Below are 288358 nucleotides of genomic sequence, written 5' to 3'. Positions count from 1 at the left end.
AGCAGCGAGAGCCTTCCAGCAGCATTTCTGCCGTCCACACGGGTACCCGGACCAAGTGTTGACAGACCAGGGACCTGCCTTTGAAGCGGAGGTCTTCCAAGAATTCTGCACTCTGTATGGCTGCCGGAAGATAAGGACGACACCCTATCATCCGCAAACTAATGGACTTTGTGAGAAAATGAACCAGGTGGTAATGGATCTTCTGAAAACGTTGCCCCTGGAAGAACGCAGTCTGTGGCCTGAGAAGCTGCCCGATCTGGTGGACCTATACAACCACATCCCGGTAGGTTCCACCAACTGTACCCCGGCTTACCTAATGAGGGCAAGACCTGGTAAGTTACCTGTTGACCTGGAAATGGGAGTCCTGACACCCGAGGACACTTCACCAGAAACAGACTGGGACACAGAGAGGCAGCAGCAGTACCGTAGAGTACAGGAGAGCGTGGAGCGAAGTCTCTGTCAGGCTAGGGAAAGACAAGAGAAAACTTACAACCAGTATGCTCCCGCTGTTCCCCTGGTACCCGGAGAGCAGGTCTTGAAGAGGAAGAGACGGCTCCACAAGTTGGACGACCAGTGGGAGAAGGACCCGTACACCGTACTGCCCTCAAGCCACGAGAACCCGAAGGTTTGTACCATCAGTAAAGACGGAGGGGAAACTACAGCCATTGTATCCCGGGACCACCTGAAGAAGTGTCCCGAACAACTGAGGAACCCTGAAGAGGAACAAGAAGACCATCGACCCGTAGAGGAAAGGGAAGATATGGTTAGTACTGTGCTCGGGGACTTCCCTCGGTCTTGGACTCAAGTCAATGGTGCAGTTGTGGTACCCGTACTCACCTTCCTCCAACCAGCATCCCAAGCACCTACGGAGCAACAGGTAGAGCTGGAAGAACAGCCGGTCCAGGAGGCAGAAGACCCCACACCCGCAGACCAGGAGGATCAACCCTCTGCTTGCAGTGAGCCTGCCATATCCCTAGTGAGCCAAAGAGCCGGTAGACAGCTGCCCAGTTTACCCTTGACAGCTCCTACACCCTGTAGTTCAGGGCTAGGCAGTCAGCTCCGTAGGTCCACTAGGTCCACTAGAGGCCAGTTACCCGCACGGTGGAGGATTTGAAGTGTATAAATTGTTCTATTTATGTTTACCTGTGTATTGTTGCTTGTGTATAATTTTGTGTTTCTAGTTATTTGTAGGAGTCCTTGGTGGATTTACCGGGAATCCTTGTACATAGTTGGAGCGTAACCCAGGACGGACTAAAGACTGTTAAGGACTCGGGGCAGGACAAACCCCTACCTGGTTACGTCTCCCTGTTTTGGTGAAATGGACACCTTGCTTTTCTTCAAAGACTACACCCGGTTACGGACATGCCGTAACCATCTTTATATGTTTTTCTTATTGTATTATTATTGTTTTTACCTTGTTATGTTTTTCTAAAATATGTTTAGTCCCGGAGTACTAAATTTCACTAGGGGGGAATGTGACACCCCAGGGGTCTGGTTGCCACAGTGATAGAGATATTACGTCTGAGAGCAGGTGGGAGGTCCTTTGGTCAGGGATCCTGTGCATGACACACCTCCTGCCCAGTCTTGGGAGGGGAAGAACTTCCCCTGTATAAACCCTGGGCTGAGGCAGGGTTAGTCAGTCAAGGAGAGTAGAGACAGAGAAGCAGCATAGGAAGAAACAGCAAAAGCTCATTGGGAGCAATATTACTACGAGTCAGGGGCTAGCAGCTGCAGAGCTCGCCCTGACTGAGAAGCTTTCTTACCGGACCCGGCGTCCGAGGCTGTGGGGACTAACTCTTACCCAGCTGCAGAAGCCGACAGGCAGGGGATTTCAGGTCCTCAGGCCCAGAAACCCGAAGGCACGGTCACACGCGTGGGACCAGCACCGCCATCGTGGAGCGGAAGCCATTAGAAGGCCCCGAGTCACCGGCCATACGGGTGAGCACCACACGGTACACTCAGGGACGTGGGCTACTTATATCCGCTTCTAGCAAGGTAGCCAGAAGAGTACAGTCAGTTTGGGAGGCCTACAACTCCACCTGGCCAGGGGAGATCCCATCTGCTCAAGGACTGACCAGGCCCCGTTCACTAGCAAGTATTCCGGGAGGGTCTATCGTTGTTACCAGTAAAGACCCTGAATTACACCGCACCGTCTCTGAGTGGTTCCTGCTACCCCCATCATCCACATCTGCTGCCCTGAGGCCATACCCCTCCCGTTGGGGGTTATACCATCTACGCTGCACCATCCATCCACCGGCCTCAGCGGACTGTCCTGCAGCGGCAGCTCCATAGCTGCATTCAACGGGTGGCGTAGTCGTCCTGCATCTACCGCTGTTACATCGCCGCTCAGTTTGACTCCCTGGGCACGGACCGGGTCACCGCCACGAGACTACAACCCTCAAGAGATCCGGCTCCGGGTAAGCTCCCGCGTGCGCAACGCAGCGCGACACAGGCCCAGGGGCGCGTCACCAACACTACACTACTCCAGGCTGGCTGGAAGGGCATTATGCACTTCTTCTGCTGCCCCGTCCCTGGCTGGAGTGGGGGGAACCAAAGGTGAGGGGAACCATGTAGTGGGTGTGGGTGGAGGATGCAGAACAGGGGAGCACTTAAAGATCATACATATATATATGGAAGACATCTTTGTGGGAGTCGTACGGAGGGAGAGGGAGTGAGAGGACGTGAGGAGCAGAGGCTCTTCAGGAGCTCTGCTTGGGAGGCAGGCTTGGCCTGTCATTCCCAAGACTGAGAGAGGAGTGGGAGCAAGGGAGGAAGGCTCCATGAACTGAAGGGATCCCACTGGGTATGGTGAGTGCAGGACGGCCAGGCAGGCAGTAGAGGGATCAGGCCGCAAGAAGGGAACAGGTCCCTGGACTAGCCGAGTTACTTCAAGTCTCCGCTAGAAAACCGGAGGCTTCTGCACTTTCTAGATGCAGTTGCCACATCCGCACCTAAGCCGCCGAAAAGGGCACCAAGCAAGATCCGGGAACTCCAAGTTGCCCAGAGGGGTCTCAAGGTACCTGATCGTGACTTTGTGTGGCGGGGCGCAGGGCAGGAGGGAGAGACCCAGCGCGGGAAGTCGGCTAAGAAAGGAACATACAGAGAGGGGTCCCGTTAAGCGCTCTTGAGATACTTGAGGGAGTGCTGAACCCCTACCTGGTACACGCAGCGTGACGTGGGAGGCTGTCACCTGTACAGGCAACCTGAGGAATAACTGTGAGTAAACTCGGGCGACTGCACCCCACTGTCTCTGTTGGTCATTGCCGCTGTGTTACCCCTCCTGCACTACAACGCCCAGCATCACCATCTGCACCTACACTGCCCTGGAGCTGAGCTCTGCCTGTGGAGAGCTGCACCAACCCAGCTGCCCTAACATCTGCTCCAGAGGTCTGCAGCAGCGCTGGTACCCATTACCAGGAACCACAGGTGGCGTCACGAGACAAAACTGTTATTCATCTTCCCAAGCAACTAACCACCCCCTTTTAAGAGTGACCCCAGGGTACGGGCCCGGGAGCCGACCGCCGTGACATCCCATGAAGGTAAAGGCCCGGGTATCGAGTCCCCCATATCCCCCTGGGCGAGTCATACCCCTTCCCTATTATACCCCTGCATATTGTCCCTCCTCCCCCCACTGGTAAGCCCGATAGCCTCTCCTACTAAATTAACCCTATCCGTAACTCTCAACCCCAATTATACACTATACTTCCCGCCCCAACCCTGTCATGTCGGCCTCCCTTCTATGGCAGGGCCCAGTAAGGCCTCACTTTAAGAGACTGTCTTTGAAAACCGCACTGATCAGATCTCCGGATGAGGTTCTACCACTGCACCCAGAAACCTGAGGACAGTATCCGGGACTATGCCTGGCGCTTACAGGAAGCCTTGCGGGCCCTGAAACAGGTTAGTCCAGCCAGCATACAAGATGAGAATAAAATGCTGACAGAACAATTCATCCGGGGGTTGAGGTCCCAGGAGGAGAGCAGAACCATATGGTGATGGGCCTTAGATCATCCAAATGCCACCTTTGACACCCTGAAGGACATGGCTATTAAGGGACTTCAGCCCCTGGAAACATCAGGGACTGCTATCCAGCGTTATCAGGGTGGGGCCACCCCAGTGCCCACAGCACTCACTGCTCCTTCATTAACAGCTGAAACAAAGATGCAAACAGTGCTCCCTAGCGAGCTGGACAGTCTGCGCTCTGAAGTGCGTCAGCTAAGTAAAACCCTGGCCTATGTCCTGAGCACCCTGCAGCTACAGACGGAGCCTGAGCCAAAAGGAAAGATCCTACTCGTCGACAGTCCTGAGGATGTCCCCTGGATGAGGAGAAGAAGGAGGATGACGCCACTCCGTTGGAGGACAATGCCACCCCATAGGGGGACAACGCCACCCCGTGGGAGGACCAACGACCAACATCATACTCCAGGAGACTTCATCTGCTACTGTTGCCACAAGGCAGGCCACACCGCGCAGAACTGTCCTTTAAACGGGCAAACCCTGGGGCCGATGGCCGACACCCAGGAGTAAATCAACCAGGCCCATCAAGCTGGTACCACCGGTTCATAGGAGGAAGGCCTTTCCTGTCCATCGTGCTGGATGGCATAGCAACACCTGCGTTACTGGACACCAGCTCACAGGTAACCATCATACCTGATGTCCTCTACAAAAGGTACTGGTCCATAGATGAACTCCACCCGCCAGCCCCGAACCTCTCTGTGTATGCCTCTAACGACCTTCCTCTTAACCTAGTAGGGGTTAAGGACGTGACAGTGAAGGTGGGGAGAGTGGAACTAAAGGACCAAGGACTAATTGTCATAGAATCTAACCCTGGTGATACAGACTTGTATATGATACTTGGTACAAATAATGTTGGTAACTGTTTGGGAGAAGAGTTGTTTTTGCTCCAACAGATTGCTGACACTGCCAAACGAGGGCAGAGGAAGGTGCTCCAGAGAGAGATTCGAGCCCTCCTGTACCAGCAACAGGTAAAGCTAACAGGTGGTGAGATTGGTAATGTACGGGTGACAGACCCGATACCCATTGTGATTCCCCCAATGAGTGAGATGCTGATTTGGTGTAGGGCAGCAATAGGTCTCAAGGGACAGAACTACCAGGCGGTAGTGGAGCCCATTAGCTCAGAGCACAGACCTATACTCCTAACTGCTAGAAGGATAGTTGACGTACGCAATGGGAGGGTGCCCGTACGACTCCTAAATTGTGGGGAGGAGGAAGTCAAATTGCCAAGGTATGCCATTGTTGCTAGATTGTATACTGTGAATGATGATGCCATAGACACAGTGGAATCCTTGACCCCACCAGATGCAGTGGAGGACAACGACTCCAAAGCTCAGCTGGAGGATTGGTGTCAACAGCTCCATGTTGGGACTGACGCCACTCCTGTCCATCGGAAACACGGTGTTTACAGAGTGGTTCAGGAATATGAACAAGTGTTTAGTAAACGCCCACTTGACTTTGGAAGGGTTAAAGGGGTACAACACCACATACCCACCGGTAACCATCCACCCATTAAGGAGAGTTACCGACCCATACCACCAGCACATTATCAGAAAGCCAAGGAAATGTTGCGTGACATGAAAAAGGCAGGGATAGTAAGGGATAGCTGTAGCCCTTGGGCAGCTCCCCTGGTCCTGGTCAGGAAAAAGGACAGTAGCATGAGGATGTGTGTAGATTATAGACAGATTAATTGCATAACACATAAAGATGCATACCCTTTGCCCCGTATAGAGGAATCCCTGGCTGCACTAAAATCTGCCAATTACTTCTCTACACTGGATCTCATTAGCGGGTACTGGCAAGTCTCTGTTGGGGAGGAAGACCGAGAGAAGACGGCCTTCACCACCCCGATGGGACTGTGCGAGTTCAGCAGTATGATGTTTGGACTCTGCAATGCACCCGGAATGTTCCAGAGGCTGATGAAGTGTTGCTTGGGACATCAGAACTTCGAGACAGTGCTGCTGTACCTGGATGACGTTATCGCGTACTCGAGGACGTATAAGGACCATCTGAAGCACCTGGCGGAGGTATTTGAAGTATTGTCCCGGTATGGGATGAAACTAAAGCCTGCTAAATGCCACTTGCTCAAGCAGAAGGTTCAGTACCTGGGGAACGTAGTCAGCTCGAAGGGAGTAGCACCAGACCCGGAGAAGGTCACTGCCATCCAGAAGTGGCCTGAGCCGAGAAGCATCAAAGAAGTACGGCAATTCCTGGGACTGGTCGGGTACTACAGGAAGTTCATAAAGGACTATACCAAAAAGGCAGCACCTCTACAAGACCTCCTGGTAGGACAGTCCAGAAGAGGAAAGAGTCCCCCATTCCAGTGGGGCAAAAAACAGGCTGAATCCTTTGCGGTAATGAAGGAAATCCTGACTGGTGAAGAAATCGTGGCTTACCCTGACTACAGCCAGTCTTTCCTGCTGTACACCGACGCCAGCAACGAGGAACTGGGAGCTGTGTTGTCCCAGAAGCAAAATGGAAGAGAGAAGGTAATTGCGTATGCCAGCAGGAAGCTACGCCCTACCAAGAGGAACCCGGAGGACTACAGTTCCTTCAAGATGGAGTTCCTGGCCTTGATCTGGGCTATCACTGAAAGGTTCAAGCATTACCTAGCCTCAACGAAATTCACAGCCTTTACTGAAAATAATCCCTTGACACACCTGGAGACAGCCAGGTTGGGAGCCATGGAACAGCGTTGGGTGGTCAGACTGTCCAATTATCAGTTCACCATCAAGTACCAGACAGGTCACAAGAACACCAATGCTGATGCCCTGTCAAGGATGCCTCACCAGTCAGACATCGAGGATTAAGTGGATGATTTAGAGGAAGTTGAATTACCTGCTTTCCACCGAAGTGAAGTGGTCCATGAGCAACACATCACCAGAAGACGTCAGGGAAGGACGCTGAATCCTCTACCCCACCACAGTTGGAAGGAGACCCAGGACAGTGACCCGGTTGTCAGCCTTATCAAAAGACTGATCACCCAGGAAGGTTCTCACCTGGAGAAGGATGCTCCTCCACAAGCCAAGCAACTGTGGAATGAAAGAAGCCGGCTGTTCATCTACAGAGAGAAGCTGTGCAGAAGATATATCAACCCCAAGACCCATGAAATGGTGTGGCAGATTGTTGTACCCAGGACGGATATCCAGATGGTGTTGGAAGCCTACCACGATCAAGCAGGTCACTTTGGCTGGAATAAGCTGGAAGCCCTGCTGAAGGAGCTGTTCTACTGGGTTGGAATGCGGAGCTCCATAGAGAGGTGGTGCCGGAATTGTGGGCCCTGTAGCCTCAGAAGAAAAGACTACGGCAGCCAGAAAGCAACCTTGCCGTCCATCAAGACAACCCAGCCCCTGGAGATCGTCTCTCTGGATCAGGTCAAGCTGTCACCCAGCAGGTCAAGCTATTCCTATGCACTGACCATGGTGGATCATTATTCCCGGTTCCTGGTGGTAGCCCCTGTCAAGGACCTGACAGGAGAGACTGCAGCAAGAACATTCCAAGCATACTTCTGCTGGCCCCATGGATACCCGGACAAAGTGCTGACCGATCAAGGCCCTGCCTTTGAAGCCGAGCTGTTTAAAGAATTCTGACACCTGTACGGGTGCAAAAAGATCTGGACTACGCCATACCACCCTCAGACCAATGGTTTGTGTGAGAAAATGAACAACATCGTCATAGACCTGTTGAAAACCTTACCCTTGGAAGAAAGAAATCAGTGGCCAGACAAGCTACCTGACCTGGTAGATCTGTACAATCACATACCTATGAGTTCTACAAATTGTACCCCAGCGTACCTCATGAAAGCAAGACCTGGGAAATTGCCCATGGACCTGGAACTCGGAGTGGTAGAACCTGAAGCAGATATGTCCACTGAAGACTGGGATACAAATCGACAAGAGCAGTACAGGAGAGTACAGGCCTGTGTCGAAGACAGTCTGAACAGAGTAAGGGAAAGACAGGAAGAATAGTACAATAAATATGCACCAGCAGAACCCTTGGCACCTGGAGAGATAATGCTAAAGCGGAAGAGATGAAATCACAAGCTCGATGACCAGTGGGAAAGAGAGCCCTACACAGTACTGAACTCCAAGTTTGACAACAGTAAAACCTGCCTGATTAGCAAAGATGAAGGTAAAACAACTGCAACAGTCTCAAGAGACCACCTGAAAGTGTGCTCAAGTCTACTGAAGACAACGGAAGAAGAAGTACCTCTTATAGCACCGGAAGAACCCAAGGAAGAAGTGCTTCACACAGTTCTAGGAGATTTCCCTGCGGACTGGCCTCAACTTGATGGAGCAGTGATTATACCCGTAATACACTTCTATCAGTCACAAGAAGAACCTGTGAGCGCTCTAGAAGAACCTGCTCAGGAACAGGAAGAGTCCCCAGTAAGAGGAGGATCACCCGTTGAGACAGAGCCTGAAGGCCCAGTGGACAGTGTACTTGCCAGTCCCATAGAGAGATTAAGGCAGTTCTATAATCTACCAGCATGTACACCTGCTAGATTAACAGAGAAGGCAAGCATAGACACTAGTGAAACCCCAGTGCTACGAAGGTCCACACGCAGCACAGGAGCAGTACAGGAGAGTACAGGCCTGTGTCGAAGACAGTCTGAACAGAGTAAGGGAAAGACAGGAAGAATAGTACAATAAATATGCACCAGCAGAACCCTTGGCACCTGGAGAGATAATGCTAAAGCGGAAGAGATGAAATCACAAGCTCGATGACCAGTGGGAAAGAGAGCCCTACACAGTACTGAACTCCAAGTTTGACAACAGTAAAACCTGCTTGATTAGCAAAGATGAAGGTAAAACAACTGCAACAGTCTCAAGAGACCACCTGAAAGTGTGCTCAAGTCTACTGAAGACAACGGAAGAAGAAGTACCTCCTATAGCACCGGAAGAACCCAAGGAAGAAGTGCTTCACACAGTTCTAGGAGATTTCCCTGCGGACTGGCCTCAACTTGATGGAGCAGTGATTATACCCGTAATACACTTCTATCAGTCACAAGAAGAACCTGTGAGCGCTCTAGAAGAACCTGCTCAGGAACAGGAAGAGTCCCCAGTAAGAGGAGGATCACCCGTTGAGACAGAGCCTGAAGGCCCAGTGGACAGTGTACTTGCCAGTCCCATAGAGAGATTAAGGCAGTTCTATAATCTACCAGCACGTACACCTGCTAGATTAACAGAGAGGGCATGCATAGACACTAGTGAAACCCCAGTGCTACGAAGGTCCACACGCAGCACACAAGGACAAATCCCTGCCAGGTTTAGGGAATAAGCACGAAGTGTCTACCATGTAAATAGTTACCCAGTTGGGTATTGCCTATTGTTTGCTATGTAAACTGTCAATAATATGCGTGCATTTAGTTACCCGTCAGGGTACAAAGACTTGTAGGCTGAGGACTGTGAGCAGCCAAAAACTGTCCTTGTATATAGTTTGCACTTATCAAAGTGCCCCCTTAAATGACCACAGAACAAAAACCCGTTTGGCGTGGCCGGAGACGTGGTCCAGCACCTGGATCACTTATGCCCTGTAGCCACACCCAGGGCCTACATTGAGGGTTTTCAGGCGGGTCCTTCATGCTTCTCCCTGTTACACTTTCATCGGTGAAATGGACACCTGGTTACAGGACATACTGCAACTTAATTGTTGTTATAATTATTATTGTTGTTATTGTTTTTAACCTGTTTTGCAAAATGCTTCTGTTAGAACCCTCCTGTTTGTTTTTTCTATCTTGTGGTTTGCGGTCATGTGACCATCTGCCTTTATATTCCATCTCTGCCCTTCTGGCTGTGTTGGACTTCAGTGTTTGACTGTCTCTCTAGCCAGGTGCTTCTGTGCCTTTCTCTGTCAAGTTCGCTTGGTCCTCTGGGACCTCTAGTACTTTTTGTCAGTTTGTCTTTTGTGTTCTGCAACAACTTCTGTTTAGGAGGTGTCTCATTTTTGTCCCAGTCCTTAGTCCTTTTAGGGACCCCTCCCTTAATTCTATAGGTCTTCGTTCAGACTAGCCGAGGACTAAGGCGGGTCTGTGTAGAACGGGCAAGAAAGCTTGTAAAAGAACTTCAACATGACGTTTCAAGGATGGAGCGAGACTGCCATCTACTGGCCAGAGACAGTCATGCGGAACCAAAATATACAAGGGAAGTTGCAGGGAGGGCAGGTTCAGACGCTGGACCCAATCAGGTGACTTCCAGGAAGGAGTTCAGAGAGATAAGAGGCCAGCGCGCCAAACCTGAGGGGTCTTTGGCGCCAAGCAGGAGAGAGGAGCAGACGTGCTCCCTGCGTCCTGAGAAATCCCGCGTGACAGGCCAAATCCAGAGGCCTGAGAGGTGCTCCAGCCGGGCACCGGTAAAAGAGCTCCGGATCCCTCACAGTTGTGACCCGAGTGCTGTGCCTGCTGAGGATACTAGGAACCTGATCGCGGTGCTGAGTGAGTTCGTGGAACCCGACGTCGGCCGCCGACAGACGAGGAACCCGACGTCGGCCGCCGACAGACGAGGCCCGGACCCCCCTATCCAAGGCTCGAGAGACTGCCTCCAACGGCCAAGCAGAGAGGAGCTGCATACGTGAGCAGGGCCGTCACTTCCACTGCTCACCCACGGTACCGGGGACAATTGGGTTTAAGTACTCAGGTTGGGAGGGGAACGGTTGGGGCTAAAGTAGCACAACGTGATTTAATTGAATTTATCCGGAAAGAGACTCAAGGCCTAGCGGGAATAACCGGTGACCCCCGCTAGGGCCAAATTCACAGTTAAAGAACTTGTGTGGTGTCTCTCAGATGTTTGAGGGCATCACCTTACTTTAAGAGACTGCGCCTTATTTTAAGAGACTGCGCATTATTTTAAGAGACTGCGCCTTACTTTGAGAAATTTCGTATTTTTCTGATATTTCAAACCACTGTTCATTACCCTTGTTGCTAATCCCTTGTTTCAGTATACCTGTTGCATAAAACTGTTTACAAACATCTCTGACTGTTCTCGCCTTGTGTCTCTGTGCATTGCATTCCGGCACCTGCATTACATTTGCAGGTACATTGCAGGATGCAACATTCAGACGCAGAGATGGCGGATCAGTCTGTGGCTGGGTCCGGCCGGAGCCATATACCCCTGGGGGCTATGCTCAGCCATCTTCCCAAGTTTACAGGGGATGACATGTCACTTTGGGACTGGGCAGAAAGACTGAGAAGTATGCTACTTATGTATCCCCTTGACCCTCTAGCCCAGGCGGAGCTGGCCCTCCTAACCCTTGATGGAGAGGCTCGACAGACTGTGATGTACCGCCCACTTGGGGACCGTGACACCGTGGATAAAGTGATAAAAATTCTAGAGAACATGCACGGTGACACTACAGATGAGGGACACTTGCGCTTACGGTTGTTTCAGCGGGTCCAAGGGGAAAATGAGACAGTAAATCAGTATGTTAATGCATTACAGGAAGTGACGGCCCATATCACTAAGAAAACTCGAGATGGAAACCGAGGACTGGGACCATTGGATGAGGTGTTGCGTGACCAACTGATTGCTGGCTTGAAAGACCCTTCCCTGAGGCAGATCCTGAAGGAGCATCTGAGATTGAGCCCTGATATGGGCTTCCTGGAGGTAGGGGCTGAAGCTAGAGTCCTGGAGAGAGAAGTTCCTGTTCTCAAAGCCACAGTTAGAAGTCATGAGGCAATTGCTCCTGGATTCACCAACCAAGAGCCTGATTGGGTACGGAAAATACGTCAGGAAATTCGAGACATTCGGGGTGAGCTGAATTCTATTAGGAAGACTCCTACTGCCCCCTTGCCGACGGACCGTACTGCTCAACGCGGACGGAGACCAGAACGAGAAAGACGTTCCTATCCGGCCCCAGCACGACATGTACCCGACCTATCGGCAGAACGAGGACCGGAGTGCTGGACCTGCGGAGGTAGGGGGCATATCTCCAAAGACTGTCCCAACCGAGAAAGGAGGAGGAGGGGACAGCCGTTAAACTAAAATGCCCCACGGTTGTGGAGCATACCGTGGGGTCTCGAGCTTCAGAGAGTAGAAGAGGGAGCTCTGAAGACATTGTCTCCGAGAGGCCCATTAACTGGGCTGAATTCAATGGGCAGCGGATCCGCTGTTTGATGTACACCCCGGGTCTCAAGTGACCACTATGCCTGAGATGTACTTCCAAAGTCACTTTCCTGAAGTCGCTCGTTCCTGCCGGGAACCCACTGTCAAACTGGTGTCGGCTAATCAACTACCTATCCCAGTAGCGGGAGTAGTATGGATGTCCATGCGGGCATGTGGAAAGGACCTCGGTCGAAAAGGGATCGTACTGACCACCGGGCCCGGAGGCGATGGGCCCATTGTAACCCTGGGCATGAATATGCTGAAAGAAGTCGGACAGTTCCTGGCTGAGGGCTGTAGCAAAAACAACTGGACCCGCGCCACTCGAGACCCAGCTAGCAAGAGAGTGTTCCAGCACCTCGTGCGGGTCAGTCAGATTCAAAAGTTGCCCACTATCTCTCAGTACCTTGGTAAGGTATCGATACCGCCCGAAGCCACAATGACACTGCCGGTGGGACAGACTGTACTCACTTTGCCGGTCGAAGAGTCTCTATCTGCACTAGGGAGCGCCAAATTCTTCTCCTCCCTCGACCTGGCCAGTGGCTATTGGCAGGTCCCAGTAGCTGAGAAGGATCATCCGAAGACAGCTTTTGTTCTCCCTATGGGCCTGTTTGAGTTCAATCGGATGCCGTTCGGACTAACAAATGCGCCAGGAACCTTCCAACGGCTGATGGAGAGATGCTTGGGGGACCTCAACTTTGAAGCCACTTTAATATATCTGGACGATATAATTATCTATTCCGCAACGTTTGAGGATCATCTCCGCCGATTGGAACAAGTGTTAGAACGGCTACAAAGGCACGGCCTGAAAATTAAGCCTCGTAAGTGTCGTCTCTTCAAATGAGAAATTGAATATCTGGGCACACTGTGTCCAGTGCAGGGGTGCACCCCACTGCGGAGAAAGTAGCTGCCGTACAGAAGTGGCCCACGCCCGCCAATCTAAAGGAACTAAGGGCATTCCTGGGGCTTGCTGGATACTACCGCAGATTCATTAAAGACTTCGCTAAGATTGCGATCCCGCTCAATGAATTGCTGAGAGGAACAGCCGGGGGAGCCAAGCGGCAGCCCATTCAGTGGGGCCCACGACAAGAAGAGGCATTCCGAGCATTGAAAATGGCGCTAACAGATGCCCCAATTCTGGCCTATGCTGACTTTTCGCAGCCTTTCATGTTGTACACTGATGGAAGCTTGCATGGGCTGGGAGCAGTGCTGGCTCAAGTACAAGGAGGGAAAGAGCGAGTGATCGCGTATGCCAGCAGGTCACTCCGAGATACGGAGAAGAATCCGGACAACTACAGTTCGTTTAAGCTGGAGCTACTGGCACTGGTGTGGGCCATGACCAAGAAATTTGCTGAGTACTTGTCAGGGTCAGAAGTGCAAGTGCGGACAGATAACAACCCTTTGGCCCACTTGGAGAACGCCAAACTGGGTGCGTTAGAACAGCGGAGGGTCGCAAGGATGTCCAAATTCCAGTATAAAATCGCCTATCGGTCCAAGGCCCTGAACACACATGCAGATGCCCTGTCCCGGGTCACTCAGGTGGGGCCGAAGAAGGACAGAGATGAGGAGCTCGAAGGCGACGAGATCCCGGATTACAGCCAGTTCGCCGCTGCTGTGGTCGACGCCCAAGAGACCAGAGAGGAGCCGAGGCCCACTCAGATTCTGGGCCATTCAAGAGACGAATGGATACATCTGCAGCAATCCGACCCAGAGCTAGCAAAGTTGAGAGAATGGGTCGCCCTTAATCAGAGACCCGACCAGGAAACCAGAGCCGCTTCACTTCCAACTACCCTACAAATCCTAGGCCAGTGGGAGAGGCTCCTCCTGAAGGACGGCTTGCTATGCCGAAGAATCCAGCTGCCTCGAGAGTTTGATGTTACCTGGCAAGTGGTAGTTCCAGGAGCGCTAGTAACACAGCTAGCCCAAGAAGCTCATAGAAGAGGTGCTCACTTCGGAGTAGAAAAGACCTTCCAGTGGTTGCAACGGCTGGTGTATTGGCCTCAACTGTGACAAGAAATCGAGGGGGTCTGCCGAACATGTCGCCAGTGTGAGTTGAACAAGCCCCCGGAGCAAAGAGCTCCCATTCAGACCATCCGAACTTCTGTCCCCTTGGAAGTCTTGATGATTGACTACTTGATGGTAGGAACTTCATACAACGGTTATGGACACTGTTTAGTCATGACTGATCACCTCACCAAGTTTGCAGTAGTGACGCCCACTAAAGATCAGATGGCAGAAGCCGCAGCCAAGGCCATCTGTCGGATTTATGGGTGCCCGAAGAGAATACATTCTGACCAGAGAGCCTGCTTCCAAGGACGAGTGATGGATGAGCTATACCGCATCTATGGGATCGACCGTTCCCGGACAACGCCCTACCACCCGCAAGGGAACGGTGCATGCGAGCGCTTTAACCGAACCTTGTTGCAAATGTTGCGAACACTGGAAGTGGACAAAAAGATGAAGTGGCCTGAATTCGTGTCGGAGCTGGTGTGGGTATATAATAATCGAGTTCATGCAACCACCAGCTACAACCCCTACATGTTGCTGTTTGGAAGAAGTGGCCGAGAAATCACTGAACTGGAGCTAGACTCAGAAGACCCCGGTCCAGGCAGTAGCCCAAGTACCTGGATTCGAGAACACCAGCGTCGACTCCATACCGTGAGAAGACTGGTTGCTCAGAAGTTTCAGGAAGTAGAGCATGCAGTTCGGCCCCCGACCACAGGTGGATCGCTTCAGCCAGGAGACCGAGTGCTGGTGAGGGCTTAACGATTTGGGAGTAAGCTGGACCATCGTTGGGAGGCAATACCATATCGGGTGGTGAAGAAGGTTCACCCAGACAACCCCTTCTACGAGGTTAGGCCCGAAGGGGATGACACCGCGACATCCAGGGTGTTGCACCATAATATGTTGCGACCTTGCTCCTCTGAAGCAGAAGTCTGTAACGGGACTGGGCCCTCAGAGGTGTTGGCTGAAGTGCCACATACAGGAACCTTGGGGGATAAAGAAGGGTGGGCCACAATGCAGTTGGGCCCGTCAGAACTGTTGGTGCCACTCCCGAGTGGAAGTCAGAATGAGTCAAGAAATGATTTGCAATCCCCAGTAGTTGATTCCTCGGATCTCCCGGAGTCTCCTCCGCAAGAAGAGCCCCGCAGAACTGAGCGGGCTAATGCCGGAATTCCTCCTAACCGGTATGCTCAGGAAGAGTTTATCTGGTCTCGAATCCAACAGAAAACGCAGGAGTGTGCCCAACTCCTGTCTGAGCTTGCACTGCCTGGAAGGAGGCATCAATTCTGCGAGGAGTCCACTCGCACGAGGACTGGCGAGCAAAAAGGAGGGAGGAATGTAGAACGGGCGAGAAAGCTTGTAAAAGAACTTCAACATGACGTTTCAAGGATGGAGCGGGACTGCCATCTACTGGCCAGAGACAGTCAAGCGGAACCAAAATATACAAGGGAAGTTGCAGGGAGGGCAGGTTCAGACGCTGGACCCGATCAGGTGACTTCCAGGAAGGAGTTCAGAGAGATAAGAGGCCAGCGCGCCAAACCTGAGGGGTCTTTGGCGCCAAGCAGCAGAGAGGAGCAGACGTGCTCCCTGCGTCCTGAGAAACCCCGCGTGACAGGCCAAATCCAGAGGCCTGAGAGGTGCTCCAGCCGGGCACCGGTAAAAGAGCTCCGGATCCCTCACAGTTGTGACCCGAGTGCTGTGCCTGCTGAGGATACTAGGAACCTGATCGCGGTGCTGAGTGAGTTCGCTGAACCCGACGTCGGCCGCCGACAGACGAGGCCCAGACCTCCCTATCCAAGGCTCGAGAGACTGCCTCCAATGGCCAAGCAGAGAGGAGCTGCATACGTGAGCAGGGCCGTCACTTCCACTGCTCACCCACGGTACCGGGGACAATTGGGTTTAAGTACTCAGGTTGGGAGGGGAACGGTTGGGGCTAAAGTAGCACAACGTGATTTAATTGAATTTATCCGGAAAGAGACTCACGGCCTAGCGGGAATAACCGGTGACCCCCGCTAGGGCCAAATTCACGGTTAAAGAACTTGTGTGGTGTCTCTCAGATGCTTGAGGGCATCACCTTACTTTAAGAGACTGCACCTTATTTTAAGAGACTGCGCCTTATTTTAAGAGACTGCGCCTTACTTTGAGAATTTTCGTATTTTTCTGATATTTCAAACCACTGTTCATTACCCTTGTTGCTAATCCCTTGTTTCAGTATACCTGTTGTATAAAACTGCTTACAAACATCTCTGACTGTTCTCGCCTTGAGTCTCTGTGCGTTGCATTCCGGCACCTGCATTACATCTGTTCACTAGGAACAGGCAGCCCACTACATCGTAGGGATTCAGCTTAGTCTTAATGTAGGGACAACTTTCCCCTATCTTTCCTTAGTACATGTTGCAGATCATAACAGGAAGTCCAGCCCAAAAAACTAAAAGGAAAAAAATTCGGGGATCAGTATGGTTTCCATCCAGGATTTGGCTCAACGCTTGCAGGGATTGTCTCTGGAGGTGGCCGAACTCCAGCAACACGTGAGTAGCTGTTCTGGAGCGCATTTTGTCGAACCCAAGGTAGGACTGCCTGATGTTTTTTATGGTAAACAGTAAGATTTTTTTTCCTTTAAAAATGCTTGTTTGTTATATTTTCGTTTGAGACCAAGATCCTTTCGGAATGAATCACAGCGCATTGGTTTTATTATGTCACTTTTACACAAAGAACCACAGGGGTGGGCCTTTTCCAACCTAATGATCCGTATTTAAGGTTTGTTGAAGAATTTTTTTCTGCTATGGGGCTATTATATGATAATCCTGATTGAATCTCATCTGCTGAATAAGAACTTAGACGCTTGAATCAGTGTTAGAACTCTCCTGTTAGTTTTTTTTTATCTTGCTGGTCACATGACCTTTTTTGCCTATGTAATCCTACTCCGCCCTCCTGGCCTTGCTGGACTTCATTGTAATTTCTACTCTTTAGCTAGCCTGGTGCTTAGTTACCTTTCTCAGTCTGTTTTGCTAGGTCTTCGGACCTTTATGTTCTATGTAGTGTGTTTGTCTTTTACTGCTACAATTTCTGCTAGGAGGTGTCCAACTTTATCCCAGTCCCTAGTTCTTGTAGGGAACCCTCCCTTGCATCTATAGGTCTTCGTACAGACTAGCCGAGGACTTTAGCGGGTCTTATCGCAGGATCAGGTTCCCCGTTACATCGTAGGGATCTAGCTTAGTTCTATTGTAGGGACAGATCTCCTTTCTTTCCTTAGTGCTTGTAGCAGATCATAACAGTAAGTCCAGCCCAAAAATATCTCTAAGGAAAGACCTCCAGTTTCCATCATGGTGTCGGTTCAGGATTTGGCTCAACGCCTGCAGGGACTCTCTCTGGAGGTGGCCGAGCTCCAACAACACGTGAGTAGCACATTTTGTGGAGCCAAAGGTACGTTTGCCTGATTTATTTTTTGGTGATCAACAAGAATTTTTTTCCTTTAAAAATGCTTGTTTGTTGTATTTTCGTTTGCGACCCAGATCCTCTGGTGATGAATCACAGCGCATAGGGTTCATAATGTCACTTTTGCGCAAAGAACCTCAGGGATGGGCCTTTTCTCTCCAACCTAGTGATCCATGCTTTAGATTAGTGGATAGTTTATTTTCTGCTTTGGGTTTGTTGTATGATGATCCTGATCGTGTCTCATCAGCTGAGACTGAATTGAGACGTTTGAGGCAGGGATCAGGTAATGTGGAAAAATATTGTTCTCACTTCCGTCGGTGGTCTGCCCAGGTGGGGTGGAGCGATTCAGCTTTGAAAAGTTTGTTTCTTGCGGGGCTAGGTGAAAGGGTTAAGGATTTGCTGATTGCTTATCCCACACCTGGAAACTTGCAGGAGGCAATACAATTAGCTATACGGGTGGACAGGAGACTGCGTGCAAGGGTTAATGAGAGTAAATCCTCTGCCATGTCAGCTCCGAGTCTTGAGAGGGTCTGTACTGACATTGGAGAGCCGATGGAGATTGGGGCGATGGCACCCCGCTCTCAGGAAAAAGACCGCAGGTCTTCTGAAAGTTTGTGCTTTCATTGCGGGAAATCTGACCATTTTATTAAGAACTGTGTGCTTCGTATGAACAAGGAAAAAAAAAAGGTCAGTTACGCCCGTATAGCCTGTTTAAATACTAAGGGCTATTTCTTTCTGCTACTACTGCTGCTCAGGAACAATTAATCGAACTTCGGGTATTTGTGGATTGTGGTTCTACTCTGAATGTGATTGATGGGGGATTCTTGGAAAAACTTAAATTAAAACCCAAACCTTTGTCATCCCTTATTGCTGTGGTTTCTGTCGATGGCTCCCCCTTGAAGAGTGTTACTCACAAGGTCTGTGAATTTCCCCTCACTATTAATGGTATTCACCAAGAAAATTTGGATTTGGTAGTATTAAATAATTTGCCTTCTCCAGTAGTTTTGGGGTTACCCTGGTTAAAATTGCACAATCCTGTACTGGATTGGTCTACCAAGGAAATTAAGTCCTGGAGCCCTAAGTGTTATGACAAGTGTTGTAACAGACGTATTGCTGCGGTGGAAAAAGGGGAATTACCTGTACCTATTCAGGATTTTTGGAGAGTTTTTTCTGAGGAGGAGTCACAAATTTTGCCTCCCCATAGAGACTATGATTGTACCATTGAATTTGTCCCTGGAGCGACTCTTCCTAAAAGTCGTTTATTTAATCTTACTATTCCTGAGAGAAAGGCTTTGGAGGAATACATATAGACAAGCTTGGCCGCCGGTCACATTAGGCCTTCCAAGTCTCCTGTGGCTGTTGGATTTTTTTTTGTTAAAAAAAAGGACGGCGGTTTACGTCCTTGTCTGGATTTTCGTGAGATTAATAAAATTACTGTACGCAATCCTTACCCACTGCCATTGATTCCTGATTTGTTTAACCAGTTAGTGGGGGCCAAGTGGTTCTCTAAAATTGATCTCCAGGGGGCTTACAATTTGTTGCGCATGAAGGAGGGTGATGAATGGAAGACTGCTTTTAACACTCCTGTGGGTCATTTTGAGAATCTGGTTATGCCTTTTGGTCTTATCAATGCTCCAGCATTTTTTCAGAATCTTATTAATGACATCCTTAGACCTTTGATGGGCAAAAATGTGGTTGTGTATTTGGATGACATTTTGATTTATTCACCGGATCTGGAGTCTCATTGGCGGAGCGTACGTGAGGTATTACAGTTATTAATTGACAATTCGCTTTTTGCTAAGCTGGAGAAATGTGAGTTCGCTGTACAGAGAATTAGTTTTTTGGGCTACATTATCTCCAGCGAGGGTTTTGAGATGGACCCGGTGAAAGTTCAAGCTGTGCAGGAATGGCCTAGGCCTATTGGTTTGAAATCGATACAGAGGTTTTTGGGTTTCGCCAATTATTACAGAAAATGCATTAAAAAAATTTCTATTATTGTCAAACCCGTGACCGATCTCACCAGGAAAGGTGCTAATGCGGTTCAGTGGACTACTGAGGCCATTGAAGCTTTTGTGTTTCTAAAGGAGAGGTTCAGCTCTGCTCCCATCCTTATGCAGCCTGATGTGACTAAGCCGTTTTTGGTTGAGGTTGATGCTTCTTCGGTGGAGGTCGGTGCGGTATTGTCTCAGAAAAACAAGGATGGAGTACATCCCTGTGCTTTTTTTTAAAAAAAAATTTCTGAGACTGAACTTAATTACGATATTGGTAATCGGGAATTGCTGGCTATTAAACTCGCATTTGAACACTGGCGTCAACTCTTGGAAGGTGCTGAATTTCCCATTCAGGTTTTCACTGATCATAAAAATCTGATCTATCTTGATGCTGCCAAGCGCTTGAATGCCCGTCAGGCTAGGTGGGCACTTTTTTTCTCGCGGTTTAATTTTTCCGTTACTTACATCCCGGGTACCAAGAATGTTAAAGCTGATGCTTTGTCTCGCAGCTTTTCTCCCATGGTCGGTGCTGAGGAGGAGGGGAGCATTTTACAAGAAGGTGTTGTGATTGCTGCATTGGACTCCGTTTTGGAAGATGAGATTCTTAAAGCACAGGAGAATGCCCCATCTAACACTCCCCATGGGAGGTTGTTTGTGCCTAGGACCTTTAGGAGAGATTTGTTTGTTGAGTGTCATGAGTCTCGGTTGGCAGGTCTTCCAGGAATTTCTGAGACCAAGAGACTTGTGGGTCGCAGTTTTTGGTGGCCTGGATGGCAGAAGGAAGTCATTAAGTGGGTGCGTCAATGTATGGTGTGTGCTAGATCTAAGTCTTCACATACTCCTGCTGCGGGGTTGCTTTGCCCTCTGGAGGTTCCTAGTGCACCTTGGACACATCTGGCTATGGACTTTATTACTGACCTTCCCCCCTCTGAGGGTTTCACAGTCATCTGGGTGGTCGTGGACCGTTTTAGCAAGATGTGTCACTTGGTTCCTTTCATCAAACTGCCCTGCGCTAAGACACTCACTATGGCCTTTGTCAAGGAAATTGTCAGACTACATGGGGTTCCTACTGACATTGTTTCGGATAGGGGACCTCAGTTCGTGGTTCGTTTTTGGCATGCTTTTTGTGACAGGTTGGGAGTTCATTTGTCGTTTTCATCCGGATATCATCCTGAGTCTAATGGCCAGACAGAAAGGAAGAATCAGGATGTTGAGCAGTTCTTGCATTGTTTTGTGGCAGACAATCAGGAGGGGTGGTCTGAGTTTCTGCCACTTGCTGAGTTTGGTCTTAACAACCATACATCCTCTTCTGCTGGTTGTTCGACTTTTTTTTGCTGTTCTGGGAGACATCCGTCCTTTGGGTCATTCTCCAAATTGGTATCGGCTGTGCCTGAGGAGGAGAGTTTTTCCAGTGATTTGGAGAGAGTTTGGACGGATGTGCGTGGTAATCTTCAGGAGGCTAACAAAAAATCTAAGAGGTACTTTGATAGGAAACGGCAAGAGGTTTTGTTTGCTATTGGTGACATGGTTTGGTTGTCCTCTAAGAATCTGCGGTTGAGGATTCCTTCTAAAAAATTGGGTCCCAAGTTTGTAGGGCCCTTTAAGGTGCTTCAGGTAGTTAACCAATCTGCAGTTAGGTTGGAGGTTCCTCCCTCCTGAAAGATTAATCCGGTGTTTCATGTTTCTCTGTTGAAAAGAGCTTATGTGTCGGATGGAGATGCCTCTGCCACTGTTCCTCCGGTGGTGGAGGACGGGGAATAAGAAATTTCCCGCATCCTAAATTCTAGACGGTATAGAGGGAGTTTGCAGTATCTCGTCGCTTGGAAGGGTTTCGGACCCGAGGATAACTCATGGGTGAGGGCGGATGATGTTTCTGCCTCCAGACTTGTCAGAGCATTTCACAAGAGGTTTCCTGATAAGACTGGGCCTAGGGGATCCGGAAGATCCTCATAGAAGAGGGGGTACTGTTAGAACTCTCCTGTTAGGTTTTTTCTATCTTGCTGGTCACATGACCTTTTTTGCCTATTTAATCCTGCTCCGCCCTCCTGGCCTTGCTGGACTTCATTGTAATTTCTACTCTTTAGCTAGCCTGGTGCTTAGTTACCTTTCTCAGTCTGTTTTGCTAGGTCTTCAGACCTTTATGTTCTATGTTGTGTGTTTGTCTTTTACTGCTACAATTTCTGCTAGGAGGTGTCCAACTTTATCCCAGTCCCTAGTTCTTGTAGGGATCCCTCCCTTGCATCTATAGGTCTTCGTACAGACTAGCCGAGGACTTTAGCGGGTCTGATCGCAGGATCAGGTTCCCCGTTACATCGTAGGGATCTAGCTTAGTTCTATTGTAGGGACAGATCTCCTTTCTTTCCTTAGTGCTTGTAGCAGATCATAACAATCAGGGGTCAGATGATGTTGAAAATTATTGCACACACTTCAGGAGATGGGCCTCAGAAGTTAAATGGAATGATTCTGCACTGAGATGTTTATTTCTTGCTGGTCTGATTGAAAGGGTTAAGGATTTGCTAATTGCATTCCCTGCACCTGAGACTCTGCAGGAAGCTATGCAGTTAGCTGTTCGTGTGGACAGGAGACTGAGGTCCAGGGTGAATGATGTAAAAACTCCTGTAACGTCAGGTCCTAGTTCCCAGAAAATCTGCTCTGACAGCGGAGAACCAATGGAGGTTTGGGCGATGTCACTCCGCTCTCAGGAAAGAGACCGGAGATTAACCGAGGGTTTGTGTCTTTATTGTGGTAAAGCTTACCATTTGATTAAGTACTGTGAGCGTCGTTTAAGTAAAGAAAAAAAAACGGTCAGTTACGCCTGTATAGCTTGTTTACGCTCTGCAGTAGTGTTTCTTTCTGGGAGTACTACTCTGCAGGGAGATTTGATTGAATTTCAGGTATTTGTGGATTGTAGTTCAACACTTAATGTGATTGATAAAGGGTTTTTGGAAAACCTTAAATTGAAATCCAAACCTTTGTCATCACCTATTTCTGTGGTTGCAATTGATAACACTCCTTTGAAATGTATTACTCACAAGACTGCTGCATTTCCCCTCAGTACCAATGGAGGTCACCAAGAAATTTTGGACTTGATTGTTTTGAATAATTTGCCCTCTCCAGTTGTTCTAGGATTGCCTTGGTTAAGACTGCACAATCCTTTATTGGACTGGTCTACTAATGTGATTAATGATTGCGCCATTGAGTTTGTTCCAGGTGCTACTCTTCCCAAAAGTAGCTTGTTTAATCTGACAATCCCTGAAAGAAAGGCCTTGGAGGAGTACATACAGACTAGCCTGGCTGCTGGTCACATTAGACCTTCTAAGTCACCTGTGGCAGTTGGATTCTTCTTTGTTAAAAAAAAGGACGGCGGTTTATGTCCATGTCTGGATTTTCGTGAAAATAATAAGATTACCGTACGCAATTCCTACCCATTTCCGTTAATTCCTGACTTGTTTAACGAGTTGGTGGGAGCCAAGTGGTTCTCCAAAATTGATCTCCGGGGGGCATACAATTTGTTACGTGTGATGGAGGGTGATGAATGGAAAACTGCTGTTAACACTCCGGTCATTTTGAGAATCTGGTGATGCCTTTTGGTCTTACCAATGCACCTGCATTTTTTCAGAACCTTATTAATGACATCCTGAGACCTTTGATTGGTAAGAATGTGGTTGTGTATTTGGATGACATTTTGATTTATTCACCAGATCTCGATTCCCATTGGCAGAGTGTACGTGAAGTTTAGCAGTTATTGAGTGATAATTCACTCTTTGCTAAGCTGGAGAAATGTGAGTTCGCTGTGCAGAAAATTAGTTTTTTGGGCTACATTGTCTCCAGCGAGGGCTTTGAGATGGACCCTGTGAAGGTTCAAGCTGTGCAGGAATGGCCTAGGCCTATTGGTTTGAAATCTATACAGAGATTTTTGGGTTTTGCCAATTATTACAGGAAATTCATTAAGAATTTTTCTGTAATTGTTAAACCTCTAACCGATCTCACCAGGAAAGGTGCGAATGCGGTCCAGTGGACTACTGAGGCCATTGAAGCGTTTGAGTATCTCAAAGAGAGGTTCAGTTCTGCCCCTATCCTTATGCAGCCTGATGAGACCAAGCCTTTTTTGGTCAAGGTCGATGCTTCATCAGTGGGGGTCGGAGCAGTTTTGTCTCAGGAGAACATCCTTGTGCCTTCTTTTCGAAAAAAAATTTCGGAAACCGAACTGAATTATGATGTTGGAAATCGGGAGTTGCTGGCTATTAAACTTGCGTTTGAACACTGGCGTCATTTTTTGGAAGGCGCTAGATTTCCTATTCAGGTTTTCACAGATCATAAGAATTTGATCTATCTGGATGCTGCCAAGCGCTTGAATGCCCGTCAAGCTAGGTGGGCACTCTTTTTTTCTCGGTTTCATTTTTCTGTTACCTATATCCCTGGTACTAAGAATGTTAAACGGATGCTTTATTTCGCAGCTTCTCTCCTATGGTCGGCGCCGAGGAGGAGGAGAGCATTTTACAGAAAGGAGTTGTGGTGGCTGCTTTGGACTCCGTTTTGGAGAATGGGATTCTGAATGCTCAAGATGATGCTCCATCTAACACTCCCCATGGGAGGTTGTTCATTCCTAGAGCCTTTAGGACAGATTTGTTTGTGGAGTGTCATGAGTCTCGGTTGGCAGGTCATCCAGGAGTTTCGGAGGCTAAGAGACTTATCAGTCGCAGTTTTTGGTGGCCTGGATGGCAGAAGAAAGTCATCAAGTGGGTGCGTCAGTGTACTGTGTGTGCTAGGTCAAAGGCTTCACATACTCCTGCTGCGGGGTTGCTTTGCCCTCTGGAGGTTCCTGGTGCGCCTTGGACGCATCTCACTATGGATTTTATTACTGATCTTCCTGTGTCCGAGGGTTTTACTGTCATCTGGGTGGTCGTGGACCATTTTAGCAAGATGTGTCATTTGGTTCCATTCATTAAGTTGCCCTGCGCCAAGACACTCGCTAAGGCGTTTGTTAAGGAGATTGTCAAGCTCCATGGTGTTCCCATGGATATTGTTTCTGATAGAGGACCTCAGTTTGTGGCTCGCTTTTGGCGTGCTTTTTGTGACAGGTTGGGAGTCCATTTGTCATTTTTGTCTGGTTATCATCCGGAGTCAAATGGACAGACTGAAAGAAAGAACCAGGATGTTGAACAGTTTTTGCGTTGTTTTGTGGCGGACAATCAAGAGGTGTGGTCTGAGTTTCTGTCTCTCGCAGAATTTGCTCTTAACAATCATACAACTTCCTCTACTGGGTGTTCTCCTTTTTTTTGTTGTACTGGGAGACATCCGTCTTTTGGTTCGTTCTCCAAATTGGGGTTGGCGGTGCCGGAGGAGGAGAATTTTTCCGGTGATTTGGAGAGAGTTTGGACTAATGTACGTTGTAACCTTCAAGAGGCTAACAAGAAGTCCAAGAAGTATTTTGACAGGAAATGTAAAGAGGTTTTGTTTACTGTGGGTGACATGGTTTGGTTGTCCTCGAAGAACCTACGATTGAGGATTCCCTCTAAAAAACTGGGTCCTAAGTTTGTGGGTCCATTTAAAGTGCTTCAGGTTGTTAACTCGTCTGCTGTTAGGTTGGATGTCCTTACTTCCTGGAAGATTAACCCTGTGTTTCATGTTTCCTTGTTGAAAAAGGCTGACATATCTGATAGGGACGCCACTGTCACAGTTCCTCCTGTGGTGGAAGACGGCGAATATGACATTTCTTTTATCTTGAATTCTAGATGGCATAGAGGGGAATTACAGTATCTTGTCTCCTGGAAGGGTTTGGTCCCGAAGACAACTCCTGGGTAAGGAAGGATGATGTCTCTGCTCCTAGTCTTGTTAAAGTTTTCCACGGGAGGTTTCCTGATAGGTCTGGGCCTTGAGGATCCGGAGGATCCTCATAGAAGAGGGGGTACTATTAGAACCCTCCTGTTTGTTTTTTCTATCTTGTGGTTTGCGGTCATGTGACCATCTGCCTTTATATTCCAGCTCCATCCTTCTGGCTGTGCATGACTTCAGTGTTTGACTGTCTCTCTAGCCAGGTGCTTCTGTGCCTTTCTCTGTCAAGTTCGCTTGGTCCTCTGGGACCTCTAGTACTTTTTGTCAGTTTGTCTTTTGTGTTCTGCAACAACTTCTGTTTAGGAGGTGTCCCATTTTTGTCCCAGTCCTTAGTCCTTTTAGGGACCCCTCCCTTAATTCTATAGGTCTTCGTTCAGACCAGCCGAGGACTAAGGCGGGTCTGTTCACTAGGAACAGGCAGCCCGCTACATCGTAGGGATTCAGCTTAGTCTTACGGTAGGGACAGCTTTCCCCTATCTTTCCTTAGTACATGTTGCAGATCATATCAGCTTCAGTCCAGGAGTACTGAATTGTACTAGGGGGGAATGTGGCACCCTGCTGTTCACAGGTACCACAGGACCCAGGGTGCATGGACGGACTTCTCCACAAGAGGCCCTCACTACATACAAACACCTCCACCCTTCCACCTCATACCACCAGAGGGAGCCCGTTAGGGATATATGTATGGAGGGTGGAGCCAGGCAGTCAGTCTGAAGAGAGAGTCAGTCAGACAGAGTCAGAGAGTCTGAGAGCGTGCTGATGCTGAGAGCAGCGAAGACGCAGCATGTCTGCTGCTGAGTTCTGAGGGCCCCAAGTGTGGCCGACGGCAAGGAGGAGAGGAGAGAGGAGTTGAGGGGGCAGAGGAGCATCATAGGCTCACCCCGAATATACAAACCGGACACCGTGTCCGCGCCTACAGGGTCCTTTATACCCAGTAGGGACCACCAGCATTCCTGGAGGACTACAAGTCCCTGGCAGACCTGAAGCTAGGCCCATTACAGGACCAGGAACCACGAAGGCCCCGGCGACCAGGGATAGTGGCTGCCAGCAGAAGGTCCCACTACCAAGCGACAGGTGAAGGAATAGCACGACACATAAGCTAGGCCCAGTTGCTGGCTGGCCAGGAGCATACAGAGAGGCAGACAAGGACCCGGAGGCCTTACACCCGCTCACTTGGGAGAAGTCCTGAAGTGCACCCATCCTACTGAGTACCCTGGACCGTACCTGACATCTGCACCAGTAAAGGTATTGAAGCGAATCCCCTGTCTCTGTCAGTTACTCCTGCTGCGCCATCCCGCCTGCACTACAAGCCCCAGCATCACCACCCACCATCAAACTCCACACTGGCCCGGGGGCCCGCTCCGCCTGTGGGGAGCAGAAACATCCCAGCTGCCATCCCATCACACCCCGGAGGTCTGCAGCAGCGCTGTTAATCCTTACCAGGTACCACAGGTGGCATCACAACTATTTACTTTATTTTTATTTCTACCCAAGTTCCAATCCCCTTTTTCAAGGGTGACCCCAGGGTACAGGCCCAGGAGCTGACCACCGTGACATCCCCAAACCAGGCAAAGGCCCAGGTACTGAGTCGTCCCCATCCCCTGGGCTCGTCAATACCACACTTGGACACTCCGAAGAACTGTTCACTTTTCCATTTATAGATTCGGGCCTCTCTCCCGATCCACTTAAAGTGAGGCAAGAGGAGATTACATGTAGCGATGCCCAAATATTTGAGCAGCCACGGTCACACGAAGGCGACGGTGGGATACTGTCACAAAAGGTGGATGATGATAAGACACAGTTGCCAGAAAGTCAGGAGGAGGACCAGGGTGCAGAAGTGGAAGATGAGGTGGTGGACGATGAAGTCACTGACCAAAACTGGCAAGGTGACATGCAGAGCGAGACAGCAGCACACAGAGGGAGGGAGGGAGGCGTAGCACCACAACAGGTAAGAACAAGCAGTGTGGTGGCTGCAGACAGAAGGCGGGCAACCGTTCCCCGTAACATCAACACGACGGAAGTTGCCAGTACAACTGTTAGGTCTTCCAGAGTCTGGTTGTTTTTTAAAGACTCTGCTGATAACCCCAAAAAGGCCATTTGCACCACCTGCCAGGCCAGCATCAGCAGGGATAGCAAAACTAGCAGCCTGACCACCATCAGCATGATCAGGCAACAGTGTCTGTGGGTGACACCACTGCTTTTGCCACTGTTGTGATTGCACGCCAATCCCCTGTCCATGGCACATGCCCAGATGCCTCCCGCCCTGCACCTGTCGTTTAACACTCTCAACTAGCACCATCAGCAAGCATGTCCACATCATTGTCCCAGTGCAGTGTTCAATTGTCCATACCCCAGTCCTTAGAACACAAGCGCAAATACGCAGCTAACGCCCCACAGGCCACACTACTAAATTCACACATTTCGCGAATGCTTGCGCTTGAAATGTTGCCTTTTAGGTTCGTGGAGACGGAAGCTTTCCACAACCTGATGGCGGTGGCCATCCCTCGGTACTCGGTCCCCAGCCGCCACTATTTCTCCCAGTGTGCCGTCCCCGCATTACACAAGCACGTGTCCCACAACATTAGCCGTGCCCTCAACAATGCTGTTACTGGGAAAGTCCACCTAACCACGGACACGTGGACAAGTGCTTGTGGGCAGGGATGGTACATATCACTGAGGGCACACTGGGCTAACATAGTGGAAGCCAGGACCCAGTCAGACCTTGGGACGGAACATGTCCTCCCAACGCCGAGGATTGCGGGCTCTAGGTCAATCAAGGTTGCCCCCACATTCTACAGCTCCTGCACCTCATCCTCCTCCTCTTCTTCAGCCCCCATCTCCGAAATGACCACATCAGTCACCAGCTGGAAGCACTGCAGCAATGCCTCAGCCAAGCGGCAAAAGGCTGTGCTGAAGCTAATATGCTTAGGTGACAAAACGCACAATGCTGAAGAGTTGTGGACAGCTCTGAAAGAGCAGCCAGGTCTGTAGCTGTGTGTGACAATGGCCTGGTGGTGGCTCTGAGGCGAGCTCACACACGTACCATGCCTGGCCCATGTGCTTAACCTCGTGGTTCAGCGGTTTCTCAAAACCTACCCGGATCTGCCGGACTGCTTGTCAAAGTACGCCGCCTGTGTGCCCATTTTAGAAAGTCAGCTACAGCTCCGCTGCCCTTGCCGTGCTTCAGCAGCATTTGCAGCTTCCGGCTCACCGACTGGTGTGCGATGCCCCCACAACTCATCAACAAGGCCGTCAGTATTCAGGTCAGACTCCACACATAAGACCTCACGAGTGGACATGGATGTCAGACATCTGTACCATCCTCCAAAACTTTGATGACTGCACCAAGATGGTGAACAGCGATGATGCTTAAATTAGCGTCACCATCCCGCTTCTCTGTCTTCTGAAACGCTCTCTGCTCTCAATTAAAGGGGATGCATTTCAGGTGGAGCACGATGAGATGGAGCAAGGAACCATACAGGGTGATTACACACAGCCCAGACTCCACTCATCCCAATGTGGATTGGGTGACAATGAGGAAGAAAAGGAGGAGGAGGAAGAACAGGAGCTAGTTTCCTGCGCTATAGACGGTACTACCTGCACAACTGTCATACTGTCTGTTCAGTGTGGATGGCCTGAGGACAGGGAGGAGGAGGAAGAGGAGGAGGATGAGGAGGAGATCATGGTCAGTCATCTCTTGGTGGCACACATGGCTGAGTTTATGTTACGCTGCCTTTCCCGTGACCCTCGCGTTGTCCAAATTTTGGGTGACAGTCATTACTGGTTGGTGACGTTTCTAGACCCATGCTACAGTGAGAACGTTACGTCTCTTATTCCCTTGCAGGACAGGCCTAATAAAAAGGTGCAATATGAGAAGGCCCTTGTTGCAGAATTATTAAAAAAAATCCCATCTGAAAATGCTAGCGGCAGAGGTCACAGTTCGCTGGACAACTAAGGAGTACAGGCGAGAGAGCCACAAATTCAATCCAGTAGTGGCAGGGGAACACTGTCAAAGTTCTGGGAGAGTTTTCTCAGACCCTCCCATCGCACAGTCTTTGAGGTACTCTCACAAGGAGTGCAAAGTTTTGAAAGATGGTGAGGGACTACCTTGCCGGCCGTACCAACGTCCTCCGTGATTCCTCTGTGCCTTATAATTATTGGGTATCCAAGCTAGACACGTGGTATGAACTGGCTCTCTACGCCTTGGAGGTCATGGCCTGCCCTGCCGCTGGCGTTTTGTCAGAGCAGGTTTTTAGTGCCGCCGGTCGAATTATAACAGATAGGCGCATCCGCCTGTCAACTGAAAATGCTGACAGGCTGATTCTTATAAAAATGAACAAGGGCTGGACTTCTCAACTCCACCGAATGATAGCAGCATAACATAATCTCAAATACAGAGTCTTTTTTTGGGGTGGTCTAACTCTATTCCCATGCACCCCTGTCTTCACACACAGACATGGGTATACGCTTCCTGATTTTGTCTATTTGCTCTTGTCCTCCTCCTTCTCTGCATCCTCATCCTCCACCACCATATCACCACCATATGTACCATATCACCATATCTACGTCTCTTGCAAGGGGCATTGGAGTTCCTCCAAATTTTTGGCAGCCGTTGCTTCACTGCATAGGCAAACAGTATGGGAGACACACTTCCTAATAATGGGAGCATTTTTTGCAGGAGGCACTCCGACCTCTATGTCTCTTGCAAGGGGAATTGGAGTTCCTCTAAAGTTTTGGCAGCCATTGCTTCACTGCATAGGCAATAACAGTATAGGAGACCCACTCGTTAATAATGGGAACAGCAAAGCATAGCCGGCTGATGGCTCTCTAACAATCTCGAAGGCCCACTGCTGGCCCTTTAAGAATAGTAAGGGCCGCCTGATGGCCCTATAAAAATAGTCTTTGTGACTTTCAGAGTCCCTCCATCATAAATGAAACAGGATGTGTCTGATAATGTGTCACACACCACATGGCCAGATAAAGTAGTAAAATGTTAAAATTACATTTTCTGGTGAATGCATTTGTCTTGGTTGAAAGCAATGCAAAAGTGCAAAAACGCATCAAAAACGCTATGTGTGAACATAGCCCAAGGTGTGGAGGAGCATTTTTGTTTTGGTTATTTATTTTGCCCTTTATACAAGTCATTACCCTGGAAAGGATGTTCCTTAACATATTGTCCAGGAAAATCCATTTTGGTTTCTTTTTTGCCTGTGCCGTATTAGTACGCACAGGCTGTAATCCCCCGGTTCAGTGAGGGCTCCGGCGGTAAGCCCGCACTGAACCGAACACATGTCAGCTGATTATTACAGCTGACATGTGCCCGCAACAGCCGCGGGTGGAATCTCGATCCACCCACGGCTGTTAATATGTTAAATGCAGCTGTCAATCTCCGACAGCGGCATTTAACGCGCGCTTCCGGGAAGCGCGTCCTAAGCCCCGCCCATCGGCGACCCCCGTGATCGCGGGTCACCGATGGGCGAGCATGACAACCCAAGGTCTGCAGCAGACGCCTGCGGTTGTCAAGAGCTGGTCGCTAAGATCGCCACCTAGTGGTCGGTGCACATAGCACAGGACCATTTCTGCTGCATACAGGGGATCTGCTGATCCCCTGTATGTAGCAGAGGCGATCGGACAGTTGCTGCTTCTAGTCTCCTATGGAGACTATAGAAGCAAGCAAAAAGTGAAAAAAAAAGGTTTTTAAAACTATAAAAAAAAAATTAAAAATATAAAAGTTTAAATCACCCCCCTTTTGCCCCATTCAAAATAAAATAATAAAAAAAAAAAAAAACCTACATAGACATATTTGGTATCACCGCGTTCAGAATCGCCCGATCTATCAATATAAAAAAAGAATTAATCCGATCGGTAAACGGCGTAACGAGAAAAAAATTCTAAACGCCAGAATTGCGTTTTTTGGTTGCCGCAAAATTTCAATAAATTGCAATAACGGGCGATCAAAACATCGGATCTACCACAAAATGTTATCAATAAAAACTTCAGCAGGCGCGCAAAAAATACGCCCTCACTCAGCCCCAGATCCCAAAAAATGGAGACGCTACGGGTCTCGGAAAATGGCGCTTTTTTTTTTTTTTTAACCAAATTTTGGAATTTTTTTTTCACTACTTAAATAAAAAAGAACCTATGCATGTTTAGTATCTACGAACTCATAATGACCTGGAGAATAAGAATGGCAGGTCAGTTTTAGCATTTAGTGAACGTGGTAAAAAAAAAAAAAACAACTGTGGTATTGCACTTTTTTTGCAATTTCACCGCACTTGGAATTTTTTTCCCGTTTTCCCGTATACGATATGGTAAAACTAGTAATAGAGTTGAAAAGTACAACTTGTCCTGCAAAAAATAAGCCCTCACATGGCCATATTGTCCAAAAAAAAAAAAAAACGCTATGGCTCTGGGAACAAGGGGAGCAAAAAACGAAAATGCAAAAACAACAAATCCCAAGGTTGCGAAAGGGTTAATTGTGAGTCTGTAAAAGTGGTGTAATACCTCTGACAACGTTGTTGACAACAGTGACCTGGGAATCAGAAATGCTTCCAGGGTTCTTCCCCATGCTGTTCCCATGTCATTTGAGCACTGTTCCCATCGATTTGGGCAATTTTTAAGCCTTCTGCAGACCGCAATAGGGATCCGCCAGAAAAATGCTCGAGCTTCCTATAGACTTACATTGGGCTTGTTACTTGGAGCGAGCACTTGAGCATTCCAATTTGCTCGACTCAACAACAATGAGTACCCAAGCATTTTAGTGCTTGCTCATCACTACATATTACCACCACATAGTGAAAGAATAATACCACATAGAAGGAATAAATACCGTCTAACCATGGCCAGACCATATATTATCAGCACATAGGGACCGAATAATACCACATACAAGGAGCAAATACCACGACACCCTTACCATATCACATATTACCACTACATAGTGACCGAATAATACTACATACAAGGAACAAATACCGCCACACCATGACCAGATCACATATTACCACCACCTAGTAACCAATAATAACACATACAGAGACAAATACTGCCACATCATGACCACGCCACATATTACCACCACATAGTAACCGAATACTACAATACTGATCATTAATAAAAAAAAACACAATGCTAATATTACTATGAGTGCCATTATACACAGGAGTCCTGTACATAGTATACAGTGTAAGTGTACTGATAATACAGGGACTCAACAGTGACATTATATACAGGAGTTCTGTATATAGTATATAGTGTACAGATAATACAGTGATCACCAGTAACATTATACACAGGAGCTCTGTATATAGTGTATAGGTAATACAGTGATCAACAGTGACTTTATACACAGGAACTCTGTATATAGTGTCAGCGTACAGGTAACACAGTGATCTTTGTTGACATTATACACAAAAGCTCTGTATATAGTATACAGTGTACAGGTAATACAGTGATCACTGGTGACATTATACACAGGAGCTCTGTATATAGTGTCAGGTCAGTGTAAAGGTAATATAGTGATCACAAGTGACTTTATACACAGGAACTCTGCATATGGTGTCAGTGTACAGGAAATACATTGATCATAGGTGATGTTATACATAGGAGCTTTGTAAATAGTGTCAGTGAGCAGGTAATGGTGGTGTGGTGTGCATGCACGTGTCCTCTTCAGCAAAGTGTCCTATTCGACAAGTGTCTGACAGTCATTTCAATGGCAACTGACTAACGTCCATCCATCTCTTCTATCTTCACACAGGTATCACATCTCTGCTTGCTGTATCTATGTCATCTGCTGAACTCTCATCTTGAAACAATTTCTATGGTATAATGTGTCTGCTTGCTGTATCTGTGCTCTGTTATTTGATGCATTGTATTCAGTATTCACTATCTGTCCTTCCATCATTGTAGACTTTATCTGATGGTGAAAGATGTTATACTGTGTCAAGCATAGTGTGTTAGGCCTGTGTCTTTGCACAGCTCTCCACTCCCCTGGTGAGCTGAGCAGCTGGCAATTTAGTTACAAACAGCTCCCACAATCCCTCTCACCTGATGCTATAGTCCTTCCTATAAATCTAGATGCATCATAAGGGGTGCACGTGGTGTGGGGTGCATGCACGTTTCCTCTTCAGCAAAGTGTCCTATTCGACAAGTGTCTGACAGTCATTTCAATGGCAGTCATTCAGGGCAGGAGTCCGGTAACCCACACTTTATACTCTCTTCTATGTACTTTATTCCTGAATCCATATTCCTGTGTGCTTTTTTCATGCGCATTCACCGCCCTATCCCCCCTCCATCACCACTCATCCATATCTGCCCCTCTGTCCTTCCCTCTCCCATGTACAGCTCTCATGCTCTTCTGAACTTCCTGAAAAATCTCACTCTGTCTCATCCAAAGGTATTGCACAATAAACCATGTCACAAATCCAAAAACTATCTGCTCTTTCTCTTTTTACTGCTACTACTTATTTCAGGGGATATCTCTCCGAACCCCGGACCACCCTCCACCAACCTCAACCTCTCCCTTACCTCACATCGAAACCCTGCTATCCTTATTAACATCACCTGTACTTCTTCATCTCCCTCCTTCAATTGCGCACTGTGGAATCTACGGTCTGTATGCAACAAGCTTCCTTTCCTGCACAATTACTTTCTGACCAACTCTCTCAATCTGCTGGCCCTCACTGAAACCTGGATCCAGGATTCTGACACTGTCTCCCCTGCTGCTATTTCTCATGGCAGCCTGCATTTTTCCCATTCCCCGAGACCTGCGAACAGACTTGGTGGTGGGGTTGGCATACTCCTATCCCCACATTGCACCTTCCAGGTCATCCCACCCAGTATCGTCACTCTCATTCCCTTCTTTTGAGGTCCACACTATCAGGCTCTTCCATCCCCTCTCCCTCAGAGTAGCGGTCGTATACCGTCCCCCAGGCTCACCCACCCAGTTCCTTGACCATTTTTCTGCCTGGCTGCCGCACTTCATGTCCTCAGATTTACCAACCCTTATCCTTGGAGACTTCAACATCCCCATAAACAGCCTTACCTCCTCATCTGCATCCCAACTTCTATCTTTAACCACTTCTCTTGGCCTCTCACAGCTTTCAACCTCTGAGAGACACACAAAGAAGGAAAGACCCTTGATCTGGTCTTTGTCCGGCTTAGTTCAATCCTCCACCTAAATAACTCCCCTCTTCCCCTCTCTGATCATAACATTCTCTCCTTCACGCTCACAAATCCACGCCCGCCCCAGCACTCTCCTACCTATCACACATTCAGAAATCTACAAGCCATTAACCCTCATACACTTACAGACTCCCTTCACTCATCACTGTCCCCAATCTCCTCTTTTTCCTGTCCTGATCTGGCTGTAAACCACTACAATGACACGCTCAGAAGCATGCTGGAACAAGTAGCGCCCCTCACCCTCAGAACCTCTAAACACAAAGTAAAACAGCCCTGGCTCACACCGCAAACCCGATTTCTCCAGCGTTGCTCTAGAAGTGCCGAACGCCTATGGAGGAAAACTCGCACATTAGAAAACTTTATCCACTACAAATTTATTTTAAAAACATATAACTCTGCCCTTCACCTTGCCAAAAAGACCTACTTCACCACCATGATCTCCTCACTATCCAACAACCCCAAAAAACTCTTTGATACCTTTCACTCCCTCCTCAGTCCTAAAGCGCTGGCCCCCACCACGGACATTTGTGCCGAGACTTGGCCTCCTACTTCACAGAGAAAATAGACACCATCCGTCAGGAAATCAGCTCCCAGCCACCAAGTGCCGTGACTCCCATCCCCCCCCACATCCCCTCTGGATCACTCTCCACATTTGACCCAGTCACAGAAGACTAAGTCTCCAGGCTCCTCTCTTCTTCTCATCCCACTACATGCACCACTGACCCCATCCCCTCACATCTACTCCAGTCTCTTTATTCAGTTGTCACTACTCACCTAACTAAAATCTTCAACCTCTCCCTCTCTTGTGGTATCTTCCCCTCCTCCTTCAAACACTCCATCATTACTCCATTATTAGAAAAGCCCTCTCTTGACCCTTCCTGCACAAACAACTACAGACCAGTCTCCAATTTTCCCTTCATCTCTAAACTCTTGGAGAGCCTGGTCTACTCCCGCCTTACCAGTTACCTCTCCACTCACTCTCCTCTGGACCCATCACAGTCCGGCTTCCGCCCCCTACATTCTACAGAAACTGCACTCATCAAAGTAACCAATGATCTTCTGACAGCAAAACGTAATGGTGACCACTCTCTGCTCATTCTTCTTACCTCTCTGCAGGATTGGACACCGTTGACCACCACCTCCTACTCTCTATGCTCCACTCAATCGGCATAAAGGACACTGCTCTCTCCTGGTTCTCCTCCTACCTATCTGACTGCTCTTTCAGTGTATCATTCGCTGGCTCCACTTCTTCCCCTATTCCTCTCACTATTGGGGTTACTCAGGGTTCAGTCCTTGGCCCTCTTCTCTTCTCTCTCTACACAGCCCCAATTGGACAGACCATCAGCAAATTTGGTTTGCAGTACCATCTTTATGCTGATGACACACAATTATACACCTCATACCCTGACCTTACCCCCGCTGTACTACAGAACACCAGTGACTGTCTGGCCGCAGTTCCTAACATCATGTTCGCTCTCTACCTGAAACTCAACCTTTCCAAAACTGAACTTCTTCTGCTCCCATCATCTACTCACCTCTCTAAATCTAACATCTCTCTCTCTCCGTGTGTGGCACCACAATAACACCGAGCCAGCAGGTGTTGGGCATTGTGTTTGACACCAATCTTTCCTTCACCTTCCATATACAATCTCTTGCCCGCTCTTGTTGCTTGCACCTGAAGAACATCTCTAGAGTCCGCCCCTTTCTCACCTTGGAAACAACAAAAACCCTCACTGTTGCCCTGATCCACTCCCGCCTTGACTACTGAAACTCCCCCTCACTCAACTTTCCCTCCTCCAGTCCATCCTTAATGCTGCAGCCAGGGTCGTCTACTTGGCTAACCGTTATTCAGACTCCTCCGCTCTGTGCCAGTCATTGCACTGGCTGCCCGTGAATTATAGGATCCAATTTAAATTGCTTGTTCTCACCCACAAAGCTCTCCACATTGTGGCACCCCACTACATCTCTTCCCTCAATTCTGTTTATCGGCCTACCCGTTCTCTACGCTCCGCAAGCGACTTTCGACTAACATCCGCACTAATCCATACCTCCCACTCCCGGCTTCAAGACTTCTCCTGAGCTGCATCTATTCTTTGGAATGCTCTACCTCAAGAAATTAGGATGAAGCACAACTTGCACAGTTTTAGGTGCTCCCTAAATACACACCTGTTTAGGGCGGCCTATCACCTTCCCTAATCAAAGTCCTTTTATCTTCTTATAGCCCATCCCTTATTTCTCTAAACATAAGTCTCCACCGAACCCAAAAGCACTACAGATACAGGCTGGTGATGAGCTTATGCAACCTTTATCTATCCCTCATCCCCTCAAGATGGCTGGACCATCCTTGTAAATAAGCCATTGTACTTTGTGTCACCCCCACCTCATTGTAGATTGTAAGCTCTTACGAGCAGGGTCGTCATTATTTTTGCTGTAATTATTGTATTATCTTTAGCTATGTTACTTATGACTGTTGTATATGAACCTGTGAATTGTTAAGCGCTGCGGCATATGTTGACGCTATATAAATAAAGATTATTATTATTATTATTATTATTATTAATAATGCAGGGATCACCAGTGACATTATACAGAGGAGCTCTGTATATAATGTACAGGTAATAAAGGTATCACCAGTGATATTATACACCGGAGCTTTGTATATAGTGTCAGTGAACAGGCAATACAGGGATCATCAGTGACATTATACACAGGAGCTCTGTATATAGTGTCAGTGAACAGTTAGTACAGGGATCACCAGTGACATTATACACAGGAGCTCTCTATATAATCTCAGTGAACAGTTAGTAAAGGGATCACCAGTGACATTATATACACGAGCTCTGTATATAGTGTCAGTGTGCAGGTGTTATGCACATATGGTAGTAAATACAAGGTAAAAGCATCTAACTATCAAAATACCGCACAAACCCCACCCGGTTCCTGTACAGAATAAAGTATTCGGTAACCCAGGCCCTAGTGGCTTCAGTGCAACCTGGATAACCCCTGACAGTAAAATTAGAGAAAACCATTCTGACCTGGCTCCCTTAAAGGCCGTCGAGTGTATGTTGTACCTTCTAAGGAACCGAGGGAGAGTGTAGCATATGAAAGAAACCCCAGCAGTACACTTATCTGACTGGCCTTGATACTCAGAAGCAGAACTAGAACTCCAAGCAGAATCCACTATAGACTATCACCAGTAGAGAAGACCAGCAGGTAGGGGGTTTAAATAGTAGCACCTGCAATGTGGTAGGACAGGCTAGATAACAAATAAAAAACATCTGCTGTCCGAAAAGAATGGACAAAAGCAAAAGGTAAGAGCACAGGATCCCGAGGCATGGCAGCTGGTAACACAGTGATCACCAGTGACATTATACACAGGAGCTCTGTATATAGTGTCAGTGTACAGGTAACACAGGGATCTTTGCTGACAATATACACAAGAGCTCTTTATATAGTCTCAGTATACAGGTAATACAGGGATCACCAGTGATATTATACACAGGAGCTCTGTATATAATGTCAATGAACAGGTAGTACAGGGATCACACCAGTGAAGTCTATAGTTGTTCTTCATCCGGCATAAACCGCTATCACTTATTCCAGCCAGGACTCATCTCTGCAGATAATAACTCATAGACATCTATAAGGGATCACTTCCAGAGCACATTCCCTACTTTTCCCCCAACTTCTGCACTGCGTCAGTTGAAGAAAAAAAAGCAACATAGTACTGCACTGCACAGTAACAAGGCCTCCCTTTTGTTCCCATGAAAAACAGTATCCTCAAAAGTAAGATATATTACAGCAATAATAATGTCCCCCACTTGCCACCATAAACTAATAATCTATCTCCTCATTCTGGCCCCCATACAGTAATAATGTTCCCCATTCTAAGCCCTTTTATTTAATAATGTCCTCCTTCCTGGACTCCTTTATTTCATAATGGGCCCTTTTGTTCCCGCATCTTGGGCCACTAAGTCCCTCAACCTGGGCCTCCATGTTCCCATCATCCTGGCCCCCTATGTTCCCCATCTTGGTCCCTTATGTCCCTCGTCCAGGGCCCCTATGTTCCAAATCTTGGGCAGCAATGTCCTTCATCCTGGGTCCCTATGTTCCCCCATCCTGGGTCCCTATGTTCCACACCCTGAGCCTCTATGTTCTTTGCCCTGAGCCCCTGTGTTCCCCTGTCCTGGGCCCCTATGTTGCCCCATCTTGGTCCCCTATGTTTCTTATCCAGCCACATTCACAAGGGAAAAAAAGACTCTTCTTACCTTCCTTGCACTCCTGTGCCGAGCGATATCCTCTTACTGCTTCATATCCAACTTGGTCGATAAAATGGCCGTCGGCCTATAAGAGGCCGGCAGCTGATGTTAGCGCACACATCGCGGGCAGTATATGACGTCCCTGCCATGCACCGACCGCGCTCATGACAGCTGACTGTCTATGATAGGTTGGTGGCCATTTTAACTATTGTTTTGCAGGAATCTTTCTGCACCACAATACATTTCAACTGAATGTGCGTCCATGGATAATCGTCTGATGTCCCACCGGGGCTGTCTGACCCTGATTAGCTCATAAGGCTTAGTTATTGCTTCCACATATTAGTTTTTAAAACGTGTAGAAATATAAAAATAACTAGCTAAAACAGAATCCATACAGCCCTTACAAGGTGGTATCAGTGTTTTGGATCTGATTTTCATGGCATTATACATTACTCCAACCTTTATCTAAACAGCGCAAAAAACAACATACTCGACACATTGATTAGATGGAAAACAATTGGCCACGGCCTTTATTTAAATATTTAAAATATTAAAAACTCATAACTTTAAGTATAAACCAATAAATATTTCAACTTTATTAAAAAACAAGTTCAAACCTTTATCAACCCGCAGCTTAGCCATAAGGCTCAAGCCCGTTAACCAAAATTACCTGTCCGTCCAGATCCCTGGACGACTAACCCCAACCAGCCATCTTGCCTAACCAGGCAAGCATGGCCACACCCCACCAAGGGCTATTTCCACCATTGCTTGCAAATTTAAATTAAAGATATCATTACCGATATCCGATAAATGAACCAAATCATTCCGAAACAGGCCGCGGCCACTACCTTCTAAATCAATGTGTCGAAATGCAAAACCTCCTAAGGATGGCAAAAAAGTACACATATATCTATTCAACCTTTTTCTAATCTTGTTACAAAAGCGCAGCTCCTTTGACTGCGACCACACCAATCTTGGGATAATTTATGAAAAGATGATCTTCACTCCTGAAAATAAACTGGTGATTCTCTGTAAATTTTTTTTCATCATAAACAAAAGGTCCACAGTTCCTAATTTTCCGATATCATTACCCCCAAGATGCACATTTATAATGTCCGGCGCTGGAAAGGTATCACCCATGACCGAAATTTGCTCCAGTAGTCCATCCCATTTTTGCCTTCTCACGCCCATCCAATACACTCTTACCCGCTCCGTGGGCAAAGATAGATTGGGTCCATAACACCTCTCCAGTGCTCTCTGCTCCGCCCAATGTACAAATGAATGGCCTAGGATCCAAACTGTGAAACTTGTAAAACCTACATAAATAGACATTAAATATTACTTCCTAATATACAATTTATAACAATTTGACTGCCACCTCCCCAGCTTCTTAATAACTGATGCGTCCAAACCCAGTCTCGCAGCCTCTGTAGCAGCTCCAATGCGAAAAGAATGTGTGGAGAAAAATTTATGACCAAAACCTATGTCAGCCATACACTTGTGAAAGATGCTTCTAAACTGAAACTGTGTCAGAGGCAGGCCAGACTGGTGTAACAGTAAAAGCTCACCCTTGTTAGGGCGCATATCCAAATATTTACGTGTTAAACATATTGGACATATATTGATTTCTGGGAAACATATCAACTTTAAACAAACCCCTTTGTCTAACTGATCAGTTTTGGATCTAGCAATATTAATTAACATATAGCCCGATCCAACTGATATGCACCCTAACTTCAAACCGTCTCCTCCTCTCTTCCCCCTAGGTAACAATTCCCCAATTCTAAGGGCCCCAAAAAATAACAAAGATGCTGCTGTGGAAAAAAGCACTGCTTCAAAAGCATTATAACAACAGGACTCGGCTGCTTTACATAAATCAACTAGTATACCTGGAGTGATAGGACACCTACCATCTCTTACACAATGATCCTTTCTATACCCTTTCAATACCCGTTTAACTACAAAATAACTATTCAAAGGACGCTTACCTGCTATTTTCAGGAAAAATGAAACACCTGCCAACTGTTTCACTAACGTACTATATGCCACACCTTTCTCACAGATAGACATGCAAAAAGACAAAGCGCTTGTTCTAGTACTCCTAAACCTAGCCCAACCTCTACTACTACAAAATGAAACCCACAATTCCCACGCCGCTAAATAACCTTTCCATGTGGACGCTGCAACCGAACGCTCCAACACTTCCATAACTAGAACAATATTAAGCCCCATAAGTAATCCGGACACCTTTCTCCTGTTGCTCTGGCCTCCGGCACCAGCTCGAAAAACTTGCCGAACTGCAAATGAGAAAGTGCATTGCCAATTAAATTCACCTTCCTTTCAACATGCACAGCCTTCAACCAAATATTATTCTTGAGGCAAATAAGGACTAAATGACGCAACAACTTCACCACCATAGAGCATTTAGAGGAAACACAATTAATAGCAAAAACTAACCCTTTGCTATCTGACTGTAACAAAATACTTCTATTAGCCAAACTCTGCCCCCATAAAACTAAAGTGACTACCACTGAAAAAAAGCTCCAACAACACCTTATTCTTTGTAACCTTATTAGCTACCCACATATGCTGCCAACCCTCTGCGCACCAATTACCATTATAATATACTCCAAAACCTACTGCACTTGAAGCGTCTATACACAAATCCAACTCATCACTTGTTATAAACGGCTCCTGCCAAAGTGCCATTCCATTAAAATCCTGTAAAAATTCCAACCATACTTCAAGGTCCTCCTTAATCTCCTTGGTAACACGGACATAAAATGATGAATTCCTAATAGCTGCTATATGCAATGATAATCTTCTGCAAAACACTCTACCCATAGGAATCACTCTAGCAGCAAAAGCTAATTAGCCGAGAACAGATTCAATTTACTTAACTTTAGTTTTCTTCTTGACATACAGCTCTAAAATTGCCGTCTTACATTTCTCAATCTTATTAGTTGGTAATCTGAGCTCCCCTCTCAATGCATCAATGACAATTCCTAAAAACTCCATACAACAAGTTGGATAAACTGTCTTTTCAAATGCTAGTGGTTAGAGATGAGCGTTGTTCTACTCGAACTGTTCGCCAATCTCAAATTCGAGCTGTTTTGGGCGGTGTTCGAGCCGTTCGGCGAAGACGAACAATTTGAGAAAAATTCGGCTGTTCGAGGTTATGTTCGATAACTGTTCGTGCACCAAAATCATAACTGGATTTTTTCTCAGTAATGATGAAAATTAATGTTAATACGCAGTTTGAGTGTACAGCGGGGTGGGGGGAGGGGCAGGGGATGGATCTCTGCAGGAACAATGAAGATCTCCATTTTTTTTTCTCTTTCCCGCATTTGCAGTGGGGAGGTGCAATCTGTCAGCCTATCAGCAGCGCACACACGGAGCGAAGTGCTTTTTTTCACACAAGCAAGGGCATGTGTCATTGGCAGTGTATGTCACATGTCCTTGCCCTATAAGACCAAGCCATTTTCCCCGTCGCCACCATTTTCTCACTGCTGCAGCTGCGTGTTAGACGGCACCGCTGTTGCTGTGTGCGCTATACCTTGTTAATTTCAAGCCAATTTTCGCACAAATATACAGATAGCTTGGGAGTAGGGAATAGTTGTGATTGCAGTCCTTTTAAGGACTAGGTTACAGCATTTCCTACGACTTTTATCAGGGAGGTCTGTGCTCTTAAATAGATAGGTTGTGGGAGTAAAGACTAATTGTAATTGGAGTCCTTTTCAGGACTAGGTTACATGAGTTCCTATCAGTTTTTGCCAGGCAGGTCTGTGCCAGTGCTGTGCAAGTTTTTTTCACAGCATTTGGCTGAATCTAGCAAAGCTAATCCTTTTTGGCCTATTGCAGAGTGTGTTAGTCAGTGGAGTAGCCTATCTGTGTTGCAAGATATAACACCTGTGTATAGAATACCAATTTTTTTACTGCACCTAGTGAAGTAAAATCTTTTGGGCATAGCATCATTCTATTAGTCCATCTATACTGACCTCCATCAGGTTGCAAACTGAATATAATTTTTTTCTGCATCTAGCTCTGAAAAAATATTTGGGCTTCTAGCAGTGTGTGGGACTTGGTCTATTAGTCCATCTATACTGACCTCCATCAGGTTGCAAATTAAAAATAATTTTTTTCTTCATTTAGCTCTGAAAAAATATTTGGGCTTCTAGCAGTGTGTGGGACTTGTTCTATTAGTCCTTCTATACTGACCTCCAGCAGGTTGCAAATTGAATATAATTTTTTTCTGCATCTAGCTCTGAAAAAATAGTTGGGCTTCTAGCGGTGTGTGGGACTTGGTCTATTAGTCCATCTATACTGACCTCCATCAGGTTGCAAATTAAAAATAATTTTTTTCTGCATCTAGCTCTGAAACAATATTTGGGCTTCTAGCAGTGTGTGGGACTTGGTCTATTAGTCCATCTATACTGACCTCCATCAGGTTGCAAATTAAAAATAATTTTTTTCTGCATCTAGCTCTGAAAAAATATTTGGGCTTCTAGCAGTGTGTGGGACTTGGTCTATTAGTCCATCTATACTGACCTCCATCAGGTTGCAAATTAAAAATAATTTTTTTCTTCATTTAGCTCTGAAAAAATATTTGGGCTTCTAGCAGTGTGTGGGACTTGTTCTATTAGTCCTTCTATACTGACCTCCAGCAGGTTGCAAATTGAATATAATTTTTTTCTGCATCTAGCTCTGAAAAAATAGTTGGGCTTCTAGCGGTGTGTGGGACTTGGTCTATTAGTCCATCTATACTGACCTCCATCAGGTTGCAAATTAAAAATAATTTTTTTCTGCATCTAGCTCTGAAAAAATATTTGGGCTTCTAGCAGTGTGTGGGACTTGTTCTATTAGTCCTTCTATACTGACCTCCAGCAGGTTGCAAATTGAATATAATTTTTTTCTGCATCTAGCTCTGAAAAAATAGTTGGGCTTCTAGCGGTGTGTGGGACTTGGTCTATTAGTCCATCTATACTGACCTCCATCAGGTTGCAAATTAAAAATAATTTTTTTCTGCATCTAGCTCTGAAAAAATATTTGGGCTTCTAGCGGTGTGTGGGACTTGGTCTATTAGTCCATCTATACTGACCTCCATCAGGTTGCAAATTAAAAATAATTTTTTTCTGCATCTAGCTCTGAAAAAATATTTGGGCTTCTAGCAGTGTGTGGGACTTGGTCTATTAGTCCATCTATACTGACCTCCATCAGGTTGCAAATTGAATATAATTTTTTTTCTGCATCTAGCTCTGAAAAAATATTTGGGCTTCTAGCGGTGTGTGGGACTTGGTCTATTAGTCCATCTATACTGACCTCCATCAGGTTGCAAATTAAAAATATTTTTTTTCTGCATCTAGCTCTGAAAAAATATTTGGGCTTCTAGCAGTGTGTGGGACTTGGTCTATTAGTCCATCTATACTGACCTCCATCAGGTTGCAAATTAAAAATAATTTTTTTCTTCATTTAGCTCTGAAAAAATATTTGGGCTTCTAGCAGTGTGTGGGACTTGTTCTATTAGTCCTTCTATACTGACCTCCAGCAGGTTGCAAATTGAATATAATTTTTTTCTGCATCTAGCTCTGAAAAAATAGTTGGGCTTCTAGCGGTGTGTGGGACTTGGTCTATTAGTCCATCTATACTGACCTCCATCAGGTTGCAAATTAAAAATAATTTTTTTCTGCATCTAGCTCTGAAAAAATATTTGGGCTTCTAGCAGTGTGTGGGACTTGTTCTATTAGTCCTTCTATACTGACCTCCAGCAGGTTGCAAATTGAATATAATTTTTTTCTGCATCTAACTCTGAAAAAATAGTTGGGCTTCTAGCGGTGTGTGGGACTTGGTCTATTAGTCCATCTATACTGACCTCCATCAGGTTGCAAATTCAAAATAATTTTTTTCTGCATCTAACCCAGCCAATAGTTTTGGCCTAATACCACAGTTTGGCCACTCAGCTCTGCTCGGTTACCATCCATTGTTTTTTTGTGCAAACAACTCCAGAGTTGTGAATTAGTTAACCACCAAAATGAGTGGAAAAAGGCCTGCTGCTGGTGGAAAGGGGAATAGGCGTGTTGGGAAGGGGAAAAAAGGTTGTGTCCGTGGGGTAGGTGTTAAAGCAACAGTAACATCTGCAGAAGAAAGACCATCTTCCAGCCAAACTAAAATGTCTACTTCTTTTAGCGGACAATGTGATAAGATCCCTTTCTTACGGCCACGCCAATCGCTACAAATTCCAGATGAGGCACAAAAACAGCAGGTGCTTCAACGGATATCAAGTGCTCCTTTAAGTGGGCTCTCCTCCACATCAACTTCAACATCACAAATACTCCAGTCCTCAAAGGTGTCACCCAAATCGCACTTGCTTCCTCACAGCTCCCAAATCTCCAGCTGCCCGTCTGAGTATGAGGTAGAACAGATGGTTGAGTCTGCAGAGCTGTTTACTCATACTATAGCCTGGGAATCAGAGGTCGACTCCAGCGCTTCTGTGAATCCAGACGAGGAAATGATCTGCACTGATGCCCAGAATCTTTATGAGTCTGATCCAGGACCAGACGCAGAAGGTTCTGACCATAATGTAGACCCTCATTCCCAAACTGTAACTCCTGTTGGTGGAGACAATGAGGAAGACGATGATAAGACTCAAATACCTGATTGGAGCGACAACTTTAGTTTTTTGTCAGGGCAGGAACAGGTTGGCTCTGAGGACGACGGGTGTGATAACGCACAGGGTGATGATGATGAGGTCGGAGATCCCACTTACTGTCAACCCACAGTCAGCCAAGAGATGAGGTCAGCAGAGGAGGTGGAGGAAGATGCTAGTGACGACGAGGTCAGGTTGCGCCTTCCTGGACAGAGACGTAGTACTGGAAGCACGTCAACAACTGCATCCTCAAACACAACTCTGCCTCTCACCACAAGTCGTGGTGGCTCTTCAGGTCGCATGGGTGCTAAGCCTTGCATAGCCTGGGCATTTTTTCAGATCGATAAAGATGACCCAACTCGTGTTATCTGTAACATTTGTCAGCAAAAGCTAAGTAGAGGCCAAAAAATACATAGTTTGAGTACTTCATGCATGAACCGGCACATGGACATGAAGCATAAGTTGCAGTGGGAAGCTCAGTGTGCTACAATGCGGCCTAGCCGGCCGGGCCAATCACCGTCTGCCATATCTTGTGCATCCGCGGCCTCTTCATCCTCTGTGACTGGGGGGACAGCAGTCACACCTGTTTTGGGGCGCAGACCTGCCACCTCTTTACCCGCAACAGCCAGCGTGATTGGCAGGTCATCATTTTCTTTGGAGGTGGTAACACCAGCTGGTGTTGAGCGCTGTCCGACATCGATAGCACCACCTTTGGATCAAGGCAACCTAACATGTCCGCCTGCATCTTCCTCACAGACCGGCAGTTTGCCGGGGACACCCTTATCAACCCCGTCTAAGCACAATAGCCAGCCCTCGGTCCCTCAGATGTGGACAAGTAAAAGACCATTTCCTCCTAGCCATGAGAAAGCTAAGAGGTTGAATTTCACCATCTGCAAGCTCTTGGCTACAGAAATGCTGCCTTTCCGCCTGGTGGACACAGAGGATTTTCGAGACCTTATGTCCATCGCAGTGCCCCAGTACCAGATGCCCAGTCGGCACTACTTCTCAAAGAAAGGTGTGCCTGCGCTCCACCAGCATGTCGCACACAACATCACCGCTTCTTTGAGAAACTCTGTGTGTGACAGGGTGCATTTCACCACAGACACTTGGACGAGTAGGCATGGACAGGGGCGTTACATGTCGCTGACTGGGCATTGGGTAACTATAGTGACAGCAGGACAAGGGGCTGCTGTCCAAGTCTTGCCGTCCCCACGAGTTGTGCGTCAATCCTCTTTATGTCAAAGTTCCTCCACTGCTTCTGCCTCCTCAACCTCCTCTCGGTCTTCCACCTGCACCCAAAGCCTGTCTGGTCATGCCACAAGCTTTCTAACTGCGCAGAAGGGATCCTGCACACCTCCTTACTATGCTGGCAGTAGGGCTCAACGTCATCAGGCGGTTTTTACATTGAAATGTCTGGGAAATGTGAGTCACACAGCTGAGGAGTTGTGGTCAGCTCTGGAGAACCAATTTCATGAATGGTTGTCTCCACTGGACCGGAAACCAGGGAAGGCCGTGTGCGACAATGCTGCAAACCTGGGTGCGGCCCTTCGCCGGGGCAATGTCACACACGTGCCTTGTATGGCTCACGTGTTGAACCTGGTTGTCCAGCAATTTTTAGCCCACTATCCCAGACTAGATGGCCTTCTGCAGAGGGCACGGTCGCTGTGTGCTCACTTCCGCCGTTCGCATCCCGCAGCTCAGCGACTTACATCTCTACAGAAGTCGTTGGGCCTGCCACTTCACCGGCTAAAATGCGATGTGCCTACCCGGTGGAATTCAACTCTGCACATGTTGCAGCGACTGTGGCAGCACCGACAAGCCCTGGTGCAATACGTTCTGACGTATAGCCTGGGCCAACGAGATTCAGAGGTGGGGCAAATCACGCTGGAGGAGTGGTCTCAGATCAGGGACCTATGCACCCTTCTGCACAGTTTTGAAATGGCGACGAAGATGTTTAGTGCTGACGATGCCATTATCAGCATGACTATTCCGGTGATTTACATGCTGGAGCACATGTTAAACAGAATTCGGAGTCAGGTGGTGGCACAAGAGGAGGTGGAGGAAGTAGAGGAGGAGGAGTTGTATGCGGAAGGGCTAACATCTGCAAGGTCCAGACGGTCGGCAGCACCAAGGCGGCAGGCATGTGAGGGTGGGGGAGATGGTTTTACCAGGGCGCATGGTAGCAGCCAAACTAGTGAGGAAGGTGCAGGAGCCCAGGAAGAAGTGGAGGACGAACTGATGGAAGACTCATCAGATGAGGGAGACCTTGATCACATTTCTGTTGTGCGAGGTTGGGGGGAGAGGACAGAGGAAGGAAGCATGATTGTTACCTCGCCACCAACACAACAGGGACTTGGTGCTCCTGGATGCGCAACACACATGAGTGCCTTCTTGCTGCACTACCTGCAACATGACCCTCGAATTGTGAGAATTAGAAATAATCCTGACTACTGGGTTGCCACACTGTTAGATCCCCGGTACAAAAGTAAATTTGCAGAAATTATTCCTGCCATAGAAAGGGATGCACGCATGCAGGAGTATCAGCAGAGACTGTTGCAGAATCTTACATGTGCTTTTCCACAAAATACCAGTGGTGCACGTAGTGAATCTCACAGTTCCAACTTGCCAACCGTGGGACCGTCAAGTGTTCAGCACTCAAACCGTAACAGAACCACAGTATCTGCTGGTAACATCAATTTTGCGGAATCATTTCACCACTTTTTTAGCCCATCCTTTGCAAGGCCACAGGAGACAAGAAGTCTGACACATAGTCAACGCCTAGAGACGATGGTACAGGAGTATCTCCAAGTAAACATTGAAGCCACGACTGTGTCACTGGACCCTTGCTCTTTTTGGGCTTCCAATCTGGATAAATGGCCGGAGCTAGCCACTTACGCCTTGGAGATCTTGTCATGCCCCGCAGCCAGCGTTCTGTCTGAACGTGTGTTCAGCGCTGCTGGTGGTGTGCTGACAGATAAGCGCACGCGGCTCTCCACTGATAATGTAGACAGACTCACGTTCATAAAGATGAACAAATCATGGATCCGAAACGACTTTTGTACCCCTGTGTCATCCTGGGGAGAGTAAAAGCTTGATGATTGGTTAAAATCACCCTACCAACCGTTTTAAGCTTTCAAATTACTAATCATGTTTATCTGTATCTTGACTGGAAAATAATTTGGGCTTTGTAGCAGTCTGCAGCACTGATCCTATTAGGCCATCTATACTAAAGCTTCACCAGATTTAAAATTAAAAATAATTTTTAGCTGCATCTAGCCCGGAAAATAATTTTGGGACTCCGAGATGCGCAAGGCACATAAGTGCCTTCTTGCTGCACTACCTGCAGCATGACCCTCATATTGTCAGAATTCGAAGTAATCATGACTACTGGGTTGCCACACTCTTAGATCCCCCAAACTTTTCGATCAACCTTTTCATTTTAATAAAGACCAAAAAAATGGTCATTTTTGAAATTATAAGCATTAGCAGGTTGTTAGAAACTGAAATCAAACAGTTTTCAACTCAAAACTTTATTCTAGGTGATGTTACATTTTCACATAGGACCCCTTGTTCGAAAGGAGCTTCTGAACTCTCTCGTCCATTGAATTTGTCAGGTTTTGGATGGTTTCTGCTTCAATTGTTTTGCATGAGGACAGAATACCCTCCCAGAGCTGTTGCTTATATGTGAACTGCCTCCCGCCATCATAGACACTCCTTTTAATGATGCTCCAAAGGTTCTGAATGGGGTACAGGTCAGGGGAGCATGGGGGTCACACCATAAGTTTGTCCCCTTTTATGCCCATATCAGCCAGAGATGCAGATGTTTTATGTGCAGCATGAGATGGTGCATTATCATGCAGAAAAATGATCTTGCTGTGAAATACACGGTTCTTCTTCTTGAACCATGGCAGGAAGTGCTGTTTGAGAAAATCCACATACATTATGGAGTTCATCTTTAGCGCCTTCAGGGATCCTAAAGGGGCCGACAATCTCTCTCCCCATGATTCCAGCCCAAAACATTACTCCACCTCCTCCTTGTTGGCGCTGTAGCCGTGTTTGCGTGGGGTGTCCATCAACCAGCCATCCTCCACTCCATCCATCTGGACCATCGAGCGCTGCACGGCACTCATCCGTGAACAAAACAGTTTTGAAATCAGTCTTCATGTAATGTTTGGCCCACTGGAGCCGTTTCTGCTTGTGTGAAGTGGATAGAGGAGGTCGACAGGATGGCGCATGCACAGCTGCAAACCTCTGAAGGACCCTGCATCTTGTTGTTCGGGGGACGTTGGAGGCACAAGCAGCTTCAAAAACTTGTCTGCTGCTATGACAAGGCTTTTTTGCCGCTGCTCTTTCAACCTGACGTAATTGCCTGTAGGAAAGAGTCCTCAATTTGCCCTTATCAGCACGCACACGTGTGTACTGTGAATCAGCTACATACTTCTTGATTGCCAAGACACTTCATCCTGATCATCGCACAATGTTGATTGTAGTCATGCCTTGACCTAAACACTCCACAATTTGTTGCTTCTCAGCAGCTGACACATCCTTTTTCTTTCCCATTTTGGCAGAAAATGTAGGCTGCTTAATAATGTGAGAGAGCCTTCTTAAGTAGTCTTGCCTTTCATTGGACACACCTGCCAAACTAATTAGCACAGGTGTCTGCAATTGCTTACAGTGATATAAAGAGCCCTGACACACATCACCATCAATGAGTTTAACTGACAAACAAACAAATTCTTCCCTTATCACTCCTAAACACTTTTTGTATAATAATTTGGAACGCAGTGTACATGTGCTTTTCCACAAAACACCAGTGGTTCACGTAGTGAATCTTACAGTTCTAACTTGCCAACCGTGGTCTGTATGGAGTTGTTCAATAAAGGGCCCAAAATTAAGATAACATAGATGGGAGAGGTCTCTATGAATAGGAATTCCTAAGTATTTGATACCCTGTGAGGGCCAGGCAAAGGGAAAGTTGGACTGGATGGAATCCTATATGGATTTGGGGAGGGAGACATCGAGGGCCTCAGACTTCGCTGCATTGATTTTAAAATTTTACCATGTAACAAAGTGATCTATTTCAGCCATAACAGCATGGATGGATATATGTGATTGAGTGATATATACTAGGACATCATCAGCAAATAGAGAGCACTTGTACTCGGTGCCTCCCACCTCAATCCACCTAATATTGGGGTTATGGCGAATTGATGAGAGCAGGTGCTCCGTCACTAGGATGTATAAGAGAGGGGACAGAGGACATCACTGCCTTGTCCCATTGGTGATTGTGAAAGGTGATGAAAATGTTCTGACGCACCCCCTGGGCCTTGGGACACCCGGAGCCGGACCCTTTTTGGTGGATGCTGGTGGTTGTAGTCTTCGTGGCGGCGACCCAGTTCCGTGGCTCAGGGCGGTCAAACCAGTGGCGGAACTATTTATGTGGTTTTCATGTTTAAATGTCCGACTACGCCACCCGTGGATTGCGGTCAGAGTGAACCGCCGCTACAGGGCAGACCACTGAGGCTGGTGTTGTGGGTGCAGCAGAGCATAGCATAACTCCCCACGGGAGGAGTATAGCCTCAGGGCAGTGTATGCGGAGGATGGGGGTGATGGTGCAGGGCAGCAGCAGTAACGACACGGAGTCAGTGATGCAGTTCAGGGCCTTTACTCACAGTTCTTATTATCCAGACCACGTCTGCAGGTAACGGCTGCCCACGTCGTACTGTGCTCACCAGGTGAGGGGCTCAGACAACTCCCAGATAACTTTGGAGCACTTCACAGGACCCCCTTTGTGTGTCCTTTGTCTGGCCTTTCTTACCAACACTTCTGTCCGGCTGCCTCGGGCCTCCTCTTGGTAAACTTGGCGCCAGTTTCCCTGACCCTATGTGGTGCCTTCCTAGCGGGTGTAGCGAGGGGCTGCGCCACATAAAATGTCAGAGCCTCCGGTTTCTAGCTGAGGGTCGTTTCCTGCCTCCACTAGTTCGGGGACCGGTCTCCCCCTTTGGCCTGACCCCTCCACGCAGGTGGATTCGGGCGTGAGGTGGCGACTCGCCCGTCCGCACCCCTGGGATCCCTTCATTCCTCGTTCCTGGAGCCTTCTCCGCTCCTCTTCCTTCCTTCTCCCTCTTCCAGGCCTGGGCCTCTGTTACTAGGCCCGCCTCCGGAGCAGAGCTCATGCAGAGCCCCTGCTCCCTGCCACTTCTGCTCAGACTTCTCTGCACTGAACTAAGATGGTGCCCACCTTTTATACTCCCTTCTCAATGCACCCAGGAACTGCTTCCTCCCTGCTCCTGCACTACAGGGTTCCCCTTCCTCAGTGTTCCCTCCCCCCACTCCAGCCAGGGACAGGGACTGTCGTGCTCATCTCAGGGGCATATTGGTCGCCCTGCCCCACGGCAATGTGGTGTAATGCATGCAGGTGTCGGGTCCTGATCCACACTCCATCCTTACCTGAGAGTGAGATATCACACCTCTGGGTGAGGTGCAATACGTCTGTAGCAACCGAGCCCTCAGGGTGCTACAGTTCCATTTATCTTCAGCCTAGGTGACGTATTGCGATACAGGGCCGTGATTTTGGCTATAAAAGGGTCCCCTAGACCCCTACCCCAAGCTTTTTAAGAGAATCATATATGGCGTGCCAGGAGACTCTATGGAATGCTTTCTCAGCATCCAACGAGAGTATCTAATTACAAATTTTTAACTGCATCTAGCCCAGGAAATACTTTGTGCCTAGTAGCAGTGTCTGCTAGTGAGCGGATTATCCCGGCTGTTAAGCAAGCTGCACCACCTGTAGTTTAGACACTTAATTTTTTCAAAGGAAATGCTTCGGGACCATGGGATACTTAGTGAAGAGCATCAGGAGGCACCCCAAGGCATAGGGGCTGGGACTGGCAGTAGGATGCCTTGCGGTGGACAGCCGAGCTCGATCCTTATAAAAGCTTTTTAACTGCAGCAGCTTTAGTGGACGCTGCTGGAGCTGGAATTACCGCGGCTGCTGGCATGAGACTTGCCCTCCAATAGATCCTTGTAAATGGATTTAAAGTGTATTCATTCAAATTAGAGAGACAATTTAAATTAAAAAGCTTAGAGCTGCCTCCACCACAGGGGGGCTCGCTCGACCCACCAGCGGACAGGCACCAGTATTGGGAGAGGGGGGCTGGCCGTCAGGGTTCACCGCGGCTCTGGCACAAACCCGGCGACACGGAGGTGGCACGGGCAGGAGCGGACTGGCCGTGTCGGCTTCTCACTTTTTGGATTTTAGAAGGGCATGACATGCCTATATCTGTGTCTCCCCCTCCTTTTACTCCTCCACCTCTTTTATTTTCGCATGACTATATGTACTTGTCACTTTTCCATGTGTTAGTTATGTCTTCTGAGCAGTTTGTCAGCTTTTGGACACCTTTGAAGGTGTTTTCTATGTGTTTCTATGTGTTTTTGTTTGCCTGCCATTGGTTTTAACGGTGTTCGAAGGTGTTCGACGAACAGTTCGACGAACAGTTCGGCGAACACACGGGTGTTCGACGAACCGAACCGAACTCGAACACTACGGGGGTGGCTCAACACTACTAGTGGTATACCAAAATCATGACAAATATTCTCAAATATCCTCAACAATCCCAAACAAACCTCACTCTCCTTAGGCCCTACAAACAAGAAATCATCTAAATAATGGACCACGCCACCTTTAGCACACTGCATGGCAACAACCCATTCTATAAACGTAGAAAATGCCTCAAAATAAGAACATGACAATGCACAACCCATCGGAAGACATTTAACAACATAAAATGAACCGTCAAACTGAAAATCTAAAGAGTTAAAACTATCTGGATGAATAGGCAATAATCTGAACGCAGCTTCCACATCAGCCTTAGCCATCAGCGCACCAGTCCCAAACCCCTTTACTATCTCTACTGCAGTATCAAATGAAGTATATGGGCTTCCATGTCCAGATGTCCTGCAGCTCCCAGGTATGACAGCGCTGGAGAACAGACACACACCTCCGGCGCTGCCCACTTATATCACTCTGCACTTCCCCGGTAACCAAAGTCCAGACCAATCAGGGGCAGTCATCAGGGCAAAAAAATACTGTCTGCCCTACTACTGACCCTTGAGTGGCCGGACCCACTCACCAATCACTTCACCCTATCACCTTGTTGACGTGACCTAAGAAAAATAGCGGGAAAACATCTTCCTTCCATTTAACCCCTTCAGTACCAGAGGAATACAAGGCACCAGATAATGCCATGTATTCCCCTCCTGAAGGTCCGGGGAAAATCATCAGTGTTTTGAAGAGCACGTCCCTAGTAGAGATGAGCGTTGTTCTACTCGAACTGTTCGCCAATCTCAAATTCGAGCTGTTTTGGGCGGTGTTCGAGCCGTTCGGCGAACACAAACGATTTGAGAAAAATTCGGCTGTTCGAGGTTATGTTCGATAACTGTTCGTGCACCAAAATCATAACTGGATTTTTTCTCAGTAATGATGAAAATTAATGTTAATACGCAGTTTGAGTGTACAGCGGGGTGGGGGGAGGGGCAGGGGATGGATCTCTGCAGGAACAATGAAGATCTCCATTTTTTTTTCTCTTTCCCGCATTTGCAGTGGGGAGGTGCAGTCTGTCAGCCTATGAGCAGCGCACACACGGAGCGAACTGCTGTTTTTCACACAAGCAAGGGCATGTGTCATTGACTGTGTATGTCACATGTCCTTGCCATATAAGACCCAGCCATTTTCCCCGTCGCCACCATTTTCTCACTGCTGCAGCTGCGTGTTAGACAGCACCGCTGTTGCTGTGTGCGCTATACCTTGTTAATTTCAAGCCAATTTTCGCACAAATCTACAGATAGCTTGGGAGTAGGGAATAGTTGTGATTGCAGTCCTTTTAAGGACTAGGTTACAGCATTTCCTACGACTTTTATCAGGCAGGTCTGTGCTCTTAAATAGATAGATTGTGGGAGTAAAGACTAATTGTAATTGCAGTCCTTTTCAGGACTAGGTTACATCAGTTCCTATCAGTTTTTGCCAGGCAGGTCTGTGCCAGTGCTGTGCAAGTTTTTTTCACAGCATTTGGCTGAATCTAGCAAAGCTAATCCTTTTTGGCCTATAGCAGAGTGTGTTAGTCAGTGGAGTAGCCTATCTGTGTTGCAAGACATACCACCTGTCTATAGAATACCAATTTTTTTACTGCACCTAGTGAAGTAAAATCTTTTGGGCATAGCATCATTCTATTAGTCCATCTATACTGACCTCCATCAGGTTGCAAATTGAATATAATTTTTTTCTGCATCTAGCTCTGAAAAAATATTTGGGCTTCTAGCAGTGTGTGGGACTTGTTCTATTAGTCCATCTATACTGACCTCCATCAGGTTGCAAACTGAATATAATTTTTTTCTGCATCTAGCTCTGAAAAAATATTTGGCCTTCTAGCAGTGTGTGGGACTTTCTCTATTAGTCCATCTATACTGACCTCCATCAGGTTGCAAATTAAAAATAATTTTTATCTGCATCTACCTCTGAAAAAATATTTGGGCTTCTAGCTGTGTGTGGGACTTGTTCTATTAGTCCATCTATACTGACCTCCATCAGGTTGCAAACTGAATATAATTTTTTTCTGCATCTAGCTCTGAAAAAATATTTGGCCTTCTAGCAGTGTGTGGGACTTTCTCTATTAGTCCATCTATACTGACCTCCATCAGGTTGCAAATTAAAAATAATTTTTATCTGCATCTACCTCTGAAAAAATATTTGGGCTTCTAGCTGTGTGTGGGACTTGTTCTATTAGTCCATCTATACTGACCTCCATCAGGTTGCAAACTGAATATAATTTTTTTCTGCATCTAGCTCTGAAAAAATATTTGGCCTTCTAGTAGTGTGTGGGACTTTCTCTATTAGTCCATCTATACTGACCTCCATCAGGTTGCAAATTAAAAATAATTTTTATCTGCATCTAGCTCTGAAAAAATATTTGGCCTTCTAGCAGTGTGTGGGACTTTCTCTATTAGTCCATCTATACTGACCTCCATCAGGTTGCAAATTAAAAATAATTTTTATCTGCATCTACCTCTGAAAAAATATTTGGGCTTCTAGCTGTGTGTGGGACTTGTTCTATTAGTCCATCTATACTGACCTCCATCAGGTTGCAAACTGAATATAATTTTTTTCTGCATCTAGCTCTGAAAAAATATTTGGCCTTCTAGCAGTGTGTGGGACTTTCTCTATTAGTCCATCTATACTGACCTCCATCAGGTTGCAAATTAAAAATAATGTTTATCTGCATCTAGCTCTGAAAAAATATTTGGCCTTCTAGCAGTGTGTGGGACTTTCTCTATTAGTCCATCTATACTGACCTCCATCAGGTTCAAGTTGCAAATTAAAAATAATTTTTATCTGCATCTAGCTCTGAAAAAATATTTGGCCTTCTAGCAGTGTGTGGGACTTTCTCTATTAGTCCATCTATACTGACCTCCATCAGGTTGCAAATTAAAAATAATTTTTATCTGCATCTACCTCTGAAAAAATATTTGGGCTTCTAGCTGTGTGTGGGACTTGTTCTATTAGTCCATCTATACTGACCTCCATCAGGTTGCAAACTGAATATAATTTTTTTCTGCATCTAGCTCTGAAAAAATATTTGGCCTTCTAGCAGTGTGTGGGACTTTCTCTATTAGTCCATCTATACTGACCTCCATCAGGTTGCAAATTAAAAATAATTTTTTTTCTGCATCTACCTCTGAAAAAATATTGGGCTTCTAGCTGTGTGTGGGACTTGTTCTATTAATCCATCTATACAGACCTCCATCAGGTTGCAAACTGAATATAATTTTTTTCTGCATCTACCTCTGAAAAAATATTTGGGCTTCTGTAACGGGTCTGGGAGGCGGAACCTCTGAGCAACTCTACAAGGGGGCGGTCCTTGTGAGGAAGCGGGTGGCTCCCAGGCAGGCAGTCACAGCAGGTGACCGGGGCAGTCTCTGGATGAACGGGCAGATGGTCACGGCAAGTGACCGGGGCAGTCTCTGGATGAACGGGCAGATGGTCACGGCAAGTGACCGGGGCAGTCTCTGGGTAAAGGGTTGGTACGACCTGTGGCGGCTGATGGTAGACGTGAGCTCCCAGGTGAGCAGGCGAGAGTCTCTGGATAAACGGGTGGTCACGGCATGTGACGGCGGAGCCTCCAGGAAGACCAACAGACAGGCGGAAGATGAGCGCTCCCAGGTGAGCGGGCAGGAGTCACTGGACAGGCAGGTGGTCACCGCACGTGACGGCGGAGCCTCCAGGTAGGCTAGCAGGCAGGTAGCAGATGTGCGCTCCCAGGTGAGCGGGCAAGCTGGTCCATAGACAGACTGACAGGAGTTGGAAGGCAGACCGTCGGACCTCAGGCAAGCAGGCAGGTAGCTGATGTGCGCTCCCAGGTGAGCGGGCAAGCTGGTCCATAGACAGACTGACAGGAGTTGGAAGGCAGACCGTCGGACCTCAGGCAAGCAGGCAGGTAGCTGATGTGCGCTCCCAGGTGAGCGGGCAAGCTGGTCCTTAGACAGACTGACAGGAGTTGTAAGGCAGACCGTCGGACCTCAGGCTAGCAGGCAGGTAGCAGAATATCAGGCAGGAATAAGACAGCAAGCTGGCAGGAATCTGGCAGGTATCTGGCAGGTAACTGTCAACGGGACCTGAGGGCTGAAGCAGAGTAGTGAACAGTGCAACAACATTGCTCGGGCACCTCCATCTTGGAGGAGGTGCCTTATATATGGCGAAGTCCTCCGGCCATTGGCCGGGGACTCCTTAGGACGGCGCGCGCGGCCCCTTTAAGAGGGAGGGAGAGCGCGCGCGCGCGCCCTAAGCACAGTGGCCGGGAAGGAGCGCGCGCTGCCAGCAGAGCGGGAGGAGGACGCCGGGCACGGAGCAGAGAGGTGAGGGGAACAGCGTCCCTGCCTAGCAGAGGGCAGGGACGCCGGCGCTACAGCTTCTAGCTGTGTGTGGGACTTGTTCTATTAGTCCATCTATACTGACCTCCATCAGGTTGCAAACTGAATATAATTTTTTTCTGCATCTAGCTCTGAAAAAATATTTGGCCTTCTAGCAGTGTGTGGGACTTGTTCTATTAGTCCACCTATACTGACCTCCATCAGGTTGCAAATTCAAAATAATTTTTTGTCTGCATCTAGCTCTGAAAAAATATTTGGCCTTCTAGCAGTGTGTGGGACTTTCTCTATTAGTCCATCTATACTGACCTCCATCAGGTTGCAAACTGAATATAATTTTTTTCTGCATCTACCTCTGAAAAAATATTTGGGCTTCTAGCTGTGTGTGGGACTTGTTCTATTAGTCCATCTATACTGACCTCCATCAGGTTGCATATCGAATATAATTTTTTTCTGCATCTAACCCAGCCAATAGTTTTGGCCTAATACCACAGTTTGGCCACTCAGCTCTGCTCGGTTCCCATCCATTGTTTTTTTGTGCAAACAACTCCAGAGTTGTGAATTAGTTAACCACCAAAATGAGTGGAAAAAGGCCTGCTGCTGGTGGAAAGGGGAATAGGCGTGTTGGGAAGGGGAAAAAAGGTTGTGTCCGTGGGGTAGGTGTTAAAGCAACAGTAACATCTGCAGAAGAAAGACTATCTTCCAGCCAAACTAAAATGTCTACTTCTTTTAGCGGACAATGTGATAAGATCCCTTTCTTACGGGCACGCCAATCGCTACAAATTCCAGATGAGGCACAAAAACAGCAGGTGCTTCAACGGATATCAAGTGCTCCTTTAAGTGGGCTCTCCTCCACATCAACTTCAACATCACAAATACTCCAGTCCTCAAAGGTGTCACCCCAATCGCACTTGCTTCCTCACAGCTCCCAAATCTCCAGCTGCCCGTCTGAGTATGAGGTAGAACAGATGGTTGAGTCTGCAGAGTTGTTTACTCATACTATAGCCTGGGAATCAGAGGTCGACTCCAGCGCTTCTGTGAATCCAGACGAGGAAATGATCTGCACTGATGCCCAGAATCTTTATGAGTCGGATCCAGGACCAGACGCAGAAGGTTCTGACCATAATGTAGACCCTCATTCCCAAACTGTAACTCCTGTTGGTGGAGACAATGAGGAAGACGATGATGAGACTCAAATACCTGATTGGAGCGACAACTTTAGTTTTTTGTCAGTGCAGGAACAGGTTGGCTCTGAGGACGACGGGTGTGATAACGCACAGGGTGATGATGATGAGGTTGGAGATCCCACTTACTGTCAACCCACACTCAGCCAAGAGATGAGGTCAGCAGAGGAGGTGGAGGAAGATGCTAGTGGCGATGAGGTCAGGTTGCGCCTTCCTGGACAGAGACGTAGTACTGGAAGCACGTCAACAACTGCATCCTCAAACACAACTCTGCCTCTCACCACAAGTCGTGGTGGCTCTTCAGGTCGCATGGGTGCTAAGCCTTGCATAGCCTGGGCATTTTTTCAGATCGATAAAGATGACCCAACTCGTGTTATCTGTAACATTTGTCAGCAAAAGCTAAGTAGAGGCCAAAAAATACATAGTTTGAGTACTTCATGCATGAACCGGCACATGGACATGAAGCATAAGTTGCAGTGGGAAGCTCAGTGTGCTACAATGCGGCCTAGCCGGCCGGGCCAACCACCGTCTGCCATATCTTGTGCATCCGCGGCCTCTTCATCCTCTGTGACTGGGGGGACAGCAGTCACACCTGTTTTGGGGCGCAGACCTGCCACCTCTTTACCCGCAACAGCCAGAATGATTGTCAAGTCATCATTTTCTTTGGAGGTGGTAACACCAGCTGGTGTTGAGCGCTGTCCGACATCGATAGCACCACCTTTGGATCAAGGCAACCTAACATGTCCGCCTGCATCTTCCTCACAGACCGGCAGTTTGCCGGGGACACCCTTATCAACCCCGTCTAAGCACAATAGCCAGCCCTCGGTCCCTCAGATGTGGACAAGTAAAAGACCATTTCCTCCTAGCCATGAGAAAGCTAAGAGGTTGAATTTCACCATCTGCAAGCTCTTGGCTACAGAAATGCTGCCTTTCCGCCTGGTGGACACAGAGGATTTTCGAGACCTTATGTCCATCGCAGTGCCCCAGTACCAGATGCCCAGTCGGCACTACTTCTCAAAGAAAGGTGTGCCTGCGCTCCACCAGCATGTTGCACACAACATCACCGCTTCTTTGAGAAACTCTGTGTGTGACAGGGTGCATTTCACAACAGACACTTGGACGAGTAGGCATGGACAGGGGCGTTACATGTCGCTGACTGGGCACTGGGTAACTATGGTGACAGCAGGACAAGGGGCTGCTGTCCAAGTCTTGCCGTCCCCACGAGTTGTGCGTCAATCCTCTTTATGTCAAAGTTCCTCCACTGCTTCTGCCTCCTCAACCTCCTCTCGGTCTTACACCTGCACCCAAAGCCTGTCTGGTCATGCCACAAGCTTTCTAACTGCGCAGAAGGGATCCTGCACACCTCCTTACTATGCTGGCAGTAGGGCTCAACGTCATCAGGCGGTTTTTACTTTGAAATGTCTGGGAAATGTGAGTCACACAGCTGAGGAGTTGTGGTCAGCTCTGGAGAACCAATTTTATGAATGGTTGTCTCCACTGGACCTGAAACCAGGGAAGGCCGTGTGCGACAATGCTGCAAACCTGGGTGCGGCCCTTCGCCGGGGCAATGTCACACACGTGCTTTGTATGGCTCACATGTTGAACCTGGTTGTCCAGCAATTTTTAGCCCACTATCCCAGACTAGATGGCCTTCTGCAGAGGGCACGGTCGCTGTGTGCTCACTTCCGCCGTTCGCATCCCGCAGCTCAGTGACTTACATCTCTACAGAAGTCGTTGGGCCTGCCACTTCACCGGCTAAAATGCGATGTGCCTACCCGGTGGAATTCAACTCTGCACATGTTGCAGCGACTGTGGCAGCACCGACAAGCCCTGGTGCAATACGTTCTCACGTATAGCCTGGGCCAACGAGATCCAGAGGTGGGGCAAATCACGCTGGAGGAGTGGTCTCAGATCAGGGACCTATGCACCCTTCTGCACAGTTTTGAAATGGCGACGAAGATGTTTAGTGCTGACGATGCCATTATCAGCATGACTATTCCGGTGATTTACATGCTGGAGCACATGTTAAACAGAATTCGGAGTCAGGTGGTGGCACAAGAGGAGGTGGAGGAAGTAGAGGAGGAGTGTAACGGGTCCGGGAGGCGGAACCTCTGAGCTATTATACAAGGGGACGGCCCTTGTAAGGGAGCGGGTGGCAGTCTCTGGGTGAACGGACAGGGAGTTACGGCAAGTGATCAGGGCAGTCTCTGGGTAAGGGGTAGGTACGACCTGTGATGGCAGAGCCTCCGGGTAGGCTAGCAGGCAGATGGTAGATGTGTGCTCCCAGGTGAGCAAGCGAGAGTCTCTGGAATAGCAGGTGGTCACGGCACGTGACGGCGGAACCTCCGGGCTGGCAGGCGGGAAGGTAACGGAGAAGCGCTCCCAGGTGAGCGGGCAAGAGTCTCTGGAATAGCTGGTGGTCACCGCACGTGACAACGGGACCTCCGGGCTGGCAAGTAGGCAGGTAACGGAGATGCGCTCCCAGGTGAGCGGGCAAGAGTCTCTGAGATAGCTGGTGGTCACAGCACGTGACAACGGAGCCTCCGGGCTGGCAAGCAGGCAGATAACGGAGAAGCGCTCCCAGGTGAGCGGGCAAGCTGGTCCATAGACAGACTGACCGGAGTAGTAAGGCAGACCGTCGGACCTCAGGCAAGCAGGCAGGTAGCTGATATGCGCTCCCAGGTGAGCGGGCAGGCTGGTCCTTTAGACAGACTGACAGGAGTAGTAAGGCAGACCGTCGGACCTCAGACTGGCAGACAGGTAACAAGTATTCAGGCAGGAATCAGGCAGGTAACTAGCAGGAAACTGGCAGGAAACTGGCAGGTAACTGGCAGGTAACTGGCAACGGGACCTGAGGGCTGAAGCACAGGTGAGACACAGGTGCAAACAACATTGCTCGGGCGCCTCCATTTTGGAGGAGGTGCCTTATATATGATGAAGTCCTCCGGCCATTGGCCGGGGACTCTTTAGGGCGGCGCGCGCGGCCCCTTTAAGAGGAGGGGAGCGCGCGCGCGCACGCCCTAAGCACAGGGGCCGGGAAGGAGCGCGCGCTGAGAGCAGAGCAGGAGGAGGACGCCGGGACGGAGCGCGCGCTGACAGCAGAGCAGGAGGAGGACGCCGGGACGGAGCGCGCGCTGACAGCAGAGCGGGGAGAGGACGCCGGGACGGAGCGCGCGCTGACAGCAGAGCGGTGAGGGGAGCAGCGTCCCTGCCTAGCAGAGGGCAGGGACGCCAGCGCTACAGTACCCCCCCCTTTAGGCCCCCCCTTTTTTAGGCCAGACAGAAATTTAGCTAGGATGAGAGGGGCATGGATGTTCTCCCGGGGCTCCCACGTTCTCTCCTCAGGACCAAACCCCTTCCAATCTACCAGAAAAAAGGTCTTTCCTCTTACCCTTTTGGTGGCAAGAATGTTCTCTACCTCAAACTCGTCCTCAGCAGAAACCGGAGCAGGAGGCGTACCTGTAGACTTGGAAAAAGAGTTAAGCACTACAGGTTTGAGGAGAGACACATGGAAGGAGTTAGGGATCCGTAAGTTGGCCGGGAGTTTCAATTTATAGGCCACCGGGTTGATCTGACTGATGACCTCCAGTGGGCCGATGAACCGAGGCCCTAACTTATAGGAAGGGATCTTGAGCCGGACATATTTGGACGAGAGCCAGACTTTATCCCCAGGGCGGAATTGAGGAGGGTCCAGACGTTTTTTGTCAGCGTGTCTTTTCATACGCTCGGATGACAGAAGGAGTGCGGACCGGGTACTCTCCCATATGGAGGAAAATTTGTTAACAAGAGATTCCGCAGCCGGATTGTCCGCCGAGGTGGAGACGGGAAACGGGATCCGAGGATGCTGACCGTAGACTACAAAAAACGGGGATTTGGAGGAAGACTCGCTCTCGTGATTGTTGTACGAGAATTCGGCCCATGGCAGGAGATCCACCCAGTCAGAATGGTGGGCATTAACGAAGTGCCGAAGGTAACTGGTCAGGTTCTGATTGATCCGCTCCACTTGACCATTAGACTGTGGGTGGTAAGCGGAGGAGAAGTCCAGGGTGACGTCCACCAATTTACAAGTGGCTCTCCAGAAACGGGAAGTGAACTGTACCCCACGATCCGACACGATGTGACGGGGCAGGCCATGAAGACGGAAGATGTGGTGGATAAAGTCTTTAGCCAGCTCGGGTGCAGACGGAAGACCTGGCAGTGGAATGAAGTGAGCCATCTTGGAGAAGCGGTCAGCGACCACCCAAATGACCGTACAACCGGCAGAGACGGGTAGATCAGTAATGAAGTCCATCGCTATATGCTGCCAGGGAGCAGCAGGTACTGGCAGAGGTAGGAGGCGGCCGGCCGGCAGGTGTCTCGGAACTTTGTTGCGGGCGCAGGACACACAGGCAGAAACAAAGTATATTACATCCTTGTGCAGGTTAGGCCACCAGTAGTGCCGGGTAATAAGCTGGAGGGTCTTTTTCTGACCGGCGTGGCCAGCTAGTTTAGACGAATGACCCCAGTGTAGGATCTTCTCCCGATCAGGTACTGGTACGAACGTCTTACCAGGAGGAAGACGATTTAGACTCACGGGAGCCACCTGCATTACTCTGGCGGGATCGATGATATGTTTCGGATCCTCCTCGAGATCAGACACCAGAAAGGACCGAGACAAGGCGTCCGCCTTGACGTTTTTGTCAGCCGGGCGAAAATGAAGGACAAAATCAAAACGAGCAAAAAACAAGGACCACCGGGCTTGGCGCGGGTTAAGTCTCTGGGCATGCTGGAGGTAAGCCAAGTTCTTGTGGTCAGTGTAAATTATTACCGGGTGAAGAGCAGAAATTGGGGCCGTCCGGGAAGAGAAGTGTGGTATGAAGAGGCGGTAGTAGTTGGCGAAGCCCAGGAATCGCTGAATGGCCTTCAACCCCTCCGGTCGGGGCCATTTCTCGATGGCAGACAGTTTCTCAGGATCCATTTGTAGGCCGGTCTGAGAGATAATGTAGCCCAGAAACGGAAGCGAGGTCTGCTCAAAGAGGCACTTCTCAAATTTAGCGTAGAGATGGTTCTGCCTTAGCCTGAGCAGGACCTGACGAACGTCCCTCCGGTGAGTCTGGAGATCCGGAGAGAAGACCAAGATGTCGTCCAGGTACACTACTACGCAGGAGTAGAGAAGGTCCCGGAAGATGTCATTGACCAACTCTTGAAAGACGGCAGGAGCGTTACAGAGACCAAAGGGCATTACCAGGTATTCATAGTGGCCGTCCCGGGTGTTGAATGCCGTCTTCCATTCATCCCCCTGACGAATACGAACCAGGTTGTACGCCCCACGAAGGTCCAGTTTGGTGAAGATCCTAGCCCCCCTCAGGCGATCAAATAATTCTGGAATGAGCGGAAGGGGGTACTTATTCTTCACCGTGATCAGGTTTAGGCCTCTATAGTCTATACAGGGACGGAGAGAGCCGTCCTTCTTTTTGACGAAAAAGAAGCCTGCTCCCGCCGGGGAGGTAGATTTCCGGATGAATCCTCTGGCCAGATTCTCCTCAATATATTCGGACATTGACCGGGTCTCAGCAGCGGATAAAGGATAGATACGCCCACGGGGAGGAGTAGTACCGGGTAGCAGATCGATGGGACAGTCGTATGGTCTATGTGGTGGTAATGTCTCTGCCTCCTTTTTATTAAAGACATCTGCATAAGACCAATAAGGAATCGGAAGTCCAGGTAGATTAGCTGGGGTAGGAGAGGGACGGACGGGATGGACGGGAACCAGGCAGGTTTTATGACAGTCTTGTCCCCAGCGAAGGACCTCTCCGGTTTGCCAGTCTAGCACGGGTGCATGTCTCTGGAGCCAGGGCAGACCTAGCAAGAGGGCGTGAGAGAGTCCAGGCAGAACATGAAAGGAGATACTTTCAGAATGCAGCATTCCCACCTGCAGGGTAATGGATTCGGTGATGAGTTGAATGGGGCGAGGTAAGAGGCCCCCATCCACGGCAGCGACAGACAAGGGTACAGCCAGAGGTTTGGTAGGGATGCGGTATTTCTCAACCAGGGACTGTGAAATAAGGTTCCCGGCTGCTCCAGAGTCAAGTTGGGCTAGTTCGAAATAACGGTTCTCCCCGTAGATGATCGAAACTGACAACAGCAGGGATGGAGAGGATTTATTCTTGTCTAGGTGGACCTCTCTGAGCGAACCTAGACACAGGCGTTTCCCGACCTCTCCGGGCAGGCACGGATCCGGTGCTCCTTACTGCCACAATAGAAGCAGCTCCCCTCGGCACGGCGTGAGTCCTGACGGGTTTTGACCATCTTGGTCTGGTCGACCTGCATAGGCTCAGGAGAGTGTACCTGGGGAGAGATGGAGGGAATGACGGGTTTCTGGAAAGTAGGAGCTAAACGTGGAATCCTTCTCTCACGGGTGACCTCTTTGGCACGCTCCTGGAACCGTAGGTCAATCCGGGTGGCAAGGGTTATTAGATCATCGAGAGAGGTAGGAATGTCCCGACCAGCAAGTTCATCTTTAATACGACCGGACAGACCCTCCCAGAAGACGGATACCAGAGCGTCGTTATCCCAGGCCAGCTCCGAGGCAAGGGTGCGGAACCGTATGGCATATTGGCCCACGGTGAGACCCTCCTGACGGAGGCGTAGCAGAGAGGATGCGGATGAGGTCTTCCGTCCGGGTTCGTCGAAGACTTTCCGGAAAGCCGAGAGAAAAGCAGGCAAGTTGGACACCAGGGGGTCTCCTCTCTCCCATAGAGGATTTAGCCAGGCCAGGGCCTCCCCGGTGAGATGGGACATGATAAAGGCAATTTTGGCCCGGTCGGAATTAAACTGATGGGACAAAAGTTCAAAGTGCAGGGTGCACTGATTTATGAAGCCCCGAGCCTGGACGGGGTCGCCTCCGAAGCGAGGAGGTGCAGAAAGCCGGGGTCCGGGGTAGGATACCATAGTATTAGTGGGCAGCGGAGCTGCCGGATTGCAAGATATGGCACTGGCGGAGGTTGTTGGTGGATCAGACAGGGTGTTCAGGCGAGTATTAACATTCCGCAGATGACCCAGGATGGCCTCCTGTTGGGACTTCTGACGGGACAGTTCAAGACAGAGGTCCGAGAGCGAGGGAGCTTGGGTGCCACCGGGTTCCATGGCCCGAGCAAACTGTAACGGGTCCGGGAGGCGGAACCTCTGAGCTATTATACAAGGGGACGGCCCTTGTAAGGGAGCGGGTGGCAGTCTCTGGGTGAACGGACAGGGAGTTACGGCAAGTGATCAGGGCAGTCTCTGGGTAAGGGGTAGGTACGACCTGTGATGGCAGAGCCTCCGGGTAGGCTAGCAGGCAGATGGTAGATGTGTGCTCCCAGGTGAGCAAGCGAGAGTCTCTGGAATAGCAGGTGGTCACGGCACGTGACGGCGGAACCTCCGGGCTGGCAGGCGGGAAGGTAACGGAGAAGCGCTCCCAGGTGAGCGGGCAAGAGTCTCTGGAATAGCTGGTGGTCACCGCACGTGACAACGGGACCTCCGGGCTGGCAAGTAGGCAGGTAACGGAGATGCGCTCCCAGGTGAGCGGGCAAGAGTCTCTGAGATAGCTGGTGGTCACAGCACGTGACAACGGAGCCTCCGGGCTGGCAAGCAGGCAGATAACGGAGAAGCGCTCCCAGGTGAGCGGGCAAGCTGGTCCATAGACAGACTGACCGGAGTAGTAAGGCAGACCGTCGGACCTCAGGCAAGCAGGCAGGTAGCTGATATGCGCTCCCAGGTGAGCGGGCAGGCTGGTCCTTTAGACAGACTGACAGGAGTAGTAAGGCAGACCGTCGGACCTCAGACTGGCAGACAGGTAACAAGTATTCAGGCAGGAATCAGGCAGGTAACTAGCAGGAAACTGGCAGGAAACTGGCAGGTAACTGGCAGGTAACTGGCAACGGGACCTGAGGGCTGAAGCACAGGTGAGACACAGGTGCAAACAACATTGCTCGGGCGCCTCCATTTTGGAGGAGGTGCCTTATATATGATGAAGTCCTCCGGCCATTGGCCGGGGACTCTTTAGGGCGGCGCGCGCGGCCCCTTTAAGAGGAGGGGAGCGCGCGCGCGCGCGCCCTAAGCACAGGGGCCGGGAAGGAGCGCGCGCTGAGAGCAGAGCAGGAGGAGGACGCCGGGACGGAGCGCGCGCTGACAGCAGAGCAGGAGGAGGACGCCGGGACGGAGCGCGCGCTGACAGCAGAGCGGGGAGAGGACGCCGGGACGGAGCGCGCGCTGACAGCAGAGCGGTGAGGGGAGCAGCGTCCCTGCCTAGCAGAGGGCAGGGACGCCAGCGCTACAAGGAGGAGTTGTATGCGGAAGGGCTAACATCTGCAAGGTCCAGACGGTCGGCAGCACCAAGGCGGCAGGCATGTGAGGGTGGAGGAGATGGTTTTACCAGGGCGCATGGTAGCAGCCAAACTAGTGAGGAAGGTGCAGGAGCCCAGGAAGAAGTGGAGGACGAACTGATGGAAGACTCATCAGATGAGGGAGACCTTGATCACATTTCTGTTGTGCGAGGTTGGGGGGAGAGGACAGAGGAAGGAAGCATGATTGTTACCTCGCCACCAACACAACAGGGACTTGGTGCTCCTGGATGCGCAACACATGAGTGCCTTCTTGCTGCACTACCTGCAACATGACCCTCGAATTGTGAGAATTAGAAATAATCCTGACTACTGGGTTGCCACACTGTTAGATCCCCGGTACAAAAGTAAATTTGCCGAAATTATTCCTGCCATAGAAAGGGATGCACGCATGCAGGAGTATCAGCAGAGACTGTTGCAGAATCTTACATGTGCTTTTCCACAAAACACCAGTGGTGCACGTAGTGAATCTCACAGTTCCAACTTGCCAACCGTGGGACCGTCAAGTGTTCAGCACTCAAACCGTAACAGAACCACAGTATCTGCGGGTAACATCAATTTTGCAGAATCATTTCACCACTTTTTTAGCCCATCCTTTGCAAGGCCACAGGAGACAAGAAGTCTGACACATAGTCAACGCCTAGAGACGATGGTACAGGAGTATCTCCAAGTAAACATTGAAGCTATGATTGTCTCACTGGACCCTTGCTCTTTTTGGGCTTCCAATCTGGATAAATGGCCGGAGCTAGCCACTTACGCCTTGGAGATCTTGTCATGCCCCGCAGCCAGCGTTCTGTCTGAACGTGTGTTCAGCGCTGCTGGTGGTGTGCTGACAGATAAGCGCACGCGGCTCTCCACTGATAATGTAGACAGACTCACGTTCATAAAGATGAACAAATCATGGATCCGAAACGACTTTTCTACCCCTGTGTCATCCTGGGGAGAGTAAAAGCTTGATGATTGGTTAAAATCACCCTACCAACCGTTTTAAGCTTTCAAATTACTAATCATGTTTATCTGTATCTTGGCTGGAAAATAATTTGGGCTTTGTAGCAGTGTGCAGCACTGATTCTATTAGGCCATCTATAATAAGCTCCACCAGATTTAAAATTACTAATCATGTTTATCTGTATCTTGGCTGGAAAATAATTTGGGCTTTGTAGCAGTGTGCAGCACTGATCCTATTAGGCCATCTATACTAAGCTCCACCAGATTTAAAATTAATAATAATTTTTAGCTACATCTAGCCCGGAAAATAATTTTGGGGCTCCGAGATGCGCAAGACACATAAGTGCCTTCTTGCTGCACTACCTGCAACATGACCCTCATATTGTCAGAATTCGAAGTAATCATGACTACTGGGTTGCCACACTCTTAGATCCCCCAAACTTTTCGATCAACCTTTTCATTTTAATAAAGACCAAAAAAATTGTCATTTTTGAAATTATAAGCATTAGCAGGTTATTAGAAACTGAAATCAAACAGTTTTCAACTCAAAACTTTATTCTAGGTGATGTTACATTTTCACATAGGACCCCTTGTTCGAAAGGAGCTTCTGAACTCTCTCGTCCATTGAATTTGTCAGGTTTTGGATGGTTTCTGCTTCAATTGTTTTGCATGAGGACAGAATACCCTCCCAGAGCTGTTGCTTAGATGTGAACTGCCTCCCGCCATCATAGACACTCCTTTTGATGATGCTCCAAAGGTTCTGAATGGGGTAGAGGTCAGGGGAGCATGGGGGTCACACCATAAGTTTGTCCCCTTTTATGCCCATATCAGCCAGAGATGCAGATGTTTTATGTGCAGCATGAGATGGTGCATTATCATGCAAAAAAATGATCTTGCTGTGAAATACACGGTTCTTCTTCTTGAACCATGGCAGGAAGTGCTGTTTGAGAAAATCCACATACATTATGGAGTTCATCTTTAGCGCCTTCAGGGATCCTAAAGGGGCCGACAATCTCTCTCCCCATGATTCCAGCCCAAAACATTACTCCACCTCCTCCTTGTTGGCGCTGTAGCCGTGTTTGCGTGGGGTGTCCATCAACCAGCCATCCTCCACTCCATCCATCTGGACCATCGAGCGCTGCACGGCACTCATCCGTGAACAAAACAGTTTTGAAATCAGTCTTCATGTAATGTTTAGCCCACTGGAGCCGTTTCTGCTTGTGTGAAGTGGATAGAGGAGGTCGACAGGATGGCGTATGCACAGCTGCAAACCTCTGAAGGACCCTGCATCTTGTTGTTCGGGGGACGTTGGAGGCACCAGCAGCTTCAAAAACTTGTCTGCTGCTATGACAAGGCTTTTTTGCCGCTGCTCTTTTAACCTGACGTAATTGCCTGTAGGAAAGAGTCCTCAATTTGCCCTTATCAGCACGCACACGTGTGTACTGTGGATCAGCTACATACTTCTTGATTGCCAAGACACTTCATCCTGATCATCGCACAATGTTGATTGTAGTCATGCCTTGACCTAAACACTCCACAATTTGTTGCTTCTCAGCAGCCGACACATCCTTTTTCTTTCCCATTTTGGCAGAAAATGTAGGCTGCTTAATAATGTGAGACAGCCTTCTTAAGTAGTCTTGCCTTTCATTGGACACACCTGCCAAACTAATTAGCACAGGTGTCTGCAATTGCTTACAGTGATATAAAGAGCCCTGACACACATCACCATCAATGAGTTTAACTGACAAACAAACAAATTCTTCCCTTATCACTCCTAAACACTTTTTGCATAATAATTTGGAACACAATGTACATGTGCTTTTCCACAAAACACCAGTGGTTCACGTAGTGAATCTTACAGTTCTAACTTGCCAACCGTGGTCTGTATGGAGTTGTTCAATAAAGGGCCCAAAATTAAGATAACATAGATGGGAGAGGTCTCTATGAATAGGAATTCCTAAGTATTTGATACCCTGTGAGGGCCAGGCAAAGGGAAAGTTGGACTGGATGGAATCCTATATGGATTTGGGGAGGGAGACATCGAGGGCCTCAGACTTCGCTGCAGTGATTTTAAAATTTGACCATGTAACAAAGTGATCTATTTCAGCCATAACAGCAGGGATGGATATATGTGATTGAGTGATATATACTAGGACATCATCAGCAAATAGAGAGCACTTGTACTCGGTGCCTCCCACCTCAATCCACCTAATATTGGGGTTATGGCGAATTGATGAGAGCAGGTGCTCCGTCACAAGGATGTATAAGAGAGGGGACAGAGGACATCCCTGCCTTGTCCCATTGGTGATTGTGAAAGGTGATGAAAATGTTCTGATGCACCCCCTGGGCCTTGGGACACCCGGAGCCAGACCCTTTTTGGTGGATGCTGGTGGTTGTAGTCTTCGTGGCGGCGACCCGGTTCCGTGGCTCAGGGTGGTCAAACCAGTGGCGGAACTATTTATGTGGTTTTGATGTTTAAATGTCCGACTACGCCACCCGTGGATTGCGGTCAGAGTGAACCGCCGCTGCAGGGCAGACCGCTGAGGCTGGTGTTGTGGGTGCAGCAGAGCGTAGCATAACTCCCCACGGGAGGAGTATAGCCTCAGGGCAGTGTATGCGGAGGATGGGGGTGATGGTGCAGGGCAGCAGCAGTAACGACACGGAGTCAGTGATGCAGTCCAGGGCCTTTACTCACAGTTCTTATTATCCAGACCACGTCTGCAGGTAACGGCTGCCCACGTCGTACTGTGCTCACCAGGTGAGGGGCTCAGACAACTCCCAGATAACTTTGGAGCGCTTCACAGGACCCCCTTTGTGTGTCCTTTGTCTAGCCTTTCTTACCAACCCTTCTGTCCGGCTGCCTCGGGCCTCCTCTTGGTAAACTTGGCGCCAGTTTCCCTGACCCTATGTGGTGCCTTCCTAGCGGGTGTAGCGAGGGGCTGCGCCACATAAAATGTCACAGCCTCCGGTTTCTAGCTGAGGGTCGTTTCCTGCCTCCACTAGTTTCGGGGACCGGTCTCCCCCTTTGGCCTGACCCCTCCACGCAGGTGGATTCGGGCGTGCGGTGGCGACTCACCCGTCCGCACCCCTGGGATCCCTTCATTCCTCGTTCCTGGAGCCTTCTCCGCTCCTCTTCCTTCCTTCTCCCTCTTCCAGTCCTGGGCCTCTGTTACTAGACCCGCCTCCGGAGCAGAGCTCATGCAGAGCCCCTGCTCCCTGCCACTTCTGCTCAGACTTCTCTGCACTGAACTAAGATGGTGCCCACCTTTTATACTCCCTTCTCAATGCACCCAGGAACTGCTTCCTCCCTGCTCCTGCACTACAGGGTTCCCCTTCCTCAGTGTTCCCTCCCCCCACTCCAGCCAGGGACAGGGACTGTCGTGCCCATCTCAGAGGTATATTGGTCGCCCTGCCCCACGGCAATGTGGTGTAATGCATGCAGGTGTCTTGTCCTGATCCACACTCCATCCTTACCTGAGAGTGAGATATCACACCTCTGGGTGAGGTGCAATACCTCTGTAGCAACCGAGCCCTCAGGGTGCTACAGTTCCATTTATCTTCAGCCTAGGTGACGTATTGTGATACAGGGCCATGATTTTGGCTATAAAAGGGTCCCCTAGACCCCTACCCCAAGCTTTTTAAGAGAATCATATATGGCGTGCCAGGAGACTCTATGGAATGCTTTCTCAGCATCCAACGAGAGTATCTAATTACAAATTTTTAACTGCATCTAGCCCAGGAAATACTTTGTGCCTAGTAGCAGTGTCTGCTAGTCAGCGGATTATCCCGGCTGTTAAGCAAGCTACACCACCTGTAGTTTGGACACTTAATTTTTTCAAAGGAAATGCTTCGGGACCACGGGATACTCAGTCAAGAGCATCAGGAGGCACCCCAAGGCATAGGGGCTGGGACTGGCAGTAGGATGCCTTGCGGTGGACAGCCGAGCTCGATCCTTATGAAAGCTTTTTAACTGCAGCAGCTTTAGTGGACGCTACTGGAGCTGGAATTACGCGGCTGCTGGCATGAGACTTGCCCTCCAATAGATCCTTGTAAATGGATTTAAAGTGTATTCATTCAAATTAGAGAGACAATTTAAATTAAAAAGCTTAGAGCTGCCTCCACCACAGGGGGGCTCGCTCGACCCACCAGCGGACAGGCACCAGTATTGGGAGAGGGGGGCTGGCCGTCAGGGTTCACCGTGGCTCTGGCACAAACCCGGCGACACGGAGGTGGCACGGGCAGGAGCGGACTGAACGTGTCGGCTTCTCACTTTTTGGATTTTAGAAGGGCATGACATGCCTATATCTGTGTCTCCCCCTCCTTTTACTCCTCCACCTCTTTTTTGGATTTTAGAAGGGCATGACATGCCTATATCTGTGTCTCCCCCTCCTTTTACTCCTCCACCTCTTTTCTTTTCGCATGACTATATGTACTTGTCACTTTTCCATGTGTTAGTTGTGTCTTCTGAGCAGTTTGTCAGCTTTTGGACACCTTTGAAGGTGTTTTCTATGTGTTTCTATGTGTTTTTGTTTGCCTGCCATTGGTTTTAACGGTGTTCGAAGGTGTTCGACGAACAGTTCGACGAACAGTTCGGCGAACACACGGGTGTTCGACGAACCGAACCGAACTCGAACACTACGGGGGTGGCTCAACACCTTTCCCTAGGTGGTGACTTTTCTGACTTGCTCTGCATGTAAGAGCAGATCTAAATGCTCATATCCTGGGATGGTGAGATAAATATAGTAAATTGGATATAGGATAATACTGCCATTAGAGAGGTGAGTATGCTTGCTGTAAGAATACTGAATGGAGGTAAAGTGAAGGTGCACAAGGCCACAATGTGCTTTTTGTGGGGAAACTTTGGCTTTTATACCGGGTTCTCAATGTCACTGCTGTGGGGAAGGAGAGGGTACTCAATGTGGCTCAAGTCCAACCCTCAATGTTGAGTGTAGTTTTCACAGTAGGGAAGGCTGTAGACCACTGCTATAGACTATAATGGGTACATGTTCTATCAATGAAAACCACAGATAAAACACATATGTGAAAAACGGGTGTCTGAAGAAGAAAATGGAAAGAAAGCTACTGGTGGGAGCACATTATCATCAATGGAATGCCCGGATAGGTAGAAGCAGACAGATGCCACTTAACCACTTTTTTTTATCCAGTTCACACATCATTTTTGCATATCAGTCTCCATATCAGTGACCCTTTCACTGTCAGAATCTGTAATCCAAATGAGTATGCTTTGATATCTATGCAGATAAAGGCAGGCAAATAGATGTGGAAAATCCACAGATAAAAAAGAATTTTCAGGTTTTGTGCTTTTCTGCTGCAGAAACACATTGAAAACGCATGTAATCCACAAGACTGTACCAATAAAATTTTTATCAAAGCCAACTACTAGGATAGGAAGTATAAAAAAAAAAACGAAAAAACTTTTTTTTTAAACCATGATATTTCTAAGAGACAAAACTCGAAGCGAAAAAAAATGTGGTGAAAGCGCATCTAAAATAACACAAGTGACCTAATTTACCGATTAGGAACAGAAATGCTGCAGAAAATCTGCAACATCAAAAATTCACCAAAAGTTCATCATGGGAACCTAGCCTAAGGTTAAGTGCACACATAGTGTTTTTGATGCATTTTCGCGGCGGTTGTTTGACTCGGAAAAGCGAAAAAGCTTGATAATGGGTCTGCCAGGTATTGCAATGGTAATCCTGATGTGCTGTGCACATGGCGGAAATTTCCGCTCAGGATTACCATTGCGGAAAAAAACGCTGCATGTCAATTGTGTGCAGCGTTTCCACAGCATTTCCCGCCCATTGACTTTAATTGAACTACAGCAAATCCACAGATATAATAAAAAAAGTCATCCTCCCGGCAGCTGGCGGTAAACTGCCGGGAGCACACTCGCTCCCAGCAGTGTACTGCGCTGCCAGGACCTGCGGTCACATGACTGTCACGTGAGCTCTCAGTTGAAGATCATCTGAGAGCTCACGTGACCTCACTTTACGGCACCAATGCTGTGTGGGAATATTCTGAATAATGCTCTCACCAGTACTGGTGCTGAGGTCACTGGGGCTGATCAGTTGATCTTCAGCTGATGAACCCCAGTGACCTCACTCCTGCAGCAGCATGTACACTGACAGGAGTGATTTTACACTCCTGTCAGTATACATTGCTGTCTTTTACAGCAGTGACATCAGTGATTGCTGATGTCACTGCTGTAAAAGTGACCCAGATCGCCGAGGGACAATCGTGACGGAATCGTGATGGCAGACAGGTGAGGGATATGGTTGTTTTTTATTTTACTTTTTTTTTACAGAAGATCGAGGGATTCGGGGACTGAGAGTATAATAAAAAAAAATAATTTTTTTTTAAAACAGTGTATTTTTTATTTCATTAAAATACTTTATTCTGGCTGTGCATTTATTGAAAAAGAGTCATAAACTTTACTACGCGGTTAGTAATGGGGACGTCTTATAGACTCACTCCATTACTAACCTGGGCTTCATGTCAGCCGCCAATACAAGGCTGACGTGAACCTCAACCCCATTACCCCATTCGCCACCGCTACAGGGCAGTGGAAAGAGCTGGGGCGAAGCGCCAGATTTGACGCATCTCATGGATGCGCCATTTCTGGGACTGCTGAGGGGTGATATTATTAGCCGCCGTGGGGGCTAGTATTCATGGCCCCTTCCCTGGCTATTAATATCTGCCCGCAGCTGTCTGTTTAGCCTTTTCTTTTTAGATTTTATAGGGTGGACCCTACATCAAATTTTTTCTGGGGTCCCCCTGTAATCTAGCCAGTAAAGGCTAAGCAAACAGCTGTGGACTGATATTAATAGCCAGGGAACATTTTTAGCTAATGGCCCCTTCCCCGGCTACTAATATCAGCCCCCAGGTTTCCGCTTTCCGTCTGCTGGTTATAAAAATGACGCAGGAGCCCACAACATTTTTGCAAAATTTTAGACTCTGTGTCCACAATCAGGACGTAGCAGCTCTTTGTATGCAGTATATATTTGCTGCGTCCAAAACTTTGCATTCTATTGAACACGGGTAAATCTGAATGTGTTCTTTGAACCATGCGGATTTATCGCATTCAATACATTCTAGTGGTCAAATTTATGCTGCGGAGACTAGCAAGAGAATTTGACATGCTGCGGTCCAGAAAGACGCTCCGCATGTCAGTGTCCATGGGTGATTCACAGCCTCTGATGCATGCATAGTGGACATGGGATTTCTAGAGATCCCATCCACTATGCTGTAACATCTGGATGCTGCGGGTTTGACGCTGTATAAACAAGCAACGTCAAACCTGCAGCAGCTCCTGACTGCAGCCACGTACCCAAACTCACCAGCAGCATGTCAATTTCTGTAGTGGACATGCTAGTCTCCGCTGCAAATTTTGACCCATTGAAGTGTTATTATATGTGGTGGATTTACATGTACAACAACAAAAGTGCAGCATTAGAACACTGCGTGCTGATCGGGGGGTCATAGCGGCTAACAAAACAGCTATGAGCTGTTAATAATAGCCAGGGACCATGTTAATGGCATCTTCCTAAAAATAGCAGCTCACAGCTGCCCCAGAAATTACATGAATAGAAATGCTAAAATTAGGTGAATGGGATTAACTGACACCTAACTCTTTTGTTTGGTGATGACCAGGTGTCAATGAGACTCTTTCATCACCAAACTTAATTAAAGTAAAGAGTTAAATAAACACATAGACACAGAGTAAAAACTTTATTTGAAATACAACAGACACATTTGTTATTCATTTAAATTAACCAATATACTCACCCCAGTTCTGACAGTAATCCAAGGGTTTAAGCAATGTCCCATCAAATAACTTTATTTAGCTTCAAAAAGCAGCCATTGATGTACAAAAACTCTTAAAAAAACGCATAAAAAATGCATAAAAAATGCGGCAAAACCATGACTTTTTTATACTGCATATTTTTGAAAAATTACAAGTAACCTATTTTACTTAATGGATGCAGAAATGGTGCAGAAAATCTGCAACATCAAAAACTCATCAATAGCTCATTGTGGGAACGTAGACTTATACTTCCAACTTCACGAATGGTTCACTTATTGCCTAATATATCCCATCCCTTCCACTGTCACTGGTCTTAACCTCTTAGTGACCTAGCCAATTACTGTATGTACTTGAGTATAAGACGAGTTTTTCAGCACATTTTTTGTGCTGAAAAAGCCCCCCTCGGCTTATACTCGGGTATATACCCGAGTATATAGAAATTCCATTGGTGGATAGTGGGGAGGGTGTTGCGGCGGCGGAGGAGCGGGTTGCGGTGGTGGAGGAGCGAGTTGCGGCGGTGGAGGAGCTGGGCACACGCAGTAGCCTTTGCTGCAGCTCAACGTGTGCCTGCTGCTAAAGGGAAATTAATATTCCCTCTTCTCCACGCCCATGCTGCTAAAGAGAAAGCATATTCACTCTTCTCCACGCACATAGTCCCGGCATGGAGAGGAGTGAATATGCTGGCAGCAGCTCACATCAGCTCTGAAAGCACATAGCAGTGATGCCATGCTCTCAGATGAGATGACAGGAGAACAGGATGCAGCGCTGGAGCAGAGTTGAGGAATGAAGGTGAGTATAAGTGTTTACTTTTTAAGTGTGCAGTGATGGGGCCATAAATACCAGGATTAGGGGGATGAGGGAGACATGCATACCAGCATTGGGGGATGAGGGGTCCTATACATACCAGGATAGGGGGATGAGGGGTCCTATGCATACCAGGATTGGGTGATGAGGGGTCCTATACGTACCAGGATTGGGGGTTGAGAGGTCCTATACATACCAGGATTGGGGGATGAGGGGTCCTATGCATAAAAGGATTGGGGGATGAGGGGTCCTATACATACCAGGATTGGGGGATGAGGGGTCCTATGCATACCAGGATTGGGGAATGATGGGTCCTATACATACCAGGATTGGGAGATGAGGAGGCCATGCATACCAGGATTGGGGGATGAGGGGTGCCATGCATACCAGGATTGGGGGATGAGGGGTACCATGCATACCAGGATTGGGGGATGAAGAGGCCATACATACCAGGATTGGGGTATGAGGGGTGCCATACATACCAGGATTGGGGGATGAGGGGTGCCATGCATACCAGGATTGGGGGATGAGGGGTACCATGCATACCAGGATTGGGGGATGAAGAGGCCATACATACCAGGATTGGGGATGAGGTGGCCATGCATACCAGGTTTGGAGATGAGGGTGCCATGCATATCAGGATTGGGGGATTAGGGGGCCATGTATACCAGGATTGGGAATGAGGGGGCCGTGCATACCAGGATTGGGGATGAGGAGGCCATGCATTCCAGGATTGGGGATGAGGGGGCCATGCATATCAGAATTGGGGATGAGGGAGCAATGCGTACCAGGATGGGGAAATTTACCAGTAGCTGCTGCATTTCCCACCCTAGACTTATACTCAAGTAAATACATTTTCCCAGTTTTTAGTGGGAAAATTAGGTACCTCGGCTTAAATTTTTTTTCGTCAACTTTCACAAAGGAAAAAGAACTAACAGGCGAAATGAGAAGTGACAAGCTTAATCCTCCACTAAGTATGACAAATCTAACCCAAGCTGGGGTACAGAAACGCCTCAGTAACATTAAAATAACCAAATCACCAGGACCTGATGGCATACACCCACGGGTACTAAGGGAACTAAGTAATGTGATAGACAGACCGTTATATCTTATATTTAAGGACTCTGTTGAGACTGGGTCTGTACCACTTGATTGGCGACAGGCGAATGTAGTGCCAATATTCAAAAAGGGAGCAAAAAGTGACGCCGGAAACTATCGGCCGGTGAGTCTGACATCCGTTGTGGGCAAAATTTTTGAAGGCTTTATTAATGAGGCAATCATGGAGCATCTTGACGCTAATAATCTATTAACCCCGAACCAACATGGATTCATGAGGAATCGCTCCTGCCAAACAAACCTGATTGACTTCTACGAGGAGGTTAGCTCTCGAGTAGATCAGGGGGAACCAGTGGATGTCGTGTATCTCGACTTCTCAAAAGCGTTCGATAGCGTGCCACATAATAGGTTGCTATACAAAATGAGAATGATGGGGCTGGGGGAAAATGTCTGCAAGTGGGTAGCTAACTGGCTAAAGGATAGAAGGCAGAGGGTGGTTATAAATGGAATATACTCAGATTGGGTAAGCGTCACTAGTGGGGTACCACAGGGGTCTGTACTAGGCCCAATGTTATTTAATATCTTTATTAACGACATAGTCAACGGGATAAATAGTAAAATATCAATATTTGCAGATGACACAAAGTTATGTAAAACAATTAATACAAAAGAGGATAGTGAAGACCTTCAGAGGGATTTGGATAAGCTGGGTAGGTGGAGCATTAAATGGCAAATGAGGTTTAACGAGGAGAAATGTAAGGGCATACATATGGGAAGGAAAAATGGAAGTCACCAGTACTCACTGAATGGGAAATCATTGGGGAATTCAGAGATGGAGAAGGACTTGGGCATCTTGATTGATAGCAAACTAAATTGGAGTGCCCAAAGTCAGGCCGCTGCTGTAAGGGCAAACAGGGTAATGGGATGTATCAGAAGAGGTATAGCTGCAAAGGATGAGAACATTGTTCTTCCACTGTACAAAGCACTGGTCAGACCACACTTGGAATACTGTGCTCAGTTATGGGCCCCAATATATAGAAAGGATATAAATGAGCTTGAAAAGGTACAAAGGAGGGCAACAAAATTAATAAAGGGAATGGAGGGACTGCAATACCCAGAGAGGTTGGCAAAACTAGGACTATTCAGCCTGGAAAAGAGAAGGTTGAGGGGGGACATAATAAATGTGTACAAATATGTTAGGGGACAGTATAGAGACCTTGCCCGGGATTTGTTCAAAAGGAGGGATATTACGGTAACAAAAGGGCACTCACTAAGACTGGAAGAGAAAAGGTTTCAGCACCAGCATAGGAAGGGGTTCTTTACGGTAAGAGCAGTGAGAATATGGAATTCACTGAGTGAGGAGACGGTAATGTCGGATTCACTACACCAGTTCAAGCGGGGACTGGATGCTTTTCTAGATACCAGGCAGATTTCAGCATATACTTAAAAATAGAATAAAATAGTAGGTTGATACAGGGATTTATTCTGACTGCTGGTTTCAGAGTCGGGAGGGAATTTTTCCTCAGGTGAAGATTGGCTAAATCATTTGGGGTTTTTGCCCTCCTCTGGATCAACTTTAGCAACTACAGAACTTACAGGTCGAACTTGATGGACGCAAGTCTTTATTCAGCTTTACTAACTATGTTATACTGAGGTCGGCTTATACGGTATGTCCTTAATGACCAAGCCAAATTCTACAATTCTGGCCAGTGTCACTTTATTTGGTAATAACTCTGTAACACTTCAACGGATCCCACTGATTCTGAGACTCATTTTTCATAACATATTGTACTTCATAATAGTGGTAAAATTTCTGCGATATGACTTGCGTTTGTTTATTTGTGAAAAAATGGAAGTTTGGCGAAAATTTGGAAAATTTAGCAATTTTCAAACTTTGAATTCTTATGCCCTTAAATCAGAGTTATGTCACACAAAATAGTTAATAAATAACATTTCCAAAATGTCTACTTAACATCAGCACAATTTTTAACTAACCTTTTTAGTTGTTAGGAAGCTATAAGAGTTAAAAGTTGACCAGCGATTTCTCATTTTTACAACAAAATTTACAAAACCATTTTTTAGGGACCACATCACATTTGAAGTTTCTTTGGGGGCCCTATATGACAGAAAATACAAAAAAGTGACACCATTCTAAAAACTGCACCCCTCAAAGTCCTCAAAACCACATTCAAGAAGTTTATTAACCCTTCACATGCTTCACAGGAATTAAAGCATTGTGGAAGGAAAAAATAAACATTTTACTTTTTTCACCAAAATTTTACTTTAGCCCCAATTTTTTATTTTCACAAGGGTAACAGGAGAAAGTAAACCCCAAAATTTATTGTGCAATTTCTCCTGAGTATGCTGATACCCCATATGTGGGGTAAAACTACTGTTTGGGGGCACGGCAGGGTTCGAAAGTGAAGGAGCACAGTTTGACTTTTTGAATGCAGAAATGGCTGGAATCGAGAGCAGATGCCATGTCACGTTTGGAGAGCCCCTGATGTGCCTGAACAGTGGAAAACCCCACAAGTGACCACATTTTGGAAACTAGACCCCTCAAGGAATGTATGTAGATGTCTGGTGAGCATCTTGAACCCCCAGGTGCTTCACAGAAGTTTATTATATAGAGCTGTGAAAATAAAAAAATCCCATTTTTCCTACAAAAATTTACTTTTAGCCCCAAATTTTTTATTTTCACAAGGGTAACAGGAGAAAATGGACCCCAAAATTTGTTGTGAAATTGCTCATGAGTACGCGGATACCCCATATGTACCGGAAAACTATTGTTTGGGCGCACAGCAGGGCTTGGGTAAGGAAGTAGTGATGTTTTGGAACGCAGACTTTGATGGAATGGTCTCCGAGCGTCATGTCGCATTTGGAGAGCCCCTTATGTGCCTAAACAGTGTAAACCCCCCACAAGCTACTACATTTTGGAAACTACACCCCTCAAGGATATTATCCAGAGGTATAGTGAACATTTTGAATCCACAGGTACTACACAGAATTTGATAACATTAGATCATCATATTGAAAAATTAAATTTTTGTCATGAATATGTAGTTTTAGCCCCAAATTTGTAATTTTCACAATGAAAAATAAGAGAAAACAGACCGAATAATTTATTATGCAATTTTTCCCAAATGCGATGATACCCCATATGTGATCAAAAACTCTGTTTAGGCACATGGCAGGGCTAGGAAAGGAAAGTGCGCTATTTGGAATAGATTGTGAATGCCATGTCGCATGTGGAGAGCCATGAAAACAGCAGAAACCCCCACAAGTAACCCCATTTTGAAAACTAGTCCCATCAAGGAATTCATTTAGGGATGTACTGAGCATCTTTAACCTACAGGTGATAACCAAAACTTTACAACTTCCATATGTGAGAACAAAAAATTAAACTGTTTTCCACTAAAATACTGTTTTAGCACCAAATTTATAATTTATACGAAGGGTAATAGAACAAAATGGACCCCACAATTTGTTATGCAATTTTTTCTGAACACAGTGGTACCCCATATTTGGTTGAACCCTATTGTTTGAGCACACACCAGGGTTCAAATGGGAATGAGTGCTACTTTGCTTTTAGAGTGCAGATTTCGGTTTGATAGATTGTGGGCTCCATTAGCTGAGCCCCTGAGGTGCCAGAACAGCAGAAACCCATCACCCCAGGTGACACCATATTGGAAACTTCACTAACTAAGGAATTACTCTAAGGGTGAAGTGAGTATTTTGAACCCATAGGTGCCTCACAGAATTTTATAACATTGGGACGTGGAAATATGACATTTTTGTGGTAAATTTGTCATTTTTGTATTTGCAGCAAATTTGTCAGGTACACAAGGGTTAATTGGTGAAACTATACCCCATAATTTATTGTGCAATTTCTCCCTAATGTGGTGATGCCCCATATGTCATCAGAAATTACTGTTAGGCCACAAGTCAGGGTTGAGAAGGAAGGAGCGCTTTTTGGCTTTTGGCGCACAGATTTTGGTAGAATAGTTTGTGGATGACATTTGTGGAGCCCAAAGGTGTCAGAACACCAGAAAAACCCCAAAAGTGACCCCATTGTAGAAATTGCACCTCTCAAATAATTCATCTATGGCTGCAGTGACTATTTTGTAACATCCACGCCAGGCTTTTTTTTTTTTTAAGTATTGCAAAATTGCAAATATGCCAGTTTAGTGCCCATACATTGTGCTCCCATACAGTGTAGTGCCCCCATATATTGTAGCGCCCCCTATACATTGTGCCCAGCTTGTGCTTTGGAAACACCCACCACATAAATTGTTAAGTGCGCACTCCCCACTACAATAATACCAAACATGTGGCCGCTTACTGCTTTTTAGGCACAGTGGGGCTCAGAAGGAGGGAGGTATTCGGATTTGGGAGCGCAGAATTCACTGGATTTTATTTGAGGGGGTGGGAGCCAGGTCGCTTTTCCAAGTCTTAGTTCTACCAGTAACATGGGAACCCCCTATATGTCCAGTGACTGATAACGGACCTGAGTGGGGGCTGGTTTTATGTGGGATAAATTAGGGTTTTTATTGGTAACATTTTGGGGTAGATAATATTTTTTGACGCTTCCAGAATAAAACTGGAATCACAATCTTGAGCCATACGCTGAGCACTTACCTCGGGGTTTCCATGTAAATCCCATAAAAATGAAATTCAGACGAAACCCCCAATGGAACCACCCACCATAATGAGGCAGATGGAAACACTTTGGACTCCGTTTGGCGCCTGCTCCAGTGGTCTCCATCTTTTTAGGTGTGCACAGATCTGTGGTCGCCCACACTTGTGTGCTAAAAAGATGCCTAAAATTAAGTGACATCAACGGGACAGAGACCAGTCCAAAGTGACTCCATCTCCCTCATAAATGAATGGCTCTTCCTGGGGTTTTGTCTGAATTGGGGTTTTGGGGAATTTACATGGAAACCCTGACATAAGCGCTCAGCGGAGAGCACAGGATAAATGTGAGCCGAGCCTTATTCTGATTTTTGGGATGTAGAATGAGCATATTGACAGCAGTACAAGAATAGTCCTTATTTTTAGTTTTGCGCGGTTCACCATGTGGTATAAGTGATAAGGCGAATTTATTCTTCGGGTTTGTGCAATTACAGAGGTACCAGATTTTTATAGGTTTTTCTAGGTTTTGATGCTATCACACAGTAAAAATGCTTTTTTATAAAAAGTAGTTTTTTTCGTCACCATATTCTGAGGGCTGTAACTTTTTTTTTTTTTTTTTGGCGAACATAGCTGTATGAGGGCTTATTGTTTGTGGGATGAGCTGCAGATTTTTTTTTAACCATTTTGGGGCACATAGTAATTTTTGATAGCTTTTTCTTCAGATCTTTCAGAGACAGAATGATCTAAAACCAGCAATTCAGTTATTGTTTTTATTTTGTATGCCATTTACCGTGCGTTAAAAGTGATAAGAGCGATTTGTTCGTCGGGTCGGTACAATTCCAACGATACCAGACTTATACAGTTTTTTTTAATGTTTTGCTATTTTTACAGACTCAAAACAATATTTTACAAAGATGAATTTGTTTTTGCATCGTCATATTCTGAGAGCTGTAACTTTTTTCTTTTTTTGCCGAAGGAGCCATATTATGGCTTGTTTTCTGGGGGTTGGTTTTGTGTTTTCATTTATGCAATTTTTTTTTACATATGACTTTTTGATCGCTTTTTATTCAAGCAACATTTTTGGCGTGTTTTTTATTTATTTTTTACGGCGTTTGCCATACGGAAGAAATAACGTACCAGTCTTTTAAAGCTGGTCGTCCCGGATATGGTGATACCAATTACGTGTACTTTTTTGTTTATTTTTGTTTTATCACAAACTGCGTTTTGAGTGGTGAAACTGATTTTAGTGATTTGCGTGCGCTTTTTAGTGTGTTTTATTTTCATATTTTATTTCACTTTTTTTTTTATATACTTTTTCACCTTGGAACATGTATATATATTTTTTTATCACGGTTTTCATTCACTGCAGTTATCGTGTACTCGTGTAATTCACTCCAGTGTTTGCTGGGTGAATTGGTAGGCCCAACTCAATGTAAGTCTATGAGAGCCAGAACGAGGCTCTCACAGACTTACACTGAGCATTGTTGATGCGCCCCCAGGGCCATGGGGTACTCGGCAGCCGCGCATTGGTGCCACAGAACCCAGAAGGGTGCATGGATGGACTTCTCCACAAGAGGCCCTCACACATTCACACACCTCCACCCTACCACCTCAGTCCAGCAGATGGAGCCCGTTAGGGATATATATAGGGAGGGTGGAGCCAGGCAGCTCAGTTCTAGTTAGCTAGTCTCTCAGACACAGAGAGGGACAGAGCTCAGAGTTGAGCAGAGACCGTGCTGACGCTCAGAGAGCAGCGAAGAGGCAGCATGCTGGCTGCTGTGCTTAGGCGATCCAAGGCCTACAGCACGTGTGAAGGCCTAGTGAGGGCCTTGAGTGGGCCGAAGGCGAGAGGAGAAGGAAGAAGTAGCGAGGGGTCAAAGGAGCATACCAGACTCACCCCGATATATATACCAGACACCGGGTCCACGCCTATAGGGACCCTTTACACCCAGTAGGGACAACCGGAACCCCTGGAGGACTACAGGTCCCAGGTTCACCAAACGCTGATTACAGTACCAGGGCTAGGAGTCACGGAGGTCTCAGCGTCCAGGGAGAGTGATCTCCAAAGAGAAGGCCCAACCACCAGGTCAGCAGGTGCAAAGAGAGACAGTAACCAAGCTAGGCCTAGCTTCAGGCAGTTCAGAAGCTTGGAGAATAAAGCAACGGATCAGGAGGCCCTATACCCGCTCACTGGGGAGAGTCCAAAAGTGCGCCCTTCGCCGGGAGTACCCTGGACCGTGCATGCAACATCACCAGTAAAGGTACTGAAGCTTACCCCCGTGTGAGTGTCCGTCTTTCCTCCGGGACCGTCCTGCCGTCTCTCCCCTGCACCACCATCCATTATACCCCACGCTGCCCTGGAGCTAGCTCTACCTGTGGAGAGCCACACCATCCCTGCTGCCGCAACACCAGCTCCAGAGGACTGCTCCGCAGCGGCGGCACCCCTTAGCCGCATACCACAGGAGGCGTTACGAACACTTTCCCAAATCCCCTATAAACTATTCCCCCTTTTACTGACCGTTCTGTGTCACGGACCGGGCCAGCTACCGTGATATCCCCCCCAGCAACCAGAGGTCCGGCTGCCGAGTACCCCACGGCCCAGGGGGCGCGTCACTCACACGGGGGTAAGCTTCAGTACCTTTACTGGTGATGCTACAGGCACGGTCCAGGGTACTCCGGACGAAGGGCGCACTTTTGGACTCTCCCCACTGAGCGGGTATTGGGCCTCCTGATCCATGGCTTTACTCCCTTAGCTTCTGACCTGCCTGGAGCTAGGCCTAGCTTGGTTACTGTCTCTCTTTGCACCTGCTGACCTCGTGGTAGGGCCTTCTTTAGGAGATCACTCTCCCTGGACGCTGGGGCCTCCGTGACTCCTAGCCCTAGTACTGTAATCAGCATTAGGTGAACCTGGGACCTGTAGTCCTCCAGGGGTGCCGGTGGTAACTACTGGGTGTAAAGGGTCCCTGTAGGCGCGGACCCGGTGTCCGGTATATATTTTGGGGTGAGCCTGGTACGCTCCTCTGCCCCCTCAACTCCTTCCTTCTCCTCTCGCCTTCGGCCCACTCAGCCTGCGTGCTGCTCTCTCACTGAGCACACTAAACTCTAAACTAGACTCAACAACTATCTGAGCTGCCTGGCTCCACCCTCCCTATATATATATCCCTAATGGGCTCCCTCTGCTGGTCTGAGGTGGTAGGGTGGAGATGTGTGAATGTAGTGAGGGCCTCTTGTGGAGAAGTCCATCCATGCACCCTTCTGGGTTCTGTGGCACCAATGCGCAGCAGGGCGCCACATCCCCCCCTAGTAAAACTCAGCACTGCTGGACTGAAGCATTTTTCTCAAACAGGTTAAACCATAACATTTCTTCCCTTTATAGGAGGCACTTTTCTTGAACGTTACTGGTAACATTATAATACAATAATAACAATTATAAATAACATTAATTAAGTCACAGTAAGTCCTGTGACCTGGTGTCCATTTCACCGATGAAGGAACATGAGGGACCCGCCTGAAAACCCTCAGCGTAGGCCCTGGGCGTGGCTACAGGGCATAGGTGATTCAGGTGCTGGACCACGTCTTCGGCCACGCCAAACGGGTTTTTGTTCCGTGGACACTTAAGGGGCACTCCAGGGAGTGCAACTATGTACATGACAGTTTTTGGGCTGCTCAGAGTCCTCAGCCACCGAGTCCTTTATATATACCCTTACGGGTAACTAAATGCAATTAGAAGTGTCCGTGTCACATAAATTGTCCATTAGCAAGGCAAGATAAATAAATAAATAAATACATGAAATTATTACTAGAATATACCCTACAGGGTAACTATTTATACTGTAGGTATTTCTACTTATTCCTTATACCTGACAGGGTTCTGGCCTTTTGTACTATGTGATGACCTACGTAGTACTGGGATGCGTGTAGTGTGGATGCTTGCGCTATTTTCCGCTCTATCAGCTCTATGTGTTGGTGGACTGCAAGACTGCCTTAACCTCTCTACGGGACTGGCAAGTACACTGGTTACTGGGCCTACTGGCTCTGCTTCTATCGATGATCCTTCTTCCGGGGATTCTTCCTGAGCAGGCTCTTCCGGGGCACTTACAGGTCTTACTTGTAGTGGAGAGTCTTCTGGCTGTTGGTAGAAGTGTAGCACAGTTATTATTACCACTCCATCCAGTTGAGGCCAATCTGTCGGGAAATCTCCTAAGACAGTATGGAGTACTTCTTCTTTAGGCTCCTCCGGTACAGTGAGAGGCACTTCCTCCCGGGGCTTCAGCGGATTTGGGCACAACTTCAGATGGTCTTTCGATACTGTTGCAGTTGTTCTTCCTCCGTCTTTGCTAATTAGACAGGTTTTTCTATTGTCGAATCTGGAATTCAACACAGTGTAAGGTTCCCTTTCCCACTGGTCATCAAGCTTGTGGTTTCTTCTATTTCATTTCAGCACAACTTCTCCAGGTGTCAAGGGTTCTGCGGGTGCACTTTTGTTGTACTGTGCTTCCTGCTTATCTCTCATCCTATTTAGACTGTCTACGACACAGGCCTGTACTCTCCTGTACTGCTCCTGTCGAGTCGCATCCCAGTCTTCAGTGGACATATCCGCTTCTGGCTCTACCACTCCAAGCTCCAGGTCCATGGGCAACTTTCTGGGTCTTGCTCTCATGAGGTATGCTGGAGTACAATTGGTGTAACTCACAGGTATGTGATTGTACAGATCTACCAGGTCAGGTAGTTTGTCTGGCCACTGGTTTCTTTCTTCTAAAGGTAAGGTCTTCAACAGGTCGATGACTATGTTATTCATCTTTTCACATAACCCATTGGTTTGGGGGTGGTACGGTGTAGTCTGGATCTTCTTACACCCATACAGATGGCAAAACTCTTTGAACAGCTCGGCTTCAAAGGCTGGGCCTTGATCCATCAGCACCTTATCCGGGTATCCATGAGGCTTGCAAAAGTATGCTTGAAACGTCCTTGCTGCAGTTTCCGCCGTCAGATCCTTGACAGGGGCTACCACCAGGAACCGTGAGTAGTGATCCACCATGGTCAGGGCATACGAGTAGCCTGACCTGCTGGGTGACAGCTTGACGTGATCCAGGGCGACGATCTCCAGGGGCTGGGTTGTCTGGATGGACTGCAAGGGTGCTTTCTGGCTGCTGTAGTCTTTTCTTCTGAGGCTACAGGGTCCACAATCCTGGCACCACTTCTCTATGGAGCTCCACATTCCAACCCAATAAAACCGACTCTTCAGGAGGGTTTCCAGCTTCTTCCAGTCAAAGTGCCCTGCTTGATCGTGGTAGGCCTCCAACACCATCTGGATGTCTGTCCTGGGCACTACGATCTGCCTTACCATCTCATAGGTCCTGGGGTTGACATACCTTCGGCACAGCTTCTCTCTATAGATGAACAGCTGGCTTCTCTCATTCCACAGTTGCTTGGCTTGGGGAGGAGCATCCTTCTCCAGGGAGGAACCTTCCTGGGTTATCAGTTCTTTGATACGACTGACAACCGGGTCGCTGTCCTGGGTCTCCTTCCAACTGTGGTGAGGTAAAGGGTTTAGTGTCTTACCACGATACCTCCTGGAGGTGCGCTGCTCGTGGACCATCCCATTTCTGTGGAAGGCAGGTAGCTCAATCTCCTCCAGGTCATCCACTTCTTCTTCAGTATCCGACTGGTGCGGCATTCTGGATAGGGCATCGGCGTTAGCGTTCTTGTGGCCTGCCCGGTATTTGATGGTGAATTGATAGTTTGACAGCCGGGCCATCCAACGCTGTTCCATGGCTCCCAACTTGGCTGTCTCTAGATGTATCAAGGGGTTGTTGTCAGCGTAAGCCGTGAACTTACTGGAGGTCAAGTAGTGCTTGAATCGTTCAGTGATGGCCCAGACCAAGGCCAGGAGCTCCAACTTGAAGGAGCTATAGTTTTCTGGATTCCTCTCGGTCGGACGGAGCTTCCTGCTGGCATAGGCAATCACCTTCTCTTTGCCATACTGCTTCTGGCTTAACACAGCTCCTAGTCCCTCGTTGCTGGCATCAGTGTACAGCAGGAATGGTTGGCTGTAGTCAGGATAGGCCAGGATTTCTTCACCAATCAGGATCTCTTTCATCACTGCAAAGGACTCAGCCTGCTCTTTACCCCACTGGAAGGGGGGGGTTTTGCCTCTGTTGGACTGTCCTACCAGGAGATCTTGCAAAGGTGCTGCCTTCTTGGTGTAGTCCTTTACAAACCTCCGGTAATACCCGACCAGTCCCAGGAACTGACGTACCTCCTTGAGATTCTTCGGTTCCGGCCATTTCTGGATGGCAGTGACCTTCTCCGGGTCTGGTGCTACTCCTTCTGGAGTGACGATGAGCCCCAGGTACTGAACCTTCCGTTTGAGCAGGTGACACTTGGAAGGATTCAATTTCATCCCATACCGGGACAACGACTCAAATACCTCCGCCAGGTGCTTCAAATGGTCCTCATAAGTCTTGGAGTACACGATCATGTTATCCAGGTATAGCAGCACGGTCTCGAAGTTATGGTGTCCCAAACAGCACTCCATCAATCTCTGGAACGTTCCAGGGGCATTGCAGAGTCCAAACGGCATACTGTTGAACTCGCAGAGTCCCATCGGGGTAGTGAATGCCGTCTTCTCCTGATCCTCCTCAGCAACTGCTACTTGCCAGTACCCACTAGTGAGGTCAAGGGAAGAGAAGTAATTTGCAGACTTTAATGCAGCTAGGGATTCCTCTATACGGGGTAAAGGGTATGCATCTGTTACGGATCCGGGTGGTGGAACCTCTGTGCTGCGGTGCAAGGAGGGACCCAGAGGGGCGTAACTAAGTATCAACCCGGACCGACCCTGGTCGTACCGCGGCTAACAACTCCGTGACCAGGGAGGGACCGAGCAGAGGGACTAGGTGCTACTCTGGGGACAAGAGAGCAGGTGACTCCCACGGGTCAGATGGCTGAGACTGATCGATACTGCAGATGGGCACAGCAGGCAGGCTGACGAGAGGTCCGGGTAGATGAACTGGCAGGAGCCTCTGGGTAGGCAGACAGGTGGTCACGGCAAGTGACAGGCAGGAGCCTCCGGGTAGGCAGACAGGTGGTCACGACAAGTGACAGGAGGGAGCCTTTAGGTAGGCTGTCAGGTGGTCATGGCAAGTGACAGGCGGGAGCCTCCAGGTAGGCTAACAGGTAACAGGCAGGTGCTCCCAGGTAAGCAGGCTGGCGAAGCCCATAGAAAGACTGGCGGACTGAACGGAAGACAGACTCTCGGGCTGGAGAGTAGTCAGGCTGGCGGACTGGACTGAAAGTCAGGCAGCAGAAGCAGGAAGAGGAGCGCTGGAGGACGCCGGGCAGGGAGCGCGGCGGTGAGAGGGACGGCGTCTTTGCCTGGCAGAGGGCAGAGACGCCGATGCTACAGTACCCCCCCCCACGCCCCCTCTTTTTTAGGCCAGAAAGAAATTTTTCAAGAAGAAGCGAGGCATGAATGTTCTCCCTGGGTTCCCAAGTTCTCTCCTCAGGGCCAAACCCCTTCCAATCCACCAGAAAAAAGGTTTTTCTTCTTACCCTCTTGGTGGCCAGAATGTTCTCTACCTCAAAAATGTCCTCAGCGGAAACCGGAGCAGGGGGAGTACCTGGATTGTTGGAAAAAGAATTAAACACAACAGATTTGAGGAGAGATACGTGGAAGGAGTTGGGAATCCGTGAGGTGGCCGGGAGTTTTAACTTGTAGGATACTGGGCTGATTTGTTTGAGGACTTCAAATGGACCGATGAACCTAGGGCCCAACTTGTAGGAGGGTATTTTGAGCCGAACATGTTTGGAGGAGAGCCAAACCTTGTCGCCCGGACGGAATTGAGGCGGATCCAGACGTCTCTTGTCAGCATATCTCTTCATCCGCTCGGAGGATTGAAGAAGTGCGGACCTAGTATTCTCCCAAATGGTGGAAAATTCGCTGACCAGAGACTCCGCGGCAGGGTTGTCCACAGAAGCGGAGATGGGAAACGGAATCCGGGGATGTTGACCATAGACTACAAAGAACGGGGACTTGGAAGTCGATTCGCTCTCATAGTTGTAGGAGAATTTGGCCCATGGTAGGAGGTCCACCCAATCGGTATGGTGGGCATTAACAAAGTGCCGGAGGTAGCTGGTAAGGATCTGGTTGATACGCTCCACTTGGCCATTGGACTGTGGATGGTAAGCAGGGGAAAAATCCAGGGTGACATCCAGCAGCTTACACGTAGCTCTCCAGAAGCGTGAGGTGAACTGAACCCCTCGATCCGACACAATGTGGAGGGGTAGGCCATGGAGACGGAAAATGTGAAGGAAGAAGTCCTTAGCCAGCTCTGAAGCAGACGGGAGACCAGGCAGAGGGATGAAGTGGGCCATTTTAGAAAAGAGGTCGGCGACCACCCAAATGACTGTACAGCCGGCAGAAACAGGGAGATCTGTAATAAAGTCCATAGCAATGTGTTGCCAAGGGGCAGCAGGTACGGGAAGAGGCAGGAGGTGACCGGCAGGAAGATGTCTGAGAACTTTGTTGCGGGCACAAGACGAAAAGGCCGAGACGAAGTCTACTACATCCTTGTGCAGGGTGGGCCACCAGTAATGCCGGGTAATGAGCAGGAAAGTCTTCTTCTGACCGGCATGGCCGGCCAGTTTAGATGAATGACCCCAGTGAAGAATCTTCTCCCGATCAGGAACTGCTACAAACGTTTTACCGAGTGGGAGACGAGTCAGATCTAAGGGGGCCATACTCATTACTTTGGAGGGGTCGATGATGTGCGAAGGCTCCTCCTATAGATCGGAGGACAGGAAGGATCGGGACAAGGCGTCAGCTTTAACATTCTTGTCCGCTGGGCGGAAATGTAGGATAAAGTCGAAGCGAGCGAAGAACAAAGTCCACCGGGCCAAACGCAGATTGAGTCTTTGGGCATTCTTGAGATATGCAAGATTTTTGTGATCAGTATAGATGATCACTGGGTATAGAGCTCCTTCAAGCAGGTAACGCCACTCCTCCAGCGCCAATTTGATGGCTAGCAGTTCTCGGTCTCCTATGGAGTAGTTGCGCTCAGACGAGGAGAAGAGTTTGGAGAAGAAGCCGCAGGTTACCATTCTCCCGGATGAAGATTTTTGGGTGAGCACCGCTCCGGCTCCGGAGGAGGAAGCATCAACCTCCAGGAAGAACTGTTTGTTGCAGTCCGTACAGTCCGTACAGTGCAGCACTGGGGCAGAGGAGAAGGCTTGCTTTAAGGAAAGGAAGGCCTCCTCAGCTTCGGGCGGCCATACCTTGGGATTTGCTCCCTTATGGGTGAGCGCAGAGATGGGAGCAGTCCGAGAAGAGAAGTGCGGGATGAAGAGACGGTAGTAGTTGGCGAAGCCCAGGAATCGCTGAATCGCCTTCAAACCCTCCGGACGGGGCCATTTTATAGTTTATAATAGTATAGTATATAGTATATAGTTTATAAGGCCGAAAAAAGACAAGCGTCCATCCAGTTCAGCCTATTTCTTGTGCACTGCAGCTATTCCGCAGCGTTGATCCAGGGGAAGGCAAAAAAAAACCATGCGGTATAGGTCAATTTACATCATTGAGGAAAAATTCACTTCCCGACTCCAATCTGGCAGTCAGATTAAATCCCTGGATTAATTAACTAAGCATAAGATGTAATTTTATTGTTCTCAAGAAAGGCATCCGTACCCAGGAACGGAAGGGAGGTCTGCTCAAAGAGGCACTTCTCAAATTTAGCATAGAGGTGATTCTGCCTGAGCCTAAGCAGGACCTGACGAACATCCCTCCGGTGTGTGGGAAGGTCCAGAGAGAAGACCAAGATGTCGTCCAGGTACACCACCACGCAGGAATATAGAAGATCACGGAAGATGTCATTGACTAATTCTTGGAAGACGACAGGGGCATTGCAGAGACCGAAGGGCATTACACGGTATTCATAGTGACCGTCCTGGGTATTGAATGCCGCCTTCCACTCATCTCCTTGACGGATCCGGACCAGGTTATACGCCCCACGTAGATCCAGCTTGGAAAAGATCTTAGCGCCCTTAAGGCGGTCAAACAACTCGGAGATGAGTGGCAGGGGGTATTTGTTTTTGACCGTGATTTGGTTAAGACCTCGATAGTCTATACAGGGGCGTAGTGAACCATCCTTCTTCTTGACGAAGAAGAATCCGTCTCCAGCCGGGGAGGTAGATTTCCAGATGAATCCCCTAGCCAGATTCTCCTTGATGTATTCCGACATGGCCCGGGTTTTGGCCGACGACAACGGGTAAATACGCCCACGGGGTGGAGTGGCACCGGGTACCAGGTCGATTGGGAAATCATATGGCCTTTTTGTCGAAGACATCTGCATAGGACCAGTAAGGTGCCGGTAAACCAGGTAGATTAGCCGGGGTGAGGGGCAGACGAACCGGGCGGACCGGGACCAGGCAGGTCTCATGGCAATCCTGCCCCCAAAGGAGAACTTCACCGGATTGCCAGTTCAGCATGGGTTCATGTCTCTGAAGCCAAGGTAGACCTAGCAATAGGGAGTGAGAGAGACCGGAAAGCACATGGAAGGAGATCCTTTCAGAGTGCAGCATTCCCACCTGCAGGGTTATAGGTTCTGTGATGAGCAGGATGGTCACCGGAAGGAGTCTTCCATCCACGGAGGCGACTGCCAATGGTTCAGCCAGAGGTTTGGTGATATTTCTCAACCAGGGACTGGGAAATGAGGTTCCCAGCAGCTCCGGAATCTAGGTGTGCAATTTCAAAGTAGCGGTTCTCTCCCCAGGAGATGGAGACAGACAAAGTCAGGGAAGGAGAGGGTTTACTTTTGCCTAGGACGACCTCTCCGAGCGGTCCTAGGTACTGGCGTTTCCCGGCTTCACCAGGCAGGAACGGATGAAGTGCTCCTTACTGCCACAATAGAAACAGCTCCCCTCAGCTCGGCGTGACTCTTGGCGAGATTTGACCATCTTGGTCTGATCGACTTGCATAGGTTCGGGCGAGCGTGCCCAGGGAGTAGCTAATTGAGAGACAGGTCTCTGGAAAGTCAGAGCAAGGCGAGGAAATCTTCGCTCCCGGGTAGTCTCTTTAGCACGTTCCAGGAAACGGATGTCGATATGGGTAGCTAGCGACACCAGGTCATCCAGGGTAGTAGGAATGTCCCGACCGGCCAAATCATCCTTAATCCGGCCGGAAAGGCCCTCCCAGAAGATGGACACCAGGGCCTCGTTGTCCCAGGCAAGTTCAGAAGCGAGGGTACGGAACTGTATGGCATACTGGCCCACGGTGAGACTCCCTTGGCGGAGACAGAGCAAAGAGGAGGCAGTAGAGGATTTTCGTCCTGGTTCATCAAAGACTTTCTGGAAAGCAGCGAGGAAAGATGATCGATCGGACACCAGGGGATGCCCTCTCTCCCACAGGGGATTAAGCCATGCCAGTGCTTCCCCAGTGAGGTGAGACATGATGAACACCACCTTGGCCCGGTCAGAGGGAAACTGATGTGCCAAAAGTTCAAAGTGCAGGGTGCACCGGTTTATGAAACCCCGAGCTAGAGCGGGGTCGCCTCCAAAACGAGGAGGTGCAGAAAGCCGGGGACCTGGGTTGGATGCTTTGGTATTGGTGGGCAGCGGCGCTGCCGGAGCGGGAGTCGCACGACTCGAGGCGGACACAGGTGGAACAGGCAGTGTGTCCAGGCGGGAGTTGACACTCCGCAGGTAGTTCAGGATGGTTTCCTGTTGGGATCTGTGACGAGAAACCACTTGGTACAGGTCAGAGAGCGAGGGGGCTTGGGGGCCACCGGGTTCCATGGCCCGAGCAAACTGTTACGGATTTGGGTGGTGGAACCTCTGTGCAAGGAGGGACCCAGAGGGGCGTAACTAAGTATCAACCCGGACCGACCCTGGTCATACGGCGGCTAACGACTCCGTGACCAGGGAGGGACCGAGCAGAGAGACCAGGTGCTACTCTGGGGACGACCTTGTAAGAGAGCAGGTGACTCCCACGGGTCAGATGGCTGAGACTGACCGATACTGCAGATAGGCATAGCAGGCAGGCTTACAAGAGGTCTGGGTAGATGAACTGGCAGAGACAGCAGGTGATAGGCGGAAGTCTCTAGGTAGGCTGTCAGGTGGTCACGGCAAGTGACAGGCAGGAGCCTCCGGGTAGGCAGACAGATCACGGCAAGTGACAGGCAGGAGCCTCCTGGTTGGCAGAAAGGTGGTCACGGCAAGTGACAGGCAGGAGCCTCCAGGTAGGCAGACAGGTGGTCACGGCAAGTGACAGGCGGGAGCTTCTAGGTAGGCTGTCAGGTAACAGGCAGGTGCTCCCAGGCAAGCAGGCGGGCGAAGCCCATAGACAGACTGGCGGACTGAACGGAAGACAAACTGTCGGGCTGGAGAGTAGTCAGGCTGGCGGACTGGACTGAAAGTCAGGCTGGCGGGCAGGACTAGTAGTCAGGCTAGCAGCGGGACCTGAGGGCTGAAGCAGAGGTAAGTACACTGTGCATCAACTATTGCTCGGGCACCTCCATTATGGAGGAGGTGCCTTATATATGGGAGAACCTCCGGCAATTGGCCGGGGACTCCTTAGGGCGGAGCGCGCGGCCCCTTTAAGAGGAAGGGAGCGCGCGCGTGCGCGCCCTAAACACGGTGCCTGGGAAGCTGCGCGCGCCGGCAGCAGAAGCAGGAAGAGGAGCGCTGGAGGACGCCGGGCAGGGAGCGCGGCGGTGAGAGAGACGGCGTCTCTGCCTGGCAGAGGGCAGAGACGCCGATGCTACAGCATCTTTATGTGTTATGCGATTTACCTGTCTGTAATCTACACACATCCTCATGCTTCCATCCTTTTTCCTGACCAGGACCAGGGGAGCTGCCCAGGGGCTACTGCTATCTCTTATTACCCCTGCTTTCTTCATGTCGTGCAACATTTCCTTCGCTTTCTGGTAGTGTGCTGGTGGTATGGGCCTGTAACGTTCTTTGATGGGTGGATGGTCACCTGTCGGTATATGGTGTTTTACCCCTTTAATCCTCCCAAAATCGAGTTGGTGTTTGCTGAATACCTGTTCGTATTCCTGGACCACCCTGTATACACCTTGTTTTTGATGGACAAGAGTGGCGTCAGTCCCAACATGGAGCTGTCGACACCAATCCTCCAACTGGGCTTCGGAGTCATTGTCCTCCACTGTATCTGGTGGGGTCAAGGATTCCACCGTGTGTATGGCATCATCATTCACGGTATACAACCTGGCAACAGTGGCGTATCTTGGTAATTTAACTTCATCCTCCCCACAATTTAGGAGACATACGGGTACCCTCCCATTGCGTACATCAACCACCCCTCTGGCAGTTAAGAGTGTAGGTCTGTGCTCTGAGCTAATGGGCTCCACTACCGCCTGGTAGTTCTGTCCTTTGAGACCTATTGCTGCCCTACACCAAATCAGCATCTCACTCATTGGGGGAATCACAATGGGTATCGGGTCTGTCACCCTTACATTACCAATTTCACCACCTGTTAGCTTTACCTGTTGCTGGTACAGGAGGGCTCATATCTCTCTCTGGAGCACCTTCCTCTGCCCTGGTTTGGCAGTGTCAGCAATCTGTTGGAGCAAAAGCAACACTTCTCCCAAACAGTTACCAACAATATTTGTACCAAGTATCATGTACAAGTCTGTATCACTAGGGTTAGCTTCCACTACAATCAGTCCCTGGTCCTTTAGCTCCGCTCTCCCCACCTTCACTGTCACATCCTTAACCCCTACTAGGTTAAGAGGAAGGCCGTTAGAGGCATACACGGAGAGGTTCGGGGCTGGCGGCCGGAGTTCATCTACGGACCAGTACCTTTGAAAGAGGACATCAGGTATGATAGTTACCTGAGATTCAGTGTCCAGCAGGGCAGGTGTCGCGATGCTATCCAGCACAATGGACAGGAAAGGTTTTCCTCCCACAAGCCGATGGTACCAGCTTGATGGGCCTGCTTGATTTACTCCTGGGTGTCGGCCCTCGGCCCCAGGGTTTGCTCGTTTAAAGGACAGTTCCGCGCTGTGTGGCCTGCCTTCTGGCAGCGGTAGCAGATGAATTCTCCTGGAGGGTGACGTTGGTCATTGGTCCTCCCACGGGGTGGCGTTGTCCTCCGCCGGGGTGGTGTTGTCCTCCTACGGGGTGGCGTTGTCCTCCTTCTTCTTCTCATCCAGGGGACATCCTCAGGGCTGTCGGCAAGTAGTATCCTTCCTTCCGGCAAGGGCTCCTCCTGTAGCTGCAGGGTGCTCAGGACAGTGGCCAGGGTTTTACTTAACTGGCGCACTTCAGAGCGTAGGCTTTCCAGCTCGCTAGGAGGTACTGTTTGCATCTTTGTTTCCGCCGTTAATGAAGGAGCAGTGGGTGCTGGGGGCACTGGGGTGGCCCCACCTTGGTAACGCTGGATAGCAGTATCTGATGTTTCCAGGGGCTGCAGCCCCTTTATAGCCATGTCCTTAAGGGTGTCAAAGGTGGCATCTGGTTGGTCTAAGGCCCACCACCGTACAGTCCTGCTCTCCTCCTGGGACCTCAACCCCCGGATGAACTGTTCCGTCAGCATTTTATTTTCACTTTGTATGCTGGCTAGACTAACCTGTTTCAGGGCCCGCAGGGCTTCCTGTAAGCGCCAGGCGTAGTCCCGGACCCTGTCCTCAGGTTTCTGGACACAGTGGTAGAACCTCATCCGGAGATCTGTCTCAGTGCGGTTTTCAAACACAGTTTGCAGTCTCTTAAAGATGATGGATACTGATTCCTGGTCTGCGGCTGGCCAGGTTTCAACTTCCCTCTCTGCGGCACCAGTCAATTGTCCCAGCACAACAGCGGCTCTCTGTTTACCAGTCAGAGAATACATGTCTAGCACACCGCATATTTTTCTCTTGAATCCGGACAGGGTGTCTGGTTTAACATTATACTGGGGAAGCCATTTCAGAAAGAAGAAGCGAAACGTGCGTCGGGGCGCGTCCCTCACTACCTGCACTTTCTGTGGCTCCCCTGGGATCTGGCCGACTGCTCTATACTCAGGTCTCTCCCCTTTTGCTTGCTTGGGTGAGTGCCATGTACTAGACTCTAGGTGCATCCTGGACACTGTAATCTACTATATATTGGTGCCTGAGATGCATTTTTCATTGCTTTAAGTCCTTGTCAGTCACTAATTATTGTACTAGACTTGATATACTGTTTTATTGACTGTATTGGACTTTCCGCCCCACAAGGGGGCTGTTTCCCTCTCAATGGAGGGTTTTTTGACTGATCTATCTATGCACCCATTTCTGGACTCCTTGTCCTCTTTTTAGATGTACCTGCCAGGGTCGGATATCACACTGTATGATCTCCAGGAGATGCCTTAGCTCTGGCACCTCTTTTTACCTCATTGCTGTGTTATCTTTACATGACTTTTAATACTTTGTTAATGTATTTTTGAATAAAATTGCTGTCCGTTTTGCCATATTGCTCTCTTTGTTCTCCTTTTTCGCATTTGATCTACGAGTAGGCAATACGAACCAGGTGTCTGATTCATTGCTCTCAGCTCCGTGGTTCGTCTTATACTATGCATTTGGCCAGTTTGTTTCTCATGGGTGTAAAGGGTCCCTGTAGGCGCACACCCGGTGTCCGGTATATATTTCGGGGTGAGCCTGGTACTCTCCTCCGCCCCCTCAACTCCTTCCTTCTCCTCTCGCCTTCGGCCCACTCAGGCGACTCTATAGGCTTCAGTGCGTGCTGTAGGCCTCAACTTGCCTCACACAGCAGCCAGCGTGCTGCACTCTCATTGAGCACACTAAACTCTAAACTAGACTCAACAACTATCTGAGCTGCCTGGCTCCACCCTCCCTATATATATCCCTAACGCTCTCCCTCTGCTGGTCTGAGGTGGTAGGGTGGAGGTGTGTGAATGTAGTGAGGGCCTCTTGTGGAGAAGTCCATCCATGCACCCTTCTGGGTTCTGTGGCACCAATGCGCAGCAGGGCGCCACATTGTGACCGTTACTTCTGACTTCCAGTCAGTCAGAAGTTGCGCTCACAAGATGGCACGGGACCAGAGAGACACCGGGAAGAGCTGAAGACGGCAGGTGTTGAGTATAATAATAGATGCAGGGACCTTACGTTAGTAGCACCACTCCAGTGCTTAAATTAAAAAAAATGCTGGAGTGGTGCTTTAATGTACTGTATGTAGCTTGAATTTCTTTGTAAGTTAGTCTCACATGCAGTCACGTTATCATATTTCTGGTATTTATCCCCTTCTTGTTTGGCTGCCTTATTCCAAACAAATGGTTATACCCCCTCCTCATATAGCATGGAGCATCACATGCTTTCTCTACAGTCCGTGGCTCTCCCTCTTCCCCTATGTTTCCAAAGCAGTGATTCCCAAACTATGGTCCTCATGGCACCCAACAGATCACGTTTTCAGGATTTCCTCAGTAATGCACAGGTGAGAGAACCTGTAGCATTTTATGATGCCTCGATCACCTGTGCAATACTAGGGAAATCCTGAAAACAAGATATGTTGGGGGCGTGATGACTAGACTTTGAGAAACACTCCTTTAGAGGGATCATTTTTATATGCTAGTCAGCAGATAATTCAAAATCAGAGAACAATAGATCAGCAGACAGATCTCTCAGTAGCAGATCTGTGTTGTGGGATTAGGGCTGACACTCATCTGCGTTTAAAAAATCGGTCCAATGTTGTTCCTGAAAAGTCGGACGAGTGACATGTGAGTTCAATGCGATTTTTCTCACGTAGCATCCATATGACATCCAAATGACATATGTATGCAATCCGTATGCAATGCATTTTTAACACCAGCTTTTTACATGCAGTAATTTTCCAGGTCATTTAAAGCTAGTTTATAAAGATATAGAAAGATAGATGATAGATAGAAATATGTCAGTGAGATATATCATCATTGCAGTGCATGTGTAGCTTATTGTCCATATATTTAGCTAATAATTCAAGAATTAAAAGAAAAAATGCGGTGGGATCCCCCTTAATTATCTTAACCAGCTGAGGGAAAGTGGACAGCTGCGGGCTGTTCATAGTCTGGGACGGGAGTTATAAACATGGAGCTTCCCAGGCTATTAATATCAGCTTACAGATGTCTATTTAGCTTTTACTGGTTATTAACAAGGGTGGACCCCCCAAAAAATGACGTGAGGCCCCCTATATTTAATAATCAGTAAAGGCTGCGGGCTGATATTAATAGCCTGGGAAGGGGCCTAGGATATTGGCCCCCTCCCAGACTAAGAACATCAGCTTTCAGCCGCCCCAGAATGGCGCATCCATAAGAAGCGCCAATTCTGGAGCTTAGCCTCCGCTTTTCCCACTTACCCTAGTGCAGTGGCAAGTGGGGTAATAGTTGTGGGGTTGACGTCAGCTGTTTTATGGCCACGACATCAAGCCCAGGGGTTAGTAATAGAGAGGCATCCCCATTACTAACCCCATAATCAAATGTAATAAAGACACAGACAGAATAAAGTCCTTTAATTAAAATAAACACACAGACTACTTTTTTTTAAATAAACACTCCCCACCCTATTTTTACCCATTTATTACTGTAAAATAAAAAATAATTAAACATCATATTCCTCACCTGTCCGCAGATAATCCCTACGTGATGCTGTCCCATGAAGAACTCCAGCTCTGCTACATCCAGATGGTTTGTTGAGCAGTGGAATGATGCGACCGCTCAGCAAGACAGCCAGGACTCACTGAAACAGGAGGGTCCTACAGTGTCTAGCTCTGACGTAAGGTGTCTGGAGTTCATAGCCGATGAATCCCAGGCACCTTACTGACTTCACCGCTCGCAACATGGGAAAAATTCTCACGATGGGAGCAGTCATGTCAGTAAGGTGACTAGGGTTCATCAGCTAAGAACTCCGGTGACGTCAGTGCTAGACACTGCAGGAGCATAATCACGCTCCTGTCTCAGTGTGTACTGGCTGGCATGCGGAGCGGTTGGATCATGCCACTGCTCAACATCTTTCTATCTATTGACATCTTTCAATCTATCTATTCTATGTATATATTTATTCTATTCTAATGGGTCACACTGAGAAATTACTGTATTTGGCTGATGAAATGTCGAGCTTGAGATGGGTGTGTAAAAATCGGACGGCACACGCATGGTCTGTGTGTCGTGCAATTTTTTTTCTTTCACCCATTGACTTGCATTGGCGGGTCTTGCCCGATATACGTGGCCACTCGCAGCATGCTGCGATTTTTTTCTCAGTCCGATTTTTTAATATAGGGTCATGTAGGCAGCTGTAAATAGGGGGAGTATTTGTGCAAAGGGAGAGGTTTTATGAGAGCTGTGGTCCTATATATTGGTAATTACAAACACAGCAAGCTCTGGCAGCATGAAAACAAAGGTGCAGCACAAAGTTGGGCAAGATAGTGAAGAATAACTTGTGACCTTTGTAGGCAAAAGAAAAAAATCCATACTGATGTAGACTGCAAAAAACTTTAGAGGCTATTGACTCGCCCCCTGGGCCGTGTGATACTCGGTAGCCGAGCTGGTCGTTGCTAGGGGATGTCACAGTGGTAGTGACCCGCTCCGTGACCCAGGGAGGTCAAATAAAATGGGATTATAGAAAAGGAAATAAAGTTTTTATATAAAATGTTCGTGACGCCACCTGTGGGGCCGCCGCTGCGGTGCAGATCCTCAGAGGTAGATGCTGTTGTGCTATGTAGTGTGGGGCTGATGATGGCGCAGCAATAATTCACAGAGACAGTGGGGTGCAGTCTTCAGGGTTACTCACGATTATCACGTTGCTCCTGGTTACAACTGCAGAGTATAACCACCCGCGTCGTCCTGCGTTCACCACGGGAGGGGTTCAGCAATCCCTCAAGTAATTCAAGAGCACTTAACGGAACCCTCTTTCTGTGTGCCTTTTTCAGTCGTCTTCCTGCGCTGGCTCTCACCCTCCTGCCCTGCGGTTCGCAAACAGTGTCCCAAGCCGGTAACCTCAGATCTTGGCGGGCAACCAGGAGTTCCCTGGATCCTGTGTGGCTACCTTTTTGGTGATTAATTGCGGTAGAGGCAACTACACCCTGGAAATGTAGAAGCCTCCGGTTTCTAGCTGAATATTGCAATTCCCACTAGTTAGGGGCCGGTCCCCTCTGCGGCTTGATCCCTCCACGTCTTGGTAGATTCGGGCATACGGGTGGCCTCCAGCACTTCCCGTACCCCTAGGATCCCCTCTTTCCTTCTTGTAGCCTTCCTTCCTGCTCCTCTCCTTGCTTCAGTCAGTCTCGCCTCCTGGGCCTATCTCACTCAGGCCCACTCCTCCTGAGCAGAGCTCCTGTGGAGCTCCTGCTCCCACTCTTTCTCCTCTCAGACTCCACCCTTCTACTGTAGATGGTTCCATCACTTTTTATACTACTCCTGAAGTTCTCCCCTGACCTTCTTCCTCCACCCGCACCCACTACATTGTTCTGTCCTCCAGTTAGGGACCAAGGACTGTGCTCTCCCTTAGGAGCAATCTCGCCCTGCCCTCTGAAGTGGAGTGTAATGAATGCAAGTGGTTGGGTCCCGAGCAGTACTCCATCCTTACCTGAGAGTGAGATACCACACTTCTGGGTGAGATGCAGTACTTCTGTGGCGTCTGAACCCGCAGGGGAGCCACACTATTTCTTGCAAATCTTAAAATACAAACAGTGAACTCAACTCACCCAGCTTAGTTGCTAGGGACATATATATAGCCCATAAAACGGACTACTGTAAGGTCTATGGGATTGATTCATCATTCATTTGCAATTTCTTGAAGTCACTTTTCTTTTTTTCTCTTGTTTTATTCACGGATGTTTGCAAAATCAAATCAATTTTGCCTTTAACAAATTTTTGCGACTTTTCAGCTTCAAATTTTCAAATCGTTGAAAAAGGTGTACATTTGTCTAAAAATGTGCTAAATCGAAAAATCTGCCTGAAACATCTGGGTAAGCAAAGTTGTTGAGGAAAAATAAAAAGACTTAAAAAAAGAAAGACAGCTTAAAAAGTAACACAAAACGTAGAGAATAAGACACAAATACTAAATCCATTAATGAGGCAATGATGAATTGGGGTCTGTGTCTGGAACACATAAGCAAGATTGGATACTGGTTTCCTTTTTATCCTATTATTGATATATTTTTATAAACTCAAGAAACCCCTTTAGGTTCTGTTCCCATGATGAACTTTGGGTGAGTTTTTGACGATGCATATTTTAGTTGCACAAAACAGGCAGTGTCTTACAGTTAAAGGGAATATGTCAGTAGGATCATCCTTCCTAAGTTGTCTATATGGACATGCAGGTCATAAAAAGCTGAATACAGTGGTTTGCGAAAGTATTCACCCCCTTGGCATTTTTCGTGTTTTGCTACCTCTCAACCTTAAATTTCACAGGTTTTTTTGAGGGTTTGCATCAGTTCATGTAAAGAACATGCCTACAACTGTGAACATTTGGTTTCCTTTTTACTGTGAAGCAAATAGGACAAAATAACTGAAAACTTTAGTGTGCATAACTATTCACCCGCCTAAAGTCAGTACTTTGTAGAGCCTCCTTTTGCGCCAATAACAGTTGCAAGTCTTCTTGGATAAATCTCTATGAGCTTCCCACATCTTGCTATTGGTATTTGCCCATTCCTCAAGGAAAACTTCTCCAGGTCCTTCAAGTTAGATGGCTTCCTCTGGTGAACAGCAATCCTAAAGTCTGACCATAGATTGTCAATTGGATTAGGGTCTGGGCTTTGACTAGGCCACTCCAAAACATTTACACAATTCCCCTTAAACCACTCGAGTGTTACTTTAGCAGTATGATTTGGGTCATTGTCTTGTTGAAAGGTGAACCTCTGTTTCAGTCTTAAATCACTGACAGAATGAAACAGGTTTTGCTAAAAAACATCCCTGTATTTCACACCATCCATCTTCTCCTCGACTTGGACCATTTTCCCTGTCCCTTCTTCCGAGAAAAATCCCCACAGCATGATGCTGCCACCACCATGTTTCACTGTGATGGTATTCTAAGGGTGATGAGTTGTGTTGGTTTGGCGTCAGACATAACGTTTACCTTGGTGGCAAAACAAAATCAATTTTGGTCTCATCTGACCACAGCACCTTCCTCTGTGCATTTGGGGAGTCTCACACATGTCTTTTGGCAAACTCAAAATGAGCTTTACAATTTTTGAGTCTAAGTAAAGGCTTTTTTCTGCCCACATTTCCATAAAGGCTTATTGTGGTCATATGGACAGATACTCCAGCCTCTGCTTGGGAACTCTGCAGCGCCTTCATTTCCTTTCTCTAAGCATGTGACTTATGAAGGTAATTACTTACATCAAAAACTTTTAGGGGCTTCACAGCAAAAGGGGTGAATAAATATGTAAATGTCAATTTTTAGTTATTTGATCCTATAAATTTAATTCATGCCTATATTTTTCTCACTTCACCATCTTAGACTATTTCGTGCTGATGCATCTCATACAAAAATATTTAACCCAGGTTGTAATGTAACAAAATAGGTAAAAATCCAAGGGGGTGAATACTTTCACAAACCACTGTATCTTGATAACTGCGATCTGATGTCTTATTCCCGAGTAATCCACAGTTTTCTTAATATGTAAATGAGCTGTTAAGATATATGGGTTGGACATAGATATCCCTGAGTATCTCAGTCCAGAGCATATATTAATTGAAAGGGGGCATTACCAGTGTGAGACATGTAATGACTGACAGTTTGCTCTCTGGATTTACACTTATGCAAATATATGTTCCAGCTCATTTCTTTGGTTCTGCTTAGTTTTTTGTACTTTGTAAAAACAGGGGCATTGTTCCCCCCTATTTGAGCTGGGCATTTTGTTCATATAGTTTTCCACGGACAGGTGTCTGAACAGTCGGGTCCTGGTCCTGCACTGCCCCCATCTATTTTGAGGTCTGCTGAAACAGTGAGGTGAAGAATTAGGGTTTGTCCAGAATGGGTATACCTTGTTGCAGTCGGATGGCTTTTACGCCTTTTTGATCAAAATACTGTCAGCTAAGTACCCTTTGTTATTTACATGTCCTATTACTATTTTTTTACCTGCTTACTGCAGGGTATATGCTCACTTTCTTCACATGTTAGGTAACACAAACTGAGGTGGAGTGACTTTTTGGAGTGTTCATCAATCAGAAAAAAAAGTATTCAAAAGGATTTAGATAGAATATGATGGACGGAATGCATGTGGAACATGTGCTTATTTCTATTTGAATGTTTTTTTTTTATAAATATATATATACTAGCTGTATTACCCAGCTTCGCCTGGGTTAATAACTGCTGTTAGCAAAATAGAATGTGTTAACAAAAAAATATTCTCCACACAAAAACCACAAAACAAATAGATAGAAAGTTCATTGGCTCTTGAGGAAGCAGTTCTTGTTCTCTTGTCTGCAAGCCTCGCTTCCCTCTCCTCAGAAAGTTCATTGGCCCTTGAGGAAGCAGCTCTTGTTTTCATGTCTGCAAGCCTCGCTTCCCTCTCCTCAGAAAGTTCATTGGCCCTTGAGGAAGCAGCTCTTGTTTTCATGTCTGCAAGCCTCACTTCCCTCTCCTCAGAAAGTTCATTGGCTCTTGAGGAAGCAGCTCTTGTTTTCATGTCTGCAAGCCTCGCTTCCCTGTCTCAGAAAGTTCATTGGCTCTTGAGGAAGCAGCTCTTGTTTTCATGTCTGCAAGCCTCGCTTCCCTCTCCTCAGAAAGTTCATTGGTCCTTGAGGAAGCAGCTCTTGTTCTCTTGTCTGCAAGCCTCGCTTCCCTCTGCTCAGAAAGTTCATTGGCTCTTGAGGAAGCAGCTGCTGTTCTCATGCTTGTCAGCCTTGTTTCTCGGTCTTCACATTTTTCATTGGCCCGTAATGCAGCTTTTCTTTTCGCATCAGCTGACATTCATGCCATGAAATTCCTTTTCTTATGAGGCATTATTGTGGTAAAAATAGTCTGTAACTGGCAGTTTCTATATCCTCTCACATAGAAGTAATGTGACTGACATCAGCCTTTCCACCAACACACCCTAACTGACATCTTATTACCTTACACAAGCTTTGTTATGCTGAGAATGTCCTTTGTTGTCTATATTAACAAATCACAGCTCAGATTAATTAACTGTAGCAAAATAGAAGCTGAGCTGTGATTGGTTGGTATTGGCAGCCTGATAAATCTTTGTGAGATGAGTTTTGTGTGTGCTGAGGGAGGTATATGTGTTCAAGCACGTGGTAGTGTGTGGCGCATTTTGTGTGTGTGTTCATATCCCCGTGTGTGGTGAGCATGAGTATCCCATGTCGGGGCCCCACCTTAACAACTGTACGGTATATACTCTTTGGCGCCATCGCTCTCATTCTTTAATTCTCCCTTGTTCATATGTGGCAGCTGTCAATTTGCCTCCAACACTTTTCCTTTCACTTTTTCCCCATTATGTAGATAGGGGCAAAATTGTTTGGTGAATTGGAATGCGCGGGGTTAAAATTTCGCTCACAACATAGCCTATGACGCTCTCGGGGTCCAGACGTGTGACTGTGCAAAATTTTGTGGCTGTAGCTGCGACGGTGCAGATGCCAATCCCGGACATACATACATACTGTACATACATACACACACACACATTCAGCTTTATACAGTACAGACCAAAAGTTTGGACACACCTTCTCATTTAAAGATTTTTCTGTATTTTCATGACTTTGAAAATTGTACATTCACACTGAAGGCATCAAAACGATGAATTAACACATGTGGAATTATATACTTAACAAAAAGTGTGAAACAACTGAAAATATGTCTTATATTCTAGGTTCTTCAAAGTAGCCACCTTTTGCTTTGATGACTGCTTTGCACACTCTTGGCATTCTCTTGATGAGCTTCAAGAGGTAGTCACCGGAAATGGTTTTCACTTCACAGGTGTGCCCTGTCAGGTTTAATAAGTGGGATTTCTTGCCTTATAAATGGGGTTGGGATCATCAGTTGTGTTGTGCAGAAGTCTGGTGGATACACAGCTGATAATCCTACTGAATAGACTGTTAGAATTTGTATAATGGCAAGAAAAAATCAGCTAAGTAAAGAAAAACGAGTGGCCATCATTATTTTAAGAAATGAAAGTCAGTCAGTGCGAAAAATTGGGCAAACTTTGAAAGTGTCCCCAAGTGCAGTTGCAAAAACCATCAAGCGCTACAAAGAAACTGGCTCACTTGAGGACCGCCCCAGGAAAGGAAGACCAAGAGTCACCTCTGCTTCTGAGGATAAGTTTATCCGAGTCACCAGCCTCAGAAAATCGCAGGTTAACAGCAGCTCAGATTAGAGATCATGTCAATGCCACACAGAGTTCTAGCAGCAGACACATCTCTACAACAACTGTTAAGAGGAGACTTTGTGCAGCAGGCCTTCATGGTAAAATAGCTGCTAGGAAACCACTGCTAAGGACAGGCAACAAGCAGAAGAGACTTGTTTGGGCTAAAGAACACAAGGAATGGACATTAGACCAGTGGCAATCTGTGCTTTGGTCTGATGAGTCCAAATTTGAGATCTTTGGTTCCAACCACCGTGTCTTTGTGCAACGCAGAAAAGGTGAACGGATGGACTCTACAAGCCTGGTTCCCACCGTGAAGCATGGAGGAGGAGGTGTGATGGTGTGGGGGTGCTTTGCTGGTGACACTGTTGGGGATTTATTTAAAATTGAAGGCATACTGAACCGGCTTGACTACCACAGCATCTTGCAGCGGCATGCTATTCCATCCGGTTTGCGTTTGGTTGGACCATCATTTATTTTTCAACAGGACAATGACCCCAAAAACACCTCCAGGCGGTGTAAGGGCTATTTGACCAAGAGGGAGAGTGATGGGGTGCTACGCCAGATGACCTGGCCTCCACAGTCACTAGACCTGAACCCAATCAAGATGGTTTGGGATGAGCTGGACCGCAGAGTGAAGGCAAAAGGGCCAACAACTGCTAAGCATCTCTGGGAACTCCTTCAAGATTGTTGGAAGACCATTTCCGGTGACTACCTCTTGAAGCTCATCAAGAGAATGCCAAGAGTGTGCAAAGCAGTCATCAAAGCAAAAGGTGGCTACTTTGAAGAACCTAGAATATAAGACATATTTTCAGTTGTTTCACACTTTTTTGTTAAGTATATAATTCCACATGTGTTAATTCATAGTTTTGATGCCTTCGGTGTGAATGTACAATTTTCATAGCCATGAAAATACAGAAAAATCTTTAAATGAGGTGTGTCCAAACTTTTGGTCTGTACTATATATATATATATATATATATATATATATATATATATATATATATATATATACGGATCATAATAGCATAGTATGCTGAGCTTTTTTATGTTTGAAAAAAAAGACTTCTTTTTTAACATTGTCTATGAAAAATATGTGCAAACATACTGAGCTGGCATATTTTATCCCCTTCACCCGAAGCCTGTTTTCACCATCCTGACCGGGCCAATTTTTTCAAATCTGAACAGTCACTTCATGAGGTAATAATTCTGGAACACTTTAACGGATCCCACTGAGACTGCTTGCTTGTGACATATTATGCTTCATGATAGTGGTAAAATTAGTTTGATACAATTTGAGTTTATTTGTGAAAATATCGGAAATTTGGCGAAAGTTTTGAAAATTTTGCAATTTTCAAAACTTTTAATTTTTTTGGGCCTTAAACCAGAGAGATATGTCGCACAAAATAGTTAATAAATAATATTTCCCACATGTCTACTTTACATCAGAACAATTTTTGAAACATCATTTTCTTTGTTAGGAAGTTAGAGGGGTTAAAAGTTGACCAGCGATTTCTCATTTTTGTAACAAAATTTACAAAACCATTTTTTTTTAGAGATCACATCACATTTGAAGTGACTTAGAGGGGCCTTTATGACAGAAAATACCCAAAAGTGTCACCATTCTAAAAACTGTACCCCTCAAAGTCCTCAAAAACACATTCAAGAAGTGTATTAAACCTTCATGTGCTTCATAGGAAGTCATTCTTTTACAAAAATTTTACTTTAGCCCCAATTTTTTTATTTTCACAAGGGAACATGGGAAAATGGACCATACAATTTGTTGTGCAATGTCTCCTGAGTACACCAATACCCCATATGTAGTGGAAAACTACTGTTTGGGCGCACGGCAGGGCTCAGAAGGGAATGAGTGCCAACTGACTTTTGGAACGCAACATTGGCTGAAGTAGATAGCGGACGCCATGTCACGTTTGGAGAGCCCCTGATGTGCCTAAACAGTGGAAACCCCCCACAAATGACACCATTTTGGAAACTAGACCCCTCAAGGAACTTATTTAGATGTGTGGTGAGCACCTTGAATCGACAGATGCTTCACAGAATTTTATATCGTTGAGCCACGAAAATGAAAAAATACATTACATACATATACGGCGCATGTCGGGAATGGGTTAAAGTGTCAGGTTTTTATATCTGTTTTATTTCCTCAAAAAGTAGTCACTTGACCTGCTAAGGCCTAGTTCCCATCAATATTGTGCTCTATGCTTGATCAATGGGATTGAGGTACAGAGAGAACAGAGAGAGGTACAGTCATTGTAGGTAGACACAAAAGCATGGTAGTCCAACTTAAAGGTGTACGCCTCGGTACACTCTTAATTGTATGGACCCTTCCTGAACTATTGTAAATCTCACATTTCAAATGGTGGCATAACGAAGTCTTCTTATTGGATTCCATCCACACTCAAATATGATTGTGGGCAGCATATAATTGGTATATATCTACTAACCACACCTAGCCTTTCTCTTAGCAGGAACTAAACAGCATCTGTTCAACAGATCACTAACTTCGAAATTAGTGCTTGCAGGAAGAACCCCCATAGTGGTGATCCCACCTGACCATATGTTATATGCACTACTGATAGACACAATATTAATCTACAAAGCAATAATGACTCGAAAGACACAATTCTTGTAAGAACAGAGTTTATTCCATGTACATGAGTACTGTATGATTTGTTACACACGTTGATGTCTACACTAAGAGAGCACTGGAGAACACTCGTAGACGTCATCTAGTACACACAATGAGCCAAGGTTGTATCTGACAACAGATACATGTAATATGCTTCATTAGGGAGTGATACAACATAATGTCAAATACACTCCTCAACGATCACAATATGTCTCAGCCACAAGATGCAGCTATTTCTCAGTGCAGGAGACTTGTTACTATATATATATACCACATTGGGTGTTAAGATTCTGCATAATATACATATACAGCATGAAGCAAATTTCCATCTTATTGAAACTGGGCCTGCCATTTCATTACATTGAAACCAGTGGCCTCTATTGCCAAGTTACAACTGAAAAAAACAGCCATTATTACAATAAATTCCACTTGTGGCTCGAAGGACTTGCCAATGACACCACATATATGGTTGGACATGTGCTAAGTCAGCATCCACAATATTCCTCACGTTATTAGAGGTAGGTAATATGTGACCAGCCGTAAATGATAAGAGTTGGAATACAGCATTTGGAGTGAAGACCGAGTCCATTGTTAAACATTATTATGATACAACACTCTCGTGTATATATATATATATATGTGCTTCTAATCTACAGAAATGACATATAAACAGTGTGCTTCCATTGTGCTAAGGATTAAATATTGTGCATTCGTTACAATTTTTCTCGGGTATATACTTGCCTATATTAATCTCGAAGACATAAACTATGAAATTATTGCTAATGCGCCACTTCAGTCCAGTTCTTCTAGGCACCATTTCATATCAATAGTTTTATTTATGGTGGATTTTTTAGGGTTCTGCAGATTGTGGCTGGTATGACTATGCTAGTCTTCCCTTTTCTGCTACTAAACATTTATTGTTGTAATGTCATGTATCCATATACAGCAAGAAATAGCCACAATTAGCTATTACATTCGTTTACAAGACTCTATTGTGCAGTAAGTTGGTCATTCCAATGCCTGGCAGGTGAACACCATGGCCCCGATTTATCTTGCAGCCTTCTGGAGTAAAACAGCTTGAAGTATTCCAAAACTTTTCCTCAACTCATAATTGAGCAAAAATGCTATGACTTTTGGTGTTTTTATGCCAGCTCCGACTCGGTCAGCCAACTTTTTGAAAAGTGGTCAGAGAGGGGGGCTTAGCCAAGAATGGCCTACAAATTCATCATAATTTATGCCAAAAAGCAGAGTAAATTATAACAGATATATACTCCAGTCCCAAACTGGACATAATTTCCGCGCACTCTTCATCAAGACTGGCAAACAAAACACCGGTCTTGATGAATCGGGTCCATTGTCTCAATTCTTATGGCATTCATATAGTATATCTGCCATTGTGAATGGCATCCAAAGACCATGGATGCGGAGATCCTCCACAGCTGATATGTTGCAATGTCTGGGGCACAACATAGTGCCACAAGCAATGCAATCGAAATAGGTGACGTGACTAGCACTAAGTAAAGCCTATCTGATGTGAGATGAATCATCCATGAGAAATGTTACTTGGGAAATATTCTGCATTTATTATGCGGGGAATTCTTAATACTTGTACTATATAGGATATTAACCTTCTGCAATTACAATTATCCATTATCAGATAAGACAATGGGAACAATGAATAAAATGATACGATTGGAGATTTACAAAGCTGGTATATGTGTTCCCCATCTTTCAATGTCAGGCAGCTGCTTTTAATTTCCAGACTGAGAATGACAGATGACAAAAGACAGATCTGACAGGTTGCTATCTTCTACACCCATGCCGCCCATGTTGCTGTAAATAGAAGGCCCCTAATGGAAAGACGCATCAGTTCTTTGAAAGTGGAAATCAGTTGGAAGTGGGTAGTCACATTGAAAAAGCATTGATGATCCATCTGCAATATTAATGCCTTCGCTACTATTTATGCAACTCTCTTAATAGCTGAACGAAAACATAAAATAATCTTATAAATAGGATAACCCCAGTCTACTTGCAATCAATATTTTACCTCCATGTTACACACATGCATCTCTACAATGATGAAAGGTTCTTAAAGGGAAACTATCACCAGGTTCTTACCACCCCATCTGAGAACAGCATAATGTAAGGGCAGAGACCCTGATTCCAGCAATGTATCACTTACTGGGCTCCTTGATATCATTTTGATAAAATCACTGTTTTATCAGCTGCAGATCTAGCAGTTCACTGGCTATAGAGTTCTGTATAACCCCGCCCACCCCTGCCCATGTACCCCATACACAGAATGCTGCCAATAACAGAAGGGGGCGAGGTTATACAGAGCTCATGAATATGCTTGACTACCAGGCAGCAGGTTTACTAGTCCTCTACTGATAATCTCCTGCTGATAAAACAGTGACTTTATCAAAACTATACTAAGCAGCCCAGTAAGCGACACATCGCTGGAATCAGGGTCTCTGCTACCACATCATGCTGCTCTCAGATTAGGTGTCAAACACCTGGTGACAAATTCCCTTTAATTGCATCTTATCAATCTACTCTATTGCTCATTGGATAATATGTCAGAAAGTGGGAAGGGCTGTGTGCCTCATGTATGCTTCTACTGAAGTATCATTTTATGGGGAAAGGAAATCAAGAACATTTCTAAAATAAAATGAAAAACAAAACTATACTCACCTGCACAATCCAGTGTTAGAGCTCCTTTGGTCATCACCAGTCTTGATTTACTTTCCTGCAGTGTTGTACATATAATTACTGTCCCTAGTGGTGATGCCACGTATGACAAGACAAGAGACTGCTAAGGCCAGTGATTGGCTGCAACGGTCACGTGAATGTACATGACATCATCACTGCATGGAAGTAAACAAAGAACATAACAAGGATCGAAACTGTGGTGCTGGATTGGTAAATATTGAGGGGTTTTTGTAAATTTTCCTGCTTTGAACTCATTTTAAAATCCTGGACAACCCTTTAAAGGTATAGGGAAGGCAGAACATGGTCCACAAATGTTACTCATTATTAGCACAATATCACCAATTGTTGAATGCTATATTTCTCCTATTATTGCTCGACAACAGTTCCACTGTCTACCGTACTATCATCTAGTGATTAATTGTAACAGTACTTAATTATAATAATTGTTACTGCAGTATATAACAGTAACCATATGCGCAGCAGCCTAAAGTGCTGGTGAATCTAGTTTCTAAATAATCCTCAACTATAGGATCACTTATTTTCACATCTCAATCAGTAAAGTTAAACATTTTTCCACCTATTTTTTTTATTGCTATATGTTTTTTTTGTATCCTTTTATTTACAAAGCCAACGTCTTCCATTATGCTGTAATTATTGTGCCCAGCACCCAGTGTTTTATTCCGGTCGCCTATCTTACAGCTGGGCACAGTGGTGTTCCATAGAACATCTGGTGATTACAATGTGCTTTTTGTCAGGAACGATAACATCTCATCCAGTTTCCTTTGTGCTTTTCTTTTTTTTCATGTGCTATTTTAAACCTATATATATATTTAGGGCAGATTAGATATCGTCTGAGCTGCCCTCTGAGACTGATGAGGCATTATACTGAGCTCTAGCAATGCTTCTAATTGGCCCATTACATAGGACTGGCTTTCTCCCAGGCTATTAATTGCAGGAGTTTGCAGGAGATCAGGTGGCAAGGATGTGGCTGGGTATTATCTGTAATAAGGTTTGGAGCAGGCTTCATCCAATTGATATGTGCATTCCGCCTCTCTTTTGCTTCCAAAGAGGGATACATTCTACATGGCTCTAAATTATACAGGCACATAGATTATTCTACCCATAACACACAGTGTTAACTAGCCCTATTGCTAGCATTGAACTGTATACACATAGTAAATGACACAAGGCAACGAGCAGGTCTGTAGAAGCTACGGTCACATCCAACTTACTGGAAAAGTAAAGCTAATGTACAGTATACAGCAATATGTACAACGTATACACATTAATTCACAAGTTACTAGAGAGACAAAATTTACACAGACATGTACAATATAATATACAATGTAACAATATATATTATTCATTATACATTTAATTCAGAGTATGCAGTTATGTGAAGTCCTAGCGGCTTCATTATTAGAATAGGAAAATATTCTGTTTACAGATATTAACATTTGGTAACAATCTCGAGCAGGTTGAAGGTCAGATGTAAAGTGATTTCATCTGCCTGACCATAAAATAAATATATGCTATGTACGTACTGCAGGCAGTGGGTGGGATTCACAATGCACAGCTGCCTGGTGCTGCAGGTAACATCACAAGATCAAGTTGTACTAAAGAACAACAATACATAGTGGATTTTACAAAATATAGCCATACACTGACTCATAAGTTAGCACCTTTCAGCTATACTGACATGTCTGTTTTAGGAAATATTTGTTTTCCACATTTAAGAACTAAAAAAACAATTCTGCAGCATTCTCACTTTGAATTGTGACATCCCACTGCTATTCTTCCTATATGAATCATCTGATCTGACAACTTGGTGTTGATATTCCCTTTTGTCAGTATAGGGTGTCCTTACACATTGTAATCAATTCAGTGCTAATGGTGCTAGGCGCTCGTTTCATACGTCCGATATTCAAGGTCCAAATACAGACTGCCCATTCTAACCCAGCAGCCTCATCTATGTCTATCCTAACCCAGCAGCCTCATCTATGTCTATCCTAACCCAACAGCCTCATCTATGTCTATCCTAACCCAACAGCCTCATCTATGTCAATCCTAACCCAGCAGCCTCATCTATGTCTATCCTAACCCAGCGGCCTCATCTATGTCAATCCTAACCAAGTTGCCTCATCTATGTCTATCCTAACCCAACAACCTCATCTATGTCTATCCTAACCCAACAGCCTCATCTATGTCAATCCTAACCCAGCAGCCTCATCTATGTCAATCCTAACCCAGCAGCCTCATCTATGTCAATCCTAACCCAGCAGCCTCATCTATGTCTATCCTAACCCAGCAGCCTCATCTATGTCAATCCTAACCAAGTTGGCTCATCTATGTCTATCCTAACCCAACAACCTCATCTATGTCTATCCTAACCCAACAGCCTCATCTATGTCTATCCTAACCCAGCAGCCTCATCTTTGTCAATCCTAACCCAACAGCCTCATCTATGTCAATCCTAACCCAGCAGCCTCATCTATGTCTATCCTAACCCAGCAGCCTCATCTATGTCAATCCTAACCAAGTTGCCTCATCTATGTCTATCCTAACCCAACAACCTCATCTATGTCTATCCTAACCCAACAACCTCATCTATGTCTATCCTAACCCAACAGCCTCATCTATGTTTATCCTAACCCAACAGCGTAATCTATATCTATCCTAACCCAACAGCCTCATCTATGTCTATTCTAACCCAACAGCCTCATCTATGTCTATCCTAACCCAACAGCCTAATCTATATCTATCCTAATCCAGCAGCCTCATCTATGTCAATCCTAACTCAGCTGCCTCATCTATGTCTATCCTAAATCAACAGCCTCATCTATGTCTATCCTAACCCAACAGCTTCATCTATGTCTATCCTAATCCAATAGCCTTATCCATGTCTATCCTCACCCAACAGCCTCATCTATCATAACCCAACAGCCTCATCTATGTCTATCCTAGCCCAACAGCCTCATATGTCTATATTAATCCAACAGCCTCATTTATGTCTATCATAACTTAACAGCCTCATCTATGTCTATCCTAACCCAACAGCCTCATATATGTATATCCTAACCCAACAGCCTCATATATGTATATCCTAATCCAACAGCCTCATCTACATCTATTGTACCCAAATAGTCTCATGTATGTCTATCCTAACTAGTGATGAGACAGCATGCTCGTTACTCGAGCTTTTTGAACATGGTCGGGTGTTTTCTGAGTATCTGCTCGAATGTTATGTTTGAATCACTGTGTGTGCATGATTTGCGACTGTTTGAGAGCTTTAATACATGTGAGGAATGCCTGTTTCTTAGGCATTCCTCACATGTATTAAAGCTGTCAAACAGTCGCAAATCATGCATACACAGTGACTCAAACATAATATTCGAGCACGCTATAAATACTCGGCGAGCGGGTTAACAGAACACGTCCGCTCATCACTAATCCTAACCCAACAGCCTCATCTATGTCTTTCCTAACCAAACCGCCTCATTGCATTGAATCATTTTATTTAGGATAGACATATATGTCTATGAAGCTGTTGAACTCGGGTCATAAGACCCACAACCAGTCCAGAAAGGTTGGCCATGCGAAAACCGGGCCTAGACTGTACAAACACATCCTATTAACAAGAGGAATAGTAACACCCAATTGTTAATTTATTTATACATTTCCAGGAGGAATGCTAGTAGGATGACTCATTGCAGGATTATTAGATGCTTTAGAATCGTTAATTCTTGGGTTTTAATTAAAATTCACTAAAACATACATATCAGGAGAGCTCTCGGGTTATCTTTATAAGAAGAAACAAAAAGCACTGTAAATACTGATTTATCATACTTTCCATTCCACAGTGTGTAATTTATATGGGCAACCAAAAATGTAGGGACCCTGAGTTATAATATTTTCATCTAGTTAAAGTGCATATGTACAAGAAAGAAAAAAAGAACAAAAAGCTAGGAGACATTAACATATTTATTATGCAGGATATTTTTGATTTGTGCCAGCTCTGTTTTTATGCAAATTTGGTCTTTTAATAATAATGGTTTAGATAGAACTAATACCCCTGTTATGGTTGGGGTGGTGGTGCAAGGCACAGATATCATCCCTTTGATCATCACGTCATGCAGGACCTCAAGGTCTTCCACTAGGCATAACACAGTGTTTCAGTTTTAGCTGGAGAATTCCTTTAAAGTAAATTTTCATATGGAAATCATTACACAAATCCAAAAAAATATATTTTTTTTATTAAATCTGTGCACAAGTGTATGTACCGCAGTATGTGTGTGTGTTATTATACTCACATACAACCGCAATTTCTGGAATCCAGTGCCGTTCTGCTCTTCTTTTCAGTGACGTCAACGTTCTTTAGAATATCCACATCACTCTATGTTCTGTGTGTTAGCTGGAAGTCTCCTTTGCAATTTAAACATATGGAGCCTCATCCTGACACTTTATAGGCTTATATTGTAAAAGTTAATTCTGGGTCATGCAGAAAGCAGTGAGATTTGTGGAGTCTGAAGAGCAGTGATGACACTGAGAAGAGGAGCAGAGTGGTGCTGGATCCAGGACAAGGCGGTGGTAGGTAAGTATATACACACTACACTACATGCACATACATACATGCATACACAGGTTTAGTAAAAAAAAAAAACTTCATAGGAGTGCTTCTTTAAAGAATTTATCAGTGGATGATAATTGCAGATATGCTCTTCCTACTACTATGTGTAGAAGTAGTACAGCATACAGTGGCACATGGAGTGGCTATGGCTATGTAGTAAGTGCCACAGTACGGTCTACTGCACATTCAGTACACATGAGTCTTAAAGGAAAGAACGAAATTTTACAGATCCAAACTAAAAACTTTAAAATCATAGAAAAAAAAAAGTTTTTCATCAGTGTGCCAGACCAGATTTTCCTAAATTTTTGTCCATTTTTACCAATGTGGCACCCGTTTTCTTATATACACTCCTCAGCATTGAAATTGCAACACCAAAAAGGAAAAGTCAAATTTTGAAAATTACAGGATCAATAGACATGGTAATGATGAAAAAATGGAAATAATATTTTCAAAACATTTCAATTTATTCAGTATCACACATGAGCATCGCATCCAGAAATACACGCACTTATGCACCTCGGTATGTTATCAATGAGGTTATTAATGGTTGTCTGAGGAAAGTTCTGCCACGCTGAATGCACTTGGGCAGCAAATCATCAAGATCTGTTTTTTCAACACAATAACATCAGACTACATATTGCTGGTATTACTGTGAGCAGCCTGTGTGGCCTAAACTTGCCACTATGGCCTGCAACGTCTCCAGACTTGCCTCCCATTGAGCACATTTTGTAAGTTGTTGGTCAGCAACTGCAAAAGGAGCTGCCAGCAGCAGATCTTGATGACTTGAGAGCCAAGTGCATTGAACATGGAAGAACATCCCTCAGACAACCATTAGTAGCCTTTTTAATAACAGCCAAGGAGTGTGAGTGTATTTCTGTATGTTTCCATTTTTTCATCATGTACATATCATTAACATGTCTATAGGTCCTGTTTCCATAATTCCATGACTTTTCCTTCTTGGTGTTGCAATTTTAATACTGAGGATTGTATATATACATTTTTCAAGCTTCTACTCATTAAACAGTAAAAAATGGACAGCACTTGGACATACAAATGCCATTCGAATGCTATTCATTCTTTAATGTGCTCTTAGGCGAGTTTGAACAATGAATGCCTTAATATGCAGCTATACACCTCTGTAGTCTCTGCTATGTGCATGAGGCATTATAGTAATTACCCACATGCATCACCTTTTAAAATATGAAAATATTAAACTAAATAGTGCTTTAATCTTCCTTTGTAACATACTTATTAGAATCTAGTTTGTGAGCCCCAATAGGGACAGTGATGACAATGTCTGTAAAGCACTATGGAATATGATGGCGCTATATAAGAAAAACATAATAATAAATAAAATATATACACTTTGTAATCTGTGCGTTTAGGGTTATAGACTTAATTTTAAAGAGGAAGCATCAGGAATCTGAACTATTAAATTTAACAATAAATACTAAAAATAAATAGGAATTTAATTGTTTCATTTCGCGACCTATGGCTGGAATTTTGAAAACTTCTTAAAAACGATTCGCTCCAAAGTATAAAAAAAATAATAGTTATCTTTTCATATTGTATTATTCAGACTTAAATAGATTCTATATTGGTTGTGCTAATAAATTATGCGGGTTATCTGCATCCGTGCGTGTGCTTGGTAGCCATGTGCAATCGCTTCCAAAAATATAACTGATGGGTTGATTATGTATCATACCTGTGTAATAACGTAAAGTATGCAGTGCTGTACACTCTCTAGCTTTTCAGATGTGTCTATATTTGTGGGTGGATGGATAAATTCACAAAACAGAAGCAAATTATGCCTGAAGTCCATGATTTGGAGAACACTGCAGTACGGATGACATTTTCTGATGTAGTGGAGATGCGTTGGGATGAAACATCCTCATCTGCTTTTGGACACAAGCAATCCATTGCTCTGTCTGGCTTTTGCAGGGAAGTGTTTTAGAAAGTGCTATAATTTACAAAACATAATGTTTAATTGCATTTGACAATATGGTAGGATAAGCCATAGAGTAGGATCACGATTCTGATTCCGGAGTGGTTGCCATTAGATATCCACTTCCATACCGCCCATTTGATCCTCCGCCCAAATCCAAAGGAGAAGCATTTTCCGGGCCCAAGTATGTGCGGTGGGACGGCATTGGCGATGGGGTCTCACTAGGCACTTTACTCAAGATAAAGCGAGTTTCATCATTATCTTCTAAATTCGAGATATCCTTCATCATACGGCCTTTCTTGTATGACACAGATAATCTGTTGGAGCCATCGGGTATTAATTGAAATTGCCAAAGAATGAATATAAGAGGCACTGGTAGGATTGCTAGTATTATAAGACAAATAAGTAATGACAGAGCCCATGTAGGATACAAAAGATATTGTTCCGCAGCCTGAAAAAGAAAAATGGCATTGTGATATTAAACCCCAGAGACAATTCACAGACATAAAAAAGAATTGGAAAAACCTGTCTTTACAACCAGACATCCACTGACTCAAGAGGCAGCAATTATTCCTACATGCGACTCCAGCCAAAAATCTAAATGTGACCTAATCCTGTGCAGTGACTATCTGCAATCTCTCCGGCTCTTGCCTTTTGTTCTGAGGCAGTAACATTATTGTATATTGTAGGACAAACGAATAGACTGGTGTAAAAAAAGGCATAAAAGTCACACTGAGGGAGAGGGAGAACTGTGATGAAATCTTAGAACAAAGCTAACCCTATAAACAATGAACAGCAAGTAGTAAATGATATGCAAAAATTACTGTTAAAATCTAGCTTTTTTTGCACAATACCAGAGTAAGGAAACAAGGTGCAGCTTTTGCTATTGAAAGCTCAGCCTGACTTTGCATCATGTAATACTAAATTTCTTTAGGTAAGCATATATGTAGCATAATATATATGGCACAGGTTTCAGAACCAAGAATGCAACAATAAACTGATTGCTGGGCCACCTTTACTAGAAAAAGGGCTATCGTAGTAAGAAATCCTCTTTAGAGAATGCTAAACCTAAAAAATATATAAATTAATTTACTTTTCTTATATTCCTGATACAAACGGTCTGGAAGGAACCCTCCAAAGAACATTGGACATAATGTATTTTGCAGTTGCTCTGTTCCATTATTAGCCGAAAAATGGCTTTACTACAAGGTCAGGTTTGTTTATATTTGTGTCCCAATGCAGAGAGGGCAAAAGCGGGGAGGATCCTGCTGCAGATAGTAGTCTCACTGCCAGACCTAGCCAGTATTGTGTGGAAGAGGGCAGAAAACATGGCTGATCTACAGGATTTACTTTATATATTTTTCAGTTTTAACTCTAATTATGAGAACACAAAGGATCAGCTAAATAATTAGATCAGTGGAGGAATTACTGGGATATTCATTATTGTAGATTTTCAATGTGTACTGCTCCTCTAAATTGTCTTTTTGCAGCTGCAGCTGCTGGAAGCCTACTACATACAGCCTACATATGACTACATTTAAGCCTCAGCCAGGTGGATGTAATGTTCACTATGATTTCATTACTTCAGGTCATAAAACCCGTGGTTGGGCCTGGACTTGCGGTGGTGATATGGATGTTAAAAAGCACCTGCATTATGCTGGTCTACATAAGGTCTTACAAAGCTCAAATTCATGTCAATAATAACTGCATAAATTTGTATGTAATGAGGTTCACCTTGTGATGGCTACAGTCAATGGTCGGGGGCACAAACCCTTCCCTACTACAAATGTCTACTTCCATCATATAGCTATCCAGGCCCCCTACCATTGATTGGCTGATTTCAGCCAATGCAGTGTAGTCAGAAAGCTGTCAATCAATGTACAGGGAGAGTTTTACAGAACTCATCACTGAGAAGACTAGCAGATCTGCAGCAGTAAAACAGTGATTTCTTGATACCCTCCAGACTACAGTATGTCCTTATCTCTATTGCCCCTTGTTTTTATCCTTCTTTATTTTATTTTGTAATAACAAAGCACTAATCCAAAAACTGAAACCCACAATATGTGCGGTGGGTACACTCTACTTACCAGTTCTTTGATCCAAGCACTGTATCCAGGTGGACTGAAAGCTAGTTGAATTACACTAGCCGACAGCAAAAGCGCCATAAAAATTGGGGAAACATACTTCCATGAATAAAAGTAGTAGCTGTATGGACGGAATCCAAGCATCTCCGTGAGCTCCTGCATAAATCTGAAAATGCAGAAAGAGAAATTGTATGATCCAGCAGAGTACGTCCGTCTCACTGCGGAGCAAAACATATAAAGGTAACACAAAATACAATACATAATGAACATAAGGTTTGCACAGGGTGATTTTAGGTTTAGGTGGTTTAATGGATTTTGAACAGGAAACAAGTAAATGTACTTTAGAAAAAACTACTGCAGAGGAAAACCTGTGGTCTGTGATGCTCTTCTGAACGATCCCTACCTATAGATGTACTAAAATACTGTAAGACAAGGCTATGATAACACAGAATAATCCTTCTTCTACAAAGGATGAATAGTCAATGTTTTTTGTTTTTTTTCTGAATTGATCATAGATATCAGTGCAGATACATACGAGTGCCTGCTGTTAGATTCTCAGTGTATTTTACATGCCAGAAAGAAGATTAATGAAGAGAAGTAGCACACAGCTGTCACTGGTGTGACACAGCAATGTGTGGCTGACACTGTTATGGGAGCCCGGAAGGGCTGCAAAAATGTTAAAGTGAATCTTTCACCAGGTTTTTGTTTTCACCTAAGAGCAGCACAAAGTTGGGCCAGAAACCCTGATCCTGAACACAGGCTAATTGCTATAGTTTGCTATTGGGCTTCTTGCTCCAGTTCAATTCATGTAGTTTTATCTGCTGCAGATCTGCTAGTCCTCTCAGTGGTAAGCATCTGCTATATAGTCCTTGATTGTCATGAGATCTAGCTATGCAGGCCCCCCACTACTGATTTGAAGACTTCTGTGCATGCACAGTGTAGACCGAAAGCTGTCAATCAGTGGTGCAGGGAGGGTTTGATAAAGCTCATCACTGAGAAGACTAGCAGATCTACAGCAGATAAAACTGTGCTTTTTTGAAAAAAGCATTAACTTGACAATAGATTTCCTTTAGCAACTTAAAGAAACATTGCAGGCAAAACCGTTTTACGCCTAATCAAGTTTTTCTACATACAAAATAAAAATATTCCCATGATACTGGCCTGGCCATAGACAAATGGTATTTCTTTTGACTTATGGCAAATAAATGGGACCCTCAGGTAACACTGAGTGAAAGTGTTCCCAGAGCACTAGACAAATATATTGAAAAAAAAATACAAGGGGCCTTACCCAGGAAGTCCTTTTTAACAGTATTTCCATCTGAGATATTTATGGTTGCTCTCTCCATTGTAGTAAATGGGAGTTGCAAAATGTTAAGGTATGTCTGTTTCCAAAAGTCAAGCTGACCCATCAGACATTTATGGCATATAGTTATATGATTTCCTGGGAAACCAATTTAAATTTTATTGCAGTTCTAAGAAACCTCACAAATTTTAATTGTACAACCCAACAATGCATCCCTTGAACCCTCTGCACCCCTTCTTCCGCTTTATGCCCTAGAAAGGTGATCAAGATTCTAGATTGCTATGGGTACTGCAATAATTTTCCTTTTCAATAGTTTTAAAAAACAATCCATATAGCTAACTACAGGTAGAGAACCAAAAATAAATATTTAATACAAGATTGACACAGTTAAATGGAGACAGAGGACACAACACATGGTTGGATTCGTCTTGAAGACAGTTCTGTAAATTCACTAATGGCTATTCATGTTATTTAGCACTGACACACAAGTCCTTTATATACGTATGTCAATATGGATTTATGTCAATCTCAATTTATGTCTTGAAGGGATTTTCTAGGACTAAGAAACTGATGACCGATCCTTAAGACATCAACTTCAGGTCGGTGGAGGTCTGACTCCCAGGACCTCCATCAAGCAGCTATTAGCAGGTCCTGCCATGGGTGGAGACAATTAATGCATGAAGCTGTTGAATTCTGCTCTCTAAACTATGTAGATGCTGTTCTCAGGTACTGCAGCTCAGCACCTATAGAAGTTAAAGGGAACCTGTCACAAATTTTTCCCCCCTCCAAACCATTCTTATTATTGTGTAGGTCTCTAAAAGATAAGACAGTTAATTCCTTTATGACCCCAAATTGCCTCTCGAGCAGCTAGAAAAAACTTCCTGAAGTTGTGTCTGGAAGTGCATTGTGGCGTGGCGATGCACTTTTAGCTTCTCAGCTTTCTACCTATCAGCACCCTCCCCTGGCTGATTGACAGGCAAGTGGCCACGTACCAGAACAAAACAACCTGTCAATCATCCAGGGGAGGTTGCTGCTAAGTAACAAATACAGCGTGATGGCAATAAATTCGAAGTGCATTGCCACGCCCCAATGCACTTCCAGACACAGCTTTAAATCTGGAGCAGTGCTTTGGGGCCATAAGGGGATCGCCTGACTTATCTTTGAAAGGGCTACACAATCATATTAATGATTGGTTGGGGGTGTTTAAAAGTTTTTGACAGGTTCCCTTCATTAATATCTCAGTTCTGGACAATCCCCGCAATTACAATGCCATAATAGGAAAGATGATTTGGGCATTGTTTTTTTAGCTTTCATGCTGAAACCCAATAATGTATCTAGCATAGACAGTGCTAAGTACAATCCATTATTCCTCTTGCACACACTTCTGCTTTGTTGCTTTTGTATGTGTGTGATCATAAAGAACCGACTTGAAGAGAGAAGGTTCAGGATGGAAGGGATGGGGGGGGGTCTGAAACATGGAGTGGGAGAATTCTTACTTCTTTGTGCCATACACCCAAGCTACAGCAATGTTTTCCAGGATGACCACAATGGTGAGTGGTAGCGTGGCAGAGTAATCATCAAACATGGTGACGAAATAATTCCCAGAGCGCTGAACAAAGATCAAGCCCAGCAGGAAGGCGATGATGCAACAGCTAACTACAAGTATTAGCAGAAAGAAAAATTATACAGTGAAATGATGTGCATGGGACATGAATGTAATAGTATCGACATGCAAGTCATACATGCAACCCACAGCGGATCGGGACAGTTCAGCTGTCAGCAGAACTTCCACATTCAGGATCCACATGGTTTTGCTGTAAAAGTTCAATCAATTGAGTCTAACATTCATAAACATGCTAAGCCAAAGGTCTGCGCTCCACAGACTGATGCATAGAAATAATCCTCTCGATAGTGGAGAAGCTATGCCATGGCTAAATACACCAGCAGATGAACTGAAACTCTGGATCGTATGACTGGAAATCTCCATTATCAATAATGTGCATCAGGAGTCATAAATGGTAATGATTTTGTCCCTCCTCGGTGACATATATACATTGTATGGTCTGGTTGGTGAACATGCTTATATGGTAGTCACACAGGCATTGTAACTTTACACATATCTGTATGACATAAGGTACAGTAGGTGTTCATCACCTCCCATTTGTACTGGTTCATCTCTACTGGTTGTCTAGTGTTGTCATTGTTAATACGAGTCTGCATAGCTGTAATTCTACCACACAGGGAAGGAATAAAAAATCTAGAAAAGAATACATCAACACAATATTTGATATTGTCAAAGTATATTTAAGTGCCTAAGGACAAAACATTACCATTTACAATAGGAGCAAATATGCAGATATCTCAGAGCTACGAAAATCCTATAAATGCAAGTGGGAATGGTTTATAAGTCTAAAGGACTGGAAACCTTTATGTTCAACAAAATATCGACTACTGCAATTAAAACCATATAATAACCCAAACAGAACCTCTTTTTGCTTTCCATGAGCATCTATTAAAATTTGTTATTCCTAGGGTGTAAATGTGAAGGCATTGTTTGATAGGATACTCTTAGTGCATGGACACAGTTTTTGGAGTGGAAGCTGAGCAGAAACGCCTAGTTTTTGAGGAGGGTTTGAAGAGTTTCCGCTCAGTTTCTACTCCAAAATCTCTTTAAAAAACTTCAGTGTGAGCATACACTTAGTCTTAGAAGGAATTAGATGCTCTAGACATGTGACAAGAAACCTATTTAAACATATCTATGTGGGTGTTCTTAGTAGGGGATGGCCAAGGAAAATAAATGTTCATCTTCCAAGCTCCGAGACGTAAAACAACGACTCCAGCATGCATCCAGGAGACCGCCGGAGCAATCTCTCAAAAACAGGGAGCAAGGGAGCATTTAGTGAGGAGAGCATGGGATACTTTACTGTTGGGAAATGGCCATCGGATCAGACCCTAGGCATTTAGGCATGTGGCAGATTAAACATCATGTACCAAAAAGATTATTCCAGAAATTAATGTAATTTGTTAACACTGTGTCCACTGGAGTAATAATGATTCTGTCCATTCGAGATAAATATTCAAGATTTCATTTATAACAGATCATGTTTGGAAGTTTAATGATTTCGTTTCATCAAAAATGGGCCAAATCATCTGCAGCTTGATTAAACCAGACCATCAAAAAATGTTCTACTGAGAATGACAGAGATTGTGACCTCCTTCTGTCTATAAAGGAATCTATCAGAGTAATTCACCCCCCAAACTATATGTCCATGTAGCGCTTTCAAAGACAAGTCCAGCAATACCTTTACATGGTCAGTCAGTTCCTCCATTACTGGGAAATCAGTGTATGAAGTGATATGAAAATGAGGCTGAAAGGCTATTTGTAGATCTGAAGCCTCTGTCACTCCAGCTCTATTCCCTGCTCAGCACCGCCTCCTCTTGACTGAATGACAGCCTGCATGATGTGTTATTTCATAGAAGGAGTCAGTCAAGCAGGAGGAGGCGGGGAATAGAGATGGAGAGACAAAAACTTCAGATCCACTATAGTCCTATAGCCTCATTTGTATATCAATCAAACGCTGATTTCTCAGTAATGGAGGAACAGACTGACCATGTAAATGTATTGCTGGACTTGTCTTTGAAAGAGCTACATGCATATAAATAGTGTGAAGGATGAAATCTTCCTGACAGATTCCCTTCAAAGCTAATCTATCAGCAGGAGTTTTTGCTATTTAATCTGAGAGCAGCATAATATAGAGTAAGAGAGCCTGATTCCAGGGATATACTAGGCAGTGTGTTATAGTTTCAATACAATCAGAGTTTTATCAGCAAGAGATTATCACTTCCTGACTAGGTAACATATGCATACTAGTCCAGCTAATCTGTGTAACCCCACCCTCACCACTGATTGGCAGTTTGCTGATAATGTACGTTATACACAGAAAACTGCCAATCATGGGTGTGGGCGGGTTATACACAGCTCATCATTCTACCACTGCTACATCTACAACAGAGAAAACAGGGATTCTATTAAAACTACACTAAGCAGTCCAGTCCATCGCTGGAATCAGGCTCTCTTACCCTATACTATGCTTATCTCTTATTACATAACAAAATCTGCTGACAGATTTCCTTTAAACCATAAGGACCACCATGCTACTCAGCCAGTACTTTGTAGTACTTACTGCACAGGCCATTTGTAGCACAGCAGAGCACAGACAATGGAACCTGACGGGAATTATGTTAGGAAGCTTTGCACACTTTGTTTTAGCAATCATAGTGGTCTCTAGATAGTCCCCAATGATGTCAGACAGCTGGAGAATAGCCTTAAAGTGTTGCCCAGCCAAATATAAAATTCAATTTCTGCGTTGGTCCCAATATAAGAGAGCTTCCTTCCCGTTCCTTATGTCAGCACACTACCAGTGATGTGTATGAAGGGGGCTGGCTGTCTTCCACATTTCAATAGCTAAGCCAGCCCCCTTCTCAGTCTATGCATCAGCTATGGTGGAGAAGAGGGCTAGCTTGGATATTGAAATGAGGCAGACAGAAGCCCCCTTCATACACATTACTGGTCACATGAGGACACAGCCAGTGGAGTGTAAGTTTTCATCTATGTTTGGGCCAAAGTTCAATTTATTTCAGTTCAGAACACATCTAAACTACTTTTATTTGGCTCCGACCCATTTCCATTCCATTTCCAATAAGACTCTTATGCAATTTTTTATAGCAACTTGTACATCTACAACAAACCTTTATATATTTTACACACGATTATTATAGGATCACTTTCCATGCACAGATACAGCAAAAAGAAGCCGACTTAATGTCACTTACCGGTCAGAACTTCTTTTCGTACTTTAAATGTGTCAATAATAGGAGTGGTAATACCAGACATTGTGCCAATCATACTTCCTAGACCAAGATTAATCAGCATAAAGAAAAACATGACGGACCAAAAAGGAGAAGCTGGAAAGTGGGTCATGGCTTCAGTAAATGCAATAAATGCCAATCCGGTTCCTTGTACTGCCTGCAAACAAGTAAAATCAACATTCACATTACTCAAAGTGCACATTCCCTATTGGCAAAACATTCATTTATGGAAGATCCTATTAGACCTTTTTATAATTGTCACCTTTTCTCAAAAAACTACAGACCAAAGATTCAAAGGAGTATGGTTTTGTGGTGTGTCTTAAAGGAAATCTGTCACCAGGTTTTCGCTGCCCCATCTGAGAACAGCATAATGTAGAGACAGGGACACTGATTCCAGTGATGAATGCAAATGTAAATCCAGCGGATGTCTTGAGGTTAAGAGTTAATTTTATTCAAGTAAAAGTATATCGACAGTACAGACCAGTAGCAGTGTAATTGTATTGAATAGATGCCTTTGCCTTGTTTTGTACATAAAGTGTTTTCTATGGACTCTGTCTTTGAATAATCTCATATTCCACACAAGTGTTGGTACTAATTACTTGCTCCACTGTGATTCGTCCCTTTTTAACATGTGATAACCACATTTCTTCTATATATACTTTTCATTTTAAATTGCAGTAGGTAACCATGAGTAAGACCTAATAGGTCAAAACGCGTAGGTTTGCACTACTGCTGGTCTGTACTGCCGATATGCTTTTTACATTACCTTGAATAACATGAACTTTTAACCGCAAGACATCCGCTGGATTTACATTTGCATTACTCCATGGATTTCAAGCCCGGTCACAGGCTTTCCGTGTGGATGACCAGCTGTGTCCTGTCTTCACTCCACCGGTGAGCTGACCTTCCCTCTCCCTCTCCCTGCTGCTTGTCTGATTCCAGTGATGTGTCACTTACTAGGATAAAATCACTGGTTTTTCTGTTGCACATCTACCGGTTCTCAGAATGCTGAGCACTGTATAACCCACCCACACCACTGATTGGAGGTTTTCTGTTTACACTGTGCATAGACAGAAAGCTGCCAATCAGTGGTGGGGGCGAAGTTATACAGAGCTCATGAATATGGAGGACTACATGGCAGCAGGTTTACTAGTCCTGTAGTGATAATCTCCTACTGATAAAATCGTGATTGTATAAAAATTACACTAAGCAGCCCAGTAAGTAACACATCACCGGAATCAGTGTTTCTGATTCTACATTATGCTGCTCTCAGATTAGGTGGCAAAAACCTTATGACGGATTCCCTTTACCATAAAGTGGAATTGCCACCTAGATCAGAGGACTATTTATTTCTTGATTACAAGTGACTGTTTGGTATAACAGTCACTTATAATCTTAGGGATAAAATAGATATTTAACGCTAAAATTGTGTTTTTAGCTAGGTGGTAAACTAATATCTCTCACAATACTGCCCCGCATAGTGGCAACACTGTGTCAGTCTAAGAGTATGCTCTTGCTATCGAAGCCTGACCAGTTGACCATCTTCACTATTCTACTGACAGCGTATTCTGTCACTGTCCCCGTAAGATGTCTTTATAAGGAAGCTGTCAGTAAATTTTTATACCCTTCATTAACAGCAAATTCATCATACTAACTTGGCTTAGGACACTAAACATGCTGCTATCAAAACTTTAATATGTCACTATGCATAAAAAGAAGTTTACATACAAAAGGAAAAAGTGTGGAAATTATCCGACAAAATCATGAGCATGTACAGACCACCACCTAAGTGTACAGCTCGCTTTATATATGAATGTTATGGATGTAAACTTCTCTTTTACATAGTGCCCTAATAGAGTTTTGAGAGTGGCATATGTAGTACCCTAAACCCAAGCGGTACAAGACATACTGTTAATTAAGGGCGCACAAATCTAATGGTAAGTTCCCTTCTGGACACTTCACTAGGAGGCTGCATCACAGTTTTCATCATTTTTTCCACAACAAATAGTGCAGTGTGCAGCCATATTTTTTCTGTGAAAATGCCAGCTACCATGCCCGAACCAATTGCCCCCTTATATAGCCAATAGGGTCTGTTGGGTGCGACTCGTTTCCGACATGCACACAGTCCGGCACTTTTGTAATTTTCATATTTCTGTCCATACGATAGACGAGAAATAGAAAAATAATGTGATCGTTATCTTTGTATATAATGTGACCTAACATTTATCTCAGCTAAGGCCATGCACTGCGGGTGAAATAAGTATTGAACATGTCACCAAGTAAATATATTTCTAAAGGTGCTCTTGACATGAAATTCTCACCAGATGTTGGTAACAACCCATCCAATCCACACAGGCAAAGAAATCCAACCATAGATGTCCATAAATTATGTGTAATAATGACAAATGACACAGGGAAAAAATATTGAACATGCTTACTGAAATTTATATAATCCTTTGTACAAAAGCCTTTGCTGGTGATGACAGCTTCAAGACGCCTCCTGTATAGAGAAACTAGTCGCATGCATTGCTCAGGTGTGATTTTGGCTCATTCTTCCACATAAACACTCTTTAAATCCTGAAGGTTCCGTGAGCTTCTTCTATGAACTCTGAGCTTCATTTCTTTACATATATTTTCTATTGGATTCAGGTCAGGAGATTGGCTGGGCCATTCTAGCAGCTTTGTTTTCTTTCTCTGAAACCAATTGAGAGTTTCCTTGGCTGTGTTTTTGGGATCATTGTCTAACTGAAATGTCCACTCTCGTTTCATCTTCATCATCCTGGCAAATGTCTCGGTACATTTGTCCATTCATCATTCCTTCAATTATATGTCATATGCTGATAAACTGCCCCACATCATGACATTCCCACCTACAAACTTCACTGTTAGCATGGTGTTTTTGAGGTGAAATGCAGGGCCTTTTAGCCTCCAAGCATGGTGTGTATTATGGCATCTAAAGAGTTCAATTTTGGTCTCATCTGACCAGACTATATTCTCCCAGTATTTCATAAACTTATCTAAATGTTGTTGAACAAATGTTAAACATGCATGAACTTGCTTTTTGCTCAGCAATGGAGTCTTGCGTGGTGAGCGTGCATACAGGCCATGGAGGTTAAGTGCATTACTTATTGTTTTCTTTGAAACAATTGTACCTGGTGATTCCAGGTCTTTCTGTAGCTCTCAACAGGTGGTCCTTGGCTCTTGAACAACTCTTCTGATAATTCTTTTCACTCCTCTGTCTGAAATCTTGTGGGGAGCACCTGGTCAAGGACGGTTTATGGTGAAATGATGTTCTTTCCATTTCCGGATTATGGCCTCAACAGTGCTCACTGAAACCTTCAGTAGTTTAGGAATTCTTCTGTCAATGCCATCAGTATGTTTTTCAGCAATAAGGTTACAAAGGTCTTGAGAGAGCTCACTGGTTTTACTCATCATGAGATGTTTCATCTGTGGCACCTTGGTAATCAGACACATTTTTATAGGCCATCAGTTGCATCAGCTGATATTATTTTTCACTAAGTGGCAGGTTTGCTTTGTAATTACTGATAGATTTCAGCCGGTGTCATTACTTTCCATGGCTTTTTGCTCCTGTCTTTCTTGATGTGTTCAATAGTTTTTCCCTGTGTCATTTCTCAATATTACACATAACTTAATGTATGGATATCTATGGTTTAATTTCTTTGGCTGTGTGGATTGGATGGGTTGTTGCCGACATCTGGTGAGAATTTCATGTTAATAGCACTTTAAGAAATATATTTACTTAGAAAATTGGTGACATGTTCAATACTTATTTCACCTGCTGTATGCAGAAGAAGCAATATTACATGAGTATTCCGCCTCTGAGCATCAGAGAGGTGAGTGAGAATGGTGACCAATATCTAGCAGGTATCGTGCACCTGTTCTATTCATTGGGACACATGTAACCAGGTAGATATCTGTAGGCAAGATACTGACAGCCCCTGTTGAGGAAGTGAGCGTAGCAGGAATTCCTCATTATATAAAGACTCAGGCTCCGTTCACACCTTTATTTTGAATTCCATTACTTTGTTTCAAAAAATGGAACAGAAACAACGGTGTGAAAAGAGCGTTTACAAGTGCCAGCCTCAGGTATCAGTATAAGCGCTGCATGGGTCATTGTACATTTGGGAAGATATCCAGCTGGTCATGGCAGCTTATAGATACTACCGTCTAAATGATTACTAGACAACAAGGGATCAGAGCAGTCTAGATTCAATGTCTCTGACTTCTGGCGCTATCATAACTTATATCAGCGACTTAGTGACTGTGCTTGGAGCTCCGTGCTCTCAGGTCGGTGCAGGATCAGATTTCTCATCAATACATAGCACTGATCAAAGAGGAGGGAGCTCCAAGCTCACAATCATTAAGTCAGTGACGTTAGTTCTGACAGTTCACCTCATCTAAATCTAGACTGCTCTGAGCAAAATGATGTATCTCCAAATTAGTAACTTCAGTCCCACCTACTGAGGATCCGTACTGACATTGTGCTGCACACCCACCTTTAGGCTGTGTGCCCACGTAGCGTTTTTCAAGCGTATATGCTGCGGAATTTCCGCAGCGTAAACGCTTGTAAAACGCATGTATATCCGCACCCCATGGTCCCCAATGGCATTCCGCAATGTCAATGCCCATGCTGCGGATTTTTCCGCAGCGTATATGCTGCAGTCAAAAATCCGCAGCATGTTCATTAATTTTGCGGAAGCGCAGCGGAATCAATGTGCGGATGGTACCCAAGTCTGGAGGAGAGGAGACTCTCATCCAGACCTGGGTACCAAAGAACCTGTAAAAAAAAGAATAATATAAAGTTTATACTTATCTTCTGATGTTTTCCCTCCGTCGCGCTGTTGTCTGAAGGACCTGCCACGTCATTGAGTCATGTGACCCACCACATGACTCAATGACGTCACCGCAGGTCCTGCACACAACAGCGTGAGCCGCTCAAGCCTCCGGACGGGGCAGAGAATGCATCAGAAGGTGAGTATAAAGTTTATTTTTTTATTTTTTACCATTCTGAACAAGTTGTCAAGCACTTTTCCAAGTGATGCTTGGAGAAGTGCTTGATAACCCGCATGCGGAAATGCATGCAAAGACGCCTCACAAACGCTTCTACCTGGCGGGAAAACCGCATGTAATATCCGCATGCGATTTTCCCGCCAGGGAGAAGCGTAAAAAATATGCTTCAGGTCCGCAACGTGGGCACATAGCCTTAAAGTAGGAGGTGCGCATGTGTAGTGCTGAGGCCACTGCTTAAGCCTCCTATAAATCAGATTAATAGGCAGCTCTTTTCCATTGTGAAAGACTCAGACTATCCATGGTCAGTTTCTGAAGGTTTGTAATTAGCAATCATATACCATACACAGTATCTTAGCTAAGAAAAACATTCTGCCTCAGTAAGCTGAGCAGCAGTACTCAATGTCAAGCAGCAGCAGCAAGAGCAAACAAGATTTTAGGGTGTATAAAAAGAGAAACAAAATCTCGAGATCCCAACGTGTTGTTACCCCTTTATAAATCAATCACTGGTGAGGCCACATCTAGACTATGGGATTCAGTTTTGGGCTCCACCTTTTAAAAGAGGATATTCAGAAGTTAGAGTCAGTTGAAAGGCGGGCAACTAGATTATTACAAGGGATGGAAGGCCTCTCATATGAGGAGAGGTTGAAAAAGTTGGACTTGTTCAGCTTAGAAGAAAGACGTCTCAGAGGGGATCACATTTACATGTATAAATATATGTGTGGTCAGTAATGATGAGCGAGTATGTTCTGTTAACCCTTTCGGCGAGTATGCTTGGGCGAGCACCGAGTAGTTACAGCTGCTCAGTGATAAGGTTAAATCGCTCCAGTGTGCATGATTTGTGACTGTTTGACAGTTTTATTACATGGGAGGAACGTCTATTTCTTACACATTCCTCACATGTATTAAAGTTGTCAAACAGTCGCAAATCATGCACACGGGAGGGATTCAACCATATCACCGAGCAGCTGTAAATACTCGGTGCTCGCCCAAGCATACTCGCCGAAAGGGTTAACAGAACATACTCGCTCATCACTAGTGGTCAGTACAAAGGACTACCACATGACTTATTTCTTCCAAAGACTATACTAAGAACCAGGGGGAACTCATTACGGGTGGAAGAAAGGCGATTCCGGTACCTAAATAGGTAAGGGTTCTTTACAGTTAGAGCAGACATACTGTGAAATGCCGACCATAAGGGGTAGTAATGGCCGACACTATAACAGCTTTCAGAAAAGGGGTGGATGATTTCATATATATACACATAACATTGTGGGTTAGGCTCGGGGTCCCACTAGCGTATGGCATCCGATGCAAGAGCATCCGATGTAATTTGCTAATGACATTCAGCTCCTGCTCTGCTGCGAGCGTGAGCCGAGTGTCAGTGCTCCGTGCTCCGATCTTCTCACACAGAGAGGATCGCAGCACAGCTGCGGAGGGGCCTGAGAAATCAATCTCCTCTGTTGCTGGCATCAGCAGGAATCGCACTGCACTCGGGTGATATCGGAGTGCAGTGCAATGTTTCACATGCACCCATAGGATTTATATGGGTGCGTGCGATCTGAATCCAGCATGCAATCACAGCATGCTGCAATTTTTTTCCAGCCCGATCACAATCCAATTGGAGCTGGAAAAGAAAATGCCACTGAGCACAGACTCATAGGATTACATTTTTCCGAAGGCAATCAGATTTTTTATCGGATTGCATTCATCCGATTTAATCGGAAGTGAGAGTGAGCCCTTACAGTTAATTTAGTGACAAAATGTACAACTGGTGGAGAAAGGTTGAACTTGATGGACCTAGGTCTTTTTTCAGTCTATGTAACTATTTATAAAAACTCTAAACTCTATTTATAAAAGCTCTAAAAAAGCCCCAAAACCTTTCTTTGCTGCCCATAGCAACCAATCAGCACTCAGCTTTAATTTCTAAAACTGCTGCAGTAAAATGAGTAGTAAAATCACTTTACTGCGATTCGTTGCTACGGCAACAAAGACATTTTTATTTTAGACAGTTTTCATAAATCTGTCACATTGTCTGAATGGTCCAAATGTGATGTGAACAGGGCCTAAATTATGCCTCATGTTGAAAGCTGATTTCCGGGACATGTAATGTACAAATACTATAAACACCTGATCCAGTTCATCTTCCAGTAAACAGGCATCCAGGTGGAGATCTTGGAAACCATCTTCTTTCACTTTTTTAATGACTTCATACATATCTGCGTAGTCTGCTGTTGTCAAGTGAGAGAAGTTGACATGTTGTGGTATAAGGAAATGGCTCAGGATTCCAGAATTCAAGTAACCGAGGATTTTCTCTGCATTTCTAAGAGGAAAGAAAGTATATTTTACATGAAAAGAAAAAAAACAACGAGACATGCAACGTAAGCTTATAGGAGCCGTCTCAAGAAAACAACCTAAAAGCTCAAGGGCATACAGACGACATCGAAGGGGTTTCCCACTATGCAAGCAGCTTTAACTGTGGCAGACTAAAGTCATCCTTCTATTAAAGGGAACCTGTCACCAGAAAAAGTGCTATTAACCTGCAGATATGGGGTTAATCTGCAGGTTAATAGCGTTATTAACCTACAGTCATGGCCAAAAGTATTGAGAATGAGACAAATAGTAATTTTTCCAAAGTTTACTGCTTCATTTTTTGTAATGGCAATTTTCATATACTCCTGAATGTCAAAGAGTGATCAGCTTAACAGCAATTACTGTACTTGCAAAGTCAATATTTGCCCAGAAAATTAACTTTAACCCCCAAAACACATTTCAACATCATTGCAGTCCTGCCTTAAAAGGAGCAGCTAACATCGTTTTAGTGATTGATCCATTAACACAGGTGTTGGTGTTGATGAGGACAGGGCTGGCGATCAATCAGTCATGATTAAGTAAGAATGACATCACTGGACACTTTAAAAGGAGGCTGGTTCTTGGTATCATTGTTTCTCTTCAGTTAACCATGGTTATCTCTAAAGAAACACATGCAGCCATCATTGCACTGCACAAAAATGGCCTAACAGGGAAGAGTATCGCAGCTACAAAGATTGCACCTCAGTCAACAATCTATCGCATCATCAAGAACTTCAAGGAGAGAGCTTCCATTGTTGTCAAAAAGGCTCCAGGACGCCCAAGAAAGACCAGCAAGCGCCAGGACCGTATCTTAAAACTGTTTCAGCTGCGGGATCGGACTACCAGCAGTGCCGAGCTTGCTCAGGAATGGCAGCAGGCTGGTGTGAGTGCTTCTGCACGCACTGTGAGGCGGAGACTCTTTGAGCAAGGGCTGGTTTCAAGGAGGGCAGCAAAGAAGCCACTTCTCTCCAGAAAAAACATCAGGGACCGACTGATATTCTGCAAAAGGTACAGGGAGTGGACTGCTGAGGACTGGGGCAAAGTCATTTTCTCTGTTGAATCCCCTTTTCGATTGTTTGGGACATCTGGAAAACAGCTTATTCGGAGAAGAAGAGGTGAGCGCTACCACCAGTCTTGTCTCATGCCAACTGTAAAGCATCCTGAAACCATTCATGTGTGGGGTTGCTTCTCAGCCAAGGGAATCGGCTCACTCACAGTCTTGCCTAAAAACACAGCCATGAATAAAGAATGGTACCAGAATGTCCTCCAAGAGCAACTTCTCCCAACCGTCCAAGAGCAGTTTGGCGCCCAACAATGCCTTTTCCAGCATGATGGAGCACCTTGCCATAAAGCAAAGGTGATAACTAAATGGCTCATGGAACAAAACATAGAGATTTTGGGTCCATGGCCTGGAAACTCCCCAGATCTTAATCCCATTGAGAACTTGTGGTCAATCATCAAGAGACAGGTGGACAAACAAAAACCAACAAATTCTGGCAAAATGCAAGCATTGATTATGCAAGAATGGCCTGCTATCAGTCAGGATTTGGTCCAAAATTTGATTGAGCGCATGCCAGGGAGAATTACAGTGGTCTTGAAGAAGAAGGAGCAACACTGCAAATATTGACTTGCTGCATTAACTCATTCTAACTGTCAATATAACCTATTGGTACTCATAATATGATTGCAATTATATTTCTGTATGTGATATAAACATCAGACAAACACTAATAAAAACCAGAGGCCAGCCGATCATGTGAAAATATAATTTTGGTGTCATTCTCAAAACTTTTGGCCATGACTGTACACGGCGCCGGCACTTAGACAAAATCTGCCCATAGGCTGAGAGCAAGAACGGGGGTTTGCATCTTTTGCAAATATTGAAAATAATATCAATAAAGACTGAAATGTACATTAGAGTTTATATAATGCACAATTTCATAGATAGATAATTAACAAAAAATTTTTGAGCTTTATTTGCTTAAAAATACTCTTTTTTTCTGTGTTCTGTGCGCTTTAGATTTTTCATCCCCTTCTTCCCAGGGCCATAACTTTTTTATTTTTGAATCAATATGGCCGTATGAGGGCTTGTTTTTTGCAGGATGAGTTGTACTTTTGAATGACACCATTGCTCTTACCATATAGCATACTGGAAAACGGGAAAAAAATACCAAGTGTGGTAAACTTGCTAAAAATAAGTGCAATTCCACAATGTTTTTTTGTTTTTTATATTTACCATGTTCACTAAATACTAAAACTGACCTGGCAATATGATGCCCCAGGTCAGTATGATTACGCAGATACCAAACATGTATAGGTTCCTTTTTATTTAAGCAGTGAAAAAAAAATCTGAAATTTGAAAGAAAAAAAAATAATCGAATATGGCACCATTTTGCTGCGACCAAAACACGTAATTCTGGAGTTTCGATTTTTCTTCTTGTTACCCCATTTACCGATCTGATTAATTTACTTTATATTTTGATAGATAAGACATTTATGAACGCAGCGATACCAAATATGTATTTTTTTAATTGCTTTATTTTCAAGGGGAGTGACTTGAACTTTTGTGTTTTTTTTTTATTTTTTTTAAGATTTTTGAAAACTTTTTTTTTACTTTTTACTTGCTTCAATAGTCCCCTTAGGAGACTCAAAGCTGCAATCTTCCGATCACCTGTGCTACACATAGCACAGGTGAAATCTATTATTCTATCTAAATCTATCTTGTATTGCGAAATCTAGAGACAAATCTGCTTTCAAATGTTCTTTTATCCTTGGCAGTGCTTAGTGTTACAGCTGTGTCTGAACCCTCTCCTACAACCTCTGCCGCTCGGCGATGCAGCTATGGCACTGTTGAGTGTGTTGGGGAACTTAGTCTTGCTTTACGTTGAGTCTGGCTGGGACTTGTGGACTCACCCAAACATACTATGTCTTGCTGCTATTCAGCCCCCCAGCAGCTAGTTCTAGCTGCCAGTTATAAGTAATACTTAACCTGGTTCACACTCCTGCAACTCAGCTCTGATTCTGCCTGTTTGATTCCCATCTTTGGCTTGTATTACCCGACTATTTCTTGATTTTGTTGCCAAGTTCAACCTCCTGGATTCGACTTGAATTGACGACACTTCTCTCTGCCACCTTGCACCACTGACCAGCAGTCACTACGTAGACGTAACCCGGAGCCCTGCTTAAGGCCAAATCCTTTTTTAGGGGCTCAGGAGGAAGGCCAGGATTCCCATGGGACCGGCTAAACAAAGTCCTATTGAGAGCTGCCAGCCTCCCTCACACAGTGCTCTGATACACTCGAGTGATCAAGCAGATTATAATTTTAAGATTATAAGCATTTATAGTTTGTAACATTAAGACGAATCTCTATTTCCCTGCCAAGTAGATATCTGGTTCTTGTCACACAAACTTTGTGTAATAGAAGTTAAAGTAGTCCAACTTCATCAACTTTTATAATCTCATAAATTCTAACATACAAAACATAAAAATGTATTTACTCGTAAATGAATTAAAGGTAATTTTGTAAATTGAAGTCAGATGAATGTGTGCTTTATAAACATATGTAGGTAGAGTAATTTCTGAGTAATTTAGTCTGAGTACTTACTGTACTACACACTTCTCATTCATCATATTGGCTTTGAACCCAAGGACAGCAAATACAACCAAAGTGGCCAGTACAGAAGTGAAGAAGTTGATGAAAGAGACAAGAGCTGCATCAAACTGGCAATTATTATCTTGCTTATTGTAGCTTGAAAAAGCAATGACCCCACCAAAGCCGAGACCTAATGCAAAGAAAACTTGAGTTGCTGCCTCTCTCCATACTTGTGGATCCAGCATCTTCTCAACCTAGGGCAGATAACCATATCAGACTCTTTTTTGGCAACCTGAATGTTGGTAACCGTGGTCCTTGAAAATAACGAAAAAAAATTACCTTTGGTGTTAACATATGAAGGATACCATCAACAGATCCTCTTAGTAATAATCCACGGACGAGGAAGCATATCAGAACCACATAAGGGAAGAGAGAACTGAAGTACATTACCTGGAATGAGAAAACAATGGGTCTAGTAACATAAAGTCACAAATAATGACTGCAGATATAGATGTTTAGGAGCTGTTAATTGGCTACTTATTTGCCTGTATGCTTGCTTCGTAGTTTAGTTCCATGAGAACACAGCTGTGATATGTGACTACGGTTTAGCCACAGTGTCTGCGGGAGTCTGTGGTAGTCTGAGACACGCCCCCTGCCTCATGACTAACTGCTGCCTACATGTGACACAACAAGTCACGTCACTCTCCAGGAATAGCGGGACCATCGCTGGAACCCCGCCACTGTGAGAGGCGAGTATCAATTGTTTTTATTTTAATTATAGCCCTTAATTGATTAAGCTGGGGTTGTCCAGTAGTGAACAACCCCTTTAATGTCAGCAGATTATTGCTATAAAATCTGCACACTGCAATCATGGTGCAAGGACCAGAGTTGGGTTTATGAAACTTTATTTATAAAAAGTTTTTGTTTCTATTCCTGAAGTTAACTTCACAGGAGAGTATAAAAAAAAATCCAATTTTCATACAGAAATTTTCATATGTATTGTCATCAATAGTGTTGATTTTTATACATCAGTAATGAACAACATTGACAAGGCTAAATACGGTTTCCTGTGATAAAAATTGCAATGTATCTGTAAAAATCCATAGGATGATCATTTTGGGCTCTGAGTTTTTTGTTGCACGCCCATAGACTCTCCTTTGAAATATGGAACAGACTAGTGCATGCTGTGTTTCTTTTCTTACACTGACCGAATGTCTGTGGAAAAACTCATCTAAACAGCCCTATTTAAAAACATAGGCCTGAGTGCTGTCCGTGTGAGGTCCGTTATTTCACAGACAGCAATTGGACCAAAAGTACAGTCGTGTGAACGTAGCCTGAATCTACTGTGGCAGCAAAGAGATTATGTAATTACTTAAAGGGTTATTCCTAGAATCACATTATTTTTCACAAAGCACAGTAACTGCATACTTATTGTAAATATACAGATTAAGCACAACATAATATTTTTTTCTTGTACCTTTGTGTCTTTTTTCATCTCGTTCTGTACTTTTGTGCATCCAACTTCACATAGCTGTATAGGGGGTCCTATTTGTATCTGCTAAAACTACATTTCCCAGCAGCACTTGCTTCTCCTCAGTGCTGCCGACTCCTTCCCCCCTCTCTTGTGTGCTCCTGACAAGCACCATCTCTCTGAGTTAACATCAAGCAAATCTAACTGCAGAATTCAACATGTGCCTCTGTGCACTCTCTGATCCTATGCATTACCCTGCCTGCCTGATTTTATATTCTGTCATCTACATCACTATATCTGCTGTGGGGTTTTACATCATCATCTGGTTCTAGCAGAGTTCAACTCTCCTGCACTTCTCCACACCTGCAGTGCAGAACTATGATTGTTGTCTGTGGCTGACAGATACATTTTGTGAAACTGCAAATGCATATAGCAGAAGATAATCCTCTGTGATATGCATCAATAGGGTGACATTTGCAGTTTCACATCACTGTAGTTTCAGCAGCAGGCAAGAAATACAGCTCCAAGTAATCTCCCCCCTATATACAAAGTCCCTTCTTGTAGTATATCGGTCCCATCCTGTACTACATTGCTCTTTCAGCCCCCTCTTGCAAAATATATCTTTTTTCAACCCCTCTATGCAGTGCTCCCTCATGCAGTATATCTCTACTCTCAGCCCTTTGTATACAGCCCTCTACATGGGCTCTGTACTATAATGAAGGAGGCCCTTTCCTTTACATCATTGCTCACAGAGGAAGCTGTTCTAGAGACAACACAGCTATGATGACAAGATAGCAGCTGAGACTGCACTGCGCAATATAGACCATGAGTTGGAACTACTAAAGGATGGTTCCAATGGCAAATGAAGGAAAAATAGAGCCTGGGTGGTCATCCTTAGGAAGGTACTATTTGCAAAATGGGACAGATTTAACAATAGGTTATACTGGCACAAATGAATAAATATACGGTATGTGTACATTATTATAAGACGACATTGTGATTTTGGGTATAACCCTCCTCCTACATTGCAAGGAGGAAAGTGGTAAGAGTTCATTCATTTAAGGCTACATTCGGATGTCCATTTTTCACATATGTTTTCTATCCCTGTTTTCCACAGATAGAAAATGTACTCATTATAGTCTATGGGGCTACTCACATGTTCTTTTTTGGACTGTCTACAAAAAAATTAATAAATCACAAAGATATGTTCAGTTTTGATCAGAAGCTAGCTGTAAAGCCCAAATAGGGTCCAGGTTATGAAAAGTGGGTAAACATTTGGTATGCTCATCTGGTGGGGTTGTGTGTTACACAACCACTAATAGTGTGAAAATAACAGCCACGGCAGCATCCACGAGAATTCAACAATATTATACCAGAAGTGGATTTGTTCTACGCTACTGGAATGTCAAAGACAGGATCCAGGGCCCAAGGATAGATAACAGTGGTTTATTGTCAACACGTTTCAAAGTGGTTGTCTTGAAGAAGGAGTTCTGTTGACTTTGAAACGCGTTGACAATAAACCACTGTTATCTATCCTTCGTCCTCGGATCCTGTCTTTGACATTGCAGCAGTGTAGAACTAATCCACTATACAGTTTTGATCAGCGTCAAAAATAAAAATTACCCATATACCGTAAGTCTATGGGTCCTTGAAAATCACTGATAAAGCGCAAATGCTATTCATGTGCAATCCACGTACTGCCTATGAACAGCATGTAACGGATAGGAAAAGCTTTGTAATTTTGTTTTTTTCATATGAGAAAATCAGTATTGGCAAAAACGAACACACTGACCATATACTGATGAAAATCTGTGTTTTCTCGTAGTCTTTGAATTAGACACAATGTTATCAGTGTGAGCTGAACAATAAAGACTCCATGCTTTTATCTATGTCCCGTATCTGTGGCACCCCAGGGGTCTGGTTTCCACAGTAACGGCAATGTTATGTCTGAGAGCAGGTGGGAGGTCTCTTGGTCAGGGATCCTGTGCATGCCACACCTCCTGCCCAGTCCTGGGAGGGGAAGAACTTCCCCTATATAAACCTGGGGCTGAGGCAGGGTTAGTGAGTAGAGAAGAAGTAGAGACAGAGAAGAGAAGCAGCATAGGAAGAAACAACAGGAGCTCTGTGGGAGCAGTACTACAAGGAGTCAGGGGCTGGCAGCTGCAGAGCTCGCCCTGACTGAGAAGCTATCACCGGACCCGGAGTCCGAGGCTGTGGGGACTAACTCCTATCCAGCAGCAGAAACCGACCGGCAGGGGATTTCAGGTCCTCTGGCCAAGAAACCCGAAGGCACGGTCACACGCGTGGGACCAGCACCGCCGTCGTGGAGCGGAAGCTACTAGAAGGCCCCGAGTCACCGGCCATACGTGTGAGCACCACACGGTACACTCAGGGACGTGGGCTACTTATACCCGCCTCTAGCAAGGTAGCCAGAAGAGTACAGTTAGTTTGGGAGGCCTACAACTCCGCCTGGCCAGGGGAGATCCGATCTGCTCAAGGACTGACCAGGCCCCAATCGCTAGCCAGTACTCCGGGAGGGTCTATCTTTGTCACCAGTAAAGACCCTGAACTACACCGTACCGTCTCCGAGTGGTTCCTGCTACCCCCATCATCCACGTCGGCTGCCCTGAGGCCATACCCCTCCCGTTGGGGGTGATACTATCACGCTGCACAATCCTACCACCGGCCTCAGCGGTCTGCCCTGCAGCGGCAGCTCCTTCGCTGCATTCAACGGGTGGCGTAGTCGTACAACATCTACCGCTAATACAGCGCCACTTAGTCTGACTCCCTGGGCACGGACCGGGTCACCGCCACGAGACTACAACCCTCAACAGATCCGGCTCCGGGTAAGCTCCCGCGTGCGCAACGCTGCGCGACACAGGCCCAGGGGTGCGTCATATCTAGATTACACTGAAGCCACCTATGGAGAAAGGATGGATTTGTTCTAATGGATATAGCTTACAGAAATTTAATTTACCTTTCTTATCAATATTTCAGTCCATAGATATACACAAGAATGTACTAAATCCACTGCCGTTATACAGTGATGGTAACAATGTTGAGGAACTGAAATATAAAGCAGAATGGAAAATTTCTGAACTCTATGTATCATATAATGCGTGGATGGCCAGTGTGTACCACGCATTCATATGCCCTAATACAGCAAATAGATAGTGATTGTACTGAACAGACAATGAAAATTAAAAAACACTTTACAATTTTGTGCTAAAAGTATAGTCATTGTTTTCATTTTTAATTCATGGATCAATAGCACACATGAAAATAAGCAATTTTGTAATAAATCTGCTTCTTTCTCCTCTTGGACTGATCAGTCATTCACAATTCATGGGTAAAATCTGTCTTTAGTGAATACTGAGATAGGAGATGACAGTCCATGCTAGTGTTCTATGAAGAACTGTAACTGTGGTTTCAGAAGAACTTGGAGCTAAATTTCTGTGTCTGCCTCTAGCTCCTCCCTTCCTTCTCCATAGGATTTTAAAAGCACCAACTGTCATCTCCTGTCTCAGTAATGGGAAAATCTATCTTCACTGAGTACAGATTCTTCCCATGAATTAAAATGAAAAGATCTAGACAAAAAAAGAAGCAGATTCCTCTGATAATAAATATTATAAAAGTTGCTAATTTTCATGTGTATTACTGATTTTTTAAATAAAAAATAAAATTATGGTTACTTTTTAATGCTTTAACTGCATTGTAGCTAAAACAATCTTTTCTGCCACAATCTACACACTGCTATTTATTGCATACATTTTAGTCAAAAAGGGTCTTTACTTTTCCAGTAGTTGCATTACCACACCTTGCCAGATGACTGTATGCCTTTAATCATAGCCAATCCCACAATAAACCAAGCAGAGAACAGACACATGGTCATCTTCCAGTTTAGACCTCCTCCCTCTGATATTGTGTTTGAAATATCCAGAGCTTCCCGATACCAGAAGTACGTCGTAGCTGAACTCTTGTCACATTCCGCTTCCACTACTGCAAAAACAAGGCAATAGTTGGTTTCAGCATTGTATTAACTGGCACTTAATTTGCTAATACGAGAACTACTGATTTGCTAGACACTTTCTTCGGACCCATGCACAGCAGTGTTATGGGTTTGACCGTGAGCCGAGCGATTGCGTCATCGATGGGATCCTAATCACTATTGGGTGCCTTTCATAGTGACATGGGATAAAGTCTAATCCCATTTATGGATGGAAAACAGTCACCTCCAAAAGCTCTATATACCTGCAGATGTAGTAATAATCTGCAGGTAAATAGCATTTATATTAAGTCTGGCAGGTTTACTGCAGCAGCGGCTACAGGGAGAAAAGGAAGTTATATTCTACCTGCAGCTGCTTGTTTCCAGTCATAAAGGCAGTGCAGGGAGCTGTAACAGTCACTGCTCACTACACAGTGAGCTGTAATCATTCTCCAGCACATTGTCTGTTAGCCTGATGTGTACACAAACGCTGTACACACACGCTGCAGAGCTTGCTGTTAGTCACAGTGCACGCTCACTGAGTAGTGACTGTTACAGCTCCCTGCACCGCCCCAATGACTGTAAGCGAGCAGCTGCAGGGAGAATACAACTTAATTTTCTCCCTGTAGCTATTGCTTCAGTAAGCCAACTGCACAGGCTTTAAATACAATGGAGATTACCACTGTATCTGCAGGTAAATAGCATTTTTGTAGGTGAAAAGTTCCCTTTAATGATTCAGTTTTTTTTAGTTTTGCACTTTTGTTGTTTTATCCTCTTCTTCCAAGAGCCGTAACCTCATTTTTCATCAACATAGCCATATGAGGACTTGTTTTTATAGGGTGAGTTATAGTTTTGAATGACATCATTCACTTTAGCATTTAGATGAAAAGCAATAAATAAATTCCAAGAGAGGTGAAATAATGAAAAGAAAATCTGGTATTATTTTTCTTCAGGTCAGTACCAAACTTGTATAATTATTTTTTAATTCATACTGCGTTAGCCAGCAGAGGACGAATGGAGAGGTCTCTGCCATTTCATCGTCTGGCTCTAACAGCCGTGAGTGGTGCGAAGCTGCGCCGACAGCTGTTAACCTGTTCAGTGCTGCTGTCAGTCTCTGACAGCGGAATTTACATAGCCCGTCCCGGGTGGTGCACTATTCTAACCACTCATTAGTGCCTCCATGATACGATTGCCCATGGGTTGCCAAGGTGGCCAGGGGTGTGCTGGGGTCACACTCCTAGAAGATCATGAATATAAATATTACAAAATATTACACACGTGGTATCGTTGCATCAATAAGAGTCTGATCTGTCAAAATATTAAAGTAATCAACCCGATCGGTAAATGATGTAAAAGAGAAAAAAAAAATCAAAAAGCCAGAATTACGGTTCCTTAGTCGCCGCAACTCAAAAAATGCAATGAGGAGCTGTCAAAACGTCATATCCACCCCAAAATAATAACAAAAATATCAGTTTGCCAGGCAAAAAAGGAAGCCTAACACAGCTCCATTTATTGCAAAATGAAAAAGTTAGAGGTATTGGAAAATGGCGATATTTTACAACTCAAATAAAAAAAAACGATGCAAGTTTGATATTGTTGTAATAGTACAGATTTGGAAAATCATATTTCCAGGTCATTTTTACACTACAATGAACGCCGTAAAAACAAAACTAAAAAAACAAATGCAGAAATGTGGGGTGGTTTTCTTGCAATTTCACCTCAATTGGAATTTGTTTCCCATTTCCCAGTACATTGTATGGTAATATGAATGTTGTCATTCAAAAGTACAACTCATCTCGCAAAAAACAAGCCCTCATACAGCAATGTGGGTGGAAATATAAAAAAAAAGTTATGGCTCTTGGAAGAAGAAGAGGAACAAAAACAAAAGCGCAAAACCCAAAAAAATCGCCGGGTCCTTAAGGGTTTAATGGCCTTAAAAGAAATTCTAAACTTTGTTGTTTCTATTTTCAGTGACTAATACATTTATTTTTCTGCTGATAGAGCTGTCTGACAGCATTTATTTGTGTGTGAAGATTTTTGGGGGTACTTAAGATGTTTTAACCCCTTCACAACCTTTGACGTACATTTATGCCAAACGTCGCATCCATGCCTTTGATGCGAGCCCACAACTTTCCCTGCATATGATGACTGATTTAATCAGCCATCATGTGCCTTTAACAGCCGCAGGTGGAGCGGGCTGTTAACCAGTTAAATCCCACTCTCAATCACTGACAGTGGGCTTTAACACGTGCTGACTGAAAGCATGTCATTCATCGCACCCATACCCAACCCAAACTTTATTCCAACCTCATTCGTTCTCTCTATCTCCTAAAATATTCTTAAAATCTAATAAGCTTCCTAATGTAAGCTTGTCTTAAGGGTCAAATGTAAAACTGAGAGAATAACAGAAAATAACTTTTTTTATTTTAAGATGTATATATCACTAGAAAGTGGCAGAAGGACTAATTAAAACATTTGTTGGTTTATTTCCACAGAAATCTGAAATTTTTCACTTCAATCAAGGGGGCAGTAACGCAGATTCTTCTCTGGGGGGAAGGAGGGTGTCACTGTATGCCATTGCTCAATCATAAGAAGGCAGTGTCATATAGGGACAAAACAACAATTACCCCAGAGAATGTCAGGGAGACTGTCTAAACCTGATCACAATTAGATCTCCTCACACCCTTAGGCCTCCTTCACACATCTGTATAAAACACGTACTTGAAAAAAACGGAGCGATATTATCAGTCAGTGTAAAAACATGGACATGTGCATAGCACCATAGGTTATAGTGGGTAAGTGTGGTATCTGTGAAAAAAATGGATACCACACGTACTAGAAACATGGATGTGCGAAGGAGACCTTAACTTACTGACAGTACAGTGCCGAGAGAGAAGAGCTGCAGAGGGAAGCAGTGATGACGATGATCATGCAAGCAGTGATTACCACATAAAACGCTCTGTATCTAGTCCAGTTATTAGGGCATTATTTCTAAATACTTGGGATACATCCAGAGCATTATATGAAATGACATTACAGTGCAGCTCTCCTTCTCTCCTGCCAATGTATTTTCAGTAAGCAAAGGGAGGTAGGAGCTGTCTCAATGTTCTCATAGTCCCTGGGAGGGCGTTTGTTTTATTTTCCTCTGTATAATACTGCCTTTTTATGATTGGACAATGTCATACAGGGGAAAAATTAAACGCCCCCAGACAAGAATATCTAATAAAAAAAACCTTGTTTGAAGGAGAAATTTGCATATAAACTTTTACAACCTATATCTCTGGAATGCTGTGGAGAAAAAATAAATGTTTTAATGAGCCCCTCTGTCCCTTTTTACTGATATATACACTTTAAAATAAAAAATCTTGTGAAAGGTGCTCAAACTTCTAATTATCATCAACTTACGGATTACAGAGCCGTTTTTCACACTTGGACATTCATACCACGGTAGAGGATACTGGAAGGACTTGAAGAAGTAGAATATGCTCCATCCAATGATCACATTGTAATAAAGCCCAACAAAGAAGCAGACCTAAGGAGCAAGTGAAAAATATCCTTATTATATACAGATTCGTGAAAGCTCTCTCTGCCATGGCAAATGTAATTACATTTTCTGCCATCTCACATTGAGTAATTACTCTAATGAATTCATGTAATTGTACATCAATTGTTCCTGTTCATCTTTTAAAATGACCATGAGGATTGGGAAGTTGTACAGTGTAAAAACTGATGGTGGTTACTCGTAACAATTTTATCAAGATTTAGCTAAATACTTAGGCAGCATTCACACATTGCCATGCATTGCAATCTTTTTTTTGCTGTGATACAGGGGTGGCAGGAGTAGGGCAATGCTACGGGCCCTGGGCTCTCATAAAATGTCAGCGCCAGTGAGAGGAGAGATTTTTCTGAGTTGGGCTTTGGGAAAATGGCCGCTGGAGGCCACGGGAGACCTCCTGTGACCCCCTTCCACCGCTGCCGCCCCCCTCCCCCCGGCAAGCTACCGTTAAGATAGACTATAAAAAGCACCACCATTTTATTTAAAAAAAAAATTTTTTTCCTATTTTACACCCGAAAATTTGGAGTGGTCTTATAATCCGCAAAGTACGGTACGTAGTTTTCCACTGTACCCAGTTATAGGGGAAAACAACCTCTTTAGGCTTAATTTTGCACTGGCAAAGCCGATTTGCATCTGCCAATGAGTACTTGGCATGATCATCGAGTCTAACATGGAACTGAAATGAAAATCAGTGACTGAAAAGCACTTATCGTCGTCTCATACTTACCTGCAAGAACAAGAGCTTTATTTTTAAAAACTTTTAAATACATTCATTAATTCATAAAATTAATACAGTATATTTTATATAAATCCCTAAGACATTAAGCATCAAGGTTATTATAAATTACAATAATAATTATAAAACTGTTTGACATGCTCAAATCAATTAAATGAAAAGATATAGTCGCATTGCCGTGAATTTACCCACCAATGGGACTGGAATAAATCTCGAGAACTGGTCCCCTGTGTGTAGTTGTCATTGAAGGAGTGGTGGTGGCAACTCCCATTCAAATGAATAGATTAATTGTGTATGTGAATGGCAACCACCTTTCCAATGAGAGCGACATTCTCACGATAGATGCAGATCCCATTGGTGGGACTCACATGTGTCATAAATGTACGAGATGCATATGCTATAGATGTACAAGATGGGAATAGCCCTTAAATCGAAAGTCCGATACATATGTGTAGCCACCTAACCATTTATTCTCCAACCATCAGGCAGCCACTATGAGCTAATTCACAAGCAGAACAGAGGGTGAGGGGACCAGAGGTGGTACCCCCACATAACAGTCATTATAGATCAGTATAAGCCATGAATGTCATATACGTATTATATTGTATATTATCTAATAAAGATCCAAGAATCCAAATTTTTAAATCCCGAATATTTGTATACACTGGAAATCTAAGTAATGATAACAAAATATATAATGAAAGTAGTAAATGTGAAGAAAATTAGCCTACTGTCAGAAACAGAAAAGAACATCTCTGTAAAAGCGTATGTGAGCTCCTTGTAGTTAGTTAATAAGGAGATGATCATCATCGAGCTCCTAATTCATGGCTCTCAAGCAAATCCTTCACTGGTGTCCCCTTCTGTGGTACGTACTGTATATCCTAATCCACCAGAATTAGTGAGCTAAGGGATTAATTAACTGAGTCCCGAAAAGCTAGTCATTATATGGCAGAAGGAAATTATGTCATCATATATGGTAAAGATATGGTAGGCATGTGGTAGAGCCAGTGCATGACCCTTACACTTTTTTGGTAGCTATGACTCTGACAGAATGATCTGGCGAAAAACAACCTGCTCCCTAGATTTAATTTTTTAGCAAAATTCATATTTTTTGCTGTGATTTTGCGTAAATTGAGCAAAATTGCAACTAGAAGAGGTGCATCATCTATAGGAACATCATGAAGGTCCTGCAAACAAAGAACAGAGGTGTAAGGGGCAGGCTGGAATTACTCCTGGTAGCTCACATGGCCTTTAGGTTACACTAATGCAGGAGGGAAAGTAAGTGGAGAAGAAAAGGATGCTGCTGTAAGCTACGGCTGTGGAGGGTGGTAATGAGGGAGAACAAGAGCATAGTAGTCTGTGAGGGAGATTGGGCCATGGGAAGAAGTCTGCGTGAGTGATCAAGGGGGGGAAAGGCATATGGAGGGCAGTCAGTCAGAGCGGATGGGGAATAGGATGTAGGCTTATAAACGGGAAAATGGGAGCAGTCTATGAAAAGGGAAAGCAAAGGAAGCAGACTGTGAGGGAAAGGGTTAAGGGGAGCAATCTGTGAGAAAAAGGAGGCCATGGGGAGTATTAAGAGAGAAGAGGAGGAGCATAGCTAACAGTCCATAAGAGAGGGGGCCGTGGGGAGCAGTTTGTGAAGGAGGAGGGGTCCATAGAGATCAATCATTGAAAGAAGATGGATTCATGGGGAGCAGGCTATGAGAGAAGGGGCATAGGGAGCATTCTATAGACAGCATCTGGGTGCCCGTCTCCAGTAGGTGTACACACCATAAAAAGATGCATGACAGAGTGCACATTCGCTCAGTCGGCACCATTATAGTCTATGGCGCATATGCCCAAATCCCGTGTTGCAGGGGTTTAAGACATAAGCTCCGATAGGGCCAATGAATGGGTGCCTGAATGTGGCGTGAAAGCACCCTTAGTAGACTGTGTGCTGCTGTTTACATACAATGAAGGTTTAATCACTAGGAGATAATCACAGCTTGGACCAGGATGCTAGCGGTGATCTTATTGAGGTCACCGCAGTTCAGCAGGCCACTTACACTGAGCTGCCCATGGGAACTGCAGCTTCAGAGACCTGCAGTAACTTCAATGATATCACCGCAGGTCATTGAAGCTGCGTCCAAAGTGCAGCTCAGTGTCTCCTGTATTCATGACTGAGTGGTCGCTTTATGCCACCGCTCAGCCATGAAATCCAGATCTTGTAGACATGGATTACGAAGTGGGACATATGGATTATCATATGGATTATCTTCTCATTGAACAGGTGAGGATTATGTTTTTTTAATTTTTTTTTATTTTAAACTAATTAATAGGTAAACGAGGGTGAGGTGTGTTTAGTTTAAGTAAAGGAGTCTAGGTCTTTTTTTCAAATAAAAGGACTTTATGCTGGGTGTTTGATATTTTTACAAAATGACTATGGGGTTAGTAATGGGGGCGTCTTATAGACTGAGCTTGATGTCAGTGGCCATAAAACAGCTGACATCAACCCCAACTGTATTACCCCACTTGCCTGAGCACCAGGGCAAGTGGGAAGAGCAAGGCTAAGTGACAGATTTGGTGCATCTTATTGATGCGCCATTTCTGGGGGAGCTGAGGGCTGATGTTATTAGCCTGGGGGGGGGGTTGTAATATCCATGATTCCTTCTCTGGCTATTAATAGCAGCCCACAGCAGTCTGTTTAACCTTTGTTGGTTAGAATATATAGGGGAACCCAAGTCACTTTTTTTCTGGGGTCCCCCTGTAAAATAACCAGTAATTGATAATCAAACAGTTGTGAGCTGTTATTAATAGCCTGGGAACATTTAGGGCTAATGGCCCCTTTCCCTGGCTATTAATATTAGCCCCCAGTGGTTGGCTTTTCCTCTGCAGGTTTTGAAAAATATGTGGTAGCCCACGCAGTTTATTTTGTTTAATTCTTTATTTTACACACAATATACACAGGGGGTGCTGATTAATACAACTCCCATCATTGTCACCTGCTCTCGCTGATCGCAGGGAGAGCAGGCAACAATGATGTGAGCAGACTTCAGCACCCGGCACCTGGGAACAGCGTGAAGTGTACCACTTTTTTCCAGGCGCCGGTACATATCACATTAATGACACACGGGTGTCATCAGTGTGCATGTGCGCGGGCTGTTTTGCGGCCCGTGCTGCTGATAGAAAACTGACATGTCAGCGTGTTTGGCCACGGTCCGTGCAAACACACTGACATGTGCGCATACCCATTAATTTGAATGGGTATATGTTTGTGAGTGTCTCCGGTACATGTGAAAACTGTCACCACACGTACCGGAGACACTGATGTGTGAACGGGGCCTAAGAAGCAGTTTTAGGAACATTTATCATCACTTTTTCAAGGGTTAATCTCAACATTAGAACACTTATAGATCGTAGGAAAAGGGTTATGATGACTGCTGGGACAACTAACAAACTTGAAAATGGTGCACTGAGTTGTCCATTAAAATTAGAGTGCAGATGCGCATGCTCACCATGGCTCCTTGATTCTCTATGGTAGGGTATGCGTGTGTCATATTTCCTTTGGATAGGTGATCACTATAAATGCTGGGAATAACCCTTTAACACCATGTCATTTCAGATTACAATTTTCTATTGTTGAATTTCATAATTTATCTTTATCAATGATAGTGGTGGTCGATGCTCTGCTTTACAGACACAGATTCCATTCTCCTGCTTAGATGGAACAGACATCACTAGTTCACTGCATCCATTGCTATTGTTTAGTTCCAGAGACGCCTGTATGCTATTCACTCCTTAGCTCCCCCTATTGGCAGCTGCAAGTAGTTTTATTTTAAATAAATATACAAGAGACTTAGTACTCCGTATTAGAAAAATGGATCTGTCAGAAAAATCTGTCAGCAGGATTTTATCTCCAAAACTATTTATATGTGCATGCAGCTCTTTCAAAGACAAGTCCAGCAATACCTTTACATGGCCAGTCAGTTCCTCCATTACTTGGAAATAAGCATTTGAATTAATATACAAATGAGGCTGTAAAGCTGAATCCTCTGTCACTCAAGGTCTATTCCTCGCCCAGTGTTACCTCCCCCCCTGCTTGACTGGCAGCCTGTATGCTGTGTAACTTCAGGCAAAGGAGTTGTCAGTCAAGTAGAAGGAGGCAGGTGGCGCTGGGTGTGAAATAGAGCTGGAGTGACAGAGGCTTCAGATCTACCATAGCTCTTTAGCCTCATTTGCATATCAATTCAAACACTTATTTCTCAGTGACTGAGGAATGGACTGGTCCTGTAAGGGTATTGTCGGACTTGGCTTTGAAGGATCTACATGCACATATTGATAGTTTAGGGTGTGAAATCCAGCTGACAGATTTCCTTCAAAGATATATTAAGAAATTAATTAGCATACAAATCTCAACTAATATAAATTAATAAACAAAATGGTTTTCTAGGGCAGACATTTACTTTAAAGTACCACTCCAGTGTCCTTTTATTTACAGTGGGTACGGAAAGTATTCAGACCCCTTTAGATTTTTCACTCTTTGTTTCACTGCAGCCATTTGGTAAATTCTAAAAAGTTCATTTTTATTTCTCATTAATGTACACTGTGCACCCCATCTTGACTGAAAAAAACAGAGATGTAGAATTTTTTGCAAATTTATTAAAAAAGAAAAACTGAACTATAACATGGTCATAAGTATACAGACCCTTTGCTCAGTATTGAGTAGAAGCCCCCTTTTGAGCTAGTACAGCCATGAGTCTTCTTGGGAATGATGCAACAAGTTTTTCACACCTGGATTTGGGGATCCTCTGCCATTCTTCCTTGAAAATCCTCTCCAGTTCCGTCAGGTTGGATGGTGAACGTTGGTGGACAGCCATTTTCAGGTCTCTCCAGAGATGCTCAATTGGGTTTAGGTCAGGGCTCTGGCTGGGCCAGTCAAGAATGGTCACAGATTTGTTCTGAAGCCACTCCTTTGTTATTCTAGCTGTGTGCTTAGGGTCATTGTCCTGTTGGAAGGTGAACCTTCGGCCAAGTCTGAGGTCCAGAGCACTCTGGAAGAGGTTTTCATCCAGGATCTCTGTGCTTGGCCGCATTCATGTTTCCTTCGATTTCAACCAGCTGTCCCTGCAGCTGAAAAACACCCCCATAGCATGATGCTGCCACCACCATGTTTCACTGTTGGGATTGTATTGGGCATGTGATGAGCAGTGCCTGGTTTTCTCCACACATACCGCTTAGAATTATCACCAAAAAGTTCTATCTTTGTCTCATCAGACCAGAGAATCTTATTTATCAGAGTCTGGGAGTCCTTTATGTGTTTTTGAGCGAACTCTATGCGAGCTTTCATATGTCTTGCACTGAGGAGAGGCTACCGTCGGGCCACTCTGCCATAAAGCCCTGACTGGTGGAGGGCTGCAGTGATAGTTGACTTTGGGGAACTTTCTCCCATCTCCCTACTGCATCTCTGGAGCTCAGTCACAGTGATCTTGGGGTTCTTCTTTACCTCTCTCACCAAGGCTCTTCTCCCACGATTGCTCAGTATGGCTGGACGGCCAGGTCTAGGAAGACTTCTGGTGGTCCCAAACTTCTTCCATTTAAGGATTATGGAGGCCACTGTGCTCTTAGGAACCTTGAGTACTGCAGAAATTCTTTTGTAAACTTGGCGAGATCTGTGCCCTGCCACAATTCTGTCTCTGAGCTCCTTGAGCAGTTCCTTTGAGCTCATGATTCTCATTTGGTCTGACATGCACTGTGAGCTGTGAGGTCTTATATAGACAGGTGTGTGCCTTTCCAAATCAAGTCCTATCAGTTTAATTAAACACAGCTGGACTCCAATGAAGGAGTACAACCATCTCAAGGAGGATCACAAGGAAATGGACAGCATGTGACTTAAATATGAGTGTCTGAGCAAAGGGTCTGAATACTTATGACCATGTGATATTTCAGTTTTTCTTTTTAATAAATTTTCAAAAAATTCTACATTTCTGTTTTTTTCAGTCAAGATGGGGTGCAGAGTATACTTTAATGAGAAAAAAATGACCACTTTAGAACCAAATGGCTGCAATAAAACAAAGAGTGAAAAATGTAAAGGGGTCTGAATACTTTCTGTACCCACTGTATTTTACTATCCGTTAGCTATAAGTAATGAATGATCAGTGTGTGCATTAAAAAACTTACCAGTTGATGTTTTGTGCCGTCTCCAGCACGGCTTCTTTCCCACATCATATGTGACTGACTAAGCCGACTCACCACATGTATTTTGCATGACTGGAAGTCACTTTTCTCATATCTTTGAGACTCAGAACAGGGTTTTCATATATTTACATTAAGGGAAGAGTCAGGTGGCAGTATAATATGGACGAGGGTCGCAATGCAATGCTCGGACTGGCCGTCGGCTCTTCCGACTCCAGTGTGACAACTGCATAGAAATACATGCTGTCACGCTCGGGTTGGGAGAGCCGGCAGCCAGTCTGAGCACTGCGTTGCGATCCATGTCCGTGTCATACAGCAGTCTGACTTTTCCCTAAGAGGGGAGCCGGCAAGTGTGATCTGGCAAGAAAGAGTAACAGTCACAAGATGCAGGAGAGGGGCCGAAACAGTACTGGAACAGCAGCAGACAGAGTCTGGTAACATTTTTAATGCACACACTGAACATAGATTACTGATATCTAGCAGATTCTAAAATAAAAAAAATAAAAAAAATTACTTGAAAATAGAAAAATACATGTCAAAATATTTTTTTTCCCCTATTACAAATAATGGTTGCTGTGTTTTTTGGTAATGCCTCTGTTCTTTTTGTCACATATGTGATCTGTGTTTGTTAATGGATAGCACACAGATATCAAATAGACCAGGGGTCTCAAAGTCAACCAGCTCAATGGACCGCACATACAAAAGATTTGAAGTTGACAGGCACATTCCTTGCGGGACAAGATGACGTTTTTCGTGATGTAATTTTTTTTCTATACGACTTTTTGATTACTTTTTATTCATTTTTTTTGTGTGTCAGTATAATGAAACTGCTACATTTTCTGCGTGTTTGTTTTTTTTTAATTTTAAGATGCTCATCTTATGGAATATGGTACAGTTTTATAGCATGGGCCGTCCCGGACGTGGCAATAACAAACTTGTGTATTTTTTTGTTTTCATTTTTTCTTACATAAAACAGTTTAGTGGCAAAATACTTTTCTGTTATTTTTTCCATAGGTGTTATATCTATTTATTTATTTGTGACTTTTTTTTCCTTTTATTTTTTTACTTAGTCTCAATGTGGGTCTTTAACTTTTACTTACCTGATCGCTGATCTAATATTCTGCAATAGCTCTGTAATGCCGGATATTAGATCTGTCAGTTTTACACAGATACCGTGAGCTCTCTGCTGTCCCAAGGATGTCCTGAGAGTCCCGATGCCCCGCAGGCCAAGTGTTTGAGACCCCAGCTCTAGACTCTATGGCTCGTTTCATGTTTGCTTTTTTTTGGAAGTACATTGGTTCGCAACAAAAAAAATGTAACAATGTCCCAGTTTGGACAGGCTCACTGACCAATGTCAAGCATATTTTAATAAATGGGTCCATGTGAACAGACAGCACATAGATGCCATTTTTCTTACCTTGTAAATTCATGGGGCAAAAGAGCTAGAAGAACAGCAGATATAAACCATGATCATGATTGTAGAAGACCCCATTTTAGGTACTACAATAATTCCCTTTGGGCACAGCTATTGGTAGCTAAATTGCATATTTGTAAGGCTTATGGCGGTGTAAGTTTGTGCCCCACTATTATCCAAATGTGTGAATCTGACCTAAGGAACATGGTAAAATATAACTATTGGAAGTCAATGCTTACAACACAGCTAGCATAGCCAATTCCTCCAAGCCGAGGACATATGTAATTCCAGACTCCGATGCTACCTCTGCGAATTCTCTGCCCCACAGCCAGCTCAAGGAAGAAGAGAGGAATGCCAATCAAAATGAGTAGGATCAGGTAGGGGACCATGTATGCTCCTGTGGTAATAAAGAATAAACCCATCAGTATGTCATTCAAGGTCAAACAAAGCAATAAAAAGAAAAATATAAATCAACAAAAAGGAAAATAAAGCCAAAATTTACATTCTAACAGAAAGCTTATTCTAGAAACTGCATGTTTTGTCTCACGTGTGTACAGTATAAATGGCAAGTTTAGGATATAAAAATGAGTGATACTAGTAGTGTGACCTTATTAAAACGCATGGTCTACTACACCGCAATACAAATGGTCTTGAGACACTCTAGTTGTGTTAATAATTGATGAGTTCTTCCATCCAATGGATTGTTCTTCTCAACAGCCTTTCCAGAAAGAGAAATTGTTCTTTTTTTAATGAAGAATAAGATAGCTGAGGTAGAGTAATAGGAAAGGGTTGTTCGACCTGAACCCCAAATGTCAGTGACTTTATAGAGTCCATGAAGGCCAAGTAGACATGCTGAGCCAAGTAGTTATGTAGTTCATAGGGACATGCAGAAAGCCCAAAAGCTATGAAAAGGTTAAAAACTTTTAGAATTATTCAAGATTTCTACAAAACTCACATTTCTAACCTTCTGTAGTCAGATACACTATTCTAGTGGACTTTTACGCAATAGCCCAATGATAAATCCAGACATGAGAATGGCATTATCACATTAAAGGGAATATTTCAGCAGGTTTTTGCTACGTAATCTGAGAGCCCCATGATGTATGAGAAGATACCCTGATTACAGGGATGTGTCACTTACTAGGCTGTGTTTTGATGTTTCAGTACAATCAGTGTTTAATCAGCAGGAGATTATCACTACAGGACAACTGACCTTGTCCCTCCTAGTCCAACCCGGCCCCCAGCATTGATTAGCAGCTCTCTCTCACTATACATTGTACGCAGAAAGATGTGTTGTGGGTGGGATACACACAGATCAACTATTGAGCTCTCCTAGATCTACAGTAGAGAAAACAGTGACTATCATAACTGCTGCACCCAGTAAACTAAGTGACACATCACTGGAATCAGGTGCTCTATCACTATATCATGCTGCTGTCAGATTACATGGCAAAAAGCTACTGACAGTTTCCCTTTAATAATTAAACCTATAAATAATCATGAAGACTCTCTGCACAGATACAAAAATACTTTACATGCTCACACCTTCAAGGGTTTCTAGAAACACCTTCACTGAAACTAAGCTGGCCATACACACTAGATAGCTGTCTCTCCTGACTCCCCCATACAAAGGAATGGCCAGTGCAGCCTAAAGTTCCTGTGTGTCTATGAGAAAAGAGGCTCCCCTCTGTGTAGAAGAAAACTGTTGCCGAAGAAATTCAACAGGCCGGATCCTTCTTTCCCTCAAAATCACCTGTCGGAGAATTGGGAGGCCTCCATAAACATTAGAGGAACACGAATAAAGAGGGTGTAAAAAAGACCTTGATCACTAGTGATTCTCAGTATAAAAATGAATAATTTATTAAAGAAGCACTCCTCCTCTTCCTCCTATCAAAGTGTTTATCCTCTTGATATATTGCAGTCATCATATTATATAGCACTTTGTACTTACAGTTGCTCATTTTGCCTTTCTATCCAGTTAATTCTTCTCTTTTCCATTAGGTCTATGACATCACGTGATTAAAAACTGACTAGCTGAATCCTTCTAAGCTCTATGTAGAAACAGGAGGTCCATTTTCCCTGCATGAATCATGAGTCACTGCACAAGTCCCTGGCAGGGAGAAGGGAGCAGCTGGGTCAGGAGTTGAAGAGGGGAATGATAAATGCAGGAAAAGAGACTTCCTGTTTCTACAGAGAGTAGAGAAAAGAGAAGAATTATCTGGGTAGAAAGGCAAAATGAGCAATTGTAAGTACACAGTGCCATATAATATGATGACTGAAATATATTAAGAGGATAAAAACTTTAAAGGTCTTAAAAATAATGCGTTTTAGGGTAAACCTCCTTCAGATTGTAAAGACAAAGAAGCTTTCTTTTTAGCAGCTTTAAATAAACATTAAATGGTCGCCTTTTTTCTATGGTACGGATGACTTTTATCTAATGTGTATGGGGGTCTTAGACTATTTTTCCTTATCCATAAACCCTTACAATTAGAAGGATTCAGACAGGAAGTGTCCATTTGGCATTTTTGCAAACCCAGATCCATCAGTCACACTGCCAGATGGCATCATGATTAATCACTTGAAAAAAAAAACACATTTCTATTGCACCATTGTAACATGTGATGTGTTATCGCTTCTCAAACTGAAAAGACTGATTAGTAAATAGATGGGCACATTAAGGTGTGGGTAGGTAATGCCAAAGTCATACTGGTAGACTCCCGAGACTGCATAGTGAATTTTAGTAGTAGGGGTGTTTTCTGGGTATCATGTAATGTTACCCAGAAACTCAGAAATGTGGTTAATTCTACAGAAAAAGCATTACATTTAATGTTTCCGTACATAAAGTATCTGAAATATGTATGGCACCATGTAAAGAATAAATATCTTAAAGGGAATCTATAGGTAGGATCAACTCTCTGAAGCCGTCTATAGGGGCACGCAGGTCATAGGAAGCTGAATAACATGATAATAATCTTTATTTTTATATAGCGCTAACATATTCCACCGCGCTTTACATACATTATCCTGATACCTTCTTATCTGCGATCCAATGTCTTATTCCAGAAATCCACATTTTTCTTGATATTTAAATGAGCTATTAAAGGGATCCTGTCCTCCATGAAATGCAAACTGAACTAATTAACGTTCTGAAGAGAGGACTTAACCCTTATAAAAATCATATTAATAGTATACATTTCATTGTTGGAATTAGTTTGAAAACTTTTTATATTCCATATGCAAACGAGAGGGCTTGGGTGCACCCTTGGCATGACCAAGAGCTTGGTGCACAGTCAAGCCTCCCTCAATTTGCATTCTGAGCAGTTGCCTGACTCTGATTGACAGCGCTCACTTGGCCAGAGCAAGTGCTACCTGGACCCTAACCGCGGTGTTGTGCGTGCACACTGACTTTGCAGGAGTCAGCGGCACGCACTCAGTACAGAGGCAGGTCACCCTTTCATCATTGCCTCCTGTCATGGCACCGCAACTTCTACACTCAGAAGTGTAGCGAGCGGATTCAGAGGGGAGGAGAGATCAGTTATATGCTCCTCCTTACTTCAGTACTCTGTGATGCACTGAAGACAGGAGACGTAACTCATCTCTTCTCACTGAAACCGCTCCCTACATAACTGTTTAACCAGTTCAGTTTACATTTCGGGGGGTGACAGACTTGCTTTAAGATCTATGGCCTGGACACTGATGTTCCTGAGAATCTGCCTCCAGGCCTTATTTTTAATGAAAGGGGGAGTTACTAGTATGAGATATGTAGATCAGGAGAGCAGACTGTCAGTCATTACATGTCTCACACTGGTAACACTACCTTCCATTTAAAATCAACTCTGGAAGTAGATTCTCACTGAGATCTGTGTCCAGCCCATAGATCTTAACAGCTCATTTACATGTTAAGGAAAACATGGATTTCTCTGGAATAAGACATCGGATCGCAAATATCAAGATATCATTTTATTCAACTTTCTATGACCTACATGCACATATAGACGGCTTAGGGGGGTTGATCAGATTCTCTTTAATTATTATAATAGTTCTACTCTCTACAAAAATCAGTTCCCAACAAAAAATTCAAAGTATTCCGAATTTTATTTTCATTCTGGGTGAATGATCCTACACTATCTAGCGTTAAGTTTCTCAGTATCACCTTCTGACTAAAGGCTTTGAATAATGTAGAAGAGCTGCTGTTTCCATAGTGTATCAAGCTACAAGCTATGTGTACAGTGATTCTGGAGACTTTTATGTGGATTGAGAGCACGCAATAAACATTTATCCTTCACTTGTTCACACATGCATCTCATTTGTTCTGCTTACAGTATAAAGCTAAATATTAGCTCCCTGAAGACCAACGCTGAGCAGGTATGCTGCTGAGGACTGATTGTATTATAAGGTTTTTTTAATTATAATTATAGTTTGATTAGAGTGACATTATCTACTGAAATATGAGATGGCAGTTGTGCCAAATTTCTTTGGAGAACTGTAACTGTCTTTTCAGGAGAACTTGGAGCAGAATATGGGACTGCCTCCAACTTCTCCCTCCCCATAGAATTTCAAAAGCACCAACTGCCATCTCCTATCTTAGTAATGTGAAAATCTGTCTTCACTGAAAAAGGATTTTAGAGATTATACCCATGAATTGATGGTGAAAGATCAATCCAGGAAGTAAAAAAAGCAGATTTATCTGAAAAGACATTACAAAGTTGCTTATTTTTCATGTGTACTTTTGATTTCTAAAATGAAAATTCAAATGGTTACTTTTTAAGTGATAATTAGAGATGAGTCAACCGGTTCGTACCGGACACTTTATTCCGGAGAGAGAGAGAAAGAGAGACCCTCCTTTGGCAGCCCCCTAGCCATTTTACAGCACCAAAGTTTGGGTCCCCATTGACTTCCATGGGTTTTGGGTTCTGGTTCAAGTTCTGTTAGGGTTCTGGTACCTGAATCGAACTTTGGACTATATCCTAATATTTGGATCTAAATTCAGTGGAACTACTTTAAAAGGTAACCGTACTTTCAAGTGACATCTCAGAATAAGCTGTCCTGTGTGTGTTCATGATTAATTACAGCATATCAGCCCATTAAATAACTTGTATCCTGCATTTAACAGTTTTCACCTCTGTAGTCTCTGTCTCTAATTTGCAATCTACTTGGAGCTGGTGGGGGGAGACCACCTGCTATGATCTCTGCCAGACACAGTGAGTGATTCCTGCTCTTCTTTCCCTTTTTATCAAATAGAAACAACCAGCAGCAACTTGGAGGAAATTATACACCAGTACTGAGTTGCTTATGAATCAAGCTCTGAAATTACGTAAAACGTTTTAGAAAGCTCAGTACTATCTTTCTGTGTCTCATTCCACTTGTTTTCTTACTCTGCTTTTCTCTCCTCCTTCCCCTCCCTTCTTCATAGAGTATAATGGTCTGTGACACAACAGTGACAATCAGTCTTGATGGATTTGAGCTATTCTTTTTCAGAGGTAATTGTGAGTTCAGGAGGGGGGATATTGTCTGATAAGTGGGAAGAAAGCAGAAATCTCGGATAAGATATATTACTAAGTTTTATACAATTGCCTATATTATTGATTTATGTAAAGAGTTTTGAAAGTACAGTTCCCATTTAAGACAACCACAGCTGCTTTCTAAAAAGTATTGGTGACCAGTATACATAATGTATGGAAGAACAGAAAATCTGGTCTGGGTAAAGGGTGATCATCTCAAAGTCGTGGAGTTTTTGAGAGGTTTCAGCCTACTGAATACCACTTACACACATGCCTTCTGGTCTCTTGAATTAATGAACAGGGCAGCAAGGATTTTAAGACCCCAAGTTAAGTTGGAAAGTTTTATAAATTGAAAAAAAATGTGAACTAGGCTTTAATGTGCCAGACAGAAGTCTACATTAGGACACTGTAGAGCACTAACAAAAAAAGTTCTAATAAATACTAAAGACCCAGCAATAAATGAACCATACTGTTTCACAATTATGTGTACTTACCTCCACCATTTTTCTGGCACAGATATGGGAATCGCCAAACATTGCCCAAACCCACAGAGTATCCAATTTGTGCAAGAATGTACTGCAGCTTGTTGTTCCATGCCGGTCTGTCCTCTAATTCTGAAATATCTTCCAGCGGTTTTCCTCTACTCTCTTCACCAGATACATTTAGTGCACTCGCTTTATGATCGATTGGTTCTTCATGGGCCAACAAGTCAGCGACAGATTCCGTGACATGTTGGTTGCTGTGCTCTCGCTGAGTCACTTTACTGTTTTTAGGCATTTGGAGAAGTGCGAATTCCAGAACACCAAGGTATATTCTGGTGCACAGAAATAATCCAGCACAAGGAGTTATTTAATACTGGCTTCCATGCAATATTGGCCTGGAAAAAAAGAAAAATTTAGATTCTACAAACCTTGAAGAAAAATTACCTTTTTGTTAAAATGCTCAATTATGTCATAATTCAATTAACATAACATAGAAACATGTTTCAATAGTACCTATCCACACTCTAAATAAATAGGACAGCCGCAGGCTGGTGATAGGAACTCTTTAAATATCAATTTACAAAATCCACATAATTTTACTCTTGGACTAGTTATCAAGACCTGCAGATATAAAATTAAGGTATTATAGCTCCACCAGGTACAGTCAAAATTCTCTATGCCTTCCGTCGTGATCTATCAGCAGGCTACAGACGGATTAATAAAATGTTTGGATCGGGATTAGAGCAGCATGTACCTTTTTGGCAGTCAGACAAGTTATGGCTTTACATATTACTCTGGAACTTTGGGTAAAACAGAAATTCGGTATAATATTATTATTATTACAACATTACATTAAGAAATTGTGATTAAAGGAAATATAAATCAAAACAATTATTTTATGTACAGGCAAGCCACTTTTTAACAGCACAAGAAGGTAATGGCATACACTTAGGCTCCCAAAATAGTATGGGTGTCAAAACATTAACTAAGACTTGGGAATACAGGTAAACAAACTAGGGAATTACACTCAATGCCAAGCAGCAGCTGCTAAGGAAAATAAAATGTTAGTTTTTTCTCCCCTATAAACCCAAATGTGTTTTTTTTTTTAAAGTGACATAGAAAATCTTGAGATTGTTCAAAAACAAGCAAGTAGAAATACAAGCCCTTGATTTTGCACCCAGTGCCCTAGTTGAGCACCAACTGATCCACCATTCACTTTGCCATCTGTGGCTTTGTGCAAGTAGGTGCATAAATTGTGACACAGAACACCAGCACAGGTGGCGTAATAAAGTGACATCATCATGCGTGTTTATCCAAAACAACCCCCCATGCAGGTTTGAAGAGGCTTGTAGACTGCTGCTCCATTGATTGTGTGACTGAGGACTAATTATGAAGTTGTGTGGTATACTTTTATTATTTTAAAAGGAGGCAACTATACTGTGGAGGGTACAAAAGGTGCATGTACACTGTAGGGAGCACCAATATTCTGTGGGAAACACTAAGGGAACATCATTAGTGATTAGTGAATACTAAAAAGATGTCATTATTATGTGGGACGCTAAGGGGGAACCAATACGGTGGGAGTCTTAAAGGGAACATCATAACTATGTGGGGTGCACTAAGCATGAAGTGTTAGAGGAAAAATACTAGGGAGCAAAGAGCGCAAATAGGGTTTCATCCGATGAAAAATAAAATAAAAGAAATGAATGCACGCTCCCCTGGTGCTGTTGCACATTGCAACAATTCAATGGCATAAGATCAGCTGAAGCTGGACACAGACCGGAGGAATATGTCGTACGGATGAAATGTGGTTTCCTGCGCTGCTGATATACTCGTAAGGAGAAGCTTGTAATCGACGAATTCATAAAATAATTGTTTATTGATAGGTTACAAAATCAACGCGTTTCGAAGTCATCCAAAACTTCTCCCTCAGGACATAACCTTATTGATAGACTAGGTAGGACTGATAGTTATATATGACATATATAACTGTCATATAAACTGTCAGTCCTACCTTCATACAGTCTGATCAGAATGTTAAACTAAGAACCTCATGTTCTATTATATACGGGTGCATCTCACTAAATTAGAATATCATCACAAAGTTAATTTATTTTAGTTCTTCAATACAAAAAGTGAAACTCATATATTGTATAGAGTCATTACAAACAGAGTGATCTATTTCAAGTGATTATTTATGTGAATGTTGATTATATTTTACAGCCAATGAAAAAACAAAAGTCATTAGCTCAGCTAATTAAAATAATTAACAAAAAACACATGCAAAGGCTTCCTAAGCGTTTAAAAAGGTCCCTTAGTCTGTTTCAGTAGGCTCCACAATCATGGGGAAGACTGCTGACTTGACAGATGTCCAGAAGGCAGTCATTGACACACTCCACAAGGTCCCAGGGTTTCAATTTTCATTTGGAAATCAAGGTCCCAGCGTCTGGAGGAAGAGTGGAGAGGCCACATTCCAAGCTGCTGGAGGTCTAGTGTGAAGTTTCCACAATCAGTGATGGTTTGGGGAGCCATGTCATCTGCTGGTGTAGGTCCACTGTGCTTTATCAAGACCAAAGTCAGCGCAGCCGTCTACCAGGAAATTTTAGAGCACTTCATGCTTCCCTCTGCCGACAAGCTTTTTGGAGATGGAAATTTCATTCTCCAGCAGGACTTGGCACCTGTCCACACTGACAAAAGTACCAATACCTGGTTTACAAACAACAGTATCACTGTGCTTGATTGGCCAGCTAACTCCCCTGACCTTAATCTCACAGAGAATCTATGGGGTATTGTGAAGAGGAAGATGAGAGACACCAGACCCAACAATGCAGACGAGCTGAAGGCTGCTATCAAAGCAACCTGGGCTTCCATAACACCTCAGCAGTGCCACAGGCTCATCGCCTCCATGCCACGCCGCATTGATGCAGCAATTGATGCAAAAGGAGCACCGACCAAGTATTGAGGGCATTTACTGAACATACATTTCAGAAGGCCAACATTTCGGATTTTAAAATCATTTTTCAAGCTGTTGTTATAAAGTATTCTAATTTACTGAGATAATGACTTTTGTGTTTTCATTCGCTGTAAGCCATAATCATCCACATTAACAGAAATAAACACTTGAAATAGATCACTCAGTAAATGATAAAAAGTTAACTGAAATAAATTAACTTTTTGATGATATTCTAATTTAGTGAGAAGCACTTGTATTTCCAAGTACCATTTCTCATGATAGAACATTAGTGGAAACAATGCAATCTCCTTTAAGTGATGTTATTCATCAGGATCTAATGAGGAAAAGAGGAGCTTCTGGCTCCAACACAAAAGAGCTATGTGGGATTTAACATGTTTCTGTCTTACTATTACTATAGTACAAACCACATGTTCTTGTTCCCTTTACTTCCCATATGATTGTCTTTCAGAATTATGATTATGTTTATAATTACATTTTGTCCTATATATTTCCATGGCTACCTTTACTCCTGTGACTTTGGAGCTTCAATATAGTTGAGCACTATTCTGCATGTGTGTTACCCAACTATTTTGTTTTTGGATACTCCAGACCTATGACAGTGGTTTCCTTTAGGATGATGTGCATGTCCTTGTGTTCCCTACTAGTGATGAGAGAGCACTAAAATGTCTGGGTGCTCGTTGCTCGAGTCGAGCAAATCGTAATGCTCAGGTGCTCAACCCGAGTAACGAGCCCAATGTAATTTGTCAAATCGATGGGAACAGTGCTCAAATGATATGGGAACAGCATGGGGAAGACCTCTGGAAGCATCTCTGACTCCCAGGTCACTGCTGTGAACAACGTTGTCAAGAGTATTACGCCACTTTTACGGACTGACAATAAAACATAAGGAACATTGTTTCCAGGGTAATGACTTGTATATAAGGCAAAATAAATAACCAAAAACAAAAATACTCCTCCACACCTTGGGCTATGTTCACACATAGCGTTTTTGATGCTTTTTTGCACTTTTGCATTGCTTTCAACTGTGAAAAATACATTCACTGGTAAATGTCATTTTAACATTTTACTACCTTATCTGCCCATGTGGTGTGTGAGACATGATCAGACATATCCTGTTTCATTTATGAAGGAGGGACTGTGAAAGTCACTATTTTTACAAGACCATTAGGCAGCCCTTAGAGGGCCATCAGTCGGCTATGCTTTGCTGTTCCCATTATTAAGGAGTGGGTCGCCTATAGTGATAATGCCCATGCAGTGACTGCAAGGGCTGGCAAAAATTTGGACGCACCCCAATACCCCTTTGAAGAGACGTAGAGGAGTTCCTCGTTAAAATTTTTTTTCCCATTATTAAGGAGTGGATCTCCTTTAATAATAATAACAACAATAGTGTTTTTATTTACATTACGCCAACATATTCTGCAGCGCTTTAAAATTCAGACAATTTACAGACATTATCGGCACTGTCCCCATTGGGGCTCACAATCTATATTCCCTATCAGTATGTCTTTGGAGTTTGGGAGGAAACCGGAGAACCCGGGGGACACCCACGCAAACACGAGGAGAGCATACAAACTCCTTGCAGATGTTGTCCTTGGTGGGATTTGAACCCAGGACCCCAGCGCTGCAAGGCTCCTTTAGTGGTAATGCACATGCAGTGACTGCAAGGGCTGCCAAGAAATTAGACACACTACAATACCCCTTTGAAGAGACGTAGAGGAGGTCCTCATTAAAAAAAAATGTTACCATTGTTAAGGAGTGGGTCTCCTATACTGGTAATGCCCATGCACTAAGTGCATGGGCTGAAAAACATTTACCCCTGGGGGGTATACATGAACAATCTGTATAACTGTAATGCAGTAGGTTGCTAGCATTGCTGTAAATGGTCCAGGATGTGCTTACCGGACCATGTACCTTCCCCTTTATCTGACTGGTCACATGACTGTGACATCACCCAGGTCCTGCATGCACAGTAAAGCTCTGTATACATGACTGGGACAGCACACAGGACCTATACACACAGCTGACTGATCACATGACTGTGACATCAGCAAGGTCCTGTCAGTATGTGGCTGTCTGTGCACAGCATATATAAACCTGCTTAATTTGAGACAGGTGTGTTCGGTGTGAGAGGCGTGAGGCCTGTTCCCCATGTGTGTGGGATACCGTGATACCGTGAAGCCTGGCAGCCTGAAGGCAAAGACTAGATCCTGTGCGGATGCTAGTGGCCTTGGAAGGCAGCGGCTTTGAAGTGAAGCCTGGTACCTGAAAGGTCGAGCCTGGATCCTGTGCGGATGTCAGTGGCCTTTGAGGGAGAGCCTGCTTGAGTAAGAGTCCTGGAAGGCAGAGCCTGGATCCTGTGTGGATGTCAGTGGCCTTTGAGGGAACGACGGCTGGAGACCCCTACCTGGGAAGCCGCAGAGCCACAGCGGTGACAGAGTAACGGACTGAGACAGCTATACCCGGCAAAGGTAATACCCGGTGCTATATGGACATTGTGATATGAACATTGCTACTTTATTACCTTGCCGTAAGCTGTACCCTGGAGCAAGTGGGCCGGTGTGCCACTTGGCTCATAAATTGTTTATGTGTGTAAACCTGCCGGTGGCGGACTAAAATGAACTGTGTGTGAACAGCGGTTTATGAAGTGCCATAATAAACTGCAACACTGTGTGAAAAACGTAAAGACATTGCACGTGTGCATTGATTGACGCAGCGAAGCGAGTTACCCCCAGTATGATGACGAGCGCTGCCTTACATATGGTGGAGAATGCGGGCAACGGCAGCCCGGTTGCTAGTGGCAACGACAACCCCGGTTGCTAGGGGCAACAGCAGCCCGGTTGCTAATGGCAACGACAACCCTGGTTGCTAGGGGCAACGGCACAGGACGACGAGTGTGGATAAAGCATCTTGCGGCAACTCGGCGGGGTTGCGAAGATTGGCGTCGCACTCAAACCTGGTTTGCTGTGGCTCGGCGGGGCTCACGAAGTATAAAGCATCTTGCGGCAACTCGGCGGGGTTGCGAAGATTCTCATCGCACTCAAATCCGGTTTTGCGGTGGCTTGGTGGGGCCACGAAAATTTTCCGGGAGAGCGATGAAGTGCTAGTGTGAACAGTGTACCGCGATGGCTGTGAGCAAAGCAGCAGATCTGTCTGGAGCTATTGAGCGGTTGAAGGGCCGGTTGGGACCGGAGCAGGTATTTGGGAAACTTTTACTGGACATGGTGCAGGAACCGCAGGAGCTGTGGGCACCATATGGAATGGCGGCAGTGGACCATTCTATGGACTCTCCGGGGGCGCCAGTGTTGTCCCAGAGTGCCCGGGGAGGTGGTAAGAGATGTTGTGAACTGAGTCCTAAGACTACTGCTGATTTTTTGTGTAAAAATTACCCTGCCGGTGTGGTTGTTAAAAAGGGGGCGGAGTCTAAAAAAGGGGCGGATTTTCACAAGAGTGTGGAGTGTAGAAAACTGAAAATTGTTACTGGTGGTGGGTTGGTGCCTCCTAAAAATGACAATGTGACCGTTGATAACGGGGTAACTCCAGTAGAAGGGGGTGATGTCAAAGTGGGAGGTGACCTGTTAGTCCACAACACCATGGGTAGTGACACAGACCCCGTAGCTGACTGTGACACTATTAAAGTAAAAAGTGAGTTCAGTCAGGAGGGGCTAGACGAGGTGAGAGAGTCCCCATCTCGTAGACGGCGCAAGGGCCACAAAAAGGTTGCTCCTGTAGACTTGGCTGAAAATAAAAATAAAGAGAGGGTAGTACTGTGTGCCTTTGCTTCAAGTGTGGATCCTCCATTAGAGGTAGAAGAGGAGGTGATGTTGCCAGTAGCAACCTCCGGTACGGTACCGAGTCAGAAGGATCTGACAGCCCTGGAAGGGGAGGCGGCCAGTCGTGACCAAGAGCTGGAACCTATCGGCCAGCAGGGTCAGAGTGACGGGCAGCAATTATGTGGAAACCTGGGGAACGTGTCCTCAATCCAGTTGATCCTGGAGTCTGAACAGCAGAAAATACACCAGCTTGTGAAGGACTTACAGCGAGATCTAAAGGGAAGCAACGAGGAAATTAACCAGTGGAAGGAAATGTTCTACGCAATTAAGGAGGACCGCCGCAAAATCCAGGAAGAGGTTTTGCAGTTGAAGCTTGAGAAGGAGGCGCGGCAGAATGGTGTTTCTGGACGCGAACAAATCCTAGAACGACTGCGCAAACAGCTCAACCAGGAGCTGTGTGACTCCAAGAAGGAGTGTGGTGAACGCAGTAGGGAACTGCAACAGAGTAAGAGAGATTATGAGGATCTCCTCAAGGTGAAGGAAAAACTAGAGGAGGATAAGGTGGGTGCAGAGCAAGTGCGCCAAGCGGTTGAGACCACTCTGCAAGACACCCGTGAGGAGAATGATGGTCTCCGGGGAAAGACCCTAGATCTGGAAGCTCAGGTGAAGGAGCTACAGATGTCCTGTGATGCTCTCCAGAAGGCGGAGACGTACCTTAAAGAAACAGTCAGCAAGATGGAAGCTGAGCGGAAAAAGATGGAGGAGTCTGGCGGAGAACCCACAGACCAGGGCCAGGAGTTGGCCGCTGGTGAGGGGAGGTGTGAAGCAGATACCTCCTCGAGTGATGCGAGCTTGGATGATTCGGTGGAAGTAAGAGCCGAGATCAGGGAGCTCAAGGAGTTGCTACAAACCCAGTGGACGCAAGAGAAGCGTGAGAGACTGGCTATTGAGAGCCGAGTCGGCATATTGGAGACGGAGAGGTCTGAGAGAGCTCTGCTGCTGGAAGAGCAGTTGAAGCAGGAAGAGCTTCAGAGACGGGCCGCTGAGAGGCGAGTAATTGAGCTGGAAGGAGAAGTTTTGGAGCTCAAAGGTCGCCTAGCAAAGTGTCACATGGTGAACGAGGTCTCCTTGGAGAAGGGAAAAGGCAAACAAGTTGCACTTACTCCCTTAGACCATGAGAAGGTAGACCTGAGGAGAGCTAAGAGTATGGTGTTGGAAGATAAAGGTGAAGTGGAGGTGGTCAAGACGAAAAGTTGTGAAGTGGTAGTTGTGAGTCAGCTCAGGGGAAGCATCCAGGGTGAAGAAGCTGGAAGTCAGTTGTCCCTGAAACCTGAGCTGGTTGATCGTCTGGAAACCACTGGTGAGACCGAAACGTCTCGGTACAAGTGCCTCGTAGATGTACCCGAGGACTTGAGGGAAGAATGCACCCGTGAGTTCGTGCATGAGGAGTTTAAGAAAGCCGTGGGAGCCTGTAAGGTGTACCTGACCTCAAAAGCTAAACAGCTGGTGGTCCTGTCCACGACCGAAGTCACAGTGAAGAGGGTGGCTATCCTAAGTGACATGCACTGGTGATGTGTTCGCACGAAGCGGTTTCTCCGGTTGAAGACGGAACAAGCCGTTAGGCAACTGGAGCTTAGGAGAAAAGCTCACAGTATGCGTGAAGAGGTCATCCGGGTGCCTCATGTTCTGGTGAGAAAGCTCATTGGGAGAAGCGGTCGAGCCATGCAGATGATGGTCAAGAAGTCTGGTGTGGTGAAAGTAAGCAGTCCACGTGATCATCAGGACTGGATACCAGACGAAGACGGCATGGTGTCCTTCTCCACTGTAGGAACAGAAGAAAGCCTAGAATATATACGCATGCTGATTGAGTACCGAGTGACCTACCTGCAGGAGGTAGAACAATTGAATCTCGCTAGACTGCGAGTAGATAGACAGCATCATCTGAGCAGCAGAAGATGGAAGCCGTCTAGAAATAGTGAGACCCGACAGAGAAAGGGCCCCCTAAATAACAGAACAGCTACAGCTGAAGTTAGGGACCTTTTAGGATGTCCTGAGAGTAGTTGGCGTGGGTTTAGAGGTAGTGAGACCTCCAGTAACTCCGGTTTGAGCAGCCCATACAAACGACCCAATAGAGGACGGGACAGTACGGAGTCGAACCGGACCTTAGATACCGGGGCATGCGAGTTGCGCTGCTGTATTGACCGCTGGGAGCGGGGGAGACCTGACAAAGTTACGACCCGGAAAGGTGACCTGACGAAGTCAGTGACAGTGACAAATGGTAGGTCCCTAAGGAATGGGCTAATGTCATTGACTAAGGTTCCAGGGGCTGAGTAGCACAATTGTAAAGTTCATGGTCTATATGTGAGCTGGGGGTTATAATGTTATTGTGTATATTATGTGTTCAACCCCACAAGTTTGAACAGAGGGGGGGGATATGTAATGCAGTAGGTTGCTAGCATTACTGTAAATGGTCCAGGATGTGCTTACCGGACCATGTACCTTCCCCTTTATCTGACTGGTCACATGACTGTGACATCACCCAGGTCCTGCATGCACAGTAAAGCTCTGTATACATGACTGGGACAGCACACAGGACCTATACACACAGCTGACTGATCACATGACTGTGACATCAGCAAGGTCCTGTCAGTATGTGGCTGTCTGTGCACAGCATATATAAACCTGCTTAATTTGAGACAGGTGTGTTCGGTGTGAGAGGCGTGAGGCCTGTTCCCCAAGTGTGTGGGATACCGTGATACCGTGAAGCCTGGCAGCCTGAAGGCAAAGACTAGATCCTGTGCGGATGCTAGTGGCCTTGGAAGGCAGCGGCTTTGAAGTGAAGCCTGGTACCTGAAAGGTCGAGCCTGGATCCTGTGCGGATGTCAGTGGCCTTTGAGGGAGAGCCTGCTTGAGTAAGAGTCCTGGAAGGCAGAGCCTGGATCCTGTGTGGATGTCAGTGGCCTTTGAGGGAACGACGGCTGGAGACCCCTACCTGGGAAGCCGCAGAGCCACAGCGGTGGCAGAGTAACGGACTGAGACAGCTATACCCGGCAAAGGTAATACCCGGTGCTATATGGACATTGTGATATGAACATTGCTACTTTATTACCTTGCCGTAAGCTGTACCCTGGAGCAAGTGGGCCGGTGTGCCACTTGGCTCATAAATTGTTTATGTGTGTAAACCTGCTGGTGGCGGACTAAGATGAACTGTGTGTGAACAGCGGTTTATGAAGTGCCATAATAAACTGCAACACTGTGTGAAAAACGTAAAGACATTGCACGTGTGCATTGATTGACGCAGCGAAGCGAGTTACCCCCAGTATGATGACGAGCGCTGCCTTACATAACATACAGAATGTTAGAGGTAGGCCTCTAAAACAATTTCCTACGGGCATCATAAACACCCCTAAAAAAAAGTATGTGGGTGTTGTATCATGGTCACCCTGGTGATATGGTGGTGGAGGACAAGGAGAAGGAGGAGGACAACAGAAAATAGACAAAATCAGGAAGCGTATACCCATTTCTAGGTGTGAAGAGGTGCATGAGAATAGACCACCCCAAAAAAACCACTGGATTTGACTTATGTTCCGCTGCTATCATCTGGTGGTGTTGAGAAGTCTGACCCAATGCAGCCCTTGTTCATTTTAATAAGAGTCAGCCTGTCAGCATTTTCAGTTGACAGGCGGGTGCGCCCATCAGTTATAATGCCCCTGGCGGCACTAAAAACCCGCTCTGACAAAACGCTAGCGGCAGGGCAGGCCTGGACCTCCAAGGCGTAGAGAGCCAGATTATGCCATGTGTCCAGCTTGAGATGAGATGAGGCTGGGCTGTGTGGCATCATCCTGTATGGTTCCTTGCTCCATCTCATCGTGCTCCGCCAGCAATGCCTCCTCTTTAACCCCTTTATGACGTGGCATGTAATAGCACCCACCACGTCGTAACCCCCGGTTCACACTGAACCGGGCACATGGCAGCTGATTTATACAGCTGACATGTGCCCGCAACAGCCACGGGTGAAATCGCGATCCACCCGCGGCTGTTAACTAGTTAAATGCCGCTGTCAATCTCTGACAGTGGCATTTAACAGAGCCACGCCGGAAGCGCGTCACTTACCCCGCCCATCGGTGACCCAGTCACATGATCGCGGGTCAACCATGGGTTCTGCAGCAGACCCCTGTGGTTGTCATGTCCAGATTGCTATGAGCGCCGCCCAGTGGTCGGTGCTCATAACAAGTGAGCAAATCAGCTACATACAGACAATCTGCTCATCGCCTGTATGTAGCACAGTCGATCGGATAAGTGCTGCTTCTAGTCTCCCATGATGACTATTGAAGCAAGCAGAAAGTAAAAAAAATAAAGTTTTTAAAAATATTTAAAAAATATAAAAGTTTAAATCACCCCCCTTTCGCCCCAAAATAAAACAATAAAAAAAACACATACACAAATTTGGTATCGCCGGGTTCAGAATCACCCGATCTATCAATATAAAAAAAGAATTAATCAGATCGGTAAACAGCATAACAAGAAAAAAAAATCAAAACGCCAGAATTACGTTTTTTGGTTGCCACAACATTGCAATAAAATGCAATAACAGGCGACCAAAACATCATATGTACCCCAAAATGGTATCAATAAAAATGTCAGCTCAACGCGCAAAAAATAAGCCCTCACCCGGCCCCAGATCACGAAAAATGGAGACGCTATGGATCTCGGAAAATGGCGTTTTTTTTTTCTTTAGCAAATTTTGGATTTTTTTTCACCACTTAAATATAAAAGAACTTCTACATGTTTGGTGTCTACGAACTCATAATAACCTGGAGAATAATAATGTCAGGTCAGTTTTAGCATTCAGTGAACGTGTTAAAAAAAAAAAAAACTATGGAATTGCACTTTTTTTGCAATTTCACAGCACTTGGAATTTTTTTCCCATTTTCCAGTACACAGTATGGTAAAACCAGTGATGTTGTTCAAAACTACAACTCGTCCCGCAAAAAATAAACCCTCACATGGCCATATTGACTGAAAAATAAAAAAGTTGTGGCTCTGGGAACAAGGGAAGCAAAAAACGAAAACGCAAAAACGGAAAATGCTCCGGTTATTAAGGGGTTAATTTTGAGCAGCGAGTATTTCAGTAGACAGAGAAGTGGGATGGTGATGCTAATTATGGCGTCATCGTTGCTCACCATCTTGGTGGAGTCCTCAAAGTTTTGAAGGACGGCACAGATGTCTGACATCCATGCCCACACATCAGCTCTCATGTGCGGAGGCTGACCTGAATACCAACGGTGTGTTGAAGCTGGTACTCAACAACTGCCCTCTACTGCTCACAAATCCTTCCTAATATATACAACATTAAGTTCCAATGAGTGGTGACATCGCACACCAGTCAGTGAGCTGGAAACTGCAAATGCTGCTGAAGCACAGCGAGGGCAGCAGAAGCTGTAGGTGACTTTCAGAAATGGGCACACACGTGGCGTACTTTCACAAGCAGATCCAGGTAGGTTTTGAGAAACCGCTGAACCACTAGGTTGAGCACATGGGTCAGGCAGGGTACGTATGCGAGCTATCCTAGCTCCAGGTTCCGGCCATTGTCACACATGACCATGCCTGGCTGTAGGTTCAGCGGTGACAGCCACAGATTTGCCTGCTCTGTTACAGCTGTCAACTCTGCAGCGGTGTGCGGTTTGTCCCCTAAGCATATTAGCTTCAGCACAGCCTGTTGCCACTTGGCCGAGGCAGTGATGCAGTGCTTCCAGCTTCCGACTGATGTGGTCATTTTAGAGATGGAGGCGCAGGAGCTGTAGAATGTGGGGGCAACCCTGATTGACCCAGGGCCCGCAATCCTCGGCATCGGGAGGACGTGTTCCGTCCCAGGGTCCAACTGGGTCCTGGTTTCCACTATATTAACCCAGTGTGCCGTCAGAGAGATGTACCATCCCTGGCCACAAGAACTTGTCCATGTGTCCGTGGTTAGGTGGACCTTCCCAGTAACTGCGTTGTTGAGGGTATGGGTAATATTCTGGGATACGTGCTTGTGTAAGGTGGGGAGGTGACGCGCCCCCTGGGCCTGTGCTGGGGAACCCGGAGCCGGGCCTTCTGTAAGATACTGGGGGTTGTAGTCTCCGTGTGGCGGTGACCCGGTCCGTGCCCAGGGTGGTCAAACCAGTGGCAGTCTATTGGTGTTATAATAAGTGTCCGACTACGCCACCCGTGGATTGCGGTCAGTGGGGACCGCCACTGCGCTGCAGACCGCTGAGGCTGATGTAGTTTGCGCAGCCGAGTATGGGATAACTCCCCACGGGAGAAGTATTGCCTCAGGGCAGCTAGTGTGGATGATGGGAGTGATGGTGTGAGCGTCCCAGTACTAATGGTGCGGCGATGAAACACAGAGACATGTGGTTGCAGTTTCCAATGCTTTACTCACAGTTCTTTACTGGTCCTAGTCACCTCGGTACCGGCGGTGACTGCCCAAGCCGTGCTGCGTCCACCAGGCAAGGGGCTCGACCAACTCCCAGGCAATTCCAGAGCGTGGCACAGGACTCCCATCCTTTCCTTTCTCTGGCCGTCCCCACCAGTGACCCACCTTTGTCCAGCTTCCTCGGACCTTCTGTCGGCGAAACCTCTCTCCGGTTTCCCTGACCCTATGTGGTATGCTTTCTTGGTGGATGTAGTGAGGGTTCGCACCAAGATGTGGTCACAACCTCCGGTTTTGGCTGAGGATTAGTCGCCTCCACCAATTTGGGTTCCGGTACCCTGCTCTGCCAACCCTTCACCCGTTATCTCGTGGGTTCTTAGGGTTCCTTCTTCACTCGTGTCTCTGGGTCTTTCTCTGTGTTCCTGTTCCTTGCTTCCTTTCTTATTGTCCTTTCTGTTCCTTCTCCTTTCTCTCTCTCTCTCTCAGGCTCCAGCCTCCTGACAAGGCCTGCCTGCAGAGCAGAGCCCATGCAGGGGCTCTGCTTCCTGTCTTCTCCTCTCACTCTTGACTTCTTCTCTGCACTGCACACTGTTCTAAGATGGTGCCCACCTTATATACCTCCCTCTATGTGTGAGCCCAGGTGACTAGCAACCAATGGGCTCCTACCTTTGCCCAGAGACCCACCCCTATCTGCTCCTACACCACTGGGTATTCGACCCCCCGCCCCACTCCAGCCAGGGACAGATGCTGTCGTGCCTGCACTTCTGTCTAGTGGGAGCACCGTTGACCTGTCCCTCGGAAATGGGGTGTGTGTGGTGCATGCAGCTAAACGAGTCCTGGTCCACACTCCATCCTTACCCGGGAGTGGAATATCACACCTCTGGTTTGAGGTGCAATACCCCTGTAGCAGCCGAGCCCTCGGGGTGCTACAGAGGCACACCGGAAGAAATAGTGGCAGCTGGGGACCGAGGGACGGCCGCCGCCATGAAGTTGCAGAAAGATTTTGTCTCCACGAGCCTAAAAGGCAACATTTCAAGCAAGCAAGAGAAATGTGTCAGTTTAGCGCTGTGGCCTGTGGGGAGTTGGCTACGTATTTGCGCTTGCGTTCAAGACTGGGGAAGGGACAACTGAACGCTGCTGATGTTGGTGGTTGCAAGTGTGTATTGACAGGTGCTGGGCGGGAGGCATCTTCTCCTGCACCATGGACAGGGGATTGGCATGCACGCAGAACAGCGAAAAAGGCAGTGGTGTCACCTGCAGACACTGTTTCTGGACCCTGGAGTTTGGCCCAACTAGTCAGGTGTTATGCTGTCATGTGCAGCGGGCCGGGCAAGAGGCCCGAATCTATAAATGGAAAAGTAAACAGCTCTTCGGAGTGTCCAAGTGTGGAATCACTTGTCTCAGGTACTCAGAATGGTGGGAGGAAGGAGGATCAGGGAGAGGAATATGTGGTCCTGACTCAAGGCTACTGAGACTGGACTATGTGGAAGACAGGGTGGTGGTGGTGGCAAATTGACTGGAAGAATTATCTGTTATCCAACCAACAACCTTTTCACACTGCTCTGGCTTCAAGAGTGGTTTTCCGCAGCCCCTTAGAAATTTAGTCAGGAAGGTAGTTCGACATGTGGGCTCCGTCAGCAGGCACAGTTTCATCTTGCCCATGGCCTCGGCTTCTGCATGTACCATCAGCATCACGTCCACTTCCCCGTCCCTTGCCACGCGCCTTGCCCATTTTAAATGGAGTGTAATACTTGCCACGTTCCAAAAATGTGACGATTAGTACCGCAGTAATATCGGATCACGTCTGATGACCACAGTTTTAGGCAGTGGCCTTATAGATATGGTATTGTTCAGCGACCAAGTGTGAATAGGTTTAACAATACACAACTGGCAGACTTTACCTGGAATTTAATATTTGGCACGCTCCAAAAAATGTCATGATTATTACAGCAATAATATCGGATCACATCTGATGATGGACAAGTTTCTCTGCTTCCACAATACAGCAATGCGAATAAAATCAAACAAATCTGGCTGTATTCTGCTAACAATCAAATGAAGCAGTAAAAATGCTGTACTATATTGATTTTTAAGCAAATAATCAGGATTAAGAACAAAAAAAAATTAGCCCTGATATCTAGGGCTATGAATATCTGTAACAGCAGCAGACAGAACGTGCAATAGACCCTATTCTGCTCTATACACTCTCCACAAACTCTGCCTGCCTAACTCCTGCTATAACCAGGAATAATATATTCAGCTGGATTAGTCCTTAGAAGGACTGTTAGTTCAGATGTGCATATATTGCTGTGGAATACATAATACCTCACTAATAAACTGCCAATTCTCTCCCTCCCTAGCTCAGTAGCACCTCTCCCTACTCTGCCTATGTGAAGGATAGACTGTGGCGAGCATAGGGTCACCGGATCTGATATAGACCCGATAACGCTATGCGGCCAGCCAATCACTGTAATGCCACAACCAACATGGCTGCGGCATTACAGTGAGTGGCAGGCAATCCCCGATGTTTCATCACTGTTAAAATAACGCCAAACATGTGGGGTGGGGACTCAAGCTCCCACCCAAGCATCATGGAAGTACTCGCCGAGCATCTCGAACAGTGAGATGCTCGGGCTAGTACCGAACAGTAGCGAGCACACTCACTCATCACTATTCCCTACCAGCAAGTGTTCTGCCTCAAAGTAAAAAGTAGCAGTTGGAATGATTGTCCAGTTTCCAGAGACACTTGAAAACTACACTGTAAATGCAAACAATCACACTTACTGGATATCATCACATGAATCATATCCCGGGGGAGGTTTAACATTACATCTGCAACCAACCAAACAATTCTATATTTTGTCTATAGCTTAACGGAATCCTGAAATATCCTTCATTTGACCTTAACTCACTATGCACAAAGAGAAACTGAAGTAATCAAAACTGACATCTCATCCTTGAACCTTGTGCAACTGCTACTATTCCAAAAAATAGAATATGGAGCCCAATCCAAAAAATAAACTAAATTTTAGTTTACAGAAAAATTTCCAAAAAAGAACTAGATTAATGTTTAAAGTTTCGCAACATAGCTCACAGAAATTGCACTAGAGGCCAATCACCTTTATGACTTTCTATTGAAGCAATGACTTTGACTTTACGGTCAATTCATATTCCATTCTATGCACTTGCTCCTGCTTCCTCAGCTGCACACAGAGGTCTCTCGAGCAATCAGTGAGGGTCTCAGGACCCAGTTCTCCCCCGATCCATGCAGAGTTAAGGGCCTTTGGCACATAAAAAAACAATTCTCCAAAAGTCTATTTACTCTTTAATAATGCATGAAGATTGTACTGTGAAATCTGCTGGTCATCAACCCCTACTGATGAAGTGAATGATCCTGGGTGAGCATAGGACCTCAGTAGATGAAACCAAATCCAAATTCACACCCTCACTGGCTAATTGCCTCATGTTCTGTTTCAGTTTTTCCAGCCAACAGTATTCCACATTGACCTACTTCTTTGAAAGTGAAATGGGTACATATTTTTTTTAATACTACCTCTTAAAACAGATTTGGCAATCTTGAAGCAGTTTCTCGGATAATAGATCTCATACAGACTATTAACCATCTAAAAATGTTATTTATGAATTTATTATGACAGAGCATGCACAATATTTATACCGAATAAAAACTAATTCCTTGTTATGGATCTGTTTTGTCTCCTGAAGATGCAGACCAAAATGGCTATCAATGTAGTACCTACTTATACAGACATTCTTTTAAGAATTGTTTTGAGGACTTGAGCTAATAGCTTACACTTTAGGAAGCATCTATCCAATCTGATCGATTCCCTCTGGTTGTCACAACTTGGGGAGCTATCTTTGTGAAATGTTTATTTTGACTGATGATCTGCTTAAAAAAAATAAGACATGTCCTATTCTGGTCTGTCTTGAGGACAGAATTTGCCCATTCCAAGGACTGTTCATCCACGTGTTTGGATTTTATAAACCAGTTGCTAAACAAGTCTTATGAAACCAACAAATTTTTTTTTTGTAAATGGAAAAAAAACACAAGATGGTAAAAAAGACCTTAGGTTAGCAACACCCTTTATGAAGGTGTGCATAATTATTAGGCAGCTTGTTTTCCTGAGGTAAATGGGCCAAAAAGAAATTTAACTGACTCTGAAAAGTCAAAAATGTTTACGGCTTACAGGCTAATTATTATTTTTTATTATTTATTTTTAGAGCACCATTGATCACATGGTGCTGTTCATGAGAAGGGGTTGCATACAAGATACAAATATAAATTACAGTGAACTAACAATGACAAGCTGGTATAGAAATGCAGGCTTACATTTTATAGGATAATGGAGAAGGAGACAGTAGTTTATGGAGTTGTGGCAGCTTCGGTGGTGGTGAGGTGGCAGTGGGGTCATTGCAGGCTGTAAGCTTTCTTGAAGAGATGGGTTTTCATATTCCATCTGAAAGTTCAGAGTATGGCGGATAATCGGACGTGGTACGGCACAGAATTCCAGAGGATGGGTGATTCTTGAGAGAAGTCCTGGAGGCGATTGGGTGAGGAACAAATGAGCGTGGAGGAGAGAAGGTTGTCTTAGGAAGACCAGAGGGTGTGTGTTGGAAGATACCGGGGAGATTAGTTCGGAGATATACGGAAGAGACAGATTTTGAACGGGTTGTAGATCAGTGTTAGTAGTTTGAACTAGATACGTAAGGGAATTGGGAGCCAGTGAAGGGATTTTCAGAAGGGAGAATCAGAGGAGAAGCATGGGGAGAGGTAGATTAGATGGGCAGCAGAGTTAAGGGTGGACTGGAGAGGTTCCAGAGTGTTAGCAGGGAGGCCACAGAGGACGATATTGCAGTAGTTGAGGCGGAAGATGATGAGGGCATGACTAACATTTTAGTAGATTCAGGGTTGAGGAAAAGATGGCACTCTTGAAATTGCTAAGATATTGTGGCATGATCACAGAACCATTAAAAGTTTTTTTGCAAATAGTCAACTGGGTCGCAAAAAACATGTTGAAAAAGAAAGATGCACATTAACTGCCATAGTTGTGAGAAGAATTAAACGTAAAGTGACCAGGAACCCATTATCCTCCATTGCTGACATGTTCCAGAACTGCAACCTCCCTGGAATGCCCGTAAGTAAAGGGTGTGTTCAAAGACATGGCCAAGGTAAGGAAGGCTAAAAACGACCACCACTGAACAAGACACATAAGTTGAAACATCAAGACTGGGTTAAGTAATATCTGAAGATATTTCAAAAGTTTTATTTACTGATGAGATGATAGTGACTCTTGACAGACGAGATGGATGGTCCGAGGCTGTATTAGTAACGTACAGAGTCCTCCACTTTGACTCAGACGCCAGTGAGGTGGAGGTGGTGTACTGCCATAGGCTGTTATTAGAGATGAGCTAATTGGACCTTTTTGAGTTGAAGATGGACTCAAAATCAACTCCCAAACCTACTGCAAGTTTTTAGAAGACACTTTCTTCAAGTAGTGGTACAGGGAAAAGTCTGCATCTTTCAAGAAAACCATGAATTTATGCAGGATAATGCTCCATCGAATGCATCAAAGTCTCCACCGCTTGGCTAGCCAGTAAAGGCCTTAAAGATGAAAGAATAATGACATGGATCCTTCCTCAACTGACTTAACCCTCCGTCACATACAATAGGCCTGACAGGCACATCTCTTTTACTTTCATTTCTCCTTTCTCACCAGAGAAGGAAATCCCCTCCCTCCAGGTAGTCTCCTGTCTCTAGCAGCTCTGTAAAACCTCATACCACAGTTGGATTGCAGAGCTTCAGGAGGACAGATATAACTGCGCTAATCTCTCAGGCTCATTGTATGTGAACACGTCACACTCAATAAGGTTGGTATTTTATGTTTTTATTCATCACAATTGTTTATTTAGCTTGTTTTATGAATGTATAGCACAAAGTGTGAGGATATTTCATAGAAATAAGGCAGATTAAAAAAGAAAGTGTGCTGTTCAGGCATATACAGTAGTTCCATAACACATATTCCTTCTCTTGCTTCAGATTATCTGCTGAAATGGAGAGGAAAATGTACAATTTATCAAAAAACCTTAATGTTGAGGAAGTAACAAACATGCTGTTAGATGATGCAGACCCCACACTGAATGAGGATTTAGGAGAGGAAAGTGAGATTGATTCTCATGATGAGGTGGAAGTATGTGAAGTGGATTCTGAAACAGAGCAAGATGGTGACAGTGATGAGGATGAAGATGTAGAATCTTATTATATAGGAAAAGATAAAAAAAAACAATGGAACAAGAAGCCACTCCAGAAAAAACGTAGGGAACCTCAAAACATTATTACTCACCTTCCTGCAGTTATAGGAACTGCAAGTAATGCAAAAACTGCAGTTGAATGCTGGAATAGTTTATTCACAGATGACATTCTGGACTCTATTGTCACATATACCAACCAATATATAGACATTATAAAGGACAAGTTCATCTGCAACAGAACCATCAAGGCCACAGATGAAATAGAACTGCGTGGTTTTTTTTGATTATTATACCTTGCAGGAGCTTATAGGGCAAATAGCCAAAGTTTGGAGGAACTTTGGAGTAAAGATGGGGACGGAGTTGAAAAATTTGGCCTTGTTATGTCCATAAACAGATTCAAGCTTCTAATTCGTTGCCTTCGGTTTGACGACAGAACTACCCGAACCGAACGTAAAACACATGACCGACTTGCTCCAATTCGTGATATATTCCATAAATTTGTTGAAAACTGTAAAAAAAGCTATTGCCCTGGGGAGAATCTCACGATAGACGAAATGCTCCCTGGTTTTCGTGGTAAATGTGCCTTTCGTCAATATATTCCATCAAAGCCTAACAAATATGGAATAAAAATGTATGCCCTTGTTGATGCCAGTAAGACCTACACTTACAACCTGGAAGTTTATGGAGGAAAACAACCAGAAGGTCCTTACAGTGTCAGCAACAAACCCAGTGATGTTGTAAAAAGACTGGCTGAGCCCTTATTTGGATCGGGTCGCAATATAACAGCTGACAATTGGTTTTCAAATTGTGATCTGATTGATTATCTGAAAATGCAGAAGCTTTCATATGTCGGAACTGTAATAAAAAATAAAAAATAATTGCCTACACAGTTTGTAAGTGTGAAAGGGAGACAACAGTATAGCAGTATGTTTGTGTAGCATCGGCGTCTCTGCCCCGTACTAGGCAGAGACGCCGTCCCTCTCACCTCCCCGCTCCTGGCGCGGCGTCCTCCAGCGCTTCTCTACCCGCTGCTTCCGGCACGCGCTCCTTCCCCGGTAGTGTGCTTAGGGCGCGCGCGCTCCCCCTCTCTTAAAGGGACCGCGCGCGCCGTCCTAAAGAGTCCCCGGCCAATTGCCGGAGGACCTCCCATATATAAGGCACCTCCTCCAAAATGGAGGTGCCCGAGCAATGTTGTTGCAAAGCCTTCACTCTGCTTCAGCCCTCAGGTCCCGTTGCCAGTTACCTGCCAGTCACCTGCCTGATTCCTGCCTGTTACCTGCCAGTCATCTGCCAGATTCCTGCCTGATATCCGCTTACCAGCTTGAAAGCCTGCGGTCCGACGGTCTGCTCTCCGACACCTGTCAGTCTGTCTATGGACCAGCCTGCCCGCTCACCTGGGAGCGCTCACCTGTTACTTGCCTGCTAGCCTACCTGGAGGCTCTGCTGTCACTTGCCGTGACCACCTGCCTGTCCAGAGACTCTTGCCCGCTCACCTGGGAGCGCTCACCTGCTACCTGCCTGCTAGCCTACCTGGAGGCTCTGCCGTCACTTGCTGTGACCACCTGCCTATCCAGAGACTCTTGCCCGCTCACCTGGGAGCGTCCACCCGCTACCTGTCTGCTAGTCTACCTGGAGGTTCTGCCGTCACTTGCCGTGACCACCTGCCTGTCCAGAGACTCTCGACCGCTCACCTGGGAGCGCTCACCAGCCACCAGCCCGCTGCCCTTCTACCCAGAGACTGTCCCTGTCACTTGCCGTGACTACCTGCCCCTCTACCCAGAGACTGTCCCTGTCACTTGCCGTGACTACCTGCCCGTCTTCCCTGGGAGCCACCCGCTTCCTTACAAGGACTGCCCCCTTGTATAGTTGAACAGAGGTTCCACCTCCCAGACCCGTCACAGTTTGCTCGGGCCATGGAACCCGGTGGCCCCCCGATCTCCGATCTGCACCAGGAAGTCTTACGTCAGAAAACTCAGCAGGAGGTGGTACTGTCCTATCTACGGTCCGTTAACTCTCGTCTAGGCGCATTGTGTGACTCGTCTATGTCTACCTCTGGTCCAGCCGTGCCCATTCCTGCGGTACCGCAATCCAGTCCCTTCATGGTACCCGACTATGGACCTCGGCTTCTGGCACCTCCACGCTTTGCCGGCGAACCTACTTTAGCTCGGGGTTTCATAAACCAGTGCACCCTGAACTTTGAGCTATTGGCATACCAGTTCACCTCCGACCGGGCCAAGGTGGCCTTCATCATGTCCCATCTCACTGGGGAGGCACTGGCATGGCTAAATCCCCTGTGGGAGAGAGGGGATCCCCTGGTGTCCGACCTGCCGTCTTTCCTCGCTGCTTTCCGGAAAGTCTTCGATGAACCTGGACGGAAAACCTCTTCTGCCTCCTCTCTGCTACGTCTCCGCCAAGGGAGTCTCACCGTGGGCCAATATGCCATACGGTTCCGCACCCTCGCTTCTGAGCTTGCCTGGGAAAATGAGGCTCTGGTGTCCGTCTTCTGGGAGGGTCTTTCCGGTCGGATTAAGGACGAATTAGCTGGTCGGGACATTCCTACCACTCTGGATGACCTGGTGTCACTAGCTACCCGGATTGGCATCCGGTTCCAAGAACGTGCCAAAGAGACTACCTGGGAGAAAGACTTTTCTTGCTCTGCTCCTACTTCCCTGAGACCTGCCTCTCAACCAGTCACTCCGCGGGCGCTCTCGCCTGAACCTATGCAGATCAACCAGACCAAGATGGTCAGATCTCGCCAAGAATCTCGCCGAGCCGAGGGAAGCTGTTTCTATTGTGGCAGTATGGAGCACTTCATCCGTTCCTGCCCGGAGAAGCCGGGAAACGCCAGTGTCTAGGACCGCTTGGAGAGGTCGTCCTAGACAAAAGTAAGCTCTCTCTGTCTCTGACTTTACGGTCTCTATTGCTTGGGGAGAAAACCGTCACTTTGAACTCGCCCACCTGGATTCTGGAGCTGCTGGTAACCTCATCTTCCAGTCTCTGGTAGAGAGAAACCGTATTCCCACCAAGTGACCTGGCTGAACCATTATCAGTCGCCTCCGTGGATGGAAGACTTCTCTCGGAGACCATCCTGCTCGTCACTGAACCCATAACCCTGCAGGTGGGAATGCTGCACTCTGAGGAAATCTCATTCCATGTGCTGTCTGGACTTTCTCACTCCCTGTTGCTAGGTCTACCTTGGCTCCAGACACATGAACCCGTATCGAACTGGCGATCCGGTGAAGTACTCCGATGGGGTCCAGACTGCCATAGGACCTGCCTGGTTCCGGTCCGCCCAGCTCGCCCTCCACCAACTCCAGCTAATTTACCAGGTCTCCCGGCTCCTTACTGGCCCTATGCGGACGTCTTCGGTAAGAAGGAAGCAGAGACGTTGCCACCCCATAGGCCATATGACTGCCCGATCGACCTGGTACCTGGCACCACTCCTCCCCGTGGGCGTATCTACCTGCTGTCTGCAGCCGAGACCCGGGCCATGTCTGAGTACATTGAAGAGAATCTGGCTAGGGGATTTATCCGAAAATCTATCTCCCCGGCTGGAGCCGGATTCTTCTTTGTCAAAAAGAAAGACGGCTCGCTACGTCCCTGTATTGACTACAGAGGACTCAATCTCATCACAGTAAAAAACAAATACCCCCTGCCGCTCATCTCCGAATTGTTTGACCGTCTCAAGGGCGCCAGGATCTTCTCCAAGCTGGATCTACGAGGAGCATATAACCTGGTCCGTATCCGTCAAGGAGACGAGTGGAAGACAGCATTCAATACCCGGGACGGTCACTATGAGTACCTTGTGATGCCCTTCGGTCTCTGTAATGCTCCCGCTGTCTTTCAAGAACTAGTCAACGACATCTTCCGCGACCTCCTGTACTCCTGCGTAGTGGTATACCTGGACGATATCTTGGTCTTCTCTCCGGATCTCCCCACACACCGAAGGGATGTTCGTCAGGTCCTGCTTAGGCTTCGGCAGAACCACCTCTATGCCAAATACGAGAAGTGCCTCTTCGACCAGACCTCCCTACCGTTCTTGGGCTATGTCATCTCCCAGACAGGTCTGCAAATGGATCCCGAGAAGCTCTCTTCCGTTCTAAAATGGCCTCGTCCTGAAGGTTTGAAGGCGATCCAGCGATTCCTGGGCTTCGCTAATTACTATCGTCTTTTCATCCCACTCTTCTCGTCTCGGACTGCGCCCATATCTGCACTTACCCGTAAGGGGGCTAATCCCAGGACATGGTCGCCTGAAGCCGAGGAGGCCTTCCTTTCCTTAAAGAAAGCCTTCGCCTCTGCTCCCGTCCTGCACGGTCCGGACTGTAATAAACAATTCTACCTGGAGGTTGATGCCTCCTCCTCCGGAGCCGGAGCAGTACTCACCCAAAAATCTTCTACCGGGAGAATGGTAACCTGCGGCTTCTTCTCCAAAATCTTCTCCTCGTCTGAGCGCAACTACTCCATAGGAGACCGTGAATTGTTAGCCATCAAATTGGCACTGGGGGAGTGGCGCTATCTGCTTGAAGGGGCTCTCTACCCGGTAATTATCTACACGGATCACAAAAACCTGGCATATCTCCAAAATGCCCAGAGACTCAATCCTCGCCAGGCCCGGTGGTCGTTGTTTTTTGCCCGCTTCGACTTCATTCTTCATTTCCGTCTGGCGGACAAGAACGTCAAAGCTGATGCCTTGTCCCGGTCCTTCCTGTCCTCCGATCAAGAGGAGGAGCCTACGCACATCATCGACTCCTCCAAGGTGATGAAAGTGGCCCCCTTGGATCTGACTCGTCTCCCACCCGGTAAGACGTTTGTAGCTGTACCAGATCGGGAGAGGGTTCTTCGCTGGGGACATTCTTCTAAGCTAGCTGGCCATGCTGGCCAAAAGAAGACCTTCCAACTCATTACCCGGCATTACTGGTGGCCTACCCTGCGTAAGGACGTGGTAGACTTCGTCGTGACCTGCTCATCCTGTGCCCGTAACAAAGTTCCCAGACATCTACCAGCCGGCCATCTCCTGCCCCTTCCCGTACCTGCTGCTCCTTGGCAGCACATTGCTATGGACTTTATCACCGATCTTCCTATTTCTGCCGGTTGTACAGTCATTTGGGTTGTCGCTGACCGCTTTTCTAAGATGGCCCACTTCATTCCCCTGCCTGGTCTCCCATCTGCACCCGAGCTGGCTAAAGACTTTATCCGCCACATCTTCCGTCTCCATGGCCTGCCCCTCCACATCGTGTCGGATCGTGGGGTTCAGTTCACCTCACGCTTCTGGAGAGCCACATGTAAGCTGCTAGACATCACCCTGGACTTCTCCTCCGCTTACCACCCACAGTCCAATGGTCAAGTGGAGCGGATCAATCAGATCCTGACCAGTTACCTCCGGCACTTCGTTAATGCACACAATTCGGACCGGGTGGATCTCCTACCATGGGCCGAGTTCTCTTACAATAACCATGAGAGCGAATCCTCTTCCAAATCCCCGTTCTTTATAGTCGGTGGCCAACATCCCCGGATTCCACTTCCTGTCTCCGTTTCTGTGAATAACCCTGCTGCGGAGTCTCTGGTCAGCGAATTTTCTACTATTTGGGAGAGTACCAGGTCCGCTCTTCTTCTGTCCTCTGAGCGGATGAAGAGATATGCTGATAAGAGACATCTGGATCCACCTCACTTCCGTCCGGGAGACAAGGTTTGGCTCTCGTCCAAACATGTGCGGCTCAAAGTACCCTCCTTCAAGTTGGGCCCTCGATTCATCGGTCCCTTCGAAGTCCTCAGGCAAATTAACCCTGTGGCCTACAAATTAAAACTCCCGGCCACCCTACGGATTCCCAACTCCTTCCACGTATCTCTCCTCAAACCCGTTGTCTTTAACTCTTTTTCCAATAATCCAGGTGCCCCTCCTGCTCCGGTTTCCGCTTATGACGTCTTTGAGGTAGAGAGTATTCTGGCCTCCAAGAGGGTAAGAGGAAAGACCTTTTTTTCTGGTAGATTGGAAGGGGTTTGGTCCTGAGGAGAGAACTTGGGAACCCAGGGAGAACATCAACGCCCCGCTTCTCCTTGAAAAATTTCTTTCTGGCCAAAAAAAGAGGGGGCCTAAAGGGGGGGGTACTGTAGCATCGGCGTCTCTGCCCTGTACTAGGCAGAGACGCTGTCCCTCTCACCTCCCCGCTCCTGGCGTGGCGTCCTCCAGCGCTTCTCTCCCCGCTGCTTCCGGCACGCGCTCCTTCCCCGATAGTGTGCTTAGGGCGCGCGCTCCCCCTCTCTTAAAGGGACCGCGCGCGCCGTCCTAAAGAGTCCCCGGCCAATTGCCGGAGGACCTCCTATATATAAGGCACCTCCTCCAAAATGGAGGTGCCCGAGCAATGTTGTTGCAAAGCCTTCACTCTGCTTCAGCCCTCAGGTCCCGTTGCCAGTTACCTGCCAGTCACCTGCCTGATTCCTGCCTGTTACCTGCCAGTCATCTGCCAGATTCCTGCTTGATACCTGCCTGATATCCGCTTACCAGCTTGCAAGCCTGTGGTCCGACGGTCTGCTCTCTGACACCTGTCAGTCTGTCTATGGACCAGCCTGCCCGCTCACCTGGGAGCGCTCACCTGTTACTTGCCTGCTAGCCTACATGGAGGCTCTGCCGTCACTTGCCGTGACCACCTGCCTGTCCAGAGACTCTTGCCCGCTCACCTGGGAGCGCTCACCTGCTACCTGCCTGCTAGCCTACCTGGAGGCTCTGCCGTCACTTGCTGTGACCACCTGCCTGTCCAGAGACTCTTGCCCGCTCACCTGGGAGCGTCCACCCGCTACCTGTCTGCTAGTCTACCTGGAGGTTCTGCCGTCACTTGCCGTGACCACCTGCCTGTCCAGAGACTCTCGCCCGCTCACCTGGGAGCGCTCACCAGCCACCAGCCCGCTGCCATTCTACCCAGAGACTGTCCCTGTCACTTGCCGTGACTATCTGCCCTTCTACCTAGAGACTGTCCCTGTCACTTGCCGTGACTACCTGCCCGTCTTCCCTGGGAGCTACCCGCTTCCTTACAAGGACTGCCCCCTTGTATAGTTGCACAGAGGTTCCACCTCCCAGACCCATCACAGTTTGCATTCCATAATGGAAAGGTTTTGGTTTCCTATGTACCACAAGCAAAAAAAATTGTACTTCTTCTATCAACACCTCATGATGATGATGCCATCGATCCTGGGACTGAGGCACAAAAAAAAACGGAGATAATTACATTTTATAATGCAACCAAAGGGGGTGTTGATACAGCTGATCAGATGTGCTCAACTTTCAACATCAGCAGAAACACCAAACGCTGGCCAATGGTCATATTTTTTGCTATGTTGAATTTGGGTGGTATAAATTCACAAGTCATTTACCTTGAAAACAAGCTTGAACCACTCCGTAGACGATTCTATCTGAAAAAATTGGCCCATGAACTAGTGCTTGGAGAGCTACGCAGGAGAAGTATGAAAACAATCGGTATCCCCTCTCGCCTTCAAGTTCAACTCAAAAGATTCCGCCCAGAAGATGATAGTGAAAATTCACCACCTGCACCACCTCCCAAAAGAAGGAGATGCACCACCTGCACCACGGAAAGCGGAATCAGAAGGCTTTCTAATTATGAATGTCACAAATGTCATAATGCAATCTGTCTGACACATGCAAAAATGATGTGTAATTCTTGCTCTTTGCTCTGCAAGTGTAATTTTTCTGGGGAAACTTCAGGATCTAATTCTGATTGAATATGTGTTTAATAGTACTTAAGGTACCTTAAAATTAAGTTTGTTTCCATAAATTTTCTTTGTAGAGTTTTTGGACAGAGTCGAACTGGGGACTATTTGGCGGGAGTTTTGAAATGTTTGTATTTCAGAGTTATTAGTTTTATGTTAAGTAAATGGGTTTTTTTGCACCTGATTATGTGTAGTCTCTTTTATTATATCCCTATGAAGGTCACTGATCACTTTTAGAGCACTGAAATTGCAAACATTAGATATTATAGGTATTTTTCTAGCCTGCGCCTGACAGTCACATTGTATGTGAACTCGTTAGAACCGAACTTGAATGTGACGGAGGGTTAAACCCTATTGAGAACTTGTGGGCCCTTCTTAAATTGGAAATCCTTGCATAACCACATTTTCAGCACACTTGTACATGAGTCCATCACGCATTTGTTATTTGGACAGAGTGATGTTTTATTTTGTCATATGGTTCAAACAACCTATACATTTTGCAAACAGTTTCCCCATTTCTACATCTACATGATATTCATATCCTCTTTATATTATTGCTTCATTAGTCATGTGTCCCCAAACAGCCAAACACTTTAAAGAGTTTTCCCATGAACAAAGTACATTTTAATTAATAGATCTTGGAATAATAATAAGTTCCACAAGTGGATGTGTTAAAAAAATGTCCCTGTGCTGAGATAATCTTATAAATGTTCCCCTGCTGTGTACTGTGTAATGGCTGTGTCTGACCGTGCAGGAACATGGTCTGATCATACCACAGCTCCTGGGCAGGGGAGAATGCCATTTTCCGATTGTTTGTTGTTTTTTTTTTCTTCCAAGAGCCATAATTTTTTTATTTTTCCGTCAATATAGCCATATGAGGGCTTGATTTTTGGGGGATAAGTTTTACTTTGAATGACACCATTGATTTTACCATTTAATGTACTGGGAAAACGGGGAAAAGTTCTAAGTCCCCAGGTCAGTACGAGTACGCAGATACCAAACATGTATGATTTATTTTTTTATTTAAGAGGTGAAAAAAAATCTGAATTTTGTATTAAAAAAAGGTTTTGGCTTGTCGTCATTTTCTGAGACCCGTAACATTTTTATTTTTCAGGATCTGGGGCTAAGTGAGGGCTTATTTTTTGCGTCTTGAGCTGACGTTTTTATTGATACAATTTTGGGGTAGATACGGTGTTTCTGAAGGTTCGATTTGTTTTTCTCGTTACACCGTTTACTGATCTAATTAATTTACTTTATATTTTGACAGATAGGACATTTCTGAACGCGGAAATATTTTTTTTTATTTGTTTTATTCAATGGAGAAAAAAGGGGGGTGATTTAAACTTTTGTTTGTTTTGTTTTTTTTCATATTTTAACAACGTCTGATCGCCTGTGCAACACATAGCAGAGCATCAACACTGCTTGTTAGAACCTTGCTCTTAGTTTTTTTTTCCTTTGCTGGTCACATGACCTTGTTGGCCTATTTAATCCTGCTCCGCCCTTCTGGCTTTGCTGGACTTCATTGTATATCTACTTTCTAGCTAGCCTGTGCTCTGTGTCTTGCTCTGTTAGTTTGCTTGGTCTACTGACCTCTATGTTCTATATATTTTGTTTGTTCGTCTGTCCGCTACTATTTCTGTTAGGAGGTGTCCCATATTCCTCCCAGTCCTTAGTACTTGTAGGGATTCCTCCCCCACATCTATAGGTCTCCGTACAGACTAGCTTAGGACTTTAGCAGGTCTGATCGCAGGATCAGGTTCCCTGTTACATCGTAGGGATTAAGCTGAGTTCTATCGTAGGGACAGATCTCCTCTCTTTCCTTAGCTCTGATAGCAGATCATAACAGTAAGTCCAGCCTGCAAATTCTCTAAGGAAAGATTTTTCTGTTCCATCATGGTGTCGGTTCAGGATTTGGCTCATCGCCTGCAGGGACTCTCTCTGGAGGTGGCCGAGCTCCGTCAGCACGTGAGTAACTGTCCTGGAGCACATTTCTTGGAGCCTAAGGTATGTTTGCCGGATTTATTTTTTGGTGAACACCGAGAATTTTTTTCATTCAAAAATGCTTGCTTATTGTATTTTCGTTTGAGACCTAAGTCCTCTGGGGATGAATCCCAGCGCGTAGGGTTCATAATGTCACTTTTGCGCAAAGAGCCTCAGGAGTGGGCCTTTTCTTTGCAACCTAGTGATACATGCTTCAGATCAGTGGATAGTTTTTTTTCTGCTTTGGGACTATTATATGATGATCCTGACCGTGTCGCATCAGCTGAGACTGAGTTGAGACGTTTAAAACAAGGATCAGGTAATGTGGAAAAATATTGTACTCACTTCCGTCGTTGGTCTACTCAAACAGGGTGGAACGATTCTGCTCTGAAAAGTCTATTTCTTGCTGGGCTCAGTGAAAGGGTTAAAGACCTGCTAATTGCTTATCCTACACCTGAAGATTTGCAACAGGCTATGCAATTAGCTATACGGGTGGATAGAAGACTGCGTGCAAGGGTTAATGAGAGCAAATCCTCTGCTATGTCAGTTTCTGGTTATAAGAATGTGTGTACTAACAGTGGTGAACCGATGGAGATTGGATCGGTGGCACCTCGCTCTCAAGAAAAAGACCGTCGATTTTTTGAAGGCTTGTGTTTCTATTGCGGAAAATCTGGTCATTTGATTAAAGGCTGTGAGCTTCGTATGAAGAAAGAAAAAAAAATGGTCAGTCATGCCCGTATTGCCTGTTTAAATTCCAAGGGTGTATTTTTAGCTGCTTCCACGATTGCTCAGGAAAAATTAATGGAATTTCAAGTGTTTGTCGATTGTGGGTCTACTCTGAATGTAGTTGATGGGGGATTCGTGGAAAGACTCAATTTAAAACCTGAACCTTTATCATCCCCCATTGCTGTGGTTTCTGTGGATGGTTCCCCTTTGAAGAATATTACTCTCAAGGTCTGTGAATTTCCTCTCACTATTAATGGTGTTCACCATGAGAAATTGGATTTGGTAGTGTTGAATAACTTGCCTTCTCCAGTAATATTGGGATTGCCCTGGTTAAAATTTCACAATCCTGTACTGGATTGGTCTACCAGTGAAATTAAATCCTGGAGCCATAAATGTTATAACAAGTGTTGTAATGGGCGTATTGCAGCTTTGGATAGGGGAGAATTGCCTGTTCCTATTCAGGATTTTTGGAGAGTTTTTTCTGAGAAGGAATCGCAGGTTTTGCCTCCCCATAGAGACTATGATTGTTCTATTGAATTTGTCCCTGGAGCGACTCTTCCTAAAAGTCGTTTATTTAACCTTACTATTCCTGAGAGGAAGGCTTTGGAGGAATACATACAGACAAGTTTGGCCGCCGGTCACATTAGGCCCTCTAAGTCTCCTGTGGCGGTTGGATTTTTTTTTGTAAAAAAAAAGGACGGCGGTTTACGTCCTTGTCTGGATTTTCGTGAGATTAACAAAATTACTGTACGCAATCCTTACCCACTGCCATTGATTCCTGATCTGTTTAACCAGTTAATGGGGGCCAAGTGGTTCTCTAAAATTGACCTTAAGGGGGCATACAATCTGTTGCGCATGAAGGAGGGTGACGAATGGAAGACTGCTTTTAACACTCCTGTGGGTCATTTTGAGAATCTGGTTATGCCTTTTGGTCTTACTAATGCTCCTGCATTTTTTCAGAATCTGATTAATGACATCCTTAGACCTTTGATCGGTAAAAATGTGGTTGTGTATTTGGATGACATTTTGGTTTATTCGCCGGATCTGGAGTCTCATTGGCGGAGCGTGCGTGAGGTATTACAGTTATTAATGGACAATTCGCTTTTTGCTAAGCTGGAGAAATGTGAGTTCGCTGTACAGAGAATTAGTTTTTTGGGCTACATTATCTCCAGCAAAGGTTTTGAGATGGATCCGGTTAAGGTTCAGGCTGTGCAGGAATGGCCTAGGCCTATTGGTTTGAAATCGATACAGAGGTTTTTGGGTTTCGCCAATTACTATAGAAAATTCATAAAAAAAATTTCTAGTATTGTCAAACCTCTGACTGATCTCACCAGGAAAGGTGCTGATGCGGTTCAGTGGTCTTCTGAGGCCATTGAAGCTTTTGTGTATCTCAAGGAGAGGTTCACCTCTGCTCCCATCCTTATGCAGCCTGATGTTACTAGGCCGTTTTTGGTTGAGGTTGATGCTTCCTCTGTGGGGGTTGGCACAGTATTGTCTCAGGATAACGGGGATGGATTACATCCCTGTGCCTTTTTTTCAAAAAAAATTTCGGAGACTGAACTGAATTACGATATTGGTAATCGGGAATTATTGGCTATTAAACTCGCATTTGAACACTGGCGCCACTTCTTGGAAGGTGCGGAATTTCCCGTTCAGGTTCTTACGGATCATAAAAATCTGATATATCTTGATGCTGCCAAGCGCCTGAATGCCCGTCAGGCTAGGTGGGCACTGTTTTTCTCGCGGTTTAATTTCTCCGTTACTTACATCCCTGGTACTAAGAATGTTAAGGCGGATGCCTTGTCTCGCAGTTTTTCTCCCATAGTCGGTGCTGAGAAAGAGGAGAACATTTTACAAGAAGGTGTTGTGATAGCTGCTTTGGACTCCGTTTTGGAAAATGAGATTCTTAAAGCACAGGAGAATGCCCCTTCTAACACTCCTCATGGGAGGTTGTTTGTGCCTGGGACCTTTAGGAGAGATTTGTTTGTTGAGTGTCACGAATCTCGGTTGGCAGGTCATCCCGGAATCTCTGAGACCAAGAGACTGGTGGGTCGCAGTTTTTGGTGGCCTGGATGGCAGAAGGAAGTCATTAAGTGGGTGCGTCAATGTACTATATGTGCTAGATCTAAGTCCTCACATACTCCTGCTGCGGGGTTGGTTTGTCCTTTGGAGGTTCCCAGTGCTCCTTGGACACATTTGGCTATGGACTTTATAACTGACCTTCCCCCCTCTGAGGGTTTTACTGTCATCTGGGTTGTCGTGGACCGTTTTAGCAAGATGTGTCACTTGGTTCCTTTCGTCAAACTGCCCTGCGCTAAAACTCTCGCTAAGGCCTTTGTCAAGGAAATTGTCAGACTTCATGGCGTTCCTACTGACATTGTTTCTGATAGGGGTCCTCAGTTCGTGGCTCGTTTTTGGCGTGCCTTTTGTGATAGGTTGGGAGTTCATTTGTCGTTCTCGTCCGGATATCATCCTGAATCTAATGGCCAGACAGAAAGGAAAAACCAGGATGTTGAGCAGTTCTTGCGTTGTTTTGTGGTAGACAATCAAGAGGGGTGGTCTGAGTTTCTGCCACTTGCTGAATTTGCTCTGAACAATCATACATCTTCTTCTGCTGGTTGTTCGCCTTTTTTTTGTTGTTCTGGGAGACATCCGTCGTTTGGGTCGTTCTCCAAGTTGGGATCTGCCGTGCCTGAGGAGGAGAATTTTTCCGGTGATTTGGAGAGAGTTTGGACGGATGTGCGTGGTAATCTTCAGGAGGCCAACAGAAAATCTAAAGACTACTTTGATAGGAAACGACAGGAGGTTTTGTTCGCTGTTGGTGACATGGTTTGGTTGTCCTCTAGGAATCTGCGGTTGAGGATTCCTTCAAAGAAATTGGGTCCCAAGTTTGTAGGGCCTTTTAAGGTGCTTCAGGTTGTCAACCAATCTGCTGTTAGGTTGGAGGTTCCTACCTCCTGGAGAATTAATCCGGTATTTCATGTCTCTCTGTTGAAAAAAGCTGTTGTATCGGATTGTGACGCCTCTGCCTCTGTTCCTCCGGTGGTGGAGGACGGGGAATGTGAAATTTCTCGCATCCTTAACTCTAGACGGTATAGAGGTAGTTTGCAGTATCTTGTGGCCTGGAAAGGTTTCGGTCCCGAGGATAACTCTTGGGTGAGGTCGGATGATGTTTCCGCGTCCAGACTTAACAGAGCGTTTCACAGGAGATTTCCTGATAAGCCTGGTCCTAGGGGATCCAGAGGATCCTCTTAGAAGGGGGGGTACTGTTAGAACCTTGCTCTTAGTTTTTTTTTCCTTTGCTGGTCACATGACCTTGTTGGCCTATTTAATCCTGCTCCGCCCTTCTGGCTTTGCTGGACTTCATTGTATATCTACTTTCTAGCTAGCCTGTGCTCTGTGTCTTGCTCTGTTAGTTTGCTTGGTCTACTGACCTCTATGTTCTATATATTTTGTTTGTTCGTCTGTCCGCTACTATTTCTGTTAGGAGGTGTCCCATATTCCTCCCAGTTCTTAGTACTTGTAGGGATTCCTCCCCCACATCTATAGGTCTCCGTACAGACTAGCTTAGGACTTTAGCAGGTCTGATCGCAGGATCAGGTTCCCTGTTACATCGTAGGGATTAAGCTGAGTTCTATCGTAGGGACAGATCTCCTCTCTTTCCTTAGCTCTGATAGCAGATCATAACACTGCTATGTATAGTAGAAATGATGATCTCCTATGAACGCCGGCTACAAGCTGGCATTCAGAGGAGTATCATAATGACAGGCACGGGGGTCTTCTGCAGATCCCCGACTGTCATGACAACCCATTGGTGCCCCCTGCTCATGTGATAGGGGCGCCGATGGGCGGTATTTGTGACGCGCTTTTGACTGGCGCACGTTAAATCCCGTTTTCAATTTCTGACAGCGGGATTTGCCACAGCTGACATGTGAGGGGAAAGATGTGGGCTCAGTGCCGGAGCCTGCATCAAAGTCAGGTACACAACATATATTTACATTGTAAGTCATATATCGTGAAGTGGTTAAACTCGTTTCACCTCGCAGATAGCAGCAGCTGTGATCCCGGGCTGTAATGTCTGTATACTCTTTTGCCTCCTCTCCTGCCCAGGAGATGTGGTATGATCTGACCATCTCGCTGTACGGTCAGACACAGCCATTACACAGTACACAGCAGGGGCACATTTATAAGATTATCTCAGCACAGGAACATTTTATTTAACACATTCAATTGTGAAACCTATTTTTAGTCCAAGATCTATTGATTAAAATGTACCTTGTTCATGGGGAAAAAAAAAACATTGAGTCCCATAGCTTACTTATTTTAATACTGTCCATTGATCTAGCATATGTAACATTTTTATATGTGTCCACACCTGCCATAGATCCCACATCCTTTCTCCTTTTTCCAATACTGCCCATCTGCACAATGTCTATGTTCCTCTACAAAGTTCCTAACATAATCTAAAGCATAAAGACAAAAAAGGAGCGCTCCATAATGTAAAGCTTTTCAGTAAATAAAGGCCACGTTCACACGTTCAGTATTTGGTCAGTATTTTACCTCAGTATTTGTAAACCAAAACCAGGAGTGGGTGATAAATACAGAAGTGGTGACGTGTTTCTATTATACTTTACTCTGATTGTTCCACTCCTGCTTTTGGCTTACAAATACTGATGGAAAATACTGACCATATACTGAACGTGTGAACGAGGCCTGAACAGAACTGATCATCTTAGCAAGATGTGGTTATAAGCTAATAATAGGCATAACTCTGACCTAAAACTTGTAAAGAGTGGACGAGCTGTTTCTCCTCCTTGTTCCGGTTATGCACAATGGCAACTGCAATAAGTGCTGTAGGGTGTAGATAAAAAAACAAAAAATCACTGGGCATTGCAGGAAAAGATTTACATAGATAGTGGTGCGGTCAATTTATTGAGGAAATAAATGCCTCAATAAAGTAACCGTAACTATTGATGAGCGAGCACTAAAATGCTCGGGTACTTGTTGCTCGGGTCGAGCAAATTGGAATACTCGGGTGCTCGACCCGAGCAACGAGCCCAATGTAAGTCTATGGGAAACTCGAGCATTTTTCAGGCGGCTCCCCTCGGCGGTCTGCAGAGGGCCTAAAAATTGCCCAAATCGATGGGAACAGTGCTCAAATGACATAGGAACAGCATGGGGAAGCATTTCTGACCCCCAGGTCACTGCTGTTAACAACGTTGTCAAAGTATTACGCCACTTTTACGGACTCACAATAAAACATACAAAAACAAAACCAAAATGGATTTTCCTGGGAAATATGTTAAGGAACATCCTTTCCAGGGTAATGACTTGTATAGAAGGCAAAATAAATAACCAAAACCAAAAATACTCCTCCACACCTTGGGCTATGTTCACACGTTGCGTTTTTGATGCGTTTTTGCACTTTTGCATTGCTTTCAACCAAGACAAATGCATTAACCAGGAAATTTAATTTTAACATTTTACAACCTTATCTGGCCATGTGGTGTGTGAGACATCATCAGACACATGCATACAGTGCAGAAAAGACATGGGAACAGCATGGGGAAGACCTCTGGAAGCATCTTCTTCCAGGTCACTGCCTAAAAGTGTGCCCATCATAAGTGATCCTTGGCGCATGCGAAGATGCCTCCCGCCATGCACCTGTCGTTGCAGACTTGCAACAACCACCGTCCACGTCCTTGTCCCACTGCAGCGTTCAGTTGTCCCTACCCCATTCCTTGGAATGCAAGCGCAAGTATGCAGGCAGCCAGCCACCCACCCACAGGCTGCAATACTATACTGAAAATTTTTTGACAGCTGCTTGCACTTGAAATGTGGCCTATTAAGGAGGCGGAAGCTTTCCACAACCTCAGCCGGGTATCCATACTCGGTCCCTAGCCGCCACTATATTTCCCGGTATCGCCTCCGCCTTCCACAAGCACGGGTCACACAACATTACCCGTGCCCTCCCCAGTGCACTTACTGGGAAGGACCTCCTAACCACAAACACGTGGACAGGTGAATGTGGCCAGGGATGGTACGGAGCCAGTCCACAACTTTTTTTGCTGACAGTTGTATTTAGCTCGGTGAAAGGACTGGCATAGAGGGAAACCCTATATAGCCCGCATGTCATTTCTCACAGGAAGTCCTGTAAAGCTGCTTGCACTTGAAATGTGGCCTTTTAGGCTCGTGGAGGCGGAAGCTTTTCACAACCACATGCCTCATGCATTGTGTCCATACTCGGTCCCCAGCCGTCACTATTTCTCCCGCTGTTGTCTCCGTCTTCTACAAGCGCGGGTCCCCGAACATTACTGCTGGTACTTTTCTGGGGGAATTTGCTTGCCTCCTACCAGCCTGGAATATTTCCAGCACACTATGGTACAACGCCATGGTATTAGCACTGCCCCAATACCAGTAGCGAAGACATCCCCAATTTCCTTCTCAGGAATTTTATTTGGTAGACTGAGTGGCTTCCCAAATACATTTTCTCACAAGAGCTGAAGACAGTGGCAGTAGGTGCAAGTTCCTCCAGCCTGTTAGATATTAGAGGGTGAACGGCAGCATAGTGGATCAGTGGTTAGCACTGAAGACTTGCAGCGCTGGGATCCTGGGTTCAAATCCCAGCAAGGACAACATCTGCAAGGACTTTGTATGTTCTCCCCGTGTTTGCTTGTGTTTCCTCCTCAGTAAAAAAGCAGCCATAGAGTGTCCAGGAACCTTCCCACACACTTTTCTTAGCCAGGACTGCTTCTCGGCAAGGTTGGACGGTTCCACCAGAGAATGCTCTGGCGTGCCATGGCTTCTACCTCAGGAAAGTTCACGATAGCGCTAACTTTGCAGCAGCTATGTGGCTCTTGAGCGGGGGAGAAAGGTTAGCCCTCAGAATCAAATCCTCTGGTGGGCACAATGTTTTTCAATCTGAAACAGCTTCTCAGCGGGAGTTGTATTTCACCACAGCCATATTCTTTAGCTCGGTGAAAGGACTGGCATAGAGGGAAATCGTATCTACCCCGGCTGTCATTTCTCCATCACCAGGTTCGGCCCATTGTCACACACGACCATGCCTGGCTGTATGTTCAGCGGTGAGGGCCCAGATCAGGCTGCTGTGTTACAGCTTTCAACAACTCTGCAGCGCTGGGCGGTTTGTCAATTAAGCATTAAGCATGTTATCTTCAGCACACCCTGTTGCCGCTTGGCCAAGGCAGTGCTGCAGTGCTGTCAGCTTGTGACTGATGTGGTCATTTTGGAGATGGAGGAGGAGGTCCATGAGCTGAACAATGTGATTACATTGTTGTTAAATTGGTGAAGCTGTTTTTTATACTAAAGAAAGATCCTATTGTTTTGTTTTTTTAAGGTTTTTTTTAAGACAAATGCATTCACCGGGAAATGTCATTTTAACATTTTACAACCTTAGCTGGCAGTGTGGCGTGTGACACATCATCAGACACTTCCTATTTTATTTATGATGGAAGGACTCTGAAAGTCATAAAGCCTATTTTTTTAGGGACATCAGACGGCCCTCACTATTCTTTAAAGGCCAGCAGTCGGCCCTAGCTATTGTTAGAGAGCCATCAGCCGGCTATGCTTTGTTGTTCCCATTATTAACAAGTGGGTCTTCTATACTGTTATTACGTATCCAGTGACTGCAAGGGCTGCCAAAAATTTTGATGCAACCCAATACCCCTTTGATGAGACATAGAGGAGGGTCTCAGTAAAAAAAATGTTCCCATTATAAAGGAGCGGGTCTCCTACAAGTGGTAATGCCCATGCTGTGACTGCAAGGGCTGCCAAAATTTGGGAAAAACCCCACTAAGAATTTAAAGACACATGGAGCAGGGCCACAGTAACAAGTACGACATGTTCCCATTAGAAAGTAGAGAGTCTGCTATACAGTTATAGGGTATGCAGTGAGTCCAACGGCTGACAATTTTAGGAAAAACCCCACTAAGAATTTAAAGACACACAGAGCAGGGCCACAGTAACAAGGTACGACATGTTCCCATTAGAAAGGAGAGGGTCTGCTATACAGTTATAGGGTATGCAGTGAGTCCAACGGCTGACAGTTTTAGGAAAAACCCCACTAAGAATTTAAAGACACAGGGAGCAGGGCCACAGTAACAAGTACAACATGTTCCCATTAGAAAGGAGAGAGTCTGCTATACAGTTATAGGGTATACAGTGAGTCCAACGCCTGACAATTTTAGGAAAAACCCCACTAAGAATTTAAAGACACAGAGCAGGGCCACAGTAATGACAAAATCCCATTAGAAAGGAGCAGGCCTCCTATACTTGTAATGTACATGCACTAAGTATATGGGCTGACAAACATTTACCCCTGGGGGGTATACATGAACATACTGTATGAAAATTTTTTTTTACGGGTATCATAAACACCCTTTAAAAAAATTAGGTGGGTGCTGCATCACGGACCACGGTCACCCTGGTGATATGGTGGTTGAGGATGAGGAGGAGGTGGACAAGAGCAAATAGCCAAAATCAGGAAGCGTATACCCATGTGTGGGTGTGAAAAGGTGCATGGGAATACACCTCTCAAGAAAAGACACTGGATTGGAGTTTATGTTACGCTGCTATCATTCGGTGGTGTTGAGAAGTTTGGCCCAATCCAGCCCTTGTTCATTTTTATAAGAGTCAGCCTGTCAGCATTTTCAGTTGACAGGCGGATGCGCTTATCAGTTATAATTCCACCAGCGGCACTAAAAACCCGCTCTGATAAAACACTGGCGGCAGGGCAGGCCAGGACCTCCAAGGCATAGAGAGCCAGTTCATTCCACGTATCCAGCTTGGATACCCAATAATTATAAGGCACAGCGGAATCACGGAGGACGTTGGTACGGTCGGCAAGGTACTCCCTCAGCATCTTCCCAAACTTTGCACTCCTTGTGAGGGTACCCCGCGCCTCAGGGCCTGTCCGATGGGAGGGTCTGAGAAAACTCTCCCAGAACTTTGACAGTGTTCCCCTGCTTCTGCTGGATTGAAGTTGTGTCTCTTGCCTGTACTCCTTGGTTGTCCAACGAAGTGTGCCCTCTGCCGCCAGCGTTTTCAGATGGGAATTTTTTTAATAGTTCCACAACAAGGGCCTTCTGGTACAGCCCCATTTTTGTAGACCTGTCTGCCTCAGGAATAAGAGATATAAAGTTCTCCTTGTAGCGTGGGTCTAGAAGTGTCACCAACCAGTAATGGCTGTCACCCAAAATTTTGAGAACGCGAGGGTCATGGGAAAGGCAGCGTAACATAAACTCAGCCATGCCTGCCAGACTACTAACAGGCAAGCCTTCCATGTCCTCACCAAGAGGATGACTGACCATGCTCTCCTCCTCCTCTCTGTCCTCTGGCCATCCACACTGAACAGACGGTACGACAGCTGTGCAGGTAGTACCATCTATAGTGTATGAAAGTAGCTCCTGTCCTTCCTCCTCCTCCTCCTCTTCCTCATTGTCACCCAATCCACATTGGGATGAGATGATGCTTGGCTGTGTGTAATCACCCTGTATGGTTCCTTGCTCCATCTCATCGTGCTCCGCCTGCAATGCATCCTCTTTGATTGTGAGCTGAGAGCGTTTCAGAAGACAGAAGCGGGCTGGTGACGCTAATTATGGCGTCATCGCCGCTCACCATCTTGGTGGAGTCCTCAAAGTTTTGGAGGATGGTACATATGTCTGACATCCATGTGCACTCCTGAGGTCTTATGTGTGGAGTCTGAACTGAATAGCGACGGCCTTGTTGATGCTGGTACTCAACAACTGCCCTCTTCTGCTCACAAATCCTTCCCAACATCGGCAGTGTAGAGTTCCAACGCGTGGGGACATCACACACCAGTCTGTGAGCCGGAAGCTGCAAACGCTGCTGAAACACTGCAAGGGCGGAGGAAGCTGTAGCTGACTTTCTAAAATGGGCGCACAGGTGGAGTACTTTAACAAGCAGATCTGGCAGCTCCGGGTAGGATTTGAGAAACTGCTGAACCACGAGGTTAAGCACATGGGCCATGCATGGTACGTGTGTGAGCTCGCCTCGCCTCAGAGCCGCCACCAGGTTCCGGCCATTGTCACACACGACCATGCCTGGCTGTAGGTTCAGCGGTGTGAGCCACAGATCTGCCAGCTCTTTCAGAGCTGTCCACAACTCACAAGCATTGTGCGGTTTTTCACCTAAGCATATTAGCTTCAGTACAGCCTGTTGCCGCTTGGCCGAGGCAGTGCTGCAGTGCTTCCAGCTTGTGACTGATATGGTCATTTCGGAGATGGAGGCTGAAGAGGAGGAGGAGGCTGAGGAGGATGAGGTGCAGGAGCTGTAGACCGTGGGGGCAACCCTGATTGACCTAGGGCCCGCAATCCTTGGCGTCGGGAGGACATGTTCTGTCCCAAGGTCCAACTGGGTCCCGGCTTCCAATATGTTAACCCAGTGTGCCGTCAGCGAGATGTACCGTCCCTGTCCACAAGCACTTGTCCACGTGTCCGTGGTTAGGTGGACTTGACCGGTAACTGCGTTGTTGAGGGCACGGCTAATGTTTTGGGACACGTGCTTGTGTAATGCGGGGACGGCACACCGGGAGAAATAGTGGCAGCTGGGGACCGAGTACCGAGGGACGGCCGCCACCATCAGGTTGCGGAATGCTTCCGTCTCCACGAGCCTAAAAGGCAACATTTCGAGCGCAAGCAGTCGTGAAATGTGAGAATTTAGTAGTGTGGCCTGTGGGGCGTTGGCTGCATATTTGCGCTTGCATTCCAAGGACTGGGGTATGGACAACTGAACGCTGCGCTGGGACAAGGAAATGGATGTGCTTCCTGATGCTGCTACTTGAGAGTGTGCAACGACAGGTGCAGGGCAGGAGGCATCTTCGCATGCACCATGGACAGGGGATTGGCTTGCATCCACAACAGCGGAAGAAGCAATGGTGCCACCCGCAGACACTGTTCCTGGACCCTGGGGTTCGGCCCACAAAGTCGGGTGCTTTGCTGCCATGTGCCTGATCATGCTGGTGGTGGTCAGGCTGGTCGTTTTGCCACCCCTGCTGATGATGGCCTGGCAGGTGGTGCAAATGGCCTTTTGGGGTTATCGGCAGAGTCTTTAAAAAACAACCAGACTCGAGAAGACCTAACAGTTGTACTGGCAACTTCCTTCATGTTGATGTTACGGGGAACAGTTGCCTGCCTTCTGTCTGTGGCCACCACACTGCTTCTCCCTGCCTGTTGGGGTGCTCTGCCTTCCTCCCCCTGTGTGCTGCTGTCCTCACTCTGCATGTCCTCCTGCCAGGTTGGGTCAGTTACTATATCGTCCACCACCTCGTCTTCCACTTCCGCACCCTGGTCGTCCTCCTGACTTTCTGGCAATTGTGTCTCATCATCGTCCACCTCTTGTGACACTTTCCCACCGTCGCATTCGTGTGACCGTGGCTGCTCAACTATTTGGGCACCGCAACACGCGATCTCCTCTTGCCCCGCTTCAAGTGGACCGGGCGATAGGCCCGAATCTATAAATGGAAAAGTGAACAGCTCTTCAGAGTGTTCAAGTGTGGGATCAGTTGTCTCTGGGTACTCGACATGGTGGGAGGAAGGAGGATCAGGGAGAGGAATATGCGATCCAGACTCACGGCTACTGAGACTTGACCGTGTGGAAGACAGGGTGGTGGTGGTGGTGGTGGCTAAGTGACTAAAAGCATTATCCGCTATCCAATCAAAAACCTTTTGACACTGCTCTGGGTTCAATAGTGGTGTGCTGCAGTCCCCTATAAATTGGGACAAGAAGGTCAGGCGGCTTTCCCACGGCCTTGTCCTCGGCCTCAGCATGCACCATTATCATCACGTCCAGTTCCCCGTCCCATGCCACGTGCCTTGCCCATTTTAAATGGAGGACAGTATCTTCCACGCTCACTACAAATGACTGAGTTTGGAGAGAACTTATATGTGATCCGTTTGACGGAGAAAACACAGTTTTAAATACCTGGCCTGTAGGTAAGTAGTTTGAACAGCAAACTGCTGTGAATTGCTTCACTGACACACTGAAAATTTTTTTTAATGGAGGCCAGAAATGGCAGTATTTTCTGAAAACGTATATGTAATCCGTGCGACGGAGAAAACACAGTTTTAAATACCTGGCCTGTAGGTGTAAGAAGGAAGACTTGCCTAGGGACAGGTGGGGAGCTCCGGCGCCAGAACTGCCAGTGTCCTGCCCAGTGTTGCCAGGGGACGGGACTAAGAGTGCACGGGGGACTCCCTGGACAATGCTGGGGGACAGATGAGAGGGACGGAAGAGAGGAAGTCAGGTGTCTGGGCTCACGCAAAAGAGACAGTTGGTTGTGGAGAGCAGATTGGCAGTTAGAGAGAAACAGTCTGACCTGCCGACAACGAGAGAGAGACGTGCTGCCCTGTCCTCGGTGAAATAGAGACGTGCTGACCTGTCTGCGATGACGGACGAACGGGTGAGGACGCACCCGGGATTAGTGATCCTAACGCAGTTTGTTGTACGCCGGAGGAGCTTGCTATGGCTCTTAAAGGAGTCGTGACCGCTGTTGGGTGGTCAAAAGGACTGGGGGCCCAGTGGGTGAGACCCGAGACCGCCCACTGCCGCCAGAAGATGGACACCCTCCGGAGTGAGTGTCTGAAGACAGACGTAGTTATCGCTAAAGGACAGATAAGTGCAAGCCTCCAGTAATCTACCTTCTCTTATTCAGCCTGAACTTTTGGGACTGCGCCGTATTTTTGATCCTTTCCGTGTTATAGTTAAACCACAATCGTTTATTGTCCGATTTTACTGTTTTATTGTTGTGTTACTTAAATTTACACTCCCTGCGTGGAGAAACCAAATGTTGAATTAAACCTCTGCGTGCTGTGTGCGGCATCCGAGCCTTTTAACATTTGGCGTAGTCGGCAGGATGTCGTCCCCAGACGCAGTTGCAGGCATGGCAGACCAGGTCAGCGCGAGAGCCCCTACAGCTAGCCTACCCCTGGGCGCCATGTTGCATAATCTCCCAAAGTTTACCGGAGACAACATGATGCTGTGGGATTGGGTAGAACGGGTTAAGAGCATGTTACGGATGCACCCAATGACCCCCGATATGCAAGCAGAGTTAGCTTTGCTGGCTTTAGAAGGAGAAGCTCGACAGTCAGTAATGTTTCGTTCCCCCAATGAGTTAAATTTACACTCCCTGCGTGGAGAAACCAAATGTTGAATTAAATCTCTGCCATACTCTCTGCGTGCTGTGTGCGGCATCTGAGCCTTTTAACATAGGTAAGTAGTTTGAACAGCAAACTGCTGTGAATTGCTTCATTGACACACTGAAATTTTTTTTTAATGGAGGCCAGAAATGGCAGTATTTTCTGAAAACATATATGTAATCCGTGTGACGGAGAAAACACAGTTTTAAATACCTGGCCTGTAGGTAACTGTTTTGAACAGCAAACCAGTGTCAAAAACTTTGCTGACACACTGAAAAAAAAATAAATGTGATCCGTGTGACGGAGAAAACACAGTTTTAAATAGCTGCATTTTTAGCGCTGTAATATGGAAAGGACCTGGCTGTATTCTGCACTACCAACAAGCAAATGGCGCAGAAAAACGGTGTTCTCTGGATTGCTTTTTAAGCAAATTATGAGGATTAAGATGCAAAAAAAAATATTCCTGGCCCCTGAGACCTGGGCCTATTTCTAGAAATATAACAGCAGCAGAAGGCAGAACTGGAATGGAGCCTCTTGTCCTATGTGCACTACAGTCTGTTATATACCCTGCCTGCCTGCCTATATACACTGCCTGCCTGATATTTCTGCATATGGATTAGTTAGTCCTCAAAAGGACTGTTTCTTAGAAGGATATGTGTAATGTACGGTTTTACTCCCTACACCACCTAATACACGATTAAATCTCTCCCTGACGCATCAGCAGCTCTCCCTACACTGTCTGATCCGGAGTGACTGTGACGAGCATGGTGGCGCCAGGTCTTATATAGACCTGATGACGCTATGCGGCCAGCCAATCCCTGTAATGCCCACAACCAACATGGCTACGGCACTACAGTGCATGGCAGGCAATCCCTGCATGTTCATTGGCTCTCTAAACAGTGCCAAACATGCAGGAAGGGTACCCGAGTTCCCACCCGAGCAACCCGGAAATACTCGCCGAGCGCCGAGCTTGTCGAGCACCATGATGCTCGGGCGAGTACCGAGTAGTGGCAAGCGCGTTCGCTCATCACTAACCGTAACTCTACCAAACAGCATTCCGCCCTCCCATCAAGTTCACCTCTGGTCATGTACCTTGACATATGTATCCATTCCACCATGCATGTGCTGTTGTCACAGACATATTTGATCTACGAGACCCCGACGGCAATTAGTCCGGACAGGCCACAATTACATAATTACGTTTATGAAAAGCCCTTCTCGACCCCTGCACTCATCCTCTATTATCCTCTGCACATACCAGGAAGCCCCTATATCTTTTAAGTTGCAGTAAGGCCAAGTTCACACAACCGTATTTTCGGTCTGAGTGCTGTCCGCAAAAAACTGACATCATTAGGACCAATGTTATTCAATTAGGCAGCTCAGGTGAGCTTTTTTTTTCACTGCCCAAATCGAAGTATAAAAGAAACCCATAAACGCAGCATGCACTAGATTCTTCCATATGACTGATGAGACTCACCTATTAAAGTCTATGGGGACGCAAAAAGAAGAAAAATTGGATCAATCGTGTAGCATATTTTGTCACGGCTCAATGCTGAAAAAAAAATAATGTGAAAAATGTATGCATTAGTGCATCATTTAATATCAGTGGTGGGTCCAAAAGGGCTTCATGTTCATGTAAAAACTACTGCCTTTTAGGTCTTCATCTGTTATCGGCACTGGTCCGGTTACTCTTCAGCAGTTGGTAACCTATCGGATCATTCCAGTGTTTGCTGGGCGATCTGGAAGTCACAGCTCAATGTAAGTCTGAGAGCCAGAACGAGTCTCCCATAGACTTATACTGAGAGCTTGTGACCGTTACCTCTGACTTCCGGTCAGTCAGGAGTTGTTGTCACAAGATGGCGGATCGGGACCGGAGAGGGATGTTGAGAAGAACAAAAGATGGCTGGTAAGAATATAACTAGGGTCAGGGAATATGCATTAGGGTGCTTTCACACATCGTTTCACACTGTGTCCGCCTCCAGTAGGCCTGAAAATGATGCACGACAGAGTACACGGTGACTCCGTCTGCAGCAATATAGTCAATGGAACCATTAGCACATACATCCTAATCCTATTTTGTGGGGGGGTTCTGTAGCACCCTGAGGATTCGGCTGCTACAGGGGTATTGCACCTCAACCCAGAGGTGTGATATTCCACTCCCGGGTAAGGATGGAGTGTGGAACTGAGCTCGGTAGGCTGCATGCACTACACACATCCCATTTCCGAGGAGCAGACCGACGGTACTCCCACTTAGAAATGTGCAGGTACGACCGAGTCTGTTCCTGGCTGGAGTGGGAGGGGGGTGGTACATCCCAAGTAGTGTAGGGGCAGATAGGGGGAGCAGCCTGGGTAAAGATAGGAGCTCATTGGGTGCTGGTCACCTGAGCTCACACATAGAGGGATATATAAGGTGGGCACCAACTAGAATCAGGGTCAGTCTGTCAGAATCAGGAAGAGGAGCAGAGCAGAGCCCTAGAGAGAGAGAGAGTGGAGCAGAGAAAGAGAGACCCAGAGGGGGAAGCAGAAGAGAGGACTCCAAGATCCCAAATTAAAACAACGGGTGAAGAGCCGGCATCAGGGTACCGGAACCCAAGCTGGTGGGGGCAGAAACACACCCCAGCCAGAGACCGGAGGCCGTGGGCAGCGTTTGCCACGGCCACCCACCACATCCACCCCGAAGGCATACCACGCGGAGGGTCAGGGAACCCAAGGCCAAGGGTCACCCAACAGAAGGCCCGAGGGAGCTGGACCTGGGTGGATCACTAGTGGGGACGGCCAGAGAAAGGACAGAAGGAGAGCTCAGGGTCACGCTCCGGACTCGCTTGGGGGTTGGCTGGATCCAGGACCTGGTGGACGCAGCACGGCTCGGGTGGTCACTAGCAGCTGGAGTGACCGGAACATCAGCAGTGAGTAAATACCCTAAACTGCACAACCCGACTCTGTCTTCCTTTAACATCTATGCTGCACCACCACAACCCCCATCCTCTGCACCTGACCCCCTGAGGCTATACCCCACCCGTTGGGGGTTATACCATCAAAAGCTGCACCTACACCATCAGCCTCAGCGGACCCTGCTGCAGCGGCGGCCATAGTGACCGCAATACAACGGGTGGCGTAGTCGACACAAAAGAACTTTAGTAACATCTGTAGAACTGCCACATCACACTGAGCTTGACGCCCTGGGCACGGGACCGGGTCACAGCCGCTCGGAGACTACAACCCCCCATCTGATCCGGTGCCGGGTATTCCCCTCAAAAAGGAATATGTCCCAGGGGGCGCGTCAACTTTGGCGTAGTCGGCAGGATTACGTGCCCACAACAACCGGGTACTGCGTGCCTGAAGAAAAGTGCAAGTTTACCTCAGAAAGAAGTCTCCCGCCGGTTCCGGAGGGTCCACGCCATCGGACTCCATCACCAGTCGTTTCCCGCCGATTGTCCGCCATTTCCAACTTGTTCCCGCCATCTGCAGAGTTTCCCGCCACTGGGCGACGCTTCCCGCCAAATCCGCAGATTTCCCGCCTTGGAAGAGCAGCGGACGCCATTATGGGCATGCCAAAGGAGGGCAAGAGGCCACCTCCCATCGTGGGCCGGGACAGAAAATGGCGCCAAAAGTGGAAACCGCCCCCACCAACAGAGACTGTGATGCTGGAGGTGTCTGTCAGCGTGAAAGAACTACCCCTGGAGCTGACAGTCACCGAGTTGCCCCGGGACCGCCCTCTAAGTGGGAGGAGACGAAAGAGAAGAGAAAAGATGGGTGCCGCTTGGAGCAGTCTGGAGCGAGCGGACCCGGAGGCAAGAGGTCTAACGAGGAGTAGCGGAGGAGCTCACCCGGAGATGGAGAGAAAGCAGAACAGCACCGGCCCGCTGGCCAGGAGTCTGCTAGAGACCGAGGAAGGAGGGCAGAGCAGCACCGGCCCGCTGGCCAGGAGCCTGCCGGAAGAAGAGCAGAGCAGCACCGACCCGATGGTCAGGAGCCTGCTAGAGTCCACAACCCCGCTAGGTCTAGCGGAGATCTTAGCGCAGCTCCCCCGAGACCGGGAGTGTGCACAAACTGCCCTGGAGGGCCTCGCACGGAGGATGGCCCGGGTACAGCGAGAGACATTGGCGGAGTGGAGCCGAGAGATGGCCCAGCAAACCAAGACCCGGAGCACGCCAGCCCAGATGAGGAGACAGACCGCCTCTGAGGATGGCGCGGGAGGACCCAAGGCCGGAGACGGCGCCGAGAAGGGAGCCGAACGCATGGAGGCAGGTAAAGGGGACGCCTATACCCCAAGCCGTGACACCGCTTACCTGCCCCAGCTCCCCGTCGCAGAGCCCGAAAGTCCCCCTGTTGTGCCCGTAGCCGCCATGTCACCGCTATGGACTAGGCCCCGACCGGAAGCCGCCGCAGCGACCCCTGTGACGTCACGCGCCTCGACCCGGAGCGTGACAAAGCAGGAAATACCACCAGCCTGGTCGCAAGGCCTAGTACCCCCGGGCGCCGCATCACCAACAGCGCCCCCTACCTCCGCGGAGCCTCCGGCCTGGCCGCAAGGCCAGGTAGCCCAGGGCGCCGCCGTCCTAACGGTGCCCTTCACCTTCCAGGTGCCCCAGGCCTGGCCGCAAGGCCTGGGCAACCCGGGCGCCACCACCACCGCGCCCGCACCCGTAAAACCAAGGGTGCCGCGTCTGGGAGAGGACTTGTTCAGCCAGCTCACATGGCCGGACGGGTCTGAAGTAACAACCAGCTGTAAGCAAAGAGCAGGAGGAAGACGCCGTTGAGTGCGGCAGAGCAAGTGATGTAAATAGTTACCCGACCGGGTACCAAAGAAACTGTTGATACATATATATATAGTCCCCGTTGGGACCAGTGAGTGTGAACTGTTTACCCGTTAACCCCTTCATCCTACAGGCTGAGGACTGTGAGCAGCCATTCCCTTCCCTCTAACTGGCCGAGGACTGAGAGCGGCCAACTTCCCCTGTAAATAGTTGCGCGTCCTAAAGCGCCCCCTACCGGTTTTATAGAAAACCAGTTTTTCTAAGAGACTGTCGTACTTTTCCCGGACACACGTTGCACAGTGTCCGGAGGAGGAACCAGAAACAAGAGACGACGAGAATGTTATATGAAAAGTTTTATATATATATAATGTTTTATATGTTTTCTATGTTTATAAAAAAAAATTTGTATGTTTTGGTGTTTATGTCTTACAGCCCGAGGACGTGCTGTGATTTACCAGGGGGGAATGTAGCACCCTGAGGATTCGGCTGCTACAGGGGTATTGCACCTCAACCCAGAGGTGTGATATTCCACTCCCGGGTAAGGATGGAGTGTGGAACTGAGCTCGGTAGGCTGCATGCACTACACACATCCCATTTCCGAGGAGCAGACCGACGGTACTCCCACTTAGAAATGTGCAGGTACGACCGAGTCTGTTCCTGGCTGGAGTGGGAGGGGGGTGGTACATCCCAAGTAGTGTAGGGGCAGATAGGGGGAGCAGCCTGGGTAAAGATAGGAGCTCATTGGGTGCTGGTCACCTGAGCTCACACATAGAGGGATATATAAGGTGGGCACCAACTAGAATCAGGGTCAGTCTGTCAGAATCAGGAAGAGGAGCAGAGCAGAGCCCTAGAGAGAGAGAGAGTGGAGCAGAGAAAGAGAGACCCAGAGGGGGAAGCAGAAGAGAGGACTCCAAGATCCCAAATTAAAACAACGGGTGAAGAGCCGGCATCAGGGTACCGGAACCCAAGCTGGTGGGGGCAGAAACACACCCCAGCCAGAGACCGGAGGCCGTGGGCAGCGTTTGCCACGGCCACCCACCACATCCACCCCGAAGGCATACCACGCGGAGGGTCAGGGAACCCAAGGCCAAGGGTCACCCAACAGAAGGCCCGAGGGAGCTGGACCTGGGTGGATCACTAGTGGGGACGGCCAGAGAAAGGACAGAAGGAGAGCTCAGGGTCACGCTCCGGACTCGCTTGGGGGTTGGCTGGATCCAGGACCTGGTGGACGCAGCACGGCTCGGGTGGTCACTAGCAGCTGGAGTGACCGGAACATCAGCAGTGAGTAAATACCCTAAACTGCACAACCCGACTCTGTCTTCCTTTAACATCTATGCTGCACCACCACAACCCCCATCCTCTGCACCTGACCCCCTGAGGCTATACCCCACCCGTTGGGGGTTATACCATCAAAAGCTGCACCTACACCATCAGCCTCAGCGGACCCTGCTGCAGCGGCGGCCATAGTGACCGCAATACAACGGGTGGCGTAGTCGACACAAAAGAACTTTAGTAACATCTGTAGAACTGCCACATCACACTGAGCTTGACGCCCTGGGCACGGGACCGGGTCACAGCCGCTCGGAGACTACAACCCCCCATCTGATCCGGTGCCAGGTATTCCCCTCAAAAAGGAATATGTCCCAGGGGGCGCGTCAGTTCAGTCGTAAGCCATGACGGGACCACTGAATGTGGCGAAGAGCGCATTGTGAAAGGTCCCTTAGTGATACTACTCCAACAGTAAAATAAAATAAAAAACGCTGGTGCTTTGATGATTATTTTTCCAAGTTTCAAAAAAGGCCTCTACTTCTTATTCATTGGACAATGATGCTTCTATCCTATCCATTTGTAGAAAGAATGACAAGCTAACCTTTTAAATTAGAGCGATTGGTGCAGCACCATGTTTGCATTATCACCTTCAGCCCTGTGGCTGCAATAAATCTCTTTCATGTTTACATTGCTCCATCTTGCATGCCATTGAATTAGTAGTGGCAGTGCAAGGTACTGTAGCCTTGTGCCATTGACTCATTCAATGGTCATGTGTGGCTTCAATGCCGAAAATCACTTTTTTCCACTTCTTGAGTCTGTGCTACAACTCACTAAGGTTGTCCTTACACACAATATGTATCTTTTGGTAAATAATCTACAAGGCACCTAACTAGAATGGCCAGTGACATGTAAACCTTCACCATCAAACCCCTGGCCTACTTTTGTTGCATTCATAATATCCTAATTAGAGTGGAGCAAAAAAGATTCAGTTCCAGTAGCCACGTTGGTAATTCGTGGCCACTAGTGATGAGCGAGTGTGTATTGTTAATTCTTTCGGCGAGCACGCTCGGGTTTTCGCCGATTATTTTCAGCATCTATGTTAGTGTCGCCGCGGCTGCATGTGTCACGGCTGTTAGACAGCTGTGACACATGCAGGGATTGCCTGTTTGTTAGGCAATCTCTGCATGTGTCACAGCAGTCTAACAGCCGTGACACATGCAGCCGCGGCGACACTAACATAGATGCCGAGCATGCTGAAAATAATCGGCGAACACCCAAGCGTGCTCGCCGAAAGAGTTAACAATACACACTCGCTCATCACTAGTGGCCACTTTACCAGAGCACTGCAAATATCCTCCTACCTCCCACCATCCTCAGAGCTTTTTTAATTAGTAGGACTGGTGGCGTGACGTCATGATAACACAATGATAACGTTGCGCTGGGCATAGAAATCAGAAGAGGAGCCGGGGAGCCAGCACATGGAAGGTGGTTTGCACGGCCCTGGACCAGATGCTATGGACTACCAGCCCACTGGACCAGCATTCTGCATATCTTTTTACTCAACTTTAATCCTAACCTGACTCTGAACAAAAACTAATAGAATTTTTCATGGAATTGTATTAATCTCATCCCATCATAAACTTATTTTCTGGACACAATTGCTTGTACTATATTCTTCCATAAAACAGTATATAGTGAAAATCGCAGTCTTCTTATTTGAAGCTCAGCAGGCCCCCAGCTGTCATGATAACTCATCAGCACCCGGCAATCTCATCATCGGGTAGTGATGTGAGCCGGCACCTACACTGCTTTCAGAACTGTAAAACCTTGTTCCAGAGTCCCGATCTTGAGAATCCAGAGGAATGAGTGAGTGGTCAGACCCCCAGCAATTAGCAAGTTCTCCAATGGATAACTTGATTTTTGGTAATAGCACTTTAAGCATTTACTCTTGTAGCTCATTAGAGGGGTTGTCCAGCCTGAGGCTTCAAGTCAGCAGTCACTCTATTTGACTGCAGTCTTCAGCAGTGAGAATCCTCATATCACCACTGGGAGTGGTGGACTAGATGGACTTGCATTGAGCAAGGCCGGATAAGTCTAGTCCGAATGTGGCCAGGAAAATGAAAATCACAGTGTGCAGTTTGTGCGTTGTGAGGATTCACAAGTCTGCAGTCACTTAGAATGACTGCAGACTTGTACCCTAAGGCCTGACAACCCCTGTAATACTGATAGTAATATATATATTTTTTAAACAGGCTAAACCAGTACCAAACCTATTTTTTCTTTTACATACGGAAGCAATAGCACCAGGGTGTACCATAGAAAAAATGCAAATCGGCTGGGGAACAGTGATGCTATATATCAAGGTTCTGCTTCAAAATCATGGGTCCTAACAGTCATGTTACTTAATAAGGACCTGTAACTAGGTCAAAAGTGGCCAGCTTTGGCTTATTTTATTCTCACTGCTCACCTGAATATTGAGATTTTTGTTTAATTTTAGTATGCCATACAGTTCCAGAGATAGTTGATGGGATTGAGAGTAAAGTGTCAGCCTTTGCTAATGACAACAAACTATGTAGGATAATAAAATATGACCATGACCTTATGATATTACCAAACGATCTGAATAAGATGACTGAATGGGCAAACACTTGGTAGATGAGGTTTTATGTAGATAAATGTAGAGTAATGCACGGACGGAGTCAGGGCCGGCTCCAGGTTTTTCTGGGCCCCGGGCGAAAGAGTCTCAGTGGCCCCTTTAACACATACCACGATTCATGATGCAGAGATACGGCGTAGAAATAATATATATATATAGTACAATGCAAAGATTTCACTTCTTACATTACATGAGTGATATCTATTGTAAATTCCACAATAGCTCAGAAACCGGTGAATCGCTCCACACAGAATACTGGCCCCCATATAAGGCTCCATATGGAATACTGGCCCCCATATAAGGCTCCATATGGAATACTGGCCCCCATATAAGGCCCCATACGGAATACTGGCCCCCATATAAGGAATACTGGCCCCCATATAAGGCTCCATACGGAATACTGGCCCCCATATAAGGCCCCATACGGAATACTGGCCCCCATATAAAGCTCCATACAGGATACTGGCCCCCATATAACGCTCCATACAGGATACTGGTCCCCTTATAACGCTCCATACAGGATACTGGTCCCCATATAATGCTGCATGCAGGCTGTTACCCCCCACATAATGCCCCATACAGGCTGTCCCCCCCCTTATAATGCTCCATGCAGGCTGTTACCCCCCACATAATGCCCCATACAGGCTGTCCCTCCCTTATAATGCTTCATGCAGGCTGTTACCCCCCCACATAATGCCCCATACAGCCCCCCCCTTATAATGCTCCATGCAGGCTGTTCCCCCACATAATGCCCCATGCAGGATGTCACCCCCCCTCTTTATAATGCCCCATGCAGGATGTCCCCCCCTCCTCTTTATAATGCCCCATGCAGGATGTCACCCCCCCTCTTTATAATGCCCCATGCAGGATGTCCCCCCCCCTCTCTTTATAATGCCCCATGCAGGATGTCCCCCCCTCCTCTTTGTAATGCCCCATGCAGGATGTCCCCCCCTCCTCTTTATAATGCCCCATGCAGGATGTCCCCCCCCCTCTCTTTATAATGCCCCATGCAGGATGTCCCCCCCTCCTCTTTGTAATGCCCCATGCAGGATGTCCCCCCCTCCTCTTTATAATGCCCCATGCAGGATGTCACCCCCCCTCTTTATAATGCCCCATGCAGGATGTCCCCCCCCCCCCTCTCTTTATAATGCCCCATGCAGGATGCCCCCCCCCTCTCCTTATACTGCCCCATGCCTCCATACATTAAAAAAAAAAATCAAATACTCACCTCCCTTCTCCTCACCTGCTGCCTGCTGCCCGCTGCCCGCTGCCTGCTGCCCGCTGCTCGGGTCCGAACTCCAGCGTTGTCGGTGTCTTCCCGCTCAGCGCTCCCTGTGACGGCTCAGGGGAGGGCGCTGTGTAAAGACGTCACCGCGCCCTCTGACCTCACACGTCACAGGGAGCGCAGAGCAGGAAGACAGCTGATCTACGGAGGCACGGGGAGAGGTAAGTATCCAGCTGCCGGGGCCCTGAGCAAGCGGAGGGGAGAGGGGAGGGGGCGCTGACACCGCTCTCCTCCGCCCATAGCCCAGCGGGGTGCGCGACCGCCAGTGGGCCCCTCTGCCTGCTCAGGGCCCCGGCATTTGCCCGGGTGCTGACGCCGGCCCTGGACGGAGTAATACTATTGCTGCATATACATTAAATGGAAGTATACTCAGGACTACAGAACAGGAGAAGGATTTGGGTATTCTGGTTACAAGTAAGCTGAGCAGCAGTACTCAATGTCAAGCAGCAGCCGCAAAAGCAAACAAGATTTTAGGGTGTATAAAAAGAGAAATAAAATCCCGTGATCCCAACGTAATGTTACCCCTTTATAAATCACTGGTGAGGCCATATCTGGAATATGGGATCCAGTTTTGGGCTCCACATTTTTAAAAGGATATTCAGAAGTTAGAGTCAGTTGAAAGGCGGGCAACTAGATTATTACAGGGTTCTTTACAGTTAGAGCAGACAGACTGTGGACTGCCTTATCACAAGAGGTAGTGATGGCAGACACTATAACCGCTTTTAAAAAAGGGCTGGATGATTTCCTCAATACACATAACATTGTGGGTTACAGTTAATTTAGTAAAAAAAAAAAATGTACAATCGGTGGAGGAAGGTTGAACTTGATGGACCTAGATCTTTATTCAATCTATGTAACTATGTAACTATGTATGTAACTCTAGAAATGAATGGCGGATTTAAAAAAAAACAGTATTACTTAGGGGTGCAGCAGGAATAAAAGCGCAAACCTGCCACTTTTGACCGGTGGCAGGATCTCTTTAAAGCTGATCAGGAAAAGGCCTTCAAATTCACCAGATCTCCATCTGATCGAGAATCTGTGTGATATGCTGGAAAAACAAATCCGATCTATCGAAGCCCTACCGCACAACTTACAGACCCAACATGTTACAAATCTAACTGACCTCGGCCTCTTCCCTGTCTTACTACTCTGCCTACTGAATGCCTATGTAAATGGCGCCAGGTAGTTTTGAGAGGTCTAGAATTATGTTGGACCATGATCCCAGAGATTCAGGGCAAACAGTACTAAAAATCACATTAGTCATTGAGATTGTAAGGAGGGCACAAAGTGGGATAAGAAAATCTATAACTTATCTTCATGGGGCTGCTGAAATACATTATCTCTAAGTGAATCTCTGCTGATTACCACTCTTATAATATCAGGGGTTAGAGCTACATTTTGGGAAACTGCTTCAAAATCTTACTTGTTGGCTGACTGCAGTCGCCTCTATGGGAGCATGGGAGCGTACTTTATACTGTGTTATCATTGCATTCAGTGTGTAAAGGTAAAATGCAGTCAGCTCCTAAGCGCTCTGTAGTCACCCAGCATGTAATCTATTATAGGGAATCTGTTAGTAAGTCTTTGATACCCCATCTTAGAGCATCATGATGGCAGAAACCCTGATTCCAGAGACGTGTCACTTACTGGGCTGCTTGCTGCAGTTTGTGATAAAATCACTGTTTTATATGCTGCAGATCTACCAATACTCTGTATAACCCCACTCACAATACTGATTGACAGCTGTGTGTACACTGTGCATAGGCAAAAAGCTGCCAATCAGTGGTGGGGGCCGGGTTATGGAGGACTTTATAGCAGCAGGTTTTCTAGTCATCTAGTGATAATCTCCTGCTGATAAAGCTATGATTTTTCTCAAAACTACAGCAAGCAGCCAATTAAGTTACACATCACTGGAATCAGGGTCACTAACTATTCATCATGACGCTCTCTGATGGGGCAGCAAAAACCTGGTGACAGATTCCCTTTAATTTATAGCTATACGGGAAATGTGGAGCACTGTATCAGAAAAATGGGGCTAGAGCTTCAAGGTATTCCACGATATTAATCAGAATTTTGGCAATCCACTTTAAATAAATTAACTCTTAATTGTGTAGGAACTGGTTAAAAATTGATTGATTACACTGAACACAGCAAATGCCATATTCTTCTACAAGCTCTCTGTATCTTTGCCCTAGCAGATGATCAATAGTGGCGGTTTGCCTGCTGCATCTTACAAGTTTCCTGGAAAGTCAAGGTTACAGATTCTGTTGTCTAGAACTCTGACTATTTTCTATTGTGTGGCTTCTGATATTGAAGCTTTTATGATTTTCTCACCACTGTCTGATTATGAAGTTACAGCTTAAGAATAAACCCAATTGATGTAATCTGCTCATGACTAGTCTGGCTTGTGCTCCACGGGTTCACTTATGTAAAGCTTTATGCAATGATGTGTCATAACACCTACTATTTATGGTACCGTCAAGTCCTGTCTTGTTTCACAAGTAAATGTTCTATGCTCCATCACAGTCAAATTTATCTGGGTTTATCGTAGAGGGACCCATTCAAACCAACTCCACCAATATTTCAATGTATGAGGGAAATAAGATGTTTTAGACTCCTCTGGCAACGGTTCAAGGGAACAAATGATGGGGCATGCTGAAATCCAATATGTCCATTCCCTTTTTACCCCAGCATCAGGAGGGCCATTGAGAGGCCACCATACACATTTTTAGGTGCTGATCCTGATCTATTCATCTGGCCAGAAAAAAATAGTAGTAATTTTACAGTTCTTTGTCACGTCACAGCAATTTTTGCAGTCAGGGTTACAGCCTAAAATTGTTGCAGAAAACACACAAGACTCAGCTACAACGCCTAGCTGGAAGTTTCCAGACACAGTCTCCTGATTGTAGAACATCTAAAAGATCATTTTAACTTACTGCATGTACATACAGGATTTCCTACCTCTATCTGCATTCAAGGAATCATATTTATTTTATAAGGTGGTACAATAAAAAGATGACAAAGAAATATTAGTTTTGCAAAATATTAGGCTTCATTCAGGCGCATGTTTTTCACGTAATGTTCTATCCATGGTACGGTGCTGTTCACATACCGTTTTTTTTAAGTGGACAGTATCGGTAAAAAAAGAGACATATCCATTTTTGATTGGAGTGATAGATCAAAATCACCCATAGAAGTCTATGGGTCTGTGAAAATCACGGACAGCACAAACAGGGGGGCATCATTGTGTAGTCCGGGTGCTGCCCGTGATTAACATTGTCATGTATAGGAGAAGCTTTGTCATTGATTTAATATTCCATGTCTGAAAATCACTGATGGTAAATAGACGAAACACTGATGGCACTTGGAGCGTTTCTTGGCATACATAAAAAATCATGAAATTGTGAATAAAGTAAATCCTAAGAACTAGACACTTATATACATATGAGATAGTAGAAAATGTACTTCTCTCACCAGTGTAGGCATACTGGGCTTTTCCTATAGCGCTTAATCACAACTTGACCCATATCTCTCTGTAAAAGTCATCTGTGCACCTGATGAAGGACTGAGTCAGTGAGCGAAACGTTGGCACTCTCTTCTGGATTGCAAATAAATTTCCTACTATTATATATATATATATATATATATATATATATATATATATATATATATATATATATATATATATATATATATATATATATGGCACCCCAGGGGTCTGGTTTTCCACAGTAATGTAATGTTATGTCTGAGAGCAGGTGGGAGGTCCTTTGGTCAGGGATCCTGTGCATGCCACACCTCCTGCCCAGTCTGGGGAGGGGAAGAACTTCCCCTGTATAAACCCGGGGCTGAGGCAGGGTGAGTCAGACAAGTGGAGTAGAGACAAGAAGCAGCATAGGAAACAGCAGAGTTACAAGGAGTCAGAGGCTGGCAGCTGCAGAGCTCGCCCTGACTAAGAAGACTTCTTTCCGGACCCGGAGTCCGAGGCTGTGGGGACTAACTCCTACCCAGCAGCAGAATCCGTCAGGCAGGGGATTTCAGGTCCTCTGGCCCAGAAGCCCGAAGGCACGGTCACACGCGTGGGACCAGCACCGCCATCGTGGAGCGGAAGCCATTAGAAGGCCCCGAGTCACCGGCCATACGGGTGAGCACCACACGGTACACTCAGGGACGTGGGCTACTTACATCAGCTTCTAGCAAGGTAGCCAGAAGAGTACAGTCAGTTTGGGAGGCCTACAACTACGCTTGGCCAGGGGAGATCCCATCTGCTCAAGGACTGACCAGGCCCCGTTCGCTAGCAAGTACTCCGGGAGGGTCTATCGTTGTTACCAGTAAAGACCCTGAACTACACCGTACCGTCTCTGAGTGGTTCCTGCTACCCCCATCATCCACGTCGGCTGCCCTGAGACCATACCCCTCCCGTTGGGGGTTATCCTATCACGCTGCATAATCCTACCATCGGCCTCAGCGGTCTGCCCCGCAGCAGCAGCTCCCTGGCTGCACTCAACGGGTGGCGTAGTCATCAACTATTTACTACTAGTAGACTGCCGTCCAGTTTGACTCCCTGGGCACGGACCGGGTCACCGCCACGAGACTACAACCCTCCACGGATCCGGCTCCGGGTAAGCTCCCGCGTGCGCACCGCAGCGCGACACAGGCCCAGGGGCGCGTCAACTTTGGCGTAGTCGGCAGGATTTCGTGCCCGCAACCACCGGGTACTGCGTGCCTGAAAAGCAAAGACTGTTCAAACTTACCAGTGGTGAAGATTCCCGCTATCCGTGGAGGTTTCCCGCCATCCGGCGCCATCTTCTACCTTCTTCCCGCCATCCGCGAAGTTTTCCCGCCATCCGGCGCCATCTTCGACCTTCTTCCCGCCATCCGTGGAGTTTTCCCGCCATTGGACGCCATCTTGAGGACGCCGCGCGGGAAGAAGAGGGACGTGGACTCCGAAAGCGCGCGAGAACTGAAGCCCCGCCTCACGTCCGGACGTTGCGTAAGGTCCTGGAAGGAGCCCAGCAGACGCCGACGTCACAGGAGCGCGACGGAAGGTCCTCAACCCTGACGATCCACTGCGGAGCCGCGGCCTACGGAAGAGGATCATCGCAAGGTAGGCCACGGTCCACTAGGGGGGAGGAAGATGTCGGATACGGAGGAGAGCTTCACTGCCTCAACCCCCGCCAGCGCTACCGCTGCTGCAGTTATGCCCTTCACCATGCCCTATATCCCGGGAGCAGCTTGGCTACCCCAGTACTCAGGGGAGTCACATACCCTGCATGACTTTAGAGAAAAGCTGGATAGCCTCTTCCAGGTGTACCCCCTCACAGAAGAGCAAAAAGTGAGCATCCTGGTGGCCCAACTAACAGGGGCAGCCAAAAGGGAAGTAAAATCCTGGCCACCTGGGAGGAAGACTGTCGCAGGGATACTAACCCGGCTGAAGGACACCTTTGATACCCGCACCTCAGCCGAGATTAAGCTTAGATTCTACGGGTGCAAGCAGCGAGCGCATGAGAGTATAAGGGACTATGCACTAAACCTACAAGAGGCCCTGAGGGCCATAAAGCAGACCGACCCTGATGGGGTGGGAAACGAGGACAGGCTGTTGACTGAACAATTTATAGAGGGTTTATATTGCAATGCCCACCGAACCCAGTTGCGGGCAATGGCCTTACAGGATCCCCATCTGGACTTTGCACAGTTCAAGGACAGAGCCATCCGGGTGCTCCGAGAACCGGCACCAGGTGGCGTTGTGACCCACAGACGCCCCACTACCACTTACTACCAGGAGGCGGCGCCCTTGTCAGCAGGGCCTGTGGGAGCTGATGCGCAGGCTTTGGACAATGACCCGGCTCCAGACCTACACCATCAGGTCCAAGAGCTAGCTAAGAGCGTTGCTGCGTTAACCCGAACTGTGCAGTCTTTACAGGTTTCCACCCCAGGGAAGATCCAGCTGGCATCCGGACCGGAGGACATCCCGTGGCGTCGACCAAGGAGGACCCCACCGGCCAGAGGAAGACCCAGTGACCGATACAGTGAGGACGGACGACCCATCTGCCGCCGCTGCAATCAACCCGGACATATGGCAAGGTACTGTTCTTTAAACGGGCACAACCTGGGGTAGAGGGCCAACCCCCAGGAAAAAGATCACCAGGCCCATCGAACTGGCGCGACAGATATGTGGGAGGACGTCCAGTCTTGCCTGTGGTACTGGATGGCATTCCCATGAGTGCCCTACTGGACACCGGGTCACAGGTCACCACCATCCCGTACGTGCTCTTCAAGCAGTACTGGAATGACTCGGATATTACCCGCTACCCCGACGACGACTTGAGTATCATCGCCAGCAATGGTCAGCCCGTGCCACAGATCGGATTTAAAGAGGTGACCATCAAAATTGGTAGAGTCGAACTGGCCGCACAGGGACTGATCATTGTAGATATTGATAAACATGAGAGTCACCCAAAAATAACTCTAGGAACTAATGTAATTGAAAATTGTCTTGCAGAGGTGATTTTCCTTTTACAGCAGGTTGCCAAGAATGCCAGCTCCGGCGAGCAGCGGGTGCTCCAGAAAGAGATCCGGGCACTGATGCAACGGCAACAAGTGGAACTCTCCGGCGGTGAGATTGGTAGCGTAAGAATGTGTGACCCTTTTCCTATTGCCATGCCCCCAAAAAGTGAAATGATGATTTGGTGCCGGGCAGCTATTGGTCTGAGAGGTAGAGATTACCAGGCAATGGTAGAACCAGTTTACTCAGACAGTAGGCCCACCATTTTGACAGCACGGGGGGTCGTCAATGTACGCCATGGGAGGGTGCCCGTTCGCATAATAAATATCGGGGAGAGGGAAGTGTACCTGCCCCGGTATGCCACGCTAGCCAAATTATATATCACTAATCAAAATTCTATACAATCTGTGGAACCCTTGCCTCCATCTCACCCGGAGGAAGGTAACGGCTCTAAGAAAGACATGGAGGACTGGTGTCAGCAACTACATCTGGGTACTGACTCCACTCCCTCACATCAGAAACAAGGAGTCTATCGGGTGGTTCAAGAGTATGAGAGAGTGTTTAGTAAACACCCGTTAGACTTCGGGCGAGTCAAGGGGGTAGAACATCGCATCCCCACGGGAGATCATCCTCCCATAAAAGAGAGGTATCGACCCGTACCCCCTGCACATTACCAACACGCCAAGGGGATGCTTAGAGACATGAAGGAGGCTGGGGTAATCCGGGATAGTTGTAGCCCCTGGGCAGCCCCATTAGTTTTAGTCAAAAAGAAAGACAACACCATGAGGATGTGTGTAGATTACCGGAAAATCAACCGTATCACACACAAGGATGCGTACCCCTTACCAAGGATAGAGGAGTCATTGGCTGCTTTAAGATCTGCTAACTTCTTCTCTACCTTGGATCTCACTAGCGGGTACTGGCAGGTTCCTGTAGCAGAGGCGGACCGGGAGAAGACCGCATTCACCACCCCGATGGGACTTAGCGAGTTCACCTGCATGCCGTTCGGACTCTGCAACGCACCAGGAACCTTCCAACGCCTAATGGAGTGTTGTCTGGGCCACAGAAACTTCGAGACGGTCCTGTTGTACCTGGACGATGTCATCGTATATTCCAAGACGTATGAGGACCACCTGAAACACCTGGCGGAAGTGTTCGAGGCTCTGGCGAGTTACGGCCTAAAGGTGAAACCCTCCAAGTGTCACCTCCTGAAACCAAAGGTGCAGTACCTGGGACACGTAGTGAGCGCTGACGGAGTGGCTCCCGACCCTGATAAAATCACCGCAATTAAGGAATGGCCAAGCCCCTCCAGCGTAAAAGAAGTGCGGCAGTTCCTCGGGTTGGTAGGCTACTACCGAAGGTTTATTCCCGGTTTCACCAAAAAGGCAGCACCTATGCAGGACCTCCTGATAGGCCAGTCCCGGAAGGCCAAGAACCAGAAGCCGCCCTTCAAATGGGAAGAGCTGGAAGAAGAGTCCTTCCGCCAGCTGAAGATGGCCCTCACGGGGGACGAAATCCTGGCGTACCCGGATTATAGCCAGCCCTTTATCCTCTACACCGACGCCAGTAACATCGGGCTAGGAGCCGTACTGTCCCAGATCCAGCAGGGGAAGGAACGAGTAATCGCCTACGCCAGCCGAAAACTGCGACCCACCGAAAGGAACCCCGAGAATTACAGCTCATTTAAGTTAGAGTTCCTGGCCGTAGTATGGGCAATCACTGAGCGCTTTAAGCATTACCTCGCTTCTTCCCGGTTCACCGTGTACACGGATAACAACCCGCTGACACACCTGGACACGGCAAGACTCGGTGCCCTGGAGCAGAGGTGGATGGCCCGTCTGTCCAACTACGAGTTCACAATTAAATACCGGGCAGGACGCTCCAATACCAACGCGGACGCCCTGTCCAGGATGCCCAACCTGCCGGACGGAGGAGAAGATCCGGAGGGACTGGAAGAAGTTGAACTCCCTGCGTTCCACCGTCATGGGACTATTCAGTATTCCCACCGGGTAAGGAGTAAGCAGGCTGCTACGTTGAACCCCTTACCCCACTACAACTGGGCGGAAACGCAAGACAGCGACCCTGCCGTCCGACTGGTGAAGGAGATGCTGACTCGGCCGGAGGCTCGCCTTGAACCAGACGCTCCGGAGGAAGCCAAACAACTATGGGCAGAGAAGAGTCGACTGTTCCTTTACAAAGGGAAGTTGTGCCGCAGAATGGTTAACTCCCGGACGCATGAATTACTCTGGCAAGTAGTGGTGCCACGAAGAGACGCAGCCATGGTGATGGAGGCATACCACGACGGAGCTGGACACTTTGGGTGGAAAAAGCTGGAGTTCCTGCTGCGCGAGCGGTTTCACTGGGTAGTCATGAGGGGAACCATCGAGAAGTGGTGCAGAGATTGTGGCCCGTGCAACCTGAGAAGGAAGGACCGAGCCAGCCAGAAGACTCCCCTGCAGTCCATCGTCACCCGGCAACCGTTGGAACTGGTAGCCTTGGATCATGTAAAACTGACCCCAAGCAGAAGTGGCTACGTCTACGCGTTAACCATCGTGGATCATTACTCCCGGTTCTTGGTTGTCGTCCCCGTCAAGGACTTAACGGCTCAAACAGCAGCTAGAGCCTTCCAGCAGCACTTCTGCCGTCCACACGGGTACCCGGACCAAGTGCTGACGGACCAGGGACCTGCCTTTGAAGCGGAGGTCTTTCAGGAATTCTGCAATCTGTATGGCTGCCGGAAGATAAGGACGACACCCTACCATCCGCAGACTAATGGACTTTGTGAAAAAATGAACCAGGTGGTAATGGATCTTCTAAAAACGTTGCCCCTGGAAGAACGCAGTCTGTGGCCTGAAAAGTTGCCCGATCTGGTGGACCTATACAACCACATCCCGGTAGGTTCCACCAACTGTACCCCGGCTTACCTAATGAGGGCAAGACCTGGTAAGTTACCTGTTGACCTGGAAATGGGAGTCCTGACCCCCGAGGACACTTCACCAGAAACAGACTGGGACACAGAGAGGCAGCAGCAGTACCGGAGAGTACAGGAGAGCGTGGAGCGAAGTCTCTGTCAGGCTAGGGAAAGACAAGAGAAAACTTACAACCAGTATGCTCCCGCTGTTCCCCTGGTACCCGGAGAGCAGGTCTTGAAGAGGAAGAGACGGCTCCACAAGTTGGACGACCAGTGGGAGAAGGACCCGTACACCGTACTGCCCTCAAGCCACGAGAACCCGAAGGTCTGTACCATCAGTAAAGACGGAGGGGAAACCACAGCCATTGTATCCCGGGACCACCTGAAGAAGTGTCCCGAACAACTGAGGAACCCTGAAGAGGAACAAGAAGACCATCGACCCGTGGAAGAAAGGGAAGATATGGTTAGTACCGTGCTCGGGGACTTCCCTCAGTCTTGGACTCAAGTCAATGGTGCAGTTGTGGTACCCGTACTCACCTTCCTCCAACCATCATCCCAAGAACCTACGGAGCAACGGGTAGAGCTGGAAGAACAGCCGGTCCAGGAGGCAGAAGACTCCACACAAGCAGAACAGGAGAATCAACCCTCTGCTTATAGTGAGCCTGCCGCACCCCTAGTGAGACAAAGAGCCGGTAGACAGCTGCCCAGTTTACCCTTGACAGCTCCTACACCCTGTAGTTCAGGGCCAGACAGTCAGCTCCGTAGGTCCACTCGGGCCACTAGAGGCCAGTTACCCGCACGCTGGAGAATTTAAAGTGTATAAATTGTTTTATTTATGTTTTTCTGTGTCTTGTTGCTTGTGTATAATTTTGTGTTTCTAGTTATTTTTAGGAATCCTTGGTGGATTTACCGGGAATCCTTGTACATAGTTGGAGCGTAACCCAGGATGGACTAGAGACTGTTAAGGACTCGGGGTAGGACAGACCCCTACCTGGTTACGTCTCCCTGTGTTGGTGAAATGGACACCTTGCTCTCTTCAGAGACTGCACCCGGTTGCGGACACGCCGTAACCATCTTTATATGTTTTCTTATTGTATTATTAATGTTTTTGCCTTGTTATGTTTTTCTAAATGTGTTTAGTCCCGGAGTACTAAATTTCACTAGGGGGGAATGTGGCACCCCAGGGGTCTGGTTTTCCACAGTAATGTAATGTTATGTCTGAGAGCAGGTGGGAGGTCCTTTGGTCAGGGATCCTGTGCATGCCACACCTCCTGCCCAGTCTGGGGAGGGGAAGAACTTCCCCTGTATAAACCCGGGGCTGAGGCAGGGTGAGTCAGACAAGTGGAGTAGAGACAAGAAGCAGCATAGGAAACAGCAGAGTTACAAGGAGTCAGAGGCTGGCAGCTGCAGAGCTCGCCCTGACTAAGAAGACTTCTTTCCGGACCCGGAGTCCGAGGCTGTGGGGACTAACTCCTACCCAGCAGCAGAATCCGTCAGGCAGGGGATTTCAGGTCCTCTGGCCCAGAAGCCCGAAGGCACGGTCACACGCGTGGGACCAGCACCGCCATCGTGGAGCGGAAGCCATTAGAAGGCCCCGAGTCACCGGCCATACGGGTGAGCACCACACGGTACACTCAGGGACGTGGGCTACTTACATCAGCTTCTAGCAAGGTAGCCAGAAGAGTACAGTCAGTTTGGGAGGCCTACAACTACGCCTGGCCAGGGGAGATCCCATCTGCTCAAGGACTGACCAGGCCCCGTTCGCTAGCAAGTACTCCGGGAGGGTCTATCGTTGTTACCAGTAAAGACCCTGAACTACACCGTACCGTCTCTGAGTGGTTCCTGCTACCCCCATCATCCACGTTGGCTGCCCTGAGACCATACCCCTCCCGTTGGGGGTTATCCTATCACGCTGCATAATCCTACCATCGGCCTCAGCGGTCTGCCCCGCAGCAGCAGCTCCCTGGCTGCACTCAACGGGTGGCGTAGTCATCAACTATTTACTACTAGTAGACTGCCGTCCAGTTTGACTCCCTGGGCACGGACCGGGTCACCGCCACGAGACTACAACCCTCCACGGATCCGGCTCCGGGTAAGCTCCCGCGTGCGCACCGCAGCGCGACACAGGCCCAGGGGCGCGTCATATATATATATATATATATATATATACACACGCAAGGGCTGGGCCCCTAACTAGCGCACCATCCTGTGGTGTAAACAGAAATTGAAGTGTGAATGAGGCCTCAGTATTTTTCCAGCGACGTTCATTTGTTAGATTGCCTTCCTACCTTCTAATCTGCCCGAATCAATTGTCCTATGGCATTTGTAGGGAAAGCGTTATATACATGGTCATCTGACTTAATTACTTGCAATGAAAAGGTAATATGACGCCAAGAGGCACAGGAGGAGGCATGCGTCATACCATATCACTAAAGTATTATGTTTCTCCAAAGTGAGATAAGGGAACAGCTTTGCCATACACATCAAAGCAATCTGTATGCCATGCGCCAGTCCCTGCCAGACCCCTCTAGGGAATTGTGGGACTATTTGAGAATATACCAATACATAAAAAGGAAACAGACCGATGTATTTGTAGTATTAATGGAATACTTCAGAAATGCAGACACGCTCAGAGGAACACTTCATTTGGGATATTAATTATGGAAGAGATCTCCAGAAACAGTTTGGCTGCACAAGTGCAACGATGAACGTCCGCTACTAACTGAATTATTCCTTATATCTTTCCATAGTGAAAGCACATGGTTTCTCCAGCTAAAAGACCACCAGACAGCACACCGAGGACCACGCATTGCCATAAGCTGGAATAGCACACACTATTAATCAATCGTGTACAAGCCCATTACAGTCACCAGGCAACAAAGCAATTACTGAATTCTAGCCCACATGAATTTACTATCAGATGGCCCCATAACTCCACCACGCTCCGTCAGTAAATCACACATGCCAGGCTGCAATGTCAGTAATGACACATCCCTGCAATGTATTATTATGGGATAGATCCCCAGATGGATAATGGATCACATGGGATCACTTCCTAATGCGCTGCATACAAATTCTGCCCTGAATTTTGATTTGCGGCCACAGCTGTGGTGGGGCGGTGTTCCCATAGATCCAGGGTCGGACATATCATTGGTGTAACCGCACAGGGGCCCAAAGGGTAAGGGGGCCACATCTACCTCCAAAGCAGAGCAAAGAGCGCTACGCTGTTCTCGCATAGGGGCCCTTATATGTGCCCACCACTGACTGAAAGCTATAGGACCCACTAACATGCTATTAAAGGGTTAATAGTACCCATCATAATCCACTCCATAGGAAAAGCCAGCCCGCGTGACGTGATCATAATAGGAAAGCACAAATCCCATGAGGCATGTGGTGTTAGTCATACAGAGGGACGACTGTACGGTCAGAATGGTATACGGTATAACGGCACCACATTAACTCTTCACACAGATTCAGCTGCAAGCCACAGGTGATATAGGACGGCCACAATGCTGATGGCATAGCCACACATGGCACTGGCAGAAGTTCTAGCAGAGCTAAACTAACCCCCAGCCCAGCACCAATCTAACAATGCAACCCACTGCCCAGCCCCAGACAGCTGCTGGAAATGTCACACAATGCCAATGTCATGGCAGCGGGTATTAAATATTCAGAAGATCTGAGAATAGCACTCAAGGTCACACAATGAGAGGCGAGGCCAGGGGCAAGGTGTGATGAGCTGGTGCCCAGGCCTCCAGGTGGCACATGCACCCAGGGGTGAAGGGTGCAGTCCTGCTCTGCCATCACTCCAGACTAGGTTACTGGGACCAGTGCAGGAGGAGCAGCCCTGTGCAGGTGAGGGCAGCCTTCAATGTCACCCTGGGGTACACGAGACATAACAGCAGACTGGAGGGGTCTGTGCCCCCTGCCCCTCACACCACAACCAGCAGGGCACAGCCTGGAGGATGCGCCACAGAGGAAAACGCGAGCCCTTACCCGACATGTGATGCTGCGAGGACGGATGCGCCTGGATTAATGCAGGTAGGAGGGACTGTGCGCAGCATCAAGGCTGGGAGGACCACAGGGACCACAGGGGAGGGGACCACAGATCCATTCACCGGGAGCACGCAGGCGTGACGTCAGCACCGGCGCTCCCAGCGCTGAGCATCGTCTTACCTGCTGAAGACGCCAGTGATGGAGGCTGCTGACGCCAGGCTTGAGTCATCCCGAGATGCTTGTCACTTGTGAATGGAGGGGATGGGAGGAGGGCAGTCATGGGGCTGCTGGATGTGACAGCCTGCATGTAGGAGCAGGGATGTGAATGAATTCTGCTGCCGCTGCAAACAGTACTCTGCTTTTATACTGATTACTTCACATATATATGGGGGCTTCCTGATTACTTCACATACTGTATATATGGGGGCTTCCATTTATAAATATCTGACTGCTGGGATCCCACTGATCACTAGTATGGGGGTCTTCTGCAGCATGGCTGACAGAGCAATGCTTCCCTATTCATTGTTTATGGCACTGATGAAACTGCACCCTTTATTACAGGCCAATGATCAAGCAAACAGTGGTGTGGACATTTAATTCCATCCATAGGTCCATTGAAACATGGCACCAAACAGATGAGGAACTACTCATTTTCCATGTGCACGTTACTACCTGAACAACCACTATGTAAACTAAGTACTCCTCTTTGTAAATTAAAAATAAGATACACTCACTCCTGCACTGGCGACTTTCCAGCGGTCAGCACCAGGTCTCCAAAGGCTCGCGTGAGATCAGATAGCCTTAAAGGGGTTCTCCACTACTCAAAAAACCCTTGTCAATTGCTGTATTCCCCCTCATAAAATAACAGATCTACTCAACTTTGGTGCCTGCGCAACTCCAGCAATGTTGGTGCCTGATCACCCAGGGCTCGTGTGACGTTAAGCCTCGTGAGCCCTGCAGCCAATCATTGGCCGCTATTGGGCTGCTGCCCTCACACTTTCTTTGGACAAATGTCAGACAAGTGAAAGAAGTGAGAGCACAGCTGCCCAGTAGTGGCCACTGATTGGCTGCAGGGCTCATGTGGCATAACAGTGTCAGGCAATTTGGCGCTGTCACAGCTGTAACATAACCAGTGCAGGAGGTATGTTATTTTTAGATTAAAAGATGGACTACTTCATTTACAAAGGGCTTGTCCAGGTAGTGGACAACCCCTTTAAAACCAATGTTTGATGGCAGCACATCTCCTTCTGTAAAAAGGGACGTGCAGCCTACAATAAGTTAACTGTACGCCGTCCTTCACATACATTGCCGATCTATTCATGTAAAGTGAGTGAAAAAACATGCTATATTCTGAAAGTACTCTGCACAGAGACTTGGGAGCCCCTCTCTCAGCTAATATTAATTATACAATGTTGGGGGTAGATACAGCACATCTCCTAACACAATGGACCCATAACTAACTGTTGTGTTAGAAGGTACAAACCATATGGCACTGTGTGTGCTGGTCGCTTTAATAACCTAATGGACTATTTTTTTTAGAATGTACTTGTCGTGTTGATCTCACTTCCACTGCATGGTTTTTGTGCGATCAGGTTCAGGATATCAGGTGTGATGCACAATCTCAGCCCTGCTCTAAAGATGCAGTCAGACAGCCATGTAAATCGGACCGAGATCGGAACACAGGGCATGGACTGCTGGCAGTAGTGTTGATTGAGCACTGAAATGCTCGAGTGCTCGGTACTCGAATTGAGTGCTTGACTCGAGCAGCGAGCATAATGGAAGTGAATATGAAACGCAAGGACATTTCCCTCTCCCCCTCTATCTCTCCTTCTCTCTCCTCTCTCCCTTTCCTTCTCTCGGCCTCTCCCTTCTCTCTCCTCTCCCTCTCCTTCTCTCTCCCCTCTCCTTCTCCCCCTCTCCTTCGCTCTACTGTCTCTGCCTCCCCTTCTCCCTCTCGTTTTGCCTCCTTCTCCATCTCTGCCTCCCCTTCTCCCTCTCTGCCTCCCCTTCTCCCTCTCCGCCTCCCCTTCTCCCTCTCCGCCTCCCCTTCTCCCTCTCCGCCTCCCCTTCTCCCTCTCCTTCTGCCTCCCTCTCTCCCTCCTTCTCCTTCTGCCTCCCCTTCTCCCTCTCTGCCTCTCCTTCTCCCGCTCCCTCTCTGCCTCCCCTTCTCCCGCTCCCTCTCTGCCTCCCCTTCTCCCGCTCCCTCTCTGCCTCTCCTTCTCTCGCTCCCTCTCTGCCTCTCCATCTCCCGCTCCCTCTCTGCCTCTCCTTTTCCCTCTCACTTTCCCTCTCTCCTGCTCCCTCTCGCTCTCCCTCTCTGCCTCCCCTTCTCCCTCTGCCTCTCCTTCTCCCGCTCCCTCTCTGCCTCTCCTTTTCCCTTTCACTCTCGCTCTCTCCTGCTCCCTCTCGCTCTCCCTCTCGGCCTTCCCTTCTCCCTCTCTGCCTCCCCTTCTCCCTCTCTCCCTCTCCTTCTCATTCTGCCTCCCCTTCTCCCTCTATGCCTCCTCTTCTCCCTCTCGGCCTCCCCTTCTCCCTCTCCCTCTCTGCCTCTCCTTCTCCTGCTCCCTCTCTGCATCTCCTTTTCCCTCTCGCTCTCCCTCTCTCCTGCTCCCTCTCTGCCTCCCCTTCTCCCTCTCTGCCTCCCCTTCTCCCGCTCCCTCTCTGCCTCTCCTTCTCCCGCTCCCTCTCTGCATCTCCTTTTCCCTCTCGCTCTCCCTCTCTCCTGCTCCCTCTTGCTCTCCCTCTCTGCCTCCCCTTCTCCCTCTCTGCCTCCCCTTCTCCCTCTCTCCCTCTCCTCCTTCTGCCTCCCCTTCTCCCTCTCGGCCTCCCCTTCTCCCTCTTGGCCTCCCCTTCTCCCTCTCGGCCTCCCCTTCTCCCTCTTGGCCTCCCCTTCTCCCGCTCCCTCTCTGCCTCTCCTTCTCCTGCTCCCTCTCGGCCTCTCCTTTTCCCTCTCACTCTCCCTCTCTCCTGCTCCCTCTCGCTCTCCCTCTCTGCCTCCCCTTCTCCCTCTCTCCCTCTCCTCCTTCTGCCTCCCCTTCTCCCTCTCGGCCTCCCCTTCTCCCTCTCAGCCTCCCCTTCTTCCTCTCCGCCTCCCCTTCTCCCCTCCCTCTCTGCATCTCCTTTTCACTCTCCCTCTCTCCTTCTCCCTCTCGCTCTCCCTCTCTGCCTCCCCTTCTCCCTCTCCACCTCCCCTTCTCCCTCTCCGCCTCCCCTGCTCCCTCTCCGCCTCCCCTGCTCCCTCTCCGCCTCCCCTGCTCCCTCTCCGCCTCTCCTGCTCCCTCTCCGCCTCTCCTTCTCCCTCTCTCTCCCACGCTCTTTCACTCTCCCCCTCCTTCTCTGCCTATCCTTCTCCCTCTCTCATTCTCTCTCCCTCTCGCTCTCCCCTTCTCCCTCTCCCTCTCTCCTTCTCTCTCTCTGCGCCTGGCTCAGAAAATTCACTTACGGGATCCAAGCACTCGAGCACCACGCAATACATGGCACTGCTTGCCACTTCATCAAGCACCCCTATGCTCGATCGAGTATTGTACTGTGCTGAGCATGCTCGCCCATCACTAGCGGCAGCTCTCCCGACCCAAGCATAGAAATACATGAAGTTGTCACACTCGGGTCGGAGGAGCCACCGTCCAGTCCATGCACTGCTTTCCGATTTATACGGCCGCCTGACTGCACATTAAAGGAGGTGATCCCTACCATTTAACTCTTTGAGTGTCACAACACTAATTGTGGAATTCGAATACTTAGGTATGCCCTAATAACTGCCTGTGAACTATTAGTACACAGACTAATGATCTGGCATACAGGTATATGCCACTACTTTATAGTTCAAAAACGGATAATACTCGAATTTGAAAAACTGACGTGTGAATGGGCCCTTTACAGTAAATAAAAAAAGTCCTAAACACTAAAGAATATACAGATATTTGCCCCACACACAAGTTCTTATATTTTAGCCAATGTGGCACATTGAAAGTTTAACATTTTTTAATATGGGAGGCTATGTTCCCACAATGAACTTTTGGTGAGTTTTTGATATTGCGGATTTTCTGCATCATTTCTGTATCTATTATATAAATTAAGTTACTTATATATTTTTCATTGCATTTTTGTGTGAGTTTTTCCCACGTCTTTATCGTGCATTTTTTTTGGGGGGGGGTGTCGTAACTAGTGTCCTAAATAAAGCTGCTTTGTTTTAGACACTTTGTGGTATTTGGCTTTGTCAAAATTTTATTGATACAGTCAAGTGCGGATTACATGAATTTTTACCTGCAGATTTTCTGCATCTAGTGCATTTCTATGGAGAACATCGGTACCTAAAACTCAGCGCACCCGCATGAGAAATTGACATGTTGTGGATTTCTAACATGCACCGCATGTCAGTTTACGCTGGGTAAAAGAAAGTACAATGGCCATGAGATTCCTATAAATCCCATCCGCTTTGCTGGAACTGTAAGACGCTGCATTTTTTAAGGAGCATCAAAATCTCACCAAAAACTCATCATAGTAACTTAACCTTAAAGCCCCTTAAAATGAGCTGTGGATCGGTGGGAGACCCAGTCATGAGAACCCACCCATCACTCAAAACACTGTGCAGTTTAGCTCAGCATAGGAGGCCAAAGCTCTCAGCTCCTGCAGGTGAGTGTGCACAGTGGCGTACAGGCTCAATAGAACAGATTTGGTTCCATACACTGCTGTGGGCTTATTTGGGATTTAATCTCATTTAATCTCAATGGGATTTAAGTCAAGACTTTGACTCATCCACTCCAAAATCTTAATTTTGTTTCTTCTGAGCCATTAACAGGTGGACTTCTTTTGCCTTTTGGATCACTGTCCCCCAGTATAACCCAACTCTGCCTTGGCTTTAGGTAACAAACTGACAGGTATACATTCAACTTCAGGATTTTCTGATATTATACTTCATGAACCATGAATTCTGTTAAGTCGTACAGGTCTTGCAGATGTAAAAGCAACCCCACACAACCACACTACCACCGTCATGTTTGTCTGTTTTATGATGTTTTTTTATGGAGGAATGCAGTGTTAGCTTCATGTCAGATTATACCTTTTTTTGTGGGATTGTGTGCATTTACCTTATGGGATAGATAAAAAATACTAAAGTAAATGTAATTATTCAATTCCTCAATACTTTTACTACGCAAATAACACTTGTTTTGTCTAGAGGTGTAATCACTATTGAAAACTAGTTTCAGTCTTGTTAGACCTGTCGTAGGATGTTAATAGGACCGGTGTCTATAACCATGCGAAAAATAAACTGCATGCTCTTCCCGTCTTTTGTAGGAAATGTGATTCCAGTGGAGATTCTGATCTAATACTGGAGATGCTGTTATGCACACGTGCTAGTAAACACGGGCTAACAGAAACTAACTAAGAGAAAACTGCACGGAAACCCAACCTGGTTCCGGTACAGACTAAAGTATTCAGCAAAGCAGGCCCTAGAAGCTTCAGCACAACCTGGACAACCCCTGAAGAAAAACTATAGGTGACCACTCGGACCTGGCTCACTAAATGGTCGCTGAATATATCTCTTGCCTCCTAAGAAACAGAGTGCACCATAAAAAAAAAAACCAGCAGACACTTATCTGAAAGGTCTTCATACACAAAGCAGAATCCATTAAAGACTATCACCAGCAGAGAACACAGGAAGGAGAGGGGTTTAAATAGAAGAACCTGCCGTGTGATAGGACAGGCTAGATAGCACATAGAAAACACCTGCTGTCCAAAAGGAATGGACCAAAAGACGAAAGGTAATCAGCACCCGGAAAGCTCCTGCTATGGCCCAGCGGACAGAGACGCTGACAGGAGAGCACAGGACCGCCAGATCGAATCCCAACGCATGACAGATCGCATTATACCAAGGGAATTGAGGTAAGAAGAGGCTGCTCACACTGATGTCCATTCTGCTTATCTGATCTAATACTCATGATATCAGGGGTGCTGAGGTAATAAGAGGCTGCTCACATTGCTGTCCGCCTTGTTTATCTGATTAAATACTGGAAATAACAGGGGTGCTGAGGTAAGAAGCCGCTCACACTGCTGTCCACAATCTTTTTGATCCAATATTGGAGATACCAGGGGTGCTGAGGTAAGAAGAGGCTGTTCACACTGTTGACAACCCTGTTTATCTAATATAATACTGTAGATACCACGGGTGCTGAGTTAAGAAGAGGCTGCTCACACTACTGTCCACCCTGTCTTTCCAATGTAATACTGGAGATACCAGAGGTGCTGAGGTAAGAAGAGACCACTCACACTGCTGTCCATCCTTTCTGATCTAACACTGGAGATACCAGAGTACTGAGGTAAGAAGAGGCTGCTCAAACTACTGTCCAACATGTCTTTTATAAATGCTGATCGACCGCAGTAACCAGGAGATAATCTATACCACATACCGTCAAGCTATCTCCAGGTCACAATAGAGGAGCTTTTTATTGCACATGTTCACAGGTAACTGTTCTCTTAACTTTCCAGGACAATCATCTTTCACTGTAACAATGACCGCTGAGGCCATGACGTGCGTCGCCCCCACACATGACTGCAGGAGGTCACTCTGAGGCCTGTGATTGGCCTCAGCACTAGAATAGAAAGACTCGAGGGTTGGAAGAACAAAAGACTGGGTAGCTGCGGCGGAGGTTGTGGAGGTGACGTAAGAGCAGGTGAGTAAAGGTGAGTATAAAGGGTTTTTTAAAAAAAATAAAAATAAAATTAACCCCTTCCCTCAGTAATTAGATTTGCTTATCTCTAGTTTGGAAGCAATAATATGTCGTTCTCGTATGCATCACAGTTGCTCATTGTCTACTACCTGCTGCTATTAGATCACTCTTCATCTGTTTTACCATTTCAACAATCATCCTTAAAACGAGCTGACGAAGCTAATGAAATTCACAGTCCATGGGCTTGGAAACGTAATGGCTGCTTTATAATAATGTGCACAGAAATGTTGCCCTGGATCATGAACATATAGAGTCACAGCATGAGTAAACTGAACTTCGGGGGTTTCATGCTCTCTCGTCGTGAAATCTACAATTACCACTTTAATGAGTGTCTTTGCGCTACCACAATATGCGTGTTATTAAAGAGATAATGGATTGTAAGGGGCACACCCACGTGACTGGCTGCAGTTATCGTGCCCTAGGACTGATGACAAGACCCCGTATACGTGTCCTCTGCAGACCTATTTCCATAAGTGCCCTGATGGCGAGCTATAAATAGTGCTGTGAATTCAACCCTTCTGACTCCGAGCATCCAGAGCCGAGGACCTGTCACCATGGCAACCCGATCAGCATCTGAAAGATGCTCCTGCCTGTGTCTGAGAAACACCAGCTGGCGAATAAGTGAGCTAACAGGGGGCTTTCCATAACACATCAAACCCGATAAAATAGCAGCCGCAAAAGCTAACACACAGATTATCCCAGGCAGAAAGCTAGAGATTTCTGCACATGGAAGATTAAACAGATTAGAATATGAAGATTAAGCGTCTTTCCTTTCACTGTTGTGAGGAAGAACAGAAACAAATCAGAATTCCAGAATTTGAATGCAGAAATAATATAACATATGTACAGTAAAAGCTAATTACAACTGACACTTCATAAACAAGGCACCGGACTTAGGGGATTTACATAATAAATACCCATTTTAGAGCCAATTTTCTCTAGAAATATCAGCAAAATATTCTAAGGGTATGTTCCCCGGGTATGATCCACAGTAAGAACATTATATAGATCCGTTATTTCATTCATTCATGCATTCTTCAATTTTTCTCTAAGCCATTTCTTTAAATAACTTCCAGTGGACGCAGATTAATATGAGAAGTGGCTGATGTATCAGTTTACATTCGTTGGCAATAAACCCTCATAACCTCTGTGCCTGTTAATGTAATAAGGCAAAGGCAGTAGAGGTCATTTGGTACCTGCAGTATAATCTGTTACATATATGTATACAATATAATATGCTTTAAAAATCAGTTTTACAGGTTGTTATTAAGATTTAAAAAGACAAAACACAGTAGTTTGACAATAAATGGCTTCACCCAACCAATAACCATGACTGGAGAAAAAGTATTCTCTGAAACAAGGCCAAGAAAGGAAAAATTCTGCCGGGGCATGTAAACTTTCGAGCACAACTGTATATACATACATAAATAAATACTTATATTTTGTGCCTGCAACAGCACTAACTGTAAATTCAGTCCTCTATGTATGTATGTGGGCATATACTCTATATATGTATATACATATGTATATATATACAGTGGGCGAAATAACTGTTGAATATGTTATCAATTTTCTAAATAAATATATTTCTAAAGGTGCAATTGGCATGAAACTCTCACCAGATATCGGTAACAACTCATCCCATCCACATAGGCAAAGAAACCAAGGCATAGATGTCCATAAGTTAAGTTATGTGTAATAATAATAAATAACACAGGAAAAAAGTTTTGAACACACTTATTGAAATTTATTTAATACTTCGTACAAAAGCCTTGTTGGTGATGAGAGCTTGAAGATTCTTTCTGTATGGAGAAACTAGTCCCATGCATTGTTCAGGTATGATAAAAAGGAGAAAAGCAGCGACTTGAAATGTGGCAATAGCCAAATCTTGCTATCCCTCGTTCATATTGACAAATCTAGGAAGCCCAATAACGTGAGAAGATATATAGAAAAATATCACAAAAGTTTGTTTCAAATTTATACAAATAATAATACACACACAATTAAAATTGATCGGTGAGTATGTGGCGCCCCTGCGGGTTCAGTCGCCACAGAGGTACTGCATCTCACCCAGAGGTGTGGTTCCCCACTCTCAGGTAAGGATGGAGTACTACCCGGGACCCACCCACTTGCATCCATTACACTAGACTTCAGAGGGAAGGGCGAGATTGCTCCTAAGGGAGAGCACAGTCCCTGGTCCCTAGCTGGAGGGTGGAACCATGTAGTGGGTGTGGGTGGAGGAAGAAGACAGGGGAGCACTTCAGTAGGAGTATAAAAAGGGGAACGATCTTGGCAGAGTGGGTCCAGTCAGAGAAGAGAGTTCAAAGGAGAAGGAGTGGGAGCAGGAGCTCTGTAGGAGCTCTGCTCAGAGGAGAGGAGCGGGCCTAGGTTGAGAGGCCCAGGAGGACTAGCAGGACGAGGAAGGGAGCAGAGGAAGGCTCCAGGAGTGAGGGGATCCCAAGGGCACGGCGAGTGCGGAAGCCACCCGTGCGCCCGAATCTGCAGGAACATGGAGGGATCAGGCCGCAAAGGGGACCGGCCCCTAACTAGTGGAGAACTACAAGACTCAGCTAGAAACCGGAGGCTTCTGTACTTTCAGAGTGCACTTGCTCACAGCCGCAACTATATCGCCGAAAAGGTAGCCACATAGGATTCAGGGGACTGCAAGTTGCCCGCCAAGATCCGAGGTTACCTGCTTGGGACACTGGTTGTGAGGCGCAGGGCAGGAGGGTGAGAGCCAGCGCAGGAAGACGACTGAGGAAGGAACACAGAATGGGATCCCGTTATGTACTCCTGAAACACCTGGGAGTTTGCTGAACCCCTCCCTTGGTAAACACAGGATGGCGTGGGAGGTTACCCTGGTCCTGGTAACCTGCAGTTCAATAACTGTGAGTAAACCTTGAAGACTGCACCCCACTGTGTCCTAGAATTATTATCTGCGCCATCCCCTGCACTACACTGCACAGCAACATCTACCTCATTAATCATCACTGCACCGCCCTGGAGCTTAGCTCTGCCTGTGGAGAGCTGAACCAACTCTGCTGCATCACCATCAGCTCCAGAGGATCTGCACCGCAGCCGCGACTCCATATAGCCGCATACCACAGGTGGCGTCACGAACATTATATATATAGAAACTGTATTCCCTTTTCTTTAAGACCCTTTTTATTGACTGCCCTGGGTCACGGACCGGGTCACCGCCACTGTGACATCCCCCAGCATCGACCGGTGAGTACCCCACGGCCCAGGGGGCGCGTCAAGTATGACAGATAAAGGATATCACAAGGAGAAAAAGTCCCTGTGGCTAGAGACCATACAGACCTCTAAGCCAGAGGCCCAGACAAGTGTGCTAGAATAAATAATAGCCATCAAATATCAACAGTGCCAAGTAGATATGTATGGGAGATAATAGACTCCTAACTGTCAGCAATATACACTGCTCAAAAAAATAAAGGGAACACTCAAATAACACATCCTAGATCTGAATGAATGAAATATTCTCACTGAATACTTTGTTCTGTACAAAGTTGAATGTGCTGATAACAAAATCACACAAAAATCATCAATGGAAATCAAATTTATTAACCAATGGAGGCCTGAGTTTGGAGTCACCCCCAAAATTAAAGTGGAAAAACACACTACAGACTGATCCAACTTTGATGTAATGTCCTTAAAACAAGTCAAAATGAGGCTAAGTATTGTGTGTGGCCTCCATTTGTCTGTATGACCTCCCTACAATACCTGGGCATGCTCTTAATGAGGTTGCAGATGGTCTCCTGTGGGATCTCCTCCCAGACCTAGTAAAGCATCCGCCAACTCATGGACAGTCTGTGGTGCAACGTGGTGTATGGAGCGAGACATGATGTCCCAGATGTGCTCAATCTGATTCAGGTCTGGGAAACGGGCGGGCCAGTCCATAGCTTCAATGCCTTCATCTTGCAGGAACTGCTGACACACTCCAGCCACATGAGGTCTGGCATTGTCCTGCATTAGGAGGAACCCAGGGCCAACCGCACCAGCATATGGTCTCACAAGGGGTCTGAGGATCTCATCTCGGTACCTAATGGCAGTCAGGCTACCTCTGGCGAGCACATGGAGGGCTGTGCGGGCCTCCAAAGAAATGCTACCTCACACCATTACTGACCCACTACCAAACCGGTCATACTGAAGGATGTTGCAGGCAACAGATCGCTCTCCACGGCGTCTCCAGACTCTGTTACGTCTATCACATGTGCTCAGTGTGAACCTGCTTTCATCTGTGAAGAGCACAGGGCGGCAGTGGCAACTTTGCTAATCCTGGTGTTCTGTGGCAAATGCCAAGCGTCCTGCACGGTATTGGGCTGTGAGCACAACCCCCATCTGTGGACGTTGGGCCCTCACACCACCCTCATGGAGTCGGTTTCTAACCATTTGTGCAGACACATGCACATTTGTTGCCTGCTAGAGGTCATTTTTCAGGGCTCTAGCAGTGCTCCTCCTGTTCCGCCTTGCACAAAGGCGGAGGTAGCGGTCCTGCTGCTGAGTTGTTGCCCACCTACGACCCCCTCCACGTCTCCTCGTGTACTGGCCTGTCTCCTGGTAGTGCCTCCAGCCTCTGGAAACTACACTGACAGACACAGCAAACCTTCTTGCGCAGCTCGCATTGATGTGCCATCCTGGATGAGCTGCACTACCTGAGCAACTTCTGTTGGTTGCAGAGTCCATATCATGCTACCACGAGTGTGAAACCACAACCAACATTCAAGAGTGACCAAAACATCAGCCAGAAAGCATTGGTACTGAGATGTGGTCTGTGGTCCCCACCTGCAGAACCACTCCTTTATTGAGGGTGTCTTGATAATTGCCAATAATTTCCATCTATTGTCTATTCCATTTGCACAACAGCATGTGAAATTGATTGTCAATCAGTGTTGCTTCCTAAGTGGACAGTTTGATTTCACAGAAGTTTGACTTACTTGGAGTTATATTCTGTTGTTTAAGTGTTCCCTTTATTTTTTTGAGCAGTGTATAAAGATGAGGCATCTATCTATAACAAACCAATGTAATATCAGTATAACAAGATCAGAAAATACCTAAATATATATAAAAATAGTTAGATAGTATATGGCTGTGTGCCCACGATGCGTTTTTTTAAGCATTTCTGCAGCAGCAAAAACGCTGCAGAAACGCTTAAAAAACTCATGGTAGAAGGCCTGCCATGTTCCCCAATGATAATCCGCATGTGCTGTGCACATGCTGCGGAAATTTCCGCTGCGGATTATCATTGCGGAAAAAAACGCAGCACTACCAATTATTTTGCGGAAGTGCTGCATTTTCGCCGCCATTGACTTGCATTAGAACGCATGCATTCCGCTTCACTAGATAAGGACATGCGGAATGCATGCGTTCAATGTGCGGATGGTACCCAGGTCTAGAGGAGGGGAGACTCTCATCCGGACCCGGGTACCATAGAAAACTGTAAAAAAAAAAAAAAAGAATAAAATAAAAAAAAAAATATTATACTTACCTTCTGGCGGCCCCCGGTGCGCTCCTCCTCTCATGCCGGCAGATCGCGATGGACTGAAGGACCTGCGCTGACGTCATAGTCATGTGAAGGGTCACGCGACGCTGACGTCGGCAGGTCCTTCAGTGTACCGCGATCTGCCGGCAGTCAGCACCGAGCGAAGCAAGACACCGGGGGCCATTGGAAAGTAAGTATAGATTTATTTTTTTATTTTTAAACATTCTTTCGGTCACACTATATAAATCCATGCCGGTTGCATGGATTTATATAGTGTGACCGAGTTGTCAAGCACTTTCCAAGTGATGCTAAAATCGCTTGGAAAGCGCTTGTCAACCCGCATGCGGAAATGCAAGTGTAGAACGCTTCAAATCTGCATGTCCCTGGCAGGAAAAACGCATGTACAATCCGCATGTACAATCCGCATGCGTTTTTTTCTGCCAGGGAGATGCAGAAACACTCAGGAAAAATCCAGAGCATTTCTGCATCGTGGGCACATAGCCTGTGAGCTAACATATAGAGGCAGAATGCCCCTAAATGGTGCACTAATGTCAAACATAGCTGCTCAGGAATGGATAAGCTTATACTAAGAGCATGGTCTCACAGAGTAGAAATGTGCCAACAGGAAGAGAGTAAATAGTCAGCCAACTGTGGCATGATATTACCTTGCGACATGGGACAGGCACGCGTGATGCTCAGGGTAGGGATCAGCCTGCCTCATCAGGTATGATTTTGGCCCACTCTTCCATTTGCACAAGGAAAGATTAGAAGCAATGGGATGAAACTGAATGGGAGGAGACACAGATTAGATATTAGAAAAAACATTTTGACAGTTAGGGTGATCAATGAGTGGAACAGGCTGCCACGAGAGGTGGTGAGTTCCCCTTCAATGGATGTCTTCAAACAGAGGCTGGACAGACATCTGTCTGAGATGGTTCAGTGAATCCTGCTTTGAGCAGGGGGTTGGACCAGATGACCCAGGAGGTCCCTTTCAACTCTACCATTCTATGATTCCACACAAACACTCTTCAAATTGTGAATGTTCCACGTTCCTTCTATGAACACTGAGCTTCCTTCCTTCCATAAATTTTATATTGAAATCAGATCAGGTGATTGGCCGGGCCATTCTAGCAGCTTTATTTTCTTTCTCTGAGGCCAATTGAGAGTTTCCTTGGCTGTGTGTTTGGAATTATTGTCTTGCTGAAATGTCCACCCTCGTTTCATCTTCTTCATCCTGGTAGATGGCAGCAGATTTTTTTTCAAGAAAGTCTTGGTACCTTTGTCCATTCACTCTTTCTTCAATTATGTGAAGTTTTCCAGTGCCGTATGCTGAAAAACAGCCCCATAACATGATGTTCCCACCACCTTCCAAAGGTGGACCTTTGCTCTTTTCACTCCTCTATCTGAAATCTTGCGGGGAACACCTGGTCAATAATTTGTTCTGACACTGATGCACCCTGAGCGTGTAGGACACACAGACATACAATTCAAAGATTGAGTCAACTTCTCCCCCTTTTTATCTGGTTACAGCCCCAGGTGAGTTTGAATTAGCAACACATGCTTGAAGCAAAGTTGTTTACCCACAATTTTGGAAAGGTGCCAACAATTTTGTCCAGACCATTTTTGGGGTTTTGTGTGAAATTATGTCCAATGTGCCTTTTTTTCTCTGTTTTTTTGTGTTCCAATACACACAACGGAAATAAAAGTGTATAACAAAATATGTGATGGCAACAGTTTTCTAGGAGAAATGCTTCATTTTCTGTAACAATTTCAAGGGTGTCAACATTTTTGGCCATGACTGTATACTCACACACAATTATTTGTATTTCTGATGATTAGTTTTAACTTTAGCAACCTCAGTGCTGTCCACAAGGTTAATAAACTTCAAACCTGAATATTTAAGAAAAAAGTGAAAGTGAAGTTTTGTCTTTCTTAGAAGAATATCTATGTGTACATAATTATTGGACAACTATAAGTGTGTAGAATTATTCTGCAACTAAATAAAAAACATAACAGGGGCACATTTATAAGATTTTCTTAGCACAGGAACATATTTTAACACATCCAATTGTGGATCTTCTTTTTATTCCAAGATCTATTAATGAAAATGTACTTTGTTTGCTGGAAAACTCTTTAAGTGTTTCAATGTGTGGGGACACATGACTAATGAAGCAATAATGAAAAGAGCATATGAATGTCATGTAGATGGAGAAATGGGGAAACAGTTTGCAAAATGTATAAATTGTTTGAACCATATGACAAAATAAAACACTCTGTCCCAGTTACATGAATGATGAGTAATGCCCTGATTCTTCCTGGAAGAAGAGGACGTTGCTTCATGGAAGATAGTAACATCTAGTTCAACCCATAGCCTAACATGTTGATCCAGAGGAAGGCAAAAAAAAAACATGTGGCAAACACTAAGCTCCACATTGGGGAAAAAAATTCCTTCCCGACTCCATACGACAATCAGACTAGCTCCCAGGATCAACGCCCTATCAAGGAATCTAGTATATATAGCCTGTAATATTATACTTTTCAAGAAAGGCATCCATGCCCTTCTTAAATTTTAGTAGTGAATCACTTATTACAACATCAATAAAGAATCCGCGTCTCTGATTCTGATTAAACCTTCTTTCCTCCAGACGTAGAAGATGTCCCCTTGTCCCCGTCTCAGGCCTCAGAGTAAAAAGATCAGTAGAAAGGTCTTTGTACTGTCCCCTCATATACTTGTACATAGTAATAAGATCACCCCTAAGCCTTCGTTTTTCCAAACTAAATAACCCCAAGTGTAATAACCTGTCTTGGTATTGCAGACCCCCCAGTCCTCTAATAACCTTGGTCCCCAGTCCTCTAATAACCTTGGTCGCTCTTCTCTGCACCCGCTCTAGTTCAGCTATGTCTTTCTTATACACCAGAGACCAGAACTGTACACAGTATTCTAAGTATGGTCGCACTAGTGACTTGTATAGAGGTAAAATGATGTTCTCCTCATGAGCATCTATGCCTCTTTTAATGCATCCCATTATTTTATTTGCCTTTGCAGCAGCTGCCTGACACTGGCCACCAAACGTGAGCTTGTTTTCCACCAATACACCCAGGTCTTTTTCAGTTACAGTTTTGCCCATTGTTTTACAATCAAGCATATAATTATACATTTTATTTCCTCTGCCCAAGTGCATTACCTTACATTTATCCCCATTGAAGCTCATTTACCATTTATTAGCCCAAGCTTCTAGTTTACATAGATCCTCCTGTAATATAAAATTGTCCTCCTCTGTATTGATTCCCCTGCCGAGTTTAGTGTCATCTGCAAATATTGAAATACTACTCTGTATGCCCCCTACAAGGTCATTAATAAATATGCTAAAAAGAAGGGGGCCCAATACTGACCCCTGTGGTACCCCACTGTTAACTGAGACCCAGTTTGAGTGTTTACCATTAATAACCACCCTTTGTTTCCTATCACTAAGCCAGTTCTTAACCCACATACATATATTTTCCTCTATCCCCATGATTATCATTTTATATATCAACCTTTTGTGTGGAACTGTATCAAAAGCTTTTGAAAAGTCCATATACACAACATCCACTGCATTTCTTTGGTCCAGTCCGGAACTTGCCTCCTCATAAAAGCTGATCAGATTAGTTTGACAAGAACTGGCCCTCATAAACCCATGTTGATATTGGGTCATGAGGTTATTCTTCTTCAGATACTCTAGTATAGCATCTCTTAGGAAACCCTCCAGGATTTTACCCACAGTAGAGGTTAAGCTTACTGGCCTATAATTTCCAAGTTCGTTTTTTGTCCCCTTTTTGAATATTGGCACCACATTTGCTATACGCCAGTCCTGTGGTACAGACCCTGTTATTATGGAATCCTTAAAAGATTAAAAATAATGGTCTATCTATGAAGTTACTTAATTCCTGCTGTACTCACGGGTGTATCCCATCCGGGCCCGGGGATTTGTCAACTTTATTGATTTTTAGACGCCGCCGTACTTCCTGCTGGGTAAAGCAAGTGACATTTAATGGAGAATTTTTGTTATCACTGATCATGTTTTCTGTCAAGCCATTTTCTTGTGTAAATACTGTTGGAAAACATCCTCATCCACCATTTCACCCAGACTATTTTTAAGGAGGCAAACACGTGCAGTTTTGGCTATTAATTACTGGACATCAATGAGGCGAGGGTAACATTATACTATCGTAGTTGGTTAACCATATGTTAGTGTGGGGTGAAAATGTTCAGGGGCAAGGTAGTGATTGTTAATTGTAATTTATGTTGCGATTCCCAGCCATTGATTCACTGGGTTGTGTTGTGGGTAACAGGGATATTTCAAAGAATATATGGTGAATAAGTGCCACTCATATCTTGCCTTCCCGATTTTCTTACCTTTGCATGGCTACATGTATGTTCTTTCTAATTAAGTTGAGCACATCCAGGCATGCATGATGGACAAGTGTACCGAAAATGTGATTTTGCAAGGAATGAGTGAGAATGTTATATATGAGAAGTTAGGAATACACTGTGTGCAGAATTATTAGGCAATTTGTATTTTGATGATTAATTATATTATTGAACAACTACAGTGCTGTTATTTAAAAGGTGAATAAACCTGAATATTTAAGAAAGTAAAAGTGAGGAATTGTCTTTCTTAGGAGAATATCTATGTGTGCAGAATTATTTTGCAACTAATGGCCATGTCTCTGCGCACTGAGCACCTTGTACTTCTGGACACCTCAGAGAGGTTGCAGTTCTGGAATATGACAGCACTGGAGGATAATGGGTTCCTGGTCACTTCACGTTTGATTCTTCTCAAATCTTTGTCAGTTAATGTGTGTACTTTTTTTTCAAAATGTCTTTGCAGCCCAGTTGACTATTTGCAACAAAGCTTTTGATGGTTGTGTGATCATGCCCCAATATCTTAGCAATTTCAAGAAGTGTTGCATCCCTCTGTAAGACTTTTAACAACTTTTTACTTTTCAGGGTCAGTTAAACCTCTTTGTTGGCCCATTTTGCCTAAGGAAAACATTATGAAAATCACAAGATTTGATAGGCCAATGATGAAAAAGGGAGGCAACATTTCCAAAACATCTCTCGTTCAGTTTCAGTATGAGCACTACACCTATTCTGAAGAGACTAGTTGAGCATCACTCTCAATCCAGCATCCAGGCTCTAAAAGAGGCAATATGTTGTCGTTAAAAATCATGGTGGTCATATAAAATACTAGATGTAGTAGTTTTTGATGTAGGGTTTATTCATTTTTGCATTAACTAATTGAGTATAACTGAAGATTTTGTCACGAAAGCTATATTATTAATCTTACTTTCATGTTATGGGTTAAAAAATGTTCTATGAAACTCAGTCTTGTCAAAATTTGGAAATTGTTCTTGTCTTAGCGATCAGCGCTGGTGCGCTCAGGGTGTAGGAAGTTCTGTCGTCCGCTGCCTGTCTCATATTACTTCCACTGCTGCCTGCATGAAGCACCCAGGTGGGATGTTGACTGCAAATTGAAGAACACTTACACCTCCTAAAAATAAATATACTTGATAATAGGATTGTAGCAGGCGTTAAATGGGGATTGTGAATAATCGTTCAGGCTGTCCCGGTCTAATGACTAGTTGTGCAGTCCTGGTGTAATGCCCCAAGGTTATATGTGTATGTCCCTTTAAGATGTAGAAGAGCCAGCAGCTACCTCATTATGTTTGCACAATGTTCATATTCCCTTTGCAGAGAATGCACAGAATGGTTTATATATGCATAGAGTGATGTACTTATTGTGTTCTGCTATCAGATTACTAAGAGTTAATGAGTTAGCCCTGCTTTCTATATATGGTAATAAGGTCACCTGGTTATACCAATTGACCAAGGTCCTGAGCTTAGCTCAGTGTGCTCAGGGAGAAGGAGAGAGGAGGAGACACTGTGTGGTGTCTGGTCTTGCCAGTGATAACCTGAGGAACAGGTATGGAAGCTCAGATCTCTGGTGTGTGAGAGACCATAGTGGCTGCAATCAACTGTGTGATAAGGACTGTACAGATAAGCAGAAGCTGAGACCCAGGAATCACTGCACTGTTTATGTATCTGCATTATCATACTGGAAAGTAACTGCTTGCAGCATTGAAATAGAATCTCTGCTGAATCATCTGTTTGAAGTTACCTGTATTTGTTTGCAAGAAGTAAAGCTTATCAATAGCCTATTGGCCTCTCTGTTTTCTGGACTATCGGGTGCACAACATAACATCACACCTGGAAAAAGAAGTTAATACAGTGCACCCTGGTGTCATGAACTACATTTTCTTTTACTTTTATTCCTGCCTTAGTGAAGTGGTAATACCCCCACATCACATCTGTGTGATCTATGGCAGAGTAGTGCATCACTGGCATTACACTGGTTCTTCATGACTACTTTGGAGATTGGGACTGCCATGATAACTATTCACTGGAAGTGCACAATACTTTATTACCTTCTTTTAATTCTTTATGTCAAAACTGACAGTTTAGGTGGGTGGCATGTTTACTAGTGTATTATTATCCTGTGTAACACAATAGTAGCAGGTTAGGGGGCTTTATAAGTGATTATAGGTTCCTTTTAAGTTTTTTCCAAACGTTTTAGTTTTTTTTCTTCTTTTTTTCGTCTCCTTATTTTTCATCAGCATAGCTTTATCGTGACTTTTTTGTGCTGCCCCCAACAAACCTTTCCCAATTACTCTAGACCAGAAAGCCACAGGGAGAGTAGGCAAAATGTGGTCTAATGAAGGCTTTATTTCTGGTAACCACACTGGGGCGTACATACAAATCATGGGACTCCATAACAGAAGTCCTAATTGTGACCCCTCCCACACAAAAAATAAAAAAAATTATATTTGGCCGGTTTACAGAAGAGCAGATTTTACAACTTTGCATCCCTTACAAAGTAAATTTCCTCCTGTTTAAGCCCCTTAGTGTTCTGATGCATTAAGTGTTCCTTTTCATGGCCCCTATAAAGTACAGTATGATGCCAATAAAAAGTGTCCCCCAAACACATTATGATATGTATAAATATGTTACCCCCACTGTGACCCTAACATAGATTGATGGTCCGACACAGTCCTGCATGTAGTATAACGGCCCTCCAAATCATATAACGACCCTTACACCCCTTCACACAGCATAATGGCCCCTACATAACCCTATACATAGTTTGATGGCCCCAACACAACCCTCCACATTGTATAATGGCCCGCACACAGTATAATGAATCCCACTAGCCTCCAAACTGTCTAATGGCCCCCCACTTAGCTCCCTCAAACAATATAATGGCCCCCATACAGCCTTCCAAACAGTATAATGGCCCCTACACAGCCTTCCAAACAGTATAATGGATCCCACATAGCCCTCCAAATAGTATAATGGATCCCACGTAGCCCTCCAAACAATATAATGACCCCCACATAGCCCCTCAAACAGTATAAGTGGCCCCACATAGCCCTCCAAACTGTATAATGGCCCTTACATAGTCATGCAAACTGTATAATGACCTCCACATAGCACTGCAAACAGTATAAAGGCCCCCCACATAGCTCTCCAAATAGTATAATGGCCCCCAGACAGCCCTCCAAACAGTTCAATGGCCCTCACATAGCCTTACAAACTGTATAATGGCATCCACATAGCACTGCAAACAGTATAGAGGTCCCCCGGATAGCTCTCCAAATAATATAATGGCCCCGACACAGCCCTCCAAACAGTCCAAAGGCCCACAAATAGCCCTTCAAACAGTATAATGGCCCTCATATAGCTCTTCAAACTGTGTAATGCCCCCCACATAGCGCTGCAAATACTATAATGGCCCCACATAGCCCTCCAAATGGTATAATGGACCCCACATAGTTTTGCAAACTGCATAATGGCTCCCACATAGCCCTCAAATTAGTATAGTGGCCCACACATAGCCCTGCAAACTGTATAATGGCCCACACATACCCCTGTAAACTGTATAATGGCTCCCACACAGATTTTCAAACAGTATAATGGCCCCCATTGATTAAAAAAAAATACCTCCCCTCATTTCCCCTGTTGCCACGCCCGTGCGCCCCCCTGACTCACGGGTCCAATAGCAGCCGTGTGGTGTGCCGCAGTTAGTGTTACGCCACTGTAGCCAAATAATTTACATTGGAATAGTTAGCCATAGGGATGCAATACTCTCTGGGAATAAACTATGCAAACAGTATTTTAAAAAAGAAGTGAACAGGGTCTCTAAAGTCACCTATCAAAGTTAGCAATCCTAGAAGTCAATATGGATCCTTTAACCCTTTCCCGACATTCTAATGGGTGTGGGTACATTGGGTAGGATCAGAAGCTAAGCCACTACCATAATTGGCTAATGCTGGCTGTATTACAGCACGTAACAGCAGTTATCACTGATGTTAACCTCTTAAATGTTGCTGTCAATCTCTGACAGCTGCATTTAATGTGTGAAGTCCCAGCCATCCATTATCCCCAATGTGATCACTGGGTGCCTATGGGTTGCTATGCCAGCTGGGTTCCTGCTGGGTCCTTGTCGCTGCCAGGTCGATTCTCCTATGAAATTCAACCAAAGGTTGGGCTTCTTAGGAGGTTGTGATTTTAGTTAGAGCAGTTGGAAGAAGGGGAGCGAAATACTAAAGCATAAAAATGAAAAAAATTGCTGTGTCAGGAAGGGATAAAGGGCCTTGCCACATGACTTAAGAAAAGTTAAATAGCCTATAAAGTCAAGGCATAATTTTGTACAATAGGAAAAGAAATGTAATTTGTAGTTAGGTCTCTCTGGGTTCTTACCCCTCATCAGTGAAAAGTAGGAGACTTTTTGCCTGGGTGAGAGGTGGTTTCATGGGTAAAGTTTCCCATTTTAGAGAATTCTAATGTTGTGTAGGTAGACTGATAGGCCAGGCAGTCTTCCTTTGGAAAATGGTATGCAACTAGCTTCTTCTAAGAATATATTGTGCACCTGTCTCAGCTCGGCTGGGCTTTGCCCCCTTCCCTTAAGGCTGCTGCCCTCCATCGTGACTCAATGACATAATCACTCTAGGCATTTTAAAGGTGGTGTCCAGTCTTAAACTACAAGTCTGCAGTCACTCTGTGTGACTGCAGACTGGTTAATCCTCACATCGCACACACTGTGTGGTTTGAGGATTCTCTGGCGACGGCACCAGGAACAGCAGACATTTGATTTCATGTATGCAATATGCATACTCCCGACCACATTCCGACTAGACTGTTTCCGGCTTCACTCAATACACTTCCATTGAGTGAGTCCGTGCCCATCTAATCGGAATGTGGTCGGGAGTATGCATATCGCATAGTTACGAATTAAACAGCATAAAAACACAAAATACAGTTATATGAAAAAGTTTGGGCACCCCTATTAATCTTAAGCTTAATGTTTTATAAAAATTGGTGTTTTTGCAACAGCTATTTCAGTTTGATATATGTAATAACTGTTGGACACAGTAATGTTTCTGCCTTGAAATGAGGTTTATTGTACTAACAGAAAATGTGCAATCTGCATTCAAACAAAATTTGACAGGTGCATAAGTATGGGCACCTCACCAGAAAAGTGACATTAATATTTAGTAGATCCTCCTTTTGCAAAAATAACAGCCTCTAGTCGCTTCCTGTAGCTTTTAATGATTTCCTGGATGAAGGTATCAAGAGAATGCCAAGAGTGTGCAAAGCAGTCATCAAAGCAAAAGGTGGCTACTTTGAAGAACCTAGAATATAAGGCTATGTGCCCACGATGCAGAAATGAAGCAGAAAATTTCTGCAGCATTTCTGCATCTCCCTGGCAGAAAAAACGCATGCAGATTGTGCATGCATTTTTCCTGCAGAATACATGCGGATCCACATGCGGATTCACATGCGTTTCCACATGCAGATTGACAAGCACTTTCCAGGCGATAGCATCACTTGGAAAGTGCTTGACAACTAGGTCACACTGTATAAATCCATGCAAACGGCATGGATTTATACAGTGTGAACCGTAAAAATTAAAACAAATAAAGCTATACTCACCCCCGAGGCCCCGGCGTGGCTGCAGCTCTGCTTCCTGGCTGGTTCCCGGCTGCCGGCATATCGCGAGACAGAGCGGTGAAGGGCCTGCGGTCACATGACTGTGACGTCACCGCAGGTCCTCAAGCGATGCCGGCATTCAGAGAGAAGCCGCCGGACAGATGAATATAAACTTTATTTGTTATTTTATTCTTTTTTTACAGGTAAAATGGTACCCAGGTCTGGATGAGAGTCTCCTCTCCTCCAGAACTGGGTACCATCCGCACATAGAGACGCATAGAAGCCGCTTGTAAAAATGTACAGTCGCGGTTTCTATGCGTCTCAATGCAAGTCAATGGCGGGAGTTCCGCTGCGCTTCCGCAAAATTAAATGACATGCTGCGGATTTTTGTACGCAGCATAAACGCTGTGGAAAAATCCGCAGCATGTGCATAGAACATGCGGAATCCCCTTGGGGACCATGGGGTGCGGATTACCTAGCGTTTCACAAGCGTTTATGCTGCGGAAATTCCGCAGCATAAACGCTTGAAAAACGCTACGTGGGCACTCAGCCTAAGACATATTTTCAGTTGTTTCACACTTTTTTGTTAAGTATATAATTCCACATGTGTTAATTCATAGTTTTGATGCCTTCAGTGTGAATGTACAATTTTCATAGTCATGAAAAGATAGAAAAATCTTTAAATGAGAAGGTGTGTCCAAACTTTTGGTCTGTACTGTATATATATAAAAATATGAAAAGTTCCTTAATTAAAGAACAATAAAAGGTATGTATATGTATCCCTACACAAATGTGTCATAGCAAACAGCCGGCCAGAATTATATTAGGGACATGTAAACATGTGAGGCTGAAGGATTACTCCATATCCCACAAAGACTGGTGGAGAGACGAAGGGGGAAGAAAAGAACCCCCTAGAGTATAGCTACCTGGTAAGTCGTAGTACCGTGTGTTGCACACTGCACCGCGACGCTCGTTTCGTTTCATATTTATATATACATATTACTTTTTAGTGTTTTTTGTGTATCCCTTTACTTTGTTATTGTGTAGGGTTCTTGTGTAATACTATTCAGTTTGGAGAGAATATAGACATCTTATTGTCACAATCTGGATGTAATCCTTATGTATTTTGTACCATTAGTGTTTTTATGCTGCTTTATTCATGTGTGTTCACTTTTTGTTCACAGTGCCACGGTTATGCATTGACCTCAAATAAAGGCTTTTTTATTTCACATGACCACCATTCCCGGCATCGGCACTGGAGGATCCTCACAGCAACAAGTCTGCAGTCTCATAGAGTGACCGCAGACTTGTAGTTTAAGACTGGACAACCCCTTTAAGGCCAGTTTGGGCACACCTCTGTGGCTGAATATTAATCCAGAACTGTGTTCAACAGACATGTGTTTGAACTCTGACTTTGTCCAGTCCTCTGTTCCTGTTATTTCTTCAGATTTCTGTGAACTCTACATCATAGCAGGTTAAATCATCCCTTGCCATATGCTTCATGAAAGACTATTTACAATACCTGAACCTGTGTGCCTGATTCAAACCTGCCGTCTTCAGTCATCTGTCCTACTGGTTCTGTGACTTCCAGCGTGTCCTGCATTGCCAAGCTATCCAACTCCTCGTACCACAGCCTTCTGTGCCGACACCCGGGGTCCGTCTGTCCGCCCTGACCTGTGGCTTTGTGGATCCACCTTGCCAGGTGAGCCTAACAGAGGAAGAGAGCATGGTTTGCAATTGGAGTTACAAATATTAAAAATCAATATTGACATGTTAAGGAACCTTGATTTAGGATATAAAGTCAAACTAGAATCTTCTCTAAAAAGATTAGAACTCTGTAAGCAAACAGTTGTTTTGGGGTTCTTGCCTCTCGTTAATGCAGAGTAGAACTAAGGGGACGCTCATTTGCATTTTTAAAATGACTTTTCTTTTTTGTTTTGTGGTATTTGTTGCTGTTTTTTGCACCAAATTCATCAAAAAGGTGCACACAGGTTGATACATTTTGCACAAAATCAAAGATGCTCTTTTTTAACTTTTTCATCTTTTTGGAGTAAAAAGTCCACGATCTTTTAAAACGTCACGTGTTAGTCTTCAAAGGTAAGAGAAAAATGGCTGCACTCTGAAATGCAAAAAACAATGAAGTTAGAAAATTGGAACTGCATTACTGCCATAGAAAATATGTGAATACTATTATATGTGAACATGAAATACAGAAAAAATGAAGGTATTTAGTGCAATAAATTGGTCAATTCATGAGAGCCTAATAGCCAATAACAAGGTGTACCTTATTGTTGGGAACCTAACTTGATATGATACCTCTCCTGGGCTTAAGGCTATGTGCCCACAATGCAGAAATGCTCCGGATTTTTTCCTGAGCGTTTCTGCATCTCCCTGGCAGAAAAAATGCATGCGGATTGTACATACGTTTTTCCTGCCAGGGACCAGCGGATGTGAAGCGTTCTTCACATGAATTTCCGCATGCGGGTTGACAAGCGCTTTCCAAGAGATTTTAGCATCACTTGGAAAGTTCTTGACAACTTGGTCACACTATATAAATCCATGCAACCGGCATGGATTTATATAGTGTGACCGAAAGAATGGTGAAAAATAAAAAATAAATCTATACTGACCTTCTGATGGCCCCCAGTGTCTTTATCCGATGCATCCTGGCTTGCCGGCAGCTTGCGGTACACTGAAGGACCTGCCGACGTCAGCAGTCGCATGACCTGTCACATGACTAAATGACGTCATGGCAGGTCCTTTTCAGACCATCGCGAGCTGCCGGCAAGCCGAGACGCATCACTAAGGACACCGGGGGCCATCAGAAGGTAAGTATAATGTATATTTTTTATTTTATTCTTTTTTTTACAGGTACTATGGTACCCGGGTCCGGAGGAGAGTCTCCTCTTCTCCAAACCCGGGTACCATCCGCACATTGAAATGCACGGAATCCGCATCTACAGATGCAGTGATGCGGCTTCCATGCGTTCCAATGCAAGTCAATGGCGGCGAAAACGCAGCGCTTCCGCAAAATAATTGGTAGTGCTGCAGATTTTTCCGCAATGATAATTCGCAGCGGAAATTTCCGCAGCATGTGCACAGCACATGCGGATTATCATTGGGGTACATGGCAGACCTTCTACCAAACTCACAGTGGGCACACAGCCTAAAAGCGTACAATTTATAGGCCACAAAGGATACAGCTAATTAAAACCACCTTAGGCTTAGTGCCCACGATGCAGAAATGAAGCAGAAATTTTCCTGAGCATTTCTGCATCTCCTTGGCAGAAAAACGCATGCGGTTTTTACATGCGTTTTTGATGCGTTTTTGCATGGTTATTTGCCATGCGTTTTTCCAATGCATTGTATAGGCAAATACGCATGCGGAAACGCACAAGATTTGGTCATGTCCGTATTTTTTCTGCAAGCAAAATCCGCGCAGAAAAAATCTTGACCATGTGCACAGAACTTGCAGAATGTCATAGGATGTCATGGGATAAGGTATTCAATGCATTTCAGGAGTATTTCCGCGCTGCAAATCCGCACCAAAAAACTCACCAAAAACGCATCGTGGGCACACAGCATTAGGCTGATGGGTGTAGGAGTACTCAAGTCAGGAGGAGTTTACTGCAAATAGAAAAAACTGACCATCATATCCAGACTAGTGTGAACAGGTGCAAGCTAGAACAACCAAGTCAATAAAGCTAAGAAAAAATATCTGCACTCAGAAATGCCAATGAATTTAGAAAATTGAAATTGCATTACTGCCATAGAAAAAGCGTGAATACTATAATATGCAAACATGAAGTACAGAAAAATGGAACTGTCAGTTTTTTTCTGTTTAAGCGTTAATCTTCAACTATGCCTCCAATAGGTGGCACTAGAGATCCTGTTTTTTGTATATTTGCACGCCAAACAGTTGGCGTCTGATTTTAGCATTTTGATGGGAAACATACAGGAAGGTATGATAATGTATTATATAAGGAAATTAACTGAGGAAAAGTCTCTAACACTCTGACACTACACCAAGGACTAGCTGTAAATGTATATCATAGTGATGATATACAGAAGCTATGTCTGAGCCATTACAAGAAGTAGGAGAGCTGTAAATTGTTAAAAGTTAAAATTCAAAGTAACACCGAAGGAAGACAAAAAGAAAAGATAAAAAGGAAATGTAATAAAGCTGTGTAAAATTGCAGAAGGAATAGACATTTTTTTCTATAAAACAGCATTCATTATATAAAAATGATCAAACATATAAAAACTATACAAATTAGATATCCGCACATAAATTACAACATGGAGTTTGGTAAAGATGGAAAAAAACTGTGGCAAAATTACATTTATTTGCATTACTGCCTCAAAAAAAAATGTAATAAAACAAACTAAGAAACAAGTAAAAAACAAACTCCTATGAATAAAGTATAAAAAAAAGTTTTATGTCACGTAGTGAGAAGGGACTGTCGGAACTAGCAGAGCCCTAGGCTATTCCTGTCTCCCAGATTACCCCGGATGGTGGCGATGCCGGGGTCTCGTACCTTGCTATACTCCTATCTTACACTTATCTGTTCCCTCCCCCACTCAGGGAGGTGTAAGGCCAAAGTGTATAGGCAAACACTATCCAGACAGACAGGGGTAAACAGACAGGGAAAAAGAAAACTACAATCAAACAAATACCCTCACAAAACAACACAGTGGGAAACGGAAGAAATAGGAAGAAGAAAACAAATGGGAGAGGATAAGGATAAACATGCAAACAACTCCACACAGCAATTTCCTGAAAAACTCCAGAACCGCCTACTCCAAACACTGAACTCTCTTTTTCAACTCCAAACCAGATAGTGGTAACTTTCACTGGCTAGGTCAGAAGCAAGGAGGAGGATTCTTATACCTGCTGGGAGTAACAAACTCAGAACAGCTGATACAACACAAGACAGAGAACTCTGGGAGTCCAACTAAGAACTTTAACCCTTTGTGGTACCAGAGCAAAGAAAGCCAGATCTGCTAATAGGATGGTGAAATCGTTCTAACTACCGCTGGTGTATGTGTCACCAGAGGCTGCAATCATCTGATCCCACTTTGTTGCGGTATCCCCGTGATAGTACCCCCCTTCCTAAGAGGGGACTCCGGACCCTCAGAACCCAGTTTATCAGGATAAGAGTTGTGAAAGGCCTGAACAAACCTGATCGCATGAAAATCGGATGCTGGTACACACATTCTTTCCTCTGGACTGTAACCCTTCTGATGCACTAAATATTGAAGAGACCAAGTGAGAATCAACAATTTTAGCTATCTGGAATTCCAGACTTCCATTAACAATGACAGGGGAAGGTGGTGGTAGGGATGGTACCAAGGAGGCCGCATATTTTTTGAGAAGAGAACGGTGAAATACATTCTGGATCTTAAAAGTAGATGGTAAAGTAAGGCGAAACGCCACTGGATTGACAACAGCAACAATCTTATAGGGACCAATGAACCTAGTTTCCAAGAAGAAACCTTTAATTTAAGATTCTTCGAAGATAACCACACCAAATCACCCACCCACAGATCTGGACCCAGCAAGCGTTTCTGATCAGCCATACTCTTGTATCTGAACCTCGCTCTCAAGTTATTAAGAACACCTCGCCATACCGATGTAATAGATAAGGAAAACCGTTCCACCTCAGGTACCACAGAAGAATGATTATTATTGAACGCACAATACTGAGGATGAAGCCCACATTCCCTGAAAAACAGGTACTTGCCAGTGGATTTATGACAATGATTATTTACAGCGAACTCAGCAAGGGGTGAATACAAAACCCAGTCCTCTTTATTTTGGGACACAAAGCACCCGAGATATGTCTCAAGATTTTGGTTCACTCGCTCAGTTTGCCTATTAGATTGTGGATGTAAGGTGGATGAAAATGAAAGATGAATTCCTAAACGAGCATAAAATGCTTTCCAAAATTTAGATATAAATTGAACTCCCTGGTCGGAAACAATATCAGAGGGAATCCCATGCAATTTCATGATCTCCTTAATTAAAATTTGTGCCAAAGTCTTGGCATTCAGTAATACAGGTAGCGCAATGAAATGAGCTAGCTCGCAGAATCTATCCACCACCAGCAATATTACTGTGTTACCTGCCGACACGGGTAGATGAAATCCACAGACAAATGAGTCCATGGTCTACAGGGAATTGCCAAAGGTTGAAGTGCCCCGGATAACGAGTATGTGGGGTCTTAGAAAGTGCACAATTACTGCAGGCAGCTGTTATGCACACGCCCGGACTGACTGGCGTGTGCGTGATTAGTGATCCCACTGTACCATGAACCGAGGAGTGCCTAAAGGGACATAACTAAGTATCTACCCTATTCGACCAAGGTCGCACGGCGGCTAACGACTCCGTGAACCAAGGAGGAACCGAGCAGAGGGACCAGGTGCTACTCCAGGTCAGACCCCGGACACGGCTGTTGACCCACACCGGGGAATACAGGAACAGGCAGGTTAGGCTGGCACACAGACAGGTGGGTATTGGCAGGCACGGCTGGAGTGCAGACAGGAGGATACTGGCAAGCACGGTTGGTATGTAGACAGGGGGGAACTGGCAAGCACGGCTGGAGTGCCGACAGGGAGGCACTAGCAGGTTGGAGCGCAGGCTGGATAGGGTCCAGTACAGACTGGGATTCAGGAACAGAACCGCAGATGCGGTAGACAAGCGGAGCAGAGAGGAACCACCGAAGCGCTGGGTAAAGCAGAGCAGAGAGATACCGCGGGAGCGGTGAGCAAGGCAGAGAAGGGCGAAACCGCCGGAGCGGTGAGCAAGGCAGAGCAGGAGGAACCGCCGGAGCAGTGAGCAAAGCAAAGCAGAGAGATACCGCCGGAGTGGTGAGCAAGGCAGAGAAGGGCGAAACCGCCGGAGCGGTGAGCAAGGCAGAGCAGGAGGAACCGCCGGAGCAGTGAGCAAAGCAGAGCAGAGAGATACCGCCGGAGTGGTGAGCAAGGCAGAGCAGGGCGAAACCGCCAGAGCGGTGAGCAAGGCAGAGCAGGAGGAACCGCCGGAGCGGTGAGCAAGGCAGAGCAGGAGGAATCACCGGAGTGGTGAGCAAAGCGGAGGAGAGAGATACCGCCGGAGCGGTGAGCAAGGCAGAGCAGGGCGAACCACTGGAGCAGTGAGCAAGGCAGAGCAGGAGGAACCGCCGGAGCGGTGATCAAGGCAGAGCAGAGAGAAACCGCCGGAGCGGTGAGCAAGGCTGAGCAGAGAGGAACCGCCAGAGCGGTGAGCAAGGCAGAGCAGAGCGAAACCGCCGGAGCGGTGAACAAGGCAGGGCAGAGAGGACAGGGCTCTGTTCACACTGAACAGACTGGAAGGGACAAGCAGAACCAGATACACACAAGGTACTTGCAATGAAGTAACGAGTGGACTCTAAACTCACAACAGAAGTACAGAGACAGAGTAGGAGTTAGGTGCAGGTTCAGAGACTGCAGGAAAAAGGGAAGGTACGGACACAGAGACAAACAGGCTAGGAGAGTGTTCAGACAGGAACTGACACTGCAACAAGATACAGGAGTGAGTCTGGGTATACGGCCCCCAGAGAGGCGGACAAACAGGCTAGGAGAGTGTTCAGACAGGAACTGACACTGCAACAAGATACAGGAGCGAGTCTGGGTATACGGCCCCCAAAGAGGTGGACAAACAGGCTAAGAGATAGTTCAGACAGGCCTGGGAATACAGTCCCCAGGTTGGCGGACAGGCAAGAAACAGAACGGGACGGGACCTGGCACATCAGAGGCAAGGAGCTCTCTGAAGGTAAGAGTTGCTCAGGTCCCTCCTACTGGGTGGAGGGGGTTTAAATATCCAGTGACTCACAGCAATAGGCTGGAGATGCATTAGGGTTGCGCCCACAGCAGCTATAAGAACCAGGAAGTAACCGGGCTGCCGCCCTAAGCAGTCAGTCAAGGGACATGCACACAGCATGAACTGGAGCAGGAATAGCAGACTGGACAGACAGGTAAGATTGCGGCCTTGCGTAGTGGGAGGTGGTGCACTATGCAAGCACGCTGCCAGGGATGTTACAGTACCCCCCCCTTACGCCCCCCTCTTCTTCAAGCCTGCAAGGGTCATCTGTAGAGAATTTGTTGGCCAATCCTTCTCTTCAAGAGGATTACCTCTTCTGTCCATTAGAGGAAACGAAACTGGTCTCATCATCTTGGTGACTAGGATGCTTCCTCCCATCGAGCCATCCTCAGCAACAGATGAAGTGGGTGAAGTACCAGGAACAGCACACAGAAAAGTCTCTCTCCATTTGTTATCAGGTAGCACCCTGGTGGATTCAGGAGACAACTGGAGGTCCTCCGCCTGGTTGGAGGGGTGCAGAGATTCAGGGATAAGCACCGCCTTGACGTTCACTTTGTCAAGCTTACTGAATGCAGTGGGCGGCGTACCAGGTACCGGGTGTAGGAAAGTCTCTCTCCGTTTAACAGGTAGCACCCCAGGGAATTCAGGAGACAACTGGAGGTCCTCCGCCTGGCTGGAGGGGTGCAGAGACTCAGGGGTAATTACCGCCTTGATGGACGTAGGACCAGATTTATTAGAGACGGAGGGTCCTTGCTTTAGGACCATCTTCAGACTGGTTTTAGAGATGACTTTTCTGTAAGGCGGGACGGTACCTGAAGCCAGATCATTGGTGCAATCGTCGAGACTATGTGGGGACAACGCCTCCGCTTCTCTTCCTTCGGAGACTTCAGCGCACAGCGAGTCAGCGACTAGCAGATCTGGTGAAGAAGAAGAAGAAACTGAGTGTCCTGAAGATATGGGGACTGGACACCCCTTGTACCTTAGCAGTCCCCCAGGATACACCATACAGGGTCTCCAGATCTGAGCGGGCACTAGATCTCTTGGCTCTGGACGACTTGTGGGTAAACCAGTCAGCACCTGGAATGTAAGCTTCTTCATGTGTAATGCTCCAATCTGGAGCTTAATTTGTACAGACATATTTTGACTGTTTCTGAGTAGGGCTCGTCCTTCCGCTGACTATGCCCAAACCAGCTTCTAGAGTTTTCGGATGGGAATCAAACACTGACTCTTCAAGGCTTTAAGCCCGAAACTTCCGGTTAATCCGAGGCTTTTACTTGCCACGGAGACAGTCATGGTCATCTGTGGAGAGGAAACACTAAGGCCAAGGGCAGCCTCTCCTACAGGCCTAATGTCTTGGGATTCTCCAACCTTCTCTGGACAAAGACCGTCAGGGGGTCCCAAACAACCGCAGCGGGACCGCAATCCGATTTTGTGACTGAGTTCCGGCCTCTGCTTCACCTGACGAACATGGTCAACCTTCATGGATTCAGTGCGGGTAGCTGCTTTTACAGGCTGGGGAACAGGAGGTCTTTGGGAGGACAGAACCTGGCGTGATGGTTTGCCTCTACGCCTTGCACGTCTGGACTGCCTCTTGAGGTTGGGAAGAGAAGTATTCTGCGGAGCGTAGTCATCCTGTGTAGATTCTGGGTGAGCAGCAGTCTCTTCAGGCTGGAGAACTGGTGAGCTACCCACACACATTACCCATCGGGGCTGCTCCGGGATATTGGGAAGGGAAGCTTTAGCAGAGGGTTCAGGATTAGGGTCATCGAAGACCATTAGAAAGGCCACCAGGAAGGCCTGCAGGTCAGAGACGATAGGATCCCTTGCTTCCCATAGGGGGGTGATCCATTCCAAGGTATCACCCTCTAGGTAGGACATCATAAATCCCACTTTAACCCGATCGGTAGGAAAATAGCATAGAACCGGAACTGCAGCAGGCATTGCCATACAAACGCACGGCTTTGTTTTGGATCCCCATAGTACCGTGGCGGATCCGCAGGAACGGGTGCTGATAGCTCCATTGGGGCTGGTGCGTAAATCGTCTGGACCTCAGCTTGCGAAAAAAAAATTTCTTGATGCACATAATTGCCGGACACGGATTCAAAAGTCTCTGAGGGCGAAGGGCCGTGGTGCTCAACGGGAACCATGGCCTGAGCAAACTGTTATGCACACACCCGGACAGACTGGCGTGTGCGTGATTAGTGGTCCCACTGTACCATGAACCGAGGAGTGCCTGGAGGGGCGTAACTAAGTATCTACCCGATCCGACCAAGGTCGCACGGCGGCTAACGGCTCCCTGAACCAAGAAGGAACCGAGCAGAGGAACCAGGTGCTACTCCAGGTCAGACCCCGGACACGGCTGTTGACCCACACCGGGGAATACAGGAACAGGCAGGTTAGGCTGGCACACAGACGGGTGGGTATTAGCAGGCACGGCTGGAGTGAAGACAGGAGGATACTGGCAAGCACGGCTGGTATGTAGACAGGGGGGTACTGGCAAGCACGGCTGGAGTGCCGACAGGGAGGCACTAGCAGGTTGGAGCGCAGGCTGGATAGGGTCCAGTACAGACTGGGATTCAGGAACAGAACCGCAGATGCGGTAGACAAGAAGAGCAGAGAGGAACCGCCGAAGCGGTGGGTAAAGCAGAGCAGAGAGATACCGCGGAAGCGGTGAGCAAGGCAGAGCAGGGCGAAACCACCGGAGCGGTGAGCAAGGCGGAGCAGGAGGAACCGCCGGAGCGGTGAGCAAAGCAGAGCAGAGAGATACCGCCGGAGCGGTGAGCAAGGCAGAGCAGGGCGAAACCGCGAGAGCGGTGAGCAAGGCAGAGAAGGAGGAACCGCCGGAGTGGTGAGCAAGGCAGAGCAGGAGGAACCGCCAGAGCGGTGAGCAAAGCGGAGCAGAGATACCGCCGGTGCGGTGAACAAGACAGAGCAGGGCGAACCGCCGGAGCGGTGAGCAAGGCAGAGCAGGAGGAACCGCTGGAGCGGTGAGCAAGGCAGAGCAGAGAGGAACCGCTGAAGCGGTGAGCAAGGCTGAGCAGAGAGGAACCGCCGGAGCGGTGAGCAAGGCTGAGCAGAGAGGAACCGCCGGAGCGGTGAGCAAGGCAGAGCAGAGCGAAACCGCCGGAGCGGTGAACAAGGCAGGGCAGAGAGGACAGGGCTCTGTTCACACTGAACAGACTGGAAGGGACAAGCAGAACCAGATACACACAAGGTACTTGCAATGAAGTAGCGAGTGGACTCTAAACTCACAACAGAAGTACAGAGACAGAGTAGGAGTTAGGTGCAGGTTCAGAGACTGCAGGAAAAAGGGAAGGTACGGACACAGAGACAAACAGGCTAGGAGAGTGTTCAGACAGTAACAGACACTGCAACAAGATACAGGAGCGAGTCTGGGTATACGGCCCCCAGAGAGGCGGACAAACAGGCTAGGAGAGTGTTCAGACAGGACTGACACTGCAACAAGATACAGGAGCGAGTCTGGGTATACGGTCCCCAGAGAGGCGGACAAACAGGCTAAGAGATAGTTCAGACAGGCCTGGGAATACAGCCCCCAGGTTGACGGACAGGCAAGAAACAGAACGGGACGGGACCTGGCACATCAGAGGCCAGGAGCCCTCTGAAGGTAAGAGTTGCTCAGGCCCCTCCTACTGGGTGGAGGGGGTTTAAATATCCAGTGACTCACAGCAATAGGCTGGAGATGCATTAGGGGTGCGCCCACAGCAGCTATAAGAACCAGGAAGTAACCGGGCTGCCGCCCTAAGCAGTCAGTCAAGGGACATGCACACAGCATGAACTGGAGCAGGAATAGCAGACTGGACAGACAGGTAAGATTGCGGCCTTGCATAGTGGGAGGTGGTGCACTATGCACGCACGCCGCCAGGGATGTTACAGCAGCTGCATCATCCCGAGAATCCTGGTGCATCCTAGACCACCAAAAATGACGAGCAAGAAGATCTGTGGTGGTTTTATTACCAGGATGTCCAGCCAGGACCGAATTGTGATGTTCACTCAAAATTCTAAGACGGAAGTTCACAGGGGCAAAAAGTTTACCGGAAGGACAGGAAGCAGGGGCATCACCCTGAGCCTCTACAACCTTCTCCAGATAAGAACATATTGTAGCACTAACTACTCCTTTCTTTAATATGGAAACTGGATTGCGATTACTACCTCACCCCGGAAAACAACGAGACAATGCATCTGCCTTAATGTTATCCCTCGGCCTATAAGTCACAAAAAAGTTGAATCTGGTAAAAAATAAATGACCACCACCATGCCTGTTTAGGTGTCAGACGTTTAGCTGATTCCAGATAAAATAGATTTTTGTGTTCAGTGATGGCCATGACCGGATGAACTGCCCCCTCCAAAAAATGATGCCATTCATCGAAGGCCAACTAATTGGCAAGAGCTCCCTATTACCATTGTCATAATTATTTTCAGCAAAAAACTGCTGTAAAGCTTTTAAATTTTCAGGACGATCGCAATCCTGTTCCGTTCGGACTTTGGCAGGATCCATACGAAAGCCAGTGGAAGATAATAGATATCACAGAAAAGGAATCTCCTGAACAGTAAACATACATTTTTATGACTTGACATAAAGTTTATTTTTCCTGACTTAAAGTCCAGCGAATAAATCAATATGTCATCCAGATAGACTACCACAAATCTACCTGCCAGATGATGGAAATTGTTGTTTACAAAGTGCTGAAACACGGCTGGAGCATTGGTCAACCCAAATGGCATGACGAGGTTTTTGTAGTGTCCATCTGGTGTATTACCAGCAGTCTTTCACTCATCCCCTCCTTAATACGGAGGAGAATATAGGCCCCCCTAGGTCAAGTTTGGAAAGCCACTTTGCCCCAACGATCTGATTAAAGAGATCTGGAATTAGAGGGAATGGATCCTGAATAGTGTTGCTTAAACGTGCTCAGATAAGGTGCTATCAGAGCACGCTCGGGTGCTAACAGAGTATCTTCGGCACGCTCTAAAAATATGTTCGCGTTGCTGCGGCTTCATGTCTCGTGGCTGTTAGACGGCCGCAAAACATTCAGGGATTGTCTGTTTGTTAGATACTCTGTTAGCACTCGAGCGTGCTCGGATAATACCTTATCTGTGCACGTTTGCGCATCACTAATCCCGAACAGTGATCCTATTTAGTTACCGGAAATCCAGGCAGGGGTGCAGTCCCCAATCTTTTTTCTTAACAAAGAAAAATCCAGCTGCCACTGGAGATGAGAAGGGGCTGATATGTCACTTAGCAAGGCTCTCTTTAATATAATCTTTCATGGCCTCCCTCTCAGGTTCTGAAATATTACATAACCTGCTCTTAGGCAACTTAGCCCCAGGAATCAAATTGACTGAGCAATCATAAGGGCGATGACACACTTGTTCCGAAACACATCCTTGTAATCAGACAAATACTCTGGTAGAGACCTGGTAGTTACCATGGATAAACGAGTGCTCATGCAGTTATTTTGATAGTAATGGCTCCACCTCACTACCTCCCATGCCTGCCAGTACACTACAGGATTGTGTAACATCAGCCAAGGTAGGCCAAGAACCACTAGGGCGGGCAAGCCTTCTAACACATAACATTTGATGGATTCAATGTGCATGGCCCCTACCTGAAGATGTATATCCTGAACAATGTGAGTAAAATGCCCCTGACTCAAGGGTGCAGAATCTATTGAGATTATTGGAATAGGTCTTGACAACTCATGGAGAAAAAAGTCTTGGGTCTGAAACGGGCAGCAACCATATTAAACTCTGCCCCACTGTCAAAAAAGGCAGAAATAGACACCTTTCTTCCTCCCCAAAGAATTTCGGCGGGTAGAAAGAATTGCGACCTACCAACAGAGAAAATATGTACACCCAGGTTGCTAACCTCCACGCATCAAGTTGCTTCCCCCAATTGCATGGGTTCCTCAGTGGACTCAGGCCTACACATGACTCCTCGAAAATTGAGGTGACACCTTTTGTTTCTCTATGAGACGGCGGTCTACATGGATAGCTAGAGACATGGCCGCCTCCAGGGAAACCGGGATCTCATACAGAGCAAAGGCATCCTTTACCCTCTCAGAAAGCCCCTGACAAAACTGGCTACGGAGCGCGGGGTCATTCCACCTAGTATCTGTAGTCCACCTATGGAACTCGGAGCAATACTCTTCCGCTGGCCGGTCTCCCTGCTGAAGCTGACATAGTTTAGACTCAGCCACAGAGACAGAAGGAAGGATATTCATTTGGTGATTCCATAGCTGTATATGTAAAGTGATTATATTTACTTATATAGTATCCACACTGTACACTATATATGGGGAGGGACTATCCACTATATCTATTTATAGTTAATAACCAAAGATAGCAAGCTCTCAGAGACTCACTATCTTATAGAACTCTGACCAGCACTTATTGTTCACATCTGTCTAAAGTGCTTATGCGCAACTGTTTATTTAAACGGCACACTTCCCACACACTCAGTCGTCAGTCGCTGATATGACTCACCCCCTGGGCCGTGAGGTACCCGGAACCGGGCTTCAGTGCGATGATGGGGGTAGTAGTGGCAACCCGATCCCGTGGCTCAGGGTGGTCAGACCAAATGCTGTGGCAGTCTATTTGTAGAGTTATGAATGTCCGACTACGCCACCCGTGGATTGCGGTCAGGGATGACCGCCGCTGCTAGGCAGACCGCTGAGGCTGATGTTGGTGTGCAGCACAGGGGTCGGATAACTCCCCACGGGAAGAGTGTAGCCTCAGGGCAGCGTATGTGAATGCTGGGGGTGATAGTGCAGGCTGCAGTAATAAGAGTTCAGAGTCCGCTTCAAACAGTCCAGGGTCTTTATTGTAGGTATTACTACTGACCCAACAGGAGTACCGGGTAGGAATGGGCCTGGGTGTCTGAGAGCACTCGGGCGAGCCCCACTGGTCAGGGTGAGTGTGAAGGCCTACTGTTCTCTCTCTGCCCTTGCTGACTATCCCCCTTTTCGTGGTGTAATAGCCCACGTCCCTGAGCTGGCCGTGTACTTCGCCTGTATGGCTTGCGACTCGGGCCTTAGGTACCTTTTCCTTCCACGTGCTGTACTGGTCCCTCTGTGTGGCGGAGCCTCCAGGCTTCTTAGGCCAAGGGACCTAAAATCCCTCACGGGTTGGTTCTCTGCTGCTGGGCTTGCAACCCTGACAGCCTTGGACCCCAATGTCCGGTAGTGTAGTTCTCTCAGCCAGGACCGGCTCTCGTCGCCTCTGTCCCTGGCTCGCAGCTTCTCCTCTGCCTCACGGACTCCTCGGCTACAGCTGAACTGTCCCTCCTTCTCTGGGACTAGTCTCAGTCCTGAGCTAGGTCGTCCAGTTCTCTCTAACCCTGCCCCCAGTTCCAGCTTTTATAGGGGCAGCCAGCTCCCCCTACTGGCCTGGGACAGGAGGTGCTGTATGCTAATTGTCCCTGACCAGGGAACCTCCCGCCTGCTCTCAGACACAGCCTTTAATATTTGTGGCATCCAGGCCTGGGGTGACACAGATATATTTACAGAGGACAAGAAAAATTCTCATATACAGTACAGACCAAAAGTTTGGACACACCTCATTTAAAGATTTTTCTGTATTTTCATGACTTTCATGACTGCTGTTAACCTGCGATTTCTGAGGCTGGTGACTCGGATAAACTTATCCTCAGAAGCAGAGGTGACTCTTGGTCTTCCTTTCCTGGGGCGGTCCTCATGTGAGCCAGTTTCTTTGTAGCGCTTGATGGTTTTTGCAACTGCACTTGGGGACACTTTCAAAGTTTTCCCAATTTTTCGGACTGACTGACCTTCATTTCTTAAAGTAATGATGGCCACTCGCTTTTCTTTACTTAGCTGCTTTTTTCTTGCCATAATACAAATTCTAACAGTCTATTCAGTAGGACTATCAGCTGTGTATCCACCTGACTTCTGCACAACACAACTGATGGTCCCAACCCCATTTATAAGGCAAGAAATCCCACTTATTAAACCTGACAGGGCACACCTGTGAAGTGAAAACCATTTCCGATGACTACCTCTTGAAGCTCATCAAGAGAATGCCAAGAGTGTGCAAAGCAGTCATCAAAGCAAAAAGTGGCTATTTTGAAGAACCTAGAATATAAAACATATTTTAAGTTGTTTCACACTTTTTTGTTAAGTATATAATTCCATTCCAATTTGTTAATTCATAGTTTTGATGCCTTCAGTGTGAATGTACAATTTTCAAAGTCATGAAAATACAGAAAAATCTTTAAATGAGAAGGTGTGTCCAAACTTTTGGTCTGTACTGTATGTCAGGAGTAGCTCCTAGCTATCTGATTCTCTTTTCTTTGGAATCAGCCTTCTCAAACTTTCTCTTTGACTGCTATGAGTTCTACTCCAAGTTATCTTGCTCATATAGCTGACTCTTAAATCATATACAGTCATGGCCAAAAGTTTTGAGAATGACACCAAAATTATATTTTCACATGATCTGCTGGCCTCTGGTTTTTATTAGTGTTTGTGTGATGTTTATATCACATACAGAAATATAATTGTAATCATATTATGAGTACCAATAGGTTATATTGACAGTTAGAATGAGTTAATGCAGCAAGTCAATATTTGCAGTGTTGCCCCTTCTTCTTCAAGACCTCTGTAATTCTCCCTGGCATGCTCTCAATCAACTTTTGGACCAAATCCTGACTGATAGCAGTCTATTCTTGCATAATCAATGCTTGCATTTTGCCAGAATTTGTTGGTTTTTGTTTGTCCACCCGTCTCTTGATGATTGACCACAAGTTCTCAATGGGATTAAGATCTGGGCAGTTTCCAGGCCATGGACCCCAAATCTCTATGTTTTGTTCCATGAGCCATTTAGTTATCACCTTTGCTTTATGGCAAGGTGCTCTATCATGCTGGAAAAGGCATTGTTGGGCGCCAAACTGCTCTTGGAGGACATTCTGGTACCATTCTTTATTCATGGCTGTGTTTTTAGGCAAGACTGTGAGTGAGCCGATTCCCTTGGCTGAGAAGCAACCCCACACAAACAATCGAAAAGGGGATTCATCAGAGAAAATGACTTTGCCCCAGTCCTCAGCAGTCCACTCCCTGTACCTTTTGCAGAATATCAGTCGGTCCCTGATGTTTTTTCTGGAGAGAAGTGGCTTCTTTGCTGCCCTCCTTGAAACCAGCCCTTGCTCAAAGAGTCTCCGCCTCACAGTGCGTGCAGAAGCACTCACACCAGCCTGCTGCCATTCCTGAGCAAGCTCGGCACTGCTGGTAATCCGATCCCGCAGCTGAAACAGTTTTAAGATACGGTCCTGGCGCTTGCTTGTCTTTCTTGGGCATCCTGGAGCCTTTTTGACAACAATGTAAGCTCTCTCCTTGAAGTTCTTGATGATGCGATAGATTGTTGACTGAGGTGCAATCTTTGTAGCTGCGATACTCTTCCCTGTTAGGCCATTTTTGTGCAGTGCAATGATGGCTGCACGTGTTTCTTTAGAGATAACCATGGTTAACTGAAGAGAAACAATGATACCAAGAACGAGCCTCCTTTTAAAGTGTCCAGTGATGTCATTCTTACTTAATCATGACTGATTGATCGCCAGCCCTGTCCTCATCAACACCCACACCTGTGTTAATGGATCAATCACTAAAACGATGTTAGCTGCTCCTTTTAAGGCAGGACTGCAATGATGTTGAAATGTGTTTTGGGGGTTAAAGTTCATTTTCTGGGCAAATATTGATTTTGCAAGTACAGTAATTGCTGTTAAGCTGATCACTCTTTGACATTCAGGAGTATATGCAAATTGCCATTACAAAAAATGAAGCAGTAAACTTTGGAAAAATTACTATTTGTCTCATTCTCAATACTTTTGGCCATGACTGTACAGTGCTTTCCTGACTATTAATCCACTATTACTCTGCCTAGCATATACTGTTAAAACTCAGCAGCCATTAGCCTTCCCAACATAGTTTGCCATCAGGCGTCATCAGGGAAGTGAGTCATCAGGTGTCACTCCCCTGATGATGCCTAACGGCGAAACATTTTGGGGAGGCTAATGGCTGCTGAGCCAAAGACCCTACCCACAGTCGCTCCCACAAGTCCCGCTCCAAAGCACGAAGCATTGAGGAAACCCAAATTTCTCATTCTGATTTAACGAAAACCAGGCTGCAGATTTTTAGACTAAAGGTATGTATTAAATCAGTATGACAGTGCCTAACTACCCATACATTTAGTTTAACATAGATATTCCTGCTGACAGGTTTCCTTTAATTAATTTGGTGCCTCTTTCAGCTGCTCGTGTGCCATAAATATACTTAGCTCCACTTGTCATAAATATACTCCACTTGTAAATCTATTGGGCCATTCCAGGCCTTGCCCCCTTCCCCTTCAGCTAATATTTGTCTGCTTTTCAAAAAGATAGTGGAGGCAGTGATTTTTTCTTAATCTTTGCTTTCTTATATCCATAACTTTTGTTTTTATTTCCATTTTTAGGTGAGATCATTTTTATTTTTTTTCATGCCATTATTTTGCAATGCATATAACATAGTAATAACTTTTATTATTTTTTTTGGAGGGGAAGGGCTGAAAAAAACAACAATTAAGCAATATTTTGGGTTTAATTTTTACTGAATCCACCATGTAATATAATCGTCATATTCACTTTATTCTGCTGGTTAGTATGATTATTAGTGTTGAGCAAGCACTAAAATGCTCGGGTGCTCAAAGCTCGGGCTGAGCTCACCATGATACTCGGGTGCTCGACCCCAGCAACGAGCCCAATGTTAGTCTATGGGAGACCCAAGCATTTTTGCGGCGGCGGCACCCCAGGTAGTCTGTAGGAAGCCTAAAAAGTGCCCAAAACAATAGTGACAGTGCTCAAAAGACATGGGGACAGCATGGGCATCGCCCCAGGAAGCATTTCTGACCCCCAGGTCACTGCTGTCAACAACGTGGTCAGAGGTATTAAGCCACTTTAACAGGCTCACAATAAAACGTTCAAAAACGAAGCTGAAACGGTTTTCCTGTGAAATATGTTAAGGAACTTCCTTTCCAGGGTAAAGACTTGTGTATAAGGTAAAATAAATAACCAAGAACAAAAATACTCCTCCACACCTTGGGCTATATTCACAAGTAGCATTTTTTTATGCGTTTTTGCACTTTTGTTTTGCTTTCAACCATGACAAATGCATTCACCGGGAAATGTCATTTAAACATTTTACAATCTTATCTGGCCATGTGCTGTGTGACACATGCATACAGTGCTGAAAAGACATGGGAACAGCAAGGGGAAGACCCCTGGAAGCATCTCTGACACCCAGGTTACTGCCTAAAAGTGTGCCCATCAGAAGTGATCCTTTCCGCATCAGAAGATGCAGAATTGCAACTATCCCCGTGCAAGTCCTTGTCCCAGGGCAGTGCTCAATTGTACCTCCTCCATTCCTTGCAATGCAAGCGCAAGTATGCAGCCTGCCACCCACCCACCCCCAGGCTGCAATACCATACTGCTAGCTTGCTTGCACTTGAAATGGGGCCTTTTAGTTTGGAGGAGGCCGAAGCTGGCCACTACCTCATGGCTGCTTCGGCAGCGAGGTATCTATACTCAGTCCCCAGCCGCCCAGCGGCCGGGTGTCCACGCTCGGTCCCCAGCCGCCAGGGGGCGGCCGGGTGTCCATAAACGGTCCCCAGCCGCCCCTATTTCTCCTTGAAACATCCCCCACACACTTTTCTTAGCCTGGCCTGCTTTAGGGCAGCATTGGACGAGTCCACCAGAGAACCAGACTCCTCCGGTGGGCCCTGGCTTCTCCATCAGGGGAGTTGAGAGTGCCAAGGTGAGGAGCATGATGATGATGATGATAGAAGTTAGCATCTGCTTTGTTTTTTTGGAATGCAAGCATAAGTGTGCAACCTGCCACCCACCCACCCCCAGGCTGCAATACCATACTGCTAGCTTGCTTGCACTTGAAATTGGGCCTTTTAGGCATCTGGAGGCAGACGCCGGCCACCATGTCATGGCTGCGTCGGCGGCCAGGTATCCATACTCAGTCCCCAGCCGCCCGGCGGCCGGGTGTCTACGCTCGGTCCCCAGCCCCTCGGTCACACACCCCCGTGTCCAAGCGATACCGGTGACGCACTTCCGTTACCGGCGCTTGCACTTCCGGGAAACATGTTGCTTACAGCACATATATATATGGGCCTTACCCTCCACACATACACTACCTCTGCCCTCGATAAAGCGGACAGTTGCACCGCGAAACGCGCATCGGGCGCATCTATCTTTCATTACCGCTCCTCCACTCCTGGGTAAGCAATGTGATTACTGCAGTGTTGTAGGATTTACCTCTTGCACCTGTCAATTTGACTATTTTGCCCCCCTATTATATTGTGCTCTTCTGATATAGCCTGGGCCTTTGAGCCCCAGTTTACCTATTTATATATGCTTTTTTATAAGCCAATCACATATCTGTGAAAGACTTTAGGCCATTTGGGCACTTTGCAATAATGGGAGACCGTGACTATATATGCTTGTGGCAAGGTGTTTTTATGTATATCGCTTAGTGTCAGCATACCTATATCTGCTCCTGCCATTGACTGTGTTACAGGGGCATATACAGTTATATATATCTCATCTTGCTTCCACCTTGTGTACTGTCTTTACAACCCCTTCTTTTAATACAATTCAATAAAATTAACTTGTACATATATACCAGGTTGTCTGTCTTTTTCTCCTATTGAATTTCTCCTCCGAGGATTGCTGGATGTTTTCCGGCTACTATCCCAGTTCTATGACTCCCGTTAAAACAAAGCTTCAGGTGATGAATGATGGATGAGGTGGTGGCAAAGGAGAAAGAGCAGGAGGAACAGGGACCATTCACATCAATATCGGGCCAGTCAACCACACATGTCTAGTAGGATATGTTACTGTACAAAAAGGAGGGGTTTGGCTACACAGTTATAGGGCATGCAGTGAGTGCAATGCCTACCAAAAATTTCGAGGCACTCCAATGCCCCTTGGAAGTGACATGGAGGTCAAAGGGCCTTAACTAAACCATTTTTTCCATTTATAGCAACTGGGTCTCCTGTGCACTGTTGGCCTAAGCAGTGAATGGAAGGCTTTCCAAAAATTATGAGGAACTGCAATGCCCCTTGAAATAGACGTGGATTAAAGCATACTAAAAACCTTCTACCCATTATTGGGGAGTGGGTCTCCCTTAGTGTTCGCCTATGCATTGAAAAGCAAAAGCTGACTAAAATTAGGAGGAAATGCAATGCCCATTGGAAGAATGGTGGAGTTCGCAGTGGAATAAAAAGACAATATCAATGCCCCTGGGAAAAGTGGTGGAGGTCGCAGTAGCTTAACAAGACGGTTTTAATGCCCCTTGGAAGAGTGGTGGAGGTCGCAGTGGAATAAAAAGACAATATCAATGCCCCTGGGAAAAGTGGTGGAGGTCGCAGTAGCTTAACAAGATGGTTTTAATGCCCCTTGGAAAAGTGGTGGAGGTCGCATTAGCTTAACAAGACGGTTTTAATGCCCCTTGGAAGAGACGTGGATGTTGCAATAGCTTAACAAGACGGTTTAAACGCCCCTTGGAAGAGACGTGGAGGTCACAGTAGCTTAACAAGACAGTTTTAATGCCCCTTGGAAGAGTGGTGGAGGTCACAGTAGCTTAACAAGACAGCTTTAATGCCCCTAGGAAAAGTAATGGAGGTCGCAGTAGCTTAACAAGACAGCTTTAATGCCCCTTGGAAAAGTGGTGGAGGTCGCAGTAGCTTAACAAGACGGTTTTAATGCCCCTTGGAAAAGTGGTGGAGGTCACATTAGCTTAACAAGACGGTTTTAATGGCCCCTGGAAGAGACGTAGGAGGTTGCAGTAGCTTAACAAGATGGTTTAAATGCCACTTGGAAGAGACGTGGAGGTTGCAGCAGCTTAACAAGACAGTTTTAATGCCCCTTGGAAGAGTGGTGGAGGTCACAGTAGCTTAACAAGACGGTTTTAATGCCCCTTGGGAGAGTGGTGGAGGTCACAGTAGCTTAACAAGACAGCTTTATTGCCCCTTGGAAAAGTAATGGAGGTCACAGTAGCTTAACAAGACAGCTTTAATGCCCCTTGGAAAAGTGGTGGAGGTCGCATTAGCTTAACAAGACGGTTTTAATGCCCCTTGGAAGAGACGTGGAGGTTGCAGTAGCTTAACAAGACGGTTAAAATGCCCCTTGGAAGAGACGTGGAGGTTGCAGTAGCTTAACAAGATGGTTTTAATGCCCCTTGGAAAAGTGGTGGAGGTTGCATTAGCTTAACAAGACAGCTTTAATGCCCCTTGGAAAAGTGGTGGAGGAAGCAGTAGCTTAACAAGACAGTTTTAATGCCCCTTGGAAAAGTGGTGGCGGTCGCATTAGCTTAACAAGACGGTTTTAATGCCCCTTGGAAGAGACGTGGAGGTTGCAGTAGCTTAACAAGACGGTTTAAATGCCCCTTGGAAGAGACGTGGAGGTCGCAGTAGCTTAACAAGACGGTTTTAATGCCCCTTGGAAAAGTGGTGGAGGTTGCAGTAGCTTAACAAGACGGTTTAAATGCCCCTTGGAAGAGACATGGAGGTCAGAGTGGTTTAACAAGACGGTTTTAATGCCCCTTACAAGAGGCAAGCAGTACAGCATATTAAAAACATTATTCCCATTATTGGGGAGTGGGTCTCCCATAGTCTTTGCCTATGCCTTCCAAGCAAAAGCTGCCAAAAATTAGAACGGAGGAACTTGCAATGCTGGCAACACGGACCACGGTCACCCTTGTGGTATAGTGGTGGTGGAGGCTGAGGATGATGAGAAGAGCAAAAAAAAGCCGAATTGAGGAAGCGTATACCCATGTGTGGGTGTGAAGCAGTGCATGGGAATACACCTCCCGAAATAACACAGTGGATTTGACTTTATGTTACTCTGCTGTCATTTGGTGGTGATGAGAAGTCTGGCCCAATCCAGCCCTTGTTCATTTTGATAAGGGTCAGCTTGTCAGCATTGTCAGTTGACAGACGAGTGCGCTTATCAGTTATAATTCCCCCAGCGGCACTAAAAACACGCTCCGATAACACGCTAGCGGCAGGGCAGGCCAGGACCTCCAAGGCGTGCAGAGCGAGTTCATTCTAAGTGTCCAGCTTGGATACCCAATAATTAAAAGGCACAGAGGAATCACGGGGGATGCTGGTACGGTCGGCAAAGTACTCCCTCACCATCTTTTGAAACTTTCCACTCCTTGTGAGAGTACCCCGTGCCTCAGGGCCTGTAAGCTGGGCGGGTCTCAGAAAACTGTCCCAGAATGTTGACAGTGTTCCCCTGCCTCTGCTGGATTGGAATTGCGTCTCTCTCGCCTGTACGCCTTGGTTGGTCAACGAACTGTGACCTCTGCCGCTAGCGTGTTCAGATGGGAATTTTTTTAAGAGTTCTGCAGCAAGGGCCTTCTGGTACTGCCCCATTTTTGTAGACCTCTCCACCTCAGGAATAAGAGAGTGAAAGTTCTCCGTGTAGCAGGGGTCTAAAAGTGTCACCAACCAGTAATGACTGTCACCCAACATTTTGGCAACACGAGGGTCACGGTTAAGGCAGCGTAACATAAAGTCAGCCATGCGTGCCAGACTGGTAACGGGCAAGACTTCCGTGTCCTCACCAAGATGACGACTGACCATGCTCTCCTCCTCCTCCTCCTCCCCCCTGTCCTCAGGCGACTCACGCTGAACCGACTGTATGACAGTTGTACAGGTACTACCGTCTACAGCGCATGATACCAGCTCCTGTTCTTCCTCCTCCTCCTCTCCCTCATTGTCCCCCCAATGCACGTTGAGGCTGGGCTGTGTGTAATCGCCCATTACGGGTTCTTGATCCATCTCATCATACTCTGGCTGCAATGCCTCCTCTTTAATCCTCTGCAGAGAGCGTTGCAAAAGACAGACAAGTGGGATGCTGACGCTAATGATGGCGTCATCGCCACTCACCATCTTGGTGGACTCCTCAAAGTTTGTCAGGATGATACATATGTCAGACATAGAGGTCCACTACTCAGGTCTTATGTGTGGAGTCTGACCTGAATATCGACCGCCTTGTTGCAGCTGGTACTCCACAACTGCTCTCTTCTGCTCACAAAACCTTTGCAACATGTGGAGGGTAGAGTTCCAACGTGTGGGGACATCACACACTAGTCTGTGTGCCGGAAGCTGCAAATGCTGCTGCAACACAGCAAGGGCGGCGGAAGCTGTAGCAGACTTGCGAAAATGAGCTGACAGGCGGCGTACTTTGATGAGCAGATCTGGCAACTCGGGGTACGATTTAAGAAACCGCTGTACCACGAGGTTAAGCACATGAGCCAGGCATGGTACGTGAGCGTTTCTGCATCTCCCTGGCAGAAAAAAACGCATGCGGATTGTACATGTGTTTTCCTGCCAGGGACATGCGGAAGTAAAGGGTTCTTCACTTGCATTTCCGCATGTGGGTTGACAAGCGCTTTCCAAGCGATTTTAGCATCACTTGGAAAGTGCTTGACAACTTGGTCACACTATATAAATGAATGCAACCATCATGGATTTATATAGTGTGACCGAGAGAATGTCAAAAAATAAAAAAATAAATATATACTTACCCTCCGATGGTCCGCGCTGTCTTGCTTCGCTCGGTCCCGGCTGCCAGCAGCGGTACACTGAAGGACCTGCCAACGTCAGCGTCGCGAGACTCGTCACATGACTCTGACGTCAGCGCAGGTCCTTCATTCCATCGCGAAGTGCCGGGAAGCAAGGAGGAGCACAGCGCGGGCCGCCTGAAGGTAAGTATATATTTATTTTTTATTTTATTCTTTTTTTACAGCTTTTTTAATGGTACCTGGGTGTGGATGAGACTCTCCTCTACACCCGGGTACCATCTGACTCGCCCCCTGGGCCATGGGGCACTCGGAACCGGGCTTCAGGGCAATGCTGGGAGTAGTAGTGGCGACCCGGTTCCGTGGCTCAGGGTGGTCAGACCAGTGGTAGTCTACTATGTGCTGTAGGTAATGTCCGACTACACCACCCGTGGATTGCGGTCAGGGCTAACCGCCGCTGCAGTGCAGACCGCTGGGGCTGATATAAATGTGCAGCACTGAATAGTTCAACTCTCCACGGGAGGAGTATGGCCCCAGGGCAGTATATATATAATGGATGATGTAGGGGATGATTCCGACAGCGATAGTCAGGAAACGGAGGCCTCTTAAACAGTTCAGGGTCTTTATTAGAACAGGTAATATGACCCAGAAACAGGCCCGGCTAGGAGGGGGCCTGGATGTCTGAGAACAAGTGGGAAGCTGGCCCTGGTCAGGGTGAGGGTGTAGGCCTACCGTGCTCTCTGTGCTCCTTCTGGCTATTTCCCTCCTTGTAGTGTAACAGCCCACGTTCCTGAGCTCACCGTGTCCTCTCGCCCGTATGGCTTGCAACTTGGGTCCCTTTCTACTCCCGGCCTGGTACGGCTTTGCTGGTCCCTTCTGCTGTGACGGAGCCTCCGGGCTTCTTAGGCCAAGGAACATACAGTCCCCTGTGGACTGGTTATCTGCTGTAGGACCTGGAATCCTCCCAGCCTCAGACACCAAAGTCTGGTAGATTAGTTTCTTTATCTGCCAGGACAGGCTCACTTTGCCTTTGTCCCTGGCTCGTGGCTCTCCTACTGCCACACGTCCTCTTAGGCAGCAACACAACTGTCTGTCCCTGCTCTGGGACACCTCTCAATCCAGAGACAGGTTGTCCAGTTCTCTCTAACCCTGCCCCCAGTTCCAGCTTTTATAGGGGCAGCCTGCTCCCCCTACTGGCCTGGGACAGGAGGTATTGCATGCTAATGGTCCTTGACTAGAGAACCTCCCCTTGGCTCTCAGACACAGCTTTATTATATTTGTGGCATCCAGGCCAGGGTGACACATTCCCCCCTAGTGAAATTTAGTACTCCGGGACTAAACAAGAAACAAGAATAACATGCATGACCATAAAACATTAGTAGACAGATGACGCACAGGTTGAGTTCTTCAGGTCACAGTGTGGTCTGTGACCAGGTGTCCATATCACCAACACAACGGGGAGCCTTAACCAGGTGGGGGTCTGTCTTAGCCCCAAGTCCTTTACAGTCTTAGTTCATTCCTTGGTCAGGCTCCGAACGCAGTCCATAGAAAGTCCCGGTTATTAAAATTTCATAACCTTTGAGTCCGTACGGTAACTGTGAGAAACTGAAATACACAATTACTAATCATGCATGTAACTTTGCAAAGTTTCAACACTTGGCAACAGGGTTATTTACAGTTTTAGTGCACCCTATATTCTCCAGCGAGCGGGTATCTACCCCTTTGTGCTCCCGGTTGACCTCCTTAACCCACTGTCTGGTGGTGGACCGACCTGGCTTTCCCCACTAGCGTTAGGGGTACAGCTTCCAGCTGGGTGTACAGGTAGGGCAGGCAGCTGTCTGCGGGTCCTTTGGCTCACCGCAGGCATGGCAGGCTCACTGTCAGCAGAGGGTTGACTCTCCTGGGCTGCTGGTACCGGCTCTTCTGCCTCTGGAACTGCTTGCTCTTCTTCACCTTCCGGCTCTGGTGTAGGTTGTTGCTGAGCCAGATGCAGGAAATGCAGGACGGGTACCACTATGGCATCGTTTATTCGAGTCCAGGACTGAGGGAACTCTCCGAGAACGGTGCTGATCATTTCTTCCTTGTCCTCTGCGGGTTCAAGGTCACTTTGATCCTCTTCTGCACTACGGAGTTGCTCGGGGCACCTTTTTAGGTGGTCTCTGGAGACGGTACTAGTGGTTTCTCCTCCATCCTTGGTGATCACGCACACCTTTGAGTTGTCGTTATCAGACTGCAGTACGGTGTAGGGTTCCTTTTCCCACTGGTCATCCAACTTATGTAGCCTTCTCTTTCGCTTCAGGACCTGCTCACCAGGTTCTAGGGGACCAGCAGGGGCGTGTTGGTTGAAGAGTCTTTCTTGCCTTTCTCTCACCTGGGCCAGGCTCTTCTCCACACTCTCCTGTACCTTCTTGTACTGCAGTTGCCTTTCCGTATCCCAGTCCGCATCCGGGGAGGTGTCCTCAGGTGTTAGGACTCCCATCTCCAGGTCTATGGGCAGCTTACCTGGTCTGGCTCGCATCAGGTAAGCCGGGGTGCAGTTTGTAGCATTCACCGGGATGGTTGTATAAATCTATCAGGTCCGGCAGTTTTTCTGGCCACAGGCTGCGTTCCTCCAGGGGCAACGTCTTCAGGAGATCAATGACTATATTGTTTATTTTCTCACACATCCCGTTGGTTTGTGGGTGGTAAGGCGTTGTCCGAATCTTCTTACAGCCATAGAGGTTGCAGAACTCTTGGAAGATTTCGGCCTCGAACGCTGGACCCTGGTCTGTCAGAACTTGTTCCGGATACCCGTGTGGATGGCAGAAGTATTGCTGGAAGGCTCTGGCCGCCGTTTGGGCTGTCAAGTCTTTAACCGGGACCACCACTAGAAAACGGGAATAGTGGTCCACGATTGTCAGGGCGTAGATGTATCCTGACCGGATTGGAGCCAATTTGACGTGGTCCAGAGCTACCAGCTCAAGAGGCTGCTGGGTGACGATGGGCTTCAAGGGTGTCTTCTGGCTGGTGCAGTCTTTTCTCCTTAAGTTACAAGGGCCACAGTCCCTGCACCACTTCTCTACAGAACCGTCCTCTTAGCAGGAACTCCAGTTTCTTCCAACCGAAGTGCCCCGCTCTGTCATGGTAAGCCCCCAGGACCATAGCTGCATCCCGCCTTGGGACCACGACCTGCCAGGTCAGCTCATGTGTCCGGTGGTTGACATGTCTTCTGCACAGCTTGCCTTCATAGAGGAACAGCTTGTTCTTCTCTTTCCATAGCTGCTTGGCTTCCTCTGGAGCATCCGGATCTAAGCGGGCGTCTTCCTGTGTCAGCAGATCTTTCACCAGGCGAATTGCAGGGTCACTATCTTGAGTCTCGGCCCAGCTGTGGTGAGGTAGGGGATTGATCATAACGGTTGTTAAATCTTCCTCCTTCACGCGGTGGGAGTATTGAACGGCTCCATACCGGTGAAACGGGGGGGAGTTCTACCTCCTCCAGCTCTTCTGGGTCTTCGTCACCTTCAGGTAAGTGAAGCATTCTCGATAGGGCGTCAGCGTTGGCATTGGTTTTGCCTGCCCGGTACTTGATCACGAAGTCATAATTGGAGAGACGGGCCATCCACCACTGTTCCAGGGCACCAAGTCTTACACTGTCTAGGTGTGTTAACGGGTTGTTGTCCGTGTACACAGTGAACTTTGTAGAGGCCAGGTAATGCTTGAAGCATTCCGTTACAGCCCACACCACCGCCAAGAATTCTAGCTTGAAGGAGCTGTAATTCTCCGGGTTCCTCTCGGGGGGCCTCAGCTTCCGGCTGGCGTATGCGATCACCCTTTCTCTGCCCTGTTAGTTTTGTGACAGTACGGCTCCCTGTCCCACATTACTGGCATCTGTGTGGAGAATAAAAGGCTAGCCATAATCAGGGTAGGCTAGGATCTCATCCCCTGTGAGGGCCATCTTCAACTGGCGGAAGGACTCCTCTTCCGGTTTATCCCACTTGAAGGGTGACTTTTGGCTTCTGGACTTAGACTGTCCTATCAGGAGGTCCTGCAAAGGAGCTGCCATCTTAGTGAACCCGGGGATGAACCTTCGGTAGTAGCCTACCTACCCGAGGAATTGCCTCACTTCCTTGATGTTCGAAGGGCTAGACCAGCTCTTGATTGCCGTGACCTTGTCAGGGTCGGGGGCTACTCCTTCCGCACTTACCACGTGCCCTAGGTACTGGACCTTCGGTTTCAACAGGTGACACTTTGATGGTTTCACCTTCAGGCCATAGCCTGCCAGGGCTTCGAACACCTCGGCCAGGTGCTTTAGATGGTCCTCGTAAGTCTTCGAATAGATGATCAAGTCGTCCAGGTAAAGGAGGACCGTCTCGAAGTTTCGGTGCCCTAGACAGCATTCCATCAGCCTCTGGAAGGTCCCTGGTGCGTTGCAGAGCCCGAAGGGCATACAGTTGAACTCGCTCAGTCCCATCGGGGTGGTGAAGGCGGTCTTCTCCTTGTCAGCCTCTGCCACAGGAACCTGCCAGTACCCGCTAGTAAGGTCCAAAGTAGAAAAGAAGTTAGCTGATTTTAGTGCGGCTAAAGAGTCCTCTATTATAGGCAGCGGATATGAGTCTTTGTGGGTGATACGGTTGATTTGTCTATAGTCCACGCACATTCTTATGGTGCCGTCTTTCTTTTTTACCAGAACCAAGGGGGCTGCCCAGGGGCTACAGCTATCTCTAATGATCCCAGCTTCTTTCATTTCCCTCAGCATACCCTTGGCGTTCTGATATTGTGCAGGGGGTACAGGCCTGTGTCTCTCTTTTATTGGTGGGTGGCTCCCCGTGGGGATATAGTGTTCTATCCCTTTTACTCTGTCGAAGTCTAGCGGGTGCTTTCTAAAAACTCTCTCGTACTCCTGGACCACCCGGTAGACTCCTTGTTTTTGGTGCAGGGGAGTGGAGTCAGCACCCACATGGAGTTTCTGGCACCAGTCCTCCTTTTGTTTCTGGGAGCCATTACCCTCCGCCTGTGGAGATGGAGGCAAAGGCTCCACGGCCCTGATAGCTTTGTGTTCGACAGCAAACAGTTTGGCAAGTGTAGCGTACCTGGGTAAGTGTACCTCCCTCTCCCCAATGTTGAGAATGCGAACGGGCACCCTCCCATGACGGACATCAACCACCCCCCCGGGCTGTCAAAATGGTGGGCCTGCTGTCAGAATACACGGGTTCTACCATGGCTTGGTAGTCTCTACCTCTCAACCCGATTGCAGTCCGACACCAGATCATCATTTCACTTTTGGGAGGCATGGAAATGGGGAATGGGTCACTCAGTCTTACACTACCGATCTCACCACCAGACAGTTCTACCTGCTGCCGTCTCATCAGGGCTTTTATCTCCTTGTTGAGGACTCTCTGTTGGCTGGAACTAGCATTCACCGCCACCTGTTGTAGAATTACAATTACCTCTGAAAGACAATTTTCAATCACGTTAGTACCCACAGTTATTTTAGGGTGACATTCACGACGGTCAATGTCCACAATAATCACTCCCTGTGCCGGTAGTTCAACTTTACCAATTTTAATGGTCATCTCCTTGAACCCCATCTGCGGCACGGGCAAGCCATTACTGGCGATGATGCTCAAGTCACTGTCTGGATACCGTGTTATATCAGCATCAGTCCAATACTGCTTAAAAAGTACATAAGGAATAGTAGTTACTTGCGACCCGGTATCCAGCAAGGCGCTCATGGGGATGCCGTCCAGCACCACGGGTAAAACCGGGCGCCCCCCAACGTACTTATCACGCCAATTATAAGGGCCTGGTGATCTTATGCCTGGGGGTTGGCCCTCTGCCCCAGGTTGGACCCGTTTAAATTACAGTACCTGGAAATGTGTCCGGGCTGGTTGCATCGACGGCAAATGGGCTGTCCATCCTCTGCGTAGCGGTCTGTGGGCCTCCCTCGGAACGACGGGATCCTCCTCTGTCGACGCCATGGGACATCCTCCGGACTTGAAGCCAGCTCGATGGGTCTTGACGGGTCCACTTGCAACGCCTGGACGGTCCTGGTCAACGCCGCGACGCTCCTGGTCAGCTCCTGGACTTGGTGGTGCAGGTCTTTCGACGGGGCTTGGTTCAGGGCCTGTGCATCAGCCCCCACGGGGTCCATAGAGGAGGGCGCCGCCTCCTGGTGGTAGGTGAGAGCAGGGCGCCGGGGGTTTATAGCGCCACTGGTTGCAGATTCACGGAGCACCCTTATGGCCCTGTCCTTAAATTGGGCAAAGGTCAGGTCGGGGTTCTGAAAGAACATGAGGCGCAGTTGGGCCCTGTGGGCGCTAGACAGCAGACCTTCTATGAATTGTTCTGTTAGCAGCTTATCCGTTTCCTGCACACTGCCAGGGTCAGTTTGTTGAATAGCCCTCAAGGCTTCCTGCAGATTTAGGGCATAGTCTCTGATGCTGTCCTGTGCCCGCTGCTTACATCCATAGAACCTCATTTTAATCTCAGCGGAGGTACGTGTGTCAAAGGTACCCCGCAGCCGGGCCAGAATACACTTCACAGTCCTTTTCTCCTCAGTGGGCCATGATTTTACCTCTCTTTGGGCTGCGCCAGTTAACTGCCCTGTTAGTATGCTGACCTTCTGTTCCTTTGTCAGGGGGTAGACTTGGAACAAACTGTACAGCCTTTCCTTAAAGTCAGTTAGGGCATGGGGCTCCCCTGAGTACTTGGGCAGCCAGGCCGCTCCAGGGATGTAGGGCAGGGAAAAGGGAATCACCGCTGCTGCACCTGCGTTGGTGGTAGTGGGCGCCTCTGTGTCCGACGTCTTCCTCCCCCTTAGTTAAGCGTGGCCTACCTTCTGACGATCCTCTTCTGTAGGCCGCGGCTCCGCTGCTGCTGCTCTGGATGAGGACCTTGCGTCGCGTCCTGATGACGTCAGCGTCGCTCTCTCTCCCTTCCAGGACCTTGCGCAGCGTCGGTGCGTGGGGCGGAGCTTCGGATCTCGCGCGGTTTGGACGTCCACGCCCCTCTTCTTCCTGCGCGGTGTCCTGAAGATGGCGTCCGATGGCGGGAAAACGGCTGAAGATGGCGGGAACCGATGGAAGATGGCGGGAGACGGCTGGAAATGGCAGGAAACGACTCCGGATGGCGGGAAACCTCTTTTCAGGTAAGTGCAAAGTCTTTTCTAGGCACGCAATACCCGTTTGTGGCGGGTTGGTTGCAATCCTGCCGACTACGCCAAAGCTGACTCGCCCCCTGGGCCGTGGGGCACGCGGATCCGGGCAGTAGGGAACGATGGGGGTAGTAGTGACGACCCGGTTCCGTGGCTCAGGGTGGTCAGACCAATGGTAGTCTGCTACGTGGTGTTGGTAATGTCCGACTACGCCACCCGTGGATTGCGGTTATTAGGAACCGCCGCTGCATGCAGACCGCTGGGGCTGATGAGGTGTGCAGCTAGGGTAGTGTGACTCCCCACGGGAAGAGTGCGGCCCCAGGGCAGTATAATGGATGGTGGGAGTGATGGTGGTGAGAGTCCCAGTACCGGTAGTGCTGGAGGCGCGAAGGAGCACACAGACAACAGGTTGCAGTCCAGGGTCTTTACTAAAACAGGTAAACTGACCCATAAACAGTCCCGGCTAGGAGAGGATCTGGATGTCTGAGAGCAATTGGGAGATTGGCCCTGGTCAGGGTGAGGGTGTAGGCCTACCATGCTTTCTGCGCTCCTTCTGGCTATCTCCTCCTTATAGGGTAACAGCCCACGTTTCCGAGCTCTCCGTGTACTCTCGCCTGTATGACCTGCGACGTGGGTTCCTTTCTGCTCCCAGTCTTGTACGGCTTTTCTGGTCCCTTCTGTTGTGGCAGGGCCTTCAGGCTTCTTAGGCCAAGGAATATATACAGTCCCCTGCGGACTGGTTATCTGCTGGAGAATGTGGAATCCTCCCAGCCTCAGACACCAAAGTCTGGTAAACTAAGTCCTTTATCTGCCAAGACAGGCTCACTTCGCCTTTTGTCTCTGGCTTGTGGCTCTCCTCCTGCCACACTTCCTCTTAGGTGCAATACAACTTTCGGCCCCTGCTCTGCTCCGGGACACGTCTCAGTGCTGAGACAGGTCATCCAGTTCTCTCTAACCCTGCCCCCAGCACCAGCTTTTATAGGGGCAGCCTGCTCCCCCTACTGGCCTGAGACAGGAGGCATTGCATGCTAATGTTCCCCTAACTAGAGAACCTCCCCCTTGCTCTCAGACACAGCTTTATTAGATTTTGTGGCATCCAGGCCAGGGTGACACAGGTCCACTTGCAACGCCTGGACGGTCCTGGTCAACGCCACGACGCTCCTGGTCAGCTCCTGGACTTGGTGGTGCAGATCTTTCGATGGGGCTTGGTCCAGGGCCTGTGTATCGGCCCCCACCAAGTCCATAGAGGAGGGCGCCGCCTCCTGGTGGTAGGTGAGAGCAGGGCGCCGGGGGTTTATAGCGCCACTTGTTGCGGGTTCAAGAAGCACCCTTATGGCCCTGTCCTTAAACTGGGCAAAAGTCAGATCAGGGTTCTGAAAGAACATGAGGCGCAGCTGGGTCCTGTGGGCGCTAGACAGCAGACCTTCTATGAACTGTTCTGCTAGTAGCTTATCCGTATCCTGCACGCTGCCAGGGTCAGCTTGTTTGATGGCTCTCAAGGCTTCCTGCAAATTTAGGGCATAGTCCCTGATGCTGTCCTGTGCCCGCTGCTTACATCCGTAGAACCGCATTTTAATTTCAGCGGAGGTACGTGTATCAAAGGTACCCCGCAGTCGGGCCAGAATGTCCTTTACGGTCCTTTTCTCCTCAGCGGGCCATGACTTTACCTCCCGCTGGGCTGCGCCAGTTAACTGCCCTGTCAGTATGCTAATCTTCTGTTCCTCTGTCAGGGGGTAAACTTGGAACAAACTGTACAGCCTTTCCTTAAAGTCAGTTAGGGCATGGGGCTCCCCTGAATACTTAGGCAGCCAGGCCGCTCCAGGGATGTAGGGCAGGGAAAATGGCATCACCGCTGCTGCAGCTGTGCTGGTGGTAGTGGGTGCCTCCGTGTCCGACATCTTCCTCCCCCCTAGTTAAGCGTGGCCTACCTTCCGACGATCCTCTTCTGTAGGCCGCGGCTCCGCTGGTGCTGCTCTGGACGAGAACCTTGTGGCACGTCCTGGTGACGTCAGCGTCGCTCTCTCTCCCTTCCAGGACCTTGCGCAGCATCGGTGCGTGGGGCGGAGCTTCGGGTCTTGCGCGGTTTGGATGTCCACGCCCCTCTTCTTCCCGCGTGGCGTCCTGAAGATGGTGTCCGATGGCGGGAAAACGGCTGAAGATGGCGGGAACAGACAGAAGATGGCGGGAGATGGCTGAAAATGGTGGGAAACGGCTCCGGATGGCGGGAAACCTCTTCTTCAGGTACGTGTACAGTCTTTTTCAGGCACGCAATACCCGTCTGTGGCGGGTTGGTTAGAATCCTGCCAACTACGCCAAAGCTGACTCGCCCCCTGGGCCGTGGGGCACTCGGAACCGGGCTTCAGGGCAATGCTGGGAGTAGTAGTGGTGACCCGGTTCTGTGGCTCAGGGTGGTCAGACCAGTGGTAGTCTACTATGTGCTGTAGGTAATGTCCGACTACGCCACCCGTGGATTGCGGTCAGGGCTAACCGCCGCTGCAGTGCAGACCGCTGGGGCTGATATAAATGTGCAGCACTGAATAGTTCAACTCCCCACGGGAGGAGTATGGCCCCAGGGCAGTATATATATAATGGATGATGGAGGGGATGATTCCGACCGCGATAGTCAGGAAACGGAGGCCTGTTAAACAGTTCAGGATCTTTATTAGAACAGGTAATATGACCCAGAAACAGGCCCGGCTAGGAGGGGGCCTGGATGTCTGAGAACAAGTGGGAAGCTGGCCCTGGTCAGGGTGAGGGTGTAGGCCTACCGTGCTCTCTGTGCTCCTTCTGGCTATTTCCCTCCTTGTAGTGTAATAGCCCACGTTCCTGAGCTCACCGTGTCCTCTCGCCCGTATGGCTTGCAACTTGGGTCCCTTTCTACTCCCGGCCAGGTACGGCTTTGCTGGTCCCTTCTGCTGTGGCGGAGCCTCCGGGCTTCTTAGGCCAAGGAACATACAGTCCCCTGCAGACTGGTTATCTACTGTAGGACCTGGAATCCTCCCAGCCTCAGACACCAAAGTCTGGTAGATTAGTTTCTTTATCTGCCAGGACATGCTCACTTCGCCTTTGTCCCTGGCTCGTGGCTCTCCTACTGCCACACGTCCTCTTAGGCTGCAACACAACTTTCTGTCCCTGCTCTGGGACACCTCTCAATCCAGAGACAGGTTGTCCAGTTCTCTCTAACCCTGCCTCCAGTTCCAGCTTTTATAGGGGCAGCCTGCTCCCCCTACTGGCCTGGGACAGGAGGTATTGCATGCTAATGGTCCTTGACTAGAGAACCTCCCCCTTGCTCTCAGACACAGCTTTATTATATTTGTGGCATCCAGGCCAGGGTGACACACATCCGCACATTAGAACACGCCAATTATGCAAGTACAGATGCAGTCTTGCAGAATTGGCGCATTCTAATGCAAGTCAATGGCGGCGAAAACGCAGCACTTCCGCAAAATAATTGGTAGTGCTGCGTTTTTTTCCGCAATGATAATCCGCAGCGGAAATTTCCGCAGCATGTGCACAGCACATGCGGATTATCATTGGGGGACATGGCAGGCCTTCTACCATGCGTTTTTTAAGCGTTTCTGCAGCGTTTTTGCTGCTGCGGAAGTGCTTAAAAAACGCATCGTTGGCCCACAGCCTAATAGTGTCTCCCTGACTGGTCAGACACCAATATATCTGTTTAAAAGAGTCTGGTGTAGGCCAGACAAATAGAACTGTGGTTTTCCTCTTCCACGGTTCTAATCTCCTTTTTATTACCCTTTTTCCATTGATAGTGCGAGTGTAAGCTATTTTACTTCATTTACCATGGACAAAGCGCGTGGCAAGGGACATGGAACTCAACGTTCTGGTGATGGTGCGTGTAGAGGACGGGGCCGTGTCCAAGGTGAAAATGTGCCACAACCAACATCCACATCTTCTCGCTCCCACTTCTTGACCGAATTACTAGGGAAGCACACTACAACACCAGTGTTGCAAACTGATCAGTGTGAACAGGTTATTAATTGGATAGCAGATAATACTTCCAGTTACCTGGGCATCACCACCTCCAGTCTGTCTTCCACACGGTCAAGTTTTAGTAGCTGTGAGTCTCAACCGCGTACTCCTCCTCTCCCTGATGCTCCTTCCTCCCACCATGCCGAGTGTCGTCAGACAGCAACTGATCCCACACTTGGACACTCTGAAGAGCTGTTCACTGGTCCTTTTCCATATTTGTGCCCCTCACCTGCTCCGCTTGAAGTGGTGGAAGAGGAGATCCCATGTAGCGATGCCCAAATATTTGAACAGCCACGGCCAGAGGAAGTCAACGCTGGCAATTTGTCACAAGAGGTGGACGATGATGAGACACAATTGCCACGAAGTGAGGAGGAGGATCGTGGAAGAGGAGGAGGTGGTGGATGATCTAGTAACTGACCCAACGTGGTAGGAGGACACGCAGAGCGAGGCCAGCAGTACACAGGGGGAGGGAGGCAGAGTACCCCAACAGGCAGGAAGAAGCAGTGTGGTGGCCGCACACAGAAGGCGGGCAACAGTTCCCCGTAACACCAACACTCCCGCCCGAGTAACCCGAAAATGCTCGGTGCTCGCCGAACATCCCGAGTAGCGTGATGTTCGGGCGAGTAACGAGCAGTGTCGAGCATGCTCGCTCAACACTAATGATTATAGCAATACCAAATACTGTATAGATTGGTTTTATGTTTACTACTTCTATACTATAAAACATTTAAAAAGAAAATTCTGTGTCATCATAGTCTTAAGAGCTATAATTTAATGTAAAATATATTGTTATCTGTCAATGAGGTTTTTTTTAAATAATGAGTTTATGTTCTTATTGGCACCATTTAGAATACGCACAACTTTTGATCGCTTTTATTATGGTTTTTATTCTTCTTTTAGATGGCGAGATGAACAAAAAATTGCAATTTTGAAATTATTAAATCTAACCATGTGGGTTAAATAATTTGATCACTTTATAGTTTGACTATTTATATGCAAATAGATAACAATCAGGTGTACTTTTTATTGATGGTAAATTCTTAACACAATAAACTGGGTGATTACTTTTTAGGTTTTTGTTTTCAATATTCTCAAACATTTAACTTTTTATTTTTCCTTTATTTTTGTAGTCTTACTAATAGACTTGAACATGTAATCCTTTGATCGATTATATACCAGTGGCAACCATTGGAGCCATCATTAGCCTACACCACCATCCAGCTACATTAACATTGGATTGGCACTCGCGTTGCAGGGGGTGGGGAGGAGTGATGAGGTCACAGAGGTAGCCGCTCCATCTGTCCAACTTTTTAAATGCTGCGGTTGCTGATATCTGTTATGGATAGCATGGGTTCAAATCCTGAGTCTGCGTCAACCATAGGATGTAACTGTATGCTGGATTGCAATTGCAAAAATGAACTGCAATCTGGAGGTATAATTAAGTACTTTTGCATGAAGTGGTTACAAAAGATATTGAGATGTTAGCACTGGATCCAGCTCCCAGCAGCTCCCTGTAAAAAAAGAGTTAAAAAAAAACAACCATATTCCTCACCTGTCCCCGACGAGAAGATAATAATCCATTTGTCCATAGACACATCTAGCAATGCTACGTCTAGATGGCAGGCTGAATTGTTGCATCATGTGACTATACAGTCTGCCCTCCAGCAGAGGCACTGAGCTGCAAGTGCTTGCGCACTTCAGTGATTCGCGGTGACATGAAAAAGGTGAGTGGGATTCATATCCAATGAACTCCGTTCATCTCAGTGACGTCAGCGCGAGCGATGAGAACTTACCCATGGTGATCGCGCAGACGTAATTGCGCTGTAAGGAGTTCATTGGCTCTGATCTCCGCTGACCTTTTTGATTGCACCACGAGCATGAGAACTTTCTCATGCTCGTGGTGACGTCAGTGAGGTGAAAGGAGTTCATTAGATATTGGATTATTATCTTCTCATCAGGGACAGGTGAGGAATATGGTTGTATTTTTTTAAAACTCTTACAGGTGACATGGGCTTCAATGGATTGGGCATTATGGTAAGTATAAGGGTTTTTGGTAAATAGACACCTCTCCATTACTAACCCCTGGGCTTGATGTCAGCTGCCAATAAAAAGCTGGCATCAACCCCAACCCTATTACCCCACTTGCCACCACACCAGGGCAAGTGGGAAGAGCGGAGGCTAAGCGCCAGAATTGGCGCATCTTATGGATGCTCCTTTTCTGGCGCGGCTGAGAGCTGATGTTTGTAGTCTGGGAGGGGGCCAATATCCATGGCCCCTTCTTACAATATTAATATCAGCCCGCAGCTTTCTGCCTAGCCTTTGTTGGTTATTAATTATAGGGGGGCCCTCCATCATCTTTTTAGGGGGTCCCCCATTTTAATAACCAATAAAGGCTAAGTATACAGCTGTGAGTTGATATCAATAGCCTGGGAAGCTCCATGGGTATTACCCTCTTCCCAGACTATAAACATCAGCCCCAGTTGTCCGCTTTCCCTCAGCTGGTTCTTAAAATGTGGGTGGATCCCACGCCATTTTTTTTAAAGAAAATAATTTATTTTGTACTAAAAAACATGTACAGTAAGGTACATACACAAAGCACTAATTATATATCTCAATCACATATTTATATCTATCTATATGTACTGTATCTACCTATAAATATATATACTGTATATACTGTATTTTTCAGATAAGACGCACTTTTCCTCCTCCCCAAATTTTTGGGGAAAATTGGGTTGCGCGTTATAGATCGAATGTAACTTGCCAGGGATTGGGCGATACTACGGGCGAAGCTGTGGGTCCTGCACTTGGAGGAGGGAGTATCTGGAGATACGACGCTGCGGGGAGATGCTGCAAGTCCCAGGGTGGTAGAAGGGGGTGTTTGACGGTCCTCAGCAATACTCGGCGGTGCGGGGGCTCCGCCGACATTTTGTGAAAGTCCGGAGCCCCTGCAGTTTCATGTTTCCCATGCTGATGCAGATTGAGATCTCGTCTCCCAAGATCTCTGCTCCCGAGATCTCAATCTGCGCAGGCGCCACCTCTGGCGGCCATTTTCCCGGAGTCCATCGAATAGGAAACATGGAAGTGCGGGGGCTCTGGACTTTCACAAAATAAAGAAAATAAAGGTGGAGCCCCCTGCACCGCCGAGGACCATCAAACATCCCCTTCTACCACCCTGGCACTCACAGCATCACCCCTCAGCGTCGTACCTCCAGACACCCCC

At 46.4% G+C, this 288358-nt stretch overlaps 1 protein-coding gene across 2 annotated transcripts; it reads right to left on the bottom strand.

Annotated features, from left to right (window-relative positions):
- Positions 1-109084: 109084 nt before the first annotated feature.
- Positions 109085-227618, bottom strand: SLC6A17 (solute carrier family 6 member 17). 2 transcript variants are annotated; one of them, XM_073666841.1, is made up of 12 exons: positions 227504-227618; positions 160934-161316; positions 155178-155335; positions 146464-146590; positions 142891-143072; positions 137942-138052; positions 137615-137856; positions 133789-133981; positions 126595-126787; positions 123258-123417; positions 120462-120624; positions 109085-118825 (listed from the first exon to the last, which is right to left on the bottom strand). In XM_073666841.1, the coding sequence occupies exons 2-12, from the start codon at positions 161214-161216 to the stop codon at positions 118457-118459; spliced, it is 2181 nt and encodes a 726-aa protein (XP_073522942.1). In that variant the 5' UTR covers positions 161217-161316; positions 227504-227618; the 3' UTR covers positions 109085-118456. The 2 variants fall into 2 exon arrangements, with proteins under 2 accessions (XP_073522942.1, XP_073522941.1); XM_073666840.1 differs by lacking the exon at positions 227504-227618 and adding an exon at positions 227324-227482.
- Between the last annotated feature and the right edge of the window lie 60740 nt (positions 227619-288358).

This window comes from Phyllobates terribilis, unplaced genomic scaffold (genome assembly GCF_046119375.1).
Source record: "Phyllobates terribilis strain yellow unplaced genomic scaffold, ASM4611937v1 Scaffold_2__4_contigs__length_985480577, whole genome shotgun sequence".
NCBI lineage: Eukaryota > Metazoa > Chordata > Amphibia > Anura > Dendrobatidae > Phyllobates > Phyllobates terribilis.
The sequence above is the reverse complement of the archived record's forward strand: the minus strand, read 5'-3'. Positions and strand labels throughout refer to the sequence as shown.

What these genes read in the sequence shown, in the direction of transcription:
- SLC6A17 (XM_073666841.1), bottom strand. Translation starts at nt 161,216, where the DNA reads ATGCCTAAAAACAGTAAAGTGACTCAGCGAGAGCACAGCAACCAACAT. An exon ending in GAAAAACGGCTCTGTAATCC is followed by an intron (nt 143,073 to 146,463) that starts GTAAGTTGATGA and finishes TTGTTTTTGCAG; the next exon opens with TAGTGGAAGCGGAATGTGAC. An exon ending in TTCATATGTTAACACCAAAG is followed by an intron (nt 137,857 to 137,941) that starts GTAATTTTTTTT and finishes TATCTGCCCTAG; the next exon opens with GTTGAGAAGATGCTGGATCC.